Genomic DNA, 288,358 nt, shown 5'->3' on the forward strand with positions numbered 1-288,358 from the left:
ATGTATTTTATTCTTCTGGATGCTATTATAAATGGAATTGTTTCCTTGACTTTATTTTTTGATTCTTCACTGATAGTGTATAGCAATATAACAGATTTTTACATATTTATCAAGCATTATGCAAAGCCGCTGTATGCATTCTTTGGTTGTAATACTTTTTACATGCATTCTTTAAGATTTTCAGTATATAACAATGTAATCTGTAGACAAGAGATAATATTACTTCTTCCTTTCCATACTAGATGTCTTTTATTTATTTGCCTTGATTAAATGTTAATGGTAGGACCTCTAGGAAAATGTTGAGCATAAGTGAAGAGAACAGAAATCCTGTCTTGTTCCTCACCTTAAGAAAGTATTCAATATTTCTTTATTAAGTCTACTACTTGTGGATTTTCACAGATACTCTTTTTTTTTTAGATTTTATTTATTTATTTGACAGACACAGATCACAAGTAGGCAGACAGGCAGGCAGAGAGAGAAGAAGGGAAGCAGGCTCCCTGCTGAGCAGAGAGCCCCAGCCCCTGGGATCATGACCTGAGCCGAAGGCAGAGGCTTTAACCCTCTGAGCCACCCAGGTGCCCCTCACAGATACTCTTTATCAGGTTAAGAAAGTTGTCTACTCCTAGTTTGCTGCACATTTTTATCAAGATTGGGTGTTGAATTAGTCAAATTATTTTTTAATTTTAATGGCAAGATTCATGTGGTTTTCATTTTATTCTATTATTATGGTATATTACATTGATCATTTTTCTTAAACCAAACTGCTTTCCTGAGATGAACTCCACTTGATCTTAGTGTATATACCTTTTTATATGTTACTGGATTTGCTAGTATTTATATATATATATTTTTACCTATACTCATAAATAATCTTGATCTACAGTTTTCTTTGTGATATCTTTGTCATATTTTGGTATCTGTATAATACTGGCCTCAAAAAATGAATTGGAAAGTGTTACTTTCTTTTCTATTTTCTGTAATAGTTTTTTAAAAATCACTGTTAATTTTTCCTTGCATATTTGGTAGAATTCACCAGTGAAACCATCTAGGACTGGGGTTTACTTTGAAGAATGTTTTAAAATTATGAATTCAACATTTTTTTTTGTCAGTTCAAGCTGCTATAACAAAAATAGCATAGACTGGGCTTCTTAAACAGCAAACATCTATTTCTCACAGTTCTGAAGGCTAGGAAGTCCAAGATCAATATACTAGCAGATTCAATATCTGGTGAGGGCCCTCTTTCTGGCTTGCAGGCACCCATCTTCTCTTTGTATCCTCACATTGCATAGAGAGTAAGTTCCAGTCTCTTTTTTAATGAAGACACTAACCCCCTCTTGGGCTCCACCTTCGTGAACTCATCTAAAGCTACTTATCTCCCAAAGGTGTCACCTCCTAATACCCTCCCTTTGGGCTTGTGGTTTCAATATATGAATTTTAGGAAGGCACAAACATGCAGTCGAAAACACTTGTGATAGGTCTATCCAGATTTTCTATTTATTCTTAGTCAGTTTTGGCAGTTTGTATCTTTCCAGGAATTAGTCCACCCCATGTTTGTTATCTAATTTGTTGGCATGCAGTCTGCTATAGATTACTGTAGCCCTAATATGACTGTATTTGGAAATAGTCTTTAATAATCTAGCCCCTAATATGACTATATTTGGAAATAATCTTTAAGCAGATAATTAAGGTTAAATGAAGTCATAAGGGTGGGAACCTCATCCAATGTAATTGGTGTCCTCTTAAAAAGAGGAAGAAATATCAGGGATGCATGCTTGCAGAGGCCATGTGGGGAAACACTGACGAGGCTGCTTTGTAAAAGAGAGAAGCCTCAAATGAAACCAACACTGTGAGCATGTTGATCTTGGACTTCCAGTCTCTAGAACTGTGAAACAATAAATTTGTTTTTAAGCTACTCAATTTGTAGTATTTTGTTATGGCAGCCCTAGCAGACTAATATACCATTGTTCATAGTATTCTCTAAAAATTCTCGATTTCTGTAAGGTAGGTAGTGTCTTGTTTTATATTCCTGATTTTAGTAATTTGAGTCTATCTATCTTCATTTTTTCTTAGTGTAGCTAGATGTTTTTCAATTTTGTTGATATTTCCATAAAGTATTTTGTTTCAATATCTCTCATTTTTTCTATTCTCTATTTCTTTTACTTACACTCTAATTTTTAAAAAGATTTTATTTATTTATTTGACAGACAGAGATCACAAGTAGTCAGAGAGGCACGCAGAGAGAGAGAGAGAGAGAGAGGAGAAAGCAGGCTCCCCGCTGAGCAGAGAGCTGGATGCGGGGCTTGATCCCAAGACCCTGAGATCATGACCTGTGCCAAAGGCAGAGGCTTTAACCCACTGAGCCACCCAGGTGCCCCTACTCTAATTTTTATTATTTCCTTCCTTCTGCTTGCTTTGGGTTTAGTTTTTCTTTTTTAATTTCCTAAGGTAGAAGATTAGGTTATTAATTCAAGAGCTTCCTTTCTTTTTTATATAGGTATTTACAACTATAATTTTCCTTTAAGCACTGCTTTTGCTGATCTCAAGTTTTGGTGTGTTTCATTTTTACTCATCTCAATGTATCCTCTAATTTCCCTTATAATTTATCTTGATCAATTGGTTATTTAAGAATATTGTTTAACTTCTGCATAATTGTAAAATTTCTAATTACTTCCTATTGTCAATTTTCAATTTCATTCCACTATAGTGGGAGAACATACCATGTATGATTTTAATCCATTTAAATCTATCAAAACTTATTTTATGGCTTTGCACATAGTATATTCTGAAGAATATTCCATGTGCACTTAAGAATGAGTGTTTTACTGTTATTGGATAGAATGTTCTATATATATGTCTTTCAGATTTAGCTGGATTATAGTGTTGTTCAAGCCTTTTATAACTTCCTAGTTATTCTACCTGTTATTGGAAGTGGGGTATTGAGTCATCAAACATTATTATTAAACTGTCTATTTATTTCTCCATTCTGTTACTTTTTGCTGCATGTATTTGGGGATGTTATTAAATGCATTTGTTTATAATTGCTTATATCCGTGAGGAATTGGTCCTTTTATTATTTTAAAATGAATCTCTTTATCTCTAATCAGTTTTTGTCTTAAAGTCTATTTTTTCCTTTTACTTTTTTTTTTTTAAGTAGGCTTTACACTCATCATGGAGCCCTTAAGGCTTATTTGTGCTTCTATTTACTATTCCTTCTCCGCATTTTGTCATCCTTTCACTTTCTTCCTATGTGGATCTTTAACTCTAAAATGTCTCCTGTAAATGGTGTATAGTTTTTTTACCCAGTCCAGCATATCTACCTTTTGACTATATTGTTTAATCTATTCACATTTAATGTTATTTATATGGTTAGATTTGCTTTTGCCATTTTAGTTTTAATTTTCTATGTCTTAAGATTATTTTGTTGGAAACTGGATGTTTCAAATAATGTATTGCAGTGACTGTGGCTAGTGATCTTTCCTACTCAGGACTTATTGTTATTTGCATGTCTCTTTCTTTAGTAAATGGCTAGATTATTTTAGTGAGGTCTATTTTTCCTCACACAGTGTCCATAGTCTAATGTTGTTTCTCGGGGAGCTTCAGTTTCTGGTCTGCCCACAATCACCCTAGGATGACAGTGGTTTGTGAAATGATGTCTTTCTTTCCCTGACTGCATGCAGCTGTTAAACTCCCCTAGTTGCAAGCTGATTACTCACTTGTTTTCAACAAGTCCCTGTGTAAACTGGTTTACAAACTAACTTTTTTGAGGTCAATATTTGATGTTTGTTCTAACCTTAGGAGGACTCCTCCCAATTGTCTTTTTTTAAGATTTTTTTTTATTTGACAGAGAGAGAGAGCACAAGCAGGGGGAGTGACAGACAGAGGGAGACAGAGAAGCAGGCTTTCCCCCCAAGCAGGGAGCCCAGTGCTGGGCTCAATCCCAGGACCCTGGCATCATGACCTGAGCCGAAGGCAAATAACTGACTGAGACACACAGGCACCCCTCCTCCTAACTGTCTTATTTTCTGGTTCTCCCCTGCAAACTAGCCTCTCTACAGTTTAGCCAATTTCTTGAATCTCCTTTTACTTGTCTTTCACCACAATGTCAACTATTTTTAAGAGCACTTAAGCAAATAAATTCATTTATTTCAGGAAGACATTATAAACCTTTTTTATGGCCTGCTTATTCCATCAGGCAAAATCTGGGTTGGGACTCAAGCCAGTGGTGGGGACAATGGCAGGTTTCTCTCTCAGTGACACCCCACTCTAGGAGTTGAGCACTATGTAGGGCCATAGGCTGCAGCCTGAGGTTTTCTCCAGGTATAGAACAACTACAACATGAACGGTGGTAAAGATGATCAGGGGCTCAGTCTTCTTAGCCCATAATAGCAAAATAGAGTTTACATTCTACAAGACAGGGCTGAGCAGAAGAAGGGAGCCTCTACCCATCAACCTCACTCACTTAGACTTAGCCTCAGTAGGGTATAGCTGGGGGAAGTTTGAGAAATGCTAATGCCCTGCTTCTATCTAGAAGAAAGCCCTTGGACTTGGAGCTGTGGGGAGAGAAAGCCTGTGTTCTTGGCTATAGCAGTCTACAGTTTCTGCCTTGCTGACTGGGATGGCATAGGAAGAGCAGTATTGATGTCTTGGTTTTGGTTCAAACACCATAGATTCTCATCTTTCTTACAGAATTTTCAAATTTTCTTAGTTTTTTTTTTTTTTTTTCTATTTGCCGTTTGCACTTAGGACCCTTTCCAGAGGGGTTTTTTTTTTTTTTAAAGTTTTCACCAGTTCCACTGAGAAGTCAGTGGAGTTCTTCACATTGTCATTGCTAGAACTCAACATTTCTATTTACTTTTTTACACTTCCTAAATTGCATTTTGTAAACCTTCTTTTGTGAAAATTGAAACCTCCTAAAGCAGTTCAGATGGGATATTTGTCTCCAAATGAATAATTTAATTGGTAGGATAGTGGGCTCATCAAGATTTCTAATTTATTCATGTGGGTGATACTTTTCAAAATCTACAATATTTGAAGTTAAAACAAGAAAAAGGAGAAAAAAGATTTCTAAGAAAATTGAGTCTCCAATGGAAGTATGTCTCAGAGAATAGGAAGATGCATAAAGAAAGGACAAATAAGAAATTTAAAACAATAGAATCATAAGGACCTGCAAAATCATTTAGTAATTAACTTCAACCCATGTAGCTAAACACTGAAACAAACAAACAAAAAAAAGCTGTAGCCAAAGACACTCAAGTCTCTGACAGAGGTAGAACTAAAACTAGCGCAATGGAAAGTAGCATAATAGTTAAGCACACAGCCTTTGTAAAAAGGATTGGAGTAAAAATCATGTCATTTATCATTAGTGTGATCTTGGGCAAGGTTCTTTGCTTTTCCATACCTCAGTTTGCTCATCTGCAAAATGAAGCCAATAATACCTTCCTAATAGGATTGAGAGCTCAAGAAATATAACTATTATTACTAGTACAACAATTCTAACATTAAAATCCAATCATCACCACCAATGACTGTTTTGCAACCTCTCTTGCCTCAAATAACAAAAAAAGTGGGGATTCCCCTAGCCTGTTTCTGATGCTGTTGTGCTTGACACCCAAAACCTGAACATCAGGGGAATTCATTCTTCATTAACCCTCCAAATCCCATTGCTTTCTCTCTTATGGTTAAGACAGACCTTAGAACTGAAACTTTCCCCTTAGCTTTCCATTTCCCCTTACCCTCCACCATAACCACAATACCTGACTCTATATCAGGCTACTTCTACCTAAATACACATTGTCAAACAGAGGTCAGGTCACAAAATGGTGTTTAACCACAGCACAAGACTCCAACTCAGATTTCTAGGTTACATTTTTCTAATGTAAGCAAGGATTAATGTAGATATAATCAGCCAAACCTGATTTGCTCTACCTAGCCTAGAAAAATAAACTCTATATTGAAACCCAAAATAAAGCAGAACTGAGTTTCTAGAAATTAGGCAGCAAGCCTAGAGAAAATTAATACACTCTATTTTCTACTCCCTTTCCGTTTAATTTTTACAGCAATCTTTGCTGATAGATAAACTCAATAGTCTATCTGTTAGACAACAGCATTTCTGTTCTTTAGATAATAATCAGAATGAGTAGAAAGTGGTTATGAAAGGTGCCATGGTGAATTATGAATGAGACCAATATAAATGCCATAAACCAAATACAACTTGGGCAGTCCTAATTGCTTTTCAAAACACACTGCAAAACCCCAGGAAGGGAAATCTACCATGTCACAAACACCTGGATCCTAAGTTAAATTAATTGAAACTTTTTGTCCCATATAACCACATATATTCTACAGAGAGCAATTATAAAACTCAAATTAGCAGAGGTTCAAGTTCAATATTACTGTATTTACAGGGCTAGTTAAACCCCACCAACTACCAACCCCTCCCCAGAGTCTTAATTGGGAAAAAATCCTTATCATTAAAATGATATTGGGATGCCTGGATATCTCAGTTGGTTAAATATCTGCTTTTAGCTCAGGTTATCATTCTGGGGTCCTGGGATGGAGTCCTGCATCTGTCTCCTTATTTAGTGGGGAACCAGCTTCTCCCTCTGCCTGCCACTCCCCTGCTTGTGCATGCTCTCTGACAAACAAATAAAATCTTTATAAAAATTTAAAAAGTGATATTAAGGGATGGGTATATGAAAGATAGTAAATACTTTCTTTTGAAATGGTCTTATTTTCCCTGGACATTTTGGGTTTTGGGTGCAAAGGAAGAGTGACAAATTAAATAAAAAGTAAAACTCAGAGGTAGTTCAAAGAATGTTAAAACAAAACAAAACAAAAAAACCTAAATTAAAACTCCTGGATTAAGTCAGGAACCTTGTGGCATTCTTTGAAAAGTGTCCCTGAAACCCATCTAAACTCAGAAAGGAAAACAAATTCTCAGTTTTGCAACTGGTAAAAAAACATAGAATGTGGAAGGTAGCAATAACAGACAAATTTTGTATCATGCACTGCAAAGCAGACTAGTGTACATTATTAGCAGAATTAATCCTCACAATAAGATGGACTCTGAAAAACAACCTGAGGGTTTTGAAGGAGCGGGGGGTGGGAGGTTGGGGGAACCAGGTGGTGGGTAATAGGGAGGGCACGTATTGCATGGAGCACTGGGTGTGGTGCAAAAACAATGAATATTGTTATGCTGAAAAGAAATTTTAAAAAAATTTAAAAAAAAGATAGGAGTAAATTCTCTACATTTTTCTTGGAGATTCACCCTTGTGTAAGTTTGCATAAATATATGGACTTTTATTTTTAAAGATTTTATTTATTTATTTGACAGAGAGAGAGAACACAAACAGGGGAAACAGCAGAGGGAGAGGGAGAAGCAGGCTCGACGCTGAGCAAGGAGGTTGATGCAGGGCTTGATCCCAGGACATTGGGATCATGACCTGAGCTGAAGGCAGATGCTTAACTGACTGAGCCACCCAGGTGACCCAATATATGGAATTTTAGGAGCTCCATTATTTTTTCTACTTTTGAACCTAGTATCTTTAAAGATTTTAACCCCCAACTCTATCACCTCCTCAAAGTTCTAAGAGATCTAAACATCCACATCTTAATGTCCTCTATTAAATGATCTGGAAATGAAAGAAAATGTGATCTTCAAGATACACATGCATGATTTCGAATCTATTTCATGGGTAATGGGAAGGAGGGAAAAGAAACCAGACATTATCCCATTAAGAGAATATAATGGCTAAGACCAAAAACCAGGAAGTAGATATTCTGGATGAATCAAGCCTTTTTCTATTTACTAATCATATGACCTTTGGGAAATTACTTGATTTCACTGAAACTCATTTTTTCTCATCTGAAAAATGGAATTTATTGATAGTTGCTTTCTGGTATGAGAATTTTTGAGATGGACTTTGTAAATCTATAAAATTACAGTGCTTGGCACAGAGAAAGTACTCAATAAATGTTGAATGAATGAAGAGATAAGTCTGGGAAGAGACAGACTAATCTTTCTTTAGCCATTTGTTATCACTAATATAAACACAGGCTCCAAATTCTTACTGGTAAATATCTTCTTCAATGAAGGAGATCCCTGTATGAGATCCTTATATGTATCAGTGAAGGAGATCCCCATATGTGCCTCATTATCTCAGATTGTTCTCTGAAAATTTCTGCTTGAATAAATATAAGCAACATGATAAAAGATTAGTATTTTTACAGTGTTGAAAACTTGTCATTGTATTCACCAGTCTTATATTTTTGAGGCAATTGTAAAGCAAAAAATGTATCTACTACAAACTTGAACTATAATTTTTCCTTAATACTATTCATTATCATGAGAACTATTAACCACAATTGCAATAAAATGAACAACATGTAAAACTGAAAGGATTACTTGGTGAGGTGATTATGAAAATGTCAAGGGCAAATGTCCTGTTCCTACCCTTGTAGGTTATGGACCTCTTATCCCTGAGCTGCTTTCAGGAGTTTCTCTTTGTCTCTGAAGTTTGCAAAGTTCACTATTATATGTTGGGGTGTTGACCTATTTTTATTGATTTTGAGGGGGGTTCTCTGTGCCTCCTGGACTTGAATGCCTATTTCCTTCCCCAGATTAGGGAAATTATCCACTATAATTTACTCCAATATACCTTCTGCCCCCCATTTCCTCTTCTTCTGGGATCCCAATTATTCTTATGTTCTTTCTCTTTATGGTATCACTTCTCTCTCAGATTCTCCCTTCATGATCCAGTAATTATCTCTTTTTCTCAGCTTCTTTATTCTCCATCATCTTGTCTTCTATATCACTAATTCTCTTTTCTGCCTCATTTATCCCAACACTTAGAGCCTCCATTTTTATTGTATTTCCTTAATAGCTTTGTTACCTGATTAGATTTTAGTTCTTTTATTTCTCCAGAAAAGGATTCTCTTGTGTCTTTTATGCTTTTTCCAAGCCCAGCTAGTATTTTATAATTGTTATTTTGAATTCTAGCTCTGACATCATATTTATATTCATACTGATAGGTCTCTGGCAGTCAGTACTACCTCTTGTTCTCTTTTATGAGGTGAGTTTTTCTGTGTTGTCATTCTGTCCAGAGAATATATGGACAAGAGAACAAAATACTAAAATGCCAACAACAACCCCAGAGAAATATATGCTAAACAAATCAGAAGAGACCTGAAACTTAAAAGAAAAAATTTTTTTAAAAGAGAGAATATAATCAGACAGGTGAACAGAAAAGAGGTATACACTAGATTTGGGGTATAGTCCCATCCATGTTGTTGCAAAAGCTGGGTATTCATCCTTTCTGATGGCTGAGTAATATTCCATTGTGTATATGGGCCACATCTTTATGCATTTGTCTGTTGAAGGGCATCTCTGTTCTTTCCACAGTTTGGCTATTTTGAACGCTGATGTTATGAACATTGAGGTACATATGGCTCTTGTTTTCACTACATCTGTATCTTTGGGGAAAATACACAGTAGTGCAATTGCCAGGTCATAAGGTAGCTCTATTTTCAATTTTTTGAGGAACCTCCACACTGTTTTCCAAAGTGGCTTTACTAGCTTGCATTCCCACCAACAGTGTAAGAGCGTTCCCTTTTCTCCACATCATCTCCAAGATTTGTTTCTTGCCTTGTCAATTTTTGCTATTCTAACTGGTGTAAGGTGGTATCTCAGTGTGGTTTTGATTTGAATTTCCCTGATGGCTAATGATGTGTCTGTTAGCCATTTGTAAGTCTTCTTTGGAGAAGTGTCTGTTCGTGACTTCTGCCCATTTTTTGATGTGATTATCTGTTTTTTGGGTGTTAAGTGTGAGAAATTCTTTATAGATCTTGGATATAAGCCCTTTGTCCATAGTGTCTTTTGCAAATATGTTCTCCCATTCCATGGGTTATCTCTTTGTTTTGTTGACTGTTTCCTTTGCTGTGCAAAAGATTTTTATCTTGATGAAGTCCCAAAAATTCATTTTCACTTTTGTTTCCTTTGCCTTTGGAGATGTGTCTTGAAGAAATTGCTGTGGTTGATGGTGAAGAGTTACTACCTCTGTTCTCCTCTAGGATTTTGATGGATTCCTGTCTCACATTGAGGTCTTTCATCTATTTTGAGTTTATCTTTGTGTATGGTATAAGAGATTGGTCGTTTCATTCTTCTGTATATAGCTGTCCAATTTTCCCAGCACCATTTATTGAAGAGGCTGTCTGAGTGAAATAAGTCAAGCAGAAAACTTTAATCATCTTTAAATGGTTTCTTTTTTTTAAGATTTTATTTATTTATTTGACAGACAGAGATCACAAGTAGGCAGAGAGGCAGGCAGAGAGAGAGAGGAGGAGGGAGGCTCCCCGCTGAGCAGAGAGCCCGATGCGGGGCTCAATCCCAGGACCCTGGGATCATGACCTGAGCTGAAGCAGAGGCCTTAACCCACTGAGCCACCCAGGTGCCCCGAGAAAGTTAATCATCTAATGGTTTCACTTACTTGTAAAATATAAGGAATAGCATGGAGGACATTAGGAAAAAGAAGGGAAAACTGAAGGAAGAGAAATCAGTGAAGGAGAAAAGCCATGCCAGACTGTGGACTCCAAGAAACAAACTGAGGGATTTAGAGGGGAAGGGAGTAGGGGGATGGGTTGGCCTGGTGATGATTATGAAGGAGGCATGTATTGCATGAAGCACTGGGTATTATATGCAAACAAGGAATCTTGAAACACTACATCAAAAACTAATGATGTACTGTATGGTGACTAACATAATAAAAACGAAAATTAAATACAATGAAAGGATAGAATGTAATTGTAAAAATGAAAATAAAAAAGACTTTAAAAAGGAGTTGATAGGGGTGCCTGGGTGGCTCAGTGGGCTGTCTCTGCCTTCAGCTCAGGTCATGATCTCACGTTCCTGGGATTGAGACCTGCATCCGGCTCTCTGCTCAGCAGAGTGCCTGCTCCCCCCCACGCCCCGCCTGGCTCTCTGCCTACTTGTGATCTCTCTCTCTCTGTAAAATAAATAAATCTTTTTTAAAAAGTTGATAAAATAAGAAATTGGTTAAAAAGGAAAAAGAAAAAAAATTGAAAGACTAAAGAATCCTGAGGAAAACAACACGAATTCTATATACTATTTTCCCCTAGCATTGGAGTTTTGCAGTTCTTGTGATTAGTAAACTTGGTATTAGCCAGATGTACTTGCTGATCTTCTGGGGAATGGGCCTGTAGCACTGATTCTCAGGTGTCTTTGCCTGGAGGAATTGCACTACCCTTGCCAGGGAAGCCGGGCTTGTGTAAGTGGATCCAGATTGCTCTATGTGGCTCTTGTTCACTGAAGGATTTCTGTGTCAGTTTAGAGGATGAGAATGAAAATGGCAGTCTCCCAGTCTCCAGTGCCAGAGCTGAAGGATTGCATTAACCACAGTGAGCTCTCAAGGAAAAGCAACCACTCATCTCCCTTGTTTCCATCCGCATTCTGCCTTCACCCAGCCTGTGATCCAGTGTTTTCATCTCAGGCATGCAAGCTTGTTTCAAGTCTCCAAACTTAGCAGACTCCTGTGACATGGTCCTGTGGCAATCCTCGTAAAGGAAGTGTGTGTGTGTGGGGGGGGGGGGGTCTCACTGCAGTTCTGCCACTTCTGGGACCCTGTTTAAAGAGTGGTCGCCAGACTGTGCCAAGGTTCTAGGTTTATGGCAACACTGAGGTAAAAGCCCACTTTTGTACTTGCTGATTGCAGCTGGCTTCACTGCTCTGATGCCTGGGAACTCTGTCACACTCAGGAACCACCATTCTTTCTGACACTCCAGGGATCCTGAGATGAGGCTGACAAACCTAGAATTCCACCTGGCTTTACCACCTGAGTTCCTTTCAGGCAGGGGCATCCCTCAGTGCAGCAGACTTCTAAAAGTTCTAATTTTGCGCTCCACTACTATATCCCTTTCTGGTAGCTGTTTTACAGAGGCTCTTTCTTCCCCTGCTGTATCTTCTGATATATCATCTCAGATTCACTTCATCACACCTCCTATCTTGTAGAAAGTGGTCGTTTTTCTATTTGTAGACTTGCAGCAATTCTTTTATAGCTTTCCAGGTGAGTTCACATGTGTTCAGAATGATTTGATAGCTATCTAGCTGAATTCCAGGTGCCAGACAAAACTAAGGACCCCTACTCCTCCACCATCTTCCTCCCCCACCATAAGCCTATACCCATTGATATGCTGTCTGTAAGAGACTAATTTTAGAAAGAAAGACACCTCCTGATTGAAAGGGGGAACCTGATGATTTTGGGGAGACAAGATGGTGGGGAACTAGGAGGAGGTGCAGTTTCAACCTGTACCCTAAAGTAAGCTGATTACCTACCAAAGAACTCTGATCACCCATGAAATCAGCCTGAGATTAGAATTATACATGTCTGGATCTCTATGGGGGCAGAAGATGCCAGTGGGCAGGTAAACCAGAGTGGGAACGGAACTGATATCGGAAGATAAACAAAAGGGGGAGGGAGCCACCAGAAGTGACCCATTGGAAAGTAATACCCCAATAGGAGAGTGCCCTGCGACTGGGGACCAGCATTAACTTGGAGTCTGTTTGAAAGCACTCAAAAAGAGCAAAGGATCATGGGGGGAAATTGTGGGAATCGGGGTGGTTAGGGACAGGGGCTTAAGTCCCCAGACCGAGGACAGCCACCCCTGGCACTGAGCCAGAGAGAGTGCGGTGAAGAAACCAGGTCTTCCTTCGTCCTTGAGTGGAGAGAGCGTGCCTGATAGTGCCTGGGTGGCGGCTCCAGTGAAGGGCTGGGAGCATCGCCAGGCGCCAGGCGGCAGAACGACAGCCTTTTTGCACTCCCCATGCGTGACTGAGCTGAGCTATCAGACTGTGAGTCGCACCCCACACCTCCCCCTGAGAGAGGTGGTGCAGGAGCTCTTGGACCCAGAAAGTCTGAGCACTCCCAGCCCGGGCCAGTGGGAAAATCTCTGTGCTATGGCGGCTTGGGACCTCTCTGGCAGTCTGGAGCTGCCCAGACAGCCTCCACTGTCGTGGTTTTGGGTACAAGCAGGAGTTCCTGCGTCCCCAGGGACGGTGACTCAGAACGTGCTCTGCTAGCCGCCAAGGGGGAATTTATGTGCTCTGGAGCCCCCAGAGGAGAACAGTCTGAGGCTTCTCTCTGAGAGGGATGTCTGGGTGCAGTTTGCTTTACTCTAAACCTCCAAAAACCATTGAAAGCTGTCAAGGTGAGAGAAAACAAACGAACAAACAAACAAAAAAACCTCCAGAGAACAAAAGCCTGAAAAACCGGTTTCCTCAGAGCCCACCCCCCTGAGGGGGGTCCGAGGACTTAACTCAGGAACCAAAACCTGAAAACCCACGCCACAGGCCCCTCCCCCAGAAAGTCAATGGGGGAGGGGGAGGGAGACAAGAGAACAGCCACCACCACTTCATAGATACAACTTTTATTTTTAATTCGTTCCCACTATTCTGGTTCATTTTTTTTATACAGATAATTTTTTTAACCTATTTACCATCACAGTGAGATGTCCAGTACATCAAATTCCATAATAACCTTTTAACCTTAACTTTTTGATACATATACCCATTTTTTTCTTTTGCTTTTCTATTTTTAAATTTTTTAAATTTTATTTTAGTTTAGTTCAGATTATTTTTTATTTTTATATTTTAATATTCATATATAGTTAAACTTCAAGGTAATCCCCTTTCCCCAATCAATGCTACCCCTATAGGTAAACCAATTTTTAATCCCCCTTTATCTTAGGAAGTTGAGTCCTTTAACAAAGATATCAAGATACATCCAGGAAGAATCAAAATAACCTTCCTTGCCCACACTGAGAATTTCTAACCACTCTCCCATCTTTTTCTTCTGCCAGTGTTTCTCTGTATTTGTGTTTGTCCTGGTAGTATATAAATCTTATACTTGAGGTTCTTTTTGATGAGGTTCTTTTTTTGTTTTGCTTTTATATATATATATATATATATATATATATTTCTCGTCATCTACTATTATCAGTCTTTTTGTTTGTCTGTTTTTGTTTGTATACTTCATAAATCTTACCTTGGGGCCCATTTGGGCTGGGCCTTCTTTTATTTTATCTTTCTTTTTGTTTCCTGTCTCTCTCTCTCTCTCTCTCTCTCTCTCTTTTAATTTTTTCTATCTTTCTTTTTTCTCTAGTTTGGGTGGGGACTCTTGATTGTTCAGAAGCATTCCAGGGTGCACCTTGCCTGCACCATGGTCGATAAAATCAGCTACATCTGTTCAGCCATCTCCCACCAAAATGACTAGGAGGAGGAATGCCCAACAGAAGAAAAATTGAGGCTGGGCCTTCTGCAAAAGTGCTAATGGCTATTGACATAGACAATATGTTGGAAAGGGAATTCAGGCTAACAATCATCCAGGCAATAGCTAAGTTGGAGAAAGCCATGGATGACAAAATGGAATTGATTAGGGCAGAACAGAAAGACACCAGGGATGATGTTCACAATGTTCTCAATGAGTTCCAATCTAATCTAAATTCTCTAAAAGCTAGGTAACTGAGACAGAAGATAGAATTAGTGATCTGGAGGACAAACAGATAGAGAGAAAGGATCAGGAGGAAGCCTGGAACAAACAGCTTAGAAGCCATGAAAACAGAATTAGGGAAATAAATGACACCATGAAACGTTCCAACGTCAGAATTATTGGAATCCCTGAAGGGGAGGAGAAAGAAAGAAGTCTAGAAGATATAGTGGAACAAGTTCTTCATGAAAATTTCCCAATCTCGGGAATGGAACCAGCGTTCATGTACTAGAGGCAGAACGGTCTCCCCCCAAGATTATAGAATCTCGAAAGTCCTCGAGACACCTGACAGTAAGAATGAGGAATCATAATTGTAGACAGGCTCTCTTGAAAGCAGCTAGGACAAAGGAGCTCCTTACATACAGAGGAAAGCCCATCAGAATAATGCCAGACCTGTCCACAGAAACCTGGCAAGACAGAAAGGGCTGGCAAGATATATTCAGGGCACTAGATGAGAAGAACATGCAGCCAAGAATACGTTATCCAGCAAGACTGACATTCAAAAAGGATGGAGAGATAAAGAGTTTCCAAGACTGGTAAGGCTTTAAAGAGTATGCTATCACCAAGTCAACGCTGCAGGAAATATTAAGGGGGGTTCTATAAAAGAGGAAAAATCCCAAGAATATCATTGAACAGAAATATAGAGACAATCCATAGAAACAAAGACTTCAAAGGTAACATGATGTCAATAAAAATGTATCTATCAATAATCACTATAAATGTGAATGGCCTAAATGCACCCATAAAATGACACAGGGTTGCAGATTGGATAAAATGACAGGACCCATCCATATGTTGTCTACAAGAGACCCATTTGGAACCTAAGGATACACCCAGACTGAAAGTGAAGGGATGGAGAAGTATCTTTCATGCCAATGGGCCTCAAAAGAAGGCTGGGGTAGTGATTTTCATATCAGATAAATTAGATTTTCAACTAAAGACTGTAGTCAGAGATACAGAAGGACACTACATAATTCTTAAAGGGACTATCCACCAAGAAGATCTAACAATTGTAAATATTTATGCCCCCAATATGGGAGCAGCCAATTACATAAGAAAACTATGGATCAAGATAGAGAGTAATATTGATATGAATACATTAATAATAGGAGATCTTAACACACCACTCTCAGTAATAGACAGATCATCCAAGCAGAAAATCAATAAAGAAACAAGAGCATTGAATGACATATTGGACTAGATCGACCTCATAGATATATACAGAACATTCCACCCTAAAACAACAGAATACTCATTCTTCTAGAGTACACATGGAACCTTCTCTAGAATAGACCACATACTGGGTCACACATCAGGGCTCAACCAATACCAAAAGACTGAGATTATTCCCTGCATATTTTCAGATCACAATGCTTTGAAACTGGATCTCAATCACTAGGAAAAGTTTGGAAGGAACTCAAACACCTGGAAGCTAAAGACCACCTTGCTTAAGAATGCTTGGATCAACCAGGAGATCAAAGAGGAACTTAAACAATTCATGGAAACCAATGAGAATGAAGACACTTTGGCCCAAAACCTATGGGATACAGCAAAGGCGGTCCTAAGGGGGAAATACACAGCCATCCACCCCTCTCTCAAAAAGTTCAAAAAATCCTGGGGCGCTTGGGTGGCTCAGTGGGTTAAGCCTCTGCCTTCAGCTCAGGTCATGATGTCAGGGTCCTGAGATCAAGTCCCACATAGGGCTCTCTGCTCAGCGGGGAGCCTACTTCCCCCCCCCCTGCTGCTCTGCCTACTGCTGATCACTCTCTGTCAAATAAAATTGAAAAAAATTTTTTTGAAAAATCCTGAATACACCAGCTGTCTCTACACCTTAAAGAACTGGAGAATCAACAACACATTAAGCCAACTACACACACAAGAAGGGAAATAATCAAGATTAGAGCAGAGATCGATGAGGTAGAAACTAGAGATACAGTAGAACGTATCAATGAAATTAGAAGCTGGTTTTTTGAAAGAATCAATAAGATTTATAAACCACTGGCCACACTAATCCAAAAGGAAAGGGAGAAAGTTCAAATTAATAAGATTATGAATGGAAAGGGAGAGATCACAACTAACACCAAGGAAGTAGAAACAATCATCAGAAGCTATTATCAACAGTTATATGCCAATAAGTTAAGCGACCTAGATGAAATTGATGCATTCCTGGAAAACTATAAACTCCCAAAATTGAACCAGGAAGAAATTGACAACCTGAATAAACCGATATCTAGTAACGAGATTGAAGCAGTGATGAAAAACCTCCCAAAAAACAAGAGCCTCGGACCCGACGGATTCCCTGGGGAATTCTATCAAACTTTCAAAGAAGAAATAACACCTATTCTCCTGAAGCTGTTTCAAAAAATTGAAGCAGAAGGAAAACTTCCAGACTCTTTTTATGAAGGCAGCATTACCCTGATCCCCAAACCAGGCAACGACCGCACCAAAAAGGAGAATTTCAGACCAATATCACTGATGAATATGGATGCTAAGATTCTCAACAAATCCTAGCAAATAGGATCTAACAGCACATTAAAAAGATTATCCACCATGATGAGGTGGGATTCATCCCTGGGTTATAAGGATGGTTCAACATTCGCAAATCAATCAATGTGATAGAAGAAATCAATAAGAGAAGAGAGAAGAACCATGTAGTCCTCTCAACTGATGCAGAAAAAGCATTTGACAAAATACAGCATCCCTTCCTGATTAAAATGCTTCAAAATATAGGGGTAGAGGGAAAATTCCTAAACTTCATAAAATCTATCATGAAAAACCCACAGCAAATATCATCCCCAATGGGAAAAAGCTTGCAGCCTTCCCGTTGAGATCAGGAACATGACAAGGATGCCCACTCTCACCACTCTTGTTCAACATAGTATTAGAAGTCCTAGCAACAGCAATCAGACAACAAAGAGAAATAAAAGGAATCCAAATTGGCAATGACGAAGTCAAACTCTCTCTTTTCACAGATGACATGATACTTTATATAGAAAACCCCAAAGACTCCACCCCCAAACTAGTAAAACTCATACAGCAATTCAGTAATATGGCAAGATACAAAGTCAATGTACAGAAATCAGTTGCTTTCTTATACACTAACAATGAAAACGCAGAAAGGGGCCTTAGAGAATTAGTTCCATTTATTATAGCACCAAGAACCATTAGATACCTGGGAATAAACCTAACCAAAGAGGTAAAGGATCTGTACTGGAGGAACTACAGAGCACCCATGAAAGAAATTCATGAAAAGAAAGAAAGAAAGATGAAAGAAAGAAAGAAGACACAAAAAGATGGAAGACCATTCCATGCTCTTGGATCGGAAGAATAAACATTGTTAAAATGTCTAAACTGCCTAGAGCAATCTATACTTTTAATGCCATTCCAATCAAAATTCCACCAGTATTTTTCAAAGAGCTGGAGCAAATAATCCTAAAATTTGTATGGAATCAGAAGAGACCCTGAATAGCTAAGGAAATGTTGAAAAAGAAAAACAAAACTGGGGGCATCATGCTATCTGATTTCATGCTTTACTACAAAGCTGTGTTTACCAAGACAGCATGGTACTGGCATAAAAACAGACCCATAGACCAGTGGAACAGAGTAGAGAGCCCAGATATGGATCCTCAACTCTATGGTCAAATAATTTCGACAAAGCAGGAAAAAATATACAGTGGAAAAAAGTCTCTTCAATAAATGGTGCTGGGAAAATTGGACAGCTATATGTAGAAGAATGAAACTTGACCATTCTCTTACACCATACATAAAGATAAACTCGAAATGGATAAAAGACCTCAACGTGAGACAGGAATCCATCAGAATCCTAGAGCAGAACATAGGTAGTAACCTCTTCAATATCAGCCACAGCAACTTCTTTGAAGATATGTCTCCAAAGGCAAAGGAAACAAAAGCAAAAATGAACTTTTGGGACTTCATCAAGATCAAAAGCTTCTGCACAGCAAAGGAAACAGTCAACAAAACAAAGAGGCAACCCACAGAATGGAAGAAGATATTTGCAAATGACAGTGCAGACAAAAGGTTGATATCCAGAATCTCTAAAGAACTTCTCAAACTCAACACACACAAAAGAGATAATTATGTCAAAAAATGGGCAGAAGACATGAACGGACACTTCTCCAATGAAGACATACACATGGCTATCAGACACATGAAAAAATGTTCATCATCATTAGCCATCAAGGAGATTCAAATTAAGACCACATTGAGATACCACCTTACACCAGTTAGAATGGCCAAAATTAGCCAGACAGGAAACAACGTGTGTTGGAGAGGATGTGGAGAAAAAGGAACCCTCTTACACTGTTGGTGGGAATGCAAGTTGTTGGAGCCACTTTGGAGAACACGTGGAGATTCCTCAAGAAATTAAAAATAGAGCTTCCCTATGACCCTGCAATTGCATTACTGGGTATTTACCCCAAAGATACAGATGTAGTGAAAAGAAGGGCCATCTGTACCCCAATGTTTATAGCAGCAATGGCCACGGTCGCCAAACTGTGGAAAGAACCAAGATGCCCTTCAACGGATGAATGGATAAGGAAGATGTGGTCCATATACACTATGGAGTATTATGCCTGCATCAGAAAGGATGAATACCCTACTTTTGTATCAACATGGATGGGACTGGAAGAGATTATGCTGAGTGAAATAAGTCAAGCAGAGAGTCAATCATCATGTGGTTTCACTTATTTGTGGAGCATAACAAATAACATGGAGGACATAGTGAAATGGAGAGGAGACAGGAGCTGAGGGAAATTGGAAGGGGAGATGAACCATGAGAGACTATGGACTCTGAAAAACAATCGAGGGTTTTGAAGGGGTGGGGCGTGGGAGGTAGGGGGAGCCAGGTGGTGGGTATTATGGAGGGCACGTATTGCATGGAGCACTGGGTGTGGTGCATAAACAATGAATTCTGTTACGCTGAAAATAAATAAATTTTTTTTTTAATTTTTTATTTATTTATTTGACAGAGGAAAGATCACAAGTAGGCAGAGAGGCAGGCAGAGAGAGAGAGAGGAGGAAGCAGGCTCCCTGCTGCGCAGAGAACCCGATGTGGGGCTCGATCCCAGGACCCTGAGATCATGACCTGAGCCGAAGGCAGAGGCTTTAACCCACTGAGCCACCCAGGCGCCCCGAAAATAAATAAATTTTAAAAAAGAAAATTAAAAAAAAGTAGGGGGGAACCATTATGCTAATGGACATCAAAAGAAAGCTGAGATAGCTATTTATATTAGATAAATTAGTTTTTAAACCGAAGATTATAATAACAAATAAGATGAGGAAGGACACTATATCATAATTAAAGGGTCTATCCAAAAGATCTAGGAATTCAAAATATTTATGCACCCAACTTGGGAGCAGCCAACTATATAAACCAAGTAATAACAAAATTAAACAAATACATGGATAATACAATAATAGTAGGGGACTTTAACACCCCACTGAATGCAATGGACAGATCATCTAAGCAGATCAACAAGGAAACAAGGGCTTTGAATGACACCCTGGGCCCTATGGACCTCACAGATATATTCAGAGTATTCCATCCTAAAGTAACAGAATACACATTCTTTTCTAGTGCACATGGAACATTCTCCCGAATAGATCATATGCTGGGTAAAATAGGTCTCAACTGGTAGCAAAAGATTGAGACCATTCCCTGCATACTTTCAGATGACAATGCCTTGAACCTGGAACTCAATCAAAAGAGGAAATTCGGAAAGAACTCCAACATATGGGGACTAAAGTGCATCCTACTAACAAACCAATGGGTTGACTAGGAAATTAAAGAATTAAAAAAAAAATTTCAGGGAAGCAAATGAAAATAAAAACACAACTGTTCAAAACCTTTGGATGCAGCAAAGGTAGTCTGAAGATGGAAGTATATGGCAATACAAACCTTTCTCAAGAAACAAGAAAGGTCTCAAATGCACCCTAACATTACACCTAAAGGAGCTGAAGAACAGGAAACAAAGCCTAAACCAAGCAGAAGATAATTAATAAAGATTAGAGAAAAAAAATCAATGAAATAGAAACCTAAAGAATAGTGGAACAGATCAATGAAACTAGTAGCTGGTTCTTTGAAAAAATTAATAAGATTGATAAACCCCTATCCAGACCAAGAGAGAGACTGAGTGTGGGAGATCATAATAAAATCTTGAATGAAAGAGGAGAGACCACAACCAACACCAAGGAAATACAAACAATTATAAGAACATATTATGCACAGCTATATGCCAACAAATTAGGCAATCTGGAAGAATTAGATGCATTCCTAGAGATGTATAAAGTATCAAAACTGAAACATGAAGAAACATAAAACGTGAAAAGATCCATAACCAGCAAAGAAATTGAAGCAGTAATCAAAAATCTCCCAACAGAGTCCAGGCCAGATGGCTTCACAGGGGAATTCTACCAAACATTTAAAGAAGAACTAATACCTATTCTGCTGAAGCTGTTTCAAAAAATAGAAATGGAAGGAAAACTTCCTAAGTCTGAGGCCAGCATTACCTTGATCCCAAAACCAAAGTCCCCACCAAAATGCAGAATTACAAACCAACATCCCTGATGAATATGGATGCAAAAATTCTCACTGAGATACTAGCCAATAGGATCCAACAGTACATTAAGAGGATTATTCACCATGACCAGGTGGAACTTGTTTCTGGGATGCAAGGGTGGTTCAACATCCACAAATCAATCATTGCAATACATCACTGATACATCACATTAATAAAATAAAGGACAAGAACCATATGATTCACTCAATAGATACACAAAAAGCAATTGACAAAGTATAGCATGCTTTCTTGAGTAAAACTCTTCACAGTGTAGGGATAGAGTGAACATACCTCAATATCATAAAAGCTATCCATGAAAAGCACATAGTGAATATCACTGAGAGCATTTCTTCTAAGGTAAGGAACACAGCAGGAATGTCCACTATTATCATTGCTGTTCAACATAGTACTAGAAGTCCTTGCCTAAGCAATCAGACAATAAAAAGAAATAAGAGGCATCCAAATTGAGAAAGAAAAAGTCAAACTCTCATTATTTGCAGATGACATGATATGCTATGCAGAAATCCCAAAAGACTACACCCCCAAACTGGTAGAACTCATAACAGGAATTCAGCAATGTCGCAGGATATAAAATCAATGCACAGAAATTGGTTCCATTTCCATACACTACCAATGAGACAGAAGAAAGACAAATTAAGGAGTTAATTCCATTTACAATTGCACCAAAAACCGTAACACACCTAGGAATAAACCTAACCCAAGAGGCAAAGGACCTGTTCTCTTGAAACTGTAGAACACTCATGAAAGAAACTGAGGAAGACACAAAGAAATGGAAAAATTTTCCATGCTCATGGATTGGAAAACAAATATTGTGAAAATATCTATCTTACCTAAAGCAGTCTACACGTTCAATGAAATCCATATTAAAATACCATCAACATGGGGCACCTGGGTGGTTCAGTGGGTTAAAGCCTCTGCTTTTGGCTCAGGTCATGATCCCAGGGTCCTGGGATTGAGCCCCGCATCAGGCTCTCTGCTCAGCAGGGAGTCTGCTTCCTCCTCTCTCTCTGCCTGCCTCTCTGCCTACTTGTGATCTCTGTCTGTCAAATAAATAAATAAAATCCTTTAATAAAATAAATAAAAAAAAACCATCAACATTTTTCAGAGAGCTGGAATAATCCTAAAATTTGTATGGAACCAGGGAAGACCCTGAACAGCCAAAGGAATGTTGAAAGTGAAAACCAAAGCTGGTGACATCACAATTCCAGACTTCAAGTTATATTACAAAGCTGTAATCATCAAGGCAGTATGGTACTGGCATAAAAACAGACACAAAAATCGATGGAACAGAACAGAGAACCCAGAACTGGACTCTCAACTCCATGGTCAACTAAACTTTGACAAAACCGGAAAGAATATCCATTTGAAAAAAGATAGTCTCTTCAACAAATGGTGTTGGGAAAACTGGACAGCCACATGTAGAAGAATGAAACTGGACCATTTCCTTACATCATACACAAAAATAGACTCAAAATGGTTGAACTACCTAAATGTGAGACAGGAATCCAGCCAAATTCTACAGGAGAACACAGGCAAGAACCTCTTTGACCTTGGCCACAGCAACTTCTTGATAAACACATCTCCAAAGGCAAGGGAAACAAAAGCAAAACTGAAATATTGGGACATCTTCAAGACAAAAGCTTTTGCACATCAATGAAACAGTTGACAAAACCAAAAGACAACCTACAGAATGGCAGAAGATATTTGCAAATCTCTCATCACATAAAGGGCTAGTATCCATAATCTATAAAGAACATATCAAACTCAATACTCAATGAACAAATAATCCAATCAAGAAATAGACAGAAGATATGAACAGAGATTTCTCCAATGAAGAAATACAAATGGCTAACAGACACATACCTCAATATCACTAGCCATCAGGGAAATAGAAATCAAAACCACAATGAGATACCACCTCACAAGGGTCAGAATGGCTAAAATTAAATAAGGAAATAAGGAAATGACAGATATTAGCCAGGATATAGAGAAAGGGGAACCCTCTTCCACTGTTGGTGCAAATGGGAGCTGGTATAGCCACTCTGGAATACAGTGTAGAGGATCCTCAAAAAAGTATAAAACAGAGCTGCCCTAGGACCCAGGAATTTTACTACTAGGTATTTACCCCAAAGATACAAATGTAGTGATCCAAAGGGGCACCTGCACTCCAAGGTTTATAGCAGCAATATCCACAATGGGCAAACTATGGAAAAAGCCCAGATACCCATCAACAGATGAAAGGATAAAGAAGCAGTGGTGTGTATACTCAATAGAATATTACTCAACTGTCAAAAGAATGAAATCTTGCCATTTGCAATGACATGGATGGAACTAGAGGGTATTATGCTAAGTGATATAAATCAGTCAGAGAAAGACAATTTCATTCACATGTGTAATTTAAGAAACAAAACGGAGGATTATAGGGGAAGACAGGGGAAAATAAAAGAAGATGAAACCAGAGAGGGAGACAAATCATAAGAGACTCTCAATCATAGGAAACAAACAGGGTTACTGAAGGGGAGGTGGGTGAGGGATGGGGTAATTGGGTGATAGACATTAAGGAGGGTACATCATGTCATAAGCACATCATGTGCTTATGTACATCATGTCATATAAGAGTGACGAATCACTGAACTCTATTTCTGAAACTAATAGTAGAGTATATATTAATTAATTGAATTTAAATTAAAAAATAGTGAAAAAAAGGAGGGGTGCCTGGGTGGCTCAGTTGGTTAAGCATCTGCCTTTGGCTCAGGTTATGATCCCAGGGTCCTGGGATGGAGCCCCACATCGGGTTCCCTGCTCAGCAGGGAGCCTGCTTCTCCCTCTCTCCCTCTGCCTGCTGCTCCCCCTACCTGTGCTCTGTCAAATAAACAAAAAAAAAAAACCTTTAAAAAATAGTTAGAAAGATGGTTTTACTGCCTTAAATTACTTGACTACACAATATTCCGAAGTATAAATTAACATGTTGCTATATAAATTCTACTTAGGGTTGTATCACGATAAAAATAAACTGCAAAACACACCTAAAAATAAATTCCACCAAGTAATATTAGTAGCCTAAATCAACCAATCTGAAATGTTTTGATTTCTTCATATATTTACTACAAAATGTATTCTCTATAAAGAGTCATAAAGATGCTGAGCAGGAAAGTTGGCAATTCAAAATTTATGCATTGATGAAAAGATACTAGCTTTTGAATTTTTAAAAAAAAATTCTCCAATATCAAATTAAACCTTATTTTGTTAATAATTAATAACTTAGCTAAAATTATTAGGTATTTATAATCTCTAGATGAAAAGTAATATGTTACTAAAGTAATTGCCAAGTATCATATGGTTTCACTTATTTGTGGAGCATAACAAACAATATGGAGGACAAGAGTAGATGGAGAGGAGAAGGGAGTTGAGGGAAATTGGAAGGGGAGGTGAACCATGAGATACTATGGACTCTGAAAAACAACCTGAGGGTTTCAAAGGGGCGGGGGGTGGGAGGTTGGGGGAACCAGGTGGTGGGTACTAGGGAGGGCACGGATTGCATGGAGCACTGGGTGTGGTGAAAAAACAATGAATACTGTTACGCTGAAAAGAAATAAAACATAAAAAAAAAAAAAGTAATTGCCACAGCTGGCAAATGAAAACATTCTGAAGTTGCAGAGAAAGGAAAGAAAAAGAAAAACAAAATCCTCAAAACTTTGGGAAAACATTGGTACCATAAAAAGTTTATTTTATTTAATGATATATTTGGTTTTCCAGCAATATGTAGCATAAAGTCTTTTAAATAGTAATATAAAAGACCCAAGATAGCAAATGTAAGTGTACGGGCTTAAATATCCTAAGAAAACCAACTCACAGGCTCGATATATATCCACTTCAATTATTTTGTGTATTTTTGGCAAGTAGCTTTAAATCGTCAGGGACCTATAACAGAGAAAGAGGGTAGAGAGTACTTTGTTCTTGACTTTGTCAACTAGGAAAAGATGGTTCTTCTTCTGAATATTGCTATAATAGCTTGTTATAAAAATTCTTTATTTTAAGAAACCTAGCAGGTAAAGTCAGAAAACATCAAAGCCCACTAATAATTTTTAACGTACACTTTTGTATCTTTAATAGTGCTACTTTTAACCAATCAAGCAACACAACAATCAAACAATATATCTTTGCCTCACTCTGCAAATGTGAAAATTTGGGTTCCTTTCATAGCCACAGGACACCATGTAAGAAGTCAAGGATGATAATTTTTCTAAATACCTTACTTCTTGATTCTGAATATGTAAAACAGACAATATATGTATAAAACATGCAGCCCAGTCTTTGGCCAGCTTACTTACCTTGAACCAAGTGAAGTTCTTGCCACTGAGAAGAAAATTGCCAATGCATAAATTGAAAAAATGTTCCTGTTAGGGCTTTCAATTTCTGGATCAAAAATTACCTTTCAGTTTACTTCTCTCCTTCCTTTGTGTACATTTATAATGTAATTAAGCCTCTGTGGGCAACACTACTATAAATAAAGATGCTATGGATTGATTCACTGTTCAGTTGTTAAAACTTATAACCCATGAAGACATTAGAAATCTATTAATTTCAAAACAAAATGTTGACTAAAGCTTTGCAGGCTGTTATTTAATGCACCAAGCAGCCCACATTTAAAATGTCAAAACATTTATTACTTAAAAGTGACCCAAAGAATCTCTTCAACGACTAAGGCAAAAAAAAAAAAAAAGCCTTAACTTTCTATGATAAGCACCCTACTTTTCCAAATAACAAATAGTAACAAGATATTATATTGCAAAGAAACAAAAAGGAAAGAACCAAGAGTTACATATTAAAATCTCTGAAGCTGAATAATGGAAACTCCTTCTTTCTTTCTTATTGTTAATTTATCTTCAGTACCTGAGTTAAAGCATAAAGCAGCAAGAGTGCAAGTGATTCCAAACAACTTGGAATTTTATTGTAAACATCCCATAAAGAATGGCAACAAATTAATCCAGTTTTTCTCTTTGAAGATAATTGCTTATAATGACTGGTAACTGCCAAACAAAACATCTTTTATAAACCAAGCCAGTTAGTTTACCTTTCTTTACTGAATTTTAGTTTAATGGACATTTTGTCCATATACAATGTCACATCAACTATTAACTCAATGACTTTCCATCTTAAAATTTTATGGATACTAAGAACAAACATAAGGTACAGTTTTGTTAATACTTTGTAAGGGATTACAAAAGACAAAGATGGTAAGTTACAGGACAGAGAAATAAATTACTGATTGCCATCACCACAGTATTGTTTAAAGAATTAACATTTCTAGTACTGCCTAATGTGTATCTGGTGACATATGTAAAAACACATTTCCCAACTGGGTTTCTAAATATTTTTGTATGTGATTTTAAAAGTCAATTACCAATGGTGATTACATGTATCAATAGTTTTATTTTTTAGAAAATACTTATCATGCTTTTATATGTCAAAGTCTCATATTATAAATTTAATATAGGTATAAGAATAACAAATGGGCATACATATAAATAAACACACCTTAACTCTAAACTGCAGGGCCTTTCTACTGTACTTCTCCCATCAATGAATCATAAATTGCCAGTCTTGTTGAAGTGTGTTAAATTAGGTGCAGTCTTTATTGCAGTAAGAGAAGTGAGGATAAAAGTAAGCAGGAATGATTGAAAAGAAAATAATCAAGGCTATATAAGAAATAAATTCTAGAGACTTGAGGGTAATTCATATTTCACAAAATATAGCACCAAGAAAAAATTAACTTTATATTAGAATTTAAACAAAACTTGGTAAACTTTGTAATTAAAACTTAGTAAAGAAACTTTACTAAGAGATAAAAATTAAAAAAAGCATGAAAATATTTTCACACTAATTTTTAAAGTAAGCCTTAAAAGTTATTGTATTCTATTTTCAATAAAACTTTCATAAAGCCTCATGGTACCACAAAAATATTGGGGATGGGGTTAACATTTAAAACAGTAAATTTTAAATGTCAAAAGTTCTATTCCATCCCCCAGAACTGAACTATATTCATTTTGGAACTCAGTATGTTAGTAATTGTTTAAAAGTTTGGATATCAAAGTAAATTGAAAATTATACAGGATGTAAGTTTCCTTTTTGTGGATGTGAAAATTCCAACTTTAAAGATAAGTACCAGTTGGTAAATGTGCATAAAATAATTCCCAAGATATATAAGCAAGTAATAAAGGTGTTTATCACTACCACAAACATACAAATTTTGAAAAATGCTCAAAAAGTTTTTTCAAAAACTAAGAAGTGGCATTCACATTTTTCTTTTCAATCACTCTGTTATTGTCTGATGACAACTTATAGGATTCCAACAAAACAATAAAATAGCAAATCACTCAAATTTCCTTCAAAGTATTCCAAGGCCAAATTAGATATCTGAGTACACAGTTGTGCATTATGAGATTTATGAATTTTACTCAATTTCTTAGCCTCTGGGTGAAACAAAGTGCTGTAAGAAGAATTCTAGCATAAGCCTGATCTCTGGGAAGGGAAACATTAAAAGAAACAAATGTAAGAATAAAAAAAAAAGATAGAGGGACACATGTATCTGATAAAAACCTAGTTTATCTAGAAGGCATAATGAAATGGATGATGAAGCAGTATATATACAGGCTAAGTGCTTTAAACAGAGGCAAAGACTGGTAGACTGTGAATACAGCTGTCTTCCATACAAAATATTGTTTTTTTAATGTCCGAGACAAAGTGTGTCAAGTTGGGGAAAAAATCTACACACACACACACACACACACACACACACACACATTTAGTCATTAAGCTGATAGGCTAGTCAATGTTTTGGAAAGCATCCTATTGCTGGAAGAGTTACACACAGCAAAACAGAAGACACAATTCTGTTTTCATAAACAGAAACACATGCTAAGACCTTAAAGCTGGGAATTAAAAGATTATTAGCATTCATGAGAAATATTGTAGTTCAGTGACTATTAATATCCAGCATAGGATTAGGTTTATACATGTGTATGTTCTCATGGACCTAAATATAAGTTAATTTCTTAGCCATTTAAGATTTAGACTTTTCTTCAAAATTTTCACCTCATTTCCTACTTGCTTTGCTATGCTTGGACCTGAAATTGTTTAAAGGTACTCTAAAAAATTAAAGTGTACAATATTCAATGTGATACAAATTACAACACATTCACAGGAGGCAGCATTACAAACAAGCAAAGTATAAATTGGGGGAAGTGTTCAGATATAAAAGTAAAAATACTATCTCCCAAACTTTTATTTTCACACGTATTAAAATAATTTGCATGCAAACAGAAAATAATCTGTTTGTTTTATAATAAATGGTAAATATGCTCATCTAACATACCCTGGTGACTTTTAAATCCTAATAACTGAAATCAACATTATAGCAAAATGCTGTTCACTAGTATTTTCACAGTATTTCACTACATATAAAATGTGCTTAAAAATGTCTTCAGCCTTATTCTAATTATCTAAACCTAGAAAATTTTGACATATGGGAAATAAATGTGGCATTTTTATTTTTCAAAATAAATTATAAATAAAGCTTGAGATAGCTAAAATCACACAAACAGCAATTCTTCTACATTTGAAGGGGTCAGCTCTTCATAGAAGAATGTCAACATAAAAATTTCACACTAAAATGATACATGTAATACACGCTTGAGTATATCCATGAATTTAAATAACTATGTTACTTTGATTAGGGTAAGTCAAAGTGTTATTGATTCTAGGAAAACACAGGCACAAATTTAGTCCAAATGCCCATGAGATGAATAATTAAAATAGTGTATTTTAGCAAAAATCAAATGCAGAGTTTCAAATGTCAATGTTTTTGAATTTATAGTATGGTTAAAAGTGTCAGCTGAGTTTAACCAGCAGTAGTTTTGGTTTAGTGAAAAACAGCAACAACAACAACAACAACAACACTACAACAACAAAAAAATCAGCTTGATCTACTATTCAGTAACAGAAGTTAGTGCCATTAACAATTCACAACAATACTTTCTTAAAGCCTGAACATCATTTCTACTGCAAGTGAAAATTGCTTAAAGTTGTTAGTACAGGAACAACCCCCACCTGACCCAAACAAAAGAGCAAAGTTATGTGTGTACTCCTTCCTTTGCACTTAAGGATTTTCAGATGCATAAAATGACTGGAAACATGAAACAAACACATTAGGTTAAGAAATATCCTGGGATTACTAGGCATACATTAAGAAGTTTCTTTTATCTCCAAAGTCTAAGTGCAACAAATCTGCTGTTATAATAACAGAGATTAATATTATCCCACTCACCAAAACAAATTAGTGAATTTGAAATTTCTCAAATTTGAGGACTAAAATTCATCTTGGAACTCAAGCTCATTTACAGAATCATGTGCACTCTACTGCTGTAAACAAGATCGTAAGGGTTTTAAAGATTTTTTTAATATATAAAATAATGACTTGAATATCAGTGTGCATTGTAATGAGGTTCTTTTCTAAAAGATTATAACAGAAGAACCCTTTGGAATGGTATGAGCAAAACTTATTAAAATTGTCTCAAAATATTTGCTAGCCAAAACATTCCAATTCAAACTAGCTGCTTTGTTACATTTTAAAATTCAAATGAAAACCAATCACTCATAGCTGTTAAGTAGCAAGTGGTAGCAGAGATACATAAGCAGTAGACCAAGTCTACTTACACAAGTATGTACTAAGAAAAGCCTAAGGTACAGCATACTACACTTATGAAAGTTTGTTAATTACAACTATTAATTTGAGAGCCAATACAATTATTAACAACCTCTCAGCTTATAACATATGAGTATTCATTCCTACCAAGCTTGTTCTATTTTTTTTTAGTCAGTAATGAAAAACAGCATCTATTTTCCTTAACATTTCCAGTAGTTGTAGTTAATAGAGGTAGCTGAGCTACTATTCAAAGAAGTTATTCTTTGTGGATGAGGATTTTTTTCAAATGTTTAAGTTACTCTTTAAACTACACAAGTTCTATTAATGCAATAAAATATAATAGGAAAAAGAAAATGGATGCAAGAAACTTTTGCATTTGGCACCTTGTCTAGATTGATACCTCAAATACTCTTTTTTAATAAAGTTAATGCAAACATCAGGACACATCACAAAGATTTGCTACATATTTACAAGGCACCAACCCTTTCTCACCTTTAACATGAATTAAGCAAATCAATGAAAAGCATATCAAGTTCCCCCCACCCCCAAAAAACTGTAGTATAAATATATACTTCAGTTCAGTACAATTCATGAAAGTTTGGCCTGGGAAGAGTAAAATAATCCAGATCGTTCTTACAATATAGAAACTGTAAACATTTAATAGCTGCCTATAGGATTGGTGTATTGTGCAAAAGTTATTATTACTGGGTACAAGAATCAAAATGGCAAAAACAAACTATATAAAACTCTGTAAGAAGGTGCTATACTTCTGTGATACAAAAGCAAAAGAGGGATATTCAATTGAGATAAAAATGTCATGCTACTCCTAAGAAGCTGAATGCTCCTTTAATGTAGTAAATCTGTAGTGTGTTTGTGATGTTTTGTGTGTGTGTGTCTATATGTGGGCAGAATTTTTTTAATTTAAGGCCTAATGAGTAAGGCTTGTTTGAACAAATGAAGTGTGGAGATCAAAAGTCTTGAAACAAATGTATACTGGCATAATGGAAAAGCACCAATGTGAAAGGAAGCAGAAGTCCCCACACAACTTGCTTTGTAGATTTCCTAGTAAATTCCCTGCAGTAGAAGGCCATTGAATTTTTTAAATTACTCTAAATTTATTAACTGTTAATAATTCCATCCCATGAGATGGCTAACCCTGGCTTTTTCTGTCATTTTACGCACTCTGCCTGATCTGGATGTACCAAGATTCAGAGGATCTTCAGAGGACACAAAATTGTCATTATCAGAATCATCATTATATAAAACAGTCCTCCTGCCTTGGTTTCTTGTTTTAATTCGAGGCAGTCTACTGAAACGTCCTGAAAACATTGTATCAAATTCATCATCTGCAATACGTGCACGTTTGGCTCTGGTGGCTCCTCTAGAAGCACCTCTTCCTCCTCTCCCTCTCCCTCTCCCTCTAGTGGCACCTGCACCTCTTCCTCGACCTCCTCGTCCCCTGCCTCCTCTTCCTCTGCCTCCTCTACTCCATCTACCCCATCTTCCCCATCTGCCCCTTCCTCCTGTGCCTCTTGTCTTCCAGTTTCTTTTTCCATTGGCATATTGCTTTCTTAGTTTTCTTTTAGGCCTGGTTTGTATGAATTTGCTATAGTCATGGTCTCCATCTATGTAATCTTGATCTGTTCTGGAAGTTGATTCAGAATCAGAATCAGAACAACAGGTACTTTCAGAACTTAAACTGGATCCTAACTCTCCACTCTCTGAGGAGGACAAATGTGATTTCTCCTTTGTTTCTTTTTTCTCTTTCTCTTCTCTTCCCATGTTTTCATCTTCTTCTGATGCACTAAGTAGTTTTCTTTTGATTCCTGTCCGAGGCTCTCTGCCATCACCATTTGTAAGGGGTCCATCAAGGGAGTGATCTAAATGAAGATGAATAATTTTTTGATGTTAAGCTTTGACATTGAAGATAGTTATTTAAATTCAAAAGTAAAATAAAAATTCTATCAAAAAATACTTAGCACCCAAAGATAGATGGGGTAAAGTACTGGAGAATATTGGAATATAGATTTAAATCTGTTAAAAATGGAAGATACTAATGTTCTGAGTTTTGTCTGATTGTGTTTTGAGGGGTGCGGGGAGGAGAGTATGGAGGGATAATAGGTGGTGAGGAAGCTGGGCAGAAATTTCAAGGGCTTGAACTCTATATAAAGAATTATGTAAGAACATGTATCAGAATAATTTCATTCATTAAATGAATATTTACTGTTACCTACTATATTGCTGGAAGTTTGAAATGTGGCAATAATGAGACAAAGTCCTTGCTCTTTGAATTTATATTTTAGTGGGGAAAGCATGATAGACAATGAAATAAATTAAAAAAATACAATTTCAAGTAATGACACATGATATAAAGAAAAAAGAAAAGAGTATTAAAAAAATCTCATGTGTATACATGGTGGATATTTTAGATAAGAAAGACTTTCATGTAGAGGTAGTATCTGAGAAAAGAACTGAATGAAATAAGATCTGGGAAAGGAACATTCCATTGGAGGAAACAGAAACCCACTGTAACTGGAATGGAAGAAAAAACAGAGTGGAAGGAGATAACTGCCAGGGATTAAGGGTTTTAGAACAAGAAAATGACAGGATACATTTATATTTTTAAAAGAGTACTATGGTTCTTGTACATAGAACAAATTATGGAAGGGCTTAGAAGCAGAGACCAGTTGGGAGACCACTGCAACTGTCAAGATAAGACATGATGACGGATGTGCCAAGAGAGGTGATGAGGAGTGATTAGATTTGGAGTGATTCCTTCTAGAAGAGCCATCAGAACCAACCTTTTATTTTTAAAGTCTGAACTAACAGGAATTGCTGATGGATTGGATATCAAGTGGTAAGCACAGAATGAAGGTCAACTCCAGGGTTTTATGGCCTGAGAAACTTGTCGAATGGTAAAGATATTTTGCTAAGTTGGAGAATACTGAAAGAGGAATAGGTTTAAGCAGTCTGGTAGGAAAAAAAAAAAGATTCCAGTTTTAAATACTACTAGAGTTCCAAGTAAAGACAATTAATAAAAAAAAAAAAAAGAAAAAGAAAAAAAGCAGGTAGATATACCTGTCTAGTGATCAGGGCAGACTTATTTAGAGGTAGAAATATAATTTTGGAAAATTTCAGTAAGAGATAACATTTAGGGTCAAGAGAACTGAGGGTACTTATTAAGAGAGCAAACAAAGAAAGAGAATGTGACCGATGACAGACTTGGGGTATTCCAGCATCTAAAGATAAAGAACAACTGGCAAAGATAATTGAGAAGGAACAGCTAGTGAGGTAGGACAAAAACAGGAGTGGACTGAAAAGCTTGGAAGGAGCAAAGATTAGGGTTCTATGTGAAGCATAGTAACAAGATTAGTTTAATAGTCTAGATGTTATAGACTGGATTGTGTTCTTCTCTCAAAAAAATATACATATTGGTTTTGAAGAAGATGGCAGTGGACTAGGAGAACCCTAGGCTCATCTTGTCTCACAAACATAACTAGATAACAATCAAATCATCCTAAATACTGCAGAAATCAATATGAAGACTGACAGAACAAACTCCACAACTAAAGGGAGAGAAGAGGCCATATTAAATTTGGTAGGAAGTATACAGATGTGACTTAGGAGAGAAATGGATAATGGGCACTGCAGAGGGAGGGAGCTGCAGTCACAGAGAAGGGTGTGAGAGAGAGCCGAACACACAGGGGAATGCACAAGGAGAATATTTACCCAAAGTCACTGGCTTGGAACATAAGAGGGGACGATTTTCATGAGTTCTTAAAACCAGTGAAGCTTAAAGCTCACAATTTTAAAGGTTAGTAGGCTTGGCTGGGACAAAGCCCTGAGGGCACTGCTCTGCTCTTGGAGAGAGAAGGTAGGCAAACAACCTGGGAACAGAACATGGAAACAGCGATTTGAAGGATACCTGGGACATATAGGAGGGAGATTATTCAATCTCCTTGGAGGGCTTTTCTGAGAGGCAGCTTTCATATAGAGATGCCTCTCCAGAAACAAAGGAGTAGGCCAGAGCCATTTCCCTCCAGTAACCCTCAGCATAAACACAGAGCTACCAGTGGGAAACAGTGTAGCCCTGACAATGGCTAATTAACTTGCTTATACCAAGTCTCACACCCCTGTACTGGGATTGCCCATCTTAGTCAAGTTTGCCTCAGTCCCAGCATGTGCGCCCATTCCCCAGAATATCAGCAGAGGCCCCTACAACACCATGTCTCTAAAGCCTGTTGCAGTTTTAAAGGTCATTAGGTTTATCTGGGATAGAGCCTGGAGGGCACTGTACTTCTGGAGAGAAGGTAGGCAAAAAAAACCTGGAGGTGTACAGTTTGAAAACAGAAAACTAGAAAATGCTTGGGGCACGCAGGTGGGAGATTATTTGCTTTTCTCAGAGTGCTTCCCTGAGAGGCAGCATACATGGAGACTGCTCTCAGGGAACAAGAACTGACTGGTACCTTTTTTATCCCTTGCTCCTCAGCATAAACAGAGCCAGCTGCAGGAAGCACCACAGCACATATACTGGCTGCCTAACATGGTTACACTAAGTCTCACACCCCAGCTTTCTGATGAGACTGCCCTTCTCAGTCAAGCTTGTCCCAATACCAGCATGGTGGGCTCCTCCCTCAGAAGATCAGCAGAAACCCCTGCCCAAACCATGTATCCCTACAAGAGTTTTACAGGGCTTCAGTTGGAGTAGAAATAGTATCAGGTCTCATTTGGTAAGCAGACCAGAGCACAGTAGTTAAAGCTCACCACATTTTGGCCAAGGAACAAATACTGTACACTGCAAGCAAGGAGAGCCTCTGCAGGTGACTGGCCTGAAGGACAGAGCAATCAAAACACAACAGCAGAGCATACAAAGAATATAGCAAAGAGAAATCTCAGAAGTGACAGGTACTAGAAACTAAATGACTGTTTCTTCACAAAGCCATTAATTTCAGGAGCAGGAAACATACTGGTTTTCCTAACACAGAGAAGAAGGCAGAAACCTAGACAAAATGCCAAGATGGAGGACTTCATCCCAAATGAAACAACAAGAAAAGATCACAGCCAGGGATCTAATTAAAACAGATATAAGTAATATGCCTGGTTCAGAATTTAAAGCAACAATCATATGGATACTCACTGGGCTTCAGAAAAGAATGGGAGACATCAAGAAGACACTTATCACAGAGATAAAAGAGTTAAAAAACAGTCAGAAATGAACAATGCTATAAATGATATTGGAACCTGATGCAATGACAAGCAGGCTGGAAGAAGCTGAGGAATGATTTAGTGATATAGAAGACAAAATAATGGAAAATAATGAAGCTGAACAATATACAGAGAGAATTATGTAATATGAGAATAAACTTAGGGGACTTAGTGATTCAATCAAATGTATAATCATTCTTCTATATGAGTCTCAGAAGAAGAAGAGAGAAAAGGAGGCAGAAATTTTATTTCAAGAAGTAATAGCAGAAAACTTCCCTAATCTGGGAAAGAAAACAGACATCCAGGCCAGGAGAAAAGAGAACTCCTATCAAAACAAATCAGGCCAACACCAACACATATTGTAATTAAACTGGCAAAATCTAGTGATAAAGAAAAAAATCTTAAAAGCAGCAACACTAAAGAAATCCTTAACTTACAAGGGAAGACCCATAAGGCTGGATGGAGATTTCTCAATAGGAACTTGGCAAGCCAACAGGAAGTGACACGATATATTCAATTTGCTGAATGGGAAAAATCTGCAACAATGAACACTATTTGGTAAGGCTGTTACTCAGAATAGAGGAGACATAAAGAGATTCCCAGATAACCAAAAACTAAAGGAATACGTGACCATGAACCCAGCCCTGCAAGAAATACTAAAGGGGGATCTTGGCATGGAAAGGAAGGACCAAAAGTGACAAAAACTAGAAAGGAACAGAGAAAATCTCCAGATACATTGACAAAACAAGTAATAAAATGGCACTAAATACATGTATATCAATGATTACTCTGAATGTAAAAGGACTAAACACTCCAATCAAAAGACACAGGCTGTCAGGAGGCAAAAAAAAAAAAACCCATAGAAACAAACAACATTAAAAAAAAAAACCAGAACAAAACCAAAAAACCAAACAGACAAGAGCCATCTATATGCTGTCTATAAGAGAATGATTTTAGACATAAAAATACCTGCAGATCTAAAGTGAGTGGATGGTGAAATATTTATTACACAAATGCATGTCAACAATTAGCTGGAGTAGCAGTATTTATAACAGATAAACTAGATTTTAAAACAAAGACTATAAGAAATGAAGACGGCTATATATCATAATAAAGCAGACAATACAACAAGAAGATGTAACAATTGCAAATATTTATACACCTAATATGTGATCACCGAAATATATATAACAATGAATAACAAACATAAAGAGATTAATAATAACACAATAATAGGAGGGGACATAAATACTCCATTTATATCGATGGACAGATAATATAAATAGAAAATCAACAAGGAAACAATGGCTTTGAGTGCCACACTGATTCAGATGGAGTTAACAAATATATTCAGAACACTCCATCCTAAAACAGCAGAATATACAATCTTTTCAAGTGTACATGGGACATTCTCCAGAATAGATCACGTCCTACATCACAAATCAGGCCTCAACAAATACGATAATACTGAGATCACACTATGCATCTTTTCTGAATACAATGTTATGAAACTTGTCAAGCACAAAAAAAAAAAATTGGAATGACCACAAATACATGAAGTTTAAACAACATGCTACTAAACAATAAATGGTTCAACTAGGATATTAAACAAAATTTATAAAAACAAATGAACATGAAAACACAAAACTACAATACAAAACATTTGGGATATAGCAGAAGCAGTCCTAAGAGGGAAGTATATAGCAGTATATGCCTACCTCAAAGCAAGAAAAATCTCAAAGAAACAACTTAATCTTACATCTAAAGGAGTGAGAGAAACAACAAATGAAGCTTAAAGCCAGAAAAAGAAAGAAAATAGTAAAGTTTAGAGCAGAAATAAATCATATAGAACAAAGAAAACAGTGTAACAGATCAATGAGACCAGGAGCTGGATCTCTGATAAAATCAAGAAAACTGAGAAACCTTAAGGCAGGCTTAATCAAAAAGAAAAGGGCCCAAATACGTAAAGTCACAAATGAGAGAGGAGAAATAAGAACCAACACCATAAAAATACAAAAATTGTTAAGAGAATATAATGAAAAACTATAATTCAAAAACTGGACAACCTGAAAGAAATGGATAAATTCCTAGAAACATATAAACTACCAAAACTGAAACAATAAGAAATAGAAAACCTCAACAGAACAATAACCTGCAAAGAAACTGAATCAGTAATCAAAAATCTCTGAACAAATAAAAGCCAGGACCAGATGGTTTCATAGGTGAATTCCATAAAACATTTACAGAAGAGTTAATACCTATCCTTAATCTATTCCAAAAATAATAAAGGAAAGAAAACTCAAATTCATTTGATGATACCAGCATTACCCAGATTCCATAACCAGAGGAAGACTCTACTAAAAAAGAGAACTGTAGGCCAATATTGATGAATATGGATGCAAAAATTCTCAATAAAATAGTAGCAAACTATTTTACACAACAATACATTAAATACATACAACAATAGATTAAATACAACAATAGATTAAAAGAATGATTCACCACAATAATGGGATTTATTCCTGGGTTGCAAGAGTGGTTTAATATTTGCAAAAAAATCAGCATGATACACAACATTAATAAAGGAAAGGATAAGAACCATATGATCATCACAATATATTCAGAAATAGTATTTAACAAAGTATAATATCATGATAAAAATGCTCCATGAAGTAGGTTCAGAGGGAACATACCTCAACATAATAAAGGTGATATATGAAAAACCCAGAGCTAGTATCATTCTCACTGGGGGAAAAGCTGAGAGCTTTACCTCTAAGGTCAGGAACAAGACAGGGATGTCCACTCTCACTATGGTTATTTAACATAGTACTGGAAATCCTAGCCCTAGCAATCAGACAACAAAAAGAAATAAAAAGCATACCGATAAGCAAGGAAGAAGTAAAACTTTCACTATTTGCAGATGACATGATATCATATATACTAAACCCAAAAGACTCCACCAAAAAAACTGCTAGAACTGATGAACAAATTTAGCAAAACTTCAGGACACAAAATCAATGTACAGAAATCTGTTGCATTTCTCTAAACCAATAATGAAGCAGCAGAAAGAAAAATTAAGAAAACGATCCCTTATATAACTGCACCAAAACTATGATACTTAGGTATAAACATAACCAAAGAGTTGAAAGACCTGTCATCTAAAAACTATACATCACTGATGAAAGAAATTAAAGATAACACAAGGAAATGGAAAGACACTCCATACTCATGGAACAGAAGAACAAATACTGCTAAAATGTCTTTATTACCCAAAGCAATCTACATATTTAATGTAATCCCTATCAAAATATCAATAGCATTTTTCACAGAGCTAGAATTAATAACACTAAAATTTCTATGGACCTCAAAAGAACCCAGATAGGCAAAGCAATCTTGAAAAACAAAAGCAAAGCTGGAGGCATCACAGTTCTGGAATTCAAGTTACATCACAAAGCTGTAATGATGAAAACAGTATGGTACTGGCACAAAAACAGACACATAGATCAATGGAACAGAATAGAGAACCAGGAAATGAACCCACAATTATATGGCCAATTAATCTTCAACAAGGGGGGAAAGAATATACAATGGGTAAAAGACAAACTCTTTAAAAATGGTGCTGGGAAAACTGGACAGCGACATGAAAAATAATGAACCTGACCCACTTTCTTACACCAAACACAAAAGTAAATTCAAAATGGATGAAAGACCTAAATGAAAGACAGGAAACCATTAACATCCTATAGAAGAATACAGGCAGTAGCCTCTTTGACATCGGCCATAGCAATTTCTTTCTAGATATATCTCCTGAGGCAAGGGAAATAAAAGCAAAAATAAACTACTGGGGCTTCATCAAAATTAAAAGCTTCTGGGGGTGCCTACGTGGCTCAGAGACAGACTAAGTAGAAAGGCACCTATAAAGTAACTGGGCAGGGATGCCTCGGTGGCTCAGCCAGTTAAGCATCTGCCTTCGGCTCAGGTCATGATCCCAGGGTCCTGGGATTGAGCCCCACACTGGGCTCCCTCCTCAGCTGGGAGCCTGCTTCTCCCTCTCTGTTGCTCCCCCTGCTTGTGTGCTCTCTCTCTCTCTCAAATGAATAAATAAATATCATTAAAAAATAAAAATGAAAAACTTCTGCACAGCAAAGGAAACAATCAATAAAACTAAAAGGCAAACTACAGAATGGGATAATATATTTGCAAATGACATATCTGAGAAAGGTTTGGTATCCAAAATACAAAAAGAAGTTATAAAACTCAACACCCAAAAAACAAATAATCCAATTTAAAACTGGACAGAAAAAAAAATAAATAAAACTGGACAGAAGACATGAATAGATATTTTCCAAAGAAGATATACAGATGGCCAATGGACACATGAAAAGATGTTCAACATCACTCATTATCAGGGAAATACAAATCAAAACTACAATAAGGTATCACTGCACATCTGTCAGAATGGCTTAAAGCCAACCAGAGAGGAAACAACACATGTTTGTGAGGATGTGAAGAAAGGGGAATCTTCTTATACTACTGGGTAGGAATGATAACTGAGGCAGCCACTATGGGAAACAGTATGGACGGTCCTCAAAAAGTTAAAAAACACAACTACCCTATGATTCAGCAATTGCACTACTAGGTATTTACTCAGAGAATACCAAAATACTAATTCAAATACATGCCCTCCCATGTTTATACCAATATTATCTACAATAGCCAAATTATGGAAAGAGCCCAGATGTCCATTGACAAATGAATGAATAAAGATGTGGTATACATAAACAATAGAATATTACTCATGCGATGGCATAAATGGAGCTAAAGAGTATTATGCTAAGTGAAATAAGTCAAAGAAAGATAAATACCATATAATTTCACTCATATGTGGACTCGAAGAAACCAAACAAATGAGCACAGGGGAAAAAAAGAGCAAGAGAAGCAACCTAAGAAAAAGAATTTTGACTGTTCAGAACAAACTAATGGTTATCAGAGGAGAGGTTGGTGGGAGGTGGGTTAAATAGGTCATGGGGATTAAGGAGTGCAGTTGTGTTGAGAACCAACTATTGTATGGAAGCGTTGAACTGCTGTATTGCATACTTGAAACTAATATAAAACATTGTATGTTAACTAACTAGACTTTAAATAAAAACTTAAAAAAGTTATATATGCTAAAGTCCTATGCCCCAATGTGTCTGTATCTGGATACATATTCTATAAGGAAGTCATTAAAATTAAATGAAGTCTTAAGTGTAGGTGTTAAAGTACTAGAATTGTTGTCCTTAAAAGAAAAGGAAGAGAGCAGAGCTCACTCTCTCTTCCTGTCTGTGGATATACAATGAAAAAGTCATGTGATGACACATCAAGAAGGCAGCCATCAGCAAGCTAGGAAGAGAATCCTGACCAGATACTCGGCTGGCACCTTGATCTTAGACTTTGAGCCTCCAGAACTGTGAGGAAATAAATGTTTGTTGTATGTATATGAAAAAGTGCAAATCAAAACTTCAATGAGATATCACCTCTCACCTTACAGAACTGTTAAATTCAATAACACAAGAAACAGGTGTTGGCAAGGATATAGAGTAAGAGGAACACTCTTGCACTGTTTTTAGGAATGCAAACTGGTGCAGCCACTCTGAAAAACAGCATGGAAGTTCCTCAAAAAGTTAAAAATAGAACTATCGTATGATCCAGCCATTGTACTACTAGGTATTTATCCAAAGAATACCAAAATATTAATTCAAAGGGATATATGCGCTCTTATCTTTATTGCAGCACTATTTACAACAGCCAAATTATGAAAAGAGCCCAATTGTCCATTGATACATGAATGGATAAAGAATGTGCTGTGTGTGTGTGTGTGTGTGTAATGGAATACTCATCAGCCATAAAAAGTGAAATCTTGCATCTACCATGACATGGATAGAGCTAAAAGTATAATGATACACAAAACAAGTCAGTCAAAGATAACCAAAGACCATATAATTTCACTCACATGTGGGATGTAAAACAAAATAAATGAGCAAAGGAGAAAAGAGATAAAAAAATAAAAACAGAAGACATTTTTAACTATGGAGAACAAACTGATGGTTACCAGAGGGTGAAGGATGGGTAAGATAGGTGAAGGGGATTAAAGAGTACACTTATCATGATGAGCACTGAGTAATGTATAGAATTCCTGAATCACTGTATTATATACCAAAAACTAATGTAACATTGTATGTTAACTATACTGGAATTAAAACAGAAAACTTCATATAAAAGAGAGAAAAAAAAAAGATAAGAGGAGAGATGAGTTTGGGAAGATGATGGAGTAGGAGGACCCTGAGCTCACCCTGTCCCATGTTTTCAGTAGATTATCATCCATGTCCAAGTCAAAAAGTGGGAGAGTGATCCAAAGATGGGAAGAACAAACTCCACAACTAAATACAGAGAAGAAGCTGCATCCGAAAGGTTAGGAATGTCATAAACGTGGGGAGGCTGCTAGAGGAGAGAGCTATGTGAGTAGAGATGGCAGAGCAATGGGCCTTCACACCAAGGAGCTCACATAGGGAAGACTGATCCCCATAATGTTTGGCTTTGAAAACCACAGGGACTGAATTCCTGTGTTTGTTTAACCGCTGGGACTTAGGAGCCTGGAGCTTTAACAACACTGGGCAACTTTGGAGGGTGAGTGATACCTGGCTAGCTGCCCTTAAAGAGACAGCAGCCTGCACCAGAAGGCAACATAAAAATGGCAGTTTACATAACCGTGGGGGCAAAAAGGAGACCTGTTTATACCGATTTTGGAGCACGTTGGGGGACTTCTCCAAAAACAAGAGAGCTGGCAGGTGCTGTTTTCCTCCCCTGCTCTCTAGCATAAACAATTGGCCATGTGCAGGAGGTGGGGCTGCACAGATACTTGCTACCTGACCCACTAGCAGTGCACCAAGCTCACAAGTTCTCCTGAGGACTTGCCCACTCCAAGGCTGCTGGCCTGGACCCTTGACTAAGGGCAAATTTTGTTAATGTTGTGGGGACCCACCCAGCCACCAGGTGCACAGCTGCCAAAGCACACCATGTTCAGCTGCCAAGCCCTGCCCTGTTGGCTGGCCATCCTGAGCCACAGACATCGTGACACACCTAGCCACCCTGATACATGGACCCAGCTGCCGTAGCACCTCAGGATTTTGACTTAAAACTAAAAACTAGTAGCCCAGCACAAATTCTGCTAACAGCCCTGCCATGCCCCTACTTCCCTGGTGGGCATATTCCCCGGAGCTGGCCTGCCTGGTCCCACTAATACCACAGAGAGCAGGCACAGCCCAGAAAAAGCAGAGAGTCAGTTCAGATGACTGCATTGAAAGGGAAAGTGACTCGGACATGACAGCAAGGCATAAACAACACACAAAGGATACTCTCATGAAGGGACAGGTTCTGGTGAACAAGAGACTCTGCACTGAAGGTGCCCTTCTTCATAAAGTCACTACTTTCAAGAGCAAAAGACATAGATGACTTTCCTAACTCATAGATACAGACACAGAGAGGCAGACAAAATTAAGATAAAGAGAAATTTATCCCAAATGAAAGAAGAGGACCAGGCCATGGCCAGAGACTGAAGTGAACTCTAAGTAACATGCCTGATAGAGAATTTAAAGAAACCATCATAAGGATCCTCATAGGACTTGAGAAAAAAGTGAAAGACACGAATGAGAACCTTAACACAGAGATAAGGAAGAACATAGCAGAGATAAAGGGTACGATAAACAAAATGAGAAACACTCTTGATGGAATGAAGAGAACAACAGAAGAAGCAGAGGATCAAATGCGTAACCTAGAAGACACAATAATGTAAAGTGTTAAAGCCGAACCAAAGATAGAGAAAAGAATACGCAAAATGAGAATAGATATAAGGAACTCACTGACTCATCCCCAACAAGACCAACAAAAGCAGATCTATACCAAGACATATTGTAATTAAATTGGCAAAATACAGTGATAAAGAGAAAATTTTTAAGTCATCAAGACAAGATAGTAACATAGAAGGGAAAACCCCTAAGACTAGCAGGAGATTTTTCAACAGAAGGGAGTGGAATGATTATTCAAAGTGTAGAATGGAAAAATCTACAGCCAAGAGTACTCTATCTAGCAAGGGTATCATTCAGAAAAGAAGAAGAGGTAGAGTTCCCCTTTCAAGAACTAAAGGAGTTTATAACCATTAAACCAGCCCTACAAGAAATATTTAAGGGGACTCTGAGTATAAGGGAGAGACCAAAAGTTATAATATAAAGGTAGGAAACATTAAAGCACTAAAGATGAATATTTCTGTGAAAATATCAGGAAAGGAACTCACAAGATAAAAGGATATATAACAACATGTATTTAAGCATGGGGAGAGGAGTAAAGAATGAGTTCAACCTTAAGGATTACCAACTTAATATACACTCTTATATACAGAAGAGGTTACATATAAATGTACTGGTAACCATATATTAAAAACCTCTAATAAATATTCAAAGAATAAAGAGAAATATATCACTAAAAAATCAGCAAAACATGAAAGAGAAAGACAAAAAAGGATCAGAGAAAATCTTCAGAAACAACTACAAAACAAGTAATAAAATGTTACTAAATACATACCTATCTATAATTACTCTGAATGTAAATGGACTAAAAAATGTTAAAATCAAAATACACAGGGTGACGAAAGGATTAAAAAAATGAGATCCATCTACAAGGTGCCTATGATGAGATTCATTTTATGTGTTTATTTGTTTATCTATATTTGGGGGTTATTTCGTATTTTATTGGATTGATGTACATTTCACCATTTCTGAGACATAAAGGTAACATAGGACTAAGAATGTAGAATGGGAAAGAGAGAGAGGCCATCCACAAATTTGACTAAACTAGAAAGGTACATAATTTTGGGGGTTGGAATCTAGAGATAAACCTGCTCGAAACTGAAAGGAGGTCTTTGGTTTCTATCAAAAATCTTCTAAAGTCTCTATGAATACAAGGGCCAACTTATGGAAAAGTACCCAAATGGAACAAAACCCCATTAGGCAGGAGAAATGGGCAGGATAGAAGGATATGGGCTGTGGGGGCAGCTGGTCTGCAACACGGACGGACAGCTGGGCTGGAGGACATGGCTCGGGCCCAGGAGATGGAGGTAGGAGCAAGCTGTGAAGAAGTCTATAGACAGAGGTTAGTACATTCACCCAAAGCCTGGGCTTCCCAGTCGGTCTCCAGGATGCAGATGCTTTCCTCAAACAAGGGAGATTCATTTTAGACCTAAAGGTACATGCAAACTGAAATTGAAGGGATGGAGAAATATCTACCATACAAATATATGTCAAAAGAAAGCCAAAGTACCGATACTTACAAAGAACAAACAAGTTTTAAAACAAAGACTGTAAGAAGAGACCAAGGACGCTAGCCGATGAAGAGTTCAACAAGAATATAAAACAATTGTAAATATTTATACATCTAACATAGGAACACCCAAATATATACAACAATTAATAACAAACATAAAGCAACTAATTGATAATAATACAACAATAGTAGGGGACTTTAACAGCACATTTACATGTATGAACAGATCCTCTAAACAGAAAATCAATGAGGAAATAATGGCTTCGAATGACATATTGAAACAGATGGATTTAACACATATATTCAGAACATTCTATCCTAAGATAGCAGAATACACATTCTTTTCAGGTGTACATGGAACTGTCTCCAGAATAGATGATGCATTAGGCCACAAAAGAAGCCTAAACAAGTTCAAGAAGATCAAAGTCATACCATGCAACTTTTCTTACCATAATGCTATGAAACTAGAAGTCAACTACAAGAAAAAAATGAGGAAAGACCACAAATATATGGAGGTCAAATAAAATGGTACTAAACAATGCATGGTCAACTAGGAAATTAAGAAGAAATAAAACATATATGGAAACAAATGAAAATGAAAACAGAATGGTCCAAAACCTTTGGAATGCAAAATTGGTCCTAAGAGGAAGGGTAATAATAATATATGCCTACCTCAAGGTGAAAGAAAAATCTTAAACAACCTACCCTTATACCTAAAGGAACTAGAAAAAGAAAAACAAAACCTATAGCCAGCAGAAAGAGAGAAATAGCAAAGATTAGAGGAAAAATAAATGACACAGAAACTAAAACAATAACAGAACAGATCAATAGAACCAGGAGCTGGTTGTTTGGGAAAAAAAAAATCAATAAAATCGATAAATCTCTAGTTAGACTTAAGATGAAAAAAGAATAAAGGACTCAAGTAAAATCACAATTAGAAAGGAGAAATAACACCCAATACCACAGAAATACAAACAACCATAAGAGAACCCTATGAAAAACTATATATAACAACAATATACTAACTGAACAACCTTGGAAGAAATGGATACATGCTTAGAAACATATAAACTATCACAAGTGAAACATGAAGATATAGAAAATCTGGACACACTAAAACCAGCAAAGAAATTGAATCAGTAATCAAAAACACGGAAGAAACCAAAGTCCAGAGCCAAAAGGCTTCACAGGAGAATTCTACCAAACAGTTAACAAGAGTTAACACTCATTCTCTTCAAACTACTCCAAAAAATAGAAAAGGAAGGAAAACTTCCAACTTCATTCTATGAGGCCAGCTTTACCCTGATACCAAAACTAGATAAAGACCCCACTAATAATAGAATTACAAGCCAATGCAATACCTTTGATGAACATAGATGCAAAAATCCTCAACAAAATAGTAGCAAATTGAATCCAACAATAAATTAGAAGAATCATTCACCATCATCAGGTGGGTTTTATTTCTGGGTTGCAAAGGTAGTTCAACATTCACAAATTAATGTGATACATGACATCAATAAGAGAAAGGATAAGAACCATATGATTATTTCAATAGACAGAAAAAACATTTGACAAAGTACAACATCCATTCATGATAAAAACCTTCAATAAAGTAGGTTTCAAGGGAACATACCTCAACATTGTAAAGGCCATATATGAAAAACCCACAGATAAAATCATCCTTAATATGGCAAAACTAAGAGCTTTTTCTCTAAGGTCAGGAACAAGACAAGGATTGTCCACTCTCACCACTTTTACTCAACATAGTACTGGAAGTCCCAGACAAAGCCATCAGGTAACAAAATGAAATAAAATTCATCCAAATAGGGAAGGAAGAAATAAAACTTTCACTATTTGCTGATGACATGATACTGTATAGAGAAAACCTGAAAGACTCCACACACATACACACACATACAAAACTGCCAGAACTGATAAACAAATTTAGTAAAGTCACAGGATAAAAACATCAATGTACAGAAATCTGCTTCATTTCTATATATCAATAATGAAGCAGCAGAAAGAAAAATTAAGAAAACAATCTCACTTACAATTACTTAGGAATAAACCTAACCAAAGAGGTGAAAGACCTTGGCTATGAAAACTATAAAACACTGATGAAAGTAATTGAAGATGACACAAAGGAATGGAAAGACATTCTATGCTCATAGATTGAAAGAATAAGTATTGTCAAAATATCTGTATTACCCAAAGCAATCTACATATTTATTGGAATCCCAATCAAAATACCAACAGCCTTTTTTACAGAATTAGAACAAACGATCCTAAAATTTGTATGGCAACGGAAAGACTCCAAATAGCCAAAGAAATCCTGATTAAAAAAAAAAAAAAAGCAAAGCTGGAGTCATCACAATTAGAGATTTCAAGTTATATTACAAAGCTCTAGTAATCAAAATAGTATGGCACTGGCACAAAAAAAGACAAACAGAACAATGGAACAGAATAGAAAACCCAGAAATAATCCTACAGCTATATGGTGCTGGAAAGAAAAGTGGAAAGAAATATCCAATAGGATAAAGACAGTTTCTTCAACAACTGGTGTTGGGAAAACTGGATAGCAACATGCAAAAGGGTAAAAGTAGATCACTTTCTTGAAACACACATAAAAATAAAATAAAAATGGATTAAAGACCTAAATGTGAAACCTGAAATAAAATGGATTAAAGACCTAAATGTGAAACCTTCTAGGACGAAAGTCCTAGAAGAGAACACAGGCAGTAACATTTTTGACACTGGTTGTAGCAACTTCTTACTACATATGTCTCCTGAGCGAAGGAAAACAAAAGCAAAAAGAAACTATTGGGACTACATCAAAATAAAAAGCTTCTACACAATGAAGGAAATAATTAAGAAAACTACATGGCAACCTCCTGAATGGGAGAAGGTATTTTCAAGTATATCCAATAAAGAGTTAGTATCCAAAATATATAAAGAACTTATAAAACTCAACACTCCAAAACAAATAATCTAATTAAGAAATGGGCAGAAGACATGAACAGATATTTCTTCAAGGAAGACGAGACATTCAGATGGCCAAAAGACACATGAAAAGATGTTCATTGTCACTTACTGTGAGGGTAATGCAAATCAAAACTATAATGAGATACCACATCACAGCTGTCAGAATGTCTAAAATCACAAACACAAGAAGCACAGGTGTTGGCGAAGTTGTCGAGAGAATGGAACCCTCTTGCACTGCTGATGGGAATGCAATCTGGAATAGTTACTGTGCAAAACATTATGGGCCTCAAAAAGTTACAAACAGAACTACTTTAAGATCCAGCAACCACACTACTGGGTATTTACCCAAAGAATAAAATACAAAGGCATACATGCACCCCTACGTTTACAGCAGCATTATCAACCACAGCCAATATATGGAAGGAGCCCAAGTATCCACTGAATAATAAATGGATAAAGAAGATGTGGTACATGTACACAAATGTGCACGCACATGCATGCACGCAGGCACACACACACACACACACACACACACACACACAGGAATATTATTCAGCCATAAAAAAGAATGAAATATTGCCATTTGCAATGACATGGATGGAGCTAGAAAATAATACATAAATGAAATATGTCAGAGAAAGACAAATACCGTATGACTTCATACACTGAATTTAAGAAACATAACAAATGAGCAAAAAGAAGAAAAGAGAGAGAGACAAATCAAGAAAAAGACTCTTAATTATAGTGAACAAACTTATAGTTACCAGGGGGGAGGTGTGTGCGGTGATGGGTTAAAGAGGAGTGCACTTCTTGTGATGAGTACCAGGTGACGTATATAACTGCTAAATCACATATTATATACTTGAAACTAATATAACAGTGTATGTTAACTAACTGGATTTATTTATTTTTTTAAAGATTTTATTCATTTATTTGACAGAGAGAGATCACATGTAGGCAGAGAGGCAGGGAGAGAGAGGGAGGGAGAAGCAGGCTTCCCGCTGAGCAGAGCCCGATGCGGGGTTCGATCCCAGGACCCTGAGATCATGAACTGAGTGGAAGGCAGAGGCTTAAGCCACTGAGCCACCCAAGTGCTCCTTAACTAACTGGATTTAAAATAACAATTTTTAAGGAAGGTCAGCACCCAGTGTGGCTGTGGGCATGATACCACATGTCTATGTCCTACTGTCCTGCTTCTTCCATCCATCATCCACACCCTGTACCAGCACCCGTCATCCTTCCCAGGTCTCATGCACTTTGCCACTGAGGGAGGAAATGCAGAGAATGGGAAATGTCTGACATACATGGTCCTGTAGTGGTCTTCTTGTACACTCACCTTGTTTTACAGAAATAAATATTACTGGCCAAGTTCTCTTTCTTTGAAAAAAAAAAAAAAGGTAAGAGATAACAATTGTTGGCAAGGATGTGGAGAAAAAGAGAAAATTAGTATAGCCATTATGGAAATATTTATGGGGGTTCCTCAAAAAATTAAAAATACAACTATTATTTGATCTAGTAACCCCACTTCTAGATATATATACAAAGGAACTGAAGTCAGGGTCTTTAAGAGGTATCTGTACTCCCATGTTCACTGCAGCATTATTCACAATAGCCAAGATATGGAAATAATCTATATGCCCTTCCACAGATGAATGTAAAGAAATGTAATGCACACATACCCCACAATGGAATATTACTCAGTTTAAAAAGAAGGAAATTTTGCAATTTGTGATAACATGTTCAGAGCTGGGAAGGTATTATGCTAAGCAAAATGAGGAAGATGGGGCAAGAGAAATACTGCATGTCACTTACGTATACAATCGAAAACAGTCATATTCCTAAAAACAGAGTAGGATGGTGGTTGCTAGGGGCTGGAGGAAGATGAATTTATTTATTTGACACAGGTCAAAGGGTATAAAAATTCAGTTATTCAGAATGAATAAGTTCTGGGTATCTAAGGTACAGCATGGTGATTATAGTTAACAATACTATATGGTATACTTGAAATTTGCTAAAAGGAGAGATCTTAACTTTTAACACACAGGGTAACTATGTAGAGGTGATGGATCTGTTATAATTAGTTTGTGGTGACCATTTCACAATGTATACATATATCAAGACATCAAGTTGTACACTTTAAATATATACATTACTTTATATGTCAGTGATATCTCAATAAAGTTGCTAAAAGCAATTATCTGCTTTGAAGCCATCCAGTCTGTGGTATCTTATTATAACAGCCCGGACTGACAAATATAGTAGGCTAGAGACTAAGGTGATAGCAACAGAAACTGTGGACAAAGGATTTAAGTGGTATTAAAAAGTTTTAGAATTCACAAAACTTAGCAACTGACTAGATATGAGGGGTAAAAGAAGTGTCTAAGAACACTGCAAGATTTTAAGTTGGGTGACTAGGAAGATGGTGGTGACATTAACGAAAATAGTGAGTGCAGAAATAGAAGTAAGTTTGACACAGAAAGATGGATGATAAGCACCCAAGGAAATTATCTTAGGAAGCACATGGAAATGAAACTGGTAGAATAACGAAATGTTAGGGTTAGATATGTGAATTTGGAGAGTCATCAGCATAAAGATGATTGATATAGTTATCAGATTATTTGCAGAAGACCCAAAGAAACAAAAAGCCCAAAACAAACATATCAAGAAACCTGTGGAAAACTCTGCAAATAGGAGGTAAGTACAGCCAAAGAAAAGAAACAGAAAATACAGAAATGTAAGAAAACAGAGATGTACGATAAGATCAGGAAAGAAGCCTGGCAGGAGAGTTCCTAGGAGGGGTATTTAATAGTATGTAAAGACAGATAAAATCAAGGAGATAGAGACTAAGAACAGAACACTGGTTGGTTACTAAAGAGAATAGGTGATTCTGGAGAGAACAGCTTTTGGAGAGTGGTGGTGTCAGAAGCCAGACAATAAAGGATAAAGGAATTTTTAGATAGAAAGAAAACAGAAGCAAGAAATAAAGGCTATTCTAATAGCTTGACAGAGAAGGGGAGGGGAAAAAAGACAAGAAAGTGGCACGAGTAGTCAATGTGCAGCACAATCAGAGAAGAGAATAAAGATACAAATTGGGAAAAATAAAGGCACTAAATATTTTAAAGTAATCAAATATTTCAATATTTTTCATATACCAATATAAATTATATGTTTAGAAAAGTCCACTTTTAAGTCATTGATAGTTCAACAATAATGGATATGCTACTTAATCTTTCATTAAAATTTACAAAAAATAAAAATATGTTTCATATATTAAACTATATTAATAACAAAGGAAAAAAATTCCAAAATTATCTTTAGATAGGCTTTATATTTTTAAGGGCTATCTCAATTTCAAAAAAGGATTTGGTTTGAAATAGCTCTTCATTTAGTTTTTCCTCCTTATTATTTCATATTTTATTTTAAAAGACTAAAATATATTTTGAAGTAGTTACTGGATTCTGCTCATGGCTTGTTCTTGATTGTGGATATGAACCCCTATCTTACTCAAATTTAACACAACATTAAAATTGTCATTAACTATAAATGTCATTCTTGTCATGCTAATTTTTACTACCTAAACACATCAGCTTTTAAATGATTCATCTGTCACCATAAGAGAACAGAGAATAAATGCCCTGTCCGTATTTATTTCCTACCTTGTTTAATTGGTAAAACTCTATTCCGAAATGATTTGGCTTTCCCTGGGTCATGGCTATTTCCACTTCTGCTATAACCACTGAAGCTCGATGAAGAAAATGGCCCATCCGTTTCATCATCCAGTAAATATAACGAAAGGCCTTCAGCAGCATCTGAAACTTACATTTAAAAAGACTGTAATATTAACATACATTAGCATGTTTTCAGGAAAATTAAACAAGCTGTTTTTAAAACTATATCTCACTCAGTTACTTTACTCCAACATCAAAAATGCAAGCTGTCTGAAGAGGGAAATATGAATATATTGAGAACAAATGTTTTATCACATCATTAAGTTTTCAAGCACAGAATGTCAGAAAAACTTGTCCAATAAAACCACCTCCCTAGATGATGAATTTTTAATTTTTATGTTTGCAAATATGTTGTAAATGAGTGCTCTGAGATATTATAGAGTTAAAAATTATAGTTAACAGAATTGTAAAACAAAAAGACTTCAAAATTCATTTAGTCTCAACACTTCCATTTTAAAAATAAAACTGAATTCTATGGCCTAATGTCTTACCCAGGGCCACACAGTTAGAAGAAATGGGAATAAAGCACAACTTTCTACATCCAAATCCAATGCTTTCCGTACTATAAATCATGCTGCCTCTTCTACATGCTTAATATCAGTATTAAACTGAAATACAGAACACTGAAAACAAAAGATATTTACCGGGAGACGAGAAAGGAGAGCTAGTCCTGGCATAAGACACTGAGGTATTCTGGTCATTTTTAGGCTGCAACTTCATTTGTTTCTGCTTCCCTTTGGGACTACAATTTAAAATATATAAAAATGAACATTTTTTCTACTAGCAACATATTATGATAGACAGTATGATACAAATGCTTAAGCTGACCAAAGAAATGCCTTATAATTTAAGTGAAATGCTTCAAACTGGTAATCATCAAAATTAAAAAAGAATAGCTTTTGGCATAATAAAATCCACATAAACAAAGCTTTGGGTTACCAACTCCATCTTTACACAATAATAAGAGTTCTTAAAAAAATCTTTGGATCTTCTCAAACTATTCAATAAACCTTAAAAAATGAGGTAATATATACAAAGTGCCTTAAAACATAAAATTCTACATCAGTGTAACATACCTAGGAGCTCTGCTACTAGATAATGAACTGCTACTGCTTCTTAGACGTTTTCTGTACCGTGGCCTTCTCCTCTTCTGACTCTGCATTCCTGACTTATATTCAGAGATGATATTTTTAATATGACTTTCAAATAAGGCAGATAATCGCAGTGTCATGCTATAGATCTGAAAAGGTAGAAATCAACTACTTTAATTATATAAAATAGAAAGTATAAATATACCTAGACTAGCATCAGCATCAATCTTTCAGACAAAATAAATGTGCAATTTCATATACTTGAAAACCTCTTCCTAAAGAATTAAAATATCATTTTCACCTAGAAAGTAACAAAGATTATTAAAAAAGTCATATCCAATGTTGGGAAGGGTAGAAAAAAGATTCTCATACATTGCCAGTGAATATTTTAACGGAACAACATTCTAAAATACAATTTGCATTATGTACTAAAAATATTAAAAATATATTGATCCTTTCACCAGTAATTTTGCTTCTGGGAATTTATTCTAAATAAATATCAGAGAATTACACACACAAAGTAATTATGTTCAAGGATGTTAAAGATGAAAGCCACAGCATTATTCATGTAAAGTTAAAAACTAGAAACCACCTAAATCTCAAGCACTAGGGTACTGGTTAAATAACATAAAACAACCATACAGCAGAATACTATGAAGACATTAGAAGTATTCTCAAAGAGTCATAATGACATGGGAAAATGTTCATAATATATAAGCTGAAAAAGGGCTTCAAAATATGAAACTTAGTGTTTCAAATAGTATATAAGCATATGTAAGTACATATGTAGGAAGAAAATCAAAAGTGACAAAAATTATGCCTGCAGAAATTAGTGAAAATTCATTTTATACAAGTTTAAAAGTTAATCAGACACCAGTGATTACAAAAAACAAAAATTATTATTACTATTTTTTTGTTCATAAGATATTTAAGTTCTAACAAAACATAGGGAAAATATCACACTTCAGTAACCATGTTAGAACTGTAATATACTTCTTTAGAAAGTATAAGCAGTTTTAAAACTAATGAAAGAAAACTACCTGATATACATATATATGAAAATGCTTAAGTAATTAATCCACCTAATATTGTTTTTTTTTTTTGCATACCCTTGACTTTTTATTAGAGGTATACGTTTTGGAGTTGCTGAATATTTGGCGAACATCCTTATAAAATTCCAGAGGACTACCATAATTTCCTGCTTCTAAAGTTTCTTTCACAGTGCTGAAGTCCATAGGCGTGTCTGTAATATCTGGATAATCCTACAAGGAAGAATGTGTTATTAAATATACAGGCTGGGTAACAATACTACGTAATACAATGGTACTGAGATTTGCATCACCAATCCACCATGAAATAAACACACTGCTTTTCAATCTGCCAACTATCTACTCTAATCAAAACCATTCATTTAAACAGAATTCCTTTGGTAGCTCAGGAAAAGAGCAGGGGTCTTTGGGAGAGTCTTAGCCTTCACCCTGAAATCGATAACCATATGATTCTCTCAAGAGACAGAATAGAAAATGCACAGCTACTGGCTTTATCCCTACAGAAAACAAAGTTCTATTTTTTTCTTAAAGGCTGAAGGAGCCCCCAATTGCCTAGCAAAGTACCCAATGAAGGTAGAAGATGGGTTTATTCACATATAATTAAATAGTTCCATGTCACAAATTAACTACATATTTCCAAGCTGTTTCTAGCTAGGAGAAATGTCATTAGTTGAAGGTCAAAGTCAAACTGGCCATGTCTGTGCCTAGCTCCTATATTTTTGCTTTTTAGTGAATATGATACTTGTGCTTCATTGGAGGTCTGTGTCTCATAAATTATGAATTAGTTTGATTTTGATTAGGGAAGGGAGAAGATTCTATTTTAACCTAAATCTGTCAAGTCTTGTTAAGATATGCCTAGGTTTATCATATAGAATGTAATCTAAAAGTTATACTTATATATACCATAACCATCAAGAACTAAACATTTTGGAGTGAAAACCATAGTCAGTATTAGATCTCTCATCCCACTTAAAATCATTAAGTAACAATCATCACATTTCTTTCAGAAAAGAAGCCAAAAATCCAGAAAAATGGGCAGAGAAAAAGTATATTATAAATTATAAATTATTAAAAAAAAGTAAAAATATTTTTCCAAGTATAAGAGACCACAATTACTTTTAATCTATCTTTAAAAATATTTTTGTCTTAAATCATAACAACAAAAGTATATTCCAACATACATAGCTTGTGAAACAAAGATTTTCATAGAGGAAATATGTTGGACTTGTATTATGTGACCAAAAGTCAAAAGATCCCATAAGGTGGCTGAATGAAGTCCCAGTGGATACAATCAGCTGCAATACAGACATATTATGCAATTAATGTTTTCTACTCCACTACAGTAACTTTAGGTCTATAGAAACAATTTTTTGTATGCAGATGCCATAAAGAACACACTTGGAAACACGTGATGATTTAAAAACCAAAAACACAAGGATGCCTGGGTGGCTTAGTTGGTTAAGCGTTTGAGTCTTGGCTTTGGCTCAGGTCATGATCTCTGGGTCTTGAGATTGAGCCCTGTGTCAGGCTCCCCACTCAGTGCGGAGTATGCTTCTCTCCCTCTCCTTCTGCCCCTCCCCCCTGTTTGTGGTCTCTCTCGATCTAAACAAAATAAAAAAATCTTTAAAAAAAATAAAACCTTAAAAAACAACAACAAAAAAACCCACAACAAAACAAAACAAAACAAAACAGAACAAAAACATAAACCACCAAAAAATCAAAGACAAAAAGAGTGCGAAGAATTGGAAAACAGCTTTACAAATTATAAAAGTTTCATTTTCAGTATGGAAATTTTAAAAAGTAGAACAATATAAAAACAACCAGTACATGTCTTTCAAGAGACAACCTAGGTCTACCTCAGAAAGAGATGGCTCTTGTCTTTCTGCAACAACTGACTCTGAGGATTCTCCCTCTTGTTCTTGATGGCCCTATTAGGGTAAAGAAGATATATTTTATTTCCAGACTACTACAACAAAATATCAAGTTGGCAAAGCAATAATGATTTAAAGCTTTAAGTAATTAATAGGATTTAGGTTTTTACTGACTGTACTTTAAGATGAAAGAATTCTACATTCACCATTTTCCTCTACTATGAGAAACACAAGACTAATTTATTCTACTCAAACTCCTTACAAACAAAATGAACTTTGTTGAACATAATTTTGTTTTTTATTTGAATATTTTTTCCCAACTAAAACCTGTGTATGCAGAAAACATTTATGTTTACTAATTTCAGAGGATGGTCTGATGCATTTCTGAAATACTGCTATAACTTTTCTCTGAAAAAGTTAAGATTTGCTATCTACACTAAACAGTTATTCAACAGATACACTCCTAAAAAAAGAATACTATAATAGTTCTCATGTTTTTATCTTTGATGAAAAGTAATATGGCATTACTTACTTTACATTACATTAATTACTCTAAGTGATCCTATTGGATAACACATTAAGTATAAATTAAACAGGCTGATGTATGTTATGAGGGGTTTCCAGTGAGTAGAAATGTATTAGAAATTAGTAAAATTTATTTAAAAATATCCAAAATGAAAGCAGGAAGGGATTGCAAAGATATTTAGATTCAGATTTGGTTCACAACTATATAATTTACACACAAAGTACATGACTGGAATTTCATTATCATTAATCATACTACCCACTTTCACAATTAAAAGACATATGAAAAAGGAAGGAAGAGGAAGGAAGTAGGGAGGGAAGAAGGGATGGAGGAAAGAAGGAAGGAAAAAAGGAGGAAAAGTGGCTTGAAACTATATTTTAGCATGTATATTTGTGGGAAATTACATATTGGCAATTATTTAAACAAGTGTATGTTTACTAAGTAAGTTGTTAAACAAGTGTATGTTTACTAGATAAGAAAGATGATCGGCTGGCTGTCGAAATGGCTCTGCGTCTTCACGTTCATAAATGAGGCTCAACAGTTCTTTGCATTGTTTTCTCCAAGCATCAGGATTACACCTTAAAGACTGTCTTCTGCCTCGGCATTTGACCTGTAGATTTTAACAGAAGTATATATAAAAGCTCTTTTCTTAACTATTCATTGATTTTCTCCTGCGTTCCTATGTTAATAAATCTATGTAACATAGAGAAGTTGCTATTTAAGTTTCTTAATTTAGACATCATTCTGCCTGACAAAAAAAATATATATATAATAAAAACTAGACAGTATATTCATGGAAATAGCAAGAATTCTAGTATTCTAAAATTTCATTTTAAGAAAATCCGAACCACAAATAAAACACAGAGGAACATATTTTTTTTCTTACAAGGTTAATAATCTTAATGCCTTAATATTTACTGGTAGTCAAGTATACTTAACAATGGCATCAAAATTTTCTCAAACTCAAATATATATAATATATGTTTATATATTATATATTTATTGGGTATGTATGTGTATATATATATACATATATATATATCTTTTGTTTGTGTGTGTGTGTGTTTGTATACATATATATATCCATATTATCCATATGCTCTGTGTATCTATATCTATATCTATATATCCTTTGTTATTATGGTACATTCTAGCCTTTACCATTTGATGCCTTTTTATAAGATTTCTTTCAGTATTTCAAAGAAAATTTTCCTTATATAAAATTAAGAATTTGTCTAATTACTACGGAGGGGAAGTGTACAGAACAGAGTTAACATAACAGACCTGAGGCTGCTATCTTTACCAGGGCTTGCTTGTAAGGTTGGCCTTTGGTTGGCATTCTGGATACTTGGCACTTGAACCATTTCCTAAATACTAAAGGTGGTTTACTGTGCCTACACTGTTTGTACAAACAATGTGATTTGTATGGAACACTTGCTTTCCTGTACTTTTCCTATGTTTTCTTGCTTTCTGGGAGCCTGGAATCTTGGGATGTGCTAGACAGACAGTGTCTATATATAACCAGTTCCAAATAAATTCTTGGGATGTTAGTCTCTAATCACATATACATTGCTACATTTTCATTGTACGGGAAGAGTGTGCTCTATTTGGCCCCTCAAAGAAGGGAGAAAGCAAAAAAAGCCTGCACATGGATTCCTCCAGATTCTGCCTATGTTTATTTCCCTGTGATCCAACTGTGTATCCTTTACTATATGTCACTGTAATAAACCTTAGTAATGAATCACAAGTATATATACTGAGTTCTAAGAGTCTTTATAGCAATTTTCCAAACAGGTGGAGTTGGTTTTAGGGATCCCTAACACAGGAAGCCTGAAAATTTTACTTTTTGGCAGGTTATTTTACTCACTCACCCTTCTCCCAGATGAAGTACCAGGACCATCTGAATCTAAATCAACCAATTCTGTATCCTAAAATTAAAAGGGAAGAGTGAGAAAACATGTTAATTTAAATTCACAGTCTTATGGATTTGATAAACATTTACAAAGAAATGGCAAATACAATCACAATTAACTCCCTCATTGGAGAAGGCAGCAGGCAGAACAAAGTTTAAAGGAACAGTTACTCCAAACTTTGCCTATATGCTAGATACAAACTGAAAAATATATAGGGAGAGGAAGAGTAAACAAAGTCTCTTTAAATCAGAATAGGAAATGAAGAAAATAGTATAGTGACTGGTATCTAAAGCTGTATCTAATGTTAATATTAATAAAAAAAACTTATTCTATATAACATGCTACTTCAATATATTATAATCATGAATTATTCATGATTAATCTTTTACTATGTCAAGAAATACATCTATTTTCTATAGGGAACTATGAATGTGTATTAAAACTTAAGATTCAGTTAAGTATCCCTCTGAGCAATAGTTTTTTAATACAAAGAGGCAAGGCCCACACACCATTATTACCCTGGTGGTGGTAAAGCACATAGGTAATGCCTAGGAGAAAATAAAAGCATCAAAATCCAGGAGGTACAGAGAATCCCCCAGAAAATCAATAAGAACAGGTCCACACCCCATCATCTAATAGCAACATTTACAAGTCTTAGTGACAAAAAGAAAATCCTGAAAGCAGCCCGGGACAAGAAGTCTGTAACATACGATGGTAAAAATATTAGATTGGCAGCAGACTAATCAACAGAGACCTGGCAGGCCAGAAAGAACTGGCATGATATATTCAGAGCACTAAATGAGAAAACATACAGCCAAGAATACTATGTCTAGCTAGGCTATCATTGAAAATAGATGGAGAGATATAAAGCTTCCAAGACAAACAAAAACTAAAAGAATTTGTAAACACCAAATGAGCTCTACAGGAAACATTGAAAGGGGTCCTCCAAGCAAAGAGAGAGCCTAAAAGTAGTAGATCAGAATGGAGCAGAGACAATATACATTAATAGTCAACTTACAGGCAATAAAATGAAACTAAATTCACATCTCTCAATAGTTACCCTGAATGTAAATGGGCTAAATGCCCCAATCAAAAGACACAGGGTATCAGAATGGATAAAAAACAAAACCCATCAACATGCTGCCCACAAGAAACTCATTTTAGACCCGAAGACACCTCCAGATTTAACGTGAAGGGGTGGAAAACAATTTACCACGCTAATGGACATCAAAAGAAAGCTGGGGTGGCAATCCTTATATCACATCAATTAGATTTTAAGCCAAAGACTATAATAAGAGATGAGGAAGGACACTATATCATACTCGAAGGGTCTGTCCAACAAGAAGATCTAACAATTTTAAATACCAATGCCCCTAACGTGGGAGCAGCAAGCTACATAAACCAATTAATAACAAAATCAAAGAAACACATCAACAATTATACAATAATAGTAGGGAACTTTAACACTCCCCTCACTGAAATGGACAGATCATCCAAGCAAAAGATCAACAAGGAAATAAAGGCCTTAAATGACACACTAGACCGGACGGACATCACAGATCTATTCAGAACATTCCATCCCAGAGCAACAGAACACACATTCTTCTCTAGTGCACGTGCAACATTCTCCAGAATAAATCACATCCTGGGTCATAAATCAGGTCTCAACCAGTATCAAAAGATTGGGATCATTCCCTGCATATTTTCAGACCACAATGCTCTGAAGCTAGAACTCAATCACAAGAGGAAATTTGGAGAGAATCCAAATACATGGAGACTAAAGAGCTCCTTCTAAAGAATGAATGGGTCAACCAGGAAATTAAGAAGAATTGAAAAAATTCATGGAAACAAATGATAATGAAAACACAACGGTTCAAAATCTGTGGGACACAGCAAAGGCAGTCCTGGGAGGAAAATATATAGTGATACAAGCCTTTCTCAAGAAACAAGAAAGGTCTCAAATACACAACCTAAACCTACACCTAAAGGAGCTGGAGAAAGAACAACAAAGAAAGCCTATACCCAGCAGGAGAAGAGAAATAAGATCAGAGCAGAAATCAATGAAATAGAAACCAAAAAAAAAAACCACAACAGAACAAATCAACGGAACTAGGAGCTGGTTCTTTGAAAGAATTAACAGGACTGATAAACCCCTGGCCAGACTTATCAAAAAGAAAAGAGAAAGGACCCAAATAAATCAAATCATGAATTAAAGAGGAAAAATCACAAGCAACACCAAAGAAATACAAACAATTGTAAGAACATATTATGAGCAACTATACGCCAGCAAATTTGACAATCTAGAAGAAATGGATGCATTCCTAGAGACATATAAACTACCACAACTGAACCAGGAAGAAATAGAAAACTTGAACAGACCCATAACCAGTAAGGAGATTGAAGCAGTCATCAAAAATCTCCCAACAAACAAGAGCCCAGGGCCAGATGGCTTCCCAGGGGAATTCTACCAAACAGTTAGAGAAGAATTACTTCCTGTCCTCCTGAAACTGTTCCAAAAAATAGAAATGGAAAGGAAAACTTCCAAACTCATTTTATGAGGCCAGCATCACCTTGATCCCAAAACCAGACAAGGATCCCATCAAAAAAGAGAATTACAGACCAATATCCTTGATGAACACAGATGCGAAAATTCTCACCAAATTACTAGCCAATAGGATCCAACAGTCCATTAAAAGGATTATTCACCATGACCAAGTGGGATTTATTCCAGGGCTGCAAGGTTGGTACAACATCCGCAAATCAATCAATGTGATACAATACATTAATAAAAGAAAGAACAAGAACCATATGATACTCTCAGTAGATGCTGAAAAAGCAATTGACAAAGTAGAGCATCCTTTCCTGATCAAAACTCTTCAAAGTGTAGGGATAGAGGGCATATACCTCAATATCATCAAAGCCATCTATGAAAAACCCACCGCAAATATCATTCTCAATGGAGAAAAACTGAGAGCATTTCCGCTAAGGTCAGGAACACGGCAGGGATGTCCATTATCACCACTGCTATTCAACATAGTACTAGAAGTCCTAGCCTCAGCAATCAGACAACAGAAAGAAATTAAAGGCATCCAAATTGGCAAAGAAGAAGTCAAACTATCACTCTCTGCAGATGATATGATACTGTATGTGGAAAACCCAAAAGACTCCACTCCAAATCTGCTAGAACTTGTACAGGAATTCAGTAAAGTGTCAGGATATAAAATCAATGAACAGAAATCAGTTGCATTTCTTTACACCAACAACAAGACAGACGAAAGAGAAATTAAGGAGTCAATCCCATTTACAATTGCACCCAAAACCATAAGATACCTAGGAATAAACCTAACCAAAGAGGCAAAGAATCTATACTCAGAAAACTATAAAGTACTCACGAAAGAAACTGAAGAAGACACAAAGAAATGGAAACATGTTCCATGCTCATGGATTGGAAGAACCAATATTGTGAAAATGTCTATGCTACCTAAAGCAATCTATACATTTAATGCAATCCCTATCAAAGTCCCATCCATTCTTTTCAAAGAAATGGAACAAATAATACTAAAATTTGTATGGAACCAGAAAAGACCTCGAATAGCCAGAGGAATGTTGAAAAAGAAGCCAAAGTTGGTGGCATCACATTTCCAGACTTCAAGCTCTATGACAAAGCTGTCATCATCAACACAGTATGGTACTGGCACAAAAACAGACACATAGATCAATGGAACAGAATAGAGAGCCCAGAAATAGACCCTCAACTCTATGGTCAACTAATCTTCGACAAAGCAGGAAAGAGTGTCCAATGGAATAAAGACAGTCTCTTCAACAAATGGTGTTAGGAAAACTGGACAGCCACACGCAGAAAAATGAAACTGGACCATTTCCTTACACCACACACGAAAATAGACTCAAAATGGATGAAGGACCTCAACCTGAGAAAGGAATCCATCAAAATCCTTGGGGAGAACACAGACAGCAACCTCTTTGACCTCAGCCGCAGCAACTTCTTCCTAGGAACATCGCCAAAGGCAAGGGAAGCCAGGACAAAATTGAACTATTGGGACTGCATCAAGATCAAAAGCTTTTGCACAGCAAAGGAAACAGTTAACAAAACCAAAAGACAACTGACAGAATGGGAGAAGATATTTGCAAACGACATATCAGATAAAGGGCTTGTATCCAAAATCTATAAAGAACTTATCAAGCTCAACACCCAAAGAACAAATAATCCAATCAAGAAATGGGCAGAGGACATGAACAGACATTTCTGCAAAGAAGACATCCAGATGGCCAACAGACACATGAAAAAGTGCTCCACATCACTCGGCATCAGGGAAATACAAATCAAAACCACAATGAGATACCACCTCACACCAGTCAGAATGGCTAAAATTAACAAGTCAGGAAATGACAGATGGTGGCAAGGATGCGGAGAAAGGGGAACCCTTCTACACTGTTGGTGGGAATGCAAGCTGATGCAACTACTCTGGAAAACGGCATGGAGGTTCCTCAAAAAGTTGAAAATAGAGTTGAAAAAAGTTGAAAAATAGTTGAAAGTATTTCAAAAAGTTGAAAATAGACCCAGCAATTGCACTACTGGGTATTTACCCTAAAGATACAAACGTAGTGATCTGAAGGGGCACGTGCACCTGAATGTTTATAGCAGCAATGTCTATAATAGCCAAACTATGGAAAGAACCTAGAGGTCCATCAACAGATGAATGGATAAAGAAGATGTGGTATATATATACAATGGAATACTATGGAGTCATCAAAAGACATGAAATCTTGCCATTTGTGATGACGTGGATGGAACTAGAGGGTATTATGCTTAGCGAAATAAGTCGATTGGAGAAAGACAACTATCATATGATCTCCCTGATATGAGGAAGTGGAGATGCAACGTGGGGGGTTTGGAGGGTTTGAAAAGAATAAATGAAACAAGAAGAGATCAGGAGGGAGACTAACCATAAGAGACTCTTAATCTCACAAAACAAACTGAGGGTACCGGGGGGAGAGGGGTAGGGAGAGGTGGTGGGGTTATAGACATTGGGGTAGGTATGTGCTATGGTGAGTGCTGTGAAGTGTGTAAACCTGGCAATTCACAGACCTGTACAGCTGGGGCTAATAATACATTATATATTAATAAAAAAATTAAAATAAATAAATAAAGTACACACAAAAAAAGAGAATTTCAGACCAATATTCCTGGTGAATATGAATGCCTATATTCTCAGCAAGATCCTAGCTAATAGGATCCAACAGTACATTAAAAAGATTATCCACCATGACCAGGTGGGATTCATTCCTGGGATGCAAGGGTGGTTCAACATTTGCAAATCAATGTGATAGACCAAATCAATAAGAGAGAAGAACCACATGGTCCTCTCAATGGATGCAGAAAAAATATTTGACAAAATACAGAATCCGTTCCTGATTAAAACGCTTCAAAGTACAGGGATAGAGGGAACATTCCTCAACTTCATAAAATCTATCTATGAAAAACCCATAGCGAATATCATTCTCAATGGGGAAAAGCTGACAGCCTTTCCTTTTAGATCAGGAACACAGGGATGCCCACTCTCACCACTATTGTTCAATATAGTACTAGAAGTCCTAGAAAAAGCAATCAGACAACAAAAAGAAATACAAGGTATTCAAATTAGCAAAGAAGTCAACCTCTCTCTCTTTGCACATGACATGATACTTTATATGGAAAATCCAAAAGACTCCACACCCAAACTACTGAAACTCATACAGCAATTCAGCAATATACAAAAGCAATGTACTCAGAAATCAGTTGCTTTCTTACATACTAACAATGAAAATACAGAAAGGGAAATTAAAGAATCAGTTCCATTTACTATAGCACCAATAACCCTACGATACCTGGGAATAAAACTAATTAAAAAGGTAAAGGATCTGTACTCAAAGAACTATAGAACACTCATGAATCAAAGTGAAGAAGACACAGAAAGATGGAAGACCATTCCACGCTCATGGATCAGAAGAATAAAACATTGTTAAAATGTCTATACTGCCTAGAGCAATCTATACTTTCAATGCCATCCCAATCGAAATTCCACTGGCATTCTTCAAAATGCTGGAAGAAACAATCCTAAAATTTGTATGGAACCAGAGGAGACCCCAAATTGCTAAGGAAATATTGAAAAAGAAAACAATTCTCTGATTTCAAGCTTTACTACAAAGCTTTTGTAATCACCAAGACAGCATGGTACTTGCACAAAAACAGACACATAGATCAGTGGAACAGAGTAGAGAGCCCAGATATGGACCTGCACCTCTATGGTCAACTATTTTTGACAAAGCAGGAAAAAATATTCAGTGGAAAAAAGACAGTGTCTTCAATAAATAGCGTGGGGAAAATTGGACAACTATATATAGAAGAATGAAAAACTTGACCATTCTCTTATACCATACAAAGATAAATTCGAAATGGATAAAAGACCTCAATATGAGGCAGGAATCTGTCAAAAGCTTAGAGGAGAACGTAGGCAGTAACTTCTTCAACATCAGCCACAGCAACTTCTTTCAAGATATGTCTCCAAAGTCAAAGGAAACAAAAGTGAAAATGAACTTTTGGGACTTCATCGAGATCAAATGCTTCTGCACAGCAAAGGAAACAGTCAACAAAACAAAGAGGCAACCCACAGAATGGGAAAAGATATTCACAAATGACACTACAGACAAAGGGCTAATATCCAAGATCTATAAAGAACTCCTCAAACTCAACACTCAAAAAACAGATAATCACATCAACAAATGGGCAGAAGACATGAACAGACACTTCTTCAAGGAAGACATACAAATGGCTAACAGACACATGAAAAATGTTCATCATCTTTAGCCAAGAGGGAAATTCATATCAAAACCACATTGAGATACCACCTTACACCAGTTAGAATGGCCAAAATCACCAAGACAGTAAACAACAAGTATTGGAGAGGATGTGGAGAAAGGGGAACCCTGTTACACTGTTGGTGGGAATGCAAGTTGGTGCAGCCGCTTTGGAAAACAGTGGGAAGATACCTTAAGAAATTAAAAATAATGCTAGTCTATGACCCTACAATTGCACTACTTCAAGATACAGATGTAGAAAAGAAGGGCCATCTGTACCCCAATGTTCAAAGCAGCAATGGCCACAGGTGCCAAACTGTGGAAAGAGCCATGATGTCCTTCAACAGATAAATGGATAAAGAAGATATGGTCTATACATACAATGGAGTATTATGCCTCCATCAAAAAGGATGAATACCCAACTTTTGCATGAACATGGATAGGACTGGAGGAGATATGCTGAGTCAAGTAAGTCAAGCAGAGAGAATCAATTATCATATGGTTTCACTTACTTGTGGAGCATAAGGAATAACAGGGAGAACATTTGTTGAACGAGAGAAGTGAGGAGGGGGAAATAGGAGTGGGTGAGGAACCATGAGAGGCTGTGGACTCTGAGAAACAAACTAAGGGGTTTGGAGGGGAAGGGATTGGGTGTTGGGGTGAGCCTTGTAGGGGGTATTATGGAGGGCATGTATTGCATGGAGCACTGGGTGTGGTGCATAAACAATGAATCTTGGAACACTGAAAAAATTAAAAAAAAATGAAACTTGACCCATATCTTATACCAAACATTAAACTCAACTCAAAATTGATTAAGGACTTGAGCGTAAGACATGAAACTTTAAAACCCCTAGGGGGGAAAAAAACAACAATACATGGCCTGAGTGCATTGACATTGGTCCTGGCAATGAATATTTTTGGATTAGACAAAATCCAAAAGCAACAAACAACAACAAAAGCAGAAGTAAACATATTTCAAACTACAAAGCTTCTGCCCAGCAAAGGAAACCATGACAAATGAAAAGGGAACCTACAGAATGGGAGAAGGTATTTGTAAATCTTATATCTGATAAGGGTTTAATAATCAGAACATATAATAATTTCATATAATTCAATAATAAAAATAAGATCCACTTTAAAAATGGGCATCAGGGTCCCCTGGGTGGCTCAGTTGGTTAAGCAGCTGCCTTCAGCTCAGGTCCTGATCTTTGGGTCCTGAGATCGAGCCCCACATTGGGCTCCCTGCTCAGTGGGTAGTCTGCTTCTCCTGCTCCCTCTGCTCCTCCCCCTGCTTGTGTTCTCTTGCTTGCATGTTTTCACTCTCTCTCAAATAAATAAATAAATAAATACTCTTAAAAAACAAAAAAAAAAGTGAATTGGAATTGAATAGACATTTTTACAAAGAAGACATCCAAATATTCAACAAGCATATGAAAAAATATTCAATATCACTAATCATCAAGGAAATGGAAATCAAAATCACAATGAAATATCACCTCACACCTATTAAAATGGCTATCATCGGGGTGCCTGGGTGGCTCAGTGGGTTAAAGCCTCTGCCTTCGGCTCAGGTCAGGATCCCAGGGTCCTGGGATCGAGTCCTGCATCAGGCTCTCTGCTCAGCAGGGAAGCCTGCTTCTTCCTTTCTCTCTGCCTGCTTCTCTGCCTACTTGTGATCTCTGTCTGTCAAATAAATAAATAAAATCTTTAAAATGTCTGTCATCAAGAAGACAAGAGTAAGTATTCATAAAGATATGGAGAAAAAGGAACACTTGAGCACTGTTGTTGGGAATGTAAACTGGTATACCCATTATACAAAACAGTATGGAGATTCCTCATAAAAGTAAAGATAGAACTATCATATGATCCTGCAATCCTACTTTTGAATATTTATTCAAAGGCAATGAAAACAGGATATCAAAGAGAGAAAGCTGTACTTACATATTCACTGCAGCAATATCCACAATAGCCAAGATATGGAAACAACCTAAGTGTGCTCAACAAATGGATGGATAAAGATGTGATATATATATATACACAATAGAATACCATTCTGTCTTGAGAAAAAAAGTAATCCTGCCATTTGTGGCAATGTGGGTGGACCCAAAGGGCATTATGCTAAGTTAAATAAGCCAGAAAAAAACAAATACTGCATGGTATCACTTACAGACGAATCTTTAAAAAAAAAAGTTAAGCTCATAGAAAGAGAGAATAGAAAAGTGGTAGCCAGGGGCTGAATGATGAGAGAAAGAAGGAGAGACTGGTAAAAGCAAATTTTCAGCAAAATAAGTAAGGTCTGAGGATCCAAGGCTCTCATGTAAAACACGGTGACCATGACTGATAACACTGATTTGTATAATTGAAAGTTGCTAAGAGTAGAACTTAAATGTTCTCACCAAGATAAAAAAGAAAGTTGTTGAATTACATTTTACTTTTAATTTTCCATTCTAACATAAGTAGTGCTACTCTGAGGAGTAATTCTTGCTACATCAAATCCCGAGTCAAAATACATTTATATGAAAGGTGAGAGAAATTATCAGAAGTAAGAATGACAAATTTTTCACTAGTTTCAGGAGGATAATATCTAATTGGAATATCTCAGTTTTCCTTATTATATCAATAACATTTAACTCTGATAATACAATGTTATATAGTCAGATACATTTTTAGGGAAGAGTGAAAAACAACACTAGGACAGAGAACAAATGGTTGTAGGAGGGAAGGGGATGGAGTTGATGAGCGAAATGGGTGAAGGGGAGTGGGAGATACAGACTTCCAGTTATGGAATGAATAAATCACAGGAATAAAAGGTACAGCATAGCAAATACAATCAGTAATATTGTAATAGCATTGTATGATGATAGATGGAAGCTCCACTTGTGGTGAGCATTGTGTAACATGTAAAGAAGTTGAATGACTATGTTGTACACCTGAAACTAATGTAACATTGTGTGTCAACTATACTCAAATAAAAGAAATAAAAAACAAATAAACAAAAACAAATAAAATGAGCAGAGAATCTAAATAGACATTTTTCCGAAGAAGATATAGATGACTGACCAGTAAATGAAAAGGCGTTCAACATCAATAACCATCAGGGAAATGCAAATCAAAACCACAATGAGATATCACCTCACACTTGTTAGAATGGCTATTATCAAAAAAAAAAAAACAAGAAATAACAAGTGTTGGTAAGGATTTGGAAAAAGGGAACAATTGTGTACTTTTGGTGGAAATGTAAATTGGTGTAACCTACGGAAAACGGTATGGAGGTTCCTCAAAAAATTAAAAAAAAAAAAAAAGAACTACCTTATGATCTAGGAACTCCACTCCTGGGCTTTCCAAAGAAAATGAGAACACTAACTCTAAAAGATATATGTATTCTCATATTCATTTCAGGATTATTTACAATAGCCAACATATAGAAACAATGTTTAATTGTGCATTAATGAATAAATGGATAAACAAAAAAAATGGTAATATATACCTAATGGAATATTATTCAGCCATAAAAAAGGAACTTTCCATTTGGAACAAAAATAGATGGACCATGAGAACATTATGCTTAGTGAAATAAGAGAAATGCATCTATAATCTCATTTGTATGTGGAATCTAAAGAAAAATTTACAGAAACACAAAACAGATTGTAGTTGCCCGAGATGGGGAGGACTAGAGTGAGGCTGGGGGGCAAAATACATGTAGTTGGCAAAAAGGTACAAGCTTCAGTTACAAAATAAACGAGTCTTGGGGATATAATGTACAACATAATGGCTATAGCTTAATAATACTAGCTTGAATATATGAAAGTGGCTAAGAAAGTAAATTTTCAAAGTTATTATCACGTGAGAAAAACTGTAACTATGCATGGTGACTAGTCACATTTTGGTGATTCTTCCGAATATATGCAAATATAGAATCATTCGTTATACCTCTGAAACTAGTATGTTACATCAATTGTACTTCAAAAAATAGAGAAAAAAAAACATTGGGGACTTACTGTTCTAGATAGTAAAAGTAGAGACGACATAAACATGTAAAATATCTCTATACAATAGCCATTTCAATAAAATCTAGCATGTCTGAGTCACTCATCCTTGGGGCAAATTGTTTTCCACTAAAGATATTTGAACTATCACATTCCATTATTGTTTCATCCTCTTCTTGGTTTCTCCTTCTCTCTATCATAGCTTTCAATCAAAAATGGTTTTATGTAAACTGGGAATATGGCTAGGTGGGGAAACCAGATATGGGAAGATCTGCTGATAATATGAATTTAATTTCATTAAGGAAAACTGGCTTCTGCTTGCAAATTTCCAAAAATGAAATTAAATAGCAATTCCATGAAACTACTAAAAATGTGCTTTGAAACCTAAAACTTTAAAATACTTTAATATATTGTACATATTGCATAGAAAATGAATCCCTATTAAAATTTCTAAAAACTAATCATTCTTTTAAAATATTTAGTGCTTTGTTTTGTTTTTAAGACTGGAAAATGAATTGTTGATTTCTCATCACTGAAACCCACTGAGTCAAACATGATAACTGGCAACCTGTCTCTGACTAAAAATTGTAGCACCACTATATTTCTAATATATACCATCTAAATACAGGTTAAAGAGTTTAATATAAAAAGATGCAGGTGCTCAGCCAGCTTTTATAAATCAGCTTCAATGCTTATAGCCAGTTATAACACACACAATACTTACTGTACTTCAAAAAACAGAAAAGGAATTCACGCCTATTAATCACGCTCTGATTCTCACCTCCTCTGCATCAGTACTGTTTAGTTCTTCTGCTTTAATTTTATTATAAGTATCCAGTATATCAGTACAGCTCTGATCCCTAAGAAATAAGAAAGTCAAAACACTTCAATATATATTTTTTAAAATCAGAAATCAGCTCTTGTGGAAGATAAAGCTGCTACTTACCCAATAAATCGAAGTAAGACATCAGTTACAATTTTGGCTGCTTTAACTATAGGACTGTCTGGCTCATTGAAAGTCCTAGCATTATGCTCAATGTAGCGCACCTCCCACATTAATGCTGATATTCTCCTATGAAAGAAAAACATACCCTGTTACTCTTGGTTGATACATTTAGAGTCTATTCTAAGAATATACAACATAGAACAACTAGGCACTCAATCATGGTATGTCAAAGGTGTTCTACTATCTGCATGTGACTTAATACATGTGTATAATGGATGCTCACTAATAAAGGTATATAGTTAGAGTATTTGAGCACAGGTAAGCATTAAGAATCATTGGACTTCATATCAAAAAGAACTGACCCAGGACATTATGTGGAAATAGTGATTTAACCATATAAATGTAAACACAAAGAAACAGTGTTTTGAAAAAGTCCAAAGAATGTTTAGTTTTCAAGGGAAGAAATGAGAACATCAAGGAAAAAAAGAAACCAGGTTTTAGAAAAAGATTTTTATCCAGTTACTTTTATGATAAGTCTTATTAAATGAAAATTACAGGTAATGTTATAAAATACACCTAACTGGTTATATTTATAACCAGTTCATGTTGGGATGAATAACTATGGTTAGGATATAGTAGACTTTGGGGTGAGAGAGGTACCAAAAGCTGCCCTCTACCTCTCTCTCAAAATTACTCCACTCCCAAATGAAACCAACAAAAAAATTACTTGGCTCTTTATCTAAATATATTTTGGGGTTGTTAATTAAATCTAGCAGCTGCCTAATTCCTCAACAGGGGATTTAATCATGCTCCAAGTTTCTGTAGCACCTTAATTATGATGAATCCACAAACTATTTAATCTGCCTCTAATTAAACTAAAGTTAACTGTAGTTTTTGTTTCACATGTGATTTGTGCTACTCAAAATTTCATTCCTGTCCTTTATTCCATACTCCTTCTTACCCTGGAAGACTGAGAATCTATTGAATAAAGGGAAATGAGTGTTCCAAATTTTTAGCAGAAATTGTGGAGTGGGTATATTGAATGATTATTTTACACTACTAAAATACAGATCTCACTGTATCATCATACAAAAAGGAAAACAAAAGATGTGAAGCTATGAACTTCATAGTAAATAACAAAACTAAACAAACCTGTAAAAGCGATTTTCAAGTCTCCGCCTAATGGTGTTGAGGTCAGTTGGATAAGCAACTACAGTACAATACAAGGGATAGGCACTGAGATCCACTGGAACAGCAAAAGGGCTGGCAAAATCTATAATAATACCAAAATAAGAAAAGGTAGTTATAAAAGACATTAATATTTCATATTAACAAACAAAAAACTCATATATAAATAAGAAGAGAGGGCAATATACTACATTACTAAAATGATAATGATTCAATTATGAAAATATTAGATGAATATTGTTAAAATGTCATTCTTTTTATTTGGACATAATATCTATGAATCATGCATGACACACTGGTTCAAATCAGGTGAAATGAGACTAATTAAAGGAGAACTGGGTTTAATTTCAAACTGGTATCTTTTCTAGATAAATGCCAAATAGCTCAAGTGATACATTTTAGATAATATAGCTTGGGCATGTGAGTAAAATATATTACTCATCTACTATCTACCAAAAAACTCATCCAAAGTCAGGCTCAGGAAAGACTTGGAGAGCCAAAGTGATTCAAGAAAGTAAAAGATAATTACATGCCTATTTTTACTACTGTAAGCCCCCAGAGAATAAAATGCATTTATCAGTCATTACATTGGCCAAACATATCAAAATATTAATGTTAAGCTAGAATCACTTGATTAAAAGTGCCTCTTAAGTTAAAAGTGTACAATGAAAAAATGTATTTCTTCTTGTAGAACTTAAAATTTTACTGGCTTTCCTTGTTTCTTCCTAATATCCTTTCACAGCCACCATACCCAGGGAAAGAAGGTGGTTGATGCCCTGAATAACCCGTTCACATTCCTCATCTCTGGAATGAGCCCCCCACTCTCCTTCCTGGGGTTTGTATAGCAAAGCAGTCAGTTCCTCCTGGGACACAGGAACACCAGCACCAACTTCATCTGGAAAGGCAGCTATGTATAAGATGAAAAATCAGGAATCATTAGTTTCCAATATTATGCTATTGACATTTTTTAGAAGAATTATAATTCATTTTTAAAAGCATATTTACTTCCTTCTGGAATTGGCTCCATGTCCCAGGGGCTCATCTTTTCTCTCTCATTATTGTCCCAGCTATTAAAAAATAATAAGATACTAATGAAATTCACATGACACTTTCATATACTAGCATAATTTGCATGACTTCTTGGGGTAAAATTCTGAAAAGGGCAATACAATTTTCCTTATAGTACAATTTCACTTACAGAAAGATAGTAATAAACTTTTAATAGAGAAAACAAAAAAAAATAGAGAATAGTCCACCAATAGGAAATACAAAGACCAGTAAGTTTACACTTAGTTATACCTGGCTTTTTAAAAAAATTCCAATCGAACATATATTCAATATTAAGCCATGATACAGAATGAAAAGATCTTTTTGGAAAATGTCTTTCAGATTAAAAAAGTCAATTTGATAGATCAATTCTTTCTGTAGGATAATCTACTTTATCCTAACAGACTAAGTAATACAGTATCTCCAAAGTTTTATGATTCCCTTTTCATCAGCAATATGGAGATTAAAAGTCAATCTTCACAGAATAAACCTTTACCATTCTCGAGAAGAAAGCTTCGTTATTAGGAATCTTACAGTGATGGGATTTAATGAAGAACTAAAGTAAATGTAGACAAATAGTACACCCAAATATGATACCTCTGCCTAGAATTCATACCCTTAAATAAAAGACTGGGTACTAATATTTATTGCTATATTCCAGCTATAACAATTACTTTAAACATTGAATTAATTTTAGTATTCTTCCTGAAATAATATTTGCAATTCTTGTTTAAAACAGAAATATTTAAAAGAAAATACAGGCATAAGGGAGGTAGAAATAAGTCTTCAGTTTCTGCTTTGTTTTAGCAAGTATATTGGACCAAGAGGTTTATCATCAAATTCCTTCCTTACAGGTACTATGATTACTTCTTTACAGGTCAGATAAAGATAAGTCAAATTAACAAGGTGTTATTCCTAATAGCGTTTATAGAAAGTCCATATAGTACTACAGTATTATATCAGGCACAAAATACCATAACTGTACTTACTGAACACTGTAACACTGGAAAGAACTATCAGGATACTCGGGTTGAAAAGGCTGCTGACTCTCCACAGTCCCAAACCACCAGGCGTCATCTATTATACTGCGGAATCTATCACCTACAACGTTTTTAGAAATTCTTAAAAAGATGTTTTTGAGAAAAATCGCTTTGTTCACATTCTAAATTGCTACTTTGTGTTGGACACAGAAGCAGCATTATTAGAGGTTTCAATCTGAGTTTTCCAGATAAGTAAATTTTATACTTTACCTTCATTAAGGATTTTGATTTCTAAGTACTAGTAATCTTTCTGAAATAACTCAAACATGTCCATGTCTTCTTATATAAAAGCTACCAAGTATAATCTTTTATTAATTATTTAGGATCATCATTAAGCATACTTTTTCTTGTACTATACATGTTACTACAGTTGTTTCTTTTCCTTTTTGCTTTCAGCTTTTTGCCTTTTTTTTTTTTAGTATTTATTTATTTATTTGACAGACAGAGATCATAAGTAGGCCAAGAGGCAGGCAGAGAGAGAGAGGAAGGGAAGCAGGCTCCCCGCTGGGTAGAGAGCCCAATGCAGGGCTCGATCCCAGGACCCTGGGATCATGACCTGAGCTGAAGGCAGAGGCTTTAACCCACTGAGCCAACAAGGTGCCCCTCAGCTTTTTGCCTTTAAAAATCTCTTCATACTGATTTTCTGCCTCTAAAGGGATAAGGATTATAAAACCAAACCACTGTGAACAAAAATTTTCTCCCACATAAAAAAGGAGAATTTAAAAGTACTAATAGCAAACATTTACATAGTATAAATTTTAAGTACTTAGGTACCATTTTAAGTGTTTCTTATATGTCAACTCATTTATTGCTCATATCAACCTTATAGGTATGTTTTGATGATTCCCACTATAAAGATAATGGAAGTGGGACAAAGAGAGATTAAAAACTTGCCCAAGATCAAATAGCTAGTGAGGAGGTAAGGAAGGGAGAGAGGAGTGAAGGAGGGGGAGAGGAAGAGAAAAGGGGTAGAAAGAGGTAGAGGTACAGAGAGAAACAGAAAAAGACAGAGAAAGAGTGACAGACAGACAGAGGGAGAAAAAGAGAAAGAAAGAAAATCACAATCAGTAATGGTCTGCTTAAGAGCCCAAGTGTTAAGTATTTTATACTAGGGCAACTGACATTTGATGATTTTCTTTGTAATTTACATTTGTATTCTAACAGATTAGATATTTGCAGAGAGTTTAGAGGCTATATGCCACATAGGATGTACATAAAATCACCTAAACATAACTGAGAAGGAAAATTTAATTTGATCTAATTTGGCTAAGAGCTTTACCAATTACATGTTAAACTAGTTTATGTCTATTAAATTGGAGTTAAAAAGTTACTTACTCTATTTCAAACTTAATGGTTATTAAGTAAGAATTTTATACTTACCTATCTGCCAGTTCCTTTCTTTGGCTTCATTATAAAACTGATGTAGTACAAGGAAGTCAATGACATCTGGCATGTCATGATACCTGTACAAGAAATAAAGCACACATGAATCAATATACAAATAGAGCACCATATGTCACTAAATATCCAGAGATGTATGTTTAATGTGGAGCCATTTAAAAACTGTTGAAAGCTTCAAGGTTTCTGTAAATGGCTTTAATTAAACTCCATCTGCTTTTATTTGTTTGGGAGTCCCCCACCTACTACTATATCACTTCAAAAACATAAAGACACCAATGAAGATCCTTAAAGCTTAGTATAAGGTATTACATATTAAGACCTCTTTAACAAAGGTATGAATTGATGTACTTTCATCTCCTTAGATTTCAAACTTTAAGATATGAGCCACTGATTAGCTATTCCTATTATTATTAACAGAAATAAAAGCAACTACCATGTCTCAACCACACTCATATATTATATTTATATATAATCTCCAATTGACCCTTGAACAATATGGGTTTGAACTGTGCAGGTCCATATGCAGATTTTTTTCAATAAATATAGTACTGTAAATATATTTTCTCTCCCTTACGATTTTCTTCTTTTTCTCTTTTTTTTTTTTAGATTTTTTTTCATTTGTCAGAGATAGAGAGATCACAAGCAGGGAAAGTGGGAGGTAGAGCAGGCAGAGCAGGCAGAAGCAGGTTCCCTGTCAAGCAGGGAGCCCAGTGCGGGACTGGATCCCACTGGGATCATGACCTGAGTCGAAAGCAGATGCTTAATTGACTGAACCACCCAGGCATCCCATCCCTTATGATTTTCTTAACAATGTTTCATTTTCTCTAGCTTACTTTATTGTAAGAATACTAAATACAATACATATTAGTCAAAAGTTTTTGTTATCAGTAAGGCTTCTGCTCAACAGCAGGTATTAGTTAAGTTTTGGGGAATCAAAAGCTATATATATGTGCAGATTTTCAACTGTGTGGGAGTCAGTGCCCATAACCCCTTACATTGTTCAAGGGTTAACTGTATACACACACACACACACATACACACACACACACACTCTACATTACATATATATTAGCTACACACATGCATGCATACACATGCAAGTTTTTATATCTACACATACACACACACACAATTACGTGGAGAAACGAACCAGAAATTAAACATTAAACCCTGGTTTTTATTTATTTATTTTTAAAATTTAAATTCAGTTAGCCAACATATAGGACATCATTAGTTTTTGATGTAGTGTTCAATGATTCATTAGTTGCGTATACACCCAGTGCACATCAGGTCTTTAAAAATTTAAAGCCTATAGTGCTATAGTATTTTCTCTCCCATTAAGCCCTGTACTCCACAGAATACATGAGAGGGATTAAAACACACAGACACACAGACACAAACAGAGATAGCTACTCACTTAATGGAAAAAGATTCTCCAGTCATTTTGCCTGAAATGGGGTCCAGAAATGCAAGCTTCAAGCAACATAGTGTAGGTGGTCCAACCTCATATTTGATTCCTACAATCTTAACAAATTCTTGTTCCTATTCATGAGAATACCAATGAATTATTACTTTCAATATAAATAATTGCCTGACATTCGCATTTCACTATTTTTCAAACAATTAAAAATTATCTGAATATCCACCAAATATTAAGCATTCCACTAAGTGCTAAAGACAATAAGACATGGTTCTTGACCCTTAATAGCAGGCTGTAGCATAATTCAGGGCTCTAAACCAAGGATAAGCAACAGAATCCCCTTAAGAACATTTTTAAAATTCATATTCTTAAACCCTACTCTTATAGAATTGAATTCAGTAGGTCTGGGGTACAAGCTTACTCATGCATATTTTGAAAGAACTCCCCAGGGGAGTTAAAAATCAAGTAACTAGTGAGAAAGTAGGGAAGGGAGGGAGGAGTGAGGAGGGGAGGAAGAGATAAGAGGTGGGAAGAGGTAGAGGTACAGAGAAACAGAGAGAGATGGAGAAAAACAAGAATGACGAAGAAGGAGAAAAATGAAAGAAAGGAAACCACAATCAGTAATGGTCTGCTTAAGAGCCCAAGTGTTAAATATTTTATATTAGGGCAACTGACATTTGATGATTGTTAAGATTCTTAGTTAAGAATTACTCCTCCAGCAGAAATACAGTATGTAAGAAGGCAGGTAGAAATATATGTATACATTTGGGGAAAGGACTTATATATTTTTTTAATGCCCACAATATTATTTTACAAACCACCCTTGTAACTGATTATTAGTAACACTTAACAGATGACAAAACTGAGCCTCATTGGTATAGTGACTTGCTTAAAGTTATGTACTTGGGTATGTGTGTATATATATCAGATCTGGATTGAAATTCAGGTTATAGTCCAAAACCCACACTCTTGCACCCACACAAATGCTGCCTCCTATAATTTCCTAGAGCCACAATGTTAGAATTTAAAAAATGAAAAATCGTGTTTTATTCATTCTTGATTTAAAAAAAAAAAAAAACAACAACCACAACTCAACTTTCACCTGATTCAGAACAGATGGTGGTATCACTATCTACCAGGAGATGACTGTGTAAAGATCACTTGATAAGATACATTGGTACCTTACAATCTTACTGTAATATTTTACAAGTGTTTGTATCTTTAAATAAATATACCTGCTTTCATGTATCCTTCCTGCTAAACATCATCACACAACAATCCTTCATTTACCTGGAAACCATTCTAAAATTGCTCTTTAGTCTCTTTTTCTCCAACTTGGAAAAATAAAAGAAGAAAACACCCATAAATCTAACTAGAAATGATGGTGTATATAAACTTATGTCTGTTTCTTTGTATGTATCTATGTATACATGGATGAATGAATGAATGAATGAATATGTATTTATAGTCAGAAAAAACTCCTCTAAAAATAAACATATCTATCTTACTTAATACAATGTAGCTATAAGGTAATATATCAAAATAGGTAATCCATAAAACACCATAAAATTCTGAGTTTCTTGGGATTTATATTTACTAATATCTTAATGTCACTGTAACCTCAAGGATGTCTACAGTCCACACATGCAGTCAGCTTACAGAGCTTTCAGAATGTACAAAGCTGCTGAGGAAAATATCCATACCAGGGAACTACTGTTTTGCTCCAAATATAGAAAGGTATATACACTAGATAATTTGAAGCTTGAAGGAAATTAGGTCAAATAATCAAGACAACAGGTAGCATACAAATTTCGGGAAACATAAAATATGACCCATAACACTCAATTGTATCAGAGTATGGTACATCATGTTATCTTAGACACACAATCAACACTGAAATATGTATGACACAAAAACATATAAGCAAATAACTTAATTCCAAAGTTATTTCAACTGCACACTTATGAATATGTCAATTTACCCTGAGATCCATTTTATTCCATGGCTGTTTTTGTAAATTAAGGCTGTATATTTTTGACTTCCTTACAGCCCGCACATAAGCTTCATGTCCTTGCCTGAAATAGATAAGCTAAAACAAAAAACATATGGTATTAAACAGCAGCATCTTGTTTAACAATTCTATATATCCCAATATATACTCTTACAAATGTCTTCTTATGTTTAAAACAAACATATTTATAATTTTAAAAAATGTATAATAAAGGTAACTGTCATCATTAAATAATGTTCATTCAGTACTCATAACTGTGTTGCCCTGCACTAAGTACTGCATATAAATAGACACTGTATACACAATCTTTTTCTCCCTAGCTGCTTCAAAAATTTCTGAAGAAACAGGGATCAATGACAAATTGTACAGAACACTGGTCATATTTTAAAGTACTATATTTCAAACTGTAATTAACATTCTAAACATCAACATTTTAATAGTCAGCCTACACATTTTTTGTATGTGTGTATGTATGTGTGTGTGTCTGTGTACACATATATATACACATATATAAAATTCTAACCACAGGCTACTAAATAGAGTAATTTCCAAATAGACTAGAATTTTTATTTTTAAGAATTAACATCAGAACTGGCATAGTATGGAAAGAAAATGAATTCAAGTGCTTAGTTAACACATTTTACCTCCTTAGGACAGCATTCATATTCTGATTAGTTGAAAAAGGTTTCTTGTTCTCAATAATTTTAAAGTGGTAGTAGAGTTAATAAAATTTTAAAAAATGTAACATTGAAAAATACTGAGATTTAAAAAATACACTGGCATACTCTACCAATCAACGGTGTCTTTTTTTAATTTTTATTTTTTAAAGATTTACTTGTTTATTTATTTGACCCAGAGAGAGAGAGAAATAGTGAGAGAGGGAACACAAGCAGTGGGAGGGAGAGAATGAGAAGCAGGCTTCCCACTGAGCAGGGAGCCTGATGTCCCTGGGATCAAGACCTGAGCTGAAGGCAGACACTTAATCAACTGAGCCACCCAGGCACCCCCAATCAACAGTGTCTAAGTCAGAATTTTTAATACTTAAAAATACAAGTAGAAAGCTAAAAAGATTTAAATACTATTATATAAACATAATTATAAGGGTAAAATATCAATAATAAACATGTTATTCAGATATCATTTACTATATATTTATTCCTGTACTCAACAAATATTGATTGAACATGTGTATAAGGCATTAGGTGCTGTGCTTAACATATCAAAATAAAATCCTTTCCCTCAAGGATATGGGCAGACATGTGAGTATAAAATAAGGCAGAATATACCAAATATCATAAGAGATAAATAAATTAGGTGTGAAAGCTCAGGAGGAAAGAGTGGTAGGCAAATGGCAAGCAGGAGAAGTTGGCATTTAAGTTAGACTTTGGCAAATGAGCATTTTCAAAGGCAATGATCCGTGGGTATGGCCAGTCCAGGCAAAATACTGAGTGTTTAACATTTAAAGTAAAAAGTAATGCTGTCATTAAGAGCTGATTTTATAGAAAGTATGAGTTTTATGAGTTCTTTAAAAACATTATTTATGTATTTCACTAATTCACTTATATACCTCCTCCATTATCTGAAAAACTGTCATTACCTAATACACACTAGTCTTGAAGCATATAACCATATGCTAAGTTTAGTGATTCCACCAAGATAAATATGATCTTATAGAGAGGAGTCTCATAATATCAAAGAATATACATATCCTTGTGTTGCTTTATAAAGTGGTCTTTTTGTACAGACTTATTTATTTATTTATTTATTACACAGAGAGAGAGAGAGAGCGAGCGTGAGCAGGGGGAGTGGGCAGAGGGAGAGAGAATCTCAAAGAAGACTCCCCGTTGAGTGCAGAGCCCAACATGGGGTTCAATCTCATAAATGAGATCATGATCTGGGTCAAAATCAAGAGTCAGATACTTAACTGACTGAGCCATACAAGTTCCCCACATCTTATAAAGTCTCCTAAAATTAATTAAAAATTACTCCCCCTAGAGGAAGATGGCAGTCGAGTAGGATGACCCTAGGCTTGCATGGTCCCCAAACCACAACTAGATAACTATCAAATCATCCTAAATACCCCAGAAATAGATCTCAAGAATGACAGAACAAACTCCAAAACCAAAGGCAGAGAAGAGGCCTCACTGAAGAAGGTAGGAAGGTAGGAAGTATGGAGACACATAAATGTAAAAAAAAATGATTTCACATTTTTACATTTAAATTCAATGTCTTCCTTCCCATATGTTCATCTGCTTTGTTTCTTAAATTCCACATATGAGTGAAACCATGTAGTATTTGTACTTATCTGACTGACTTATTTCACTTAGCATAATATACTCTAGCTCCATCCATATTGCTGCAAATGGCCAGATATCATTCTTTTTGATGGCTGAGTAATAGTACATTGTACACACATGCCACTTCTTCTCTACCCGTTCATCAAAGGCCATTTGGTCCCTTTCCATAATTAGGCTATTATTGATAATGCTGCTATAAACATTGGGATACAAGTGCTCCTTTGAATCAGTAAGTCTGTATCTTTTAGATAAATACCTAGTAGAAATCTTCAGTCTTAGGGTAGTTCTATTTTCAACTTTTTTTTAAAAGACTTTATTTATTTATTTGACAGACAGAGATCACAAGTAGGCAGAGAGGCAGGCAGAGAGAAAGGGGAGGAAGCAGGCTCCCTGCGAAGCAGAGAGCCCGATGCGGGGCTTGATCCCAGGACTCTGGGATCATGACCTGAGCCAAAGGCAGAGGCTTTAACCCACTGAGCCACCCAGGCGCCCCTATTTTCAATTTTTTGAGAAACCTCCATACTGTTTTCCAGAGTGGCTATACCAATTTCCATTCCCACCAACAGTGCAAGAGGGTTCCCCTTTCTCCACATCCTCTCCAACACCTATTGTTTTTAAGTTGTTCAACACCTGTTCTTTTTAAGTTGTTAATTTTAGCCATTCTGACAGGTGTGAGGTATCTCATTGTGGTTTTGATTTGCACTTCCCTGATCATGAGTGATGTTGGATATTTTAACACATGTCAGACTTCTGAAGATCTTGTTTGGAAAAATGTCTATTCATGTGTTCTGCCCATTTCTTAACTGGATTATTTGGCTTTTGGGGTGTTGCTTTTTATTAGTTCTTTATATATGATGGATAATAACCCTTTATCAGATATGTCATTTACAAATATCTTCTTCCATTCTGTGGGTTGCCTTTTAGTTTTGTTGATTGCTTCCTTTGCTGTGAAGAAGCTTTTTAACTTGAAGAGGTCCCAATAGTTCATTTTTGCTCTTCTTTCCCTTGCCTCCTGAAACATGTCTAGAAAGAAGTTGCTATGACTGATGACAAAGACGCTTCTCCCTTGTTCTCCTCTAGGAATGTGATGGATTCCTGTCTCCATTTAAGTCTTTAACCCATTTTGATTTTAGTTTAATATCTGGTGTACAAAAGTGGTCCAGTTTCATTCTTTTGCCTGTTGCTCTCCAGTTTTCCCAACACCATGAGTTGAAGTGACTGTCTTTTTTCCACGGGATATTCTTTCTGCTTTGTCAAAGATTAGTTGACCACCTAGTTGTGGGTTCATTTCTGGGTTCTCTATTATGTACTAATGATCTATGTGTCTGTTTTTGTGACAGTCACATACTGTCGTCATTGCTACAGCTTTGTAATACAGCTTTAAGTCTGGAATTGTGAGGCCTCCAACTTTGCTTTTCTTTTTCAAGATTCCTTTGGCTATTTGGAGTCTTTTGTGGCTCCATACTAGTTTTAGGATTGTTTGTTCTTGCTCAGTGAAAAATGCTGGTAGTATTTTGATAGGGGTTGCATTAAATGTATAGATTGCTTTGGGTAGTATACAAATTTTAACAATACTAGTTTTTCCAACCCATGAGCATGGGATATTTTTCAATTCCTTTGTGTCCTCTTCAATTTCTTTCATAATTATTCTAGCTTTCATAGTTCAGATCTCTTACTTCTGTGTTTAGTTTATTCATAAGTATCTTTTGGTTTTTGGTTTTTGGTAAATGGGATGGATTCCTTGATTTCTTTCTGCTGCTTCATTACAGTGTATAGAAATACAAAATGTTTCTATACATTGATTGTGTATCCTTCAACTTTATTGAATTCATGTACCAGTTCGAGGAATTTTTAGTGGGGTCCTTTGGGCTTCCTACAGAGTATTATGACATTTGTGAATAGTGAAAGTTAGTTCTTCCTCACTGAGTTGGATGCTTTTTATTATTATTATTATTATTATTATTATTTTGTCTATTTCCTGTGGCTAGGACTTTCAGGTATGTCAAATAATGGTGATGAGACTGGACATCCATCCCTGTCTTCTTCCTGACTGAAAAGGAAAAACTGTTTTTCCCCATTGATGGTATTAGCAGTGGGTCTTTCACATAAGGCTTTTCTGATGTTGAGGTATGTTCCCTCTATCCCTACTTTGTTAAGGGTTTTTTTCAAGAGAGAATGCTATACTTTGTCATATGCTTTTTCTGCATCTATTGAGAGGTCATATGGTTCTTATTCTTTCTTTTATTAATATGGTGCTATCATGTTGATTCATTCACAAATATTTCATTACCCTTGCAGCCCAGGAATAAATCCCACTTGATTGTGGTGAATATTCTTTTAATGTATTGTTGGAGTCAATCTGCTAGCATCTTCTTGAGAATTTTTGCATCCATGTTCATCAGGGATACAGGCTTATACTTCTCCACTTCTCCATTTTAGTCTTTTTTTTTTTTTTGAGAGAGCGAGCAGGGGGAGGAGAAAAGGGAGAGGGACAAGCAGACTCCACACAGTGTGGAGTCCAAAGTGGGGATCAAACTCACAACCCTGAGATCATGACTTCAACTGAAACTAAGAGTTAGTGCTTAACCGATTTAGCCACCCAGGTGCCCCTGTAGTGGGGTCTTTGTCTGATTTTGGAATCAAGACAAGCCTGGCCTCGTAAAATGAGTCTGGAAGTTTTCCTTCCATTTCTATTTTTGCAAAAGTTTGAGGAAAATGGGTATTAACTCTTCTTTAAATGACTGGTAGAATTTCCCTGTGAAGCCATCTGGCCCTGGACTTTTGTTTGTTAGATCTGTGATTACTGATTCAATTTTTTTGGTGGTTTTTGGTCTCTTCAAGTTTTCTATTTGTTTCTAATTTCAGTTTTGATAGTTTATGTGTTCTAGGAATTTATCCATTTCTTCTATATTTCCCAATTTGGGCCATACAATTTTTCACAATACTCCCTTATATTTTTTAAAAATATTTTTGTGGTGGTGTGATCTCTCCTCTTACATTCATGATTTTATTTATTTGGGTCCTTTCTCTTTTCTTTTTGGTAACTCTGGCTAGGGGTTTACCGATTTTATTAATTCTTTTAAAGAACCAGCTCCTAGTTTCACTGATCTGTTTTACTGGTTTTTCTTTGTTTCTATATTATTTATTTTCTGCTCTAATCTTTATTTTTTTCCTGTCTTCTTCTGACTTTCTTCTACTTTAGAAGTAGACTTTAGTAGCAGACTTTAGAAATAGACTTCTTCTACTTTAGGCTTTGTTTGCTGTTCTTTTTCTAGCTGCTCAAGGTATAAGGTTAGGTTGTATATTTGAGATTTCCTTGCTTCTTGAGGTAGGCTTGTTTTGTATACACTCCCTTCTTATGACTGCTTTTTCTGCATCCCAAAAGTTTTGGACTATTGTGTTTTCATCTTCATTTGTTTCCATGTATTTCTTTATTTCTTCTTTAATTTCATGGTTAACCCATTCGTTTTTTAGTTAGATATTCCTTAACCTCCATGTATATATGGTCTTTCCAATTTTTTTCTTGTAGGTGACTTCATGTTTCATAGTGTGGTCAGAAAATATGCATTGTATGATCTCAATCTTTTTTATTTGTTGGGGCCTGATTTGTAACCCAGTATGTGTATATTTTGGAGAATACCCCATGTGTACACAAAAGAATGTGTATTCTGCTGCTTTAGGATGAAATGTTCTGAATATATCTGTTAAGTTTATCTCATCCAGCCTGCCATTCAAAGACATTGTCTCCTTGTTGATTTTCTGTTTAGATCATTTGTCCATTGCTGTAAGTGGGATGTTAAAGTCCCATAATATACCTGTATTATTATCACTGAGTTTTTTATGTTTGTTATTAATTCATTTATATATTTGGATGCTCTCAAGTTGGCAGCATAAATATTTATATGCATTAGGTCTTTTTGTTGGATAGACCCCTTTATTATGATATAGTACCCTTCTTCATCTCTTGTTAAATAGTCTTTGGTTTAAAATCTAGTTTGTCTGATGTAAGTATGCTCACTCCAGCTTTTCTTTTCTTTCTTTTTTTTTTTTTTGATGGCTATTAGCATGATAGATGGTTCTCCATCCCTTCACTTTCAGTCTGTATGTGTCTTTAGGTCTAAAGTGAGCCTATGGTAGGTAGCACATGGATGGGTCTTGTTTTATGATTCATTCTGATACCCTGTGTCTTTTAATTGGAGCATTTAGTCCATTTACATTCAGAGTAATTACTGATAGACATAAATTTAGTGCCATTGTGCCACCTGTATTACCTCATTGTTTCTGGAGATTTTCTCTGTTCCTGTCTAATCTTTGTTGCCTTTGGACTTACTTTCCCACTCAAAGAGTTCCTTTTAATATTTCTTGCAGGACTAGTATATTGTCCACGAACTCCTTTAGTTTTTGTTTGTCTAGGAAACTCTTTATTTCTCCTTCTATTCTGAATGAAGGCCTTGTTGGATCAAGTATTCTTGGCTGCATATTTTTCCCATTCAGCACATTGAAAATACCATGTCATTCTCTTCTGGCCTGCCATGTTTCTGCTGATAAGTCTGGTGCTAGCCTGATTGTCTTCCTTTGTAAGTTAGGGATTTCTTTTCCCTTGATGATCTGAAGATGTTCTCCTTATCTCTATATTTTATAAATTTTACTATGATGTCTTCATTTTGGCCTGCTTTTGTTGATTTTAATGGGAGTCTTCTGTGCCTCCTAGATTTGGATGTTTGTTTCCTTTCACATTTTAGGGAAGTGTTCAGTTATAATTTCCTCAAAAAACATCTTCTGCCCCTTTTCCCCCTCTTCTTCTTCTTCTGCGACTCCTATGACATGAATGTTACTATGCTTTATGCATAGAGTCACTGAGTTCCTGAAGTCTGCACTGATGATCCAATATTTTCCTTTCACTGTTATTTTCAGCTTGACTCTTTTCCACAATTTTATCTTGTATACCACTTATTCGTTCCACTTCTTCCATCCTTTTCATTACATCCAATCTGTTTCATATCTCAGTTATAACATTTTTTATTTCAGCCTGACTAGTTTCTGAGTCTGCAGTAAGGGACTCTCCAATGTCTCCTATGGTTTTCTCAAGCCCAACTACTATCCTTATGATTGCTGTCTCAAATTCTAGTTCAGGCATATTATATCTGTTTTGATTAGATCCTTGACCATGATCTTGTTACGTCTTTGGGTATGAACTCCTCCAATGTGACATGTTGCCTAGGTCTCTGTCTTCTGTCTCTTAGGAAAGCCTGTTATGTTTCCTGTTCCTGAGAGTAATGGCTGTATGAAGAACATGTCATATATTGACCAGGGCCTGGTGCTTCAGGAAATATTTCTGTGTCTGTTGTATGCACTCTGCTGCTGTGTTTTGGCTGCTTTTTCCCTTATGTTAGTCCTCTGCATCATTTCTTCTTGCCTGCAGTAGGGAGTGTTTGGACCTTGTCCAGTGCACAGAGTTTTAGCTAGGTTTGCTATGATCAGCATGTTAAAAGAAGCTAGATGCAATTTCCACTAGATCTTAAGTTTTGCCACACTCTGTGGTCAGTAGACTTGGTGAGGGCAGGGTGGTTTGTGTTGGTTTTCTGGGGGAGGTGCCTGTTGCTCTAGTTCTCAGGCAAGCTTTCCTTAGATAAAAAGCACCTACAGAGCTCAGGGGGACAGGGTTTAGTGCATGCAGCTCCAGCCTCCACTGTGGGCACTGTGCTGTTCACTAAAGTCTGTCTGTGCTTCCATAATGTGGCCTCTTTTCTCCCTCTAGTTGTGCAATTTGTTATCTCAGTCCTCAGATTAATTTTGTGGGCTTTTGGAATGACCCAATATTTATCTAGCTCTGCTCAAGAGGCAAGGCAAACATAGGGTACCCCTACTACTCTACTATCTTAACTCTTTATAAACCGGATCATTTCAATAGATGCAGAAAAAGCATTTAACAAAGTACAGCCTCCATTCATGATAAAAACCTCCAACAAAGTAGGTTTAGAGGAAACAAACCTAAACATAATGAAAGCCATACACCAAAAAACCCCCCACAGTTAATATTGTCTTTATAAGGGAAAAACTGAGTTTTTCCTTCACGGTCAGGAACAAGACAGGGATGGCCATTCTCACCACTCTTATTTAACATAGTACTGGAAGTTATAGCTTCAGCAATCAGACAGCAAAAGGAAATAAACAGCATCCAAATTGGCAAGGAAGAACTAAAACTTCCACTATTTGCAGTTGATGTGATACTCTATATAGAAAACCCCAAGGACTGTACTAAAAGAGTGCTAGGACTGATACACAAATTCAGTAAAGTTACAGGATACAAAATGAATGTACAGAAATCTGTTACATTTCTATATACCAAAAATGAATAAGCAGAAAGAGAAATTAAGGACTCAATGCCATTAACAACTGCAGCAAAGCTAATAAGATACCTTGGAACAAATTTAACCAAAGAGGTTAAAGACCTGTATTCTAAAAACTGTAAAATGCTGATGAAAGAAATTAAAGATAAGACAAAGAAATGGAAAGACACTCCATGCTCAGGGATTGAAAGAACAAATATTGTTAAAATGTCTACAGCACCCAACATAGCCTACACATTTCATGCAATCCATATCAAAATACTATCAGCATTCTTCACAGAACTGGAACAAAGAATCGTAAAATTTCTATGGAACCACAGAAGACCCCCAAATAGGCAAAGCTACCTTGAAAAATATAAGCAAAGCTGGATGAATCACAATTTCAGACTTCAATTTTTATTATAAAGCTGGAGTAATCAAAATAATATGGTATTGGCACAAAATCAGATACGTAGATCAATAGAAAACCCCAAAATACATCTACAACTTCATGATCAATTAATCTTTGACAAAGGAGGAAAGAATATCCAATGGGAAAAAGACAGTCTCTTCAACAAATGGTGTTGGTAAAACTGAACAGCAACATACAAAATAATGAAACTGGACAACTTTCGTATACCCAAAACCAAAAATAAATTCCAAATGGAATAAAGACCTAAATATAAGACCTCAAATCAAAAATCCTAGAAGAGAATGTAGGCACTAACTTCACTGACACTGGTATAGCAACTTCTTTCTACATATGTTTCCTGAGTCAAGGGAAACAAAAGCAAAGATAAACTATTAGGACCACATCAAAATAAAATGTTTCTGCACAGCAAAGGAAACAATTAACAAAGCTAAAAGGCAAACCACAGAATGGGAAAATATATTTGCAAATGACATGTCTGGTAAAGGGTTAATATCTAAAACATACAAAGAAGTTATAACACTCAACACCCAAAAAACAAATAATACAATTAAAAAATGGGCAGAAGATATGAATAGACAATTTTTCAAAGAAGACACCTAGATGTCCAACACACACGTGAAAAGATACTCAACATTACTCATCATTGGGGAAATGATAATCAAAATTACCATGAGATACCACCTCACACAAGTTAGAATGGCTACAATCAAAAACACAAGAAACAACAAGTCTTGGCAAGGGTGTGGAGAAAAGGGCACCATCCTGCATTGTTGGTGGGAATGCAAAGTGGTGCAGCCACTGTGGAAAACAGTATGGACGGTCCCCAAAAAAGTTAGAAATAGAATTACACTAGGATACAGAATTTAACCTACTAGGTATTTACCTAAAGAATACAAAAATACTAATTTAAGTGGATACATGCAACCCAATGTTTATTATGGTATTATGCACAAAGGCCAAATTGTGGAAACAGCTCATGTGTCCACTGACTTATGTATGGATAAAGCTTTATCCACTGGGTGTGCTGCAAAAACAATGAATACTGTTACGCTGAAAAAAAAAATAAAAAAAAATTAAAAAAAAGCTTTATCCATACACAAGGGAATATTACTCAGACACAGAAAAGATGGAATTTTGCCATTTTTAAGGACATAGACTTACCTAGAAAATATTATGGTAAGTGAAATAAGTTAGTCAGAGAAATACAAATACCATATGAATTCACTCATATGTGGAATTTAAGAAACAAAACAAAGTAGCAAAGGGAAAAAAGAGCAAGGGAAATCAGGAAAGAGACTTAACTAGGGAGAACAAACTGACAGTTACTAAAGAGGAGGTAGGGGGATGGGTTAAACAGGTGCTAGAGATTAAGGCACACACCTGTGATGAGCACCAGGTATTATATGGAAGTACTGAATCAATATATTGCATACTTGAAATAAACTAATATAAAACTATGCATCAAGTAACTGGGATTAAAATAAAATCTTAAAAAAATTACTCCCCTAAAGCCTTCATAAGAATAGGCAATAAGTTCAACAAATAATGATTCTGAATATGCCCCTGAAAAAGTTCTTTAGGTTTTTTTTTTAAATATACCATTCATCAGAGCATGTTCTATTAAAACAACCACACAAACAAGCATTGCTCCAAATTTCAATACTTGTTTGAAGACAAAATTATGAAAGAGAATCAGCAAGTAAGTATAAGACTACTTGATCATGAAGGAGGAGTCAAGATGGTGGAAAAGTAGCAGGCTGAGACAACATCAGGTAGCAGGAGATCACCTAGATAGCTTATCAAACCATTCCAAACACCTACAAATCCAACAGGAGATTGAAGAGAAGAAGAGAAGCAATTCTAGAAACAGAAAATTGACCACTTTCTGAAAGGTAGGACCCGCAGAGAAGTGAATCCAAAGCGATGGGAAGATAGACTGCCGGGGAAGGGGCCGGCTCCCGGCAAGCAGCGGAGCAAATGGAGCACAAAATCAGAACTTTTAAAAGTCTGCTCCCCTGAAGGACATCACTCCAGAGACAAAACCGGGGTGAATCGCACATGGGGACAGCGTGGTCTCAGGTCCAGGGGGTCAAAAAAGGATCAGGGGTGTCTGAGTGTTCAGAGTTCAAAGGTATTAGAGCAGGGAAGCCAGCTACAGAGACAGAGCCGAGGAGTGAGCTCTCAACTTGGGGTTACCTTAAATTGTGATCTGTGGCAAAGGCCACGGCTCTGAGTGGGGACCCCACAAGATCTGGAGATACACCCCTGGAAGAGTGCAGGGATCTGTGGGGTTTGGACACTCCAGGCAGGGCTGTGCGCCAGAGACAAAGACACTTGGTCACAGGCTGGGTGAGCTTGGAGCGCAGCCGGAAGCCAGGGAGACAGGAGTGATTGCGCGCTTTCCTCCAAAGGCGCACAGAGGAGTGGGGCCCCAAGCTCTCGGATCCTCCAGGTCAGAGATTGGGAGGCCGCCATTTTCATTCCTGTCCTCTGGAATTCTACGGAAAGCGTTCAGGGAACAAAAGCTCCGGAAAGAGAACCCGAGCGGATTACTTAGCCTGGCCCCTGGTAAGGGCGGTGTAATACCGCCTCGGGCAAAGACACTTGAAAATCACTACAACAGGCCACTCCCCAAGAAGAACAGGAAGAAATCCAGCAAAGACCAAGTTCACTTACCAAGGAGAACAGTAGAATTCCAGAGGAGGAGTAAGCAAAGGATGGAATTCATGGCTTTCTCCCCATGATTCTTTAGTCTTGCAAAGTTAATTAATATTTTTAATTTTATTTTTTTCTTCTGCTAATTTTTTTTAACTTTTAGCCTTTCTGCTTTTAATGTTTTTTAACTAGTTTATCTTAACAATACCTTTCAAAAAAAATCTTTTTTGAACTTTCATTACTATAGTCATATTTTATCCTTCATTGTATCTAACTTTATTTTTTGTATACACATAGGATTTTTTTCTTCTAAAAAAAATTTGGGATACAACTTCTTCTAACAGATCAAAATATACCCTAAATCTAGCACAGGGCATTGTTCTAGTCTGAAGCGTGAGCAAATTCTCTCCACTTTCTTTTTCTTTATTCTTCCAAACAACCTGCCTTATCAACTCCTTTTTTAGAAAGTTTTTTTTAAAATTTCATCTTTATAGTCATATTCCATCCCTTCACCGTGTTTACCTTATATATGTTTTTCGTTCTTTAAAATTTTGGGAGGTAGTTTCTTCTAAGAGACCAAACTACTCCCAAAATTAAGTGGGTGACCCTGTTCTATTCACCAGTCTAATATATATGTATATTCTTTTTAATATTTTTTCTTTATTCTTTTTATATTTTTTATTTATTTATTTTTTTTTTAATTTTTAATTTTTTTTTTCTGAACTTCTTTTTATCCCCTTTCATCCCCCCATGATTTGGGGTCTCTTCTGGTTTGGTTAAAGCACATTTTCCTGGGGTCTTTGCCACCCTTTTAGTATTTTATTCACTCCTTCATATATTCTTATCTGGATAAAGTGACAAGGCGGAAAAACTCACCACAAGAAAAAGAACAAGAGGCAGTACCGAAGGCCAGGGACCTAAACAATACAGATATTGGCAATATGTCAGATCTAGAGTTCAGAACGACAATTCTCAGGGTGCTAGCCGGGCTCAAAAAAGGCATGGAAGATATTAGAGAAACCCGATCTGGAAAAATAAAAGCCCTTTCTGGAGAAATAAAAGAACTAAAATCTAACCAAGTGCAAATCAAAAAAGCAATTAATGAGGTGCAATCAAAAATGGAGGCTCTTACTGCTAGGACAAATGAGGCAGAAGAGAGAATTAGTGATATAGAAGACCAAATGACAGAGAATAAAGAAGTTGAGCAAAAGAGAGACAAACAACTACTGGACCACGAGGGGAGAATTCGAGAGATAAGTGATACCATAAGATGAAACAACATTAGAATAATTGGGATTCCAGAAGAAGGAGAAAGGGAGAGGGGAGCAGAAGGTATATTGGAGAGAATTGTTGTAGAGAATTTCCCTAATATGGCAAAAGGAACAAGCATCAAAATCCAGGAGGCACAGAGAAGCCCCCTCAAAATCAATCAGAATAGGTCCACACCCCATCTAATAGTAAAATTTACAAGTCTTAGCGACAAAGAGAAAAACCTGAAAGTAGCCCGGGAGAAGAAGTCTGTAACATACATACAATGGTAAAAATTTTAGATTGGCAGGGGACTTATCCACAGACACCTGGCAGGCCAGAAAGAAGTGGCATGATATATTCAGAGCAATATACAGTATTAGTCACCTTACAGGCAATACAATGGCACTAAGTTCATATCTCTCAATAGTTACCCTGAATGTAAATGGGCTAAATGCCCCAATCAAAAGACACAGGGTATCAGAATGGATAAAAAACAAAACCCATCAACATGCTGCCCACAAGAAACTCATTTTAGACCCGAAGACACCTCCAGATTTAACGTGAAGGGGTGGAAAACAATTTACCACGCTAATGGACATCAAAAGAAAGCTGGGGTGGCAATCCTTATATCACATCAATTAGATTTTAAGCCAAAGACTATAATAAGAGATGAGGAAGGACACTATATCATACTCGAAGGGTCTGTCCAACAAGAAGATCTAACAATTTTAAATACCAATGCCCCTAACGTGGGAGCAGCAAGCTACATAAACCAATTAATAACAAAATCAAAGAAACACATCAACAATTATACAATAATAGTAGGGAACTTTAACACTCCCCTCACTGAAATGGACAGATCATCCAAGCAAAAGATCAACAAGGAAATAAAGGCCTTAAATGACACACTAGACCGGACGGACATCACAGATCTATTCAGAACATTCCATCCCAGAGCAACAGAACACACATTCTTCTCTAGTGCACGTGCAACATTCTCCAGAATAAATCACATCCTGGGTCATAAATCAGGTCTCAACCAGTATCAAAAGATTGGGATCATTCCCTGCATATTTTCAGACCACAATGCTCTGAAGCTAGAACTCAATCACAAGAGGAAATTTGGAGAGAATCCAAATACATGGAGACTAAAGAGCTCCTTCTAAAGAATGAATGGGTCAACCAGGAAATTAAGAAGAATTGAAAAAATTCATGGAAACAAATGATAATGAAAACACAACGGTTCAAAATCTGTGGGACACAGCAAAGGCAGTCCTGGGAGGAAAATATATAGTGATACAAGCCTTTCTCAAGAAACAAGAAAGGTCTCAAATACACAACCTAAACCTACACCTAAAGGAGCTGGAGAAAGAACAACAAAGAAAGCCTATACCCAGCAGGAGAAGAGAAATAAGATCAGAGCAGAAATCAATGAAATAGAAACCAAAAAAAAAAACCACAACAGAACAAATCAACGGAACTAGGAGCTGGTTCTTTGAAAGAATTAACAGGACTGATAAACCCCTGGCCAGACTTATCAAAAAGAAAAGAGAAAGGACCCAAATAAATCAAATCATGAATTAAAGAGGAAAAATCACAAGCAACACCAAAGAAATACAAACAATTGTAAGAACATATTATGAGCAACTATACGCCAGCAAATTTGACAATCTAGAAGAAATGGATGCATTCCTAGAGACATATAAACTACCACAACTGAACCAGGAAGAAATAGAAAACTTGAACAGACCCATAACCAGTAAGGAGATTGAAGCAGTCATCAAAAATCTCCCAACAAACAAGAGCCCAGGGCCAGATGGCTTCCCAGGGGAATTCTACCAAACAGTTAGAGAAGAATTACTTCCTGTCCTCCTGAAACTGTTCCAAAAAATAGAAATGGAAAGGAAAACTTCCAAACTCATTTTATGAGGCCAGCATCACCTTGATCCCAAAACCAGACAAGGATCCCATCAAAAAAGAGAATTACAGACCAGTATCCTTGATGAACACAGATGCGAAAATTCTCACCAAATTACTAGCCAATAGGATCCAACAGTCCATTAAAAGGATTATTCACCATGACCAAGTGGGATTTATTCCAGGGCTGCAAGGTTGGTGCAACATCCGCAAATCAATCAATGTGATACAATACATTAATAAAAGAAAGAACAAGAACCATATGATACTCTCAGTAGATGCTGAAAAAGCAATTGACAAAGTAGAGCATCCTTTCCTGATCAAAACTCTTCAAAGTGTAGGGATAGAGGGCATATACCTCAATATCATCAAAGCCATCTATGAAAAACCCACCGCAAATATCATTCTCAATGGAGAAAAACTGAGAGCATTTCCGCTAAGGTCAGGAACACGGCAGGGATGTCCATTATCACCACTGCTATTCAACATAGTACTAGAAGTCCTAGCCTCAGCAATCAGACAACAGAAAGAAATTAAAGGCATCCAAATTGGCAAAGAAGAAGTCAAACTATCACTCTCTGCAGATGATATGATACTGTATGTGGAAAACCCAAAAGACTCCACTCCAAATCTGCTAGAACTTGTACAGGAATTCAGTAAAGTGTCAGGATATAAAATCAATGAACAGAAATCAGTTGCATTTCTTTACACCAACAACAAGACAGACGAAAGAGAAATTAAGGAGTCAATCCCATTTACAATTGCACCCAAAACCATAAGATACCTAGGAATAAACCTAACCAAAGAGGCAAAGAATCTATACTCAGAAAACTATAAAGTACTCACGAAAGAAACTGAAGAAGACACAAAGAAATGGAAACATGTTCCATGCTCATGGATTGGAAGAACCAATATTGTGAAAATGTCTATGCTACCTAAAGCAATCTATACATTTAATGCAATCCCTATCAAAGTCCCATCCATTCTTTTCAAAGAAATGGAACAAATAATACTAAAATTTGTATGGAACCAGAAAAGACCTCGAATAGCCAGAGGAATGTTGAAAAAGAAGCCAAAGTTGGTGGCATCACATTTCCAGACTTCAAGCTCTATGACAAAGCTGTCATCATCAACACAGTATGGTACTGGCACAAAAACAGACACATAGATCAATGGAACAGAATAGAGAGCCCAGAAATAGACCCTCAACTCTATGGTCAACTAATCTTCGACAAAGCAGGAAAGAGTGTCCAATGGAATAAAGACAGTCTCTTCAACAAATGGTGTTAGGAAAACTGGACAGCCACACGCAGAAAAATGAAACTGGACCATTTCCTTACACCACACACGAAAATAGACTCAAAATGGATGAAGGACCTCAACCTGAGAAAGGAATCCATCAAAATCCTTGGGGAGAACACAGACAGCAACCTCTTTGACCTCAGCCGCAGCAACTTCTTCCTAGGAACATCGCCAAAGGCAAGGGAAGCCAGGACAAAATTGAACTATTGGGACTGCATCAAGATCAAAAGCTTTTGCACAGCAAAGGAAACAGTTAACAAAACCAAAAGACAACTGACAGAATGGGAGAAGATATTTGCAAACGACATATCAGATAAAGGGCTTGTATCCAAAATCTATAAAGAACTTATCAAGCTCAACACCCAAAGAACAAATAATCCAATCAAGAAATGGGCAGAGGACATGAACAGACATTTCTGCAAAGAAGACATCCAGATGGCCAACAGACACATGAAAAAGTGCTCCACATCACTCGGCATCAGGGAAATACAAATCAAAACCACAATGAGATACCACCTCACACCAGTCAGAATGGCTAAAATTAACAAGTCAGGAAATGACAGATGGTGGCAAGGATGCGGAGAAAGGGGAACCCTTCTACACTGTTGGTGGGAATGCAAGCTGATGCAACTACTCTGAAAACGGCATGGAGGTTCCTCAAGAAGTTGAAAATAGAGCTACCCTATGACCCAGCAATTGCACTACTGGGTATTTACCCTAAAGATACAAACATAGTGATCTGAAGGGGCACATGCACCCGAATGTTTATAGCAGCAATGTCCACAATAGCTATGGAAAGAACTATGGAAAGAACCTAGAGGTCCATCAACAGATGAATGGATAAAGAAGACGTGGTATATATATATAATGGAATACTATGGAGTCATCAAAAGACATGAAATCTTGCCATTTGCAACGATGTAGATGGGACTAAAGGGTATTATGCTTAGGGAAATAAGTCGATTGGAGAAAGACAACTATCATATGATCTCCCTGATATGAGGAAGTGGAGATGCAACGTGGGGAGTTTGGAGGGTTTGAAAAGAATAAATGAAACAAGAAGAGATCGGGAGGGAGACAAACCATAAGAGACTCTTAATCTCACAAAACAAACTGAGGGTTACCGGGGGGAAGCGGGTAGGGAGAGGTGGTGGGGTTATGGACATTGGGGTAGGTATGTGCTATGGTGAGTGCTGTGAAGTGTGTAAACCTGGCAATTCACAGATCTGTACCCATGGGGCTAATAATACATTATATGTTAATTTTTTAAAAGAGCACCAAGGCAGCTAAAATCAGCCTTGTTTTTAAATATTTCTTGAATAAATGAAAATAATTTTTCTTTAAAAAAAAAGAAAGACTACTTGATCACTTGTCTGGTATAAGATATCTATAAATGTCAGTTACAGAGGCATTTGGTGAAATTCTTATTGGTCCCATGGCTTTTAAATCCATTTGGAAAGTTTTGCCCCTTTTTTATTATGATGACAATATTACATTCCTATTATTAGTCTTAAATTAAAAACTGCAAACATTTAGTCACTCAGAAATGAATGACTATCAATATATCAGAGAACATACAAGCCAATTTTAGTTAAAATACTGCAATATTACCATAATTTTCATAAGAAAATGAAAATTTTCTCACAAGATAGAACTTAAATCAATTATTGACTGACCAGTGATAAATATGGCTATGTTGTTCAATCACAGGCTCAGTTGGAAGGACTTACTCACAAAATAACATTCTTCTAATCACTGAAATGGGTAATTGTCCTACAGTATGCTTTCTATCAGGTTGATCATGGGCTTTTTTTTTTAAAAGGACTCAAAATACCATTTCATTATTTTAATTTAATTTATTTTATTTTATTTATTTTATTTTCAAAATACCACTTTATTTAATAGGACTCAAAATACCACTTTAATCCTACTAAGTTGCAATTAGGCTAAAAATAAATACAATTATTTTCACGAGTTCATAAGCCAATCAATTTATTTAAATAGTCTCTGAGCATCTAATATATTGGAGATTCTATGCTAAATACTACAAGTGAAATCATTTAAAGCATGAAGTTGAACAGAAATCAAAATGGCTATGCAAAGCAAAATAAGTCAATCAGAGAAAGACAATTATCGTATGATCTCGCTGGTATGTGGAATTTGAGAAACAAGGCAAGGACCATAGGGGTAGAGAGGAAAAAATGAAAGAAGACAAAACCGGAGAGGGAGACAAACCTTAAGAGACTCTTAATCTCAGGAAACAAACTGAGGGTTGCTGGAATGGGGGAATGGCAATGGGAGGGATGGGGTGGCTGGGTAATGGACAGCGGGGAGGGTATGTGCTATGGAAGCACTGTGAACTGTGTAAGACTTATGAATCACAGACCTGTACCCCTGAAACAATACATTATATGTTAATAATAAAAAAAGAAATCAAAATGACTACAGTAATGCTTCAGTGAAGCTAGATTTTAAAGTAACCTTTTACAACTCTTCTGCAAACCTCCCCTCCTCCCTTCTTAACCTTTTGTTTCAGGAACCTGTTACCACCCTAAAGACATGACAAAAGAGCTGGTAGAAAGTACACAATTCCCATCAAAACTGGCTTGATTTTATATTTCCCTAAACACCCCCATCCCCTTCTTCTAGTGGAATTGCAGTTTTTGAAGGCCATAGCCTTCTGTAGCCACCTTTGCCTGGGAAGGTAATAAAGCTACTGTTCCTCTTTGCCCAAACTCTGTCTTCGAGTTATATGTTTCTGAAGTACAGAGGTAGGTTTTTAACAACATTAAGGATATAAAAATTATTAAGATTCCATCCATATATAACAGAGGTGAGCAGTAAAGACAGTGTACATATAATTATAATAGAATTGAGAATATAAATGCCCTAAGACTGATGAAAGTGAGTGCTCTTGAGGTTCTAAGAGGAAAAGGTTATAACAGGTAACAGTTACCTCATCTCCCATCTGTGGGACAAATGGGGAACGTCGTGGTATGGTATCCAAAATCCACTGAGGGGCAAACCATTCTTCATTGGGTTCACCTGCCATAGAAAGCAGTCCTCCTTTCTAAAATATAGTTCACAAATATATAAACCATAAATATATGAATAGTAGTATGAAAAATAACAGAGAATGTTAAAAAAATCAGGTTATAATAAAACCTAAAATATACAAATTTTAAACATTTCATTTATCAATTAAAATTATGTACAATTTTGTACCAATAAAATAGTCAAGTGAATTCTTTAATATGTTGCTCAATTTTGGCTGACAGTGGGGGTGCCTGAGTGGCTCGGTGGGTTAGGCCTCTGCCTTCGGCTCGGGTCATGATCTCAGGGTCCTGGGATCGAGCCCCACATCGGGCTCTCTGCTCAGCAGGGAGCCTGCTTCCTCCTCTCTGTCTCTGCCTGCCTCTCTGCATACTTGTGATCTCTATCTATCAGATAAATAAATAAAATCTTAAAAAAAAAGAGCCTGTTTCTTAATTTTGGCTGACAGATTGACATTATATACTATATAAGAAACAAAAATTTTCAAGTGAATTTGAGTATAAGTAACACAGGATCTTTTTGCCAATAAAACGCTGGCAAGAAGGTAATTCTGTCTACTAAAGCAACAGGATACAGGTTATCTGATACATTGTACATATGTACAATATGTACATAATAAATTTTTTTTAAAGATTTTATTTATTTATTTGTCAGAGAGAGAGTGAGCACTGGCAGATGGAGGCAGAGGGAGAAGCAGGCTCCCTGCCGAGCAAGGAGCCTGATGTGGGACTCAATCCCAGGACGCTGGGATAATGACCTGAGCCGAAGGCAGCTGCTTAACCAACTGAGCCACCCAGGTGTCCCATGTACATAATAAATTTTTAAAATAACATTCAAATAACTGTGTGGATTAAGTCTTTACCTGAAATTATAGTGAGGAAGAGAAACCATCATTGAGATGAAATAAAAACATATAAAGAAATGGAAGAACTCCTACAAGATTTATTATACCCTTCCATTTTACAAGTCAAAAATGTATAGAAATTTATGACCAGAAACATGACAAGTATAACTTTTTTATACTATAGTAGCTTATTATTTAAAACTCAACTATATTTTTAAAAGTAATTACCAATATTTTAAGTTAACAATAACTAATAATGTAGATATTCTAGCTCTACTTTTGATAACAGAAAAAAATTAAAACATCTTTTTATTTTAAAGTCATTTTAAACAATTTTACTTAGTTTCTCAGATGGAATGTTATTTTTAGAGAAAAGTCAAGTGTCACTATTTTTCAACTGTCAAAGGCAAAAACAAAAACAACAAAAATAACTCATAAATTTACAAACCTTCTTTCTAGTTTGTTTAGGTTTCTTTTGCCTTTCTTCTAGTGACTTCAGGTTCTCCTCCTCTGAGCTGCTGCATATTTTCCGTGTTGCCTGTCTGGTTTGTCTTTTTGGAGGTTGCAAATTTATTCCAGCATCTGCTGTCCAATCAGAATATTCACTTGATGAATCACTATAAATATATCGAAATTATGAATATATAAGTTTAGGAAAGGAATAGTTTTGTCTCCTAATTTAAAGATGATCATTTTGTAATAAAACAGCATTATAAATGACATGGCTTGATTTTGTTCTAACTGAACAGAAAAAATACCAATACAGATTTTAGATCATTAAGTGATTTCAGTGAAAACCTTCTTGGATAAAGTATAATGGTTAGTTTCCCATAACAGAATTTAAAATTCAAAATTCCTGTCCAAGTAACAAAAGCTTCATTAAGGGGCACCTGGGTGGCTCAGTGGGTTAAGCCTCCGCCTTCAGCTCAGGTCATGATCTCAGGGTCCTGGGATCAGGCCCCGCATCTGGCTCTCTGCTCAGCAGGGAGCCTGCTTCCCCCCTCTCTCTGCCTGCTGCTCTTCCTACTTGTGATCTCTCTCTCTCTCTGTCAAATAAATAAATAAAATCTAAAAAAAAAAGCTTCATTAAATAAAGATGCCCCTAATCCCTAGAAATGGTTAAATGTAGCTGTTTTAAAACTCCACTAAATAAACATAGCCTGCTAAGATGCAGAATCTTGGATTTACAAAGCATCTTATTTTACAAATGAGGAAACTAAAGCCCATAGTGACATGCCCAAAAAGATACTGGTAGAACCAGGATGAAACAAGTCTCTGAATTTCCAACCCAGTACTTTTTCCACTATAAAATACTATTTTAACTCTGGTTTTACCGAATTCCTCCTAGAACATAATTTCACATTAAAATGGTCAGATAATTTTGACCAAATCAAAACCATTAAAACTACCTGGAAGAACTTTCACTTTGCCATTCAATAACAGGATCCTCTACAGAAGCATCACTTGTGCCAATTGTTTCATCTTCCTGCAACAAGGAGCCAGCAGTTGAGATATATGGTTATTAACTAGCATATTATTAATTAGCACATACTACCTATTTTATAACACTTTTTGTATTTCCTGCAACCAAAACAACAATCCAGGTAAAATGAACATAATTAGGGGTGCCTGGCTCAGAAGGTTGAATGTCTGACTCGGTTTTGGCTCAGGTCATGATCTCATAGTGGTGGGATTGAGCTACATGTCAGGCTCTGCACTCAGTGGTGAGTCTACTTGAGATTTTCACTTTCCTCTCCCCTGAACCTTGCCCCACTCTCCCTTTCTCTCTCTCTTCTTGCCTAAATTTAAATAAATTTTAAAAAATAATCATTTTTCTACATATATCTGTAACTCACAATTAAGCCTACCAGGTATTTAAAACCTTCTAACATCTACTATCTTATTGATATGGGACATCTTTTATTACTTCAAAGACTGAACAGACTCCTTAAGGTTCCCAAATACAATCCTCTTAAATATTAAAACAATTGCTTAAAAATATATCTGTATGTCTCTGCCAAGTTAATGTAATTATTCTTCATAAAATAATCTTTTTATTACATAAAATTTCAAACATTCCAAAGTAGAGGGAATAAATTACTTTTGTGTACACAATCTCCAGTATAGATAATAACTCACTGCCTATCATATTTTATCTGTACCATCACCAACTGCCTCATACCCAAGTGATTATTTCAAAGTAAATCCTTACCAAAAAAAGCATTTTAACTCTAAACATTTAGTAAGATTATGATTCTTTTTAAAAACAAAACCATACTACTATTATGACCTTAGAAAGGAAATAGTCCTCAATACCTGACTATTCCTTTTAGTTCAAGATTTTCACAGGTGAAGGAGAAGAGGAAGGACATCACTGGTAAGAATTAAAGAGCTGTGAATGCTGGAAGAATAATAGGAGGGCCATATATTATCAATGAATAATTAAGCCCACATTATCCACTTAATAATGAAGGTTGTTAAGAGAACAAAAGGAAAGGACTGGAGAAGAGAAGAAAAGAATTGGTAAACTCTATTCTATTACCATGAAAAATGTAGATCTGAAAAAAGCCATCACTTCATAATCTCCATGACTAATGAAGTCAACAATAATGGAAAATGTGCCTTTCTGCTGATTACACAGTAAACCAGTTCCGGGACTGTAAATTAGTTATTATTGTTTATATTCTACTTCTTATTTATGGGCAGATTTCCTTTCACTCTTTTCTCATTGTCCCAAAGTCAAACTTACTGGCATATTTGATACTCTCAAACAAAATAGTATCTTAGGTATAAATCAGAGAAGATACCTAAAGGAATTCAATATAATGTTCAAATTTGCCTACTAAATGCCTTACTAATGGAAAATCTTAAAAGAAAATCATTAAAATTAGTTTCTATTAAAATCACTATTAAAAGTAAACCCAAGGTAATGATACTAACTGGTAAACAATTACACTAAGTAAATAATTGCAGGTATCTAACCTCTGAGGAGCTGTCTGAGTCTTCCTGTACACCTGAATTTTGACACGATGCTTGTGAATTATGCTCTATGTTGGACCGTGTTTGGTAAGTATGTTGACGTTTGCGCTGTGTTCTCCGTAAAGACCGCCCACAGCTAGGCTGATAATCAGTCTGTAAAACAGAAAGAAAATTTTAAAAAATGAAAGGCCTGTAGTGCCTGGGTGGTTCAGATGGTTAAGTGTCTGCCTTTGGCTCAGCTCATAATGTCAGGGTCCTGGGATCGATCCCCATGTTGGGCTCCCTGCTCAGTGCAGAGCCTGCTTCTCCCTCTTTCTCTGCTATTTCCTTGCTTGTGCTCTCTGGCTGATCTCTCTGTCAAATAAATAAAATAAAAATCTAAAAAAAAAATGAAGGCTCAATGAACAAACACAAATATATAAAGCAAATAATTTGGGTGGGGGAGGGGGGAGGGATGGATGTAATAATTAGGAATAAATCCCCAAAAAGAAAATATAAGATATATCTATATATATTTCAGCTACCTTCCATTAATATTTATTACTCTCCTATTTCAAAAATTTTGTGATCAAATTAAAGAGTGTGCTGAAAGTTTGGGCTGCAAGAATGGGCCCACTCAGAATTTACATATACTGTATTAATCACAATTTATTGCAAGATGAAGCAAGATAAATATATCATACCTATGTACATATAATTCTTAATATAATATATACTTCTTTGTTCTTTAAAAAAACTACATTAATAAACTGATAAAATACTTAATTTTTAACAACTTAAAGCAAAAACTATTTTCTTCTAACCTTTACAAGTATAAAATATTAACGATATTACCTTATGTTAAACTTACAACCATAGCATGTTATCAGGAGTAAACAAGTTTAAAAGTCATAAATAAATCAGTAACAAGGACTAGTTTCTTGCCCCATATGTAAATATTTCTCATTTTTGATATAAATAAAAATGTTTATAGACCCAACAACCCTGCTTATTATTATTAGTCTCAGACAAGTATGATATTTGAAAAATCAGCTTAGCAGGAGAAAATAACATAAATCATAGATCTGAGTCATTCAAAATGTCTAAGAAAATAACATTAAGAGAGAACATCAAATAAGCTACCAAACCTCAACAGAAATTAAGAAAGTGGGCATCAAAACGATCTAAGGATATTTGAAGATATTCTTATGATACTTACCTAAAATTGTGTTTATCAATACTGAAAAAAAAACATTTAAAATTCAGTGCCCATTGCCTAGATTTCTTTAATAAAATTAAAATCATCCTAGACTCTCCAAATTACCATACTTTTTAGGAGTTACAGTTAGATCTGGGAATAAGAATATACATCGTTATGCCACTAGTTTGTTCAATCTCAGAATACTAGTAAAGGGTTTACTATGTACCTAATGAAGTATAGGAATCTGACTCCCTGCCTAGCTGTTTCTACTGGGAATATGAATCTTCCCAATGTATAGATCAGATTGTGCTTCTATATGATTAGGTAAGCCAAGAGTGGGCCTTTCTGTAAAGGGTCAGAGTGTAAATAGTTTTGGCTCTGCAGGTCATATGATCTCTGTTATAACTACTCAACTCTATAGCATGAAAGCAGCCACAGATAATATATTAATTAGTAAGTGTGGCTGTGTTCCAATAAAACTTTTATTACCAGGAATAGGCTATAGACTAGATTTAGACCATGCATAGTAGTTTGTCAACCTCTGACCTAGGATATCTAAACATTTATTTTATACTGTGATTAGTGACCAGCCAACAATTTTAAGGTTTTACTCTAACCATATGAAAATGGTATTTTTTTTAAATATTTTATTTGTTTATTTGACAGACAGATCACAAGTAGGCAGAGAGGCAGGCAGAGAGAGAGAGAGGAGGAAGCAGGCTCCCTGCCCAGCAGAGAGCCTGATGTGGGGCTCGATCCCAGGTCCCAGGGATCATGACCTGAGCCGAAGGCAGAGGCTTTAACCCACTGAGCCACCCAGGCGCCCCTGAAAATGGTATTTTAATACAAATGTTTTATACCTACAATGACCACATGTCCTAAATTTTGGAGGACAGTCCTGACTTTGTGTAATTTTATTTTTCTTAATAATTGCCATATATTTCAATTTCAGGTTTAAAAAACAGGTTATCTATACATGTAGTTAGCTAGCAAAATAGGCCCTTAATACATAATTGCTACCTTTGAAAAACCCAGTATCTGCAAATATTTACAAGTAGTGTAACCCAATGGACTGTAAAACCAAACTTACCCTTTGGGTAGTATAAGATGGCTTTTTCTTCTTTTCAACTGTATAAAGACTGATTTCTATGTCACCTTTTGCAGTTCGACATTCTTCCTGAACCCTAATAACAAAGGTCAAAGTGACAGAAAATCATAAAAATCAAACCAACAGTCTAAAGGTCAGATAACAAAAATATCTTCAAATGTAAAATTTGCCATTTTAACTATTTTTAGGTGTATGTTAATGACATTTACAAAGTTGTGTAACCACCATCACCACTCTTTCCAAACCTTTTTCATCACTCCAAACTTTGTAACCATTAAGCAGTAACTCTCAATTTCTCCTTCTATCAGTCCTTGTCAACTTTGTCTCTATAAATTTGCTTTCTCTATATATGTCATATAAGTGGAATCATATGCTGTTTTTACTATTTATCCACGTGAGAGCGGTTATTAGAACTTCATTCTTTTTTCATGACTGAGCAGTATTCCATTTCATGTATATATCACATTTTGTTTATCCATCCACTTGAGGACAGACACTGGAGTTATTTCTACTGTTCTCGTACTGTGAATAATATAGCAATGAACATTGGCATACAAGTATCTATTTGACTTCCTTAATTGTACTTTAATGTTTTGAGTAAAGAATTATTTCAAATTCCTCTACTGCTAAGACTTCATAAATTACCTGTTTCCCTAAGAAAAGGCAAAACTAAATTATGTTTGCTGCTTGTTGGATGAGAGGGTAAAAGGATTGGGAAAGGAAATAGCATTATTAAGAGATTTTGTATGTTCTCTGTCAAATGTCCTTTTTCTTTTCTAAGTCTATTTCCAGCCTATGTGGATTATCTGTTAGGATTTATAAATAAGAATAGGTGTTCTAAATACCTATAAATAAGAATTGGTATTCTAAATTAAAAATTCATCCTAATAAAGTCCTTTCATACAAGGACATCTACTTAAAGGGCATTTCAAAATATGCCTTAAGCACTGGGGTCTACAACATATCTATGCTGCATTCCCAAACTATTCCAATATCAAAGTGATGGCCTTTTCCTCAGAACCACTGTTGAATTTTGGGTCTATATACCAAGGACATATTTAATAACATATGGTCTCATATTCTTACTTAATAGTATTTGTATTCTTATGTTCTAACCTAGACTATAAACTCATGGAAAACAAACTATGTTTTTCATTTTTCAGTATTTCCCAAACCATTTAGTACAAAGCCAAGTAAATAAAAAATAATCATTAAATAGTTGTTATGGAATGAACTAACTGGAATAATGTAGAAAAACTAATATAAAACTCACCTTGATTAAAATATACCTTAGTTATTAAAATTTCCTAACTAAACAGTAAAGTTCTCAATTTTCTTATCAATGTTATCTTATTGACTCACCTACTAACTCCACTATTTAGTTCATTGACCACCACTCTTCTGCTCCATGCCATGAGATCTCGTTCAGTGGCCATCTGGCTTCGAGGAGCATTGTTATGCATTTGTCGGACACCTTCAATCTGACCACTACGTCGAAGCCCAACATTTGGGGATGAATATATGTCCATATTTGGACTTCTCAGAGCTAAAATAAAAAGAAAGGTACCACTTTCTCTGAGTAAAGGCACAAATTTTTAGAGATCAGTACTCCAGAATAGGAGAGTCTAAGATGGTACTTCTAGACAATATTACTATACTTTTGTTCTACATTTTCTGTACCACCCTGAATAAAGCAAGGCACTAAATAATTGTTTAAAGTTTCTATCACTCTTTCAAATTTTTTCAAAGTACATTCATATCTGTCATCTAGTAAATACTGAGGAAATAAAAAAGTATATTTAACATGATTTGGTAGATTCATAAATGTTTAATAGTACTATTTCAGAAAGCAGCTTTTAATCTAAATCCTGCATTAAGCCCATGAAAAGGTCTATGAATAAAGTTTCAATAGGCTTTTGAAAGTAGTAATAAAAGAAAAAATATAAGGGAAAAATATTTTTAACTATCAAAATTTCATTTTCAAAACTGGTAAGCAATGAAAGAAAGGGGAAATAAAGTAATGAAACCTTTTTTAAGCACCTAGACATTCTCTGTTAATTTATTTTATTGTATTTGCAAATAAAATAAAAATGGAAATTGCATGATTCATTCAACTGTTAAAATAAGCACTCAGGAAAGACAATAAAAATAAACATTGGAAACAGAAGTCAGTGGGGTCGTTTTTACTATAGCATTTCAAATCTATCAACAGAAATCTAGTATTGAGGGTAGAGCTGAATGTGGATTTCATTAATGAATCTCTAAATCAGGGTTCTAAGAAACTTTTATGTCAAGAAACAAAAAGGGCCTGGTTATGTAGGATTATCAGCTCACTTCTTATTTTGTTCCAGGTTAAGGAAAGCCAATCTGAGTTAGATGGCCCTTAGGTGAACAAAGAATGCTTTTATTTTAATTTTATGGGATACCTAAGAATCAGGAAATGAGTATAATACTTTGTGAATCACCTCTAATTTAAATTGTTTTATTCAATTCTTGGAAGCTATGATACCCAAATAAACCCCAATTATATGGATGTAAAAAGAAACACATTTGCCAAAATCCCTTAAGACAGCATTGTGAAGTACAACTAATAGTTCTTGATAAAAATAAAATTGATGGTGCTCACTTTGGCAGTACTTATATTGAAATGATACAAAGAAGATTAGCATGGCCCCTAAGGATGACAGGCAAATTCATGAAGTATTCCATCATTAAAAGAAAAAAAGTAAAACTGACAGAAGCTAAGATTTATATAAAATTCAGATATATAGGGCACCTGGGTACCTCAGGTGGTTGGGCGTCTGCCTTCAGCTTGGGTCATGATCCTAGAATCCCAGGATCAAGTCCTGCACTGGGCTCCCTGCTCAGCAAGGGAGTCTGCTTCTCCCTTTGGCCCTCCCACCTCTCATGCTTTCTCTCTCACACTCATTCTTTCTCAAATTAATAAATAAAATCTTTAAAAAATTCAGATGTATAGTCACATTTCATGTAAAGTGAAGAAAAGATACAATAAATTAGAATACTGCTAGTATTTAAACTGTTGTGAAAATCAATCCACAAGTTGCATCTGTATTTCCTATGAATAGGACTTATCTTCCAGTGTATTTTTGTAAATTCAAGAGTTGAAGGAGATAATGTTGCTTTTTTTTTTTTTTAACAAAGGTGGATAAATTTTTTCTTAGTTATTTTTATATTCAAGTGGTTTTAATTTTGAAAACATTATAGGCTGGTTCTTCTTTTACAAAAAACATGTACTTACTATAGTACCTCATTTATTATAACAAAAGTGAAGACTGAAAATACATTCCTGAGTTAAGAGAAAACAGTATATTAAAATATACCACCCATATTTCATGAGACACATTGAGACCTTTAGCCACAAATGACAATGAGATTATGGCACTTCAGTGTATTTGATATCACAATTTTAAATTAATAAAAATGTTCTTATTTAAAAACCTAAAATGTTCCTTACATGTGATTACTTAGTGCAAATAAAATGAATAAAGTATATCCATCACATATATACATACTTACCACCATTAGCAGAATATGACCTATTAATTGGAAAATGTGGAACATCTCCTTCATTAATTAGTCTAAGATCTTGTTCTCTCTGTAGCTCCCTGATTATCCCATCAAGAATGCTTTCATCTTGGTCATTGGTTTGTTGTCCAATTACTTGTTCTACCACCTCACCATCACCTTAATGAGACCAAAGATATAAAGCCACAAAATTTTAATATAACCTAAATGGAGTAAAACAATATAGTAAATACAGAAAAAAACCTTAATCTATAACTTTTTAGATAAATAATAAAAACAAGATTAAAATGAAAATAAAACATGTATCAAACAGTACTTGTAAAGAAGTTTTAATTTTTTTTAATTTAATTTTTTCAGTGTTCCAAGATTCATTGTTTATGCACCACACCCATTGCTCCATGCAATATGTGCCCTGCTTAATATTCACCACGAGGCTCACCCATCCCCCCACCCCCTCCCCCCTAAAACCCTCAGTTTGTTTCTCAGAGTCCACAGTCTCTCATGGTTTGTCTCCCCCTCTAATTTCCCCCAATTCACTTTTCCTTTCCTTCTCCTAATGTCCTCCATGTTATTCCTTATGGTCCACAAGTAAGTGAAATCATATAATTGATTTTCTCTGCTTGACTTATTTCACTCAGCATAATCTCCTCCAGTCCCCTCCATATTGATACAAAAGTGGGTATTCATTCTTTCTGATGGCTGAGTAATATCCCATTGTATGTATGGAGCATATCTTCTTTATCCATTTATCTGTTGAAGGGCATCTTGGCTCTTTCCAGTTTGGAGACTGTGGACATTGCTGTTATGAACACTGGGGCACCTATGGCCTTTCTTTTCACTATATCTATATCTTTGGGGTAAATACCCAGTAGTGCAATTGCAGGGTAATAGGGAAGCTCTATTTTTAATTTTTTGAGGAATCTTCACACTGTTTTCCAAAGTGGCTATACCAACTTGCATTCCTACCAACAGTGTAAGAGATTTCCCCTTTCTCCACATCCTCTCCAACATTTGTTGCTTCCTGTCATGTTAATCTTTGCCATTCTAACTGGTGTAAGGTGGTATCTCAATGTGGTTTTGATTTGAATTTCCCTGATGGCTAGTGATGATGAACATTTTTTAATGTGTCTGTTAGCCATTTGTAGGTCTTCTTTGGAGAAGTGTCTGTTCATGTCTTCTGCCCATTTTTTGACATGATTATCTGTTGTGTGTGTGTTGAGTTTGAGAAGTTCTCTATAGATCTTGGATATCAGCCTTTTATCTGTAGTGTCATTTACAAATATCTTCTCCCATTCCGTGGGTTGCCTCTCTGTTTTGTTGACTGTTTCCTTTGCTGTGCAGATTTTTATCTTGATGTAGTCCCAAAACTTCAATTTCACTTTTGTTTCCCTCTCCTTTGGTGACATGTCTTGAAAGCAGTTGCTGTGGCCAATGCCGAAGAGTTGACTGCCTATGTTCTCCTCTAGGATTTTGATGGATTACTGTCTCACGTTGAGGTCTTTCATCTATTTTGAGTTTATCTTTGTTTATGGTGTAAGAGAATGGTCAAGTTTCATTCTTCTATACACAGCTGTCCAATTTTCCCAGCACCATTTATTGAAGAGACTGTCTTTTTTCCACTGTATATTTTTCCTGCTTTGTTGAAGATTAGCGGACCATAGATTTGACAAACTTTTAAATTGTTTGATATGTCAGTTTGTGTGTATGTATGATATAACAAATATCCCCAAATTAGCCATTATTAGGAAGGTCTTAAAGAATAATTATTAAATTATGAATTTCCAAATGTACATTTTTGATGAAATGTTCTAAGCAAAAAGTCCAGAGTAGAGATCTGAGTAAAGTTTAAAGTTCAACTACAGATATAGAAAATGTTCTGCATCTTTCTTTCATGAGAATTTCCTTTCTGAAATAAATCAAAATGATTTATTTCAAATAATATCTCTTTTGAAAACACCTCAGTATATTGATAATTACGGAAATTATTTCTATTTATACACTGAAACACAATGATTACATCTGAATACTTTTTTTACTTCTATATTATTTTTCTTTTAAAGATTTATTTATTCATTCCAGAGTGGAGAGGGAGAGGAGAGAGAAAGAGGGACAAAATCCTCAAGCAGACTCTATGCTGAGTATGGAGCCACAGGGGGCTGGATTCTAGGTACCTTAGATCATGACTTGAGAAAAAATCAAGTCAGATGCTCAACAAACTGAGCCATCCAGGCACCCTTATATTCTTTTTCTTAAATACATCTTAGACATGTTCTTCACCTTGTCCTCTAGTCAGGCTAAAAGGTATCCTAAAGAGTAGCCAAGCAGCCAAGTCATCAGGTCATATAGGAAATTAAATGTGATGAATTAGAGATTTTTTTTATTCAAATGTTTTTAGTTTTATCTCCTATTTAATATTCATGCTTTTCACCCTTGTTTACACATATGACACTGTAAAAGTTAATATTAGCAAATGTGTAACACTATTGTTCTACAAATCTTTATGAGAGAGTACATAAAATGATATGTAACATTTCACTCTATAAAAAACAATTCAAGTCTTAAATCCCTAGTGAGGAAATAAAATTCCATTTATAAATCAATACTTACCTCATACCTGGAAGAAAACCTACAACTAACAAACTAAGATATGAAGGCATTCTGGTATGGGGGATGGGGTGTGGGAATCAAAATATGCAAAAGAAATATATAAACAAGAAGATTTGCTATGGAGGGGAAGATGGCTGTGGAGTAGGAGGAGACTAGGCTTACCTCCTCCCATGAATACAAGTAGATAAATACCAATTCATCCTAAATATTCCAGAAATTGATCTGAAGATTAGCAGAACGAACTCTACAACTAAAGGTGGAGAAGAGACCGCCTCAGAGAAGGCAAGAAGTGCTGAGACACGGTTTGAGATAGAAACAGATCATGGCCACCATGGTGGGGAGAGAGCCAAGGTCATAGAGAAGGGCAAGATACAGAGCAGCACAAAGAGAAGTTCACATGAGAAAGATGAATCCTTGTAGCGACTGGCTTCATAAGCCAGAGTATGTTAATTTCATGAGTTCTTGAAAATAGTGGGACTTAAAGCCTATTGTTTTATAGGTCATCGGGTTTGGCTCTGGGAGAGCATGCAAAGCGTTGGGGTTGCTCTTCAAAAAAAAGTCAAGGAAAACAGCTCATAGACATATGGCATAGAAACTGATCTCAAGAACGCCCGAGGCACACAGTGGGGAGCTTATCTGCCCATCTCAGAGTGTGTACCAGAGAGACAGGATTCATGTAAAGACCTGTATGTGAACAAAGTAACTGGCATCTGCCATTTCCCTCCCGGACCCATCTGCATAAGCACAGGGTCACCTATGGGAAACAGTATAGCACCAGAACTTACTACCTAAATTGCTTATACCACATCCTACCCCATTGTGCTCAGATGGAACTGACCTTCCACATCACACTTACCTCAGTCCCAACACACCAGTTCTTTTCCCTCAGACCAGGCCAAACTCCTGCCAACACTGCATCTCCTGACCCAGGAGTTTTGCAGGACCTGGATTCCAGTGGCAGTGACAAAATACCTCATTTCACAAGCAGACCAGAGCACAAATAGTTAAAGCTGACCACAACAGGCCAAGGACCAAAATTGCTGACAACAGGCAAAGACAGCATCTACAAAAGATGGGCCTAAAGAATAAAGTGACCAGCACACAACAGCAGAGTGCATGTACCACACATTAGAAAAACTCACTGAAGTGCCAGGGCCTGGGGAAAAGGGGACACTACACTGAAGGGTACTACAAGGATTTCTTCTTCAAAAGGTCAATACCCCCAAGAAGGAGACATAGCTGACTTTCACAACACACAGAAACAGACACAGAGAGGCAAACAAAATGAGAAGTCAGAGGAACTTCTCCCAAATGAAGAAAGAGGACAAAGCCACAGCAAGAGGTCTAAGCAAAACAGATTAAGTAACATGTTTGACAGAGAATTTAAAGTAATGATTATAAAGATACATACTGGACTTGAGAAAAGAGTGGAAGACACCAGTGAGACACTTAAAAGATAAGGAATAATATGCCAGAGATAAAGGATTCAATAAACGAAATGAATAATACACTTAACAGAATGAACAGCAGTCTGGAAGAAGCAGAGGAACAAATTAATGACCTAGATGACAATAATGGAAAGTAGTCAAGCTAAACAAAAGAGAGAAAAAAGAATTAGGTAAAAGAATTATGGAGGTCAGTGACTCCATCAAACATAATAAAATTCATATTATGGGAATCCTAGAAGAAAGAAAGAAAGAGAGAAAAGAGGGCAGAGAATATATTTGAAGAAATAATAGCTGAAAACTTCCCTAATCTGGGGGAGGAAATAGATACCCAGATCCAGGAGGCACAGAGAACCCCCAATAAAATAAAAAAAAGCAAATCCACACAAAGACATATTATAATTAAAATAGAAAAATACAGTGATAAATAAAAAGAATATTAAGTCAGCAAAACAAAAGAAGACAGTTAAACATAAGGGAAATCCCTTAAGGCTATCAGCAGAATTTTTCAGCAGAAATGTTACAACAAAAAGGGAGTGGTATGATATACTCATAGTGCTGAATGGAGAAAATCTTCAGGCAAGAGTACTCTATCAAGCAAGGTTATTTCAGAATAGGAAAGCTAAAGAGTTTACCAGACAAATAAAAACTAATGGAGTTAGGGGCACCTGGGTGGCCCAGTGGGTTAAAGCCTCTGCCTTCGGCTCAGGTTGTGATCCCAGGGTCCTGGGATCGAGCCTCGCATCGGGCTCTCTGCTCAGCAGGGAGCCTGTTTCCCTTCCTCTCTCTCTGTCTGCCTCTCTGCCTACTTGTGATTTCTGTCTGTCAAATAAATAAATAAATAATCTAAAAAAAATATATATATATACACAAAAAAAAATAATGGAGTTAATGACCAATAAATCAGCTCTGTAAGAAATATTAAAAAGAATCTCTGAGTGGAAAGGAAAGACCATAAGTGACAGTATCAAGTAGGAAATACAAAAGCAGTGAAAATGAATACTTCTGTAAGAAATCAGTCAAGGAAAACACAAAATAAAGGAACACCATATACCTAAAACATGGGCAGTAAAGAATGGGTTGACTCTTAAATGACCAGCAACTTAATATAGACATCTAGAAGATGGTGGTGTAGTAGGTAGACCCTGGGCTTGTCTTATCCCTCAAACACAACTAGATAACTATCAAATCACTCTGAATACCCAAGAAATAAACCTGAGGACTGACATAACAAACTCCACAATGAGAGGGAGAGAAGAGGCACATCAAGAAAGATAGTAAGTGTGGAGACATGGTTTGGGGGAGAAACAGAATGGGTGCTCTGAGGAAAGGGAGTGTTGGTCACAGAGAAAGGCAGAAGAGTGAGGAGCACACAGGGAAATAGCAAGGAGAACACTTCCCCAGTCACTGGCTGGGAAAATAAGAAGGGTTGATTTTTGTGAGTTTTTGCAACCAGCGGGGTTTGAAGACTGAGTTTTAAAGGTCGGTGGGCCTGGCTGGGATAGAGCCCTGAAGGCACTGACTGTGGTGCTCCTGGAGATTAAGTAGGCAAACAGCCCTGGGGCAAACAGCATGAAAACTACAACTGAAAAACACCAGGATACACTGGGAGAGATTATTTGCTCTTTTCAGAGTGCTTCCCTGAGAGCAGCAAGCACAGAGACCCCTCTCCTGGGACAAAAGAGCTGGCTGGCACCACTTCCCTCCCCTGCCCCTCACATAAACATAAGCCACCTTCAGTAAACAGTACAGTGCCAACGCTGGCTGCCTAACTTGCTTACACCAGGACCCACACCCTTGCACTCTGTCCTTCTAGGTAAAGATTGCCTCAGTCCCAGCACAGCAGGCCCCTTGCCCAGAAGACCAGCAGAAATCCCTGCACACACCACAATTCCTGAGCAAGGAGTTCTGCAAGGCTTCAGTTCTAGCAGAAGTACCATCAAGTCTCATTTAACAAGCAGAACAGAGCAAACACTGCCCACCGCAGGCAAGGAAAACCTCTGAAGAGGAATGGTCTGAAGGACAGGGCAGCTGAAACATAGTAGCAGAGTGTACTCAGCACACACCAGAGACATTCCTTGAAGCACTAGGCCTTGGACACTTTATGACTTCTTCATAAACCCATAATTCTCAGGAGCAGGAAGCAATAACAGGCTTTTCTAACACAGAGAAGTAGACAGAGACTTGGAAAAAATGCCAAGATGGAGGAATTCAAACACAAGATCAGGTCATGGCCAGAGATTTAAGCAAAACAGATATAAGTAATAGGCATGACAGAGAATTTGAAACAACAGTCATAAGGATAATCACTGGGCTTGAGAAAAGCATGGAAGACTTCAGGGAGGCCCTTAACCCAGAGATAAAAGGGTTAAAGAACTGTTAGAAACAAAGAATGCAATAATTGAGATTCAAAACAGACTGGGTGCAATGAAGTTAATATAGACAGCTATATGCACAAGAGATTCTACATAAACCTAATGATAACCACAAATCAAAAAAAAAACATTAATAGATAGGCAAAGAATAAAGAGAAAGGAATTCAAATACATTACTAAAGCAAATCAGCAAAACTTAAAGAGAGAAAGATAAAGATCAGAAAAAACTTCAAAATAACCACAATACAAGTAATAAAATAGCAATATATACATATCTATCAATAATAACTTTGATGTAAATGGACTAAATGCTCCAATCAAAAGACAAAGGGTGACAGAATGCACTAAAGAAAAAACAAAATAAACCCCAAAACCAAGAGTTATCTGTATACTACCTACTGGAGACTCACTTTAGACCTAAAGATAGATGCAGACTGAAAGTGAGGGAATCAAAAAACAATTATCATGCAAATACATGTGAAAAGAAAGCTGTAGTAGCAATATTTACATTAGAAAATATAGATTTTGAAACAAAGACTGTAACAAGAGACAAAGAAGGACTCTATATAATAACAAAGGGGACAATCTACTAGAAAGAACGATTGTAAATATTTACACACCCCAACATGGGAGTACTAAATACATAAAACAGTTAATAACAAACATAAAGGAACCAATCAATAATAATACAATAGTAGGGAACTTTAATATACTACTTACATCTAAACATAATTAAAAACCAAACAATGACACAGTGCACTGGGTGGATTTAACAGATATATTTAGAACATAAACATTCTCCAGAAGAGATCACATATTAGGCCAGAAAAAGAGTCTCATCAAATTCAAAGAGATTTAAGTCATACCATGCATATCTTTAATGACAAAGCTATGAAAGTAGAAGTTCAACACAAGAAAAAATCTGTAAGACCACTAATACATGGAGGATAAATAACATGCTATGAAACAATGAATGGATTAACCATGAAATGAATGAAGAAATCCAAAAGTACATGGAAATAATGAAAATGAAAACACAATGGTACAAAAGCTTTGGGATGTAGCAAAAAGGGTTCTAAATGGGAACTTTATACCTATACAGGACTTAATCAAGAAGCAAGAAAAACATCAAAGAAACAACTTACCCTTACACCTAAAGGAGTTACAAAAAATACTAAACTACCTAAAACCAGCAGAAGTTAGGAACTAACAAAAAGTAGAGCAGAAATAAATGACATAGAAACTAAAGAAACAGTAGAACAGATCAATGAAACCAGGAGCTGTTTCTTTGAAAGATAAACAAATTTATAAACCTTTAGCCAGACTCATCAAAAAACAACCAAAAAAGACACAAATAAATAAAATGAGCCTGGTGGTGGGTATTATGGAAGGCATGTATTTCATGGAGCACTGGGTGTGGTGCATAATCAGTGAATTTTGGAACACTGAAAACAAACAAACAAACAAACAAATAAATAAAATTACAAAGGAAAGAGGAAAAATATCAACCACACCATAGAAGTACAATTAGAATATTATGAAAAACTATACGCCAATAACAACGTAGAAGAAATGGATAACTTCCTAGAAACATATAAACTACCAAAACAGAAGCTGGAAGAAATAGAAAATGTGAATTGACTGACTGTCAGCAAGGAGGTTGAATCAGTAATCAAAAAACACCCAATGAGAAGGCTTCACAGGCGACTTCCACCAAACATTTAAAGAAGAGTTAATACCTATTCTTCTCAAATTATGCCATAAAATACAAGAGGAAGAAAAATTTCCAGAATTATTCTATGAGCCCAGAAATATCCTGATACCAAAAAATGCAAAAATCCTCAACAAGATACTAACAAACAGAATCCGGCAATCAAGTAGGATCTATTCCTTGGCTGCAAGGGTGGTTCAGTATTCACAAATCAATCAACGTGATACATCACATTAATAAATGAAAGGATGAGAACCATATGATCCTTTCAATAGATGGAGAGAATACATTTGATATAGTATAACAGCCATTCATGATAAAAACCCTCAACAAAGTAGGGATAGAGGGGACATGCCTGAACATCATCAAGGCTGTATACAACAACAACAACAAAACAAACAAAAAACCAGCTAATATAATACTCGATGGGGAAAAACTGAGAGCTTTCCCCTTAGAGTAAGGAACTAGAAAATTATGTCTGCTCTCACCACTTTTATTCAAGATGGTACTGGAATCCTAGCCATAGCTATTAGATCACACACAAAAAATATAAGGCATGCAAATTGGTAAGGAAGAAGTTAAATGTTCACTATCTGCAGAAAACCCACTATATAGAAAACCCTAAAAACTCTGCCAGTAAGCTACTAGAACTGACATATGACTTTAGGAGTCATGGGATAGAAAATGTGCAGAAATCTACTACATTTCTACATACTTATTATGAAGCAGCAGAAAGAGAATTTAGGAAAACAATCACATTGAAAACAATACCCAAAATAATGTTACTTAGGAGTAAATCTATAACCAAAGAGGTGAAAGACCTATCCTCTGAAAACTATAAAACACTGAGGACAGAAATTGAAGATGACACCAAGAAATGGAAAGACATCCATGCTTATGGATTGGAAGCACAAATATTTAAGAATGTCTATACTGGGGAGCCTGGGTGGCTCAGTCCATTAAATGGCTGACTCTTGATTTCAGTTCAGGTCATGATCTCAGGGTCTGAGGACTGAACCCTGAGCTGGGTTCCATGCTCAGCAGGAAGTCTGCTTGGGAATTCTTTCTCCCTCTGCCCCTCTCACCACTCTCTCTCTCTCATAAGTAAACACAACTTTTAAAAAAATTTAAAAAGACCTAAATGTGAGTTCTGAAACCATAAAAATCCTAGAAGAGAGTATAGGCAATGATTTCTCTGGTATCAGACATAGTAACATTTTTGTAGATAGGTCTCAAGTGGCAAGGGAAATAAAAGCCAAAATAAATTATTGGTACTGCATCAAAATAGAAAGCTTCTGCACAGCAAAGGAAACAATCAACAAAACTAAACGTTATCCTACTGAATGGGAGAAAATATTTGCCAAGGACATATCCGATAAACAGTTAGTATCTAAAATATATAAAGAACTTACCTAATCAACAGTCAAAACCAAATAATCCAATTAAAATATAGGCAGAAGAAATAAACAGACACTTCTCCAAAGAAGACATCTGAACATCCAGTCAGAATGACAAAAATTAATGAGGTAGGAAACAACAAATGTTGGAGAGGATGTGGAGAAAGGGGAACCCTCTTACACTGTTGGTGGGAATGTAAGTTGGTACAGGCACTTTGAAAAACAGTACAGAAGTTCGTCAAAAAGTTAAAAATAGAGCTACCCTATGACCCAGCAATTGCACTACTGGGTATTTACCCCAAAGATATAGATGTAGTGAAAAGAAGGGGCACATGCACCCCAATGTTCATAGCAGTGATGTCCACAATAGCTAAACTGTGGAAGGAGCCAAGATGACCTTCAACAGGTGAAAAGATAAAGAAGATGTGGTCCATACATACAATGGAATATTATTCAGCCATCAGAAAGGATAAATACCCATCATTTGCATCAACATGAATGGAACTGGAGGGGATTATGTTAAGTGAAATAAGTTAAGCAGAGAAAGACAATTATCATATAGTTTTACTCATATGTGGAACATAAGGAATAGCATGGAGGACATTAGGGGAAGGAAAGGAAAATTGAAAGGGGAACATCAAATGGGGAGACAAACCATGAGAGACTATGGACTCTAGGAAATAATCTGAGGGTTTTAGAGGGGAGGGGGTGGGAGGATGGGTTAGCTCCATGATGGTTACTAAGGAGGGCATGTGTTATAATGAGCACTGGGTGTTATACACAAATAATGAACCATGGAACACTATATCAAAAACTAATGATGTACTGTATGGTGTCTAACATAACATAATAAAAAAATAAGATGTCCAAATGGACAACAGACACATGAAAAATGCTCAACCTCACAATCAAGGAAGTGCAAATCCAAACTACAACGAGATACCACCTCACACTCTTCAGAATGTCTAAAATCAAAAACACAAGAAACATCAAGTGTTGGTAAGGATGTGGAGGAAAAGGATCCCTTTTGTGCCTTTGGTGGGAATGCAAACTGGTGTAGTTACTGTGGAAACAGTAACGAGGTTCCTCAAAAAGTTAAAAATAGTGGGGCACCTGGGTGGCATAGTCAGATAAGTGTCTGACTCTTGATTTTAGCTCAGGTCATGATACCAGGGTCATGAAATGGAGTCCAGTGTTGGGCTCTGCACTCAACGGGGAGTCTGCCTGAGACTTTCTCTCTTTCTGCCCCTCCCCGCACTTGTCCTCTCTTTCTCACTCTCTCTCTCAAATAAATAAATCTTTTTAAAAAAGTTAAAAATAGAGATACCCTAAGATCCAGTAACCACACCACTGGGTATTCACCCAAAAAACACAAAAGGCCAATTTGAAATGATATATGTACCCCTAAGTTTATAGCAGCATTATTTACAATAGCCAATATACAGAAGCAGCCCAAGTGTACATCAAGAGGTGAAAGGATAAAGATATAGTATACATACACACACATACACACACAAATGCACAATGGAATATTACTCAGCCATAAAAAAAGAATGAAATCTTGCCATTTGCAATGACAGGGATAGAGCTAGAGAATGTAATGTTAACTGAAATAAGTCAGTCAGAGAAAGACAAACACTGTATTACTTCATTCATATGTGGAATTTCAGAAACAAAATAAATGAGCAAAGGAAAATAAAAGAGAGAAAGAGTCAAGCCAGGAAATAGTCTCTTAACTATAATGAAAAAGCTGATTGTTAGTAGAGGGGAGGTGGGTGGGGTGTGGGTCAAACAGGTGACAGGGATTAAGGTGTGCACTTGTCGTGATGAGCACAGGGTGATACAAGGAATTGCTGAATCACTATATAGTATACAGTATGCTGAAACAAATATAACAATGTATGTTAACCATACTGGAATTAAAATTTGAAAAAGAAGAGTTGCTTTGACAGGGAATAGCATAGTTCAGTGTCTTACTCTAGTATCCTTACATCATCCATCATGCTCATCACTGCTTCCTTTACATCCTCCAGGAGTGACTGTTATTTAAACACTAAGTAATTCTTTGCATTTCATACAAGAGAGTGGGTAAATGGCCATATCCCAGTTTATGGTTTTGAAATTTCCTTATCTTTGGTCTATTAACTATGGACTGTCAAATTAAAATACCAATAATATGAGCAGTGGAATTTCACCAATGAGAAAAGCTTGACACATTAAAGTTAGTAAATTTAATGTTCAGGGTTCTAAGGAAGCAGGTCAATACATTTTCTGCTTGAGTATATGCTTATTGTCCTAATCCATTTTTCTGTGTTTAAGTGACATAAAAAATATAAAACTACTCTGGTAAGTACTATAAAACTGCAAATTAATAGATTAGGTAAAATATATTATAACTTACTACAGAGTTTAGCAAGGGACATATAGAGAGAACAGCAGCAAGTATAACATTTTGTAAAATGTTTTACATTTAATTTTGGAAATAACATACCATTAGCCACATATCCCAGCTGTGGTATAAGTTGTTCATCTTTACAATTTTCCCGTCCTGGTACTAGTCTTTGGAATTTTGTAGGATGAGGATTGCCATCAACATCCACCAAGAATGGGGGAGGCATGAGGTGAGGAGCTTGTTGGGTTTGTTCATCCAGTACATAGTTGTTGGCATCACGGATAAGGGGTCGATAATCCGTGTGGAAGAACATCTGATCTGGAATCTTTATGACAGGTTTTAAGTATTTAACATGCATAGGGAATTAATTTTTATTCCTAGAGAGAATGCATTTTTCAAATCAGACACTTTTTACATACTCTTATAGCCCTCTATTGCTTTGTATTCCCTCCAGGTAGAAATGAATCACCTAAATGGTAATCTTATCTCTTCTCCACAAAAATCCTATAATCTGTATTACTTTCTTGCCCTATATGTATTTCTCCAATTAGCACACGAAGGAGAGCAATAACACAATAGATAAAGTTAGGTATTTTTACTTAAGTTACAAATATCATACAAACTATTACAGTTATTTTTATTGCTTATCCATACCCAAATAAGGATAGATGGGAGTATAATATAAATGGCAAAGCAGGTTAAGTACCAAATACATAAAAAATACTCAAAGATGATATAAGTATTGAGCTAAACTCAATGATTCTGAGTTCTCTTCCAACTTTAAGAATCTATAATCTATTTCAAATTCATAGCTAATAAAATATAAAGAACCAATTAAGTTAGCCTCCAAAGTATTTTAACAAGATGACTAATAAAGTGGCCAAGCAAGAAAATTAACATTTGGTCACCAGCTGTTTATTTCTAATTTATGATGAGTTATAAGATGCAATCTGGTAAAGTTGTTCTCCATTACACCTGAAGGGCAATACAGAGAATATGTTCTAAGCCAAAGGATTTCCTAATGAATTTTTATATCTACATCACCCTATATCTTAATAGTGATTCAAACTGCCAAGCCTATGTTCTGGCAGTGATGAAAACTTTTATCAAGAAAGGTGACTTTGTTATTTTGTATCTATTGACACACAATGACCCTTATTAACTAGAAGACTTGAAATAAAATTTATGAATGATACAATCCACAATTAGAGTCTGTAACAAAAATTAAACAGACTAACCTTTTCATAGTATTTACTGCATCCAAAACCAAAAAGCAGCAAATGACCGTGAGAGTCTGTGCAGGCAAAATGGTTTCCATCTGGTGAAAATTTACAATCAAACACTGCACCATGGCCTTGGCCTTCAATCTGAAATTTAGAGGAGTCACTCTAAGTCATCTTTAAGAGGTAATTTTCAAATAATAAGTAGGCAATAGATTCAGCTTCCTAATATCTTGGAATCTGTGATGCATCAACATTCCAATGTACTCTCTGGCTTCTGTAGCCACAACCCTACTAAAACAGTAAAGCTCTGAAAGAAGTTAAAAAGCAAAATGCAATAGATGGTATCAAACATTACTAGCAAGGTCATATCTCAAGAAGTACTAAATGAATGACTGAGAATAAGAAAAGACCTAAACACAACCAAAATGACAAAAGTGTTATTTAAGCAAAGTCAAGATAATATCTTCACACCTTAAATTTAATGCAACTAAGTCTTAAAATAATCTTCCTAAAATTAAAGCACACAAATCAATTTTACTAAAAAAAAAAAGACAGGGTATTATTAACACTCTAGAACTATACAAAACCTATAAAAGAGAGCTCAAAGGTTGACAATTTAGAAATGTTTCCTCAGAACTATTCTTCAGAGAAGAACATGAAATATGGAGGATATGAGTATTCCCATTACCCCAGGAGGATGTTCTACTGGGAAAAGAGATAGCTCACCAGACTTTTCCATGGTTTGAATGAAATATATCTTAAGAGTATCTATACCTTCAATTCCATGTTTGCCAAACAACTTCCTGATTACTAACTAAGCCATATGGGATTTACCAGAAGCAGATACAATACAGTCACTATTAGGATTTACACATTGTGATTATTGTTTAAGCATTACACTTTCTGTGATTTTGGTTACTGTTAGCTCCAAAAACTTATTAAACTTGAGTTTCTAGAATTAAGAGCTGGGGACAAGAATTTAGAAAATGTTAATGCCATGATAACAGAGTCACTCTGAAAGGTGTAACTCTTAATTGCCCTTACTCTCAGGGCTTGAGACATTCTCTAAGTTATTGTATGGAGTTAAACAAAGATGACAGAGGTTCCTTGGCACTAAGTATACTGTAATTGCCAAGTTGTCATATAAGAGATATCTGCTTTAATATGAACTAAACACAGATTTTTCTTACCATGTTAAAATAATTCCGAATTTTGGTCCCCTGGTCAAGGTCCCAAATAAAAATGTTCCCATCATGACCCGCTGAAAGTATGATCCTTTGATCAAATGGATGTGCTTCTAAAACAAATACTTCATCATCATGTCCCTGTGATAAAAATCAATATTAAAAATGAAAAGCAACACCAAGTATTTGGTTTATTTGGCCAAAGTTCATGGGAGTGTGCTATTAATCCCACTCAGATGGATTTATGTACATCACAGCATCTACTACATGGTCACTACAAGAAATAGTTCAATTAGAGTTCCTTCTATGTTTAGGTGCTGATTTCAAGAAGTATTTAATACAGAAGACCCAAAAAGGGGTTTAAAGTGCAGTCCAAAACAATTACAGCTCATTAACCAGGCCCCTGAATCGAATTTGTATTTCTATGACTCTGCTATTTAAAAGACCCACAGAAAATGGGACAAACAGAATCTTTCATTAACACCCAATTCTGCCACAAAGATGACACACAAACCTTTACTATTCTTTACCAAATTATTTGAATAAATCAAATTCATTCAAATTATACCTTGGAAGACCCCATGGTGCATTCAAACAAAAAACAATAGTGGTTCTGCTCTTTTATCTACTTTATAGTTGAAGGTTTCATTTAACATGCTTTCTGAAAAATGGGTTTGCTGCTAAAAAATGTTTAAAAACCAATGGGTGGTTGGGTTATGGACATTGGGGAGCTTATGTGCTATGGTGAGTGCTGTAAAGTGTGTAAACCTGAGGATTCACAGACCTGTACCCTTGGGGCAAGTAATACATTATATATTAATAAAAAAAAGAAAAAAAAAGAAAAGTAAAAAACAACAACAACAACAACAACAATGCTCTCTATATATGTTTCCTTTACTAATGAATATCAGTAGATAGAGACCTTAGATCAGGAGTCTGCAACTGTAGCCGGCAATCCAAATCTAGGTCCCAGACATTTTTGTACACACAGTCCATGAGCTAAGAATGGTTTTTACATTAAAAGGCTTCAAAAAACAAAGAATATACAACAGAGACCATATGTGGCCTGCAAAGCCTAAAATACTTACTATCTGGCCTTGAAGTAGTTTGCCAACACTTGAATTTAGATCATTGTTAAGGAGACTACATGATTAACGATAGGCTCCAAGTCTTAGAAAAGCATGCATGACATAGTGAAGTGACATTACACTTAGGAACACATGAGCATATTACACAATAGGAGCTTTTAGAAATCATCATATAGGGCGCCTGAGCGGCTCAGTGGGTTAAAGCCTCTGTCTTCAGCTCGGGTCATGATCTCAGGGTCCTGGGGTCGAGTCCCGCATTGGGGTCGAGTCCCGCATCGGGCTCTCTGCTTGGCGGGGATCCTGCTCCCCCCCCCCTCTCTGCTTGCCTCTCTACCTACTTATGATCTCTGTCTGTCAAATAAATAAATAAAATCTTTAAAAAAAAAAAGGAAACCATCATATCTTATGACCATAAAAAGTGTATTTTATCCCAAATCATCATATAAAAAATGGAATAATAGAGCGCCCTACCATATCACCTTTATATAGAAAAATATAACTTATTAAAAAATAACTGCAGGCTGGCTCAAAATATGTAGGTAAAATCCCATTGCAATAAATACTTTTACAACTGATAACCTACTAAAACTTTTTTTCCCAGGGACCACTAAAAAATCACTTCATTATATGCTAAATAATCAACCTGATATAACAAATGGTTTCTCAGGTTTCTAACAAGTAAACAGTAAATTACTTTGTTAAACTCAAATGATAATGATACAACTATTTCACTGTACATTGGAAAATAAAAGTTTTTAAATAGGGGATTTAATTTGTCGGTCCTGTCATAGGATAGGATATAATCACTGGAGCATAGGGAACAAAACCTAACCAAATTCAATAATGTCTTAAGATATATCATCTGTCTTATTAATTAATTAATTAATTATTAAGCACACCTCTATTTTCACCACTGCCACACAAATCCAAATTATCATGGCCCATCCTACCATAGACTCCTACAGCATACCAGAGTCACTCTTATCTTCATTCCAATCTATTCTCTCTATTCTGTTGCCAGAATTATACAATATCCTTCAAAAGCAAAATTCACACATCATCCCTTAGCTTTTAAATCTTTTAATGATTTTCTATTGGTCTAGGATAGATCCTATATGACCCTGAATGGTCTGGCCTCTGTCAATTTCCCCAGTTCTATCTGGTGATACTTTCTGTTCTCTGTGCTCTAGCCAAAAACTGGCTTTCTTTCAACTCCCTTCTACCTGAAGACCTTTGAAGTGCTTTTCCCTCTTCCTGTAAGGACCTCCCAACTCTCTCACATATCTAATTTATCAAGTATTTATTGATATCCTACCATACTGAGACAGAAAAGAAAAAAATATCAGATACTGATAAATGCTATGATGAAAATAAAGCAAGGTGATAGAATAAGACAAAGACTGCAAGGTTACTCTAGAATGTTTGATCAGGGAAGGCCTTGTCAAAGAGGTAACATTTAGGCTGAAAACCACGTGATTTCTATCTATCTTTCAAATCTTAACCCAAATTGAACTTCCTTAGGAAACCTCTCCGACCCTATTTTGACCAGGGTCAAATAGTTTTAGACCAGGTTTGGTCACCCTATTAGAAACCTGCATTGTATTTTGCACTTCTTTTCTACTGACTATTTATTTTAATTAATTTTTGTGTGGCTTTTCTTGTTATTTTTATTTTTTTCTTAAAAGGCTGTAAATCCTAGGATTATGGGAACTCTCTAATTTACCGTTTATTTCTAACATCTAACTCAGTTGCTGGCACACAGTAGATGCTCAGTAAGTATTTGCTGAGTGGAAGAACTTTACACTACACTAAGATCCCAATAAACAAATTGTTAATACAGAAAAGATAAATATCAAAACTAAATAGATTTGACTGTTACAAGGACTAAAAATAAACATACTCTGTTCTAAATTTTTTAGTAAAATTCACTGAAAACAGATGCCCCATGAATCAACCCATGGGAAGAGTACCACTAAACAAAATTCTAAATTAAGGTACTTGTTAAGACAGAATTTTACACAGATCTATAAAGCCAGTGGCTATGACACAAACTTTGAAATTGTGATTTTGAGAGATACAGACCTGTGCTGTCTAATATGCAGTTAGGCCCATGTGGCTATTAAGCATCTGAAATGTGGCTAGTCCAAATTGAGATGTTATGTAAGTATAAAATGCATACTAGATTTCAAAGATTTTGTATTTTAAAAACAGAAAATAGTTAATAATTTTCATATTAGTTACATGCTGAAATGCTACTATTTTGGATATACTGGGTTAAATGAAATATATTTTTAAAATTAATTTCACCTATTGTGCTTTACTTTTTCTGTTGCAGCTACTAGAAAAATTATTTATTACATATGTGGCTCATACTGTATTTCTACTGAAGCATGCACACAGATGAACATTTACTAATAAAGAATCAAGCAAATAGTATATATTTTTCTACACATAATTAACAGAAACTTATATCAGGGGATAGGGAAAGGCAGAAGGGGATAAAAATTGGTTAAGCAAATTAAAAAAAGAATCTAAAACTCCATTAACACAGTATTAGCAAAGAGAATTGGGAGGTATATGGAAATCCTCCCAAAATTAAACAAATCTTTAGAAAATCTGACATAGGAGTCAAATAAGGATGATACCATGGTATACTACAAAGTAAATTGAGTCAGGAGAGCTGGATTCTAGTCCTTATCACTTAACTGCTTTGTAAATCATATGGTAATCATTTGGCCCTGTCCTTAAGTATTTAGGAACTGATAATTGAAGCAGATAGGAAATAAGGCTTTTAAGTGGTATTTAACCTGAAGTGCGCATGATAAACCAATAAACAGCCCACCTACGTGACTTCTGTTATTAATCCTATCTTACTATATCAAATACATTTTTAGAAGAAGAAAAACCACCTTTTCTCTTACTTTTTCCCCTTACCTCTACTTCTTGGATAAATGAATCCCTGAAAGTAGAACATAAAGGAGGCTCTTGTCAAAATAAAGTTAGCTCTACCCCTAAAACAATAATAACAAAAATCCCAACTAATGATAAAAACAAAATAACTTACATATCCTTAAATGCATTTTACAAAATAAATAATTACCAGACCTCAAAAGGATCTTGAAATGTTTTCATATCTGCTTTTAGCAGCTATACCATTTGCCATCCTTACTTTGTAGATACGTCAACAAAGGTAACTGAAATATTTACTTCTCCAAGGGTTAGTAAGTCAATAGAAAGTAAACTAAAATTTAAATTTCCTGTCTTCTGGAATAATGTCCTTTTTGATCAGTTTAATTATTCCAAAAATACTTACAGATAAAGTATGAAGAAGTTGCCCTGTGATAGAATTCCATACTTTCAAAAGGAAATTGTTCACTGCAGTAATAACTGTGGTGTCATAGCGATCCCAGGCCACCATAGTCACCTTAAGTTTAGTGACCTTGTCTTCTCCAGATGGCACATTATTCCTAAATAAAATAATTTGCAGTATTCATACACTGTAAATTACTGACAAAGGTATATCTAAAATAGCAAATTATGGAAAAAAAAAAAAAAAACCTCTCCGGTAGCTTGCAAATTTTTAGATAAAAAATCCTAAACTATGCTTTTAAGTACTCACAAAATAAAATAATAAAAAGTACCTAAGTAGGGCAAAACCCATAAACTTATGTTAGGAAGACAGAAGACACAAAATGGCAAAAAAATTTTTTAGTTAGTTACACAAGAACAAAAAAAATGTGAAACTATAAAAAAATCTATAATCCCTTGAAAATTAAAATATAAGGTCATGTTGGCTACCAGAAAATATGAAGAAAACATAAAATGGACACTTGACTCCCTTAAGTAATACATTTTGAAACTAACAGATCTTGTAAAAGAGTAGCAAGAAATTCATTAACTTTTAATTTAGTTGAACATGATAAGAATAGCTGGCTAGGACTACAATGTCAGTTCCATATTGTTATTAATGGGAAGATAATTGGTTCCAGAGCCTTACCCTATAGAAACTGTAATGTCCTAAAGATGTAATCATGTATCTTCCAATCAACAGGGAAGAGGATGAAACAGAATGCTGATTAAGTGTACTTTTACTATTGAGTAGGAACGCTAACAATATGTAACATTATAAAGGTAACCTCAGTAAGACAGATAAATAGTTAAGCTTATGATGACATTTGGACAACCCTCAAAGTAGAAAGTAGTATAGACAGATATTAAAAATGACCTATAGAAAACTAAGGCAGAAAATAACTCTGTGGGCATTAGCAGAGTAGAGCTCTTTGGTTCACAAGAGATCAGAATTTTGAATGACTATTAATGTTTCTATCATACAGTCTGTCAACAGCAAAAGGCAATTTACTTAGAGACTAAATATAGGTGTATACTTCAGGTCTACCAAAGAACTCCAAACTGTTTACTAAAAAGAGATTTTCATTAATGAAATATAATTCAGTAAATTGAAAGATAGTATACCATATGAGAACCACTGAAATATCTAACAGCCAATCTTACCCAGTCATTTTAGTAGCCATATCTAGCACTATACTCTTCCATTCTTGTTGCTGATATTGCCAAATTCTTGCTGTTCCATCTCTACTTCCACTAACAAATCTTAAACTGCAGAGAAACAGTGAAAATACCCTTATTACTTTTTTCCAAATTAGAAATCACTTATTTTCAATTATGAAAGTAATATGTTCATCCCCATACACTACTGGGAGGAATGAAAATACACTTTGGAACACAGTTTTGCAGTTCCTCAAAATGATAAACAGAGTCACCATATAACTCAACAATTCTACTCCCAGGTATAAATCCATGAGAAACCAAACATTAAGTCTACATAAAAACTTGTACAAGAAAATCCATGGTATTTTTCATCACAAGCCAAAAAGTTATAACAATCCAATGTCCATCAACTAATAAAGGGATGAACAAATTGTGGCATCCATACAATCAAATATTATTCTGCAATAAAGAGAAATGAAATAATGATACATGCTTCAACATGACTGAATCTTGAAAACAATACACTAACTGATAGAAATCAGTCACAAAAAATACATTGTATAATTCAATTTATATAAAATCTCCAGAAGAGGCAAATCTATAAAGATAAAAACTGGATTAAAGGCTGCCCAGAGTTAAGGATGGGCATGTAAAGATATTGGAGAGTGATAGCTGAAGGGTATGGAAATTCTTTTTGGGGTGATAAAAGTGTTCTGAAATTGATTGTGGTAAAGGCTGCACAACCCTGTGAATATACTAGAAAACACTGAAGTTATGTTATTTGCATTATATCTCAATAAAACTCACAAAAATACATTCATTCACCCATAATTCTATCACTGTTTATACTTTCATTTCTATTCCACCAAACTTAATTAAAAACATACATAAACACTTATCTATTTTCTCCTACAGGAAACAGAATTGTACTACATATAATGTTTTATGTTTTCCCCAAGGGTTATTTTATAGATATATCTCTAGGTTTATAGAAAACTACTGTTACTTTTAATAAGTATTCAGCTATACGCATCAAAATTTATTTAATAACTCCCTAATGAAAATATTTATACTATTTCTATTCTTCACCATTATAAATAATGTTGTGATGAGTATCTCTATATGTATCTTTGTACAACCTTATACATATCTTTGCTGAGTCAAATGGTCAGCACATTTTTAAAGCTTTTGATGAGTTATTTGCCTCAAAAGTTTTTGTTTTTTCTTTAACATTTTACTATCTCTTAAAAGTTGTGGGAGAGTGAGTGCCCATTTTCCTTAAACCCTTGGCAATACTAGGTGCTAACATACTTTAATATCTTGTCATTCTGAAAGAAAAAAATGTTACTTTTATTCTAAACTGCATCTTTATTAGTAAAATTGGACATCCTTTGTTTATTGTCCACATAACTAATGAAGATAAAATAATGTTTTTCCTTTAGGGAAAAGGCAAAGGATTAAAAAACTTCAGATTCCTCTAGCATGAAAGAATCATAGCTGTACAAACCTTCAAGTGTATTACTCAGTATAGTGCAATAAATCAACCTCAAAAAATTATCTGAAGGTTTTCTCATTCCTAATATAAACTTCACTCTATGTGGACCATCATTATTTACTCTTGCATTTAATAAAGATGAACAAATTCATCATAGCAATCACCCACTGTCTGAAAAATATTTAAAAATAAAACATGGTCAAAAAATTTAAAAAAATAAATTTAATTAATATAAAACATGGTCACCCACATAAAGTTCTTATAGAAATATATGGATACACATTTATGTTAAGTGGTTACATTTTAAAATCTATTCTAGGTTAATTTTTAGACCAGGGCAAAAAGATTATCAACCTTTTGGGATCAAACATTTGAGAGGGTACACAAATACCTGTACGTAATTTCTAAGTTTACAGATACAGGAAATATGTATCATATGAGTAAGAGAGACAATAAGTAAAACAGATGTTCAAAGGAAGACAATATGGATAAAATCTGGAGCAGTCAGAAAAGGGTTCAGTTAGAACATGGGAAGACAGGACTCAGAAGAGAAAGGGACTCGAAGAAAAGCAGAGTAAAGGAAAGCAGAAGGGAGAGGGAGACTGTAAGAGGGAAAGAGAAGTGAGGGGGAGAAGTGGGTGATATTTCTGGTTAAGAATGGTGTGAGGTAAAGTATAAGCAAATCAATGAACAAGAGAAAAAATACAGATATATGGCTGTAACAAGTGCAATGATTAAGTCAATTAGGCTAAATGTAATGATTTATATGGGAGATAGTAAATGAGAAAAGAATGTAGGTCTAAGTTAAGTTATAAAAAGTTTTGAATTCAAGGCTAAGACATCTGAATTCTATTCTATAGACAAAGAGGAAACACTAAAGATTTCTCAACAGAGCAATGTGGATCTGGCAGAAATGGACAGGATATATTTTGAAAGGAGAAGAAAACTGGAGGTAATGGGTTAAATAATGGAATCCTTGGCCAAGGTGAGTGATAATAGAAATGGAAAAAAACAAAATAAACAAAAAAGAAATCACTCAGAAAGGAAGAACTGATAAAGTATGGCTACTACTTGGATAGAAGTTTAAAAGAAATGGGGTAAGGATGTCATCAAAAATAGACAAGGGCTTTCAGCTTAAGAAACTGAACAGAAATAAAGTACTACAGTAGAGGGAGCTACTTCTGAAAGAATAGAGATAAAATGTCAAACATCTGTTTACACAGATATGTACTACATAGTTACCTGTCTCCATTGTTACAGAACTGAACAGCAACAACTTTGTCCTAAGACATAAAACAACAGATTTTTGGTTAGAGTTAATTTATTTGTAAAATAAAGAAAGTACTCTTCCTTTCAAATTCACATGCAAAAGCAACATGGAGTAGACTTTTTAATGCTATAATTTTCTCAGAAAAAAACTCCAGCTTTCTTTAAAAAAATTAATGAAGGTTGAAACAATGCATTGACTGAGGAGGAATACTTATTAGCAGTAATTTGAGACAAACCAGAATAAGCAAACCTGTTTCTAAATCATAATCTCAAGAGACAGTTTTGAATAGATATTGGTTTTTATGTCCCCCATAATAGGAGCACACTAACCTACAATGTGACCTTAAAGTAACAGACTTAATAGAAGTTGAACTAATTTTCCCACTTATTTTTTTTTAATTTCAGAAAATAAATCAATCATTTCCTGCTTCTCAGATGGATTATTTATTTAACAAAGGATTCGTCTGTCTTTAGGTACAATATTTCAGATACTTCTCTTTGAATCTTCTTTTATAATGACTAAACTAATGACTTTTACGAATATAATGTGTATTATAGTGATGAAAAGATTAAAGTATAAGGCAGAATATGCATTTTTCTTCTCTTTATTCCTTGGTAATAAAGCTAAAATGTACCCTCAAATGTGCATATTTTCACAGAACACTCAGTTATTGAACTGCATTTGAATTTTTAATAAAAGCTCAGACATTAAATATCTTTATATTTATTTTTCATTTTTAAAAATTAAACTGTCTTCATATGTTCAGAGGTATATTTACACTGTTCCGTGATTTCACTATAGTATTTACTTGACAGATTCTGAATTCTCACTGCCAATTGCAATAACTGGTTTTAGATGTTCTGAAAGTACATCTTATTTTCAGTGACTAACAGTAGCCACCGACTTCAACAGGGAGTATTTAGGCTTTCTGACTTTGTTGTAGCAGTACCCTGGCAAAAAAACGCACAAAACTCTACTAATCAACTTTTCTTCATCTTTCCCCCGACTCAATTCTTGCCCGTTGTTTCTACTGCCACCTTTTCACTCAGCTCTCAATAAACTTGACTGCACTTGTATACATACCCTGCTTGGGTGGTAACTGTAAAGATGCCTCCTTTGCATACTCTAGTACAAATGGATTTCTCCCAATGGATAGTCTCAGATTGAGATCTTTATATATTTCCTAAGTTTTTCTCTTTCACAATTTAAATAATACTCCAGGATTTTAGTATCTAGGAATAAGTAACAGCAAGGTGAGAGCTCAGCTTGGTTCAGTAATGGTTTATAAGTAACTGTTCAGTTATGTTTATGGGATGGGACAAAACCAGGAGATTGTTTCCAAAAGCTCAAGAAGGTTTCTAACAGGTCTCTTTTACTACAAATTTCAGGAACATGACTGATTTTGTAACTCACAAAGTATCTTTTTCTAATAGTGATGATTCGGGGAAACTGTGCGTATTTTGTTGATGTACACTAATACTATTCCAAATGAGAGGTCAACAGTACTAAAAACAGTAACCTTAATTAAGACTTGCGAAGCTGAGTGCTTTCAACTGCTGACTATACAGCTTTGACAATAAGGTATATGAGGTGTATAGTGAGCTGAAAAAGAAGTACTCCCATATGCCACAGTGAATAATTATCTAGAGAAAAAGGTATGGAAAGGAAGAGGAGAAAGAGATGAAAGGTACACAGAGATATGAAAAAAAAAATTACTGGCGCCAAGCTTCCTAAATAAAGAAAGTGGAAATAGCTTTGAGGAAAAGGTCCAGTCACCAATGGCCAGTCACCAGTGGCTGTCACCCAGGCATAAAGCTGTTCCCTGCTGTTCTTGATAACTAAGTAGGATTAGATTTCAGGAGTCTGTGATGGCATTCTGAAAATAATCAAACTAAAATAAACAAGCTAAATTAGTAAATTATTTTTTTCCTCAAGATATACTTAATATGTCTTTTATTATTTGAGGTAAAATGGGCATACAGCATTATATAAGTTTCAGCTGTAAATATTATAATTTGATATTTGCATATACTACAAAGTAATCACCACTGTTAGTTACCATTCACCACCATACAAATAAGCTCTCTCACCCATCCCCCAACACACTTTCTCCTCTGGTAATCATGGATCTGTGTATCTGAGTTTCTTTTTGTTTGGTTTGGTTTGTCCATTTGTTTTGTTATTTTAGAAGCCTCATATAGTAAAATCATGTTATTTGCCTTTTTCCATCAGATTTTTCACTTAGCATAATACCCTCAAGATCCATCCATATTGTCACAAATGGCAAGATTTCCTTATGTGTGGCTGAGTAGCATTCCAGTGTGTGTGTGTGTGTGTGTATCACATCTTTATCCATTCATCCATGGATGGACACTTAGGTTGTTTCCATATTCTGGCTACTATAAATACTGCTGCAATGAACATAGGGGTGCATATATCTACTTGAATTAGTGTTTTTGTATTCATCAATAAATACTCAGAAGTGGAATATCTGGATCCTACGGTCATTCTATTTTTAATTTTTTGACAAATCTCCATATTGCTTTCCATAGTGGCTACACCAATTCACATTTACATTCCCACCAATAATGTATAAGAGTATCTTTTTCTTCACATATTCTCCAACACTTGTTACTTCTTGCCTTCTTGATAATAGCCATTCTAATAGGTGTGAGATGATATCACATTGTGGTTTTCATTTCACTGATAATTAGTGATGCGGAACATGTTTTCATGTGCCTATTAGCCATCATTATATATTCTTTAGAAAAAAAGAAGGTGTCTATTTAGTTCCTCTCCCCATTTTATAATTGGGTTGTTTTTTGTTGTTGAGTCATATGAGTCCTTTATATATTTTGGATATTAACCCCTTAATAGATATATTATTTACAAATATCGTTTCCCATTTACTAGGTTGCCTTTTTGTTTTATTGATGTTTTCCTTCACTGTGCACTAGCTTTTTACTAAGAAGTAGCCCCATTTGTTCATTTTTGCTTTTGTCTCCCTTGCACTTAGAGCCAGATTTTTAAAAAAAATCACTAAGACCAATGTCAAGGACCCTACCAGTGCTGGAGAGGGTCATGAAAAAGATACGACCACCAGGTTACCTGGGAGCTGGACCCGAGGCAATTACAGGTTCCTTACCCACTTCCCTATCCTAGGATATACGTTCCACTTGCCTTTCCTGCTCCCAGAGGCTGCTCTGAGGACACAGCCTTGAGACGATGATGTGGTATTGAGAACACCTGCACAATATACTTGAATGAACCCAGTTAAGGCTTCTTTATAAACTTTTAAGATTTGGTGGGTAGGTTGGAGGCACCTGGATGGCTCAGTCAGTTAAGTGGCTGCCTTCTGCTTGGGTCATGATCCTGGTCCTGGAATGAAGTCCCGCATAAGTCTCCCTGCTTGGCAGGGAGCCTGCTTCTCCCTCTCCTCCCTGCTCATGCTCTCTCTATCTCTGTCTGTCTCTCTCTCAAGTAAATAATTAATAAAATTTTTTTAAAAAAGGGGCACCTGGGTGGCTCAGTGGGTTAAGCCTCTGCCTTCGGCTCAGGTCGTGATCTCAGGGTCCTAGGATCGAGCCCCGCATCGGGCTCTCTGCTCAGCGGGGAGCCTGCTTCCTCCCCCCTCTCTCTCTCTGTGCCTGCCTCTCTGCCTACTTGTGACCTCTGTCTGTCAAATAAATGAATAAAATCTTTTAAAAAAAATTAAAAAAAAAAAAGATTTGGTGGGCAGGCACAAAGATCCATTCATCCTGCTGCCACCCAAAACAAACTTCATGTTTAAATTCCCTTTGCTGGGGCACCTGGGTGGCTCAGTGGGTTAAAGCCTCTGCCTTCGGCTCAGGTCGTAATCCCAGGGTCCTGGGATCGAGCCCCACATGGGGCTCTCTGCTCAGCAGAGAGCCTGCTTCCTCCTCTCTCTCTCTCTCTCTCTCTCTGCCTACTAGTAATCTCTGTCTGTCAAATAAATAAATAAATAAGTCTTTAAAAAAATAAAATAAATTCCCTTTGCTAATTAAAACTACCACCTACCAACCCAGAGTGGACTACCTCTTTCTTTGGTCTTTCCTTGCCCTCTGAGTATAGAGGTCAGTTTCAGATTATAGCTAAGAAGCTCCCAAGAGGGCTGTAAAGACAACTGGCAAGCCAGCACAGAGACCAAAGAAATGGGCTTCGGGAATGAGGCATCCACAGGAAAAACCCCAAATTAGCCATCAACTTCTTTGTAAGGAAACGTGGCCTGTATTTTAGGTGCTTATGGACTACTACATGAATATGGGGACACCCAGAAAATGCCAGCCAATCTAAGGTAAACTTGGAGGAAATGCACATACCACACTGGGACAGAGAAGGGAAACATGGTTGCAATAGTGGGCTTCTGCTGTGGGTAGTTCAGCTGGCCACTGATGCCCAACTAGAGGCTGAAGAAAGTTAGAAGAGCTGAGTTTAGAAAAGGAGAAGTGAGTTGGGGGAAATTGGAGGGGGTGACAAACCATGAGAGACTGTGGATGCTGAGAAACAAACAGGGTTTTGGAGGGGAGGGTGTTGGGGGGTTGGGTGAGCCTGGTGGCGGGTATTACAGAGGGCATGTATTGCATGGAGCACTGGGTGTGGTGCATAAACAATGAATCCTGGAACACTGAAAATAAATAAAATGAAAAAAAAAAAAGGATATGTCACTGTCCACTACTCTGCTAGCTCTAGGGTTGGCAGACAAGATGGAAGAGGAAAGTAATAAATTGGAGACCTTAGTGTCCTGTTTTACAAAGCAAAGAGGGTACAATGTATTAAGATATGAGAACTTATGAGAAAGCCTGACTAGGATGCTATGAGGTGGAATCTTGCAGAAAACTATGAAAATGAAGAGGAGGGTGCTATGGTAATTGATGAGGAAACAGACAAAATGTCCCATACCTTCTGACCCCTACTTTTAAATAGCAATTAACCCAAAACTCCTAGGAGAAAACTTACATCTTTCTCTGTCCCCTTAAGTTTATAAATCTTATCATGTCTTTGAAATATAAATACCTCTAGAGATAACAAAAACATTGCCAGAAAAAAGGGAGGGGCTTTTAAGAATACAGCTATAGTTCTCTTGTCCATTGCATAATAATGAACCCTCACCAAATCAAATGACCATTTTTCGTCTTCTGTCATTTGCAGTTGCTGTTTTGCTCTGATGCTTTGCAAAAAGTGTCCCTACAACAGTGCTTCATCTTTAAGAACACTCATGGAAAAGAATTTGATAGGTTTCTAATAACTAAGATTAAATTGCTTTCATGTTGGAGAGATAATAATGAACTTTACAAGTGCTCTCCTAAAACCATGTGTACAAGTGCCACGATATGTCATACAATGGTAGCTGGGGACCTATCCCTGTTCTTCCCCACATCAGCAAAATGGGCCTAATACACTGATAATACAATGTTAACATGTAAATATTTTACCTCTGCTGCAGGACACCTGCAGGCTTTGCTCAGAAACATCTGTGAGGAAGAAGATGGGCAATGAACCCAAAGAAAATTCAATGCCTACACACTGCTAGAAGGTTTAAGGTATGATCTGGTCAGCTAAGACTCATAAAGCTATAACTGAAAAGGTACAAGGCTATCCAACTTCTAAGAATGGGAAAAAGGTACAGTCCTTTATAGGGATTTTGGGGTTTTGGAAGACTTTTAACGTCTACCTGGCATAGTACTCCCATTCCTTATGCTGCCTGGTAAAAAAGGACACATATAAGACTGGGGGCAATAGCAGCATGTTGCCTTTGAGAAGGCAAAAATATTAATAAAACAGATTAAAGCTCTGGGCATCTCTAAGTAGTGCTACATTTTAATTTCATGTGTCTATGACTCCAGAAGATATGGGTCAGACACTATGGCAGAGATAACAAAAGGGGAGAATGCCCCTGGAATTTTGGTTCCAGCTCTGGAAGGGGGCAAAACCTCAACATACTCCCATAGAGCAACAGTGCCTAGCAATGTACACAGTGCTCCTCCAGGTAAAACTTCTCACACAGCAGCCAGTATAGAAACTAGTATACTGAGCTTATAGTGGTCTGGCTACTGATCACTCAGGAGCCCTTGCCATTAACCCTTTGTACTGATAATTAGACTATTTTGAGGGATTAAATTTATGGCTTGAACAATGGAAAGCTGATCATTAAAAAGTCTCTGTGGGGTCAATATATATATGTAATATGACATGTGGGTCCATCTTCAAGAGCCTGAAGTGATTCTCAATGTTTATCATGTCCCAGTTCTTAAGACACTGACACCCCACTAGCAATCAGGAAGTTGGTGCCCTAGCTTGGGAATGAGCCCTAGCTACTGACCCGTCAAGTAGTTTAGGCAGATTGGGTGCATATAAAGAGTGGCTCCTACAATGCCCAAGTAGGATGGCATATTGCCAAAGATGCCAGACTGCCCTCATAGTACACTGACTTGATTAAAGTAATAACAGCATGTCGTGTGTCCTAAATAACACCAAAGGCAACTGCCAAAAGAATCGGGCCATCCACCGGAGTTCCTAACCTGTGAGAAATTGGCAAATTGATTATATTTGGCCTCCTCTTAGTGAGGGTTCTAAATATGCCTTGGTTTATGCAGATATTGCATCTGGTCTAACCCACACTTTTCCCTGCCACCCTACAAACCAGGCTGTCATCATTAGGGGATTAAGGAACTGAGTACCATGTATGTAAAACCCCCATCAAACACATAATTATCAGAGGTCACATTTGAAAGGCCAGGATGTGCAAGAATGAATAATAAAATGTGACATTAAACAAAGGTTCCATCTCCCCTACAACAACAAGCAGCAGGATTGGTAGAAATGAAAATGGGTATTAAAACAGCCCATTAAATACTTAACAGGCAAAGCTACCTCGGCCAACTGGACAAAAAGTACTGTCCTAGGTTTTAATATATTTAAATGACCAAACAATAGGGCCTGTTGCCCCATATGCCAGACTAGGGATCCCTACTCGGGGACCCAATACTATAAAGATACAGAAGTTTCTGCAAACAACCAAAGCCCAAAATCTCACAGTGGATCAACACACTATGCTGTGGAAATCACACCCCTCATTCTTGAAAAAGGAATTACCTACTAAAATTTACAATGCAATACCCCACTGAGACAGGTGAGTTCCTTCACACCCCTAGGTAAAGAACCACTCAATCTCCACTAAGATCTTCCTGTCCTGCTGCACGCTGGAACTGTTAAAATACACTGTATCTGAAAAGAAGCATGCACCATGGAAAGAATAGAGAAAATGGGGGTCCTGGTAATGGCATATCCTGTCCCCATTTCATGTCTTCACACCTGACAGTGCTGCCTCCCGTGGACAACATGTATGGTATGTACAACCAGGTCAAGTTTCTAAAGGTGCTAACCTCCCTTTCCTCAAAGTCAGGGGAAATGTTTGGTTTTTCCACTGATAAGACCATTTTGCCACGGTCTTTGTCCCCTCCATTGGCTTAGATTTAGAAGACATTAATAGCAAACGTGAAGCCCTTAATAAATTCACTCAGCAAGCACTGAATGATAGCAATAAAACCTGTCCTTAATGAATACTGAAATGCCTCTGGTAAGCTGTACTTATTACTTATAAAGCTGTACTCCAAAATAAAATGGCCTTAGACATTCTTACTGCCTCATAAGGAGGTACCTGTGCCATTAACCAAACACAATGTGTGTTCACCCCAATGAATATGCTAATGTGTCATCTTTAGTAAATCACAGGACATACAAGTGAATGCCCTAAGTAATCCAATCCTCAGCTTAGGAGACTTAATAAATCAATGGCTTAGGGGCGCCTGGGTGGCTCAGTGGGTTAAAGCCTCTGCCTTCAGCTCAGGTCGTGATCCCAGAGTCCTGGGATCGAGCCCCACATCGGGCTCTCTGCTCAGCAGGGAGCCTGCTTCCTCCTCTCTCTCTCTCTCTGCCTGCCTCTCCCCCTACTTGAGATCTCTATCAAATAAATAAATAAAATCATTAAAAAAATCAATAGCTCAGATCAAGGGCTCTTATAAAGGAATTGTCATCGATTTTGTAATCAACGTCTTATTTAATCTGTTTCCTTACATGCACCTGTATTGTTGCTGTGGCATTAGACTCCAATGCAGCAAGACAGTCACCAAAGGAGCCACTCCATGCTAATAAAACCCCTTGCTGTGGGGCACCTGGGTGGCTCAGTGGGTTAAAGCCTCTGCTTCAGCTCAGGTCATGATCCCAGGGTCCCGTGATCGAGCCCCGCATTGGGCTCTCTGCTTGGCGGGGAACCTGCTTCCCTTCCCCTCTCTCTCTGCCTGCCTCTCTGCCTACTTGTGATCTCTGTCAAATAAATAAATAAAATCTTAAAAAAAAAACTTGCTGAACGGTTAAGGCTCATTTCACAAGGGAGCACATGAGCTTATAAAAGCTGGTCATGAGGGGTGGAATGTTGAAAAGGTCATTGAAAAGATTTGACGACCAGCTGACCTGCGAGCTGGACCCCAGGCAATCAAAGGCTTGCTACCTCCTCCCTTGGAATGTGGGTTCCCCTTGCCTTTTCTGCTTCCAGAGGTTGCTCCAATGATGCGGTGTTGAGAATACCTGCACAGTATACTTGACTGGATCCAGTTAAGGTCTCTTGCTAAACTTTCAAGATTTGGTGGGTGGTCATAGGGATCCATTTGTCTTGCTGCCACCCAAGACATGCCTTATATGTAAGTTCCTTTTACTTATTAAAACTATCCCTTACTAAGCCGGAGTGTCCTACCTCCTTGTCCTCTGAGTATAGGGGCCAGTTTCAGATTACACTCAATAAGCTCCTGAGAGGATTACAAAGTGACAACTGCATATGTTTTCTTCTAGGAATTTTGATTACATGTAGGTCTTACTTTTGAGTTAATTTTGGTGTATTGTGTAAAATAGTGGTCCAGAGTTTCATTCTTTTGCGTATGGCTGTCCAGTTTTCCCAACACTACTTACTGAAGAAACTACCATTTCTCCATTGTATATTCTTGGCTCCTTCACTGTAAATTAATTGACCATGTATGTGCCAGTTTATTTCTGGGTTCTTTATTTTCTTCCATTGATCTATTTGTCTGTTTTACAGCCAATACCATACTGTTTTGATGACTAGAACTTTGTAGTACAGTTAAAAATCAGGAAGTTTGATGCCTCCAGTTTTGTTCTCCTTTCTTAAGTTTGTTTTGGCTACTTGTGATCTTCTGTGATTTCTACAAATTCTGTATCTGTTCCAGTTCTAAATATTTGTTCCAGTTCTAAAAATTGCCACTGGGATTTTGATTTTGATGGGGATTGCATGTAACCTCTAGATAACTTTGGGCAGCCAGCCTGGACATGATATTAATTCTTCCAGTTCATGAGCATGGAATATCTTTCCATTTATTTATCTTCTTCAATTTCTTTCATCAGTTCTGGCTTTCAGTGTGTAGATCTACGTTTCCTTGGTTAAATTTATTCCTAGATATGTCATTCTTTTCTAAAGAATTTGAAATTGAAATTTGAAATTGCTTCTAGCAATTGTAAATGGGACTATTTTAATATATATATATTTTTCTGATAGTCTGTTCTCAGTGTATAGAAACACAAAAGATTTCTGTATATAGGTTTTCTATCCTGCAACTTTACTAAATACATTTATGAGTTCTAATATTTTTTTTAGTGGAACCTTTAGGGTTTTCTATATATAGAAATATGTTACTTGCAAATAGTTAGTTTTACTTCTTCCTTTCCAACCTGGATGCCTATTATCTCTTTTACATGGCGAATTACTGTTGCTAGGAGTTCCAATACTATGTTGAATAAAGTGGCAAAAATGGACATCTTTGTCTTGTTCCTGATATTACAGAAAAGATTTCACCTTTTCAACATTGAGTATGATGTTAGCTGTGGATCTGTCATATATGACCTTTATTATATTCAGTTCCTTCTGTCACAATTGAGATTTTATCATAAACAAATGTGGAATATTGTCAAATACTTTTGCTGCAACTATTGAGATGATGATATGATTTTTATCCTTAATTTTGCAATGTAGTGTATCAGGTTGATTGATTAGCAGATGTTGAATCATTCTTGCTTGTAGGAATCCCCACCTGATCATAGTATATGATCCTTTGAATGCATTGTTGAATTCAGTTCACTAATATTTTTTTGAAGATTTTTGCATCTCTATACATCAGGGATATTGGCTTGCAATTTCCTCATTTTCAGTGTCCTTGTCTGCTTTTTTTGTTATCAGAAATTGACCTTGTAAAATGAGTTTGGAAGCATTCCCTTAATTTTTAGGAAGAGTCTGGGGACAGTGATTAAATCTTTCAATGTTTAGCACTATTCAGTGAAGCCATCTGTTTATGGACTTTTTTTATGTTAGATGGGTTTTGATTACTGAGTCGGTCTCCTTTCTAGGAATCAATCAATACAGATTTTTTATTTCTTTATCATTCAGTCTTAGGAAACTGTATGTTTTGAGAACTTATCCATATCTGAGTCCAAGATGGCATATGAGTAGGAGACAAAATTTCATCTGGTCCCAGGAATTCAGCTAGATAGGTATCAAATCATTCTGAACACCTGCGAACTCAACCAGGGACCAAAGAATAAAATTGCTGCAACTATATGAATAGAAAACAACCACTTTCTGCAAGGTAAAAGATGTGGAGAAGTGAATCTGAGGTGATAAATGGGAAGATAGACATGGGGGTAAGGAGCCTCTGTCATCCAGCTGCCACCAAGTAATACAGCAGCAGAACACAAAATCAGAACTTTTAGAAGTCTGCTCCAGTGAGGGATGAGGTCAGGGTGGATCCCCAGATAGGACAGTGTGGTCTCAGGATACTCAAGGTCACAGGGAGACCAGAGGTGCCTGACTGTGGCAGAGCTCCCAGGCATCGGAGTGAAAAACCCAGCTGCAAAGAATGGGCACAGGAGTGGGCTCTCAGCTCAGGATAGCCATAAACTGTGAAATGCAGCATTCAGGTGACTGCTCTCTAAGAAGGGGCCCAATAAGCAGCAGAACCTGTGAGACACCCTCCCTTCCCCAAGAGGAGCAGTATAGGAGCACCCAGGAGGAATCTGCAGGGTTCAGAGACTCCAAAAGGGGTGGCTTGCCTGAGACAGAAACACTCAATCACAGGCTGGGTGAACAGGGTGTAGACAGATCCCAGGGAGATAGGAGTGATTAACTGTTTTCCCGAGGGCACATTGAGGAGTGCAGCCCCAAGCGTTAGATTCTGAGGCTAGAGATTAGGCCATTTTCATTCTTATCCTCTAAGACTGTGGGGAAAGCCTTCAGGGAACAAAAGCCAGTTATAGCGAACCAGAGCAGATAACAGCCTGGCCCCCTGGCAAGGGCTGTACAATTCTGCCTAGAGCAAATACACTTGATAATCAATGCAACAGGCCCCTCTCCCAGAAGATCAGGAAGAACATCCAGCCAAGACCAAGTTTACCAATCAAGGAGAACTGCAAAACAAAATTCCAGCTCTAGGGGAATACAGCACATAGAATTCATAGCCTTTTTCACGATTCCTTAGCTTTTCAACCTTAACATTTTTAAATTGTTTTTCTTTTGATTTTCAACAAAATTTCTTATTTTATCAATTCGTTTTTAAAATGTTTTTAAATGTTCATTTTTGCAATTATATTCTATTCCTTCATTGTATTTCATCTTATTTGCGTATATACATAAGTTTTTCTTGCTTTATAATTTTGGGAAGCAGTTTCTTCTAACAGACCAAAATACACCCAAAATCTAGTGCAGTCAAATGCTCTACCACTGAGCTATACCCCCCCGCCCAAATCTAGTGTATGACTCTGTTCTAGTCAACAGTCAGATCATTTTCTCTTTTATGTTTGGTTTGGTTTTGCTTTGTTTTTGTTTTTTATTTCATCTTTTTCTGTTTTCTTTTTTTATTTTGTTAAAGTCTTTTATAATTTTCATGTTTACAGTCATATTCTAGCCCTTCAAGGTATTTTAGTTTTGTATATTCTCTCTTCTCAATTTATTTAATTTTATTTTTGTATATATAAGGTTTTCTTTCCTTAAAATTTTGATATGTAATTTCTTCTAACAAACTGACCAAAATAAACTCATGGGATAGTGTACTGCTTTGTTCTATTCACCTGTCTATCTCACTTCCATTATTTTTTCTGCAGTTGTTCTCTTTTCCTCTTTTGTTGTATTCTTATATATGCTTTCCATATTTACAGTTACATTCTATCTTTCCATTGGATTTAATTTTATTTTTGTACATATATGTTTTTCCTTCTTGACAACGTTGAGATCTAGTTTTCTAAAAAACAGACCAAAATACACAAAAGAACCCAGTGTATTGCTCTATTCTGCTCACCTGTCTGATTATATTCTCTTTTTTCTTCCTTTTTCCCTTTTTTATTTTTAACTCTTGGTTTCAGATTTCTTCTGATTTGTTTAGTATATAATTCTCTGGGGTTGTTGTTGCTATTTTAGTATTTTGTTCTCTCATTCAGCTATTCTCCTCTAGACAGAATGACAAAATGAAAAAAAAAATCACGTCAAAAAAGAGAATAAGACGCAGTACTGACTGCCAGGGACCCGATCAGGATGGAAATAAGATGTCAGATCTAGAGTTCAGAAAAAATGGTTATAAAGATAGTATCTGGGCTTGAAAAAAGCATAAGAGACACTAGAAAATCCCTTTCTGGAAAAATAAAAGAACTAAAATATAACCAAGTCAAAAACAAAAAGGCTATTAGTGAGATGTAATAGCAAATGGAGGCTCTAACTGCTAGGATAAATGAGGAAGAAGAGAGAATTAGTGATATATAAGACAAAATGACGGAGAATAAAGATGCTGAGAGAAAGAGATATACAACTACTGGATCAAGAGAGGAGAATCTGAGATGTAAGTGATACAATAAGGTGAAAAAATATTAGAAAAATTGGGATCCCAGAAAAGGAAATGGGGGCTGGGGAGAAGGTATAATGGAGGAAATAATAGTGGAGAACTTCCTTAATCTGGGGAAGGAAACAGGCATCCAACTCCAGTAGACACACAAAATCAATAATTTGATCTATTACAATTAAATACCCAACTTTTGTATCAACATGGATGGGACTGGAAGAGATTATGCTGAGTGAAATAAGTTAAGCTGAGAGAGTCAATTATCATATGGTTTCACTTATTTGTGGAGCATAAGAAATAACACGGAGGACATAGGGAGATGGAGAGGAGAAGGGAGTTGAGGGAAATTAGAGGGGGAGATGAACCATGACAGACTATGGACTCTGAAAAACAATCTGAGTGTTATGAAGGGGCGTTGAGTGGGAGGTTGGGGGAGCCTGGTGGTGGGTATTATAGAGGGCACATATTGCATGGAGCACTGGGTGTGGTGCATAAACAATAAATTATGTTACACTGAAAAGAAATTAAATTAAAAAAAATGAAATCTTAAAAAAAAAGAAAGAAAGAAAAAGGAAAAACAGGGCAACACCCTGACATATAATAATGAAACTTAAAAATCTCAGAGACAAAGGGAAAATCTTAAAAGCAGCCAAGGACAAGAGATCTCTATGTAACCTACAATGGTAGAAACACTACACTGCCAGCAGACCTATCCACAGAGACCTAGCAGGCCAAAAGGGACTGGCACGATAACTTCAGGGTACTAAATGAGAAACATATGCAGCGAAGAATACTTTTGCCAGCTAGGATGTCACACAAAATAGGACTGATAAAAAGGCTTCCAGGACAAACAAAAACTAAAAATTTGTGATCACCAAACCAGCCCTACAGGAAATATTATAAGGGATCCTCTAAACAAAGAGAGAGCCCCAAACTAATACAGATATATAGATATAGATATAGATAGATATAAATATAGATACAGATATATAGATAGATAATACAATTTTACTCAATTCACATCCTTCAATAGTTACTCTGAATGTAAATGGGCTAAAATGTCCCATTCAAAGACACAGGGATTCAGACTGGATACAAAAGCAAGACTCATCAATATGCTATCTGTGAGAGATTAATTTTAAATCCAAAGACACCTCCAGATCTAAAGTGACAGGGGTGGATACCATTTATCAAGTGAAAGGACATCAAAGAAAGCTGGGGTGGCCATCTTTATACCAGACAAATTAGATTTTAAAATAAAGACTGTAATAAGAGATAAGGAAGGACACTATACCATAGTTCAAGGGTTTATCCAACAAGAAGATCTAAAACTGTACATATTTATGTCTCTAACATGGGAGCAGCCAATAATATAAGCCAATTAATAACAAAACCAAGAAAACACATCAATAATAATACAATAATAGTAGGGGATTTTAACACCTCCCTCATCGCAATGGACAGTTTGTCTAAGCAGAAGATAAACAAGGAGATAAGGGCTTTCTTTGACACACAGGACCAGATGGAATTCACGGATATATTCAGAAGATTCCATCCTAAAGGGCAGAATACACATTCTTCTCAAGTGCACATGGAACATTCTCCAGAATAGATCATATACTGGGTCACAAATCAGGTCTCAACTGGTACAAAAGGACTGGGATCATTCCTACATATTTTCAGAACACAGTGCTTTGAAACTGGAACTCAATCAAAAGAGGAAATTTGGGAAGAACTCAAATAGATGGAAGCGAAAGAGCATCTTACTAAAGAATGAATGGGTCAACCAGGAAGTTAAAGAAGGATTTTTTAAAAATCATGAAAACAAATGAAAATGAAAACACAACTGTTCAAAACATAAGGGGTGCAGCAAAGATGGTCCTAAGAAGGGAGTATATTGCAACACAAGACTTTCTCAAGGAAAAAGAAAGGTCTCAAAAGCACAACGTCCCTTTACACCTAAAGGAGCTGGAGAAAAAAAGAGCAAATAAAGCTTAAATCCAGCAGGAGAAGACAACTAATAAAGATTAGAGTGGAAATCAATGAAACAGAAACTAAAAGATCAGTAGAACAGATCAACAAAACTAGGAGCTGGTTCTTTGAAAGAATTAATAAGATTGATAAACCCCTGGCCAAACCTGACAATAAGAAAAGAGAAAGGACCCAAATTAATAAAATCATGAATAAAAGAGGAGAGATCACAACCAACACCAAAGAAACAAAAAGGCTATTAATGAGATGCAATAAAAATGGAGGCATGCAATCATAAGAACATACAAGCAAGTATGCCAACAAATTAGGCAATCTGGAAGAAACTATTGCATTCCTAGAGACATATAAATGAACAAAACTGAAACAGGAAGAAATAGAAAAACTGAACAGACTCATGACTAGCAAGGAAATTGAAGCAGTCATCAAAAATCTCCCAACAACCAACAGCTGAGTGGCAGAGAGCTTCTCAGGAGAATTCTACCAAACAGTTAAAGAATTAATACCTATTCTTCTGAAGCTGTTTTAAGAAATAGAAAATGGAAGGAAAACTTGCAAACTCTTTCTACGAGGTCAGCATTATCTTGATCCTAAAACCAGACAAAGACCCCATCAAAAAGGAGAATCACAGAAGAATAACCCTGATGAACACTGATGCAAAAATTCTCACCAACATACTAGCTAATAGGATCCAAAAGTACAATAAAAGGATTATTCACCACGACCAGGTGGGATTTATTCCTGGGCTGCAAGGGTGATTCAACATTTACAAATCAAGCAATGTGATACACTGCATAAATAAAAGAAAGAAGAACCATATGATCCTCTCAAAAGATGCAGAAAAAGCATTTTACAAAATACAGTATCCTTTCCTGATTAAAACCCTTCACAATGTAGGGATAGAGTGAACATACCTCAATATCATAAAAGCTATCCATGAAAAGCACATAGCAAATATCATTCTCAATGGGGAAAATCTGGAGCTTTTCTCCTGAGGTCAGGAACATGGCAGCAGTGTCCACTATCACTGCTGCTATTCATCATAGTACTAGAATTCCTAGCCTCAGCAATCAGACAAAAAGAAATAAAAGGCATCAAAATCGGCAAAGAAAAAAATCAAACTCTCACTCTGCAGATGACATGATACTTTATGTGTAAAACCCAAAAAACTCCACCACAAAATTGCTAGAACTCATATAGCAATTCAGCAACATGGCAAGAAATAAAATCAATGCACAGAAATCAGTTGCATTTCCATACATTAACAATGTTACAGAATAAAGAGAAATTAAGCTGTCGATCCCATTTACAATTGCACCAAAACCCATCAAGATACCTAGGAATAATCCTAACCCAAGAGGAAAGGATCTGTACTCAGAAAACAGAACACTCATGAAAGAAATTGAGGAAGACACAAAGAAATGCAAAAATATTCTATGCTTATGGATTGGAAGAACAAATATTGTGAAAATGTCTATGCTACCCAGAACAATCTACACATTCAATGCAGTCCCGATCAAAATACAATCAACTTTTTTCATAGAACTTGAAAAAATAATCCTAAAAATTTTTTGGAGCCAGAAAAGAGACCCAATGGTCAAAGGAATGTTGAAAATGAAAACCAAAACTGATGGCATCACAGTTCCGGACTTCAAGCTCTATTCCAAAGCTGTAATCATCAAGCAAAAACAGCCACACAGATCAATGGTACAGAATAAAGAACCCAGAAATGGACCCTCAACTCTATGGTCAACTAACCTTCGACAAAGCAGGAAAAAATATCCAATGGAAAAAGACAGTAACTTCAACAAATGATGTTGGGAAAATCAGACAGCCACATGCAGAAGAATGAAACTGGACCATTTCCTTACATCATACACAAAAACAGACTCAAAAATGGATGAAGGACCTAAATGTGAGACAAGAATCCTTCAAAATCCTTAAGGAGACCACAGGCAGCAACCTCTTTGACCTTGGCCACAGCAACTTCTTGCTAGACAACTCTCCAAAGGCAAGGGAAACAAAAGCAAAAATCAACTACTGGGACTTTATCAAGATAAACTGCTTTTGCACAGAAAAGGAATCAGCTAAAAAAACAAAAACAAAAGACAACTGACTGAATGGGAGATAATACTTGAAAATAATGCATCAGATAAAGGGCTAGCTAGTATCAAAATCTATAAAGAACTTATCAAACTCAACACCCAAATAACAAATAATCCAATCAAGAAATGGTCAGAAGAAATGAACGGACATTTCTCCAAAGACATCCAGAGGGACAACAGACACATGAAAAAATGCTCCACATCACTTGGCATAGAGAAATACAAACCAAAACCACAATAAGATACCAACTCACACAGGTCAGAATGACTAAAATTAACAAGTCAGGAAATGAAAGGTGTTGGCCAGGATGTGGAGAAAGGGGAACTCTCCTACACTGTTGGTGAGAATGCAAGCTGGTGCAGCTATGCTGGAAAACAGTATGGAGGGAGGTTCCTCAAAATGTTGAAAATAGAGCTACTGTACAACCCAGTAACTGTACCACTGGGTATTGACCACAATGATAGAAATGTAGTGAAACGAAGGGGCAGCTGCCTGCCAATGTTTATAGCAGCCATGTCCATAATAGCCAAACTATGGAAAGAGCCCAGATGCCCACTGACAGATGAATGGATAGAGAAGATGTGGTATATGTATATATATATATATATACATATATATATACACACACACACACACACACACACACACACACACATACATACATATACAGTGGAATGTTGCTCAGCCATAAAAAAATGAAATCCTCCCATTTGCAAGGACATGGATGGAACTAGAGGGTATTATGCTAAGCAAAATAAGTCAATCAGAGAAAGACGATTATCATATGATCTCACTGATACGTGGAATTTAAGAAAAAAAAGAGGATCATAGGGGAAGAAAGGAAAAAATAAGACAAAACCAGAGAGGGAGAGAAACCATAAGAGACTCAATCATTAGAAACAGAGGGGTGCTGGAGGTGACAGAGGTGGAGGGATAGGGTAACTGGGTGATGGACACCAAGGAGGGCATGTGATGTAATGAGCACTCTGTATTATATAAGACTGATAAATCACAGGCTTCTATTTCTGAAACCAATAACACATTATATGTGAATTAATCGCATTAAAATAAGAATTTTAAAAAAGAATTTTTCTAGGTTATCCCATTTGTAGGCATATAATGGTTTATATACTCTTTTATGATCCCTTGTGGTTTTATGGTATCAACTGGAACTTCTCTTTTGTTTCTGATTATCCATTTGAGTCCACTCATTTTTTTCTTGATGAATATAGCTAAATATCTGTCAACTTTATTATTTCAAAGAACTAGCTCTTATTTTCATTGATCTTTTCTACTGTCATTTAGTCTCTATTTCATTTATTTCTCCTTTGATCTTTTTTTTCCTTCCTTTTAGTAACTTTGGTTTTTGTTTTTCTTTTTCTTTAGATCTTTTATGTGTAGAGTAAGATTATTTTTTTTTAATTTTATTTATTTGACAGAGAGTAATCAGAGCTAGGCAGAGAGGCAGACAGAGAGAGGGGGAAGCAGGCTCCTGCTGAGCAGAGAGCCTGATGCGGGGCTCGATCCCAGGACCCCGAGACCATGACCTGAGCCGAAGGCAGAGGCTTAAACCACTGAGTCACCCAGGCGCCCCGAGTTAAGATTATTTTTGATTTCTCTTGTTTGATTGATATATATATATATATATATATATATATATGCCTGTATTGCTGTTAAATTTAACTCTTAAAACTGCTTGTGTTGTATTATACATGTTTTGAATTGTCATATTGCCGTTTTTATTTGTTTCCAGGTACTTTGTTTTCTCTGTTGATCTCTGAATCAATCCAGTGAGTATTCAGTAGCATCTTGTTTCATCTCCACATATCTGTGATTTCCTACCAGCTGTCCTTGTATAATTGATTTCTATTTTTATAGCACTGTGATCAGAAAACATAGTTGATATGCGTTCAACCTTTTTGAATTACTGAGACTTGTTTTGTGGCCTCAATATGATCCATCCTAGACAATGTTTCAGGGGTACTCTATACTTTTAGATGGAGCATTTTTTAATGTATCTATTAAGTCCATCTGGCCTAATGTGTCCTTTAAGGCCAATCTTTCCTTATTGGTTTTTTGCCTGGAAAATCTATCCAGTGATGTCAGTTGGATATTAAAGTCCCCTACTATTATTTTATTGCTTTCAAATTCTCCCTTAAACTCTGTTAATTTTTGCTTTGTATATTTTGGTGTTTAAATATTTACAAACACTATATCCTCATGTTGCACTGATGCTTTTATCATTTGGTAACACCCTTCTATACCTTTCATTACCATTTTTGTTTGAGAGTTTGTCTGGTATATGCAGTTTCCCAAGGGTTCATTTCTTTCTCCGTGAAAGCTTTCATTTTTGAAAGTTTTTGTTTAAACCCAGTTAGTTAACATTCAAGGTTATATTGGTTTCAGGTGTGCAATATACTGATCACCACATCCATACAACACCCTGTGCTCATCACGAGTACACTCCATAATCATCAACAACTTAATCCATCGCATACCCACCACCCCTCTGATAACCATCCGTTTGTTCGCAATTGTTAAGTCTGTTTCTACATTTGCCTCTCTTTTTTGTTCCCTTTGATGTTTTGTTTTGCTCCTTAAATTCCACATGTGAGTGAAGTTGTATGGTATTTGTTATTTTCTGACTGACTTTTTTCACTTAGCATAATATCAAGTTCCATCCACATCATTGTAAATGGCAAGATTTTAATACTTCTTATGGCTAATATTCCAGTGTGTATTTATGTGTGTGTGTGTGTGTGTGTGTGTGTGTGTGTGTTCTTTATCCATTCATCAATCCATGAGCACATATTTGTTCATTCATCAGTCAATGGACACATCTAATTTATCCATTCATTACTTGATGGACACTTGGGCTGTTTTCATAGTTTGACTGTTATAGATAACGCTTCTATAAAAACTAGAATGCATGTATCTCTTTTTTTTAATTTTTTAAATTTTTTATCCCTTTTTTAAAAACATAGCCATTTTAACTTTTATTTCATTATGAGTATGTATCCCTTTGAATTAGTATTTTTGTATTCTTTGGGTAAATACCCAGTAGTGCAATTACCAGATCAAAGGGTAGTTCAATTTTTAACTTTTTGAGGATCCTCCGTAAAGTTTTCCAGAGTTGCTGCACCAGTTTCCATTCCCACCACCAGGGTAAGAGGGTTCCCCTTTCTTCACTTCCTCACCAACACCTGTTGTTTCTTGTGTTGTTGATTTTAGTCATTCTGTCAGGTGTGAGGTAATATATCAATGTTATTTAATTTTCTATTTCCCTGATTATCAGTGATGCCGAGCATCTTTTCATATGTCTGTTGGCCTTTTGCATGTCTTCTTTGGAAAAATGCTTATTCATGTCTTCTGTCCATTTTTTAACTACATTGTCTTCAGAGGGTTGTGCGTTTGTCTTTTTTGTTTGTTTTTCTTTTCTTTTCTTTTTTTTGTTTTTTTTTGTTTTGTTTTGTTTATGGGGCATCTGGGTGACTCAGTTGGTTAAGCATCTGTTTTCGGCTCAGGTCATGATCCCTGGGTCCTGGGATCAAGCCATCATCAGGCTCTGTGCTCAGAGGGGAGCCTCCTTCTCCTTCTCCCTCTGCCCTTCCAACCCCACTCATGGTCTCTCTTGTTCTGTTTTTGTTTTCTTGAGAGCGAGAGTGAGTGGGGGCAGGTGCAGAGGGAGATAGAATCTCAAGCAGACTCCATACTGAGCAGAGTCTGATGCAGGGTTTGATCCAATACCCTGAGACCATGACCTGAGCCAAAACCAAGTGTTGTACACAACTGAACCACCCAGGTGCCCCTGGGGTTTGAGTTTTATAATTTCTTTATATAGTTTGGATACCAAACCATTAACAGATATATCATTTGAATATATCTTCTCCCATTCCATTGGCTGACTTTTATTTTTGTTCATTGTTTCCTTCCATATCCAGTAGCTTTTCATATTGATGAAGTCCCAAAAGATTATTTTTGCTTTGGTTTCATTTGCCCCAGGAGACATATCTACTAAGAAGTTGCTACAACCAGTGTCAAAGAGGTTAATGCCTAGGTAATACTCGAGAATTTTTATGGCTTCAGGTCTTGCATTTAGATCTTTAATCCATTTTTTTTTCTGGTGTAAGAAAGTAGCCTAGTTGCATTCTTTTGTATGTTGCTTTCCAGTTTTTCCAACCCCATTTGTTGAAGGTACTGTTTTTTTCCATTGGATAGTCTTCCGTTTTGTCAAAAATTAATTCACCATATAGCTGTGGGTTCATTTCTGGGTTATCTATTCTGTTCCATTGATCTATGTGTCTATTTTTATGCAGGTACCATACTGTCTTGATGATTACAGCTTGTTGTAGTTCTGTGAAAAAGGCCGTTGGTATTTTGATAGGTACTGTATGAAATGTGTACATTGCTTTGGGTAATATAGACATTTTAACAGTATTTGTTCCAATCCATGAGCATGTGATGTCCTTCCGTTTCTTTGTGTTAGCTTCAATACCTTTCATCCAGTGTTTTATAGTTTACAGAGTAAAGGTCTTTCACCTATTTAGTTAGAATTATTCCTAGGTATATTATTTCTGATGCAATTGAAAATGGAACTGATTTCTTAATTTCTTCTTTCTGCTGCTTCATTACTGGTGTATAGAAATGGAATAGATTTCTGTACATTGATTTTGGATCTTGCAACTTAACTGAATTTCTTTATCAGTTCTAACAGTGTTTTGGTAGTCTACTGGGATTTCTATATAGAATATCATGTTATCTGTAAATAGTGAAAGCTTGACTTTCCTTGCTCATTTGGATGCCTTTTATATCTTTTTGTTATCTGATTTGTGATTAGGACTCCCAGTATTATGTTAAATAACAGTGGTGAGGGTGGAAATTCCTACCTTGTTGCTGAGTGTAGTTCCCCATTAAATATGCTGTTAGCTGTGGGTTTTTCATATTAGGCCTTTATGATACTGAAGTATGTTTCCTCTAAACCTACTCAGTTGAGGGTTTTTATCAAGAATGGATGCTGTACCTTGTCAAACGCTTTTTCTGCATCTATTGAAAGGTTCATATGTTTCTTATCCTTTCCCTTATGAGGTGTATCACATTGATTGATTTACGAATATTGTGCCACCCTTATAACTGAGTAATAAATTCCATTTGATCATGGTGAATGATTTTATCAATATACTGTTGGATGTGGATTACTAGTATTTTATTAAGAATGTCTGCATCCATGTTCATCAGGGATATTGGCCTATACTTCTCCTTTTTAGTAGTCTTTATCTGGTTTTGGTTCAGGTTAATGCTGGTTCACAGAATTAATGTGGAAGTTTTGTCCTTTTCTACATTTTGGAATGGTTTGAGAAGAATAGGTTTTAATTCTTCTTTACATATATGCTAGAAATTGCCTCTGAACCATCTGACTCTGGACTTCTGTTTATTGGGAGTTTTGGGGATGCAGGAAAAGTGTTCCTAAAAGGGAAATTTACAGTAATACAGGCCTCAAGAAGCAAGAAAAATCTCATATAAACAATCTAAACTTACACCTAAAGGAGTTAGAAAAAGAACAACAGTGAAGCCTAAAGCCAACAGAAGGAAACAAATAATACAGATTAGAGCACAAAATGATGATATAAAAACTAAAAAAAAAAAGAAACCCAATAGAACAAATCAAGAAATCAGTAGCTGCTTCTTTGAGAAAAAAAAAATTGATAAATTATTCAGACTTAACAAAAAACAAAGAGAAAGAACCCAAATAAATAAAATCACAAATGAGAAAGGGGACATAACAACCAACACCACAGAAATACAAACAATTATAGGAGAATATTGGGAAAAACTATATGACAACAAATTGGACAATCTTAAAGAAACTGATTAATTCCTAGAAACATAAAAACTACCAAAAACTGAAACAGAAATAAATAGAAAACCTGAAGATACCAATAACCAGCAAAGGAACTGAATTAGAAATCAAAAGCTCCCAACATGCAAAAGACCAGTTTTCTTTTCATTTCCATTTGCACTGAACATCTTTTTCTATAATTTCACTTTCAGTTTCTTTGTGTTCTTAGACCTGAAATGAGTATACAGGCAACATAATAATGAGTTTTGGTGTTCTTTTTTTTTAATCAATTCATCTACTCTATGTCTTTGACTAGAGAATTTAGTCCATTTAACCTTACAGTATTTATAGATAGGAATGTACTTATTGACAATTGTTGAGTATTTTCTGGCAGTTTTTTTTTACTTCTTCTTTTTTCATTTCTTTCTTTCTTTCTTTATCTTTTTTTTTTTTCAGCACTCTTACTTGTGGTTTGGTAATTTTCTTTAGTGTATGTGTTTTGCATTTTCTGTGTTCTACTACAGATTCCTGCTTTGTATTAAGTGAGTTTCACATTTAATATCCTATACATATCACTCTATTTTAAGGTGATAGTATTTGACGCATGAATACATTCTAGAACTATACATCTTTATCGCCCCTCATGTGTTATTTTTTATGTTGATTCTTTTAACTTATTTTTTATTGATGTTGATTTTAACTCTGGTCATTTTGGATGCCTACCAGGAAAGATGGCAGAGAAGGAGAACCCAAGCTCACCCTATACCACTAGATATAATCCACATCTAAGTCAGTAAACTGGAGAGTAATCTGAATACTGTCAGAACAAACTCAACAACTAAATACAGAGAAAAAGCTGCATCTGAGAGGTTAGGAAGCCCAAAAAGGCAGAGAGAGGCTGCTGGCAGAAGGGAGGGAGCTGTGTGTATGGAGAGGGCAGAGAAACAGGCCTTAACACCAAGAAACTTGCAGTGAGAAGAATAATCCCCATAATGTTTGACTTTGAAAACCAGAGGGGCTGAATTCTTTAAGTCAGTATAATCAGTGGGACTTGGAGCCTGCAGCTTTAAAACTCAGCTGACTCAGCACTAGAGCAGCCAGGAGGGTGAGCAATTGCTGGGCCACTCCCCTTAAAGGGACAGCAACCTGCAGAGAGGCAACATAAAAACAGTAGTTTACACAATGCTGGGGAGCAAACCGGAGACAGATCTATTCGTACTGATTTCAGAGCCTGTTGGGGGACTTTAAAAATGAAGGCCCCGACAGATAAGATGTTCACCCCCCACCTCTCAGCATAAACAAATTGTCATCGGCAGGAGGTAGAACTGCACAGACACTTGCTATCTAACCTACGGGCAGTAGGTCACCTCCATGAGTTCTCCCGAGCACTCAACCACTCCAAGCCTGCTTCCCTGTGACTGTGGGCTCAGGGCAAATTTTGCTAAAGCCACACACTCTTCACCCACTCACCAGTGCATAGGTGCCCCCATGCACTAAGCCCAGCCATCTCATAAGATATAGTTACCTTGCCACATTGAGCCATAATGACCATACAATGACCAGCTGCTGAGTGGTGCTGCTGCTGCAGGCCACTCCTCACCATATGCCCCAAGCCACTATCATGTACCAAGCCCAACCACATCCAGGCACCCAGCCTCTGACCCCAGGCCAACCTGGCAAGCAGTTCCCAGCCAATGCAGTATTTCTGTGGATGCAGCATAGGACTAGTGGCCCGGTACAACTGTTGCTAACACTGCTACCCTACTCCCAAGTTTCTGGGTAGGCACGACCCTTATAGCTACCCTGCTTAGATCCCACTAACAATACAGAGAACAAATACAGCTCACAACAGGCAGAGAGAAAATACAGCCCACAACATCCCACAAAGGAAAAATGACTCAGACACAACAGCAGAGCACAAGCAACACACAAACACACACAGAGGATATGCTCCTGAAATGCAAGATTCAGGCAAACATGGGATAGTGCACTTCAGGGAACTCCGGGATCTCTTCCTTATAAAAGCACTACTTTGAAGAGCAGAAGACATAGCTGACTTTATTAAGACAGAGAAATAGACACAGAGAGGGAGGGAAAAGGGGAAAAATTTCTCCCAAATGAAAGAAGAAAAAAAAGCCATGGCTAAAGATCTAAGTGAAACAGATATAAGTAATGTGCCTAGTAGAGAATTTAAAGTATTGTTCATAAGAATACTCATGAACTTAAGAAAGGAGTAGAAGACATGAGTGAGACCTTAACACCCAGATAAAGAATAACATAGCAGAGATAAAGGGGCCAATAAACAAAATGAGACACATGCTTGATGGAATGAAGAGAACATTAGAAGAAGCAAAGGAACAAATTAGTGATCTAGAAGACAAAGTAATGAAAGGTATTCAAGGAGAACAAAAAAATAGAAAAAAAATTATGCCTAATGAGAATAGACTTTGGGAACTCATGGACTCATCAAATTTAATAACATTTGTATTATGGGAGTCCCAGAAGAACAACAGAAAAAGGGGCAGAAAATTTATGTAAAGAAATAACAGCTGGAAACTTCCCTAATCTAGGAAAAGAAACAGATACATAGATCAGGAAGCAAAGAAAAGCCCATCAAAATCAACAAAAACAGACCAACACCAACACATACTGTAATTAAATGTGTAAAATATAGTGACAGAGACAAAATCTTAGAAGCAAAAAAAACAAAAAGACAGTAACTTAAAAGGGAAAGCCAATTAGCAGGACACTTTTAAATGGAAAATTTGCAAGCCAGAACAGAGTGACATAATATATCAAAGTGCTGAAAGGGAAAAAATCTTAAGCACAGAATACTTTATGAAAGGCTATGATTCAGAATAGAAGGAGACAGAAAGAGTTTCCGGACAAACAAACAAACAAACAAACATCAACTTAAAGGAATTCATGACAACTAAACCAGCCCTGCTACAAATATTTGAGGGGACTCTGAGGAAAGGAGAAACAAAAAGTGACAGTATAAACAAAAAGTGACAAGAAAGTGACAGGAAACAAAAGCAGTAAAAATGAATATTTCTGTAAAAAGTCAGTCAATGATTTCACAAAATAAAAGGATATAAATTATAACAACATACACATTAAGCACGGGGATTAGAGCAGTAAGGAATGGGTTCAAACTTAAAAAACCATCAACTTAATATAGACTCCAATATAAAGAAGAGGTTACATACAAAACTAATGGTAACCATATAAAAAGAATCATCAATAAATATGCAAAAAATTGAGAGAAAGAAATCCAAACACAACAGTAATGAAAATCAGGAAAACATAGAAGAGAAAAACAAGAATCAGAGAAAATATTCAGAAACAACTACAAAATAAATAATAGACAATAAACACATATCTATCAATAATTACTTTGAATATAAATGACCTAAAAGCTCTAATCAAATAATAGGGTGATGTAATGGGTACAAAACAAGACCCATCTATACGCTATCTAGAGAAGACTGATTTTAGACCTAAAGAAACCTTCAGATTGAAAGTGAGGGAATGGAGAAACATCACGCAAGTATTAGCCAAAAGAAAGTTGGACTAGCAATGTTTAAATCAGAAAAAAAAAAGACATTAAAAAACAGTAGGAGGGAAAGATGGGAGAGGAATAGGGGACCCTATTTCAACCAGTCCCCTGAATTGAGCTATATATCTACCAGACCACTCTAAATACCCATGAAATCAGCCTGAGATATAAGAAGATATATCTGGATCTCTACAAACAGAATATCTCTGGTGGCTGGTATCAAGTTATGAAGTGGGAAGCTGTGATTCTGCAGACAGATACTGGAAGATAAATGGAAGGGGAAGGGAAGGATCTAGGACCCTCTGCAGCCAGAGTACAAAAGCCTCCCATGCTGGGGACTGGGCAAAGACTCGCAGACTGGTAGTGGGGTGGGGAGACAATGGGGCAACCCCCCAGACTGAAACCTGGAGCTGCAGGGGCACACATGCAAACCGGGGGTGGCTGGCGATTTTAGAAGCACAAAGAGCAGTAACATGCTTGGACCTGGAAGTGAGGGCTGGGAGTGCTACTGTGGGGCTCACAACCCAGGATGCTGTGGTTTTTAGCAGCACAGACAGAAATGGAGACAGTGTGGCATGGAGAGCGCACTGAGAGGCAGACTGTGATCTCTCTGTTCTGAGACAGAGCTTTGGATCAGTCAATTCTGCTCTGACTCATGAGGGGGGGAAATGCAGAAAGCCACCAGAGAAAGACACCAGAGAACAAAAGCCCCCCAAAACCGGTTTTCACTGAGCCCATCCCCCAATAGGGGACAGGGCAACTCTGCCCAAACAGGGTTGCCTGAGTAACAGCATGACAGGCCCCTCAACCAGAAGACAGCCTGGAAGAACAAAAGGTCAATAACCCTAACGTTCTTAAAAAAACAGGTGCGTCTCATTTGGGTGGTAGTCAGTAATTTGGACTCTGTACATTCCCTAAACCACACTGCAACAGAATGACTAAGAGGAGGAACCCCCAACACAGGAAAAATTCAGACTGTGACCTCTGCCACAAAACAAACAGATACACACGCAAGCAAAATGTCGAAAATAGACTTCAGGGTAAGTTATGCAGACAATAGCTACGATGGAGAAAACCATTAATGGCAATATAGATTCTCTAAGGGTAGAACTGAGAGCTGATCTAGAGGACCTTGAAACTGCTATCAATGAGATCCAATCTAATCTACATACTCTAACAGCTAGGGTAAAAAAGGCAGAAGAAAGAATTACTGATCTAGAAGACAAACTGATAGAAAAGAAGGAACAGGAGGAGTCCTGGAACAAATAGCTTAAAATCCATGAAAACAGAATTAGAGAAATAAACAATGCCAACACACATTCCAAGGTCAAAATTACTGGGATCCTTAAGGGCGGGTGGACACAGAGAGAGGCCTAGAAGATATATTTGAGCAAATTGTGCTGAGATCTTCCCTAATCTGGGGAAGGAAACAAGCATTCAAATCCTAGAGGCAGAGAGGACCCCTCCCAAGATCAAGGGAAATACCAATGCCCAAGCATATAGAAGTAAAACTCACAAATCTTAGAACCAAGGTAACCATCTTAAGGGCAGTTAGGGGAAAGAGATATCTTACGTACAGAGGAAGGAACATCAGAATAATGTCAGATCTGTCCACAGAGCCCTAGCAAGCCAGGAAGGACAGGCAAGACATATTGAGAGTAATAGATGAGAAGAACATGCAGCCATGAATACTTTATCCACCAAGTCTGTCATGTACAATGGATGGAGAGATAAGAAGCATCCAAGACTGGCAAAAACTGAAAGAATATGTGACCACTAAACCAGCCCTGCAAGAAAAATAAACTGGGATTCTATAAAAGAAGAAAGACCCCAAGAGTGATATGCAACAGAAAAGTACAAAGAAAATCTATAGAAACAAAGACTTCACAGACAACATGATGACAATAAACTCATATCTTTCAATAATCACTCTCGAGGTGAATGGCCTAAAAGCTCCTATAAAACAGCACAGGGTTGCAGACTGGATAAAAAGACAGTACCCATACATATGCTGTCTATAAGTGACACATTTTGAAACTAGAGATACATCCATACTGAAGGGAAAAAGATGGAGAACCATTGTTCATGCCATCGTTCATGCCAATGGACCTCATAAGAAAGCTGGGGCAGCAATTCTCCTATCTGACAAATTAGATTTTAAGCTAAAGACTACAGTTAGAGAAACAGAAGGACAATATATCACTCTTAAAGGGTCTATCTAACAAGAATATCTAACAATTGTAAATACATATGTCCCCAACATGGGAGCAGTCAAACACATAAGCCAACCCTTAACCCAAACAAAGAGACATATTGATAATAAAACGTTAATAGTAAGAGACCTCAACACTCCACTCTCTGCAATATACAGATCATCTAAGCAGAAAATCAACAAAGAAACAAGAGCTTTGAATGACACACTGGACCTCATATATATATATAGAACGTTCCACCCTAAAACAACAGAATACTCTTTCTTCTCAAGTGCATATGGAACTTTCTCCAGAATAGACCACATACTGGGTCACAAATCAGGTCTCAACCGACTGAGATTCTTCCCTGCATATTCTCAGACCACAGTACTTTGAAACTGGAACTCAATCCCCAGAAAAGTTTGGAAGAAATTCAAACACTTAGCTAAAGACCATGCTACTCAAGAATATTTGGGTCAACCAGGAAATCAAAGAAGAACTTAAACAATTCATGGAAAACGATGAGAATGAAAACACTTTGGTCCAAAACCTATGGGATACGGCAAAGGTGGTCCTAAGGGGGAAGTACGTAGCCATCCAAGGCTCACTAAAAAAAGTAGAGAAATCCTGAATACACAAACTAACTTTATACCTTAAAGTACTAGAGAATCAACAACAAATTAAGCCTAACCCATGCATGGTAAGGGAAACAATTAAGATTAGAACAGAGATTGATGAATTAGAGATAAAAAAATATAGTAGAACATATCAACGAAACTAGAAGCTGATTCTTTGAAAGAGTTAATATGATCGATGAACCACTGGCCAGACATATCCAAAAGAAAAGAGAAAGGACCCAAATTAATAAAATTATGAGCGAAAGGGGAGAGATCACGACTAACACAAAGGAATAGAAATAATCATCAGAAATTATTATCAACAGCTATATGTCAGTAAGTTAACCAACCTAGAAGAAATGGATGCATTCCTGGAAACCTATAAACTACCAAGACTGAAACAGGAAGAAATTAACAACCTGAATATACCAATATCTAGTAATGAGATTGAAGCAGCAATCAAAAATCTCCCAAAACACAAGAGTCCAGGACGTGAAAGATACCCTGGGGAATTATACCAAAAATTCAAAGAAGAACTAATACCTATTGTCCTAAAGCTGTTTTAAAAAAACAGAAATAAGGAAAACTTCCAGACTCTTTCTAGGAGGCCAGCATTACCTTGATCCCAAAACCAGGCAAAGACCCCATCAAAAAGGAGAATTTCAGACCAATATACCTGATGAATATGGATGAAAAAATTCTCAACAACATACTAGCTAACAGGATCCAGCAGTACATTAAAAGGATAATCTACCACACCAGGTGGGATTTATCCCTGGGATGCAAAGGTGGTTCAACATTTATCAAATCAATGTTAATAATCAATAAATTAATTTATTAAAAATTTTAAAAGTTAATAGAAATTAAGTAATTTAATAAAATTAATAGAAAAATAATTAATTAATAAAAATTAATAGGAAAGAGAAAAAATTATAGAAAAAATTAATAGAAGGAGAGAGAAAAACCACATGTTCTTTTGAATTGAGGCAGAAAAAGCATTTAACAAAATACAGCATCCTTTCCTGCTTAAAACTCTTCAGAGTATAGTGATAGGGGGGAACATTCCTCAATTTTATAAAATCCATCTATGAAAAACACAGAGCGAATATCATTCTCAATGGGGAAAAGCTGACAGCCTTCCCTTTGAGATCAGGAACATGACAAGAATGGCCACTATCACCACTGTTGTTCAACATAGTACTAGAAGTCCTAGCAACAGCAATCAGACAACAAAAAGAAATAAAAGATATTCAAACTAGCAAAGAAGAAGTCAAACAAATTCTCTCTTCCCACAGATGACATGATACTTTATATGGAAAACCCAAAAGACTCCACCCCCAAATTACTAGAACTCACACAGCAATTCAGTAATGTGGCAGGATACAAAATCAATGCACAGCAGTCAGTTGCTTTCTTATACACTAAAATGTAACTGCAGAAATAGAAATTAGAGAATCAATTCCATTTACAATAGCACCAAAAATAAGATGCCTTGGAATAAACCTAACTAAAGAGGTGAAGGATCTATACTCTAGGAACTACAGAATACTCCTGAAAGAAATCAAGGAAGACACAAAGAAATCAAAGGAAGACACAAAGAATCAAGGAAGACACAAAGAAAAATATTCCACACTCATGGATCAGAAGAATAAATGTTGTTAAAATGTTGATGGAGCAGCCTATACTTTCAACACCATCCTGTTCAAAATACCAACAGCATTTTTCAAAGTGCTGGAACAAACAATCCTAAAATTTGTATGGAACCAGAAAAGACCCCAAATTGGCAAGGAAATGTTGAAAAAGAAAACAATGCTGGGGGCATCATGCTTCCTTATTTCGAACTATATTACAAAGCTGTGATCACCAAGAGAGCATAGTACAGGCACAAAAGCAGATACATAGACCAATGGAACAAAATATAGAGCCCAGATATGGACCCTCAACTCTATGGTCAACTAATCTTCAAAAAAGCAGGAAAAAGTATCCAATGGAAAAAAGACAGTCTCTTCAGTAAATGGTGCTGGGAAAATTGGACAGCTATATATAGAAAAAGGAAACTCGACCATTCTCTGACGCCATACACAAAGATACACTCTAAATGGATGAAAGCTCAATATGAGACAGGAATCCACCAAAATCCTAGAAGAGAACATAGGCAGTAACTTCTTTGACATCAACCACAGTGGCTTCTTTCAAGACAGAGGGGAAAAAAGCAAAAATGAACTTTGGGGCTTCATCGAGTCTCCTGCCCACCAAAGGAAACAGTCAACAAAACCAAGAGGCAATCAGGGAATGGGAGAAGAAATTTGCAAATGACACTACAGACAAAGGGCTGATATTCAAGATCTATAAAGAATTTCTAAAACTCAACACTCAAAAAACAAATAATCAAGTCAAAAAATGGGCAGAAGACATGAACAGACACTTCTTCAAAGAAGACATACAAATGGCTATCAGACACATGAAAAAGTGTTCATCCTCATTAGCCATCAGGGAAATTCAAATGAAAACCACACTGAGATACCACCTCATACCACATAGAATGGCAAAAGTTGACAAGGCAGGAAACAACAAATGTTGGAGGGGTTGTGGAGAAAGGGGAATCCTCTTACTCTGCTGGTGGGAATGAAAGCTGGTACAGCCACTTTGGAAAACAGTATGGAGGTTCCTCAAGGCGTTAAAAATAGAGGTACCTTACAACCCAGCAACTGCACTACTGGGTATTTACTCCAAAGTTACACATGTAGTGAAAAGAAAGGACACATGCACCCCAATGTTTATAGCACCAATGTCCAGAATAGCCAAACTGTGGAAAGAGCTGAAATGCCATTCGGCAGACAAATGGATAAAGGAGATGTGGTCCATATATACAATGGAATATTACTCAGCCATCAGAAAGGATGAATACCCAGCTTTTGCATCAACATGGATGGAACTGGAGGAGATTATGCTGACTGAAATAAGTCAAGCAGAGAAAGTCAATTATCATATGGTTTCACTTACTTGTGGAACATAAGGAATAGCATGGAGGACATTAGAAGGAAGGGAAAAATGAAGGGAGGGGGGAATCAGGAGGGAGACAAACCATGGGAGACTATGGACTCCAGAACACAAACTGAGAGTTTTAGAGGGGAGGGGTGTGGGGGGATGGTAAAGCCCGCTGATGGGTACTAAGGAGGGCATGTATTGCATGGAACACTGGGTGTTATACACAAACAATGAATCATGGAACACTGCATCAAAAACTAATAATGTAGTGTATGGTGGCTAACATAAACAAACAAACAAATAAATAAAAATGCACAGTAATCCAGGGCAAAAAAGAATAGACATTATAAAATGACTAACAAGAGACAAAGAAGGACACTATATAATAATAAAGGGGAAAATCCAAGAAGAAGATATAACAATTATAAGGATTTATGCACCTAACATAGCTGCACACAAATATATAAAACAGTTAATAACAAATACGAAGGAACTAATTGACAATAATACAATTATAGTACAGGATTTTATCACCCCACTTAGGTTAATGGACAGATTATCTGAACAGAAATGCAAGAGGGAAACAATGGCTTTAAATGACACACAGGAACACATGAATTTAACAGATATATTCAGAACATTCCTTCCTAAAACAGCAAAATACACATGCTTTTCAAATGTACATGGAACATTATCCAGAATAGATCACATATTATCCCACAGAACACCCTCAACAAATTAAACAATATGAAATTCATACCATGCATCTTTTCTGACCAGAATACTATGAAACTAGAAGTCCATTACAATAAAAGATCTGGAAACAGTACAATAAGTGGAGATTAAATAACATGTTAACTCAACAATGATAGGTCAACCAGGAAACAAAGGAAGAGATTTAAAAAAACATGGAAGCAGATAAAAATGAAAATACAACAGTGCAAAATCCCTGGCACAGCAACGATGGTTGTAAAAGGAAAGTCTGTGGCAATATGGGCCTTCTTGAAGAAGCAAGAGAAAACCCAAATAAACAACCTAACATTACACCTAAAGGAGCTAGAAAAAGCAGGACAAACTATACGTAAAGCCAGTAGAAAGAAGGCAATAAAAAGAGTAGTGCAGTAATAAATGACAGAGATACTAAAACAAACAACTGAACAGATCAACAAAACCTGGAATTGGTTTCTTGAAAAAATTAATAAAACTGATAAACTTCTAGGCAGACTCAAGAAAAAACAAGAAAGGACTCCAATAAATAAAATCCCATATGAGAAAGGAGAAATAACCAATACCACAGAAATACAAATAATTATAAGAGAATATAATGAAAAACAATATGCCAACATATTGAACAACATGTAAGAAATGGATAAATTCTATACATATATTACCAAACTGAAACACGCAGAAACATACATTTTTTTAAGATCTTATTTATTTATTTATTTTATTTGACAGAGAGAGAGAGACAGCGAGAGACAGAGAGAGAGAGAGAGAGAGAAAACGAGCATAAGCAGAAGGAGCAGCAGAGGAAGAGGGAAAAGCAGGCTCTCCACTGAGCAAGGAGCTTGATGTGAGGTTCGATCCCAAGACCCCAGGATCATGACCTGAGCCGAAGGCAGACGCCCAACGACTGAGCTACCCAGGTGCCCCAAGAAACATAAAATTTGAACAGACCAATAACCAGCAAAGAAAATGAGTTAGTAATTAAAAAAACTCCCAACCACAAAAGTCTAGGACCAAAGGGCTTTACAGGTGAATTATACCAAATACTTAAAGAAGAATTAATACCTCTTCTTCTCAAACAATTCCAAGGAAAACTTCCCAATTCATTCTATGAGGCCATCATTACCCTGATACCAAAACCAGATAAAAGACACCACTAAAAACGAATGACAGGCTGATCCCTGATGAATGGAGATGCAGAAATATTCACCAAAATGCTAGTAAATGAAATTCATCAATACATTAATAAAATCATTTAACAAGATAAAGTGGAATTTATTCCTGGGTTGGAAGGGTGGTTCAATATTTGCAAATAAATCAACGTGATACATCACATAAATAAGAGAAAAGATAATAAACACGTGCTGAACATCTGTTGAACGGTCAATAGATGCAGAAAAAAGCTTTTGACAAAGTACAGCATCCATGATAAAAACCCTCAACTAAGTAGGTTTAGAGGGAACATACCTCAACATACCTCAACATGATGAACTGATAAATAAATTTAGTTAAGTTGCAGGATACAAAATCAACATACAGAAATCTGTTGCATTACTATACATTAATGATAAAGCAGCAGAAAGAGAAATTAAGGATTCAATCCAACTTATAATCGCACAAGAAATAATAAGATACATAGGAATAACCTAACCAAGTAAGTAAAAGAGCTAGACTGTAGAAAGTATAAAACACTGATGAAAGAAACTGAGGATCATAGAAATAGAAGACATTTCATGCTCAAGGATCAGAACGAATATTGTTAAAATGTCTATTCCACCCAATGTAATCTACACATTTACTGCAATCCCTATCAAAATACCACCAGCATTTTTCAGAGTTAGAACAAACAATCCAAAAATTTGTAGGGAACCACAAAATACCTTGAATAACCAATGCAATCCTGAAAAAGAAAAGCAAAGCTGGAGGCATCACAATTCTGGACTTCACATTATATTACAAAGCTATGGTGATCAGAACAGTATGGTAGTAGTACAAAAATGGACACATATATTAACAGAAAAGAATAGGAATTCCAGAAATGAACCCACAAATATATGGCCAATTAATCTAGAAACACAGGAAGGGTCACCTGAGTGGCTCAGTGGGTTAATCTCTGCCTTTGGCTCAGGTCATGATCTCAGGGTCTTGGGATCAAGACCCACATCTGACTCCCAGCTCAGCAGGGAGCCTGCTTCCCCTCTCTCTGCCTGCTGCTCTGCCTACTTGTGATATCTCTCTCTGTGTCAAATGAATAAATAAAATCTTTAAAAAAAACAGGAAAGAATATCTAACAGAAAAAAGAGAGTCTCTCCAACAAATGGTGTTAGGAAAACTGGATAGCCACATGCAAAAGAAAGAAACTGTACCACTTTCTTACACTGCACACAAAAATAAATTAAAAATGGATGAAAGACCTAAATGTGAGACAGGAAACCATCAAAAATCCTAAAAAAAACAGAGGCAGTAATCTCTTTGACTCAGCCATAACAACTTTTTTCTAGATATATCTCTTGAGGCAAGGGAAACAAAAGCAAAAATAAACTACTGGGGGCACATCAAAATAAAAAGTGTCTGCACAATGAAGGAAACAATCAACAAAACTAAAAGGCAACCTAAGCAATGGGAGAAGATATTTGCAAAGGACATATCTGATAAAAGGTTAGTATCCAAAATATATAAGGAACTTATAAAACTCAACACCCAGAAATCAAATAATCCAGTTAAAAAATGGACAGAAGAAATGAACAGTTTTCAAAAAAAAAGACATACAGATGGCCCACAGATACATGAAAAGATGTTCACCATCACTTACTATCTGGGAAATTCAGATCAAAACTACAATGAGATATGGCCTCATACTCGCCAGAATGGCTAAAATCAACAACACAAGAAACAAAAGTTGTTGGTGAGGATATGAAGAAAGGAGAACCATCTTGCACTGTTGGTAGGAATGCAAACTGGGTGCAGCCACTCTGGAAAATAGTATGGTGGTTCCTCAAAAAGTTAAAAGTCAAACTACCCTATGATCCAGCAATTTCAATACCAGGTAATTACCCAAAGAATACAAAAACACTAATTCAGAGGGATATATGAATCCCTATTTTTATATATATATTAAAGATTTTATTTATCTACTTGACAGACAGAGGTCACAAGTAGGCAGAGAAGCAGGCAGAGAGAGAGGAAGAAGCAGGCTCCCCGCTGAGCAGAGCCCGATGCGGGGTTCGATCCCAGGACCCTGGGATCATGACCTGAGCCGAAGGCAGAGGTTTTAACCCACTGAGCCACCCAGGCGCCCCATGAATCCCTATTTTTATAGCAGCATTTTTTTACAATAGTCAAGACATGGTAGCAACACACATGTGCATCAATTGATGAATGGATAAAGAAGAATACAGACAATGGGATATTATTCAGTTTTTAAAAAGAATGCAATCTTGTCATTTGCAATGATATGGATGGAGCTACAGAGTATAATGCTAAGTGAAATGGAAGTCAGAGAAAGACAAATATCGTATGTTTTCATGCACCCGTGGAATTTAAGAAGCAAAAGAAAGGAGCAAAGGGAAAGAAAGAGACAAATCAAGAAACAGACTCTTACTTACAGAGAACAAACTGATGGTTACCAGAGGAGTTTTGGGGGAATGGGTTAAATAGGTGATGGGGATTAAAGAGTGCACTTTTCATGATGAGCACCAGGTGATGTATGGAATTGTTGAATCACTATATTGTCCAGCTGAAACTAATAAAACACTGTTAAGCAACAAAATTTAAAACTAAAAAAAAGATTTAATAAATAAAACTTTTCATTTTCTATATCCCTGTACCAATTACTATATAATTTTTTTATTTTAATTATTTTTTAAGATTTTTTTAATTTATTTGCCAGAGAGAGAGAGAGAGAGTACACACAAGCAGGCAGAGAGGCAGGCAGAGGCAGCGAGAGAAGCAGGCTCCCCGCCAAGCAAGGAGCCCGATGTGGGACTCTATCCCAGGACACTGGGATCATGATCTGAGCCGAAGGCAGCGGCTTAACCAACTGAGCCACCCAGGCATCCTGCAATTACTATATAATTTTATCAATTTTTTTGTTCTAAACTTCATATTAGCTTTATATGTGTTTAATCCCCTATCTTTAATACATGCTTGTCTTTTTCAGTGAGATATTTTACTTTCATACAATTTTTTATTATTAGTTAATTCCTTTTCTTTTCAGAAGAAATTTATCTCCTTAACATTTTTTTTTAGATTTAATTTTTTTCAGTGTTCCAAAATTCATTGTTTATGCACCATACCCAGTGGTCCATGCAATACATGCCCTCCATAATACCCACTACCAGGCTCTCCCCCCCAACCCCCCTCCAAAATCTTCAGTTTGTTTCTCAGAGTCCACAGTCTCTCATGGTTTGTCTCCCCTCCAATTCCCCCCAACTCACTTCTCCATAACATTTCTTATACGACTGTTTTAATGGTGACAAGTTCATTTAGTTTTTGCTTGTCTGGAAAACTATTTATCTCCCCTTAAATTCTGAATAATATTACCAGGTAGAATTCTTGGTTGGACATTTTCTTTTTTTTTTTTCCCTTTCAGCACCTTCAATGCACCATGTCATACCATGCCACTCCCTTTTGACCTACAAAGTTTCCATTGAAAAATCAGCTGATGGGCTTATGGGGGCCCTTTTAATGCAACAAGTCGTTTATCTCTGGCTGCTCTTAAGATTCTCTTTAATCTTTAACATTTTAATTTGAATGTTCTTTAATGTGGATCTCTTTGTTTTTTCTTATTTGGAACTCTGTGGGCTCCCTGGAACTGAGTATCTATTTCCTTCCCCAGGTTAGGGAAATTTTTAGCCATTATTTATTGAAATAAGTTTTCTACCTTTTTTGTTTTTCCTTCTGTCTTCATTTGGGACTCCCTATAATGCAGATGTTATTCTGCTAGATGTTGTCCAGTATGTACCTTAAACTATCTTAATTTTTCTATTTTTTCCCCTTTTCCTGTTCTTGGTACTTCTGGTGTCTTGTCTTCCAGGTTGCTCATCTGTTCTATTTTGTTTATTCTGCCATTGAATCCTCTAGGTATATTTACCACTTCACTTATTGTATTCTTCAGCTTTGTGACTTCTCTTTGTTACTTTCTTGTGGTTTATATCTCTCTGTTGAAGTTTACACTGTGCTCATCTATTCCTCTCCTGAGTTTGGTAAGCATATTTATGACCATTACTTTGAATTCTTTATCAGGTAGATTATTATCTCCACTTCATCAAGGTCTTTTTCTGAGGTTTTCTCATTCTTTCATCAGGAACATATACCTGTCTGCTCATTTTGCTTAACTCCATTTTTGTTTCTATGTGTTAGGTAAAATAGTTACCTTTCCTCTTAAAAAAATTAATTATAGCTAACACACAATGTTATATTAATCTCAGGTGTACAACATAGTGATTTGATAAGTTTATACATTATATTATGTTCACCAGAAGTGTAGCTACCATCTGTCACCATATAATGCTATTAATATATGACTGACTATATCCCCTATTCAGGAATTTTTACCCCATGATTTATTTATCCCATAACTGAAAACCTGTATCTCTCATCCCCTTCACCCATTTTACCAATTATACTACTTCCCTCCCGGATGGCAATCACAAGTTTCTTCTCTGCATTTATGGGTCTGCTTCTGCTTTTTGTTCATTTGTTTTACTTTTTAGATTCCACATATAAATGAAATTATATAGTATGATCTTGCATTGGAGATAAACCTTATCAATTCAACCATGGCCTAGCTTATGGTTGTTTCTCATACCCCTGAGATTGTCTATAAGTAGCACAATTTGTTCTTGATAGGTCTCAGTTGTTGAGGGTATGCCAAGACCTGTCACTGTTCCAAAGGAAGGGATCTCAGACATTGCCTAGTTTCAGGCTAGTTTTAAGACAGATTATCAGGCAATATATTCTTAAGATATGCAAGTATGTAGTCTTTGGGTCCACAATCATAAACCCTGTTTACTTCCAGACCAATTCCAGAGGTGTCCCTGTGCAATAGTTGCAAAAATCGGAGATTGAGACGTGTGTATAACCTCCTTTCTGTGAGGTATCAGTGAGCTACGATGAGGTCAAGATGATATCAAGTGAGGGTTCCAATATAGTGAATAACCCTGCCCATGTTCTCTGAGATCCTTTCTGTAGCCTCTGGATGTGTGAGCTGCCCCCATGACAAAAAAAAAAAAAAATGGGAATTTTTTTCATATCAAGAATGGGGGTGTGTTTCAGTCTTCTGGTTGTGCAGTGCCCTGGGTATGGTAGCCTGTCAAAAACTGTCTCTCTAACTTCTTCAAACACATTGGGTCCAGAAACAATATCCTGGGCCACTAGAGCCAGGTGCTCAAGGGGTGTCCTGTGTGGGGTGTGCATGCCCACCAACTATGGCAGGCAAGCTGTGAATGTGGTATGGGGGTGGGGTACTCAGTCCACCTGGCTGTGGTGGGATAGGCCACAGCTGCAGAATGCATGGGTAGGGTGCTCCCATTGAAGCTAGCAGACTTAAAGACTTAGAGGGGTTCCACAACAGTGCCCATCTACACCATGACCAACGAGGGAGGAGAATCCAAAAATGGTGCCCACTTCTGCCCCTGGAGAGAGTCCCAAGAGGTTCTTGCTTCTCCAGCAGATGCTTTAAGAATAGCAAATGAGTCTCCTTCACATAGAGTCTAGTTGCCTTGCAAACTATTGTTTTTGAGCTGGGTCCCATGGCAAGTGAGTCTGTGCAGGACCCTTTAAGAGTATATTTTTCATTCCCTACAATTCTCCTAGAAGTAAGCCCCACTGGTTCTCATAGCCAGATGCTTTGGGGGCTCATTTCTCCAGTGCAGGTCGCAAGGGTTGGGGTGTCTGATGTGGGACATAGATACCTTGCTCCTCAAGAACAAGTTCCATATTATAAGATCACTCCCAACTGTGGATTGCTGCTCCTGAGGTGGAGTTTTTTTGAAGGACCACATCTCTACCTCTTCTACCCATCTCAATGTGGCCCATTTATGCTTTGTTGTAGAGTCACTGTTTACCTAGCTTTCAGGTCCTTTTCAGAGGGAATTGTCCCATATATAGCTACAGATTTGTTGTGTTCAGAGAAGGAGGTAGTTTCAGGATCCTTCTGGGCCACCATTTTTCAATGTGTCTTTTAAAAAGTATGTAGATTGTAAATGCCTAAGAACCACTGATCGGTCATATTTAAGCATCACCAATACATGCTACTAAAGAGAATATGGTTTATTTATTAAAAAAATAAAAAGTATGTAATTTTAAAGTAATAAACAGCTCACATAATTAATTGAATACAGCAGGCTCAAAGAGGATTTTCATTAACTGTTACTATAATATGTGTTTTCTTCCTTTCTATGTAATCAAATAGAACTTGTTTTATATACTACAGCCATACTAAATCCAGAATTTCACACTGATTTTCATTACTACCGAGATATCTTACCATGTAGATTTCAGCACCGATATATATTAATTAAGGTACAGATTAGAAAAGAACAAATAAAACCAACTTTCCAGAGATATTAAAAAAGAAAGCAACATACTTAAGTTTCTCATTTTGCTCTTACCGTATGTGATTCTAATTCAGCAATTTTCTCAGGGGTCTCAGAACCCAAATAATATATTCTAATCACATGGTCAGTGCTACCTGTAGTAATGAACATACCACCTGGAAGATTAAAAAACAAACAAGCAAACATTACACCAAGGAACTTTAAAAACCTTTTAATTGCCTTCTTAGTTATATGCTACCTTATATTAATAAGAGGTTATCTTCTTATCATTAAAGACAGGTTATCTTCTAATCATTAAAGACATATAAAATTTCAGAGAAAAATAGGTAAAATTCAAGAGAGATATTTAAAGGACAACTATACCATTCACCCAACAAAAATCCAACAACTATACACTAAATACAGGCCTTTGAATAATAAATATTAAAGGTCAGAGCCTTGAGGAATTCTTTGTATTTTATGCAAAATCCTAACGCTCAAAAATTTTTAATAAAATGACCTATAGCTACAGTTCTCTTTACAGTGGCTATAATGGTGTAATCTAAAAACTCAACCACTTTTGGGATTATGAAAAAATTCTAGAGATGGAAGGTGGTAATATATCAAAAACATTGTGAATATACTTAATGTCACAAAACTACTCACCTAAAAATAGTTATTAAAATAGTAAATTTTAGGGGCATGTGGGTGGTTTTGTCAGTTGAGTGTGCCACTCTTGGATTCAGCTCAGGTCATGATCTGCGGTCCTGACATTGAGCCCTACATCCATGCTCAGCATGGAGTTTGCCTGAGAGTCTCTTCCTCTGTCCCGCCCCCAACTCACGTGCTCATGGGCACATGTGTGCACTCTCTCTCTCTTTGTCTCAAATAAATAAATCTTTTTTTTTAAATAGTAAATTTTATGTTAAATTTACCACAATGAAAGAAAAGATCAACTAGCATATAATTCTTAGCAGCAGAAAAGCAACCTTTACACACTGTAAAAAGTGTCTTCTATATGGAACCACAGTATATATTTTCTGAAACGTCAGGTCAGGATTTTAATGTTGAACTATGTGTGTATGGGGGGAGAGCTGTACTTTTTACCAACCAAATTCTGATTTATATAAAAACATATTAGAAAAATTTTTAAAAAATCCTTCAAAAGCTATTACGTGTTAGTTAAAATCCACAAAGGTCCATCTATTATATCATATGGTTCACATTTTGGGTATGTTTCTATTAAGAAACATATATCTTTTTCTCCACAAAATTAAACATGTATCTTTTACAACTGGATCATTTAATATTTTGGGTACTTGAAACTTTCAATTTTTACACATACCAGAACTGAAAGATGAGCAAGATATCTGAACTCCAGGTCTGGATCTCTCAGTAAATTTCACTGGGCGATCTCTAAGGGAAAAGTAAGATATCTGTATTTTCTATCATGTTCATTTAACATACAAGAATCTTTGCACACTGCTAGATATTGAAAGATTCAACATCAGTATTATAAAAAACATAACTGAAGTAGTCAGTATTATTCCCATTATTTGGGTTAAAAATACATTAAACCTTGCAAATACACTTTAAGATACCAGTATTATTATTATAACTTTACAAATTACCACATAACTTACTACCATTAAGAAGTTCAAAGTCTTCTTACCAGAATAATAAATGATACAAATACTCTTTACAAAAATTTTGTGTGTAAGTTAGTCTCTTCAACACCAGTTTCATAAAAATTTTATTCTAAAATCTCTAACATCTAATTGAAGTAGGTATAGATGTATTTTATATATTTATACACACACACATATATTTGTATACTTAAATACATGGACTATTAAGAATTTCTCAAGGTAACAAAGAAAAATAAACATGATTGATTTTGCACAAAATTTCTAATCCAATTCTAAACTTACCTAAACTTCATTGTTTTTACATGCCATTGCCAGAAACAGATTGTTCCATCAGCACCAGTAGAAGTGAGGTATCTGGTTGTGCCTTTAGTTGATGGACAAAACTAAAAAAAAAAAATTCTAATTCAAATAGAAAGCTTTCATGTTCAAATTTATTTTAAACACGGCATGTTCTAAAATTATAATCATTTAAAAATAATTTAAATAAATTCAATCAAGAATTTCACTTTCAAGAAATCAGTTAAATTTCCTAGATTAATGGATACCTTACAAAAATTGAAAATATCAAGAAACTGTAGGAAAAAAAAGTCAGTCAACAAATTTAGGATTAAATGTATTAGTCTTAAAAATAATTACTTTTAGGGGTCCCTGGGTGGCTCAATCAATAGAGCATGCAACTCTTGATCTCAGGGTTATGAATGTAGAGATTACCTAAAAATAAAATCTCAAATAACTATTTCAGAGTACTGAATATCACACTTTAAGATTACTATTTCATTACTTTTAATGGAGAAAAAAATCACAAGGTGGTTACTAGTTAAACCATTACAAATCTGCTAAATATATGTTTAACAGCAATAATTGTGGAATTTTTATAGCTTATATGACCACAGCATCAGAAACCATTCTAAAATCAATGCTTAGGAAGTTACTATCTAAATATTTTGGCATTAATGCTTAACTTTAAATTCCAGCTTCAATGACATATGATATAAATTTTGTTCTTTTTAAATTTAAATCATTTTCATTTGTTATAATAGAATAAGTAGAATGGTCAAATCACTATATCATTGTGGAAAAAACAGATTAAAAATATACTTAAGTTGCCAATTTAAAGGATGACTAATACCCTAGATGAAACATGGACAGCTTTATCATATAGGATTCTCAAGCTCTGACTCTCAGTATTTTATACATCCTCAGAAAAGAATCACAGATAAGGGAAGAGCCATTGGGCTCCTGATGCCTGAGATACAGGAAAAAGCTGAAAATCAAACCAGGGTCTCTGCATGCCGTGAGTTTTAAAAATCCCAAATAGAGATAGTCATTATCACTAAGATAAATATTAAGGATCAAGATGCATAGGGTTTGAATAAATTTTGACCACAAATCTGAAGAAAATGATCACTACAGATTAGAAGTCATTTATACAGTTTCCTTGATTGGAAACACATAACTTCTATAAAGACTAGAGTTTAAATAAAAAATTATCAATTAATGTTATCCATTAATAATTGATAATATAGTAAAAAAACCAGTACTCAGGTAGCATGCCTACACTTTCCTTTCTGAGATAGAGAAGCTTGCATCGGAAAACTTAATCCACAATTTATAGGCAGAGTCTGCAAACTACAGCTCACATGCCAATTCTAGCTTGTTGCGTATTTCTGTAAATGGAGTTTTACTGGAACAAATTCACCTTACACTGCCTATGGCTGCTTTTGCACTGGAATGCAGAGTTAAGTAGGTGTGACAGAAACCATATAGCCTGCAAATCCTAAAATATTTACCTATCTGATCTGTAAATTTGCTGATCCCTGATTTATACAAATGAGATATAAAACTCTATAATTTTATTAAGTTTGAAGAAACACTAGAACCTTTATTATCACCATTATATTTAAATAAATTCATCAGTCACAAAGGGGCATCTGGCCCATTAATGTAGTCTAATTGAATTGTTTTTAAATAATAAATCGTGTTAGAGATTATAAAAACACTTGTATTTGTATTTCTTAATATAAATTAATATATCATTATTGAAGAAAATTTAGTAAATACAGAAAACAATAAAAGGTACTTATAATCCCACCATCCAGAGGCAACCACTATTGAAATCATACCATTTTATCTCAATTTTGCTTACAAAAAAGAATTTGCAAAGATAAATACCATGATGTTAAGAGAGACAGTTAATTAGCCAAAAACAAGTAACACATATAGAATGCTAAATAAAATTAAGAGGAGATAAAGAGTGCTGGTGTAGGGAACAACTTAAAATTTTAGAACGGTAAAATGGTCAGAGAAAGTCTCCCTGAGAAAGACAATTTGCACAAGGTGGTTAGAAAGGGAAGGAATAAGCCATGAGACTATGCAAGGAAGAGCCATTCCACGGCCATGAAACAGAAAAAGCAAAGGCAGCAGTGTAGGTAGAGTGGTCTAAAAAAGCAGAGAGGTAGCAGCTAAAGCAGAATGGAAACAGGAAACAAGTAGTAGACAAAGAGGTAAAAAAAAAAAAGCAAGGGGTTGAGAATATAGGCCTTACAATGTGGGTCATTTAGACTTCCACTTAAATCTGAATTTGGAAGCTACTGAAGTTTCTGAGTACCAGTGACATGATTTAACTTCCATTTAAAAAATCACTCAGCTTGTCCATGTTGCTACAAAAGTTGGAAGAGATTATGCTGAGTGAAATAAGTCAAACAGAGAGAGTCAAGTATCATATGGTTTCACTTATTTGTGGAGCATAACAAATAATATAGAGGACAAGGGTAGATGGAGAAGAGAAGGGAGTTGAGGGAAATTGGAAGGGGAGGTGAACCATGAGAGACTATGGACTCTGAAAAACAACCTGAGGGTTTTGAAGGGGCGGGGCGTGGGAGGTTGGGGGAACCAGGTGGTGGGTATTAGGGAGGGCACAGATTGCATGGAGCACTGGGTGTGGTGAAAAAACAATGAATACTGTTACGCTGAAAATAAATAAAAAAATTTAATTAAAAAAATAAATAAAAAATTAAAAAAAAATCACTCAGCTTGCTATGCAGAGGTTAGACTGGGGCAAAAAAGAAGGAAGGGAAGAAGCAAGAAGATCAGTTAGATGTCCGTCTCAATAATCTAGGTTACCAATGATAATGGTTTGAAATGGAATAGTAATGATTAAGGTCATGATAATTTGTCAGATTCTGGATTTATTCTGAGGGTAGAGCCAACATAGATAGGCTAACAAGTTAGATATGAGATATAAGAGAAAGAAAAGAAGTCAGGGATGACTACTCTGAGCAACTGAAAGGATAAAATTACCATATGTTGAGCTGAAGAAAGCTCTTGGAAAAGTAGATTTGAGGAAGAAAGACAGAAGTTCAATTTTGAATATGTTGAGTTTGAGATTCATGACATTTATGTGATGGTACCAAGTAGGTATTTGAATATATAAGAATGGAACTAAAAGAAAGGTCCCAAAATGAAAATATCAGTTTGAAAATCATCAGCCTACAGATAAACCTAAAGCCATGAAACATAATGAGATCACTAAGAGAAAAAAAAAAAAGAGAAAGAATGTGATAGAGATCCATGGATCTTTAGGGAGTTCCCACGTATAAATGAAAGGAGATAGAAAGTAGAAAATCAAACTATGAAGGAGCCAAACAGTATCATAAACATTTTTCAATATAAGCAGTTATTTTTTTAAGTTATATGAGAGTTGCTTCCAAATTACAGAAATAATCTGTCAGATAAGATGGTAGAAATACAAATAACTAAATAATCACCTAAAACAAAGTCCATGAAATAATTTCCATTGATCAAAAATTTGATACAAAATTTTTAAACTCTAATATACGTTAAACCTAATTCATGAGGTGCCTGGGTAGCTCAGTCGTTTAAGCAGCTGCCTTCAGCTCAGTTCATGATCCCAGAGTCCTGGGATCAAGCCCCAAGTTGGGCTCCCTGCTCAGCAGAGAGCCTGCTTCTCCCTCTCCTTCTGCCTGCCACTCTGCCTACTTGTGTGTGCTATCTCTATCAATCAAATAAATAAAATCTTCAAAAAAATCTTGCTAACTCCTCATAAACAGGTGATATTAAATTAAATAACACACAAAAATTAATGGACATACTTTCTAGTGACTAAAGAACAAAGAAAAGTAAATGGGAGTAATTATCTCATCCACAAAAGTAGTCTCCTTGACCACAGTATAAAATACAGTTTCAGGATTCCTTTTTGCTCTCAACACAAAGAAGAGAACAAGTTCAACTTAGTTTTCTTAAATAAAAGGTTTTTTTTGAGGTATCCAGGATTTTCACTATCAACATTTAATAAAAACACTCCGTGAGCAAGAACTGAAAAGAAGTCAATGCATTTTATGTCAAACATCAAGCTGAAACAGGAAATCACTGAAACGAAGAATAAAATTTTCTTTAACATTAAACCATACACACACAATCTGACTGACAAACATCTTGCATTAAATATTAACACAAAGTATGTCAATATTCAAATTAGAACCTGTTTCCAACCTAACAGGTATCAGTGTTGCTTCCTTACAGCATTTATGAGTCTTCTCCCTTCTTCACAAATACTAGTCAGATAAATGTCTTACACTATATTTGGAAAACTTATTCAGTGATTTTTGAATTATCTCTAAAACAATAAATTTATATGAAAAAGGAATTTAAAAAATACCAGAGAAGGGTAGGGCAAAGCCCTTAGAGAACATTTTTCTGTTGCCATTCTTTACAATAATATCCACACAAAATAACAAAAACTGAGAGAATTTTCATCCTCATTACATAGGTCAGTGATACCTTTTCATTTTTCTTACCTGTATGGAAGTAATAGAAGCTGAATGTCCCTGAAGGACTGCAACTGGTGCACAAGTTCGAAGACACCACACTCTTACAACCTTATCACAGCTGCCTGCAGCAATAAGAGTGTTTTCATAGTTAACAGCCATATCAGAAATTTCAGCAGAGTGCCCTCGGAGTGTAGCAAGGAGACGTCCATCATCCGTTGCCCAAATTTTCACCAAACAGTCATCTGAACCCTATAGTAACACAGAAGGACAGATTCCCAATGAAGCGTTTGCACCACCACCCCCCTTCCCGGAAAAAAAAGAGCCAAAATGACAAAGGGAGGATTTTTTTTTAAGATTTTATTTATTTATCTGACAGAGAGAGAGAGAGAGATCACGCATAGGCAAAGAGAGAAGCACAGAGAGGGGGAAGCAGGCTCCCTGCTGAGCAGAGAGCCGAATGCGAATGCGGGGCTCCATCCCAGGACCCTGAGATCATGACCTGAGCGAAGTCAGAGGCTTAACCCACTGAGCCACCCAGGCGCCCCAAAGGGAGGATTTTTATTAAGTTACTTCTGAGCCTTTACTTTCTAATCTCCTCTGCCCATATAATATGGATCCAGGAAGAAATATAAATGATCTCCAAATGACAGCACTGACAAAGCATTATATAAACTGATGAAATTTGTGAAGAACTCCCCAAAACTACCAATCCTGACAACTCAACATTTAAAACTCACTTTAAGTGATTTGGCGTTAAATATATCTGCCATTATTTCTTTTTTTTTTCTTTTTTTAAAGATTTTATTTATTTGACAGAGAGAGAGAGATCACAAGTAGGCAGAGAGGCAGGCAGAGAGAGCAGGCTCCCCACTGAGCAGAGAGCCCGATGTGGGGCTCGATCCCAGGACCCTGGGATCATGACCTGAGCTGAAGGCACAGGCTTAACCCACTGATCCACCCAGGCACCCCTGCCATTATTTCTTTACTTATGCCTGACAGCCTTTTATCATGATTCCTTGAATATTTTTCTACAAATATTTAAAAATTTAGCCTAAACTCTACATGCATTTCTCAATAACTTGAGTCCTTGTTAATAAACTCTGTTGAAAATGTTAAGTTGAACTTCCTATTGATAATTTCAAAAGAGCTTTAAAAATAGTAAAAAACAATTCTACTCCAATGTAGTAAATAAGTTAGTTCATAATTACTGGTTTATAAAAAGATAATGGGACACCTGGTGGCACAGCCAGTTAAGTGTCTGCCTTCAACTCAGGTCATGATCCCAGGGCCCTGAGATCCAGCCCAGAGCCCCAGTCAGAGCCCCAGGTCAGGCTCCCTGCTCAGTGGGAAGTCTGCTTCTCCCTCTCCCCCCACCCCCACCACCCCTGCTCATGCTCTCTTTCCCTCTATCTCTCAAATAAATAAATAAAACCTTTAAAAAATTAAAAAATAAAGAGACAGCAACTGTCATTCTCGTCATGATCATTAACATCCAAATACTTAGGTGATGCATTTGGAGTTATGAAAATGTCAACGGAAGAGTCTTTAATGAACTCCAAGGAGTCATAAGTTCCCAAAATGCAAACTATTTCATTTACTATAGCACAGAAAGTTAAAAAGAAAATAATGACACTAAATACACTTCTATGTTAACTTACTACTAAAATAGTGAGACTAAAATCCTTCTTAGAAATATTAGCATGCTACAATTTTGTACTCAAAAGCCCACGATATTATCTGGTTAATAAAATGCTAAGCGAAGTAAGTCAGTCAGAGAAAGACAAATACCATATGACTTCACTCATATGTGGAATTTAAGAAACAAAACAAATGAGCAAAGGGGAAAAAAGGAGAGAGAGAGGCAAACCAAGAAAGACTCTTAACTATAGAGAACAAACCTATGGTTACTAGAGGGGAGGCAGGTGTGGGGAAGAGGTAAAATAGATGACCAGGATTAAGGAGCGTGCTTGCTGTGATGAGCACCAGGTGATGTATGGAAGTGCCGAATCGCTATATCGTACACCTGAATGGAAACTAACGTGAATTTAAATAAAACTTAAAAAACCCAGATTTAAGGATGCCTGGGTGTTTCAGTTGGTCGAGCATTCAAGTCTTGATCTCAGTTCAGGTCTTGATCTCAATTCAGGTCTTAATCTCAGGATCATGAGTTCAAACCCCATGTGCAAAATTAAAAAAAAAAATTAGTATTGGGGCACCTGGGTGGCTCAGTCAGTTAAGCATCTACCTTTGGCTCAGGTCATGATCTCAGGGTCCTGGAATTGAGCCCAGAGATGGGCTCCCTACTCAGGCGGGAGTATGCTTCTCCCTCTGCCCCTTCCCCCTGCTCTCTCTCCCAGAAAAATAGATGAAATCTTAAAAAAAAACTATTAGTACTGAAATAAAAGAAAGATACACACAATAAATGTAATTTTGGTTACAAACTGTGTATGGAGTACAATTACTCAACCATAAGAATGACATAATCATTTTAATTAAGCAGAATAGGCACCAATTACACTAAGTGACAAATGCAAAATGCATTTTAATAAATGTTTGCTAAAATGAAATAAAATGGAGTAGATAAATTTGTTTCACACAAATTAACCTCTAGAATATAAGGCCTTCTTAAGAATTAATTTTTTAAATTAGATTTCCCAAAACATAGAGGACATTATAGTTCACCCATTTATTTATATAGAATGAGAAAAGATTTTCAATTTCTTTTTTTAAGTTACATATTTCTTCCCTTTTTTTTAGATTTTACTTAAATTCAAATTAGTTAACATATAATGTATTATTAGTTTCAGAGGTAGAATTTGGTGATTCATTAGTTGCATATAACACCCAGTGCTCACTACACCAAGTTCCCTCTTTAATGTCCCTCATCCAATTATCCATCCCCCACCCACTGCCCCTCCAGCAACGCTGTTTGTAAATTCATCTTTTTACTCATCTTTGTACTCATCTTTCCTTGCATTCATGTGTCTAAGAAGGATGAATTGCTTACAAAGTATAATTCAATGCCATGAAGCCTACCTTCAACTGTAGTAAATCTCAAACATGCTACAGTATCATTAATTTTAAACTCACTGTAAAAATTCTTCTCCCACTTCGGTCAAATGCTACACAATAGACAGATGACAAGTGCCCCAGAATTCTCTTATGCATCTTAATGTGCTGGTAAGCAGATGAAGGGAAAATATGGCTGAAGCGACTGCATCCAGTTAATTGCCGGGCAGAGGTGATATTCACTGAAAAACATAGAATAGAAGATTCCTTCTTAAAACCTAAAAGCAAAACGTAATTCATAAAGTTAAATCATAAATAGTAAGATGAGATAAAACAGGGTACACACACCATAGCAATTTTACCCTGTGAAAAGCCTAAATTCCATTATACATTTCATGATTTTATGAATTCAAGTTTACTACCACAAAGCACTAAGAGTACTCTTCTTTTAAATCCCGTAAGTCTGATTTTCTGTTTGCCTTACTATGGGTTCTCAAGTACATTCTTGTTTTACCTTTCTTGGTAAACTATAGTCAAAGACACTGTCACTTTAAATATATAGGTAAATCTTACCATAATATAAAGGAATTTTAGAATAGAGACTATATTTGATTAAATAAATACATTTTAAAAGTTACATAGGAGGGGCGCCTGGGTGGCTCAGTGGGTTAAACCTCTGCCTTCAGCTCAGGTCATGATCTCAGGGTCCGGGGATCGAGCCCCGCGTCGGGCTCTCTGCTCAGCAGGGAGCCTGCTTCCCCCTCTCTCTCTGCCTGCCTCTCTGCCGACTTGTGATCTCTCTCGCTCTGTCAAATGAATAAATCTTTAAAAAAAAAAAGTTACATAGGGAATTGCAAGAACTCCTATCCTACCTCCTCAAACCTATTCACTTCATATGCAGCTACACAGCTGTCTCTAAACTTTCAAGAGTAATAGACTTATACAGTGGGATGCTTGGGTGGCTCAGTCAGTTAAGCATCTGCCTTTGGCTCAAGTTATGATCCCAGGGTCCCAGGATGGAGTCCTGCATCGGGCACCCTGCTCAGTGGGGAGCCTGCTTCTCCCTCTGCCTGCTCTGCCTGCTGCTCCCCTTGCTTGTGCTCTCTTTCAGACAAATAAATACATAAAATCTTAAAAAAAAAACAGACTTATACAGTGAAAAAAGAAAGGAAGCTATGATAATACATTAAGTTTTCAGTAGCAAACAATCCTTTCTAGGTTTGTATATAGGTACTCCATTTTTTGGTTTCTGAAACAGTAGACTCTTCACTAGTTACCAATAAAGTTTTGAAACTGCATCTCCTATATAAAGTCATCATAGTTCTTTTTGTTTGTTGTTTTGCCTTATTAATTTCCTTTAAAAAAACAGACAGAATAAACCAGAAGTCTGTCCAGTTCTCTTTCAAATGCCACCTGGATTCTTCTCACTTACCTAAAATGGAGATCTTAATCCCCATGTAAGGATTTACAAGCACCCGCTTGCTCTGTGAAATTCCTCCAGTCTTCCCTTATACACTAAAAATATTTAACATCCCATACATTATATTTTAATCAAAACATAAGATCCTTATAAGCACAAAATCACCTTGAAGCAACATGACATTTTACCGTAGTGCATAAATAATATAGTACAGATGGTAACAGCTTTATGTTGAAGTAAGGCAAAATTAAGGCAAGAATGGGTTTGTAGCTAGATTAAAACAATTAGAACCATGCCACAATAGGGGTGCCTGGGTGGCTCAGTGGGTTAATCCTCTGCCTTCGGCTCAGGTCATGATCTTAGGGTCCTGGGATTGAGCCCCACATTGGGCTCTCTGCTCAGCAGGGAGTCTACTTCCGCCTCTCTTTCTGCCTGCCTCTCCACCTACTTGTGATCTCTCTCTCTCTCTCTCTGTCAAATAAATAAATAAAAATCTTTAAAAAAAAAAGTCAAGGTCATGTTAAAAAAAAATGCCACAATAAAAAATATGAAGCCTTCACACATCTCAATCTTAAAAGCAATGGAGTCTTTTTTTTTTTTCAGGCAAAGGCAGATCCACTGGCCATTTTAAATTCAAAAAATGACAAAAAATGAATGATGAATAGCAAAACCAATGAGACTTTGAATGCAAATCATAAGAACACAATAGAGATCTGAGGATTTATAGAACACTGTGAGATGCTGAGTAAATAATGGTAGAAAACCCACAAGCATCACTACTACCAGCTCAGAGGATTACTTTTTGGCACCTCTCCCCATCCCAACCTCTAGAAATTTTCACAACTCTAAGATGGAAAGAGCAGACAGCATTAACTTTGGGACTTAGTAATCTTCCTTCACCAGTCAAACATTTCTTACTGCTCTTAGTTCCTTAAAACAATCAACCATCACTTCTGCTTTGCTTTTTTTCTACCCATACTTTTCAAATAGATAGAAGAAAAGGTGTGTTACTTTAAGGCAGGGTTTTTCAGCCTCAGCAATACTGGCACTTTGGGCCTGATGAACCTTCACTGTGTGGGGCCTGTCTACTGAAAAGTATTCCTTGGCCTCTACCCACTAGATTTTAGTAGAACCCTACCACCATTAAGCTGTGACAAGGAAAAATATCTCTAGACATTGCCAAATGTCTACTGGTGGTAATAAACAAAAACAAAAAACATGACAACTGTCCCTAGTTAAAAAACACTACTTAAAGTAGAAAAACAAAAAACAATATCAATAGGAATAAAAATAATCAGAAAAGCAACTCTAAGAAGAAAAGCAGAAACATAAGGAAAAAGGAGTGAAAGACACAGGGGAGAGATAAAGAGCTACCAGAAAGCTACCAGAAATCATTCCTCGAATAAATACCTGTGTTTTTTGAAGGCCAAAGGAATACAACTAAGCATATAAACAATATATTCTTAACCCCACTAAGAGATCCCATTAGCACTACAGGCCAAAACTGTTAAATCAGGAAAAATGACTAAAAACTTTATGCATCTTTACAGTCTATACAAATTAGCTTTTACTTTTTAAGACTCCTTTACAAAGAAAACTATTAATTGAAAAAAAAATGGAAAATATATCCAAAAATATGACAAAATCTTAATATTTTAAAACACATATAAAACTAGCCATCTTATAAGAATACCACTAAGGGGGCGCCTAAGTAGCTCAGGTTCTGATTCCAGAATCCTGGGACAGAGTCCCACATTGGGCTTCTAGCTCAGCAGGGAGCCTGCTTCTCCCTCTCCCTCTAACCGACCCTCCTTGATCTCTTTCTCAACTCAGGTCTCTCTCTAATAAATAAACAGAATCTTTAAAAAAATTCCACTAAGATCTAATAGATGAATGGATAAAAGGAAATTAACAAGTAAGTCACAATATAGGAAATACAAATAAACAGAATCACAGAATATATTTAACTATTTTGCCAACTATCAAAAGAAATTTAAATGAAAATAATGAAATATAGTACTATACCTAATAAATTAGCATTTTAAAAATTATAAAACCTAAGGCCAGCAATTACTACTTGAAACTGTTATATGCCTACATTTCTAGATAGACCATAAAGTGACATGATCCATTTGGAAAATAATTTGGAAAATACACCTCAAGAGTCATGAAAATATACACACTCATTGCCCAACCCTTGAGAATCTATTCTAGTGACACAACTTATTAGCAAAAATGAGTTACATGCACAAATGTTTAATGAAGTACTACTTACAATACCAAAGAATGATAAATAACCTAAGTCCAACAACAGGGGAATGGTTGATTAAATTACAGAATATGTGATGGACTATTCTAGAGAAATTAACAATTAAAATACAAAACTACAGCACTGTGGAAAAATTTAGGAACTACAAAGCACAAAATATAAAACACAACCTTACAAGTACACTATGATTTAAATTATGGAAAAATATGCATACATACATAATAAAGACTAAAAAGAAATAAGGGAAATGAAACCAACGGCTTTGTGATTAAACTATAGGTAAATTTTTAAAATTTCACCTAACACACTTAACAATACATTTTTAATTTAAACACAACTTTTCTTTTTTTTTTAAAGATTTTATTTATTTATTTGACAGACAGATCACAAGTAGGCAGAGAGGCAGGCAGAGAGAGAAGGGAGGAAGCAGGCTCCCTGCTGAGCAGAGAGCCCGATGCGGGGCTCGATCCCAGGACCCTGGGATCATGACCTGAGCCGAAGGCAGCGGCTTTAACCCACTGAGCCACCCAGGGGCCCCTTAAACACAACTTTTCTATTGGGTTCTTCCTACTTACTGTTAATAGCTATTCAAAAAATTTCTAATATAAGGTACATTGTATATTTGACAGCAGCAGCATCAAATATTCCTTCTTTCTAATCTCAGTGATTTTTTGTTTATTCATCTAGCAGCTGAGATGATAACGTTTATACATTTTCTGTTATTTGAAATCAACAGGGCTTAGGCTCTATATACACTAAGGAGTTCTGTCAACACTCTTTTTTGCATGCATTGTCCATTTAACCAGTATTTTTCACAATTGCTGCTTTTTGTTTTTCTTATATATTTACAGAGCACTTTATCAGAAACATTTTCCTCAATTGTTAATGGCTGATAACTGACTACAAAGATACAAGAGTTAACTTTTAAACAACTCTTGAGTATTTTACTAGGAAGAATTGGGTCTCATTCTTCTAAGCCTGAATATTATTCATGTTCCCTTTAAGAAAGCAGAATGCTCAAAGTCATTATTCTTTTGTTCAAAATTAACAATAAAATAAATGACACATAAACACACACACACACAATTATCACTGTCCTGTATCTGAATGTTCCTACCTAATGTACTATTTCAGTGAATTTTTTTCTATTTTAAGTATAATGCAAGTTGAAAGATAAGCAATTTAAAATTTAAAAATTAAAAATTCCCACAATCCTATGCCAATATATCCACTATAATGTCATTACTGCATTCTCACTATTAAGCCTTCCTAGTAAATCTCTAGGTTCTTCCCCTATATGCTAATTGGGACTTTAAAGGTGTTTAGTGGTAATCCTATATGGGTTGAGCTGAATGAAACTTGGTATTTGACTACTTTCTACATAAAAAATAGTGACTTTAGGGGCGCCTGGGTGGCTCAGTGGGTTAAGGCCTCTGCCTTCGGCTCAGGTCATGGTCCCAGGGTCCTGGGATCGAGCCCCGCGTCGGGCTCTCTGCTCGGCGGGGAGCCTGCTTCCTCCTCTCTGCCTGCTTCTCTGCCTACTTGTGATCTCTCTCTCTCTGTGTCAAATAAATGAATAAAATCTTTAAAAAAATGACTTTAGATGGCCCAGTGTAATGCCTATAATTGCAGTGCGGGAATGGGCAGACATCAAGCTTTAGTTTGATGTAGGTATCCTGCCCTTTACTTCTCCATTAGGAAAGCATCATCCACACTGTCAGGTCTATAGTATCATCCTATATAGATTTCTCATTCTTTTTATCTCTACCCATTATTTTTCATAGTATAGTCACATTTATACCATTTCAAGTTTGTATCTCCTTATATAAAATTTTCTAGTTCACTTTTTTGCATTTTACCTAGTAATTATAAATACTCTGTCCAACCTAATGTTTTCTCTTGTGACTTATGGTCACTTCCACCTTTGTGGATCTTTTACCTATGTTATAGGCACTGCATTTCATCATGCCATTTTCTTAAAAACTGGGTAATTTTATAAGTGTCCCTAACAAGCAGTAAAATTAACTTATTTCAGTTTAATTTTCTACGCTTCCTCAACATCAATTAGAAGTGCTAGTCAATAGGGGCACCTGGGTGGCTCAGTGGGTTAAGCCTCTGCCTTCGGCTCAGGTCATGATCCCAGGGTCCTGGGATCAAGCCCTGCGTTGGGCTCTCCACTCAGTGGGGAGCTTGCTTCCCCCACCCTCTCTGTCTGCCTCTCTGCCTACTTGTGATCTCTCTGTCAAATAAATAAATAAATTAAAAAAAAAGAAGTGCTAGTGAATAGTAAAAGGGAGAGAATATGAGATCACAATTATCCCATAAGAAGACTCAAAATTTTATCAAGCATTTTTTTAAGATTTTATCTACTTTTTTGAGAGAGACAGAGATAGTGACAGAGAGCCCAAACAGGGATGAGAGAGAGAAGCAAGCTTCCTGCCAAGCAGGGATCCCAATGCAGAACTCGGTCCCAGGACCCTGGGATCATGACCTGAGCTAAAGGCAAACACTTGTACAACTGAGTCACCCAGATGCCCATCAAGAATATTTTAAATAATTAATTAAAACTGAGTAAAATTCATATAAAGTTTCTCCTGAAATGTTATTTTTTCTAATACCATTTTATTATTATTATTTATTTAAGAGATAGAGAGAGAGCGGGAGAGAGCACAAGCAGGGGGGAGAAACTGAGGCAGAGGGAGAAGCAGACTCCCTGCCAAGCAGGAAGCGCGATGAAGGGCTTGATCCCAAGACCCTGGGATCATGACCCAAGCTGAAGGCAGATGCTTAACCAACTGAGCCACCCAGGCACCCCTCTATTAACATTTTAAACACTACTGAAATGCCTTTAGAAATGAAGACCGCTGAATGGTCTTTGAAAAAAAGCACAGAAAAATGTCGTAATTTGAAGTGCATGATATTCCAGTACATGCTACATATTAATACATCATTTCACATACTAAAATTCTATTTGTTTTGTAATTATAATATGGAATGCTGTAACCCAAATTAATAAGGTTCAAATGAGACTGTTTTTTTCAGGTAGTCTTCAACAATAGCTTTGCCTTGCTCACTCTGTGGCATCCTGAATTTATTATAAGGATGTGCTTCTTTTCTTATGTTAAGCCTTTCTTCACTGTTCTCTCCATTAGTGATCCATGCTGTCATTTTAGAGAAAAAAAGCTACCAACAACCTGATAAAATCCTGGTGTTATAAAAACTGTGTCCAATTTAGAATATTTTTTGGATGCAGCACAAGATGTACTATTTATTATCTTGGTTAAAGCTTAGTATTAGAATTTCAAATATTAAATGGTAAAAAAAACCCTGAAAAACAATACAGGACCCAGTATCAAGAACATTTAATAACAATAAACCAAAATAAAAGATTTATTACAGGGTTATAATACTAAGAAAACTTTATTACTACATAAGCTTTTCTTACAACAGTTAAGACCACACAGTCTGTTCTCCTAAATTCAGTCAATCATATCACAAGACCTAGGTCAGTAAGCAAGAAGAAACAGTAGGATAACTGCAAATGCATAACTTCTGTGAAAAACACCTCAAAGCAAAGTAAGAAGGGACATTATTAGACCAAAAGGATCAGGAAGCCTATGCAGAAAGATACTGAAACAACTGTGTAACAAGTAGGATAAAAATTGTAAAGTAATAATTTAAAAACTGGAAAAAGTACAAAAGTAGTAATGAAGTATACAATATTTATTTTATACTAAACTTAAGGTTTTACATTTTATATATTCAGCGAAGAAAAATCTGACTTAGATTTCTAAAGTATTTTAAGAGTCCTAGCTTATTATATAATATATTCAAAATAATTCCATTTTAGAAATAAAATTATTTTTTCTTCTGGAGTCTCATATCACACATGCTTTGCTAGGATACAACCATCAATAGCAAAACCCAAATTTAAAGTTCATTAAGGGAATGATGTCAGCATCATGGCAGATTAATTGTTCTACTTTTCTCTCCACTTTGATTAACAACTAATTAGACATTCATAGCAGAACAAAAGTGCTTCTGCACATCATACCAGAGCACCCCGGAGGTTTTTACCTACCTGTACATCTATGGGTAGACAGGGCTTTGGTGGAGGCTGCAACCCAAGGGATTGGGCAAGCAAGCCCCACCTCAACTTATGGCGATCAAGAGAAAAGTAACCTGGACTCCTCCTCTTTCTCTGCCTGACTCTCTGCCTACTCGTGATCTCTCTTTCTCTGTCAAATAAATAAATAAAATCTTAAAAAAAAAAAAAGTAACCTGGACAGCAAAAGAAGTGGATATCCACAGGCAATAGAGACTTTGTTGAGGTCCAGCCTGCATGAAGGGAGAATCTGGCATGCTATCAGAGTGGAATAGAGGTGAACTTTGACACAGAGGAGATGGAGGAACTTGCCAAGGGTGCACTGCTTCCCAGGATGACAATGTAAGGGTCTGAGATTTTGGCAGCTTCAGCAGCACCCTCTTTAGTAGACGTGGAATACTGCAACCACTCCCACAGAGAAGGAAGAAATCAAAAGTGGTTAAGTGACTGCCCAGCTGCTGCAAAAGTGCAGATTACAACTGAAGGGACCTGTTTCTCTCAGGCAGCACCAGAACTTTCGAGGACAGACCTCCTTGTTTGGGGGGAGGGAGAGGAATAGGGGAAAAGCAGATGAGAATATCAAAGGGCACTGAAGGAACAAGTTTCATGCTGTCTGCTTCAGATCATCAATAGGTCTACCCCACCGATCTCTGGGAGTGCTCCACTTAGAGGATCCACCCACTGGCCAGTGGGCACCCTCAAAGCCCCAGGTGCTAAGCCCATGCCACTCTCACGCCACTGCCAGGTCCTTGTACATGTTCCCAGTGCATACGAGGGAACTAACGCCAGACGGAAGAACCACACACATGAGTTACTGTGACATATTCTAGAATAAAAAAGAAAGGATTCTAATAGCCAACCTGTTTAATTATAAGAATCAAAGAAGACATAAGAAAAATTAAGGAAACAAAATTGAAACATACTTTAGACCAAATAGATTTAACAGACATTTATATAACATGTCATCCAACATCATGAGAATACATTCTTCCAAGTGCACACATAACACTCTCCAAACATAGATCATATGATAGTACACAAAACAAGTCATAGTAAATTTAAGAAGACTGAAATCATGCCACTTATCTTTCCAGACCACAGCAGCATGAAACTAGAAGTCAACAAGAGGAAAGGTGAAAATTCTACAAATGTGAAAAATAAACACACTTCTGAACAATCAATGGGTCAAACAAACAAAAAAAAATCAAAAGGGAAATAAAAAATACCTTGAAAAAAAATGGAAACACAACATATCAATTCCTATGGGATGCTGAGAAAGCAGTTCTGAAAGGAAGGCTTATAAAGATAAATGCATATATTAAGAAAGTAAAAAAATCTCAAATAAACATAATTTTACACCTTAAGGAACTAGAGAGAAAAAGAACAAATTAAGCACTAATTAGCAAAAAGAAAAAGAATAAAGATAAGAGCAGAAATAAATGAAATAGAGGCCAAAAGAATAAGTATAAAGATCAACAAAACTGAGAGCCAGTTTTTCTGAAAGATAAAATTGCTGCACCAAGAAAAAAGAGAGAGAAGACTCAAAAAATATTATAAATGAAAGAAGACATATTACAACAGAAATACATAGGACTACCATAAGAGACTACAATCGATAATTATATGCCAACAAATTAGTTAAACCTAGAAAAAATGAATATATTCTTAGAAATGAACAGCCTAAAAAGACTGAATCAAGAAGAAATAGAAAATCTGAACTGATCAGTAACCAGTAAAGAGACTGAATCAGTAGTCAAAATTCCCCCCATACAGAAAACCACAGGACAGGCAGCATCACAGGCAAATTCTACCAAAACTTAAAGAACTAACGCCAATCCGTCTCAAACTTTTTCAAAAAACTGAAGAAAGAACATTTCCAAAATCATTCAACAAGACCAACATTACTCTGAGACCAAAGTCAGACAAGGACACTACAAGAAAACTATTATAATAGACCAATATCCTCGATAAACACAAACGCAAAAATTTACAACAAAATATTAGCAAATGAAATCCAAGCACACATTAAAAGAATTATACATGACCAAGGGTGATTTAACTCTGGGATTCAAAGATAAATCAACATACTCAAACCAATAAATGTAATATACCACATTAACAGAAAGATACAAATCACATGATTATATCAATAGATGCTGCAAAAAGTATTTACAAAATATGACATCCTTTCATGACAAAAACCTTCAAAAGGACTGGTGTAGATGGAGCATACTTCAACATAATAAAAGTCATATACAACAAACCCATAGGTAACATTATACTGAATTGTGAAAAATTGAAAACCTTTCCTCTATAATCATGAACAAGACAAGGATGCCCACTCTCATCTGTCTTTCCAATATAGTACTGGAAGTCCTAGATATAGCAATTGGGTAAGACAAAGAAAAAGCATTTGAATCAGAAAAAAAGAAATATAATTGTTATTCGTACATAATATAATTTTAGAAAATTCAAGCTTCAAACAAAAAACTTGGAAAAAATCACACTCTCAGTAAAGTTGCAGGATATAAGATCAACATGCCATTATCAGTTAGATTTCATTTATTTTTAAAGTTTTTATTTAAATTCCAGTTAGTTAAATACCGTATATTATTAGTTCAAAAGGTACACTTTCATTAAACACTCTGTGAGTTCAAGGCTTTCACTAAACACCCTGTGCTCATCACAACAGGTGCACTCCTTAATATCCATCACTTATTTTGCTCCCACCACCACCAAACTACCCTCCTATAACCAACAGGTTGTTCCCTATACCTAAGGGTCTGTTTCTTGGTTTGCCTTGTTTTTTCCCCTTTCTTTGATTGTTGTGCTTCTTAAATTTCACATATGAGTAAAATCGTATGGTATTTCTCTTCATCTGATTACCTTGTTCTGCTTAGCATAATACACTCTAGCTGCATCCCCACTGTTGCAAATTGCAAGACTTTATTCTTTTCTGTGGCTAAAAAATTCCATTGTATACATGTATATATCACTTTTTCTTCATCCATTCCTTGGTTGATGGAGACTTCAGCTGTTTCCATAAGTTGGCTATTACAGATAATGCCAATATAAAAATGAGGCTGCACATATCCCTTGGAATTAGAATTTGTGTATTCGTTGAGTAAATACTTAGTAGTGTGATTGCTGGATCCTAGGGTAGGGCAATTCTATATTTAAGATTTCCAGGAACCTGCATCCTGTTTCCCAAAGTGGCTGCACCAGTTTGCATTCCCACCAAGAATGCAAGAGGGGTACCATTATTCCACATCCTTGCCAAAACCTGTTGTTTCTTGTGTTGTTAATTTTAGCTATTCTGAATAGTGTGAGGTGATATCTTATTGTACTTTTGATTTGTATTTCCCTGATGATCAGTGATGTTGAGTATCTTTTCATGTGTCTGTTAGCCATCAGTATGTGTTCTATAGAAAAATGCCTATTCATGCCTTCTGCCCACTTATTAATTGCATTATGCATTTTGGGGGTGTTCAGTTCTATAAGTTCTTAGAATATTTTGGATACTAACCCATTACCATGTCATTTACAATATTTTTTCCCATTCCACAGGTTTTCTTTCAGTATAGCTGATTGATTCCCTCACTGTGTACAAGCTTTTTATTAAGTCCCAATACATTATTTCTGCTTTTATTTCCCCTGTCTCAGTAGACATACCTAGAAAGAAGCTGCTACAACCAATGTCAAGAGGTTACTCTCTGTGTTCTCCTCTAAGGTTTTTAGGGTTTCAGGTCTCATTTTTAGATCTTTAATCCATTTTGAATTTATTTTTGTGTGTGGTATAATAAAGTGGTCCAGATGCACTCTTTTGCATGTTGCTGTCATTTTCCCAACACCCATTTGTTAAACAAACTGTCCTTTCCCCATTGGGTATTCTTCCTGCTTTGTCAAAGATTAATTGCCATATAGTTGTGGGCTCATTTCTGGGTTTTCTATTCTATTCCATTTATCTGTGTCTATTTTTGTGCCAGTTCCGTATTGTTTTGATCACTACAGCTTTTAATACAGCTTGAAGTCCAGAACTGTGATGTCCCCAGATTTGCTTTTCTTTTTCAAGGTAGCTTTGGCTATCCAGGGTCTTTTGTGGCTCCATACAAATTTTAGGATTGTTTGTTCTAGCTCTGTGAAAAATGTTGGTGTTATTTTGATAGGGATTGCATTATATATGTAGATTACCTTGGCAGCATGGATATTCTAACAGTATTTATTCTTCCAATCCATGAGTATAGAATGTCTTTCTATTTCTTTGTGTCATCCTCAATCTCTTTCATCAGTGTTTTATAGTTTACAGAATTTGGGTCTTTCACTTATTTTGTTAGGTTTACTCCTAGGTATCTTACTGATTTGGGTGGAACTGTAAATGGGACTGAAACCTTGCTTTATTTTTCTGCTACTTCACTGTTGGAGTATAGAAATGCAGCAGATGTCTCAATATTGATTTTGTAATCTGTGACTCTACTGAATTCATTTATCAACTGAAGGTTTTCCATATACAGTATCATGTCATCTGCAAATAGCAAAAGATTGACTTCTTCCCTGCCTATTTGGGTGCCTTTTATTTCTTTGTGTTGTATCATTGCTGTGGCTAGGACTTCTAGTACTATGTTAAATAACTGGTGAGAGTGGACATCCCTGTCTTGCTCCTGACTATAGAAGAAAATGTCTCAGTTTTTCCCCATTGAGAATGATTATTGGCTGTGTTTTTTTTTAATTTTATTTTATTTTTGTGTGTTCCAAAGTTCATTGTTTATGTACCACACCCAGTGCTCCATGCAATATGTGCCCTCCATAATACCTATCACCAGGCTTACCCAACCCCCCACTCCCCCTCTTCTCCAAAACCCTGTTTGTTTCTCAGAGTCCACAGTCTCTCATGGTCCATCCCCTCCTCCAATTTCCCCCAACTCACTTCTCCTCTCCATCTCCTCATGTTCTCCATGTTATTCCTTATGCTCCACAAGTAAGTGAAACCGTATGATAATTGACTCTCTCTGCTTGACTTATTTCACTCAGCATAATCTCCTCAAGTCCCATTCATGCTGATACAAAAGTTGGATATTCATCCTTTCTGATGGAAGCATAATACTCCATTGTATATATGAACCATATCTGCTTTATCCATTAGTCTGCTGAAGGGCATCTTGGTTCTTTCCACAGTTTGGCAACTGTGGTCATTGCTGCTATGAACATTGGGGTACAGATGGCCCTTCCTTTCACTACATCTGTATCTTTGGGGTAAATACCCAGTAGTGCAATTGCAGGGTCATAGGGAAGCTCTATTTTTAATTTATTGAGGAATCTCCACACTGCTTTCCAAAGTGGCTGCACCAACTTGCATTACCACCAACAGTGTTAAGAGGGTTCCCCTTTCTCTACATCCACTGGCCTTTCTGATGTTGAGGTATATTCCCTCTAAACCTATTTCATTGAGGGCTTTTATTATGAATGGATGTTGAACTTTTTCAAAAGCTTTTTCTACATCTATTGAAATGACCTATGGTTCTTATCATTTCTTTTATTAATGTGGTGTCTCACATTGATTGATTTGCAAATACGGAAGCAAGCTTGCAACCCAGGAATAAATCCCATTTGATGGTGATGAATGATTTTTTTAATGTATTGTTGGATTCTTTTTACTAGTATTTTATTGAGAATTTTTGCATCCATATTCACCAGGGATATTGGCTTGTAGTTCTTTTCCTTAGTGGTGTTTTTTTTTTGTTTTGTTTTAAGATTTTATTTATTTATTTGAGAGAGAGAGAGAAAGAGAGAGAGCATGAGCAGGGTGGAGAGGGAGAAGCAGGATCCCCACTGAACAGGGGGCCTGATGTGGGGCTAGATCTCAGGACCTAAGCCAAAGGCAGAGGCTAAACCAACTGAGCCACCCAGACACCCTCTTAGTGGTGTTTTTATCTCATTTTAGTATCAGAGTAATGCTGCCCTCATATAATGAATTTGAAAGTTTTCCTCATCTATTTTTTAGAAGACTTTGAGAATAGGTATTAGCTCTCCTCTAAATGTTTGGTACAATTCTCCTGTGAAGCCATCTCGTCCTGGGCTTTTCTTTCTTTTTAATTTCTTTCATGTTTGTTTGTTTATTTGTTTATATTTATGTTTACTTAAATTTATTTATTTATTTGAATTCATTTATTTAAATTGATTGAGCATATAGGGGACAGGGGAGAGGGAGAGAGAGAATCTCAAGCAGACTTCTCCCTGAGCATGGAGTCTGATGAGGAGTTCAATCTCACATCCCTAAGAATATGACCTGAGCCAAAACAAAGAGTCAGAAGCTTAACTCACTGAGCCACCTTGGTGCCCCCGGGCCTTTCTTTGTTGCAAGTTTTTTGATAACTGATTCAATTTCTGTGCTGGTTATCAGTCTTTTCAAGTGTTCTATTTCTTCCTATTTCAGTTCAGGCACTTTATATGTTTCCAGGAATTTATCCGTTCCTTCCAACTTGTCAAACTCCTGACATAAAGTTTTTCATAATATTCTCTTGTTTTTATTTATGTGTTGTTGGCTGTCATTTCTCCTCTCCTTCATTTATTTTATTTTATTTATTTGGGTCTTTCTCTATTCTTTTTGATATGTCTGGCTAGAGGTATTCCAGTTTCATTATTTTTTTTTTTCTTCAAGAAACCAGCTCCTGGGGTGCCCAGCTGGCTCAGTTGGTTAAGTGTCTGCCTTTAGCTCAGGTCACGATCCCACAGTCCTGTGATAGAGCCCCGCATCAGGCTCCTTGCTCAACAATGAGCCTGATCCTCCCTCTTCTTCTGCTGCCCCAAACCACTTGCATTCTCTCACTCTCACTTGCCCTCAAATAAATAATTAATTTTAAAAAACACAGCTCCTGATTTCATTGATATGTTCTATTGTTTCCCTAGCTTCTATATCATTTATTTTTGCCCCAATATTTATTATTTCCTTCCTTCTGCTGGCTTTACACTTTGCTTGTTTTTCTCTCTCTAGATCCTTTGTGTAAGGTTAGGTTGTTTCTTCAAGATTTTCTTCCATCTTGAGGTAGGCCTGTAATGCTGTATATTTCCATCTTGGGCCCACTTTGGCTGCAACCCAAAGTTTTTGGACTATCATGTTTTCATTTTCAACTGTTTCCATATTTTTTTAAATTCCTTCTTGATTTCCTGGTTGATTCATTCACTGTTTACTAGCCATCTTGCTTAACCTTCATATATTTGTGGGCTTTCCAGTCTTTGTGTGTGTGTGTGTGTGTGTGTGTGTGTGTGTGTTGTTTACTTCTAGTTTCATAGTGATGCGGTCAGAAAACAGGCATGGTATGATTTCCGTTTTTTGTATTTTTTGTATTTGTTGAGGCCTGTTTTGAGGGCTAATATGTGATCTATTCTGGAGACTGTTCCATGTGAGCTTGTAAAGAATGTGTATTCTGTTGCTTTAGGATGGAATGCTGTAAATATATCTGTTAAGTCCATCTGGTCCAGTGTGTCATTCAAGGCCATTGTGTCCTTGTTGATTTTCTACTTAGAGGATCTGTCCATTGATGTAAGTGGGATGTTAAAGTCCCCTACTATAATTGTACTATTATAAATTAGTTCCTTTATGTCTGTTATTGTTTTATATATTTGGATGCTCATATGTTGGAGGCTAAAATATTTACAATTATTAGATATTCTTGTTGGATTATCCTCTTTATGATTATATAATGCCATTCTTTGTCTCTTTCCAAAGTATTTTTTTTTTATTTTTTTAAGATTTTATTTATTTATTTGTCAGAGAGAGAGAGAGAGCACAAGCAGGCAGAGTGGCAGGCAGAGGCAGAGAGAGAAGCGGCTCCCTGCTGAGCAAGGAGCCCGATGTGGGACTTGATCCCAGGACCCTGGGATCATGACCTGAGCCGAAGGCAGCAGTTTAACTGAATGAGCCACCCAGGTGTCCCCAAAGTATTTGTTTTAAAGTCTAGTTTGCCCAATATAAGTATTGCTAATCTGGCTTTCTTTTGACATCCTTTCTCATGATAAACGTTTCTCCATTCCCTCACTTTCAATCTGTAGGTGTCTTTACTTCTAAAATGAGTCTTTTGTAGGCAGCATATAGATGGGTCTTATATTTTTATCCACTCTGACATTCTGTCTTTTGATTGAAGCATTTAGTCCATTTATATTCAAAGTATTGATAGATATATATTTATTACCACTTTATTTCTTGTTCTATTGTTGTATATGGAGATTTTCTCTGATCTTTTCTTGTCTTTGTCACTTTTGGTCTCTTCTTTGCACTGAGTCCCTCTTAGTATTTCTTACATAGCTGGTTTAGGGATCAGGAACTTCTTCAGGTTTTGTCTGGGAAACTATTTTATCTCTCCTATTCTGAATGATAGCCTTGATGGAGACAGTATTTTTGGCTGAAGATTTTTCCCATTTGGCACTCTGAATATATCATGCCACTCCCTTCTGGCTTGCCGAGTTTCTGTTGAGAAATCTCCAGCTGGCCTTATGGGTTTTTTCCTGCAACTTAAGGATCTCTTTTGTCTTGCTTCTTTTAAGATTTCTTTTTTTAATTTATCACTACACTTTGCAAATGTAATTACAATATATCTTGGTGTTGGCCCACTTTTGTTGAATTTGATGGGAATTCTGTGTGTCTCCTGGATCTGGATGTCTGTTTTCTTCTCCTGGCTTAGGGAAAGTTTCTGCTATTTCTTGAAATAAATGTTCTGCCCCCTTCTCTCTCTGTCCCCTTCTCCTATAATACAAATGCTATTATGTTTGGTGGAGTCACTGAGTTCCCTAAGTCTATTATTGTGATGCATAATTCTTCTCTCTTTTGTTCAGCCTCATTATTTTCCATTATTTTGTCTTCTGGATCACTAATTCATTCCTCTGCATCTTATAACCTGCTGTTCATTGCATCAAGCCTGTTTCAAATCTCATTTATTGCATTCTGCATCTCTGACTCTTTTTTAATTTCTTTCATCTCACTCTGGTTATTTGCCTGCCTTCTCTCCAGGAGCAGTATAGTGTCCTCCAGGCTCTATTCCAGCCAAGCCCACTGGCATTCAAAACTCCAGGCTTTAAGTCTTGCTGTTTTCAAGAACTCATGAAATTCATCCCCTATTGTTTTCCAAGCCAATGGCTTTGGGGGAACATTCTCTTTGTGCATTCCCCTGTGTCCTCCTCTCTCTTGACTTTTATGCAACCACAGCTCTCTCCCTTCCACAGCACCCAGGACCTTTTTGTCCCCTAAACAACGTCTCTTCACTTCCTACTGTCTTTGATGTGGCCTCTTCTTTCCTTTCAGTTGTGGAGTATTTATCTGTCAGTTATCAGGTCAGTTTCTGGGGTATTTAGGATGACTTGATAGTTATCTCATTGTGTTTGTGGGACAAGACAAGTCTAGGGTCCTCCTACTCTGCCCCCATCTTCCCCTCCATCGGTTACATTTCTATATACTAATAATGAAACAATGGAAAACAAAACTATCCTATTCATAGTAGCATCAAAAATAAGACACTTAGGAATAAATTTAACCAAGGAAGTAAACGATCTGAACAACAAAAACTACAAGACTCTGTTGAAAAAAAAACAAAGACATAAACAAATAAGAAGACATCTCATGTTCATGCGTCAGCATTATGAATAACATTAAAATGTCCATACTACTCTAAGCCACCTATAGATTCAGTGCAATCTCTATCAAAATTTTAATGCCAGGGGCACCTGTGTGGCTCAGTTGGTTAAGTGTCCAACTCTTGATTTCAGCTCCAGTCATAATCTCAGGAGGTCAGGTTCTGCCCTCTGAGCAGAGTCTATTCAAGTTTCTTTCTCCCTCTCCCTTCCCCCTCCGCTCTTCTCCTTGCTCTCTTGTTCATGTGCACACTTTCCCTCTCTAAAATAAGTAAATAAATAAAATCCTTAAAAAAATTTTAATGGCATAATTCACAGAAACAGAAGAAAAATACTCCTAAAATTTGTATGGAACTATATAAGACTACAAGTAATCAAAGAAATCCTGAGAAAGAACAAATTCAGAGGTATCACACCTCCTAATTTCAAATTATACAAAACTATGGTAATAACAACAGTATCATACTGGCATATAAACAGACACACAGACCAGTGGAACAGAATACATACCCCAGAATGAATCCTATCATATACAGTCAACTAATATTCAAAATAGGGTCCAAGAACACCCAATGGGAAAAAAATGGTCTCTTCAATAAATGGTGCTGGATACCAATGGACCACATGCTGAACAATAAAACTGGATCCCTAGCTTATACCACTCACAAAAATCAACTCAAAATGGATTTAAACATAAGACCTGATGCCATAAAATTCACAGAAAGAAACAAGAAGTTCTTCAACATTGGATTTCATAACAATATTTTGAACATGACACAAAAAGCACAAACAATGACAGCAAAGATAAACAAGTGAGACAACATCAAATTTAAAAATTTGTGCACAGTAAAAGAAACAATCAGTAAAATGAAAAGGCACCCTAAATAATGGGAAAAATGTCTGCAAACAGTATTTTGGACAGAGGGTTAATATCCAGAATATATAAAGAAATTTATAACTCAATAACAATTACAACAACAATAAAACATATTATTTGATTTAAAATGGCTTTACATCCCATTTTAAAAAGGTAACTGAATAGACATTTGTTTTCCAAAAAACAACATTCAAAAGCCTACCAGGTACATGAAAAAAAATGGTCAACATCACTAATCATTAGGGAAATGCAAATCAAAACCACTCTGGGATTGCCACTTCATACCTATTTCAATGGCTACCATCAAGAATACAAGAGACTAGTAAGTGTTAGTGAGGATGGGAAGAAAAGGGAAACCTTGGCCATAGTTGGTAGAAATGTACATTGGTTTAGCCACTATGGAAAACAATATGAATCTTCATCAATAAATTAAAAATAGAACTACCATATGATCCAGCAATTCCATTTCTAACTATATACCCAAAGGAAATGAAAACAGATTATTAAAGAGATATATGCTCTTCAATATTTATTGCAGTACTTTTCACAGTAGCCATAATATGGAAACAACCCACATTCCCATCAATGGAAGAATGAATAGAAATAGAAAAGATGTGGTATTGAGGCACCTGAGTGGCTCAGTTGTTGAGCGCCTGCCTTCAGCTCAGGTCATGATCCCAGTGTCCTGGGATCAAGCCTGGCACTGGGCTCCCCGCTCAATGGGGAACATGCTTCTCCCTCCGCAGTTTCCCCGTGGCTTGTGTTCCCTCTCTCGCTATCTCTGTCATAAATAAATAAAATCTTTAAAAAAGAAAAAAGATGTGGCATATATGTAAATGGAATATTATTCAGCCATGAAAAAGAAAGGCATCCTGACATTTGTGACAACATGAATGGACCTTGATCAAATTATACTAATTTGATGAGATAACTCAACCAGGGATCACTTATATGTGGAATCTAAAAAACTCAAACTTGTAAAACCAGAGAGGCAAATGGTAGTTACCAGGGGCTGGTGGTTGGGGGATAGGACAGTTGTTGTATGGGTACAAACTTGCAACAAATAGTAAGTCCTAGGGATCTAATGCATAGTATGGTGACTATAAACAAATATATTGAATTAAAATCAACAAAACTAGTAAGAAACTAGAACTTAATTATTGCAATAAAAGGAAATGATAATTATATAATGTGACAGAGTACTAATTATTGCCACAATGGCAATCATATTACAATATATAGATATATCAAATTAACATATAGTGGAATATAAATCTATACAATGCTTTATATCACATATATTTCAATCTGAAAAGTACATTAAGAAGGTCTTTTTCTAGAAAGCATAGGTTCAAATAAGCATTTGAATCAACCACATGAAGAGACACTTGTCCACATGTATAACTAGAAATTTAATATTTCTACTCATTTTCTATGCCGTTAGGAAATTTTCATTGTGATTTTAAAATTTAACTGAGCTTTGTGCTCTTTAATTCTAAACACACAAAATGCAGGAGACAAAAAAACCACCAGCTGCCTTTGGCAATAGGTAAATGCAATCCTACTTTCTGCAACAAGTATGAGCTTGGTGGACATTATGCTAAGTGAAAGAAGCCAGACAAAGAAAAATCACATGACCTCAATGATACATGGAATCTTATTTAAAAAGTTCAATTCATATTAACAACAATTTGAATGGGGGTTACCAGAGGCTGGAGGGTATGGGAAAAGGGGAGACACTGATCAAAAGGTACAAACATTTAATTACCTCATATACAGTATGGTGACTATAATAGCTAATAATGTACTATATACTTGGAATTTGTTAAGAGAGTAGACCTCAAGTGTTCTCTTAAAAGAAATGATTACTAGAGTAGTTGATGAACATGTTAAAATTTTTTATTGCAATAATCACTTCACAACACAGACATATAACAAAACATCATGTTGCACACCTTCAAAATACACAATTTTAATTTGTTGAAAATAAGTAAGAAAAAAATGCAAACCACCAACAGGGAAATACAGATCAAAACAACAATGAGATATCACCTCACACCTGTCAGAATGGATAAAATTAACAACACAGGAAACAAGAGATGTTGGCAAGGATCTGGATAAAGAGGGACCCTCTTACACTAATGGTGGGAATGCAAACTGGAAAACAGTATGGAGGTTCTTCAAAATGTTAAAAATAGATTCTACAATCGAGCAATCACACTACTAGGATATTTACCCAAAGGATACAAAAATATGGATTCAAAGGGATACATGCACCCCTTTGTGTATAGCAGCATTATCAGTAGTAGTCAAACTATGGAAACAGCCCAAATGTCCATGGACTGATGAATGGATAAAGATGTGGTATACACACACACACACACACACACACACACACACACGTGCGCACATGTGCGCATAAACATACTGGAACATTATTCAACCATCAAAAAGACTGAAATCTTGCCATTTGCAATTACGTCACATGTATAATGTTAAGTGAAATAAGTCAGAGAAAGAAAATACCATATGGTTTCACTCATATGTGGAAGTTAAGAAAGAAAACAGATGAACATAGTGGAAGAAGGAAAAAGAAAAAAGAGAGGGAAACAAGCCAAAAGTAACTCATAACGATAGAGAAGAAACTAAGCGTTCATGGAGGGAGGTGGGAAGGGGATGGGTTAGATGGGCATTAAAGAGGGCACTTGTTGTGATGAGCACTGGGTCTTGTATATAACTGATGAACTGCTGGATTCTACCCCAGAAACCAACATTGCATTGTATGCTAACTAATGAAATTTAAATTAAAAAATTACCCATACTGCTATGAACATTGGGGTACAGATGGCCCTTCTTTTCACTACATCTGTATCTTTGGGGTAAATACCCAGTAGTGCAATTGCAGGGTCATAGGGTAGCTCTATTTTTTAATTTCTTAAGGAATCTCCACAGTTTTCCAAAGTGGTTGCACCAAGTTGCATTCCCACCAACAGTGTAAGAGGGTTCCTCTTTCTCCACAGTTGCCAAACTATGGAAAGAACCAAGATGCTCTTTAACAGACGAATGGATAAAGAAGATATGGTCCATATATACAATGGAGTATTATGCCTCCATCAGAAAGGATGAATACCCAACTTTTGTATCAGTATGGACGGGACTGGAAGAGATTATGTTGAATGAAATAAGCCAAGCAGAGAGAGTCAATTATCATATGGTTTCACTTACTTGTGGAGCATAAGGAATAACACGGAGGACATGGGAAGATGGAGAGGAAAAGTGTGTTGGGGGAAGTTGGAGGGGGAAACAAACCATAAGAGACTGTGGACTCTGAGAAACAAAATGAGGATTTGGGGGAGGGGAAGGTGGGGTGAGCCTGGTGGTAGGTATTATGGAGGGCACACATTGCATGGAGCACTGGGTATGGTGCATAAACAATGAATTTTAGAACACTGAAATAAAATAAAATTAAATATAATTTGAAAAATTACCCATACTTTTCTGACCAAAATTGACAAAAACATCCTTTGCTATATATAAAAAAACTTAACATTTAAGACTTCCCATGTGCCAGGCATTGTGCTAAGCACTTTATATGTTTAACTTATTTAACCCTATAAATTATTATTAATATCCCCTTTTTAAAGATATGGAAAATGAAGAATAGAGGGGTAATCTCTCCAAGACCCCAATCTAGTAAATGGAAGAGCAAGGATTCAAATCCAAGCAATCTGGCTTCAGAGGTTAATCTCTTAACCAATACTATATAATACCTTTTCTGAAAATGAGAAAAAAAATTTAAATTTTCATTTGCCCCAAAGTTATACTATGTTCCAATGACTATAACAGTTTTCACCCAAAACTTTAAATTCTACCTCAAACCAACCCGGAACATAATTAAATTTGTCAAATCATCCAATTCCAAAATTGTAATATAAAAATAGCAGGATGGAATATGTTTTAAAAGAATTTGAAAACTTCTAGAAATAATAGAAGAACTCAATCAGGCAGGAGGAAGTAAGATCAATAAACACAAATTAATTGCATTTCTACACACTAACAATGAACACACAGAAATCAAAATTAAGAATATGATACCATTTACAATCATTCAAAAATTAAATGCTTAGATATAAATTTAGAAAAGCATGTATAATATCTATATACTGTAATTGTAAAATGCTGATGAAAGAAATCAAAGACCTAAATAAATGGAGAGACATACCGTGGTCATGGATTAGAAGGCTCCACACAGTCAGTTTTCCCAAATTAATTCATAGGCTGAAAGCAATTCCTTTCAAAAGGCTTTTTCAGATACCAACAAGCTTACTCTAAAATATATATGGAAGAGGTACCTGGGTGGCTCAGTTGGTTAAGTGTCTAACTCTTGATTTCAGATTAGGTCATGATCTCAGGGTTGTGAGATTGAGCCCTCCACCAAGCTCCATGCTGGGCATGGAGCCTGCTTAAGATTCTTTCTCCCCCTCTTCCCCTCCTTCCTCCCTTTCAAACATAAAAAAATAAAAATAAAAATAATCAATAAAATAAAATAAAATGGAAAAGCACTGACCCTAGAATATTGCAAATAATCCTGACAAAGAAAAAGTGGGAGGTATTACTCTTCTCAACATTAAAGCTTACTATGCAACTATAGTAATCAAAACAATCTGGTACTGGTGAGGAGATAAACACATAGATCAGAGGAATAGAACAGAGAACCAAAAAATAGATTCTTGAAGATGTCTGAAATATTCTTGACTGATATTTGAAAAAAGTACAAATCAAATTCTGTGGAAGAACAGACTTTCCAACAAATGGTGCTAGAGCAATTAGACATTCGTAGGTAAAAAAACAATGAACCTCCACCTAAAATTCATACATTATACAATTTAACTCAAAATGAATCACAGAATTAAATGTAAAACTATCAAGCTGCTCAAAAAACAGATACAGTAAAAAATCTTCAGAATTCTGAAGCAAAGAATTCTTAGGCTTGACAATAAAAGCATGATCCAAAAAGAGAAAATATGATATGTTGGAAGTCATCAAAATTTAAAACTTTTGGTCTGTGAAAGCCTATGTAAAGAGGATGAACAAAACAAGATATACACAAGGAGAAATTATTTGCAAATGACATCTAACAAAGGAATGGTATCTAGAATATATAAAGAACTCTTAAAGCTCAAGAACAGAATGAAAATAATCCAATTAGAAAATGGGTGAAAGAGTCAGACATTTTATCAGAGGATATGCATACAGTAAATAGCACTAAGAAAGATGTTCAACATCAGTAGCCATCAGGGAAATGCAAAGCCACAATGATACAGCACACAGCACAGGCATGAAAAAACCTAAAATAAAATATTGTGCCAATACCAAATGCTGGCAAAGATGTGGAAATTGGATAGATTATTGGTGGGAATGTAAAATTCTACAGTCACTCTGGAAAACAGTTCAGCAGTTTCTTTAAAAAAACTCAACATGTAATTACCATATGACCCACAATTGTACTCTTGGGATTTTATCCCAGTGAAATGAAAGCTTACCAGAGAAAAGAAAGCTTATGTTCACACGTACATCAAAGCAAAACAAAACACCTATGCACAAATGTTCATAGTATTTTCATTTGTAACTGCCAAAAGCTAGAGTCAACCTAGATGCCCTTTAACTGGTGAACAAACAAACTGTGGAATACCCATATCGTGGAATACCCATATCATGGAATACCACTCTGCAATAAAAAGGAATGAATATTAACACAACTTTAATGAATGTTCAGATAATTATGCTGAGTGAAATAAAGTCATAGATTATATGATTCCATTTACATAACATTCTTAAAATGACAAAAGTATACAAATGGAGTACAGACTAGTAGTTGACAAGATAAAGGCAGTGGGAAGAGATAGGCAGATAATAGGTAGATGTGGTTATAAAAAGTTAGTATGAGGGATCCTTGTGGTGATAAAAACTGTTAAGTGTGGAGGTGAATACACAAGTGATAAAACGGTATAGACTTAACTACGCACATACAATCAAATAAGTACCAACAAAACTGACAACCTCTGATTAAGACAATAGGAAATTCCAAGTCTTACACTTAAACTAAACTTCTCACACAGTTTACCACCCTGGCACCTTTGCTATCCTATTCCTTTAGCCTTATGCCTATGTCTGCTATTTTACCCTGTCAATATCTTCCTTAACCTTGGAAACATAGCCTAAAACCACCTCCTTAAAAAAATCTTTCTCAATCACTTCAGCCGAAAGAGAACTCTCCTACTTCACTTCTGGACATTATCATGGTACACTGCTTCTGCATATCTCTGATCTAATAAGATTATAAGCATTGCAAAGACACAGATTAATGTTTAATACATCATGGAGCGACCTAGCTCAGTCCCTTGGAAGCAAGACACTCAAGTATTTGTTCAATTAATCTGGTCCCACCTTTCTCAAAATATCTAACCACAATTCCTACTTCCCTTGGACATAAATTTTCTTTTTTTTTTAAAGATTTTTATTTATTTATTTGACAGACAGAGATCACAAGTAGGCAGAGAGGCAGGCAGAGAGAGAGGAAGGGAAGCAGGCTCCCCACTGAGCAGAGAGCCCGATGCGGGGCTCGATCCCAGGACCCTGGGATCATGACCTGAGCCGAAGGCAGAGGCTTTAACCCACTGAGCCACCCAGGTGCCCCAGACATAAATTTTCCACTTGAAATCAGACAAATCTTGTCTGTCCCATGCAGATATCCTCTTATGTGGAATGTTCCACCCCTCAGCCTTCAAAGTTCACCTCAAAGGCCACTTATTCCTTAAAATTGTTCCTTGTTTCTCTTAATCAGTTTCATCTCTCTTCCTGAATGCCAATTACACTTTGTATTTCCCTTAAATCACTTAGTCTACATGTCTGCTATAGACTTGTTTTTGGTCCTACCCACAAATTCATGTTTAACACCTAATGTCCAATATGATGGTATTGGGATGTGGGTCCTTTGGGGAAGTGATTATTAGATCATGGGGCACAGCGCTCACTAATGGAATCAGTACCCTTTAGAGAGGCCTGAAAAATCTCCCTTGCCCCTTCTTCCACGGGAAGTTACAGTGAGAAGGTACCATCTATGCACCAGAAAGTAGACCCTCACCAGACACTGAATGGGCTGATGCCATGATCTTAGACTTCTCAGACTCCAGAACGGTGAGAAACAAATGTTTGTTGTTTATAAACCACCTAGTCTATGCCAGTTTGTTGTAGTAGCCTGAAAGGACTGAGACAATGCCCTATACTATAATCATATTCTTCATCTGTCCAAACATCCCCCAAAAGTAAAATTCTTGAGAGCAAGGACTTCCTTAAACATTTGGAAAAGGCTCTGCATATATTTCATGTTCAAATATTTGCTAAATTGAATTAAAAATTATTTCTAGAAAGTTAAGTAATTTTGATTATCCTTCAATCTTCCAAAACCACTCAGAATTTACATTCCATAGTCAGTAAGTTTTATAGGGAATTTTGATCAAGTCTATAATCCTCTTCTCAGGACTTATAAGATCTTTGTTCTGATTCTCCCCCTACTCTCTAAACCTTGCCCTCTTAATTTCTTGTACTGTTTTTTATCCTGACTCACTATTGATGAAATGCTGATAGTTCATTCAAATGTTATCCAGAGTTCTCATCTATCTTCATGCTACTGGCAATCTCACTTACCCAAATACTAATTACTGCCAAGTTTTTATCTCTAACCTTTGTCCTTCACCTTAGCTCCTGCCCCACATTTTCAACCACCTCATGGACATCCATCCCCTCTACCTGGATATGACATAGATGGAGATTTCCCATATCAAGTTAATTATCCTTCCATCACAAGTTTCTTATATTCTCCCTCTCTTCAATGTTGTCACTAACATTATTTCTTACATTTCCTCTTTTATTCACCATATCCAACCAAACTGTATTATTACCTATCTCTAAAATTTTGCTTGAATCAATCCAGTTATCTCCATTTCTATTGCCACTGATGCCATACTTATCATTTCCCGTCTACATTCACAATGATAGCCTTCCCTCTGATTTCCCTGTCTGCCTCTTCCAGTCTCTCTTCTCTCCAATTTACCCTACCCTCTGCCATCTGTGTTATCTCTTCAAAATAAAAATCTGATCATATAATTTTCTCATTCAAAAATATCCAGTGGTACATTAATATCTACAAGATAAAATCTAAACCCATCAGTATTATCATAGAACAGAGGTTGACAAACTATAGTCCATGGTCCAATTTCAGCCCACCACCTCTTCACGTAAAGACAGTTTTATTAGAAAACAATGATTCTCATGCGTTGACATATTATCCATGGCTGCTTTCACATTACCACACAGTTGAGTAGTTGCAACAGAGACCAAAGGGATATACACAAGGCCAAAAACTTACTATCCAGTCCTTTATCCAAAAACTCTATAGAATCTTAGCATGGATGGTTCAGAATAATTGGGCCCCAACCTCCCTTTCTAGTCACATCTCCCACTGAAAATTCCAGGCTCTTATTTTATCAAACAGCAATTCTCTTCTCAGTACTACTACTCTTTGATACAGTTGGACCTCAAAGTATATTGAATAAAATAGTGTTTACTAATTCCCATGATATTATCTCATGTCTTATTTAAAACACATATATCATATGTGAAAACTATGATTCTAAACATAAATCAGAGGTTGGTAACTATTTGGGAAAGTGATAGCAAATATGAGGATTATAAATATTTCAGAATACCTACAATGGTTGACAAGAGGTCCTACTATGGCAACCAGTTAATATATATTATTGACTTTGCTAAGAATTTTGTGGGAAGACCACTAGAATTATAGTCAAAGGACAGGTCTGACAAGTTTACATACTAAAGTAGCACCTCACTATAGTTGCGTGTGAGTTAGACAGTATTTTCACAAAGATAACTGAAATACATCTTTAATCTATGAGTAATTATTATCATTATTCACATTACTATCAGCACTTGTGACCCAATATCATAATTACAAATTACACCTACATGACATTTTAAAGCTTATGAATTAATTACATAGACATCTCATTTGAGATCACGGTCATTCTGTGAGATATGAAAGAAAACATTTTCTTCAATTTGTTAATGAGGAAATTAAGGCCCAAAGAAACTAAGTGATTTGTCTAACATCACAGAGCCATTTAAGAGCCAAGCCTAGGCTCAATCCAGGTCTCCAAATTCTAGTTCAATATTCTTCACACTTTTCAGTGCTATCGACTTTAACAAAATTATACAAAGGGCAATCTCCTATGAGCCTGAAAAACTAACTTTAACAGCAAAAATTCTACATTTTTCTACATTATGTACTTACATCATACTCCAAAAGTCAGTAACAGTATCAACAGGAACTCTGGCTCTATTAAAATTTGTTTTTACTGGAAAGTTCACAAGATTTAAAGACTATTCTAAAATGGCAACATCAGAGCTCTTAGACGACAAGTCTATTCAAATCATTCTCTAATTACAGTGAAGAAAAATCTGTTTTAAAATTATTTTGCAGTGACATGGAAAATTTAACTGGTGTCAAAAGTATTTCTAGGGTGAAACAAATGATCTGTTTTGAAAAAAATCATTTGTTTCAACTCCACAGCCTAAAAATATGCAGAAAAGCCCTTAAGTAAAATTAATAACAAATTCTTGTATGCCAACTATGTGCTTTTAAAAGATTTACAATCATGAATAATCATGTACCCAACAAGAGAGCACCCAACTATATAAAATAATAAATAGCAAACATAAAAGAATTAATAGTAACACAGTATGTGGAAAGGACTTTAATATCCCAATTACATCAATAGACAGATCATCTAAACAGAAAATAACCAAGGAAACAATGGCTTTGATGACACACTGAACCAGATGGACTTAACATATATTCAGAACATTCCATCCTAAAGCAGCAAAGTACACATTCTTTTCAAGTACAAATGGAAAATTCTCCAGAACAGATTACACATTAGCCCTCAAAACAGACCTCAATAAATACAGAAAGATGGAAATCATACCATGAACCTTTTCTGACCACAAAACTATGTAACCAGAAGTCAACCAGAAGAAAAAATGGGGTAAGACCATAAATACACAGAGGTTCAACAGCATGCTACAATACTTGGGTCAGGAAATCAAAGAAGAAATGTAAAAATACATCTTAACAAATCAAAATGAAACACAAAACAGTCTAAACCTGTGGGATACAGCAAAAGCAGTCCTAAGAGAAAAGTATATAGTAATACATATAGTCTACCTCAATACATATAGCCTACCTCAAGAAGCAAGAAAAATCTCAAAGAAACGACCTAACCTTACAACTAAGAGAACCAGAAAAAGAATGCATGAAGCCTAAAGACAGCAGAAAGAAGGGAATAATAATGATTAGAGCAGAAACAAATTATATAGAAGCAAAAAAAAACCCAATAGAACAGGTCAATGAAACCAAGAACTGGTACCTTGAGAAATGAAATAAAATTAACAAACTCATAGCCAGACTTCTAAAAAATAAGGACCCAAAAAATAAAATGACAAATGAGAGAGGAGAAATAACAACTAAGACCACAGAAATACAAACAATTATAAAAGAATATTATGAAAACCTATATGCAAACAAATTGAACAACCTGGAAGAAATGGATAAATTCCTAGAAACATTAACTGTCAAAACAGAAACAGGAAGAAATAGAAAACTTGAACAGACAAATCAACAGCAAAGAAATTGCATTAGTAATGAAAAAAGTTCCAACAAAGAAAAGCCCAGAACCAGTTGGCTTTACAGGTGAATTCTAGCAAATCTTTAAAAAATAGTTAATGCCTATTCTTCTCAAATTATTCCAAAAAGTAAAAAAAGTAAAGAAAACTTCCAAATTCATCATATGAGGTGAGCATTACATGATACCAAAACCATACAAATACCCCACTAAAAAAGACAACTACAGGCCAATATCCGTAATGAACATAGATCCAAAAATTCTTAATAAAATACTAGCAAACCAAATCCAACAATACATTAAAAATATCACTCACCACAATCAAATGATATTTATTCCTGGTGTGCAAGGGTGGTTCTATATTCATAAATCAATCAACATGATACACCACATTAATAAAAGAAAGGATGGGGGGCACCGGAGTGGCTCAGTGGGTTAAGCCTCTGCTTTAGGCTCAGGTCATGATCCCAGGGTCCTGGGATTGAGCCCCGCCTCAGGCTCCCTGCTCAGTGGGGAGCCTGCTTCCCCACCTCTGTCTGCTCTCTGCCTACTTGTGATCTCTCTCCCTCTGTCAAATAAATAAATAAAACCTTAAAAAAATTAAAAAATAAAAGAAAGAATAGGAAACATATGTCATTTTGACAGATGTAGAAAAAGACTTTGAAAAAGTAAAACATCCATTCATGATAAAAGCCCTCAACAAAATAGGGTTAGAGGGAATATACCTCAACATCATAAAGGCCATATATGAAAAACCCACAGCTAATATCATTCTCAATGGGGAAAAACTGAGACATTTTCTTCTGTAGTCAGCAAGACAGGGATGTCCACTCTCAACAGTTATTTAACATAGTACTAGAAGTCCTAGCCACAGCAATGATACAACACAAAGAAGTAAAAGGCACCCAAATAGGCAGGGAAGAAGTCAACCTTTCACTATTTGCAGATGACATGATACTGTATATGGAAAACTTGAAAGACTCTACCAAAAAACTACTACAGTTGATAAATGAATTCAGTAGAGTCACAGAATAAAAATCAATAAAAATCAATATTCAGACATCTGCTGCACTTCTATACTCCAACAGTGAAGTAGCAGAAAAAGTATGCAAGGAATCAGTCCCATTTACAGTTCCACCAAAATCAGTAAGATACCTAGGAGTAAACCTAACAAAATAAGTGAAAGACCCAAATTCTGTAAACTATAAAACACTGATGAAAGAGACTGAGGATGACACAAAGAAATAGAAAGACATTCCATACTCATGGATTGGAAGAACAAATACTGTTAGAATATCCATGCTGCCAAGGTAACCTACATGTATAATGCAATCTCTATCAAAATACCACCAACAGGGGTGCCTGGGTGGCTCAGTGAGTTAAAGCCTCTGCCTTAGGCTCAGGTCATGATCCCAGGATCCTGGGATCGAGCCCCACACTGGGCTCTCTGCTCAGCAGTGAGCCTGCTTCATCTTCTCTCTCTGCCTGCTTCTCTGCCTACTTGTGATCTCCGTCTGTCAAATAAATAAATTAAATCTTTACAAAAAAATACCACCAACATTTTTCACAGAGCTAGAACAAACAATCCTAAAATTTGTATGGAGCCACAAAAGACCCTGAATAGCCAAAGCTACCTTGAAAAAGAAAAGCAAACCTGGAGACATCACAGTTCTGGACTTCAAGCTGTATTAAAAGCTGTAGTGATCAAAACAGTACAGAACTGGTACAAACATAGACACAGATGAATGGAATAGAATAGAAAACCCAGAAATGAGCCCACAACTATATGGCAATTAATCTTTGACAAAGCAGGAAAGAATATCCAATGGGAAAAAGACAGTTTGTTCAATAAATGGGTGTTAGGAAAATGACAGCAACATGCAAAAGAATGCAACTGGACCACTTTCTTATACCACACACAGAAATAAATTCAAAATGGATTAAAGACTTAAAAATGAGACCTGAAACCCTAAAAACCTTAGAGGAGAACACAGAGATTAACCTCTTGACATTGGTCATAGCAGCTTCTTTCTAGATATGTCTCATGAGACAAGGGAAATAAAAGCAGAAATAATGTACTGAGACTTAATAAAAATAAAAAGCTTGTACACAGTGAGGGAAACAATCAACAAAACTAAAGGCAACCTATGGAATGGGAGAAGATATCTGCAAATGACAAATCTGATAAAGGGTTAGTATACAATATATTTAAGTAACTTGTAAAACTCAGTACCCAAAAAAGAATAATCTAATTAACAAATGGGCAGAAGACATGAATAGACATTTTTCCAAAGAAGACATGCCAATGGCCAACAAACACATGAAAAGATGCTCAACATCATTCATCATTAGGGAAATACAAATTAAAACTATACCTGTCAGAATGGCTAAAATTAACAACACAAGAAAAAAAACAGGTGTTGGCAAGGATGTGGAAAAAGGGTAATCCTCTTGCTTTGTTGTTGGGAATGTGAACTAGGGAAACCACTCTGGAAAAGAGTATGGAGGTTCCTCTAAACTTAAATATGGACTTACCCTACAATCCAGCAATCATACTTTTAGGTGTTTACTCAAAGAATACAAAAATACTAATTCAAAGGGATTCGGGCACTCCTATGTTTATAGCAACATTATGTACAATAGCCAAACCATGGAAACAGCCCATGTGTCCATCAACTGATGAATGGACAAAGAAGTTGTGAGGTGTATACATATATACGTGTGTATGTGTGTGTATAAAATATTCTTCATCCACAGACAGAAATGAAATCTTGTCATTTGCAATGACATAGATGGAGGTATGCTAAGTGAAATAAGTCAGTCAGAGAAAGACAAATACTGTATAATTTCAGCGCTATGTGGAATTTAAGAAGCAAAACACAAAAGCGAAAGGAAAAAAAAAAAAGAGAGAAAGGCACACTAAGACTCTTAACTATGGAGAACAAACTGATGGCTACCACAGGGGAGGTAGGTGGGAGAATGGGTTAAACAAATGATGAGCATTAAGGAGTGCACTTGTTGAGATAAAGATCAGTGATGTATGGAAGTGCTGGATCATTACATTGTACACCTGAAACAAATATTGCACTGTATATTAACTGGCATTTAAATAGAATCTTTTAAAAAAGATTTATAAGACCATATGTTGAAAGAATCAAAACATATCTGGGACTGAAAGAATGAATATCAGCTATGAATTAAAAAAAAAGAAAAATCAGCCCTGCAATTAATCAGGCTAGGAGGATAGACACAGATAAAGCGAACTACAAAGTTAACAGAAAACACTGTTTTTCCCAAGGTCATGTATCAGTTGTAAAATATCATAATGACCCCTTATTGGAGTGATTATTGCTTTCTTACCAATGATGTCTCCAGACTTGTTTTGCTATTTTCATTTATTACTGGCAGAAGATACCAAATTCCTAAACCACCCTGCTTCATGACAGCACCCAATCCCTAGTTAATTCCTACTTCTCTCAATCTGCTTCAAAAGGAGCCACCAATCTAGAACTAATCCTGGCTGACTTCAGACCCTTCTCAGAATTCCTCAGCGGCAATCCAAAATTTACAAAAAACACTTCCCTTCTCCCTCTTATCCAAAGCCCTTGTGTGGTTCTTCTGGAGTATACTCCCTCACTAATGAATGAATAAATCTGATTTTATTTTTTATGGGCTTGTTCCTTGTGGTTTCTAGTTGGTAAGGCTTTAACAAGGTAAATTTTTTTTTAAAGATTTATATTTTATTGAGAGAGTGAGAAGGGGTGGGGGGTTGAGGAGGGAAATGGAGAAAAGAAAAAAAGGAAGAAAGAAAGAAAGAAAGAAAGAAAGAAAGAAAGAAAGAGAAGAAAAGAAGAAAAGAGAAGAAAAGTCTTAAGCAGACTCCTAGCTGACTGTGGAGCCCTCAGGGCTCTATCTCAAGATCCTGAAATCATGACCCGAACCAAAATCAAGAGCTGGACTCAACTGACTGAGCCACCCAGGTGCCCCCCAAGATAAATTAGTTTTAATTACCCTAGAAATTCAACAGTTTAGTACTGACAAAAAGCACCACCCTTCCTCTCTTCCTAAAACATAAAAAAGAAAAAAAAAAACACTTCTGCACTTAAACCAGAAAAGTCATTAGCCATAAGTGACTTTCACTACCAAGATGAACTTACTGAATTCTACTACTTATATCACAGGAAGTATCTGATCAATGATGCTAAGAGATATAATATTTAACCAAAGCCAGGTAACTACCATACCTGCTGGGAGAAACAGTATATTATTAACTTGGCATCAAGCTCCAGATAAAAGTATACAAATTGGTGATATTATCTGATTTTTAATATAGATCAGTCACATAGCTCAAGAAATTTTACCTGTCATCCATAATCTACTAATGTGCTATACCTAGTGTTCATGAAATTCTTGTATAATTTTCTAGCTTTTCATTTTTAAACTTTAAACAGATTATATTAAAAAAAAACAGAATATTTCCAAGTCTTCTATAAATGGCATTGAAAGATAAAATTAGTCTTTTTAACCGCAAGCCAATACGACTTCATATCCAAAGAATCCATAAACAACCCAGAGAATTTAAATATGACTCATTACCAGTAACACTGGAAGGTAGCAGGTCTAGCTATTTTAAAGAATAATCTCAACCCGACTTTGGTAGGCCAACCTTATGAAGGGAATGAAGGACAAAGGATATTACCAAAATTATATTCTAATAGGATGCCTGTTGGATCAAGAAATGTTTTAAAATCCATTAAAACAACTTCAAAACAATAAAGCAAAGATTCAAACTTCTAAGAAATAGTAGCTACACACCTACCTCAAAGATAAACCTCAGGAATATGGGGGTTGGGTGGAGGATGAAGTAGAGAGGAGTGCTTTCAGCAAAAGCTTAAGACTGAATCAAAAACATTACCAGAGACTCAGCCAAAAACCGCTAACTGGGTGGGAGGTTGGGGGAAGCAGGTGGTGGGTATTAGGGAGGGCACAGACTGCACGGAGCACTGGGTGTGGTGAAAAAACAATGAATACTGTTACGCTGAAAATAAATAAAAAATTAAAAAAAAAAACTGCTAACGAAAAATAGTCTTAAGGCTTCATTCACAAAAGTGAAAAGGACTACTATTCATAAATCAGGCTTCTAATACCACACCCATCACCATCAAAATCATCTTCAAATACAAATTTTTTCAGAAAACAAGATATATTTAAAAGTTAAAATAATTTTGGATTAGCCTTTTCTCTTCTACAAAAAGATCACCCGATCAACATTTATTCTTTTATTTTTTTTTAATTTTAATCAGAAAACAGAATCACAGCAAATAAGCAAACTTCTGATTGTTTAAAATGCACTTGACGGGGAGCTTGGGTGGCTCAGTTAGTTAAGGGTCTATCTATGGCTCAAGTCATTATCCCAGGATCCTGGGATGGCACCTTGTGTTGGGCTCCCTGCTCAGCCTACTCCTCCCTCTCCCTCTGCCCCTCTTCCCTGCTTATGCGTGCTCACTCTCTCAGATAAATAAATCTTTATAGATAGATAGATAGATAATGCACTTGAACATAATGGCTCCTACAAGTAGAAAGGACAATAAACTAAGAAAATACTCTTTCAAGAATAGTGGAAAGTGACTCATGAAATTCAGTGTCAATTCTAGATTTACAATGACTAGTAATATTTTCTGTGTGAAGCTTGGCTTGAGGGTTCCCCAAAAAAAGTTCTAACAACTAAACGAAAAAAGTGTTATAAAAAAAAGTCAGAAAAAGATCAGAAACAAATTTCAAAAGAAACCTGAAAACTACAGTAAAAACACAAGACAACAGAGTTATTTCTTTCATGGATCAAATTATGTCTCTGAAACCTTAACCACATAGAACAGCTTTACAGTCTTTAAGGTTGATGCCTTTCACACCCCACAACACCCATCCACACTACAATTCAAATTACACCAGTAAGTCCCACAGAGTATTGACATTCATGATCACTGAATGTCTTATTCCTAGGATAATATTAAGTGAAATATAGCAAATAAACAATTTTCTAATTCCATTTCTAATTCCATTCAACCTTTCCGCAAAGTTCACTTAATATAATTTGGGAATACGTATCCTAAATCTTTATTTTACTGTCTTCAAAACCATTTAACTGCATCTGGTTATTATACACAGATGTTTTATTAGGCTGCCTTTTCCTCCAACGAACCAAATCTGAAATTGCTTTAGAGCATACTTTTATGAACTATAAATACCTAAGTTCTATTTATATAAGGTACTGAGTAAAATGTGTAAAACAAATACTAAAAGATTCTTTTAGAATGCTTTGGTGTATATTGAAAGAAAAAGCTAAAGGAATGACAGAAAAATAATGAGGAAGGGAAAGAATGTTCAAAATAGGAATAAATTCTTTTCTGTTACACATGATGATACTAAGACTCATGTAATAAAAGCTGTTTTTCTTTCAAATAAAGAAACAAATTAATCCTAATATTAATACAATGTTTACTCCAGAAATGGATACAAACAACAAACTCATGAGCTGTATAAAACCATATCAATTCCTTTAAAAGGAATGCTTAAGTTTCCATGTGGCAGCAATTATACTACTTCTATTCATGTAATTTTTTAGGGAGCACTCACAATATAGCACTTTAAAAAGATTCTGAGTTTATTTTCCAGTTCTGATTACTTGCAGGTGTGACAAGAAACCCCTGCTCCTCTCCAGATACATAAAAGTAATGCCTTTAGAATCAACTTGTTTCATGCACAATTATGTGAGTACAAAAAGGAAGAAGATGGTAAAGTACAGAGGAGGAGGTAAGGAAAAGCAAGGCCTGGCAAAAGTGTTATCTATGGATAAGATAAGAACTATATAAAATTAGAGAAGGAGGATGACACATATTCCTGGCAGAAACCCAGTCATCTCAGCCAAATTTTAAAAAAAATTAAGATTTTATTTATTTATTTGCCAGGCAGAGATCACAAGTAGGCATAGAGGCAGGCAGAAAGAGAGGTGGAAGCAGGCTCCCTGCTGAGCAGAGAGCCCGACGTGGGGCTCAATCCCAGGACCCTGGGATCATGACCTGAGCCGAAGGCAGAGGCTTTAACCCACTGAGCCACCCAGGTGCCCCATAATAAAAAATTTAAATTAAACTTTCTTTCAATGTACATTTACAAATTAACAAGAGGCGAGTTTCCCACCTCCAAGTGAATCCTGGGTTAAAATGTGACATATAACCGGGCGCCTGGGTGGCTCAGTGGGTTAAGCCTCTGCCTTCGGCTCCGGTCATGATCTCAGGGTCCTGGGATCGAGTCCCACATCGGGCTCTCTGCTCAGCGGGGAGCCTGTTCCTCCCCTCTCTCTCTGCCTGCCTCTCTGCCTACTTGTGATCTCTCTCTCTCTGTCAAATAAATAAATAAAATATTTAAAATGTGACATATAACCATACAATGGCCAATAAGTCAAGAGCCAATCAATGCTAAATGGAAGCTCGCAGCAATATATAAATATTAATTTGGCTCTAGAGTTAATGCAAGCCTCCTGAGCAATATACAGTATAAATTACAGGCCTACTATGAAATTATAGGACAATGCTATGTATCAATTTTACTCAAGATAAAAGAGAAAAAAAAGGCTTAAAAATAGTCTTGTTGTATCATACCCTCGATTCAGTTTAGAAACTTAAGTTTGCACATTTGTTCCTTGGGTAATAATGTTAGTCTCAAACTAGAATAAATAAGCTATCCTGTCATCATTTCTACAGATAATTTTATGGAAATTGTTTAGAATATAATAATTAGGAAAATTTCTGAAACTTTTAATATGATATAAAAATAGACTATAAGGCTAGTTCTTTCAAATATTCATTTCAAATGGACAAGAAATAGACTTTTGAAATTAATTCTGTACTGAAAAACTAGCTCAGTAGCAGAGTTGTGTTTGTGTGAAATTTTATTTTCAAATTTTAGTACAACTACTTACAAAGTTTCCAAAACAAATACTGATCTTTAAAGGAATGAAAAAAACAACAATATTTAGTTATTATAGTGCAAGATCTCAAATGACACTGCAAATATTAATTACATATGCTCTAAGATTTTTTTTGAGTGGCATTAGGTATTAATATTATTTTCAATTTAGTTCAACATTCTTCCTTTGATTTAAGCCAAGCATATAGCTAATGAAATGGCATGACTGGAGCTTAGACTTGTAATAACATAAATATCATAGGTACCTGTGCTCTTTTCCTATAGGGATTAGGAAATTCACCTGTAGTAAACTTAAGTACACATATATGTAAAGTATTACAGTAGTTAGTCTATGCTATGCCATGCTCCCCCACCTCCATTTCATTAAATTACTAAATAACACTGTTGGGTTAACTGCACAAAGGATGGAAACATTTGAATAAATAATCTTATATTGTGGAAAGTCCAGATAAGGTCAGAATCTTATTGTTTTTGGCCAAAGACAATTGTGAAACTCATTAGAAAGAAGTGGCACAATATGATCTTTGAAGTGAGTTACTAAAATCAAAATAGGAAAAGCTAAAGGTTTCTAAGTACAAAAGTAGAAAAGCTAAAGGTTTCTAAGTCCAAAAGTAGAAAACATTCCAGGCTAAATTTGTAAAACGAATCATTAGTTAATACATTATTACTAAATTGTGTACCTATCCAGAAAGCTGCTTATTGGTTTTTGTATTGTTCTAGATCCTCACTGTCCATTACAGTACTCATTAGCCATATGTGGTTATAGAATTTAAAATTAGTAAAAATTCTGTAAAATTAAAAATTGAGTTTCCTGGATATGAAAGCCAAATGTGGCTGATGCCTATTGTTTTAGATGGCACCAAATAGAACATTTCCATTATCACAGAAAGTTCTATTGGGTAGCACTATTTTACATAAAATGCCAGTTAAAATGAGCCCCAAGAAATAACTGGTATAAGACTAACTATACTGGATAAAATTAAAAAGTGGAACATATCTATTTATGATAAAAGTTCTATGCAAAGTAGGAACAGAAAGGAACATCCTCAAACTGATAAAGGCATCTATAGTTATACTTAAGGGTGAAAGACGGCCTGCTTTCCCCCTAAAATCAGCAACTAGGGAAGGATATCTAGTCTCAACACTTTAACTCACCATTATACCTGAAGCACTAGCAGTTCACTAGTGCAAGACAAAGAACCGTAACACAGACAAGATTAGAAAGGAAAAGTAAACCTATCTTTATTTGTAGACAAGGTGATTATCTATGTAGAGAATTCTGAACAATCTAAAAAAAATGCTATTAGATCTAGGTGAATTTAGCAAGATCAACATACAAAAACAAAACAAAACCCCTCCATTTACTGTCAACAAACAAGTGTAAATTTTAAAATTTAAAATATGTAATTTAAAATAGCACCAAAAAAACCATGAAACCCTTAGGAAAAAAATTCACAATAGATGTGCAAAACCTATACATGGAAAACTACAAAATATTGCTATGAGAGATTACAGATGACCTAAATAAATGGGAAATTATACCATGTTCCTAGATTATAAGGTTCAATATTGTTAAGATGTTAATTTTCCCCCAAATTATCTACAGTCAGTGTAATCCCAAACAAAATCCTAATTGTTTCTTGGTAGAAACTGAGAAGCTAATTTTAAAATTATACATTGTTAGTAGAAATACAAAATGGGATAGCCACTTTCAAAATAGTTCTGCAATTTCTTAAAAAGTTAAACCAATACTTACCATATGATCCAACAATCCCGTTAACTAGATATTTACCCAAGAGATATGAAAACCAATGTTCATGCAAAGACATATATAAGAAAGTTTATAACAGCTTTATTTATAATAGCCAAAATCTGAAAAACCTCAAATGCCCATCAATTGATGAATTAACAAACATATCACAGTATATCCATCCATACAATGAAATACTGCTCGGTAATAAAAAGGAATAAATTACTGATACATGAAATGACATGCATAAATCAAAAAAAATCACTAGGTTCCAAGCAAAATCTGATATAAATAAAAGACTATGTGCTTATTATTTCATTTAGATAAAACTGTAAATGAGGTAAAAGTAGAGTGGACAGAGGTTCCTGGTTTCCAGAAATACAGGAAAGGGCAGAGGAGGGACTACAATGAGACATAGGAAATTCAGGATATGACAGAAATGTCATATTTTTACTTGCTGTTATTTATACAAATGCATATGTTTGTCAAAACTCATTGGACACTTAAAAAGGGAAAATTTTATTTTATATGAATTAATTTATATGAATTTTTATGAATGAATTTATATGAATTTTTATGAATTTATATGAATTAATATTTGACTTAAAAAATAAAAGTAATAGGGGCGCCTGGGTGGCTCAGTCACTTAAGTATCCAACTCTATTTTCAGATCAAGTCATAGATCCAGCCCCAAGTCAGGGTACCCACTTAGCGGGGAGTCGCCTTCCTCCTTCTCCCTCTGCCCCTCTCCCCCACCCATGTGCGCACGCACACACACTCTCTCTCTAAAAATAAATAAGCAAATCTAAATAAAGAAATAAATGTAATATGGCTAACCTTCTATTTTGGTGCCCTATAAGTACAGATCTGTTATACCAAGGAAATACGGTATAGAAATGGACTGTCTGGAAGGCAAACAGCATAACTTCTGTCAGTCCCATACTTCTCTGGACTTTAGCTTTTTCTGGTGTAAACAGGGGTTTATAACCCAGTTTCTCAAATCTGTTTCCAGGAAATTTTCAGAATGTTACAGGTATTTTGGGAAAGGGGTTTCTACTGTTAAATTACCTAGGAAACATTCCCCATAAGGTGATTTCACAATGCATTCAGCATATGAAAAGCTCTGAGCAGGCCTACATGAATTCATTTTTTTTTCTATAATTCTTTAAACTCAGTGTTTCCCACATTTACTTGACCAAGAAACACTTCTATCAAAAAATGGTGTTAGTGGGGCAACTGGGTGGCTCAGTCAGTTAAGCGTCCAACTTTTGATTTTGGCTCAGGTCATGATCCCAGAGTAGTGAGATGGAGCCTGCTTAAAATTCTCTCTCTCCCTCTCCTTCTGCCTCTCCAACCCCCACGCCCTGCTCCCTCTCTCAATGAATAAACAAATAAATAAATAAATAAATAATGTTTTAGATGGTATTGCTAAAGTTCTAAAATTCACTGAACTTTCAAGATTACCTTCTTGATTAAGGTTTCTTAAAAGTTATTTATTAGAGAGAGAAAGAGAGACAGAGCATGCACATGAACACACAGAGACAGACAGACACACACACACACACACACACACACACACACACACACACACGAGTAAGTTGGAGCGGCAGGGAGACTCTTTCAAGCAGACTCCCTGCTGAGCACAGAGCCTGACAGGAGGCTCAATCTCAAGGACCCATGAGATCATGGCCCACGAGATCACAATCTGAGCTGAAACCGAGTGTCAGATCTTCAAGGGACTGAGTCACCCTGGTGCCCCACCTTCTTGATTAAGTTTTATTTACACTGAGAAACTATATAACTGATTGACTTTAAAGCAGCTATGCAGAACTGTAGCCCTTAATGAGAATACTTTTAAATCACAAATTTTAAAGGACTTCTTATTCATCTTGCTACTTTCCTAGTCAACTCCTCTGAGTTTTTACCAGGTTCTGAATTCTAAATATCCTAAACTTAAATATTTTTGACTCCTATGTACTACATGAAAATACATCATGGTTGAATTATCTTTATTTGAATAGCTCCTCTTCAAATAACAGGGCAGAATTAAGAATGTGAAAACATCAATGCCAGGAACACTAAAATTCCTGAACAATTACTATAAAAATAACAAAGTGATCTAAGAAAGTAAGTGTTCACTGAATAAAACTGGTATAGGTTTGAATATGTATAGTTAAAATAGTTTTTAAAAAGGGAAGGAAAGAAAGACCAAAGACGGAAAACCAATATTTTAAATGCTGCTCTTCAGTGCTTTACATGGGATCATTGAAAGAAGTACAAAGCATTACAAATAATGTTGATAGTGTGGTTAAAAATATTGTATCTTTTGAATGTAAATAAATAGATGAATAATAAGAGCCATCTTAATTTAAGTCAGTAAGTTAATTAGGAATAAAGCTTTAGGGGAAAAGTGAACACTGGAAAATTCTAAAGGGTAAACAAACCACCCCTGAAAATGAAAAAAAAAAATGTTAGAAATGCCATGTCCAATTAGACCCAAATCAGTAGTCTTCTTCACCCAGTAACAGCCAGGCTATGGAAGAGTATTGTTAGTAATGTATACTGAAGTATCTAATTTACTTCAATAACCCTTATGACTTTTTATCAATAATTTTGTCTACATAACTTTTGAAATTATTTCTAGCCTAAATTTGTTTAAACTCTTGGGGTAAATAACTTCTATAAGATTATTATATAAAACAGTATTCCTTTTAAAAAGTATTTTTATTTTTCGATTTGAATTTAAGGAATATTCTCTGGGCCCTAGGCACTACATAAAATAATTTTTTAGAAGAGTAAAAAAATAGGGAAGCAGAGTGGCAATTACTCATCTAGCTGTTTTTTTTTAAAGATTTTATTTATTTATTTGACAGACAGAGATCACAAGTAGGCAGAGAGGCAGGCAGAGAGAGAGGAGGGAGCAGGCTCCCTGTTGAGCAGAGAGCCTGATGCGGGACTCGATCCCAGGACCCTGGGATCATGACCTGAGCCGAAAGCAGAGGCTTTAACCCACTGAGCCACCCAGGTTCCCCATCTAGCTGTTTATACATTCTTTTCAAGAGTTAAATTTTAGTACAAATGGTTTCATAGCTAGGTCTCCTTGGAAACCACTAGTAGTATTTCTCCATAATGGTCTGGCCAGAGATGTCCCAGGAATAATCCGAATGGAACATGCAAATTTCAGTAAACTTTAAAAAGGGGAAGGGTAATTTTTCTTGTTTTAATAAAGACATACAAAATTTATCACATCATTATGTTTAGTAAACAGATAAAAGCGGAATGTATTTTGTTTTGTTCTTTACATAGTTACCCATCTTTACATAGTTCCCTGTAAAATCTTTAAGCTCAGCACATAGATATGTAAACAGGCATCCATATGGTTAAAAACATGTATAGTATATAAAAAAGGAAATTCTTCTGCTAAGAAGAAAGATGGAAAGAAAGAAAGAAAATAAGGCAGAAAGAAAGAAAATAGCACATGATCACAAAACCATAATCACATTAAATAAAAATGTTTTAAAAAAGTTAGACCAACCATGAAGCCCCTCAAGAATGTAAGCAGCTTGTTTATACTTCAAATTTAATTCTGGTACCTATTTTTGGTTGTATAATGAGTTCAGGAAGAAAAAAATCAAGAATATGTTCATAGTTCACATGGATGTTACTCACCCACATTTGGAGGTTTCACGTAATTTGCAGGTAGTTCTGGAGGTCTGCCTCTATGCAGAGCTGCAAAAGCAGACCCATTCCATAGTGTACTCTTACAGTCTATTCAAAAAGATTGAAAAGTTAGTCAAGAAAGAGAACAGTGTTTTTTTAAATTGTACCTTAGAGGTAAATCTCTGTTTTCAATTTTGTTTGTTGGACTATATTTTTAACTATTAATACCACAATAAAAAATAACATGCATATTTTTGAACATGTTATAAACTATATTATGATTGTTAAATAACAACACTTTAATATAACACCCAGATATTTTATTTCTGTGCTGATCTAGAATTAAAGCTTTTATTCAGCATGTATTTGAATCATATAAATATGTCATGGATTAATAAGGTTTTAATTTTATATTGGTCCTTCGTGATCTTTAGGCTTATATATTTCTACTTACATAAAACTATATAAGCAAGGTTAGGACTACAGCACAAGTATGCCAGGTAAAATTCAGAATCATTTATACTTGGTGCATAGTCATACTATAGAAAGCCTGCCAATTGTGCCATAATAGGTAAAAATATTGCATATCAGATGATAAATGACTATAAATAGTTGTGTTTTTTGTCTTTCATGTTTATGTCAAGAAACTCAAGTAAATGTGAAATATTCCTAATAATTCAACTATGATACAAGAATAATGCACTACTCTCTTTTGAGGGGGGGAAGAGCAGAGGGAAAGGGAGAGAGAGAATCCCAAGCAGGCTCCATGCCAAGCACAGCTTGACCGACACGGGGCTCAGTCTCACAAACCCGAGATCATGACCTGAGCTGAAATTAAGAGTTGGACACTTAACCGACTGAGCCACCCAGGCACCCCTCTACTGTTCTCTTGAAAACTTCCAAATTAAATGATTTGAATAATTTCCTTATATTATAAAATTAGATGTTTAAAACTGGTATTTTTGAAGCTATTTTACCTTTGTGAACTAGAAGTTTTAAAAAACATGATGCTAATAAAACAAAACAAATTAGTTGCTAGACCTGAAGTATGTATTACACTAACAGGCATCTTTAATGTCTAATTTCACATTTTTATATTCATAAAATACTATTTTATATATTTTACATATTGGGGTTCCATGAAAAACTTTGGGAAAAATCTTTAAAAGACTGAAAACAGTGGAGTACAAAAATTATTACTGAACAGTCACTAATAGGTTGATATATGTTTTTAATATTTTCAATTATAAAAAAATTTATATATCACATATAAATTTTTACATATTATTTTTCATTTTGTTATAAAATATACAACGTGATTAGAATGATATAAAGATTCATAATACTAAAATCTAAAAATATTAAAACATAATAAAAGACTTTTAAGCATTCATACTATACTAATCAGAGCAATGATCTTTTAAGATCCCTATTCCACAGGATTACAAAAAGATTTTACATTCTATACTTCTATTGTATTCACTGTTTTATAGCAGAGGGCTTCTTTTAGGCCTCTAAAAATTTATTTGTACACTAAGAAAATAAGATTGGCAAAATAAGAAAAACTAGAAGAAAATTAGTATTTAGGAAAGCATGGGAACATTTACTTAACATAAAAATATGCTGTTCTCCACTCCTTCCTCTGAAAACTATGAAAATCTTACCTTTGGCATCCCGTAACAGAGACTGCCGACCAACACCTAGTAATGTCTGTACCCCAGGAACACTCTGAGGGATCTCCTTATCTAGTAAGGGACCAATCCGCTCACAAATTTTAAGGAGGTAGTCTGGAGGAATGTGTGCATTGGCTGCCACCTAAAAAGCATAAATAAAACAGAAAAATGAATATGGTTTAAAAACATAATTTACACCATTACCAAACTATTCCATCATGGAACAAAGCGCAGTTTTTATATATAGGATCAGAAAATAACATTTTAAATATTTAATACTTTAGCCAAACTAAAGAAACAGCTACAAAAATTAAGCAGATCTAAATGATAACATTTAAATGACATGGCACTCAAACTTACTTTTACATGCCTTGATTAAATCATTTGCTTAGCTGTTAATCTTATGAAATAAGTGTTGCAAAACAGCAAAAGTGTGCATGCCTAAAATTAAAGTACAAAGACAACGGGTAAACTCTACTAGTACTTGATTTATTCAGTAGTGATGAAGTGATCAAAAATCAGAGAATCTAGATTCTATATAAATGATAAGAATACAAACAAAAGGTATTACTTGCATCAAACTCTCACCTAAATCCCTTTAGGATTAACAGGACAAATTTGCTTAAAGAGCAGAACTGGTTTTCCTTAAAAAAGTTAACTGGTTTCCAAAACAGTATCCAATTAATGTTTTTATAAATACTATGATCAAAATAACTATGCTATGTACTCAAAATTCATCACAACATTAACTCATTTTTTAAACACACAAGAAAATTTCTGAAGATGGTAAACTTATGTACACAGGGATGAGAAAATTAACAAAACTGTTCATTTTTATCTAAGTTAATGGTCAAGTCCCGGATGTATTTCATAAATACCTAATTATTAAAGGAGCAAACAGAAAACTAGATATTAAAAATCCTTATATTAAAAAAATTTACATATTCATCTTGACATAAAGGGAAAGAATGAAAAATAAATATAAATAAAAATGTAATAAATATATTAAATGCTATATTAATATATAATAAAAATGTAAATAAATAGATATTTATTTATTTATACCATCACATAGGACCCCACATCAATATATTATCACCAAGTCAAGAACAATACAACATAAAAGAATAATTTTGAAAATCATTCCTAATGATCACCATGAAAATATAAATCATGTGTATTCTTGGTAGATATTTCTTCAATGAATCAATGAACATTAAAAAACCAAAGTAAACAAACTGAAGGTTTTGGAGGGGAGGGGGTAGGGGTTTGGGAGGACCTGGTGGTGGGTATTAAGGAGGGCACATATTGCATGGAGCACTGGGTGTGGTGCATAAACAATGAATCTTGGAACACTGAAAAAGTAAAATTAAATTAAAAAAAAAACAAAGTAAAGTCCATCTATAAGAAATATCACATGAATTCATAGAGGAAAAATCTTAGATTCTCCTATCAAGGTACCTTTTTTGTTTTCTTAGAAAACATACGATAAAGAACTACAATCCAATATGTATTCAGAATTCTGTGAATAAGGGATTCTATTGTGATTTTTTAAAAATTATTTCCTGCCAGTTATCTTTTCTAAATCCCAGCAAAAATTAATTTTAATCTACCAAAATAAATGGCTCTTGGGAACTGTCATGATGCTCAGAAAGAATGGCAACCAAGCCTGATTAATTTATATTTTCGTCAACATGGTTTGGCTTCTAGATTGGGACAAAGGATCAAGCAAATTCTTTCTGTTATTTCTCCCATCTCTAGTTTGTTTTCCAAGCAAATAACTCTATAGAACCACCTCTTAGAAAAACATACAGGTAACATTAAAGTCAAAGCAACTGATGATTCAATTTAATCTAATTATTATCTATAGACAATGATATCTTAAAATCCTAGTTTGTAATTCATTCCCTCCATATTAAAACATTTCTTAAATATGCCCACAGGCAAGTACACTTAGTACCCCAAAAAATACGTATCTCAAAGAAAAAAAGCTTTTAAAAACTGTATATGAACACCTATAACAGCTTATGCCTTTTTTCCCACCAACAGTCTGGGATATACTCCACTTCCATTATCAGTCATTATTTTTTCAAGTAAACACTATATGAAGTCTTTACACAGGATAGCAGTTCATGTCTTTACTGGCATTTTCTTTTTTGTTTGTTTGGGTTTGGGGGGGAGTTGGTTTATTTCTTTAATTTAAATTTAAGTTATTTAACATATGGTATATTATTAGTTTCAGGGTAGAATTTAGTGATTCATCAGTCTGTATCACACCCAGTGCTCATTACAAGTGTCCTCCTTAACTGGCATTTTCTTTCTGATCAATTTTCTTTTTTTTCAACCTGTTACCATCTCAAGAGTTATTCACCTGCCTAGAAATTGTAATATATCTAGCCATATATAATCCAGAAAATAATTCTCTAATATGAATTTTTAAAATCACCCCCTTACAGAAAATCTGTCAGAACTATATCCTAAACAGACAACTTAACTCTCCTGGCCACTTCATTTTACAGAAACAATGATGTTTGATTTTCAGTGAATTACATAAATCTTCGTATCAATTCTTCAGTAATAATTTTAAAATATAGAATCATTAATTAAGCAATCAAAACAAGGCTTATCTACACCCAAATTCTCCCCCTTGAGATTTTTATTACAAGCCATTAAATAAATTTTACACGTTTGAATTCCACCCTATACAATTGGAAATTCCTTAATTTCTAAATGGTTCCATTCAACAAGTCCATTCCTCTAAAATCAATAAGCATATTCTATCAACGCAATAGCAATAACAATACATTTGAGTTAAACATGCTAGAGTCTCCTTTAAACAATATCAACAGGCTTCCAGACTATATCAGCTCAGTTCTTGCAATAGTTTTTTTCTAAATCAAATTTCAGGACTTGTAAGTGGTAGTCAACATTTATTTCAATCCATTTGCTTTGAATAAAGTAGAAATTTTTTAAAGGCAATCTTTTTTGGCATAAGAACTCTTATATACCCTCAGTAATTACTTTCTTAAGTCTTTAAAAAAATTCTACATTAGAATTATGTATGAATATAATATATAATAAAATGTAATATTAAAAGTATATATTAAAATATTTTATGAAATTCATAATATAATATTATAAGCTACTCTTTTCAATTAAAGCTCAAATCTTCTAATTTCAGTTATTTAACCACATTTTTCTCTGTGGAATATAATGGCTAAGTAACACAATAAGCACTTTGATATGTGCAGAAGAAAAGCATTCTCCAAAAACAAGGTTCAAGAACATAATACAAACTTCTATATTATTCTGTAAAACAGCTCCAAGGAGTTAAATTATAGAATGTTTGATTTAGAAGGATCCTTATACACAATTAGCCTAACTTCACATCTTACAATAGGAAAAACATCCAGAGAAGTGAAGTCCAGTGGTCACAATGAATGTATAGAAATCTGGGTTTCCCTGTCCACAGCTCTTCCTATTACTTACTGTCTTATTAAGGCAACTGAAAATTTATGAAGATAACTAACACAAAGACTGCAAAAAAATAAATCCATAAATTCAAATAAATTGAAAGAAATTAAATGAAGCCTAGACTATAAACCTTCTTGATAGGAAGACAGGCTGACCTAAACAGCAAACTTAACAATTGAATTACTAAAATTCAGAATTATGACAAGTGAGAAGACCAGAGTGTTCACAGAAATGATCCTACTCATCATAATTAGCTAAAAGGAATCCAGCTGAGAACTGAAAAAAATGCAAAAGGTACCTAAATTCAGGGTGCCAGGCCCATACCAAACACTACATTTGAAACACTAAGTTTCAGATAGCAATAATGACATTTTTACCTTGGCTTTTAGAAATTACAGGATAAGTAACTACAAAAAAACAAATAGAAAAGATAATTGTTTCTGTGTTTTGTTTTCTAAGATCATGACTACACAGGTAAATGAAGAATCAAACTGGGCCCATACAAGAAGTGAAATCATAACATTTTATCTGAGATTTCAATTTTTTGGTGTGGGCAGGGTAGGGGGAGAAGCACATATAAAAAATTAAGACACGTGATTCTTTTTAATATTTATGGAAAACAAAATAGATTTTGAAAAATACAGCAAGGTTTTAAATACATCAATATAAGTATAATATAAAGACATGCATGGTACTTTGAAGTCTGGAAGCCTGGATTATTCAGGTTCTAAAATTTACTAGCTGTTACTCCTTCTGGCAGTGTGACACAGTAGAAAGGACTTAGATTTTAATTTCTCTACCATCCTCAGTTCCTGCTTCTGTGACCTGCAAAGTTACTCAGTCTGAGAGCCTAAGCTTCTGCATCTGTAAAACAGGGAGTAATGATTACTACCTCATACGTTTTGTAAAACAAAAACAGAATCATTCACTCTTGCATTCATTCATTCAGACATTTAACATATAGAGATGAAATGGGAAGACAAACTGCTGCCCTAAGGGAACCCACAGTCCTAGTAGAGGAAACAAACTAGTAAATAAAACAAACAAATAAATAAATAAGACAAATAAAAATAAATAAATAAATAACAAATAAACAAACAAATAAAATAAATAAAACAAATCAAAGTATAAGTACCTAGAGGTAGTACAAAGAGCTAAGAGAAGCAAAGAAATACAGTACCTCATTCAGCCTAAAGGGTTCATGTCTAATCTCACACTTGAAGGCTAAGTGAAAATTCACAGGACAGACAAAAGGGAAGGCATTCCATACAAATAGAAAGGTACCTCTACCCAGTAAACGTACTTTTGCACAGTGACTAACACATAATATTCCCCAATGTTTAAGATTCTACTCCATGTTGAGTTAAAAAAAAAAAAAGTAAAAACATCACAGAGTATTATCTGATTCTGATGTGAAAAAATACATGTACAAAAACATAAGACTAGAAGAAAACACAAAAAACTAATTGTTTATTTTCTTCCTGATACTTTTCAGTATATAAATGTCCACAATAATCCAATATTATACCATAAAGTGTTGAGTTTTAATGTTTACTGAATTTGAAGGAGGAAAGGGAAAAACTAGCCAGAAAGGGAAATAAAACAGGTAGGCTTTTCCACTACAGCAATACACTGGTTTGTACATGGGCTACAAAGTGTTAGGACTTCCTATCACTTTTCTTTGAAAATGTTTATCATTGTTCATAGCATTTCTTTTTCTATGAGTTTTAGCATTTTCTCAGGAATGAGAGAGCCAAGAGCAACCCACTTCAGATCAAATATTCTCTGGGTTATGACAGCATAAGCAAGCACCAAAAATACTATAACCCTGAGGGCTGACAGTATCAAGACAAGGACAAGGGACCCATCCACATTCTGGAAGTTTCTCGGTAGAGAAAGGTCCAATAAAAGAACATAGTTCCAACTAGCATATTAAATAAGCCTAAGAAATATATATCATGAGGGGCGCCTGGGTGGCTCAGTGGGTTAAGCCTCTGCCTTCGGCTCAGGTCATGATCTCAGGGTCCTGGGATCGAGCCCCACATCAGGCTCTCTGCTCGGCAGGGAGCCTGCTTCCCCCTCTCTCTCTGCTTGCCTCTCCTCCTACTTGTGACCTCTCTCTGCCAAATAAATAAAATCCTTTAAAAAAAAAAAAAAAGAAATATATATCATGAAATGCTCCTAACAAAAGTTAAGAAAATTACACAAAAAATAACTGAGGGCCAGATTATTATAAAGTACTATGGTAGATATTAAAGAGCATGAGAAAACATCTTCAACAAGGTAATTTAAAATATAAGAAATTATTTATAAATAATGTACAGAAAATAAGTTCAGGATTAGAAAAGATCAATCAGAAGTGTTGAGGATCCCTGCAACAAGACATCAGAAAGACCTATCTCCCACTTCTTAAAAAAACAGAGAATACTACACCAGTATCATACTAAGTTACTTTTCTCTAACTAATAAAAATGCAAATAACACTAAATATCTTTTGATATAACGATCATTTCTTGCTTGAGTTAATACAGATACACTTCAAAGCACTCAAACTGGTTCAATTCTAACACTTTTTAAAATACTTTTTCCCATCAATGGTACGGTTTTATATATTCCTCACTTCATAAAAATATTAAGAAAATGAGGTTGTGATATAGCTAGCTATGAACATATAAATTCTGGGGTCATAGTCTTTAGATATCCATTTTCCATTCAACCTCTATGTCCTATTTCTAAAATGCAGTAACCAATCATTTGCACAGCATTTTCAATTAACAAAAGGTGTTCTTTCTATTTAACTCATTTGTTTCACACAACAATCTTGTAAAATGGATAGGGGAGTTTATTTTATAAATGAGAAAACTGAATCCCTGAGAGGTTAAGTAACTTGCCCAGGGTCACTCAACAAGACTATCTTCCCAACTGAATGTTATGGTCTTTTCTACAACTCACAAAATCCTTTATGAAAAATGTCAAACAAGGGCATCTCTGAAATTTGACCCAAACACTAAATTGACTTGAAATTACTTTTTTGCTCTTTACCAAAAAACAAAACAAAATAAACAAAAACCTGTTTATCAATCAATTAGTAATCAACATCAATAAACCAAGAACAAAAATAAACTAATATTCAAATTGACAAAGGTGCTTTCAGAACAAAATTTTAAAAGGAACATTCACCCAACCCAAATTCTTACTCCCAAATAGGAGCTCTCTTCACTTTCTTAATGTCATCTCATTTGTATTGAGATAGATACCAGTTTCCTAGAACTAATGATAAATCTCCAAAAGGATTTTAATCATTTAAAGTATGTTCTTAGAGCCAAAGTGTGAAAAAAAAAGACAATTATCAATCCAGACAAATAACTAAAACCAACATATTATAGAAAGCAAAACTGTACATGTGGCTCAAACAAATCAAAAGTGAGGAATACTAGTTTCCAGACATTGATTGCTCTCTACCATAAGACCTATCAGTTAGCATTATATCCACACTGGGGCTGAGCAGCACATAACTTTTGGTTTCCCATGATGCATTCTGTTCTTCCTAAGTATGGCTGTGTAGCCACACAGCAGTTAATAAATCACACACACTTAAATTACTTCCACACTTAGAGATACAAAAACAATGCTGCCAGCACTCAACAACTGTTGAGTTGTTCTACATTCATTCTACTGTTCTAATAGACAATTTAAACTATTACTAGTAATTAGAGAACAAGAGCTGGGTAAGGTAAGGAAAAAAATACAGGTATGTCTGGAATTCAAATACAGTATTTTAAAGTACTTGGTGAGCATCAAATGAGATAATGTGAAAGCACTTTTAGACTTGCGTATATTACAGGCAGATGCAAGTTCTTATAATGACATATATCATCATAGATGTATACATTTTTTAAAGATAGTAGTGAACATACAATCTTGATAAACTTTTCAATAGCATAAGAACTGCTTCAAGTCTTTTGAATATAAAATGAAGGAAATACAATCTATGTCACCCTAAATGAAAGCACTAATTAGGGCTTTCAATTCTATACACGAAAAATGCTGAATAAATGTGAAAATATATAACATACCTAAAGGTAATTATGACTTTGGTTCAGTCTTATGATACAAGTCCCCTTAAAATGACTAAAAAATATTAAAACATGCCTTTAAAAAAAGAAGTTTCCAAGTCACAATTTCAATATGTAAAATTTATGTTAACAAAAACTTCATTTAAACACATACATACACACATACCCCTCATTACTATGTTTGTAGTTCCCAATAAAACTCCAAGGAGGAAGCAATAAAATAGCCAACAATTCAACAGGGTCACCATAAATGATCAGACATCTGTAATTATTTAAATTATCTACCATAAGATGAATTGTAAGAAGCAAATCTAATTCTATTATGTTGTAAATAAGAGTCAAGGAGAAATGAAAAATGTCCAGATCAAACTTCAAAAACACTCACCATGACTTCAAATTTCTCCCTGTATCATTACTTAAAATTCTGAAAGTTAATTTAGCATGTTTTATTTTGAATGCCATATTCAAAAACCTTACAGTTTAACATAAACTGACAAACATTTCATTTACAGGCTCATATTTCAAAAGGCACTTCAGATCTGAATATGTCAATAATTGCTGGCTAGTAGCTTTAACAAATACCTGCTGCCTTTTGTTCCAAATTATAAGTAAAACACTAAATCTGATTTCAGTAAGAAAAAAGAGGTATTTCTAGAATGCATAATAGTAACAGTAATGAAGTGCTGAAGAAATCCAACTTATTATCTAAGTATTTTTCTGGATAAACCAAGTTAAGCAGCATATACAATTTAAGTGAAAGTACACAGACAGAAAGGCAGAGGAGTTTTGTTTCATAGATGTAGCATACATGAAGAGGTATAGGATTATAAACAAGGATATCAAAATACTGATACCCATTTTTAATATCCTTGTTTATAATCCTTTACCTCTTCATCATACATCTGTATTCCTTTTTATACCCTAGTATACCTTCAATTTGAAGTATTGTTATATAATTTAATATACAGGATTATACTACTTATAAATACTGTAAGTACACATAAGGTTTTACTAATTACTAATACTTGCCCTAAACTTCAACCTGAAACATGTAGCTAAATCAAAGATCACATTGTATAAATCCATTGTCTAACAGCATTTTAAAAAAAACATACCCTAAGGAAAAAAAAAACCATCTCTCCCACAATGAAGCCACACAAAATCAAAGGTCATATGTGAAATAATTCTAAGCAACTATACAACTGTTGTATCTATCTAGCAATCAATCTAACACAGCACATTCTGTTCTCAGCCACTATACTTCTTTTCCTTCTGTTCAAACTCTCACTTAGTCCTAGCCCATTTTCCCTTAAAAAGGAACCTGTAAGTAGAGAACAGATATTTGACTTAAAATAGGACCATATTACGAAAGCATAATATTCCTAGAAACACTGGATCCCAGAAAGATAAAAACCTCTGTACAATACATGTATAAATTAAAAACAAAAAAAGATGCACTATCTAAACTATAGACAATGTTCAAACAATAGATGAAATTTTGTGTATATAAAAATAAAAATGTGTAAGGAAATATAAAAAACAATAAATTTAAAAGATAAATGTGAAAATCAGGCATATGTAGGGATATACAAATGGGTTAACAACAATTAAAAAAAAACTGGTTAAAATTTAAGCTTCACTAATCATGAAAAAAAGAGCTAATTAAACCAACCAGGGGCTATTTCACCTATTAAAGCCACCAAAAGATTGAAAAAGTATTTAAAAACTCACTCCAAGTACCTAGATGTTAACATCATATATTAGTACTATCTTCTGAAGAACAATTTATATATATACATAAATACACATATAAGCAGTAATATATAAGAAAAGTCATAAAACCGATAAGACCCTTTGACCTGATAACTATGCTTTAGAAATACAGCTCAGGAAAATAAATCAAAAAAAAAAAAAAAGACTACTTAATTATGCAAAGATATTAATGAAAAACTGGAAGTAACCTAAATGTTCAACTGAATATTGAGTTCAAATCATAGCCAACTTAAAAGTAACTGAATCTTTTACCATTTAAATGACAATGTCTATTCAAAAAAGATAATTGTATGTGAAAGTGTTAAGAAAATACAGAGTTTAAAATGGACATTGATTACCATTATGTAAAAATATGCCTCTAAATATAAGGAAAGGAAGTCTAGCAAACTGGATATTGTGGGGGTTTTTTGTTTTCGTGTCTTTGTGGTTAGCAGACTGTTTTTAATTATTTTGATGTCCATTTGCTTTTTATCACTGTCAAGTAATTTTTAAAAAGCTTTTTCTTGTTTTAAAAAAGCTTTTTCTTTTAAGTTTCATTTTGTTATTTGCTTAAAATGGTCTGTTTAGAGACAAATGTAAATGAAAACATCTTCACTACATCTCAGTATAAAACTCTATTTTCAAAACCACATTAGTTATAAAGTGTTTAAACAGATATTAGTAGGCACTGTTTTGGCCCTTTTTGGCAGGACTTCAGTCCAACAAAAGTCTGACTACAAATTAAATACACTGATTAATACATGCAGTTTTTCCAAAATAATTTTTATCCACCTAGAATTTTTTTACCATTAATTGTATAGATGGTGGAGTTTATCCATATTACAATTATTACACTATTCTGTGATTTACAAAAAATACAATATTTAGTCAGCAAACTAAAATTATTATTTAGTAATAATTATTAGCAGGCCTCATTGTTGTAACAATATAAAAATTGTCAAATAAACACTAAATCAGTTTAGATATTGTTATTAAATCATTTTATTTATATTTAGAGTCTACCATACCCCAACTTTAACTTTGATTTTCCTGCATTTGGATCTTATTTGAAGGAAAGATAGCTGAATTTAGATTTTAGTAACATCATCCCCTTCTCCTTTCACTTCCTTCCAATTCACTGTACCAGAGGCTAATGCAAGAGGACATCTTCCCCCCAAAAAACAAAAACAAAGAACAAAAAACACCTTTTTGTGTGTATCAATGCTGAAGAGAAGTGCATGGACACTGAATTATATTTGCAGGATAAACAACACAGTCAACCCAATGCCTTTGGTCTTTACTAAAGCATATTTTAAAATATAACCATTGTTGTCTTTTCTAAACCCCAAATCGTGTTTCATCAATTCTCAAAAAGGTCATAATCCGTGGTTGTTATGCAGTGAAAATAAATATATCTTCAGGAATGCGATCTAATGATTTAATGAGCTATTTTCTAAAATGTGATATATACAGTAATTACGCTTTTCATTCGGTAGCCGATTACCTAAACCCCGCAAATTTTGGAATTCGCTTGATGCTTCCTATTATTTTTAATTGTGTTGTGTTGCCCAATCCAGGGTCGGTTAACTCCCCTCCTAAACCTCCTCCCCCGTAACCTCCCCCCCCCCCCCACCAAAGACTAAGCCTGGCCTCAGTTCCCGTATTTCAAGCCAGGACCAACCAGAAACCAGTTTTCTTCCACTAATCCGGAACTCTGGGCTGTTACCAACGCTGTCATTGGCCAACGTCAGTCCTTGGTACGTGCCCCAAGATAACCCCCAGGTTTCTCTCCCTTTTTCCCCTACAATGGGCCTTTCTCAATGTTTGTAACATATTCATAATACACAAAACGGCATCTCTGATAACTAACTCACATCATCAAAGTTTCCGAGTGGAAACAGGCGAGGCCGGGGGGAGGGCAAGGTACCCTTTCTCCGACTGGCAGGGAGGGGGGAAGGGGCTGTCGTTCTTCGGCCCAGCACAGAGCTCTAGAACGGTGTAGGCTGAGGGGTCGGGAGTGGGCTGGAGGAACAAGGTGGGGAGGGAGTGGAAAAAGAGTTGAATTAAGTTGAAATGAAAACTTTACTCACCAGATCCTCGAAGCTTCTTCGGTGCTCTTTTCCCTCCCAGTCTAAGCGGCGCGGAATCAACTGGGGGCGGGAGAAAAGAAAGGATGGGGGGTGGGCAAACCACATAGGCCATGCCTGGGCTCCCAATGAAACCGACCCAACCCGGGTCCTGGTCCCCGACCCTCTAGAGTCTGTATTTCTCTAGGTCTGATAGCTGTCGCCTTGAAGCTAGTCCAGTGTAGGAAGGAGGAGGCCGAGGGGGAGGAAATCCTGAAAAACCGCCTCCCTTGGTCATAAAGAGGGGGCGAGTTAAGACCCCGGCGATATCCTCCTCTTTTGAGGGAAGAAGCTGGTTCACTCCAGTGACAACAGTTAAGAGTGCCCAGATCCAAGCTTCCCTCCCAGCCCTTGTCCTCCGCCCCTGACTTGCCCTCCCCTCTCTCCAGTCTCACCCCAGCCCTCCCCACGTCTTCCCGAAGGGGCTCCGTACCTGATGCTCTTCGAGCTCCTGCACTAGCACCTGAGCAAAAGGGAAACACGGGTATGAGGAGCAGCTCGGGCCATTAACACATTCCTCCCTCCCCACTTCGAACCCAGCCGCTGATGGCAGGACTAGTCAAGGCCGGCCTTTCCCTCACCCTCAGTGAAATCGTACACCCAATGCTTCGATTTCCCCATTGGGACCATTCCCTACGACTCCCAGATCTCCTTCTCCCTCTCACCTGGGCGGATTTGTTGCAGGGTCCGGACTGCAAGAATCTAGCGATCAGGTAATACAGCTCTGTGGAAGAGGGGAAAAAGAGGCTGAGAGGAAGGTAAAGAAAAACAAGCTTTTTCAAAAGAAACTGACAGCCGTCGCGCTAAGCTCCCATCTCCTTAGCCCCCAGACACAGTTACCCACCGGCTTCGATCTGGGTAGGTGCCGCCGCCATCCTTTTCCCTCGGGGGTTTGGGGGCTCCACTCCGGAGGAGATAGCGGGGGCGGGTGGGGGCGCTGCCTCTATTGTGGTGAAGCCCCCATGCCCAGGAGTCCCACCGCTTCCGCCCCACTCCTCGTCCTAGTTTCGGTCTCTCTGGTCTCTCTCGGATTCATCGCATCACGTTTCGACCCATAGATATTCTAGCCCAAGAGCAGAGGAGGCGGAGAGGAAGGAGAGGGAGAGGGAGAGGGAGAGGGAGAGGGAGAGGGAGGGAGGGGGGGGGGAGAGAGAGAGAGAGAGAGAGAGAGAGAGCGAGCGAGCGCGAGCTAGCGCGAGCTAGCGAGCCAGAGAAGAAAGGGGAGGAGCCGAAGCGGCTGGGCGGGGGTGAGGGGTTGGGGGTGGGGAAGAGGGACGGGGCAAAGGGGGTGGAGAGAGGGTAGGGTAAAAACTGTGAGAAGAGCCTGCAGCTCTCGCTGTTCGCCGCTAGGGGCACTAACGCAACTGAATGGCCTCCGCTCTTCCTGAGGCCGGCGGTTGCCTAGCTACCGCTCCCGGAAACAGGGGGAGGTGCTAACTGACGGCCTACGCTCTGGCTGACGCTGTAGAACTCCGTGGTGGCGTTCTCTTCCGAGAGCTCTTGAGTGTTTCCTTTCTTGTGAAGGGAGTCGGGCTCTTTCCTGTTGAGGATTTTTCCTTCTGGCGCTGATGGAAGGAACTTGTGAGGGGCTGACTTGATTCAGCCGCTTTCTTCTTTTTCCTCCGGTCACCGAAGAGGCTTTGTTGTTGTTTTGGGGGGGGTTGATTTGTTTTGTTGCCTCTCCAAAATGAGGCCAGCCCCTTAAGGACCTTGTGACTGAAGGAGAAAAAGGAGACCCTATATGGGCGTCACTTGTTTCGCTTTAAAATGTTTTTTGTACCAGATGAAAATGTTCTACTTACCAGTCCAGAGTGCAGGGCTCATATTGTTATAAAGACCAGTTCTAAAAACTGATATTGTGGGGGGGAATATGCCGTCAGATATGAAGCATTTTATTTCTTCCCCTCCTGAAAGTTTAGCACGTGCCATACCTGCCTCATTCCCGTAGGATAATTTCCCATTTATCTTAAAGTACTGCCAAAGTATTTTACATTAACCATGGATTTGTGTTTTTTATTACGTATCTATATGCAAGGTGGTTTTATGTATTATTACAAATCTGTATGCAACCTTTGGGACAATGTTTTTTAATGCATAGAATCCTAAATTTTTGGTACAGTACTGACTTTCAGCTTTGGTTAGTAAAATCCTATGTGATTAAAGGATTTGTAGAATTGATACATATGTAATAAACTGATTCTCCTTTTCTATTTTTCCTTAATATTTTGTTCCCACCTCCAGCCTTTACCAAAAAAAGTAATAGAAGCTGAACCCGATGAAACCAGAGATTATGTTTAAGCTGCATGTACTATTTATGTTCGTTAAAATAATCAAATTTGAAGTTTTACCTTTAAAGTTTAGGGATGGATTCTTGGGAATTTGGTTTCCTCACTCCGAGTTTAGCCATTGATCACAATTGGTCTAGAATTGCATTATGCTGATACAATCTTAGCCTACGATGTTTAGCTGTCACTCTGGCTACGATTTCCCATTAGAAAGAAAGAACCACACGGGGTAATTATGATATGGTAGTTCTATCTTTGGTGATTACGCTATAGTACTTGAAAAATGCCATTAGCCGAAAAAAAAAAGATACAAAATAAAATATATATATAAGCCCTAGACAACTCATTGCAAATAGTTTAGCAAAACACCAGATGGAATTTTTTTTACAAATCAAGTATAATATATATAACAGTTAAGTTTTATCAAGCCACAACCATGCACTAAGCACTTAATATTCTTCACCTCATTTCATCTTTATAGTTACCCTAGGAGGTAGGTTTTATTGTTATCCCCATTTTACAGTTCATAAAAACGACTATATGACTTTGGAAAACTTACTTGTATTCTGTGAACCTTGTTCCTCATCTGTAAAATAGGATAGTATGTGCTGTGCCCACTTCACAGGAAAGGCTTGCTGTATAATCATGTGAATATATTCATATCATATTTCAAGGTTTATGGGACGTTGTTATTCCATTGGTTACCTCAGTATTAGTCTGGATGCAATCAGGGAAAATTACTATGAATTACTGTGAATTACTATGTGCCTTTTAAGAGAGTTTAAGATACAAAATTATTAAAAATGACAGGAGATTAGAGTAATAAGGGATTACCTTGTAAGGAGTAAAGAGAACTCTAACAAATATAAGAATAGCAGATACATAATATAGTAGTAGATAAAATAGCCGCTACCTCTAGAATTGAGATATAGTACCTTCAACCCCTCCTACCCGCTAAGGGCTAAGATCCAGACTTGGTTGGAGAGAATAAAGCCAGACAAGACTTATTAAATGGCAGGAAAGATGCTATAGTACCTTGTGGGTAGAACTTGCTGAAACTACAACCTCTGGAAGTCACTGGAACTCTGCCCTGGGATCAGTCTTCTAGGGTGCCTGAGAGATGTGTTCATGGCAAAATGTATCACCAGAACAACTTTACTACAAAGCCACTCAGAAGAAGGGTGCCAAAGGAAGCTGCTGGGGAAGCTTGGCCACCAAAACGATACACCACAGGAACAAGGCACAGGGGAAATTTGCACAAGCTGGGGGAGCAGCCTACCCAGTAAAAATGGGCCAGAAGCAGGAAGCAAAACCCTTTATTCCTACACTGTATTTCCAGCTCCATCTACTGACAAAGCTTCAATTCAAGCTGACAAAAGGAAAAATATTTAAATGTCCCAGATCTGGGGGCTGGGTGGCTCAGGCCTTCAGCTCAGGTGATGATCCCAGGGTCCTGGGATCTAGTCCTTTGGAGCTCCCGGCTCAGCAGGGAGCCTGCTTCTCCCTCTCCCTCTGCCTGCTGTTCACCTTCTTGTGTGCTTGCACTCTCTTTCTCTGTCAAATAAATAAATAAAATCTTTAAATAAATAAATGGCCCAGATCCATTTTCAAAGAGCAGTCAAGAGGGGAGAATTGAGATGATAAGCAGCAAATCAATAAACTGGCACAATTTCTTTGCTTTGCTCTTTTCTGTAATGACTACATTGACAAAAGGAAAGTTATTTAAATGTCTACAGTAACATAAGTTTTAATTTGTTTGTGATAAGCCAAATGCTTTGAATTACTTTGTTGCAATTGAAGTCACCAGTATTAACCCTGTGCCCAGAAGCATAACTGTAAGGGGAAGGAAATTTTCATAAATGAATGGAAACATGCATTTACAAAGAAAAAAATCTGAAATGTTTGCCTGATTGGGTATATTAGTTTCCTAGGACTGCCATAACTAATCACCACAAACAGGGTGACTTAAAACTAAAGAACTCTGTTCTGTCATAGTTCTAGAGTCCAGAAATCTAAGATCAAAGTATCACCAAGGACACACTCCCTCCAAAATCTCTGGTAGAGAATCCTTCTTTGCCTTTTCCAGCTTCTGGTGGCACCTGGTATTCCCTGGCTTGTGGCAGCATAACTCCAGTCTCTGACTCCAGCTTCATATGGTCTTCCTGTGTGTCCCTATGCTAAAATTTCCTCTCCTCTTTCTTATAAAAACACCTGTCATTGTATTTCAGGTCCACCCTGAATTCAGAATAATATCATCTCAAGAACCTGAATGATTTACATATGCAAAGACACTATTTTCCAATGAAGTTATATTCACACATAGGGAAATGGGCATATATTTTGGAAGGGACATAATTAAACCCACAAAGTTATTTATTTCATTCTGTCTCCTTAGAAATAATGTTAATGGAAGACCAAGGTTGAAAATCTAAATATCCCTAGTATGGCAAAAAAAAAGAAAATTAAAAAGTAGGGAATCCTGAGATGGAGAGACAGAGATGGTAAATTAGAAGATTAATATAATAAACCTTGTAAATAAACAGTTCCATTTTCTTATCTCATTTTCTTAAAATGTATACAACATAATAAGTAATGTAGTCTTAGATTTTTAAATATATCACATACATTATGATAGCTAATATATTTTAATATATTAAACAGATATAATATGCAAAACAAAAATAGGGGGAAAAGGAGGAGGGAATAGAACTTTACAGGAGTAACATTTGTATATCTCAAGGGAACTAAGTATGAAAGTGAACTGTATTCTGCTAAGAGATATATGCTAAGCCCTAGGACCACTAAGAAAATAACATTATAAATAGTGAAAAAAGGGACACCTGGGTGGCTCCCTGGGTTAAAGCCTCTGCCTTTAGCTCAGGTCTTGATCCCAGGATCCTGGGATGGGGCCCCCCCATTGGGCTCTCTGCTCAGCGGGGAGCCTGCTTCCTCTTCTCTCTCTGCCTACCTCTTTGTCTACCTGTGATCTCTCTCTGTCAAATAAATAAATAAAATCTTTAAAAAAAAACTTTAAAAGTTTCCACTAGAAAATATTTGCTTAATGCAAAGAAAGAAAGAATAGTACAAAAAAGACATGAGACATATAGAAAAAAAATTTAAATGATAGACGTAAATCCAACTATATCAATAACATCATTACATGTGAATGGATAGATTCTACTTATAGGATAACAGCATGAAGATCTTTGTGGATAAGCTCCCAAGTGAAACTAGTGGAAATTATAAAATATAAACAACCATTTAAAATTTCTAGAAATGGTCTTAAAATGGCATAAAATAGAATCTAAAAAGCATGTATTTAAGAAAACTTAAAACTTTAGAAACAGTGAAAGTTTATGATATTTGAATGAAGAACCACTCCCTCCTTCCCCCACACAAACTTATCTGGGGAGAAACTCCACTACAGAGTAGAATAACTAAAAATATATGGCTTTCTCTCCCCCTAGTTCTCAGTTGAAGGGCTATCTTCTTGGGTAGCACAGGACATAAGTGTTTCTCATACTTCTCCCAACTACCTGTTCCTGAGGCTGAGTTCTAATCCAGTGCAGCTAAGATATGGTGGTCATCATTCTTTCACCCAGCCCCCATTCATGGGACAAGGAAAAATATGGGACATGGGTGACACTAATACTAGGGCCTTGATCACCTTTGCACCAAAATGTGACACAGGAGATGCATGCTAAGACAAGCAAGGCAAAGAAAACTAAGTCTGCTGCATCCCTCCTACACTAAGCACTCATCTCCAAAATCTGGAATGTCATACAGAAGCGTGCCACTTGCTGACCCTCAGTACCAGAGCTGTACCTTGGAGATTTTTCACTAAGAAAGAAAGAGGGCTTAGAAGAGAGAACTATGAATCTTTCCCCATAGGAACTGACTTTATTTACAATAGGATATGAAGAAATTTAAGCCTAAGAGTACTCTAAAAAACAGTGAAGATAGTGACAAATTGTAACTGGAAATAAATTGATACAATAACTTTAATTATAGGCTAAACCTTAGACTGGTTATTTCCTGGAGAGAAACAGAGGGAAAGGCATCTGAAAAGAGCCGTCCAGAGATCAAAGTAAATCTCAAACACTGATCTTGGAAGATACCCCTTCAAAGATCTCAAATTTGACTGGGTCAGACTGTAAGTCAATTTATGCCCTAGTACATATGTAAAAAAAAATAAAAAAAAACTAATCAGTAGGCAATTAGTGAAACTTAAGATCTGGGAGTGATCAGAGAAAGAGACAAGGAAAGCCCTGCCAATATGAGTGTTCTCCCAAGGTGAATGTGTGTGTAATCAAGGTTGCACTCTCTGATGGGCAATGTCAGAGGCTTTGCATAGTAATTTAAACAAACATAAAATAATAACAAGACCTGAGGGAAAGGTGTACTAGTTCCCAATTTTGCCACAATATATTATTTAAAGTGTCTAGGCTCATACCGTGGTTAAATGGATAAAAAACAAGAAACATCTATATATTGCCTAAAAGAGACCCAGTTTAGACCTAAAGACAACTGCAAGTTGAAAGTTAAAGGATGGAGAAACACCTATCATGCAAATGGAATTCGAAAGAAACCTGGGATAACAGAAGAAGATGGCGGTGAAGTAGGAGGACCTTAGGATTGCCTCATCCCATGAACACAACAAGATAACCATCAAATCATCTTAAATACTCCAGTAATTCACCCAAAGACTGACAGAACAAACTCCACAAATAAAAGGACAGAGGAGGCCACATCAAAAAATGTAGGAAGTGTAGAGACATGGTTTAGGGAAGAAGCATATCACTGGTGCTATAGAGAGGAGGGAGCTGTGATTGTGAAGAAGGGAGAGAGAGAGAGAGAGAAGCACACAGGGGAATGCACAAGGAGAACATTTCCCCCAGAATCCATTGGCATAGAAAATGAGAGATGCTCATTTTCCCCTCTTGGGCTGAGAATGAGTTATTGCAACAAATAGGGCTTAAAGTCTAGAACTTAAAAGGTCAGTGGGTTTAGCTGGGATAGAGCCTGGAGGGTGCTGCTGCTTCTGGAGAGAAGGCAGTCAAACAACCAAGGAGCACACAGCCTGGGAACAGCAATCTGATGAACACCAGGGGCACACAGATCTTATTCACTCTTCTCAGAGTGCATTCCTGAGAGGCACCCTTCACAGGGACACCACTCTGGGAGCAAAGGAGCTGCCTGGTGCCATTTTCTTCCCCTACCCCTCAACATAAACACAGAGCCACCTGTGGGAAGCAGCACAGCACCAACACTAGCTGCCTAACTTGCTTATACCAAGACCCAGCCCCCTGGACTACACCGGGATTGCCTACCTCAGTCACACTTGCCGCAGTCCCAGGGCAAGCAGGCCTCTGAAAATCAGCACAGACCCCTTCTGACCCACTTCTCACAACTAGAGAGTTCCATAGGGCTTCATTTCTGGTGGAGGTGGTGACAGGTCTCATTTCACAAGCAGACCACAACACCATAGCTAAAACTCACCACATTCATGCCAAGAACCAAACACTGCCCACAGCAGTCAAGAAGAACCTCTTCAGAAGGATAGAGGAACAAAAGCACAATAACAGAGGGCATATAGCATACACTGTAGCTACTCCCTGAAGTGCTAGGGCCTGGACTGTACATGACCTGTTCTTCATAAGGCTGTTACTACCAAGAGCATGAGACATAATTGGCTTTTTTTTTTAACACAAAGAAGATGGCAGGTATGTAGACAAAATGTGAAGGTGGAGAAATTTATCACAAATGAAGGAACAAGATAAGGCCACTGCCAGAGATCTAAGTGAAACAGATACAAGTAACATGCCTGATAGAGAATTTAAAGCAAAGATGATAGAGATACTCACTGGGTGTGAGAAAAGAATAAAAGGCATCCATAGGACCTGTAACATAATGATAAAAGAGTTAAAAAAGAATCAATAAGAGATGAAGATCAATAATCAATAATCAAAAAGATCAATAAGAGATGAAGAGTGCAATTAACAAGATAAGAAACATACTTGATTCAATAAACAACAAGCTGCAAGAAGCAGAGGAACAACTTAATAACCTAGGACACAAAGTAATGAGTAGTGATGAAGCTGAACAAAGACAGAAAGAAGAATTATGAAACAGAATAGACTTAGGGAACTCAGTTACTACATCAAATGTAGTAACATTTGTATTATAGAAGTCCCAGAGGAAGAACAGGGAGAAAAGGGGGCAGAAAATTTATTTCAATAAGTAATACCTGCAAATATCCTTAATCTGGGGAAGAAAACATATATCTGGATGCACGAGGCATAGAGACCTCCCATCAAAATCAACCAAAGACATACCAAGACATATTGTAATTAAATTTGCAAAATATAGTGATAAAGAAAAATATTAAAACTACCAAAACAAAAGAAGTCCATAACTACAAGGGAAAACCCATAAAGCTAGCTAGAGATTTCTCATAAGAAAATTGGCAAGCCAGAAGGGAGTGGCATGATGTATTCAAAGTGCTGAATGAGAAAATTCTGTAGCTAAGAATACTCTATCCAGCAAGGCTGTCATTCAGAAGAGAAGGAGTGATAGAGTTTCCCAGACAAACAAATACTAAAGTAGTTCATGACCACTGAAGCAGCACTGCAAGAAATAATAAAAGAAGAGACCAAAAATGACAAAGACAAGAGAGACTCAGAGAAAATCTAAAGGAACAATCATAAAACAAGTAATAAAATGGCAATAAAAACATATCTATGAATAATTATTTTGAATGAAAATGGACTAAATGTTCCAATCAGAAGACATAGGGTATAAGAATGGATATAAAAATAAGATCCATTTATATCCTGCCTGGAAGACACTAATTTTAAACCTACACATTGAAAGTGAGGATATTGAGAATCATTTATCATGCTAATGAATGTGAAAAGAAAGATGGGATACAAATACTTATCAGGCATAATAGATTGTATTTTTTGGTGTTTGTTCTTGTATTTTTTAAAGGAGATAGAAGTTCATTGAATATCCTGGAAAGTAGTGGCAGGAAGGACAGCAGAGGAGTAGCTGTCTAGCCAGACAAAATAGATTTTTAAAACCAAGACTGTAAGAAGAGACAAGGAAAAACAGTATAATCATGAAAGGCATGATTTAAAAAGAAGACATAACAATTGTAAATATTTATGCACCCAACATGGGAGCACCCAAATACATAAAATAATCAATAACAAATATAAAGGAACTAATCAATAGTAATACAATAATAGTAGGGGAATTTACTACTCCAATTACATTGATGGACAGATCATTCAAACAAAAAATGAACAAGGGTACAGTGGCTTAGAATGACACACTACTGGACCAGACAAATTTAACAGATATATTGAGGACATTCAATCCTAAAACTGGAGAATACACATTCTTTTCAAGTGCACATGAAACATTCTCCAAAATAGATCTCACATTAGGTAAGAAAAACAGGCCTCAACAAATACAAAATATTGAAATCTTACCATGAATCTTTTCTGGCTTCAAAGCAATAAAACAACAATTCAAACACACACACACACACACACACACACAGGAAAGACCACAAATATAAGGAAGTTAAACAACATGCTATTAAATAATGGATGGTCAACCAGGAAATCAAAGAAGAAATGGAAAAATACATGGAAACAAATGAAAATGTAAACAAAATGGCCCAAAAACATTGGGATGCAGAAAATGTGGTCCAAAGAAGGAAGTTTATAGCAATACAGGCCTGCCTTAAGAGCAAGAAAAATCTCAAATAAACAACTTAACCTTACAACTAAAAGGGCTACAAAAAGAACAACACATGAATCCGAAAGCCAACAGAAGGAAGGAAATAATTACTAGAGCAGAAACAAATGATATAGAAACAAGAAAACAATACAACAGGTTACTTGAAAAAATTAATAAAATTGATGAACTTCTAGGTAGCCTTACCAAAAAGAAAAAAGAAAGGATCCAAATAAGTAAAATCACAAATGAGAGAGGAGAAATAACAACAAACACGACGGTAATACAAATAATTAATTATAAGAGAATATTATGAAAAACTATGTGAAAACAAATTAAACAACCTAGAAGAAATGGATAAATTCCAAAAAAATATAATTTGCCAAAATGAAAACATGAAGAAATAGAAAAAAAAAAAAAAAGATTTTATTTATCTGGATGCCTGGGTGTCTCAGTAGGTTAAGTGGCTGCCTTCAGCTCAGGTCAAGATCCCAGAGTCCTGGAATAGAGTCCCACATTGGGCTACTTGCTCAGCAGGGAGCCTGCTTCACTCTCTGCTTCTGCCTGCCACTCTGCCTGCTTATTCGTTCTCTCTCTCTCCCTCTCTGACAAATAAATAAATAAAATCTTAAAAAAATAAAGATTTTATTTATCTGTCAGAGAGAGAGAGAGAGAGAGAGAGAGAGAAAGTGTACAAGCAGGAGAGTGGCAGGCAGAGGGAGAAGCAGGTTCCCTGCTGAGGAGGGAGTCCAGCCTGATGCAGGACTTGATCCAGGACTCGGATCATGAATGAGCCAAAGGCAGATGCTTAACCAACAGACACTTAATGCTTAGCCACCCAGGCACCCAAGAAATAGAAAATTTGAACAAACAGATAACCATCAAGGAAACTGAATCACTAATGAAGAAAACTTTCAATAAACAAAAGTCCAGGATCAGGGGGCTTCATAAGGGAATTCTACCAAACAGTTAAATAATTAATACTTATTCTTCTTAAATTATTCCAAAAAAGAAAAATGAGAGAAAACAACCAAATTCATTCTACGAGGTCAGCATCACCCTGGTAGCAAAACCATAGAGAGACCCCATTACCAAAGAACACACAGTCTACTGTAACTGATGTACATAGATGCAAAAATTCCCAATAAAATAGTAGGAAAGTGAATCTAACAATACATTAAAACAATCACTCACCACAATCATGTGGGATTTATTCCTAGGATGCAAGGGTGGTTCAATATTCACAAGTCAATTAATGTGATACATCACATTAATAATATGAAGTATAAGAACCACATAATCATTGTCAATAGATGCAGAAAAAAAATTTGAGAAAGCACATCCATTCATGATAAAAACCCTCAATAAAGTAGGTTGGGAGGGAACAAACCTCAACATAATAAAGGCCATATATGTAAAACCAATGGATAAAATTGTTCTCAATGGAAAATAAAAGAGGTTTCTTCTATGGTCTGGAAGAATACAGGGATGTCCACTCTCACCACTTTTAATTATTATGGTACTGGAAGTTCTAGCAACAGCAATCAGACAACAAAAAGAACTGAAAGACATCTAAATCAGCAAGGAAAAAGCAAAATTTTTAATAATTGCTGATGACACGGTATATATCTAGAAAACCAGAAAATCTCCCAAAAAACTGCTAGATCTGAGAAATTCAGTAAAGTCAAAGGGCATAACAGCAATGTACAAAAATCTATTACATTTCTATGTGCCAAAAATGAAGCATCAGAAAAAAAATTAAGGAATCAATCCCATTTACAATTACACCAAAAGCAATAAGATACACAGGAATAAACCTAACTAAAGAGGTAAAAGAGCTAGACACTGAAAACTATAAAAAAATGGTTAAAGGAATTGAAGAAAACACAAGGAAATGGAAAGACATTCCACGCTCACAGATTAGAAAAATAAATATTGTTAAAATGTCTATACTACCCAAAGCAATCTACACATTTAATGTAATCCATATAAAAATATCAACAGCATTTTTCACAGAACTAGAACAAACAATCCTAAAATTTGTATAGACCCACAAAAGGCCCTGAATAGATAAAACAATCTTCAAAAAGAAAAGCAAAGCTGAAATAGTTTCAAGAGAATAGGTGTTATTTCTTCTTTGAACGTTTGGTAGAATTTTCCAGGGAATCCTTCAGGTCCTGGGCTCTTGTTTTTTCGGAGGTTTTTGATCACTGCTTCAATCTCACTACTAGATATTGGTCTATTCAGGTTGTTAATTTATTCCTGGTTCAATTTTGGAAGTTTATAGGTTTCCAGGAATGCATCCATTTCATCTAGGTTGCTTAACTTATTGGCATATAACTGTTGATGATAATTTCTGATGATTGTTTCTATTTCCTTGGTGTTAGTTGTGATCTTTCCCTTTTCATTCATAATTTTATTAATTTGGGCCTTCTCTCTTTTCTTTTGGATTAGTTTGGCCAATGGTTTATCGATCTTATTGATTCATTCAATAAACCAGCTTCTAGTTTCATCGATGCATTCTACTGTATCTCTAGTTTCTATCTCATTGATCTCTGCTCTAATCTTGATTATTTCCCTTCTTGTGTGTGGAGTTGGCTTAATTGTAGTTGATTCTCCAGTTCTTTAAGGTGTAGAGACAGCTGGTATATTCTGGATTTTTCAAATTTTTTGAGGGAAGCTTGGATGGCTTTTTAAATGTTGAAAAAGAAAAACAAAACTGATGGCATCACGTTGCCTGATTTCAAGCTTTACTGCAAAGCTGTGACCACCAAGACAGCATGGCAATGGCATAAAAACAGACACATAGACCAGTGGAACAGGGTAGAGAGCCCAGATATGGATCCTCAACTCTATGGTCAAATAATCTTTGACAAAGCAGAAAAATATATACAGTGGAAAAAAGACAGTCTCTTCAATAATTGGTGCTGGGAAAATTGGACAACTATGTGTAGAAGAATGAAACTCGACCATTCTCTTACACCATACACAAAAATAAACTCAAAATGGATATAATACCTCAATGTGAGGCAGGAATCCATTAGAATCATAGAGGAGAACATAGGCAGTAGCCTCTTCGATTCAGCCACAGCAACTTCTTTCAAGATATGTTTCCAAAGGCAAAGGAAACATAAGCGAAAATGAATTTTTGGGACTTCATCAAAATCAAAAGCTTCTGCACAGCAAAGGAAACAGTCAACAGAACCAAGAGGCAACCCACGGAATGGGAGAAGATATTTGCAAATGAAAGTACAGACAAAAGCTGATATCCAGGATCAATAAAGAACTCCTCGGGGTGCCTGGGTGGCTTAGTGGGTTAAGCCACTGCCTTCAGCTCAGGTCATTATCTTGGGGTCCTGGGATCAAGTCTCGCATCGGGCTCTCAGCTCAGCAGGGAGCCTGCTTCCCTCTCCCTCTCTCTCTGCCTGCCTCTCTGCCCACTTGTGATCTCTGTCAAATAAATAAATAAAATCCTTAAAAAAAAAACAACTCCTCAAACTCAACACACACAAAACAGATAATCATGTCAAAAAATGGGCAGAAGACATGAACAGATACTTCTCCAATGAAGACATACAAATGGCTAACAGACACATGAAAAAATGTTCATCATCACTAGCCATCAGGGAGATTCAAATCAAAACCACATTGAGATACCACCTTACACCAGTTAGAATGGCCAAAATTAACAAGACAGTAAACAACAAGTGTTGGAGAGGATGTGGAGAAGGGGGAACCCTCTTACACTGTTGGTGGGAATGCAAGTTGGTGCAGCCACTTTGGAAAACAGTGTGGAGATTTCTTAAGAAATTAAAAATAGAGCTTCCCTATGACCCTGCAATTGCACTACTGGGTATTTACCCCAAAGATACAGAGGTAGTGAAAAGAAGGACCATCTGTACCCCAATGTTCATAGCATCAATGGGCACGGTCGCCAAACTGTGGAAAGAACCAAGATGCCCTTCAACAGACAAATGGATAAGGAAGATGGGGTCCATATACACTATGGAGTATTATGCCTCCATCAGAAAGGATGAATACCCAACTTTTGTATCAACATGGATGGGACTGGAAGAGAGCGTGCTGAGTGAAATAATTCAAACAGAGAGAGTCAATTATCATATGGTTTCACTTATTTGTGGAGCATAAGAAACAACACGGAGGATTTGGGGAGATGGAGAGGAGAAGGGAGTTGAGGGAAATTGGAGGGGGAGATGAACCATGAGAGACTATGGACTCTGAAAAACAATCTGAGGGTTTTGAAGGGGCGGGGGGTGGGAGGTTGGGGGAGGCTGGTGGTGGGTATTATGGAGGGCACGTATTGCAGTGAGCACTGGGTGTGGTGCATAAACAATGAATTCTAGTACACTGAAAAGAAATTTTAAAAATAAAAAATTTTAAAAAAGCACAGCTGGACATATCACAACTCTGGACATATAGAGTAACAACAGACAAAGCAGAATACTATATAATAATAATGATGACAAACCAAGAAGATGATATAGCAACTGTAAATATTTATGTACCCAACATAGAAGCACCTAAATACATAAAACAGTTAATAACAAGCACAAATTAACTAATTGAAAGAATAGAATGATTTTAGGGGACTTTAATACACCATGAACTTCCATGGACTGATCTAAACAGAATATCAACAAGGAAACAACGAATATGAATGGCACCCTGGAACAGATGGATTTAATATATTCAGAATATTCCATCCTAAAACAAGAGAATACACATTCTTTTCAAGTGCAAATGGCACATTCTCCAGAATAGATCACACATTAGCCCTCTAAACAAACCTAAAAAATTCAAGAAGTTTGAAATCATACCGTGGTTATTTTCTGACCATTAATCCATGAAACAAGAAGACAACCACAAGAAAAACTCTGTAAAGACAACAAATACATAGAAGTTAAATAACATGATGCTAAACAATGAGTAGGTCAATCGGGAACTCAAATGAAAATAAATACAAAATGGTCAAAAACAACTGAGATGCAGCAAAGTGGTTCCAAAAAGGAAGTTTATAACAATACAAACCTACCTTAAAAAAACAAGAAAATTCTCAACTAGATAACCTACTCTTGCACCCAAATGAGCTAGAAAAAGAACAACAAATAAAACCTAAAAACAACACAAGGAAAGAAATAATAAAGATTAAAGCAGAAATAAATGCTACAGAAACAAAAACAAACAAACAAAACAAAAAACAAAAAAAATATAACAATGAAATCAGGAGTTGGGTCTTAGAAAAAATCAATAAAATTGATAATTCTCTAGTCAAACTTATCAAGAATAAAACAGAAAGGACTCCAAAATAAAATCACATATGAAAGAGAAGACATAACCAACACCAGAGAAGTACAAGCAATCATAAGAAAACATTATGAAAAATTATATGCCAAAAACTGGACAATCTAGAAGACAAGGATAAATCCCTAGGACATATAAACTTCAAAAACTGAAACAGGAAGAAGTAGAAAATTTGAACAGATCAATAGTCAGCAAAAAAAAATTGTGTCAGTAATCAAAAAATTCCTATGAAACAAGAATCCAGGACTTGATGACTTCACAGGCAAATTCTACCAAACATTAAGAGGAGAGTGAATACGTTCTCAAACTAGTCCTCAAAATAGAAAAGGAAATAAAACTGCCAAATTCATTCTATGAGGTCAGCATTACTATGTTAACAAAACCAGATAAAGACCCCAATAACAAAAAGAACTACAGTCCATTATTCCTGATGAACTTAGATGCAAAACTTCTCAATAAAATACTAGCAAACTGAGTTCAAGAATACATTAAAAAATCATTCATCGCAATCAAGTGGAATGTATCCTTGGGTTTCAGGGGTGGTTTAATATTCTCAAATTAGTCAAGGTAATATGGCACATCAATAGGAGAATGGAGAAGAACCACATGAACCTTTCCATAGATGAAAATTAAAAAAAAAAAATATTTGGCAAAGGTACAACATGCATTCATGATAGGTTTGGAGGGAACATACCTCAGCATCATAAAGGCCATATGAAAATCCCACAGCTAAAATTATCCTTAACTGGGAAAAAATGAGAGCTTTTCCTCTACAGTCAGGACAAGAGAGGGATGTTCACTGTCACTTTTATTTAACATAGTACCAGAAGTACTAGCCACAGCGATCAGACAACAAAAAGAAATAAAAGGCACTATTTGCTGATGACATGATATTCTATATAGAAAACCCAACAAAGACTCCACCAAAAAATTACCAGAATGGATACACAAATTCAATACAGTTGCAGAATACAAAATCAACATACACAAATGTTACATTTCTATGTAACAATAATGAAGCAGCAGAAAGAGAAATCAAGTACTTGATCCCATTGACATTTGCACCAAAAACCATAAGATATTTAGGAATAAACCTACCAAAGAGGTGAAAGACCTGTACTCTGAAATCTATAAAATACTAGGAAATAAATGGAAGATGATACAAAGAAATGGAAGGAAATTCCATGCTCATGAATTGGAAGAACAATTTTTTTTATAATGTCTATATTACCCAATGAATTCTACACATGTAATACATTCCCTATCAAAATGCAAACAGCATTTTTCACAGAATTAGAACAAACAATACTAAAATTTGTATAGAACCACAAAAGACCCTGAATAGCCAAAACAATCTTGAAAAAGAAAAGGTAACTGGGAATCATCACAATTCTGGATGTTAAGTTATATTACAAAGCAGTAATGATCAAAACAGTATGGAACTGTCACAAAAACAGATATATAATTCAATGGAACAGAATAGAAAACCCTGACGTGAATCCACATCTGTATGGACAATTAATCTTCAGCACACAGGAAAAAATATTCAGTGGGAAAAATACAGTCTCTTCAAAAATGGTGTCGGGAAAACTGGACAGCTATGCAAAGAAGGTGACTGAATCACTTTCATACGCAAAAATAAATTTAAAAAAATAAATGAAAGACCTAAATGCAAGATAGTAAAACTTTAAAATCCTGGAAGAGAAGCCAGGAAGTAACTTCTTGACTTTGGCTGTAGCAACTTCTTACTAGATATGTCTCCTGAGGCAAAACAAAAGCCAAAATAACCTATTGAGACTTCATCAAAATAAAAAGCTTCTGCACAGCGAAGGAAACAATGAACATTAAAAAAGGCAGCCTACAGAATGGGAGAAGGTATTTGCAAATGACATAACTGGTAAAGGATTAGTAACAACAATATAAAGAACTTATAAAACTCAACACCCCCAAAACGAATAATCCAGTTAAGAAAAGGCAGAAGACATGAATAGTATTTTCCCGAAGAAGACATGCAGGTGGCTAACACGTGCATACCCAACATCACTCAGCATAGAGGAAGTACAAATCCAAACTAAGATGAGATATCAACTCATACCAGTCAGAATGGCTAAAATGAACAAAACAAGAATCAACAGGTGTTGGTGAGGATAAAGAGAAAGGGGAACACTCTTACACTGTTGGTGGGAATGCAAAGTGGAGCAGCCACAGTGAAAAACACAATGGAGGTTCCTCAAAAAAAGTTAAAAATAGAACTACCCTACAACCCAGCAATTGCACTAGTAGTTATTTATCCAAAGGATACAAAAATACTGATTCAAAGGAATACATGCACTTCTATGTTTATAGCCACATTATTAACAGCAGCCGAATTATGGAAAGAGCCCAAATATTCATAGACTGATCAATGGTTAAAGAAGATATGGTATGATATATACAATTGAATATTACTCAGCCATAAAACAGTCAGAGAAAGAGAAATGCCATATGATTTCACTCATATGTGGAAGACATAAAACAAATGCACATGGTGGGAAATAAGGCAAACCAAGTATGGAGAACAAACTGGTTCAGGATGGCTACAGGAGGGGAAGTGGACAGGGGGGATGGTTTAAATAGGTGATGGGTATTAAGGACAGCACTTGTTATGATGAGCACTGGGTGTTGTATATAACTGATGCATCACTAAATTCTACACCTGAAACTATTATTATACTGTATATTAACAATTTAAATAAAATTTTAAAAAAAGTATTAGAGAAGGATGCCCACACTGACTACTCACTCAATATAGTACTAGAAGACTAGGGAGAGCAATTAGGCAAGAAGAATAAATAAAATACATCTAAATTAGAAAACCAGAAAAATTGTAATTATTTGCAGTTGATATGATTTTGTACAGTCCCAAAGACTCATGAAAAAAACAGTTGAAATTGATCAACACATTCCATAACCTTGCAGGATGTAAAGTCAACATACAGATATCAGTGACCATGTCTCTACACTAATAATAGGATATCTAATAAATAAATAAATAAAATGACCCCACTCAACATAGAATCAAAAACAATACAGTAATTAGGGTTATATTTAACTAAAAGAGAGAAATATCTGTACAATTAAAACCAAAAGACCACTGAAACAAAGAAGACACATGGAAAGATATTCCATGTTAATGAGTCAGAATAATATCATTAAATGTACATACTACCCAAAGCTTATCTATAGATTCAACACAATCCTTATCAAAGTTCCAATGACATTTTTCACAGAAATAGAAAAAAAGTCTTCAATTTTGTATGTCACTTCAAAAGATCTTGAACAGTCAAAACAATCATGAGAAAGAAGAACAAAGTGCAGTCATCACACTTCCTGATTTCAAACTATACTACACAACCATAGTAATAAAAACAATATGTTACTCCCATAAAATAGACATAAAGACTGATGGAATAGTATGGAAGGCCCAGAATAAAACACACATATATCCTGAACTAATATTCAACATGATAACCAAGAACACCCAAAGGGGAAAGGACAGTCACTTCAACAAATGGTGCTTGGAAAATTGTATAAACATATGCTGAACAATGAGATTAAATTTCTTATACCACCAACAAAAATTAACTTGAAATGGATCCAGTACTTAAACATAAGACCTGCTATCATAAAATTCCTTGAAGAAAACAGAGAATAACCTCCTCAACATTGATTTTGACAATGATTCTTTGAATATGACACCGAAAGTACAAGCAACCAAAGCAAAATTAAATGAATAGGACTGCATCAAACTTAAAAGTTTCCGTTCAGTAAAAGAAACACTAAAATAAAAGACAACCTTAAGAATGAGAGAAAATACTTATAAACCATATATTGGATTATGGGTTAATATCCAAGATATATAAAGAACTACTTAAAACTCAATAGCGAAATAATCCCAACAATCTGATTTTAAAAATCTGACTTTAAAATGGGCAGAGGCACTAATTAGTGTCCCAAAGAGAATAAACAAATGACCAACAGGTACATGAAAAGATGCTCAACATCAATATCAGGGAAATACAAACCCAAACCGCAATGAGATACTATCTCAAATCTATTAGAATGGCTATCATCAGAAAAACAGGAGATAGCAAATACTGGCACAGACGTGGGAAAAAGGAACACTTTTCTACTGTTGGAGGGAATGTCAATTGCTCCAGCCATGAAGAATCCTCAAAATATGGAGGACCCTCAAATGGAGAGCCCTCAAATAAGTTAAAAGTAGAACTACAATAAAATCCAGAAATTCCACTTCTGGGCGATTGTAAAAGAAAAGATATTGAAGAGATATATGCACTCCCATATATATACTAAGCATTATTTACAATATCCAACATTGAAAACAATCTCTGTGTCTACTGGTGAATGAAAGGATCAAGAAGATGGCATATATATGTACAATAAAATATTATATGACCATGAGATAAAAGGAAATATCCCACCATTTTCAACAATGTGAATGGACATTGAGGACATTATTATAAGTGAGATAAGACAGAAAAAGATAAGTATTCTATGATATCATTTATATGTACAATTTAATAAACCCTAATTCATAAAAAATGAAATGGTGGGGAAATAGATATGTTTTTAAGGGTACACGACTTGAACTATCAGAAAAATAAATCATGGGTATCTAATGCACAATACAGTGAATACAGACAACAATATTGTGTTCAAATCATCAAACTTGATAAGAGACTTGATCTTGAGGAAATAAGAAGGAGTCAAGACGGCAGAGGTGTAGGGGACCCCATTTCAACTGGTCCCCTGAATTTAGTTGGATATCTACCAAACAATTCTGAACATCCATGAAATCACCGCAAGATGTAAGAATATGTATCTGGATCACTACAAGCAGAAAAAACTCTGCCTGTTAACAGGTAGGAAGGGTGGAGTGTGAATCTGCAGGGAGATATGGGAAGATAAGCAGAAGGGGGAGGAAGATTCCATAAACTGGCAGCTGGAAAGTGATATAACACTGGAGCACAAAAATGTCCTGCACCAGGGACTGAGGAAAAACTTGCAGAGTGGTAGCAGCAAGGAAAGGGCTTTAGAGCATCCTTTAGACAGGATCCAGGAGCTGTTGGTGTGTGCTCAAGCCAGCAGCTGTTCAAGGTCTTAGAAGAAAAAAAGGCAGGGCCACCTAGGCCCCTGGGACAACCTTTAAGAAAGTCACTGTGGTGTGCACTGTGGGAGGCTGCTGTTTTCAGTGGCACATACAGAAACAGAGATTGTTTGTCTTGGAGACTGTTTCTGCACATACAGAAAGAGAGTCTGCTCTGGGCCAGAGGTTTGGTTGTGGCCATTTTTGCTCTAACACTCAGAAGACGTGCAGAAATCTTCCAGAGAACAAGGCTCAAAAAACCTGTTTCCACTGAACCAAGACCCACTGAAAGGGGCCAGGACAATACTGCCCAAGCAGGGTTGGGAAGTGAGAAACAGCATGGCATGCCCCTACCCCAGAAGACAGGCTAGAAGAAGAAGATGACAACCCTCCATTCCCCTTAAGACTGTAAAATCCCAACACCAGGGGAAGATAGTATATTGAGCTCCAGGCTCCAGCCATGGAGAATTGCTTCATGCCTTATTTTTCAGATACACTCTCTTTTTATTTTTTTTTTCTTTCTCTTATGCTTCTTCTGTTTTTTTTTTTCTTTTTACCTTTTCTCATTCCAGCTAGATGTTTACTATATCAATTTATATTTCATAGTAGCTTTTTAACTTATACTTTTTCACACACACATATGTATGCATTTATTTATATATATATGCTTCATTGTAGTCATTTTTTCCTATTCAATATTACTTTCATATATATACAAGTTTTACTTCCCCTGTAATTTTGGGAAGTAGTGTCTTCTAACAAACAGAACAAAATACACCCAGGAAAAACTGAAACACTCAACAATGTCCACACTGAGAGATTATAGCCCTCCTTCCCCTCACCGTATTTTATAAAATTTTCAAATTTTTTTACATTTTTAGATTTTATAAATTTTATTCTTGTGTTTCATTTTGACTTTGTTTTTTGGTGGTGATTTTCAACCCCTCTGGATTTTCCTAGGGTGTATTGTGCTTGGGCTATTTTCCACTTTGTCCATTCCCTCAACCATCCCTCAACAGAATGGCTAAGAGGAGGAACTCCCAACAAAGAAAAGAACGAGAGACAATGTCTTCTGTCACAGATCAAATGGATATGGATATAAGCAAGATGTCAGAGTTAGACTTCAGGGTAGCAATTATGAAGTCAATAGCTAGGCTTGCAAAAACGATTAACAATAATATAGAATCTCTAAAGGCAGAAATGAGATCAATCAGGCCAAATTTTAAAATCTTATAAATGACAAGCAATCTAAACTGGATACTCTAACAGCCAGGGTGAATGAGGCAGAAGAAGGTATTAGTGATTTAGAACATAAGCTGATAGGAAGGAAGGAAGCTGAGAAGGATAAGAATAGGCACCTAGAAGCCCATGAGAACAGATTTAGAGAGATCAATAACACCATAAAATGTTCCAATGTCAGAATTATTGGGATATATGAGGGGATGGTGAGATAGATGACTAGAAGGTTTGTTTGAGCAATCATAGCTAAGAACTTCCCCAATCTCGGGAAGGAAACAAGAATTTGTGTCCAAGAGACAGAGAGGACCCCTCCCAAGATCAATAAATATAGACCAACACCCTGGCATGTAATAGTAAAACTTGCAAATCTTAGAGTCAAGGAAGCTATCTTGAGAGTAGCTAGGGGGAAGAGATTTCTTATGTATGGAGGGAGGAATATCAGAATAAATTCAGACCTGTCTACAGAGACCTGGCAAGCCAGAAGGGCTGGCAAGACATATTCAGGGTACTAAATGAGAAGAATATGCAGCCAAGAATACTTTAGCTAGCAAGGCTGTCATTCAGAATGGACAGGGAGACAAAGAGCTTCCAGGACTGGCAGAAACTAAAAGAGTATGTGACCACCAAGTGAGCCCTGCAAGAAATATTAAGGGTGATTCTATAAAAGAAGAAAGACCCCAACAGTAATATAGACCAGAAATTTAAAAAGCAATCTATAGAAATAGGGACTATAGAGGAAATAGGATGGAACTAAATTCATATCTTTTAATAGTTACTCTAAATGTGAATGGTCTAAATGCTCCATGAAACACCACAGGATTGTAGATTGGATAAAAAGACATAACCTATCCATATTTTGTCTATAAGAGACTCATTTTGAACCTAAAGACACCTCCAGATTGCAGGTGAGAGGATTGAGAACTATTTATCATGCTAACAGACCTCAAAAGCAAGCTAGGGTAGCAATTCTCATATCAGACAAATTAGATTTTAAACCAAGGACTGTAATAAATTTTGTAGAGGGACTCTATATCATACTTAAGGGTCAATCCAACAAAAATATCTAACAATTATAAATATCTATGCCCCCAACATGGGAACACCCAACAACATCAGCCAGCTGTTACCCAAAATAAAGAATCATATTGATAAAAAGACATTAATAGTAGGAGCCCTCAGCACTCCACTGTAAGCAATGAACAGGTCACCTAAGAAGATCAACAAAGAAACAAGAGCTTTGAATGACACATTGGACCAGATGGACTTCATAGATATATATAGAACACTCCACCTTAAAACAATAGAATACTCATTCTTCACAAATGCACACAGAACATTATCCAGAATAGACCACATACTGGGTCACAAATCAGCTCTCAACAGATACCAAAAGATTTAGATTATTCCCTGAGTGTTATCAGACCATGATGCTTTGAAACTGGAACTCAATCACAAGAAAAAAAAATGGAAGAAATTCAAACTCTTGAAAGTTAAAGAGCATCTTGCTAAAGAAAGATTGGGTCAACCAGGAAATTAAAGAAGAATTTAAACAACTCATGGAAACCAATGAGAATGAAAACACATTGGTCCAAAACCTATGGGATACCACAAAGGCAGTCTTAAGGGGGGAATACATAGCCATCCAAACCTCTCTCAAAAAAGTAGAAAAATCCCAAATGAACAAGCTAACCTTACACCTAAAGGAGCAGGACAAAGAATAGCAAATAAAACCTAAATCAAGCTGGAGAAGAGAAATAATAAAGATTAGAGCAGAGATCAATGAAATAGAAACCAGAAAAAGCAGTAGATCAATGAAACAAGAAGCTGGGTTTTTTGAAAGAATAAATAAGACCGATAAACCTTTGGCCAGACTTACCCAAAAGAAAAGAGAAAGGACCCAAATCAATAAAATCATGAATGAATGAGAAGAGAGGATGACTAACACTAAAGAAATAGAAACAATTATTAGAAATTATTACCACGGGGCGCCTGGGTGGCTCAGTGGGTTAGAGCCTCTGCCTTCGGCTCGGGTCATGATTCCAGGGTCCTGGGATCAAGCCCCACATGAGGCTCTCTGCTCAGCGGGGAGCCTGCTTCCCCCTCCCCCCCTCCGCCTGCCTACTTGTGATCTCTCTCTCTCTCTCTCTCTCTCTCTCTCTGTGTCAAATGAATAAATAAAATCTTTAAAAAAAAAAGAAATTATTACCACAACTATATGCCAAAAAATTAAGGACCCTAGAAGAAATGGGAATTTATACACTTATACACTACCAAGACTGAAATAGGAAGAAATTGACAACCTGAATAGACTAATAACCAGTAACAAGATTGAAGCAGAGATCAAAAACCTCCCAAAACCAAGAGTCCAGGACCTGATGGATTCCCTGGGAAGTTCTACCAAACATTTAAATAAGAAATAATATGTATTGTACTGAAGTTATTTCAAAAAATTATAAACAGAAGGAAAACTTCAAAACTTGTTCTGTGAGGCCAGCATTATCTTGATCCCAAAACCAGACAAAGACCCATAAAAAGGAAAATTACAGAACAAAATCCATGATAAATATGGATTCCAAAATACTCAACAAGATCCTCACCAATAGGATCCAACTGTACATTAAAAGGATTATTCATCACTCTCAGGTGGGATTTTCCTGGGATGCAAGCATGGTTCAACATTCGCAAATCAATCAATGTGATAGAGCACATTAATAAAAGAAAAAAAAAGAACCATATGACTCTCTCAATAGATGCAGAAAAAGCATCTGACAAAAAACAACATCATTTCCTGATTAAAATTCTTCAGAGTGTAGAGATAGAAGGAACATTCCTCAATATCATAAAACCCATCTATGAAAAATGTACAGTGAATATCATTCTCAATAGGGAAAAGCCGAGAGATTTTCCCTTAAGATCAGGAACATGGCAGGAATGCCCACTCTCCCTATCATTGTTCAACATATTACTAGAAGTCCTAGCATCAGCAATCAGACAACAAAAAGAAATAAAAGGTATTCATGGAGGTCAAACTTTCTCTCTTCACAGAAGACATGATACTTTACATGGAAAACCCAAAAGGCTCCACCCCCAAATAACTAAAACTCATACAGCAGTTCAGCAATGTGGCAGGATACAAAATCAATGCTCAGGAATCAGTTGCTTTTTCTATACACTTTATGTAGCTTTTTTCTATATACTTTTTATGTAACTTTAGAAGGAGAAATTAAGGAATTGATTCCATTTACAACAGCACTAAAAAAAGTAAGATACCTAGGAATACGCCCTAACCAAAGAGGTAAAGGATCTATGTTCTAGAACTACAAAACATGTGAAAGCAATTGAGAGAGACAAAAAAGATGGAAAAACATTCCATGCTCTTGGATTGGAAGAAAAAACATTGTGAAAATATCTATGCTGCCTAGAGCAATCTACACTTTAAATGCAATCCCCTATTAAAATACCACTAGCACTTTTCAAAGAGCTGGTACAAATAATCCTAAAATTTATATGGAACCAGAAAAGACCCAGAATTGCCAAGGGAAATGTTGAAAAAAGAAAAACAAAGGTGGGGGCATCACGTTGCCTGACTTCATGCTATATTACAAAGGCATGATCACCAAGACAATATGGTACTGGCATAAAATCAGACACATAGATCAATGGAACAGAATAGAGACCCCAGAAATGGACCCTCACCTCTATGATCAACTAGTCTTTGACAAATCAGGAAAAAAAATCCAATGGGAAAAAGTAGTGTCTTCAATAAATGGTGCTAGGAAAATTGAACAGCTACATACAGAAGAATGAAACTGGACCATTTTCTTACACCATACACAATGATAAACTCAAAATGGATGAAAGTCCTCAATGTGAGACAGGAATCCATCAAAATCCTAGAGGAGAACTTAGGGAGTAACCTCTTTGACTTTAATCACAGCAGCTTCTTTCAAGACATGTCTCCAAAGGCAAGGGCAACAAAAGCAAAAATGAACTTTTGGGACTTCATCAAGGTAAAAAGCTTCTGTGTAGCAAGGGAAACGGTCAACAAAACTAAGAGGTAACCCATGGAATGAGAGAAGATATTTGCACATGACATTACAGATAAAGGGCTGGTATCCAAGATCTATAAAGATCTCAAACTCAACACCCAAAAAAGAAACAATCCAGTCAAGAAATAGTCAAAAAACATGGACAGATACTTTTCAAAAGAAGACATACAAATGGCTAACAGATAGAAGAAAAAATGTTCAACATCACTAGCCATCAGGGAAATTCAAATCAAAACCACAATGAGATACCAGCTTATACCAGTTAGAATGGCTTAAATTAACAAAGCAGGAAACAACAAATTTTGGCAGGGGTGTAGAGAAAGGGTAACCCTCTTACACTCTTGGTGGAAATGAAAGCTTACACAGCCACTATGGGAAACAGTATGGAGATTTCTCAAAAAGTTAAAAATAGAGCTACCCTATGACCCAGCAATTGTACTATTAGGTATTTATCCCAAAGACATAGATGCAGTAAAAATAATGGGCACATGTCCCCCAATGTTCATAGCAGCAGTGTCCACAATAACCAAACTGTGGAATGATCTGAGAGGCCCTTCAACAGATTAATGGATAAAAAAGATGTGGTTCATATATACAATGGACTATTCCTCAGCCATCAGAAAGGTTGAATACCTGCCATTTGCATCAACATGGATGGAACTGGAAGGGATTATGCTAAGTGAAATAAGTCAAGCAGAGAAAGACAATTATCATATGCCTTCACTCATATGTGGAACAAAGAGAATAGCATGGAGGACCATAGGGGAAGGGAGGGAAAACTGAAGGGGAAGAAATCAGAAAGGGAGACAAACCATGAGAGACTATGAACTCCAGGAAATTGAGGTTTTCAGAGGGAAGGGTGTGGAAATGGGGTAATGGGGTGATGGGTATTACGGACAGCACCTGTTGTGATGAGCACTGGTTGTTATGTGCAACTAAGGAATCATCGAACATTACATCAAAAACTAATGATGTACTATATGGTGGCTAACTGAACATAATAAAAAAAAAGCAGGAAATAACAAGTATTGGTGAGGTCAGAGAAAGTGAAAAAAAAAAAAACAAAACTTGATCTTAATTCTTCCACCAAAGAAAAGAAATGATAATTATGTGATGTGACAGATATGTTATCACTATTGTGTCAATCACATTGCAATATATAGATATATCAAATCAACATGTATATCTCAAATACAGTATTATGCATCAAATATATTTCAATTAAAAAAAGAAAAAAATGATGCTATATAGCAGACAATGAACAATTAAAAAAATAAGAATCAACACAAAGATCTGACAAAAGAAAAAAAATTATTTGAAATTGAGATCAGAAAATCTAAGATGCATAGTCACTATAAGATATTTCAAATCCTTTGTCACAGTTAGCTAGATGCCAATCCATTCAAAAACATCCGATGTTGTTAACAATGCCCACTGAGGCTATTCTGTCAGGATCAAGAGAACTGCTGCTGTATCTTTCCATCTTTTTAAAAGGGAAAAAACAAAACAAAACATAATCACTTCACAAATTTGCTCATTGTATCAGTGGTTTTTTACTTGTTTCCCCCCTTCAATGAGAAAAATCATGCTTCTCAGCACATTTACAAATCTTTCTCTAAGAAATTAAAAGATAAAGAAAAAAAAACTCTAAACTTGAAACTTTTTAAAAAAGATTTTATTTATTTATTTGACAGAGATAGAGAGACAGCGAGAGAAGGAGCACAAGCAGGGGAAGTGGGAAAGGGAGAAGAAGGCCTCCCACAAAGCAGGGAGCCCAATGCGGGGTTCCATCCCAGGACCCTGGGATCATGACTGGAGCTGAACGCCTAATGACTGAGCCACCCAAGTGCCCTAAACTTGTAACTTTTAAAAAACAGAGGTCAAGCAAAATAAAGATTGCACAGGTATACAAAATGTTGTAGTTCCAGTCTAAGAAAGAGGAAAATGTAAACTCAACTGAGGCTTATTTGATTACAGATGAAATTACGAGAAAGGTCTCCCAGGGCTCACTCTTCATTGTTAGTAATGACAGGATTTAGTTCAAGGATTTGATTGACATGATTGGTGGAAACTCTATGTTTGGGAACTTGAAGTGGGAGTGGTCACATGCTCACACTCTAGTCTGAGAGTGGAGCAAAGAACCTCTGACCAAAGAATATTCATTCACTTGAAAATACTCACTCATTCTCTAGATGCAACCTACTGCTTAAGATTGGTTCTTCTAATTAAAACTCTGTACCTCTTAAAAATTAAGCAGCACCTGAAGAGACTTTAAACCAGTATCAGTCATCCCTAGTGTGACGGGAATGTTAAATCACTATAGTCATTTATACCTCGGTCTGAATGAATTTGGCCAAAGTTACTCAGAGAAGAGGAATTTTTAAGATTTCTTTGTACTTAGAGAGTAAGGAGAATGGAGGAAAAAAGGTATACAGAACGATGAGATAAAATAGTCTGGAGCACTTAGAGTAACAAAAACTCTAACTCAAACTAGGTAAAATATAACGTGTAAATCAGGGAATAGTAGGGGATGATTCTGGAGAAATTACCAGGGGCAAATCACAAAGTGGTTTTTTTTCCTAATTTAAATTCAATTAGCCAACATATAATACATCATTAGTTTTAGATGTAGAGTTCAGTAATTCATCAGTTGCATACAACACCCAGTGCTCATCACATTATATGCCCTCCTTAATGCGCATCATCCAGTTACTCCCCTTCCAGCAACCCTCGGTTTCTTTCCCATGGTTAAGACTCTCTCACGGTTTGTCTCCCTCTCTGATTATCTTCCCATTCTGTTTTTCCCTCCCTTCCCCTATGATCCTCTATGCTGTTTCTTATATTCCCCATATGAGTGAAGGCATATAATTGTCTTTCTCTGATTTGCTTATTTTGCTCAGCATAATACTCTCCAGTTCCATCCATGTCAATGTAAATTGTAAGATAATATCCTTTCTGATGGCTGAGTAATATTCCATTGAATATATATACCACATCTTCTTTATCCATTCAATTGTTGATGGATATCTTGGCTCTTTCCATAGTTTGTCTACCATGGACATTGCTGCTATAAACATTGGTGTGCAGGTCATGAAATGTTTTTTAAACTTTGTTAAGGAATTTAGATTTTATCTTGAAGGTAATGAAGACCCATTAAAAATTTTTGGTATGGGGACTAGAATAAACACCTTTCCATTTTATTTTATTTTATTATTTTATTTTATTTTATTTTACCCTTTTTCATTTTAAATAGATTACTGAAACCAGTAAAGAAGATAAATTGGAGGGGAGAAATATGGAGACTACTGAAATAGACCAGATGAGAGATGATGAATCAAGGTAGTAGCAGGGAGCACTGGGGGAAGGAGTGTCCAGGAGGCTATATTTTTTGTACAGTGCCCATGGGAGTTCTGATGTAAGTTGCTTGGGAAATCATCCTTTCAGGAAACATTGCTTTAAATATTTTTGTGCATTTTTAGAAGTTTAGAAATTGCATAAGGCAAGGACAGGAAGGAAGGATGCAGATGGAAGGACCATTGATGGCAGAGCTTAGCTTCTCCTCACTTGTTCCAAGAAATTTATCTGTTCCAAGAAACTGTCTCATTCCAAAATTTTCATACTCTATTCTGCAAAACAAAAACCTACAGTTATCTAGATTTATCACCCTTGAGGGCAGTTTAGAAATTTTCCATTTTTTCTAAAGCATTTCCTTGGTAATCTCACCTTCATCCTCTATAATCTGAGCTAAATCACAATCACCCTAAAAAGAACTTTTCTCAATAAAATTTTTGTCATCTTATCGAATTTGCAATGATTTTTTTTCATTTTTTTAAATCATGGCAAAAATACATAAAATAAAGTTTGCTTTCCTAACTACTTTTAAATATACATTTTAGTAGTTTTAAATATATTCACATTGTTATGAAATGTATCTCCAGAGCTTTTCCATCTTGCAAATATAAAACACTATACAAATTAAACAATACTTCCTTTTCTCTCCTGCCAGTCCCCAGTAACCATTACTCTCTGTTTCTATTCATTTGACTAATTTATGTACCTCATATAAGTGGAAACGTACAGCATTTGTCTTTCTGTGACTGGCTTATTTCATTTAGGATAATGTCCTCAAGGTTAATCCATGTAGCATACGACAGGATATCCCTTTATTTCAGGCTGAAATTTATATTTATATAATTTTATATAAATTATATTATTTTATTATATAATAATGTAGCTATTAACATAAGTGTGCAAATATCTCTTTGAGACCCTGCTTTCAATTATTTTGAATATATACCCAAAAGTAGGAATACTGGATCATACAGTGCTTCTAGTTTTAATTTTTTGAGACCACTTCATACGGATTTCCATAACAATTGCACCATTTAAAAATCCTACCAACAGTGCATGATGGTTCCCTTTTCCACATATCCTCATGCACACTTGTCATTTCTTGTCTTTTTTATTTTACCCATTTTGACTGATGTGAGATGATATCTCATTGTGGTTTGATTTGCGTTTCCCTAACGATTAGTGATGGTGGACATCTTTTTGTGTATCCGTTGGCTATCTCTATGTCTTCTTTGGAATAATGTCTAATCAGGTCCTCTACACATTATTTAATCACTGTATCTGTAGGGTATTTTTATGTTAAGTTGTACAAGTTCTTTCTATATTTTATATATTAACCCTTTATTGGATATATCATTTGCAAATATCTTCTCCCATTCAGGAGCTTGACTTTTCTTTTGTTGATAGTTTCTTTTGCTGTGCAAAAGGTTTATCTTTTGGTGAAGTCCCCAAAATTTATTTTTGGTTTTGTTTCCCTTGACTGAGGAGACATATCCATAAATATGTTGCTAAGGCAAACATCCAAGAGATTACTGCCTAATTTTCTTCTAGAAGTTTTATGGTTTCAGGTCTCACATTTAGGTTTTTATCCATTTGAGTTTGTTTTTGTATGTGATATAAGAAAGTGGTCCAGTTCTTGCAAGTAACTGTTCAGTTTTCCCAACATTATTTATTGAAAACATCATAATTTCCTTCATTGTTTATGCTTGTCTCCTTTGTCATAGATTAATTGACAATATAAGCATGGGTTTATTTCTGGGGTCACTATCCTGTTCCATTGATCTATGTGTCTACTTTTGTACCAGTACCATGCTGTTTAATTACTATAGCTTTGCAGCTATTTCTTGAAATTTTGGATTGTGATACATACATGCAGCTCTGTTCTTTTTCAAGATTACCTTGGATATTTGGAGTATTTTGTGGTTTTATAAAAATTTTAGGATTATTTGTTCTAGTTCTAAGAAAAATACTATTGTTATTTTGGTAGAGATTGAATTAAATCTGTAGATTCCTTTTGGTGGCCTAAACGTCTTAACAATATTAATTCTTTCAATCCCCGAGTATAGTATATCTTTCCATTTGTATTGTCTTCAATTTTTTCAGTGTGTTATACTTTTCTGAGTATAGGTATTTCATCTCCTTGGTTAAGTTTTTTGCAAAGTATTTTATTTTAGGGTGCAATTGTAAATGGTATTGTTTTCTTAGTTTATCTTTCTGTTACTTCATTATTAGTTTATATAAATGCAACAAATGTCTGTATGTCAATTTTGTATTCTACAACATTACTGAATTCATTTATTAGTTCTAACAGTCTTTTTGGTGGAGGTTTTAGAGTTTTATCTGTATAATATTATTGCATCTGCAAATAATGAAAGTTGTACTTCTACCTTATCAATTTGAATACCTTTCCTTTTACTTGTCTGATTGTTGTGGCTAGGACTTCCAGTCCTATGTTAAATAAAAGTGGTGAGAGTGTACGTCCTTGTCTTCTTCCTCATCTTAAAGAAAAAGCTTTCAGTTTTTCACCATTGAGTATGATGTTTGCTCTGTTTTCTTAATATAAGATCTTTGATTTATTGGTGCATATTCATTATAAACCCACACTGTTGAGAGTTTTTATCATCAACACATGTTATATATTGTCGAATGCTTCTTCTTTATCTACAAAATTTTAAGATAATTCTTTGTTTTTTATCCTCTTTTTAATGTGATATATCATATATTTTTTAAAGATTTAATTTACTTATTTGAGAAAGAGATTGATACAGAGAGATCACAAACAGGGGGAGGGGTAGAAGGAGAAGCAGACTCCCTGACTCCATCCCAGGACGCTGGGATCATGACCTGATCTGAAGGCAGACATGTAACTGGCTAAGCCACCCAGGCACCCCTGATGTATCATACTGATTGATTCACAGATAATGAGCCATCCTTTCATCCCTGGAATAATGTCCACGTGATGGTGGTGAATGATCCTTTTAATGTACACTTGAGTTTGGTTTGCTAATATTTGTTGAGAATTTTTGCACCTATGTTCTTCAGGGATATTGGCATGTAATTCTCTCTCACTCTCTCTCTTTTTGTAATGTTTTTGTCTGGTTTGGGTATCAGGGTAATGCTGACCTTGTAGAATGAATTTGGAAGTTTTTATTCCTCCATTCTTTGGTATAGTTTGAGAAGAATAGAAACTAGCTGTTCTTTAAATGTTTGATAGAGTTCAACTGAGATGTGACTTGGTCCTATACTTGTGTTTTGGGAGAGTTTTTTAATTAATTTCTTTAGTAGTAATTGGTCTGTTCAAATTGTTTGCGTGTCCTTGTGATTTAGTTTTGGAAGATTGCATGTTTCTAGGAATTTATCCAATTCTTCTGGGTTGTCCAATTTTTGGCATATAGCTTTTCATAGTATTCTTTTATAATCTTTTGTATTTCTCTGGTGGTGTTATTTTTTTCTTCTTTTACTTCTGATTTATTTTATTTTAATCCTCTCTCTTTTTATGAGACTGCCTAAAGGTAATCAATTTTGTTCAAATTTTAAAAGAATTAGCTCTTGGTTTCATTGATTATTTCTAATTTTTTAAGTTTCAATTTCACTTATTTCCACTCTAAATTTTATTATTACCCGCCTTCTACAAAATTTAGGTTTTGTTTTTTTCTTTTTCTAGTTCTCAGTTGGTTTAAATTGTCTATCTAAGAATTTTTTCTTGTTCTTTGTGGTAACCCTGTATCGCTATAAACTTTCCTCATAGAACTGATTTTGTTATATCCCATAGATTTAGGGCCAGAGGAATTTTATGCTCATTTGTTTCCATGTGTTTGATTTCCTCTTTGGTTTCTTCATTGACCCATTGGTTGTTTAGTATTATGTTTTTTATCCTCCATGTGGTTGCAATTTTTCTAGTTTTTTTCATATAATTCTTTTCTGGTTTAATCTTGTGGTCAGAACAGATGCTTGATATGATTCAAATGTTCTTAAATTTATTGACTTGTTTTGTAGGATAACATGTGGAGACTATTCCACGTGCACTTCAAAATAATGTGTTTTCTGCAGTTTTTGGATGGGAGGCTCTATAAATATCTGTGAATTCCATCTGGTCTAATATGTCATTCAAAGCCAGTGTTCCTTACTGATTTTCTGCCTGATGATATAACCACTGATGCAAACTTGGTGTCAATAATAATGATACTATTATTGTATAACTCTCATTCTGTCCTTTTATGTCTCTTAGTATTTGCCTTGTGTATGTAGGTACTCCTATGTTGGGTACATAGATTTTTAAAATTATATACTCTTGTTGGATTTGACCCTTTATCATTATGTATTTCCCTTCTTTGACCCTTGTCTTTGTTTTAAAGCCCATTTTGTGTGATATAAGTATTGCTACCCCTGATATTTTTTTTTTGTTTCATTAGCATTGAATATCTTTTTCCATCCCTTCACTTTCAACACATACTTGTCTTTAGGTCTGAAGTAATTTTCTTATAGCAGCGTATATGTGGTTCTTGTTTTTTTTTTTTTTTAATCTACTCAGACACTGTGTCTTTTTATTTTACCATTTAGACCATTTACATTTAAAGTGATTATTGACAGGTAGGTACTTACTGTCATTTTATTGATCTCTTTTTTTTTGTAGCTTTTCTCTGTTCCTTTTTTTTCTGTTAATCTCTTCTTTTTAGGTTTGATGGCTTTCCTTAGTGTTTTTTTTTAATTTCTATAAATGATATGTCAATGAATTTTTTTGTTTTTATTTAAATTCCAATTAGTTAAAATTAGTTAAACTAATTCCAATTAGTTAAAATATACAGGAATATTAGTTTCTTGTGTACAGTATAGTGATTCAACTCTTCCATACATCACCCAGTACCCATCACAAGTGCATCCCTTAATCTGCATCATCTATTTAACCCATCCCCCACTTATATATATATGATATACAAAATGGGAGATATATATATATATCTCCCATATATATATATGTGTGTGTGTGTATATATAGGTAAAGATGAATAGTGAATAGGTAAAGATGTTTTATATATATATGTGTGTGTGTATATATACACACACATATATGTGTATAGATTTTTAAATTTTTAAATTATTTTTTAATTATTCACTCTTGGGGTCATGCCTGAATTTCTTTTTTGTTAAATATATTTCGTGTATCTGTTTTGGATTTTGATTCGTGGTTACCATGCAGTTCATATATAACATCCTATGTGTATAGCAGTTTACATTAAATTGATAGTCACTTAAGCTCAAACACATTCTAATAGCACTAAATTATAACTTTTTCTTCCACATTTTATGTATGTAATATCATATTTTACATCTTAGTGTTTTGTGTATCCTCTAACCAATATTTATAGATATAATTAATTTATTTGTATTTTTTATTTATTTTTCATGGAAGTATAATTAACATGATGTTATATCAGTTTCAAGTGTACAACATATTGATTCAACAATTCTATACATTACTCAATGATTACCATGATAAATATAATCACCATATGTCACCACACATCATTATTACAATAGTATTGACTGTATTCCTTATACTGTACTTTTTTTCTCCTTGACTTATATATTTTGTAACTGGAAGCATGTACATTTTAATCCGCTTTATCTATTTCACTCATTCTCATACATGTAACCTCTGGCAACTACCACTTTTTTCTTTATGTTTAAATTATTGGGGTTTTTTCTTTGCTTTGTTTGGATTTTAGATTCCTTATATAAGTGGAATTGTATGATATTTTTTATTCTCAGTCTGGCTTATTCCACTTAACATAATACCTTCTAAATCTATACATGTTGTTGCAAATGGCAAGATCTTATTTTTTTAAGGCTGGGTAGTATATGTACATATATACATGCACACATGCACACATATGCCTCCCACATCTTTATTCATTTACCTATTGATGGTCACATGGGTTGCTACCATATCTTGGCTATTGTAAGTAATGTTGCTATACATGTAGGTGTACATAATTCTTTTTGAATTAGTGTTTTCATTTTCATTGGGTAAATACTCAGTAGTAGAATTATTGTATTGTGTAATATTACTAATTTTAATTTTTTGAGGAATATCCATAGTGTTTTTCACGGTGGCAGTGCCAGTTTACATCCTCACAGAGAGTACATGAGGTTCCCTTTTCTCCACATTTTCACCAACATCTGTATTTCTTATCTTTATGATACTAGCCATTCTTACTGGTGTGAGGTGGCATCTCATTGTAGTTTTTCTTTTTTTTTTTTTTTTAATTTCTTTTCAGCGTAACAGTATTCATCGTTTTTGCACCACACCCAGTGCTCCATGCAATGCGTGCCCTCCCCAATACCCACCACCTGGTTCCCCCAACCTCCCACCCCCCGCCCCTTCAAAACCCTAGGGTTGTTTTTCAGAGTCCATAGTCTCTCATTATAGTTTTGATTTGCATTTCCTTTATCATTACTGATACTGGGCATCTTTTCATGAGTCTGTTGGCCATCTATTTTTCTTCTTTTGGAAAATACCTATTCAGGTCCTCTGCCACTTTTAGACAAGGTTGTCTTTGTGTGCTTGTGTGTTAAGTTACATAAATACTTCATATATTCTGGGTTATTAACCCCTCATGAGATATGTAATTTACAAATATTTTCTCCCATTCACTGGGTTGCCTTTTTGTTTAGTTGATGGTTTTCCTTGCTATGCAAAAGCTTTTTATTTTGGTGTAGTCCCAATAGTTTATTTTTGCTTTTTTCCCCCTTGCCTCAGGAGACATATATATAGAGATATGTCTCTCTCTATATATATCTTAGTAACATATATATATATATATATACACACACATTATTAAATGTATATTATATGTATGTTTATATATAATAACATATATACATATATATTACTAAGATGGATATAAATTACTAAGAAAGATATTCAAGAGCTTATTGCAGAAAATCAAGAGATTTTAAGAGTTTCAAGATTTGAGTTTTCATATTTATGTCTTTAATCCATTTTGTTTTTTGGTGTGTGTATGGTGTTAGACTCTGGTACAGTTTTATTCTTTTGAATGTAACTGCCCAGTTTTACCAATTGAAAAGATTGTCTTTTCCCCACTATATAGTCTTCCCTCCATTGTCACAAATTAATTGACCATATGATTCTTGGGCTCTCTATCCTGTTCCATTGATCCATGTGTTTATTTTTGTTCCAGCACCATACTGTTTTGGTTGCTATAACCTTACTATATCATGAAATCTGGGATTGTGATGCATCCAACTATGTGACACATGCAATTTATCTTAGGACTGTTTTGGGTATTCAAGATCTTTTGTGGTTCCACACAAATTTTGGGATTATTATTTTAGTTCTGTAAATAATACTATTGGTATTTTAATAAAAATTGCATTGAATCTGGAGATTGCTTTGGTTACTAGACATTTTGATACTAATTCTTTCAATACATGAGCATGATTTACATTTGTTTGAGTCATATTTAATTTCTTTCATCAGTGTCTTCATTGATGTTTTCAGAGTATAGGCTTTTCACCTTCTTAGGTATTTTATTCTTCTTGGTTCAATTGTAAATGAAATTGTCTTGTTAAGTGGTGGCAATTCTCTTATTACATTGTTTTTAAATAGTTACTTATTTTTAATTGAAATAGAATGACATATAATGTTACATTATATTCAGGTATACAACATAATGATTTGGCAACTCTGTACTATGTGCTATCCTTACCACAAGTATCATCTTGTTATCTGTTATCATACAACAGTATCGTAATAGCATTGACTATATTCCTTATGCTGTACTTTTCATGCTTGTGGCTTATTCATTCCATAACATGAAAGCCTATATTTTTCACTCTCCTTCATCTACTTTCCCCATCCCCCATCTCCTTCCAGTCTGGCAATGATTAGAGTTCTTTGGGCTTATGGGTCTCTTTCTGTTTCTGTTTCTTTTTTTTTTTTTCATTTGCTTTGATTTTAAATTCTACATGAGAATAGTTTTCTTAATTTCTCTTTTTGAGACTTTTTTATTAGTGTATAGAAATGCAACAGATTTCTTTATTTTTTTCCTGCAAATTTACTGTATTAATTTATCAGTTCTAGTAATCTTTCAGTGGAGTCTTTGGAGATTTTTCATGTATAGTATTATCTCATTTGCAGATATTGACAGTTTTATTTCTTCCTTACCAATTTGGATTACTTTTATTTCTTTTTCTTACCTGGTTGTTGAGGCTAAGACTTCCAGTCCTATGTTGAATAGAAGTGTTGAGAGTGGACATCCTTGTCTTGTTCCTGATCTTACAGGGAAGACTTTCAGATTTTCACCATTGACTATCATGTTATTTGTGCATTTTTCATATGTGGCCTTTATTATGTTGTGCTATACTCCTTTAAGCCCACTTTGTTGAAAGTTTTCTATCACGAATCATTGTTGTAATTTGCCAAATGTCTTTTTGGTATCTATTGATGCAATCATATTGTTTTTGTCATTTCTGTTGTTAATATAATGTATCACATTGACTGATTTATGAATGTTAAGCCACCCTTGAATCCCAAAGTAAATCCCACTTGATCATGGTAAATTGCTATTCTTTGTATTGTTGAATTTGATTTACTAATATTGAGGATTTTTCCATTTATGTCCATCATAATTATTGGTCTGCAGGATTATTGTTGTTATTATTTTTTTATACTGTCTTTCTTTTTTTTGTTGGTTTTTTTGTTTTGTTTTTTTGTTTTTTTTTTTTTGCATCAGGATAATGCTGACCTCATAGAAAACATTGGGAAGTTTTTCCTTCTTCTTATTCTAATTTTTGGAATTTAAGAAAAATAAATATTAATAGCTCTTCAAATGTTTGGTAGAATATACCTGTGAAACTATCTGATACTAGATTTTAGTTTGTTAGCAGTTTTTTCTTTCTTACTGATTTAATTTCATGACTAGTAATAAATCTGTTCAAATTTTGCATTTCTTCCTAATTCAGTTTTAAAAGACTATGTTTCTAAGAATCTATCCATTTCTTATATGCTGTACAAGTTTTTGGAAAAAAATCTTTTGTTGTAGTCTCTTTAATCCTTGTATTTCTGTGGTGTCAGTTGTCATTTTTCCTCCTTCACTTCTGATTTTATTAATTTGAGTCCTCCTTCTTTTTTTTCTTAATGAGTATGGTTAAAGTTTTATCTATCTATCTATCTATCATCTATATATATTTATCTTTCCAAGGAACCAGACCAGGTTTCATTGATAATTTCTATTTTTTTTAATTCTCTATGTCATTTGTTTCTTCATTGATGTTTATTATTCACTTCCTTCTACTAGTTTTTGGATCTTTTGTTTTTCCTTTTCTAGCTACTTAGGTGTAGTTAGGCTGTTTATGAAGAAATTTCCCTGTTTCTGGAGGTAGGCATGTACCACTATAAACTTCTCTCTTAGAACTGAGGTTGTATCCCAAATATTTTTTAACATCCCAATGTTTTTATTTTCATTTGTCTCTGTATTGTTATTTTTTAAAATATCTTCATTGACCTATCGGTTTCATTTAATTACCTGTCATTTAGTCTCCATGTGTCGGTATTCTTTCCAGGTATTTTCTTGTAATTGATTTCTAGTTTCATATCATTTTAGTTAGAAAATGTTTGGTATGATTTCAACATTCTTAAATTTACTGACACTTATTTTGTGACCTAATACGTAACCTATCTTGCAGAATGTGCACTTTAAAGGAATGTATATTCTGCTGTTTTGGGATGGAATGAACTATTTATAAGTTCATCTGTTTTGATATGCTAAAGACACTGTTTATTGTTTGATTTTTTTTTGTTGTTGTTTGAATGAAGTATTCATTGATGTAATTTTGGTGTTGAAATCATCTACTATTATTGTATTACTGTTTCTTTTTTTATTTCTCTTAATATTTGTTTTATGTATATAGGTGTTCCTGTGTTGGGTGCATAGACATTTACAGTTCCATTCTCCTGTTGTATTGATCTCATTATCATTATGAAGTGACCATCATGTCTGTTGTTACAGTTTTTGCTTTAAAGTCCATTTTTAATTTTATAAATATTACTACTCTGACTTTTGGTTCACTTTTATTTGCATGGTAGTTTTATCCAACCCTTCATTTTCACTCTGAATATGTTTTTAAGTTGACAGAAGTTTCTTGTAAGTAGCACAGAGATGAGTCTTATTTTTTATCCATTCAGTCACATTTGCCTTTTGATTGGAGAATTTAGTCCAGTTACATTTAAAGTAATTAATGATAGATATGCACTAATTGCCATTTTGTAATTGTTTTCTGTTTATTTTTGTACTTCTTCTCTATTTTCCTTTTTTTCTGCTTCCCTTCAGTGGTTTGATGTAGTTTTCTTTGTGTTATGCTTGGATTTTTTCTTTTTATTTTTTTGTGTATCTAGTCTAAGTTTTTCATTCATTGTCACCATTAGGTTCACATATAAACCTTATGTATATAACAGTCTATATTAAATTGATGGTTGTTTAAGTTTTAACACATAGTAAAAGCACAACATTTTTATTCTCTTTCCCTGTTTTATATATTCATATATATATAATACATTTATATTTATTATATATTTATTTTAAAATTGTACTTCCCTGTTTCTTGACTAATTTTTTTATGTAACTGATTTAACACTTTTCTGTTTCAATCTCTACCCTGGATTTATAAGATACTAATCTTCTACCTTTACTATATGTTTGCTTTACATGTGAATTTTTTTTCCTTTTATCATTTTCTTACTTCTATATTTCACCTCTTCTTTGAGCTCAAAGAATTCCCTTTAACATTCCTTATAGGGATAGCTTAGTGGTGAAAAAAAAAACTGGCTTAGTGGTTATGAAAGAATTTAACTTTTGATTATCTTATCTTTTCTATTCTAAATGATAACTTTTCCTTGTATTCTTGATTGTTGTTTTTGTTGTTGTTGTTTTTTCCTTTCAACACTTTGAATGTATAATGATGTTTCCTTCTTTTTTAAAAAAAATTATTTATTTGACAGAGAGAGAAAGAGAGATCACAAGTAGGCAGAGAGGTAGGCAGAGGGGGAGGGGGAAGTAGGCTCCCCACTGAGCAGAGAGCCCAATGTGGGGCTCCAATCCCAGGACTCCAGGATCATGACCTGAGCAGAAGGCAGAGGCTCAACCCACTGAGCCACCTAGGTGCCCCATGATATTTCCTTCTGACATGCATTGTTTCTATTGAAAAATTAGCTCATAGTCTTACAGTATTTCCCTTGTATGCAACTGTTTCATTTTTTCCTGTTGTTTTAAATTTTTTTCTTTTTTAATAGTTATCACAATCACTTTACTTTGTTAGGTTTTTGTTTAAATTCCAGATAGTTAACATGCAGTGTAATATTAGTTTCTGTTGTACGATGTAGCTATTCAACAATTTCATACAACACCTGGTGCTCATCACAACAAATGCACTCCTTAATACCCATCACCTTTTTAATCCATCCCTCCACCACCTCCTCTCTGGTAACCATAAGTTTGTTCTCTATAGTTAAGAGTCTGTTTCTTGGTTTGCCTCTCTCACTCTTTTTTCCCCCTATGCTTGTTTGTTTTGTTTCCTAAATTCCACATATAAGTGAAATCATATCGTATTTGTCTTTCTCTGGCTGACTCTTTTCACTTAGCATAGTACTCTAGCTCCATTCACATCATTGTAAATGGCAAGATATCATTTTTTTTTGGTGAATAAATAATATTCCACTGTTTATATATACCATTTCTTTATCCACTCATCTATCAGTTAACACTTGGGCTGTTTCCATATCTTGTCTGTTGTAGATAATGCTGCTATAAACATATGGATGCATGTATCCCTTTGAATTAGTATCTTAGTATTCTTTGGGTAAATACCTAGTAGTGCAATTGCTTAATTATAGGGTAATTTTATTTTTTACTTTTTGAGGAAACTCCACACTGTTTTCTAGGGTGGCTTCACCAGTTCCATTCCCCCCAACAGTTCAAGAACGTTCTCTTTTGTCCACATCCTCACCAACAGCTGATTTGGTCAAACATTTTTTATTGTATTATGTTAGTCACCATAAAATACATCATTAGTTTTTGCTGCAGTGTTCCAAGATTTGTTGTTTATGTACAACACCCAGTGCTCCATGCAATACATGTCCTTTTTCATACCCACCACCAGGCTCATCCATCCCCCCACCTTCTAAAACCCTCAGCTTGTTTCTCAGAATTCACAGTCTCTCATGGTTTGTTTCCCCCTCTGATTTCCCCCAATTCACTTTTCCTTTCATTCACCTAATGTCCTCCATGTTATTCCTTATTTTCTACAAGTTTCACTGTATGATAATTGACTTCCTCTGCCTGGCTTATTTCACTCAACATAATCTCCTCCAGTCCCATCCATGTTGATGCAAAAGTTGGGTATTCATCCTTTCTGATGGCTGATTAATATTCTGTTGTATATATGGACCACATTTTCTTTATCCATTTGTCTGCTGATGGGCATCTTGGCTCTTTCCACAGTTTGGCTATTGTGAACAATGCTGCCTTGAACAATGGGATATGAATGGCCCTTCTTTTCACTACATCTGTACCTTTGAGGTAAATACCCTGTAGCGTAATTGCCAGGTCATAAAGGTAAAGGAAACAAAAGCAAAAATGAACTTTTGGGACTTCATCAAGATGAAAACCTTCTGTACAGCTAAGGAAACAGTCAACAAAACAAAGAAGAAACCCACAGAATGGGGGAAGATATTTGCAAATGACTCTATAGACATCTATAAAGATCTATAAAGAACTTCCCAAATTCAACACTCAAAAAACAGATAATAATGTCATAAAATGGGTAGAAGACACGAACAGACACTTCTCTAAAGAAGACATACAAATGGCTAGCAGACACATGAAAAATGTCCATTGTCATTAGCCATCAGGGAAATTCAAATCAAATCCACATTGAGATACCACCTTACACCAGTTAGAATTTCAAAGATCAACATGGCAGGAAACAAAAAATGTTGGAGAGGCTGTGGAGAATGGGGAACCCTCTTCCACCATTGGTGGGAATACAAGTTGGTGCATCCACTTTGGAAAACAGTATGGAGATTTCCCAAAAAAATTAAAAATAGAGCTACCCTATGCCCCAGCAATTGGTCAAATATTTAAAGAAGAGTTAATACTATTCTTCTCAAATTATTGAAAAAAAATAGAAAAGGAAGGAAAACTTCCAAATTCATTCTATGAGGCAGCATTACCACATTACCCTAATGCCAAAATCAAATAAACACTCCAATAAAAAAGAGAACTACAGGTCAAAACCCCAGATGAATATGGATGCAGAAATCCTCCACAAAATATTAGCAAACTGAATCCAACAGTACCTTTAAAAAATAATTCACCATGATCAAGTGGAATTTATTCCTGTGTTCCAAGGTTTGTTCAGTATTTGCAAATCAATCAACATGGTACAACACAATAAAAAAAAAGGATAAGAACAGTATGATCCTGGGATGCCTGGGTGGCTCCATCTATTAAGCATCTGCTTTTGGATCATGCAATGATCCCAGGGTCCTAGGATGGAGTCCTGCACTGGGTTCCTTGCTCAGCAGAGAGTCTGCTTCTCCTTCTTCCTGCTGCTTTCCCTACTTGTGCTCTCTCTCTCTCTGACAAATAAATAAATAAATAAATAAAATCTTTAAAAAAGAACCATATGATCCTTTCAGTAAATGTAGAAAAAGTATTTCACAAAATACATCCATTCATGATTAAAAAAAAAAAAACCTCAAAAAATAAGTTTAGAGGCAACATATCACAGTATCATAAAGACCATGTATGAAAATCCCATAGTGAATATCATCAATGGAGAAAAACTGAGAGCTTTTCCTCTATGGTCAGGAAGAAGACAAGAATGTTCACCCTCACTATTTTTATTTAACATAGTACTAGACATCCTAACCACAAAAATAAGACAATTAAAAGAAATAAGAATTTTCCAAATTAGTGAAGAAGTCAAATTGTTACTATTTGCAGATAACATGATACTCTTTATAGAAAAAAAAAGAAGCCACCAAAAATTTGTTAGAACTGATACACAAATTCAATAAATTCACAGGATATAACATCAATGTACAGAAATCTGTTGCATTTCTATACACCAATAATGAAGCAGCAGAGAGGGAAATTAAGGAATTGATTCCATTTACAATTGCATTACAAACAATAAGATACCTAGGAATAAGCCTAACCAAAGAGGTGAAAGATCTGTAGTCTGTAAATCCTAAAACACTGATGAAAGAAATTGAGGATGGCACAAAGAAATGGAAAGATACTCTATGTTCATGGACTGAAAGAAGAAATACTGTTTAAATGCCTATACTACCTGAAACAATCTACCATTTAATGCGATCCTTATCAAAATACCAACAACATTTTTCACAGAGCTAGAACAAATAATCCTATAATTTGTATAGAACCACAAAAAACCCTGAACAACCAAAACAACCTTGAAAAGCAAAGCAAAGATAGAAACTCAGTTCCAGACTTCAAGTTATGTTTCAAAGCTGCAGTGATCAAAACTAGATGGTACTGGCACAAAAATGGGCACATAGATAAATGGAACAGAATAGAAACTCCAGAACACCCACCACTACATGGACAATTAATCATTGACAAAAAAAAAAAAAAAGGAAAGAATGTCTAACAGGAAAAAGACAGTTTCTTCAACAAATGGTGTTGAGAATAGTGGAAAGTAACATGGAAAAGAATGATACTGGATCACTTTCTTATATTAAAATAAATTCTTACTTTAAAACTAAGTGAATTAAAGACCTAAATGTGGGACAAGAAGCCATCAAAATCCTAGAGAACACGGGCAGTAGCTTTTTGACATTGGCTGTAGCAACTTCTTACTAGATATGTCTCTTGAGGCAAATGAATTAAAAGCAGAAATAAACTATTGGAACTATACCAAAATAAAAAGTTTCTGCACAGCAAGGGCAACAGTCAACAAAACTAAAGGACAATCTACAGAATGAGAGAAGATATTTGCAAATGACATATCTGAAAAAGGGTTAGTATCCAAAATATATTTAAAACATATAAAAGTCAACACCACCCAAAAATGAATAATTCAATTTCTTTGGCTTCAATTAGTTTCCTCACATAATTGAGCTGATCAGAGCTCTTCTGAATATTCAAAGAACCTCCACAGATTTCAAGGATTCTCTCCCTGTGCAACTCTCTCCTTTCCATTACTTTGTCCTTCAACTATAGCCATTTTGGCCTCTATAGAATCTCAGTTCTGTCTCCTCATCTCAGGAGATCTAGCTGGCTCTTTCCTGATTTCTCCATCCCTGAAGCATGGCCTGGAAACTCATAAAGCATTAAGTCAGAACAACAGTTGGGTTTACTTCCTTTGTTTCCTGTCTCTCAGGTATTACTGTGCTTCTTTGCCTTGTTTAGTGTCTTAAGAACCATTGTTTAATATATTTTCTGATATTTTGGTTATTTGAGGCAATGGTGTTTAAATATAGTTCTTATAACTGTCATTACTAGAAGCAGAAATCTCAAAGACTATAACTGATTTCAACAACTGTTGACTGCCACAGTCTTGAATGAGATCACCCAGTTAAAAGAAACTAAATGAAAAAAGGAAGAATGGCAGAGTCATTTAGCTCCTCAACATTTTCGATATGAATAGTGAAATAAGTGGGCATTAATAATAGTGAATAGGAGATGTCAGAGATGTTGGGGCAAAAAAAAAAATAGGAGAGCAAGGTGCCTTGGAGATTAAGGGAAGAAAGCATTTCAAGAAAAAGTGGGAGGTAATGTTCAATTCTATTGATAAATGATAGGAGAACACCATGAAAATGGACAAAATTTTCTAGGTGAAAAGTATAGGCCATTGAATTTGTTGATAAAGCTGGTGGTTTGAGGGAAGCAGTGTAAAATTGGCTTTCCCTAAGATGGATTTTTTGTTGTTTTACTTATTTATTTTTAAAATTTATTTTATTTATTTATTTTTTCATTATGTTAAACAACATACAGTACATCATAAGTTTTTGTTCTAGTGAACAATAATTCATTAGCTGCATATAACAACCAGTACTCATCCCAACATGTGCAAGAATGAATTTTTTTAATCTGGTATAATTGACATATAACATTAATTTCAGGTATAAAGATAATGATTTGATACATAGTGAAATGATCACCACAATTCACATCTGTGATTATACATAGAAAGTTTTTCTCTGGTGATGAGAATGAAATTTTTAAGAAGATTTTAGCATGTATGAAGTAGCTGGTAGAGAGGGAAACAATGTAGGTGTGTAAACTTTTGCTTTCCCTAACACTGCTTAACTCTCATAGATAAATTATAGAGTGTGCATATTTTAGTATGATATAGAATGTATACAGTAAGATAAATAATAGAATTTTTACAAAATTCTATTACTAAATATAAGGCCTTGAAGACAGAGGTGCCATTTAGCCAAAAATCAGTGAAACCATTTTGGCATGCACTATAGCACAATATGCATTACTAGAAAAATAATATGTTTTTCTGATATTTCTTACAAAATTTATCTAGGAGAAACAAGGATGCTTGCAATCTTATAGATATTTTATTAAAAGAAAATACTTTATTTACAGTTTATCTACATTTTATTTACTTATCTAAACCTTTGATTGTGAAAAGACCATGATTTGGCTCTTATTTGTATTATTAAATTGCAGTTTCAGGCTTCTAGATTACAGTTATGAGGTGACATATGTATCCAACTTTATTCACTCCCTATTTCACTAAAATAATGGATTGAAAGAGCAGAGAAAGAAAACAGTCATAAAACATTAGAAACTAGAGAGCAGGCATTCCTAAGGCTTAGTGAAACTGAGAAAGTTAAATCCCAACCCAGCAATGGGCAAAGTTAAAAATCAATTCTACTTACATTACAGAATCTTTAAAAGTCACAAAAACTGACAACACCAGTTACCTCTATAACTGGAGTCAAGAGAACTAAAATAAGGAGGACCAGGTTGAAAAATGTTTTTAGGAATTTAGGCCCTATGATCCCCTTTTTACTCCACACTGATCTTCCCCAACTGCAGCAGAGATCTGAGTTCTATTTCCTGGAAAGGATAAAACAGTGTCAGGACTGGGAGACATCAGGCCCATTCAAGGGCAAGAATACTGTACTAAAAACAAAAATGAAAGGACCAGTCAAGATGACGGAGGAGTAGCAGGCTCAGATGACATGAGGCAGCAGGAGTTCAGTTAGATAGTTACAAAAACATTTTGAAAACCTACAAATGCAACAGGAGATAGAAGAGAAGAAGAGCAGCAATTCTAGAAACAGAAAATTGACAACTTTCTGAAAGGTAGGACATGTGGAGAAGTGAATCCAAAATGATGGGGAGATAGATGATAGACCACAGGAGGAGGTGACGGCTCCCAGCAATCAGCAGAGAAACAGAGTACAAAATCAGAACTTTTAAAAGTCTGCTCCACTGAGGGACATCACACCAGAGGCTAAACGGGGGTGGAGCCCTCGTGGGGACCACATGGTCTCAGGTGCTGCAGGCTCACAGAAGGATCAGGGGTGTCTGAGTGTAGCAGAGCTTGCGGGCATTAGAGCAGGGAAGCCAGCTACAGAGATGGAGCCAAAGAGTGAGCTCTCAGCTCGGGGTTACCTTAAACTGTGATCCATGGCACAGTGAAGCCACTGCTCTTTGAGCAAGGATCCCACAAATGCCAGATCCAGGGAGACTCACCTTCCTTCTCTGGAGGCAGGAATCTGCTGGGTTTGGAGACTCCAAATGGGGCTGTGTGCCAGAGACAGAAATGCTTGGTCACAGGCCAGGTGAGCTCAGAGCTTGGCCAGAGACCAGGGAGAAGGGAGGGACTGAGCGTTTTTCTCTGAGGGCACACTGAGGAGTGGGGCCTCGAGCTCTCAGCTCCTATGGGCTGGAGATTGGGAGGCTGCCATTTTCATTCCCATCCTCCAGAACTCTACGGAAAGCGTTCAGGGAACAAAAGCTCCCAAAAGCAAACCCGAGCAGATTACTTAGCTTGGCCCCTGGTAAGAGCAGTGCAATTCCACCTCAGGCAAAGACATTTGCGAATCACTACAACAGGCCCTCCCCCAGAAGATCAACAAGAAATCCAGCCAAGACCAAGTTCACTTACCAAGGAGAACAGCAGAATTCCAGAGGAGGAGAAAGCAAAGCATGGAATTCACGGCTTTCTCCCCATGATTCTTTAGTCTTGCAGTTAATTTTTTTTTTAACTTTATATTTTTTTCTTCTGCTAATTTTTTTTAACTTTTACCCTTTCCTCTTTTAACGTTTTTTAATTAGTTTATCTTAACAATACCTTTCATAAAAAATAATATTTTTTGAACCCTCATTACTATAGTCATATTTTATCCTTCATTTTATCTAACTTTATTTTTTGTATACACATAGAGTTTTTTCTTCTAAAAATTTAGGGTACATCTTCTCCTAATAGATCAAAATATACTCTAAATCTAGCTCTGAGCTTGTTCTAGTCCCCAGCCCTAGCAAATTTTCTCCACTTTCTTTTTCTTTATTCTCCCAGCCAACTTACTTTATCAACTCCTTTTTTAGAAATTTAAGAAAAAAAATTATTTTCATCTTTATAGGCATAGTCCATCCCTTCATTGTGTTTACCCTTATATATGTTTTTCATTCTTTAAAATTTTGGGAGGTAGTTTCTTCTAAGAGTCAAATACTCCCAAAATTAAGTGGGTGACCCTGTTCTAGTCACCAGTCTAATATATATATATATTTTTTTTCTTTTTTATATTTTTTCTTTGTTTTCTTTTTTTAATTTTTTTTTTCTGAACTTCTTTTTATCCTCTTTCTCTATCCCATGATGTGGGGTCTCTTCTGATTTGGTTAAAGCACATTTTCCTAGGGTCTTTGCCACCCTGTTAGTATTTTATTTGCCCCTTCATATATTCTTATCTGGACAAAATAACAAGGCGGAAAAACCCACCACAAAAAAAAGAAGGAAAGTACCGAAGGCTAGGGACCTAATCAATACAGATATTGGTAATATGTCAGATCTAGAGTTCAGAATGATGATACTGAAGGTGCTAGCTGGGCTCGAAAAAGGCATGGAAGATATTAGAGAAACCCTCTCTGGAGAGATAAAAGCCCTTTTTGGAGAAATGAAAGAACTAAAATCTAACCAAGTTGAAATCAAAAAAGCAATTAATGAGGTGCAATAAAAAATGGAGGCTCTTACTGCTAGGATAAATGAGTCAGAAGAAATAATTAGTGATATAGAAGGCCAAATGACAGATATAAAGAAGCTGAATGAAAGAGAGACAAACAAATACTGGACCATGAGGGGAGAATTCGAGAGATAAGCGATGCCATAAGATGAAACAACATTAGAATAATTGGGATTCCAGAAGAAGAAGAAAGAGAGAGGGGAGCAGAAGGTATATTGGAGAGAATTATTGTAGAGAATTCCCCTAATATGACAAAGGGAACAAGCATCAAAATCCGGGAGGCACAGAGAACCCCCCTCAAAATCAATAAGAATAGGTCCACAACCCATCACATAATAGTAATATTTACAAGTCTTAGTGACAAAGAGAAAATCCTGAAACAGCCTGGGAGAATAAGTCTGTAACATACAATGGTAAAAATATTAGATTGGCAGTGGACTTATCCACAGAGACCTGGCAGGCCAGAAAGAACTGGCATGATAGATTCAGAGCACTAAACGAGAAAAACATGCAGCCAAGAATACTATATCCAGTCAGGTTATCATTGAAAATAGAAGGAGAGATAAAAAAGCTTCCAGGACAAACAAAAACTGAAAGAATTTGCAAACACCAAACCAGCTCTACAGGAAATATTGAAAGGGGTCCTCTAAGCAAAAAGAGACCCTAAAAATAGTAGATCAGGAAGGAACAGAGACAATATACGTAACAGTCACCTTACAGACAATACAATAGCACTAAATTCATATCTCTCAATAGTTACCCTGAATGTAAATGGGCTAAACGCCCCAATCAAAAGACACAGGGTATCAGAATGGATTAAAAAAACAAAACCCATCAATATGCTGCCTACAAGAAACTCATTTTAGACCCGAAAACACCTCCAGATTTAAAGTGAGGGGATGGAAACAATTTGCTATGCTAATGGACATCAGAAGAAAGCTGGGGTGGCAATCCTTATATCAGATCAATTAGATTTTAAGCCAAAGACTATAATAAGAGATGAGGAAAGACACTATATCATGCTCAAAGGGTCTGTCCAACAAGAAGATCTAACAATTTTAAATATCTGTGCCCCTAACATGGGAGCAACCAACTATATAAACCAATTAATAACAAAATCAAAGAAACACATCAACAATAATACAATAACAGTAGGGGACTTTAACTCTCCCCTCACTGAAATAAATAGGTCATCCAAGCAAAAGATAAACAAGGAAATAAAGGCCTTAAATGACACACTGGACCAGATGGACAGCACAGATATATTCAGAACATTCCATCCCAAAGCAACAAAATACACATTCTTCTCTAGTGCACATGGAACATTCTCCAGAATAAATCACATCCTGGGTCATAAATCAGGTCTCAACCGGTATCAAAAGATTGGGATCATTCCCTGCACATTTTGAGACCACAATGCTCTGAAGCTAGAACTCAATCACAAGAGGAAATTTGGAAAGAACCCAAATACATGGAGACTAAACAGCATCCTTCTAAAGAATGAATGCGTGAACCAGGAAATTAAAGAAGGATTGAAAAAAAATTATGGAAACAAATGATATTGAAAACAGGTTCAAAATCTGTGGAACACAGCAAAAGCAGACCTGAGAGGAAAATATAGAGCAATACAAGCCTTTCTCAAGAAATAAGAAAAGTCTCAAATACACAAGCTAACACTACACCTTAAAGGAGCTGGAGAAAGAACGACAAAGGAAGCCTAAACCCAGAAAGAGAAGAGAAATCATAAAGATCAGAGCAGAAATCAATGAAATAGAAACCAAAAAAACAATAGAATAAATCAGTGAAACTAGGAGATGGTTCTTTGAAAGAATTAATAAGATTGATAAACCCCTGGCCAGACTTATCAAAAAGAAAAGAGAAAGGATGCAAATAAATAAACTCATGAATGAAAGAGGAGAGATTACATCCAACACCAAAGAAATACAAACAATTATAAGAACATATTATGAGCCACTCTACACCAACAAATTTGACAATCTGGAAGAAATGGATGCATTCCTAGAGACATATAAACTACCACAACTGAACCAGGAAGAAATAGAAAACCTGAACAGACCCATAACCAGTAAGGAGATTGAAACAGTCATCAAAAATCTCCAAACAAACAAAAGCCCAGGGCCAGAAGGCTTCTCAGGGGAATTCTACGAAACATTGAAAGAAGAATTAATTCCTATTCTCCTGAAACTGTTCCAGAAAATAGAAATGGAAGGAAAACTTCCAAACTCATTTTATGAGGCCCGCATCACCTTGATCCCAAAGCCAGACAAAGATCCCATCAAAAAGGAGAATTACAGACCAATATCCTCGATGAACACAGATGTGAAAATTCTCACCAAAATACTAGCCAATAGGATCCAACAGTCCATCAAAAGGATTATTCACCACGACCAAGTGAGATTTATTCCAGGGCTGCAAGGTTGGTGCAACATCCGCAAATCAATTAATGTGGTACAATACATTAATAAAAGAAAGAACAAGAACCATATGATACTCTCAGTAGATGCTGAAAAAACATTTGACAAAGTAGAGCATCCCTTTCTGATCAAAACTCTTCAAAGTGTAGGGATAGAGGGCACATACCTCAATATTATCAAAGCCATCTATGAAAAACCCACTGCAAATATCAGTCTCAATTGAGAAAAACTCAGAGGCTTTCTGCTAAGGTCAGGAAAACGGCAGGGATGTCCATTATCACCACTGCTATTCAACATAGTACTAGAAGTCCTAGCCTCAGCAATCAGGCAACAGAAAGAAATTAAAGGCATCCAAATCAGCAAAGAAGAAGTCAAACTATCACTCTCTGCAGATGATATGATACTATATGTGGAAAACCCAAAAGACTCCACTCCAAATCTGCTAGAACTTGTACAGGAATTCAGTAAAGTGTCAGGATATAAAATCAATGCACAGAAATCAGTTGCATTTCTTTACACCAAGAACGAGACAGAAGAAAGATAAATTAAGGGCTCCATCCCATTTACAATTGCACCCAAAACCATAAGATACCTAGAAAGAAACCTAACCAAAGAGGCAAAGAATCTATACTCAGAAAACTATAAAGTACTCATGAAAGAAATTGAGGAAGATACAAAGAAATGGAAATATGTTCCATGCTCATGGATTGGAAGAACAAATATTGTGAAAATGTCTATGCTACCTAAAGCAATCTACACATTTAATGGAGTCCCTATCAAAATCCCATCCTTATTTTTCAAAGAAATGGAACAAATAATCCTAAAATTTATATGGAACCATAAAAGACCTCGAATAGCCAAAGGAATATTGAGAAAGAAAGCCAAAGTTGGTGGCGTCGCAATTCCGGACTTCAAGCTCTATTACAAAGCTGTCATCATCAAGACAGTATGGTACTGGCAGAAAAACAGACACATAGATCAATGGAACAGAATAGAGAGCCCAGAAATAAACCCTCAACTCTATGGTCAACTAATCTTCAACAAAGCAGGAAAGAATATCCAATGGAAAAAAGACAGCCTCTTCAACAAATGGTGTTGGGAAAATTGGGCAGCCACATGCAGAAAAATGAAACTGGACATTTCCTTACACCACACACAAAAATAGACTCAAAATGGATGAAAGACCTCAATGTGAGAAAGGAATCCATCAAAATCCTTGAAGAGAACACAGACACCAACCTCTTTGACCTCAGCCGCAACTTCTTCCTAGGAACATTGTCAAATGCAAGGGAAGCAAGGGCAAAATTCAACTATTGCGACTGCATCAAGATCAAAAGATTTCGCACAGCAAAGAAAACAGTCAACATAACCTAAGGACAACTGACAGAATGGGAGAAGATATTTGCAAACAACATATCAGATAAAGAGATAGTATAAAATCTATAAAGAACTTATCAAGCTCAACACCCAAAGAAGAAAGAATCCAATCAAGACATGGACAGAGGACATGAACAGACATTCCTGCAAAGAAGACAACAGACACATGAAAAAGTGCTCCACATCACTCGGCATCAGGGAAATACAAATCAAAACCACAATGAGATACCACTTCACACCAGTCAGAATAGCTAAAATTAACAAGTCAGGAAATGACAGATGCTGGCGAGGATGTGGAGAAAGGGGAACCCTCCTACACTCTTGGTGGGAATGCAAGCTGGTGCAACCACTCTGGAAAACAGCATGGAGGTTCCTCAAAAAGTTGAAAATAGAACTACCCTATGACCAAGTAATCGCACTCCTGGGTATTTACCCTAAAAATACAAATGTAGTGATCTGAAGGGGCACGTGCACCTGAATGTTTATAGCAGCAATGTCGACAATAGCCAAACTACGGAAGGTACCTAGATGTCCATCAACAGATGAATGGATAAAGAAGATGTGGCATGTATACACAATGGAATACTATGCAGCCATCAAAAGAAATGAAACCCTGTCTTTTGAAACAATATGGATGGAATTATAGGGTATTATGCTGAGTGAAATAAGTCAATCAGAAAAGGATGATTATCATATGATCTCCCTGATATGAAGAATTTGAGAGGCAATATGTGGGTTTGGGGGTGTAGGAAAGGAAATAAATGAAACAAGATTGGATCAGGAGGGAGACAAACCATAAGAGACTCTTAATCTCACATAGCAAACTGAGGGTTGCTGGGAGGAAGGAGGGTAAGGAGAGGGTGATGGGGATATGGATATTGGGGAGGTTATGTGCTATGGCGAGTGCTGTGAAGTGTGTAATCCTGGTGATTCACAGACCTGTTCCCCTGGTCTAATAATACATTATATGTTAATAAAAAATTAAAAATTAAAAAAAAAGAAAAAACGGGAAAAAATTGAAAGGACCAAATGCAAAACTGAATGCTGAATGCAGAGACCACCAGTTTTCTTCTTCCTCCCTGCTCCTAATGCTATTAGCCAGATCTTTATCTGAAAACACAATTGGAAGACTCTTCCCAAGGAAATCTATAAACCTTAAAGATATGTCTTTAATGATACCGACACATGTAGGAGTTTCTCCCCAAAAACCCACCCAGATGATCCTAAACTAAAGATCAAACCTGAAAGAGCAACCCAAAGCTCAGAACTTCAAATGAGCTTTTTAGTCTTCCATTCTTAAAATAAGTAAACAGCCAAAGATTATACGATTTGAGGACAAACTATAATGGGAAGATAGGGACTGAAACAAATAGGCAGAAAAAAAACATTCAAGAAAACAAACTATGAGAGAATTTGAAAAGTTAGTAAAAGAACTATCATTAGTACCCCCAAAAGATAAGAGAACATGTGACTTTTATTAATTAAGAACAGAATAGTGTAAGAAGAAACATTCAGAGTACAAAAAAGAACTCTTGAAAATTAAAAACATAAAACATATTTTCACATATATGAAAAACTCAACAGAAAATTTGAATGAAAAATGTGAGAAAATCTCCCAGATATGAGTGTAAAAGACAATAATATGGA

At 35.8% G+C, this 288,358-nt stretch overlaps 1 protein-coding gene across 1 annotated transcript; it reads right to left on the reverse strand.

Annotated features, from left to right (window-relative positions):
- Positions 1–30,033: 30,033 nt before the first annotated feature.
- BRWD3 (bromodomain and WD repeat domain containing 3) lies at positions 30,034–235,565 on the reverse strand. The gene is made up of 41 exons (XM_080795680.1): positions 235,354–235,565; positions 235,175–235,233; positions 234,943–234,972; positions 234,474–234,533; positions 223,073–223,223; positions 221,418–221,516; positions 179,048–179,208; positions 175,985–176,206; positions 171,450–171,550; positions 170,864–170,934; positions 169,594–169,694; positions 129,035–129,075; positions 126,301–126,405; positions 125,102–125,255; positions 120,707–120,841; positions 119,532–119,660; positions 118,393–118,618; positions 106,358–106,525; positions 104,183–104,366; positions 102,803–102,896; positions 100,536–100,685; positions 98,963–99,039; positions 98,002–98,170; positions 96,612–96,725; positions 77,442–77,549; positions 75,458–75,582; positions 74,020–74,102; positions 72,589–72,700; positions 71,558–71,619; positions 71,304–71,459; positions 70,517–70,637; positions 69,365–69,490; positions 69,200–69,278; positions 57,536–57,592; positions 56,134–56,274; positions 55,124–55,195; positions 53,328–53,480; positions 52,204–52,367; positions 51,772–51,869; positions 51,056–51,214; positions 30,034–31,738 (listed from the first exon to the last, which is right to left on the reverse strand). Exons 1-41 carry the CDS (start codon positions 235,382–235,384, stop codon positions 30,984–30,986), a joined length of 5,403 nt encoding a protein of 1,800 aa, XP_080651806.1. The 5' UTR covers positions 235,385–235,565; the 3' UTR covers positions 30,034–30,983.
- Between the last annotated feature and the right edge of the window lie 52,793 nt (positions 235,566–288,358).

The sequence above is a fragment of the Martes martes genome (genome assembly GCF_963455335.1).
Source record: "Martes martes genome assembly, chromosome: X".
Taxonomy (NCBI): Eukaryota; Metazoa; Chordata; class Mammalia; order Carnivora; family Mustelidae; genus Martes; species Martes martes.

Bases quoted from the DNA above. Each gene is read 5' to 3' on its own strand.
- BRWD3 (XM_080795680.1), bottom strand. From the start codon at position 235,384: ATGGCGGCGGCACCTACCCAGATCGAAGCCG. The intron at 119,661-120,706 runs GTAAGAAAAATC...TCTAAATTTCAG, and splicing joins TTCGGAATTATTTTAACATG to ATTGAAGGCCAAGGCCATGG. The intron at 118,619-119,531 runs GTTAGTCTGTTT...CCTGTCATAAAG, and splicing joins GCAGTAAATACTATGAAAAG to ATTCCAGATCAGATGTTCTT.